Below are 217,134 nucleotides of genomic sequence, written 5' to 3'. Positions count from 1 at the left end.
TCCCGCTTGCAGCGAACTCTCGTTTGACTGGGCTCCGAAGCCGAGACCAGGGTGTCGCGCAAGGGGTGGGTTAAAAACGACGCAAGCAAAACATCAAAAACATTTGGGTTTATATTGGGGAGAGAGCAGTTCTTTATTTAAAAAAAAAAAAATCCGAGAAGAATCACAAAGCCCCTAAGCAAAACCAAATCAAAATCCTTATCTACTGATCATTTTGTTTAAAAAAAAAAAAAAAAAAAAGGACAGAGAATCTCTCAGACACTTCTCTCTTGGTGCCGCCACGAAACACCTCCCGCCTGCCCAAGCCCGGGGCCTGGACACCCCTTCTCCATCCCAACGCCCTGGCACGGAGCCCAGGTCGCCCCCTGCCCACCCTTCACCCGCGTCCGTGTTGGTGCCAGTCTGTGCCACTCAGCCGGCGCCCGGTGCCCGGTGCCAGGCGCGGGGGGAAGGCGGGGAGGAGCCGAGGCTCCAGCTTAAATTCCATGGCATCTGTTCATTATTATACAGTGAGGATTTTTATATGGACAGCTAAATTAAAGACAGATTTTTGCCAGAATTGCAGATCCCATAAAAATGATGACACAGGATGGGGGCTTTTTCTTTAAAAGAAAGAAAGAAAGATGAAAAAACTCAACCCAACAGCCCACAACCCAAACCCCTCTGTGCCGGTCTTCTCCGACATTAGTGAGTTTTTTTTTTTTTTTTTTTTGCCCCAATGGCCGGCCTCGTCTTCTTCCATCAGCAGAGCTGCCCCGGGAGAACCAAACCCCAGCGGCTCTTCATGCCCAGCCTGTTTACAGATGCCCAGTGACCAACAAGCTTGCTCCCACAGCCCCTGGGGCAGGCAGAGGCCGGACAGCCAGGTCAGGTGTGGAGGAGGATCAGGATGGGAATTGCAGCTGGGAGGGATCGCGGAAAGGGTCAGCACTCTGGCAACTTGACCTTTTCTCATTCCTAATTCAAAGGGCGGACTGCATTTTTGGCTGATTGCCAAGACTGGGGGCAGCCGATGAGGACCAGGAATGTGGGGTTCTCTATTCTGGAGCACTGGGCCGGCACCCAGTTTCCCTTCTAATGGAGAGGATGATACAAAGATTGGACACTGGGAACAGTTTGCCCAGGAGTGGGAGTCCTGGAATTTCGAATTTCGAGATTCTAGAACGCTGGAAGCTGCACCTTGGTGTCCTAGAACTTGCAGGGATTCAGGGATTCCCGGTCCTGTGCGAGGGAGCAGACCTCCCTACTTTGACGGTTCTGGTTGCAACTACTCAAATTCGAAGTCCAGGGATGATGTTGTGGGGCCTTGGGGGAGACTGTGAAAGTCTGGGCAGGCAACAAGAGGAGGCTGGAAGGTGTGAGGGCCACTCCCGGAGGTTCAGACATGTCTCCCCCAAATTAGTGGCATCCTTCCTTATTTTTCTTTCATTCGATTTTTCTTAATTAATTTTTTTTTTTTACAGGGAAGAAAAATATCTGTGGAGTTTTGTATCCTCCAGACAACTGCTCTATCCGTGTCTGTGTCTGTCTGTAACTCTGTCTGTGTGGCTGTCTGCTCATCTCCCTCAGATTCGGAGCTGACAGAATTCATATCAGAAGAGTGAACGCAGGGACATCTGTGTGCAGAATGACTGTGCCTACTCGAACCTGCCAATCGCTCCTGGCACGCACTGGGTAACAAATGCCTGTTACCTCGGAATGCTGGCGGGTGGGGGTGGGGTGGGGGAGGGCGCCTGGCACCACCCCTGCTGCCAAGTCCTGCCAAGTCCCACTCCTGCCCTCAGCCCCCTTCCCTGAGTTGGGGACCTGCGGAATTGGATTGTTCATTAATTAGCCGTGATTAGAAAATTTGGGTATCTCTCAGGCCGGCCGACCCGGAATCCTCGCCCTCCCTAATCTCGATTCCCGCTCCCCTCTTGCCCTCCCCCTTTGGTTTCCGGATTAACTCCGGGTTTCTACAGAGGGGCCGGCAGGCGGCCAGTTGGGGGTGGGGTGGCTCACGGAATGCAGGGAAAGGGGTCTCTGGAGGGAAGAATTCCACCGAAGTTGCCAGAAGGAGTTTCTGTGGCAAAGTGTGTGTTGAGGGTTTGCATAAACGCTGTCAGCGGGACGTCTGTGGGGTGGGGCAGAGCCCAAGAGAGACAGAGACCGGAGATCACGGACTGCACAGAGACGAAAGAGAGACAGGGCTTAGGAGATGCGGAAGAAGGGAAGGGATGGGAGAAGAAGGCAAGAGGCCGGGCAGCGCTGACCCGGTTCTCTCCGCATCGAGAGCCTCCAGGATTCGGCCCAGCCCCCTGCCGCGACCCTGCGGGCCTCCCCCACCTCTTGGCCCAGGCACGCTCCTTAATCCATTAGCGAGCGGGTTCCGCTCTCCGAGATGGGGGTGGGGAAGGGCGCCACCCCACACTCAGTGCCAGCTGGGGGTGGGGGGTATTGCGAGGAGGGGCGGAGAGCACATCTAAAATTCCGAGACATCTGTTCACCCGGGGAGGAGACACTGGGCGCAAGCAGGCTAGGCGCCCCCCGCCCTGCCCGCTCTGCCGGCGATTCCAGGGGCGGGACTCCTGCACGCCTCCCCTCCCCATTCCCTTACCCCCAGCCAGCAACGCTGGCCTGCGGAGCATGGAGGAGGGGGCGCCAAGCACGAGGTTGGGCTTGCGGGGTGGAATTCAGGAGCTGCTGTCCTACTGGTGAGTCCTCAGAAGGGGAGAATCAGGACACGCAGGAGGGCTGTGTATGGCAGAGACCATAAAAAAGGAGGGTATGGAGGGGTGCCTGTCAGACTGGATCTCCCCAGAGCAAGTACAGAACGCGCCCCCCCCCCATATACACTTACATGCAGACCCAGAAATCATACACTCATATTTTCCCATTTCTGTGAACACAGGTAACTGTCTCCCTTCACACTCAATCACTTACTAATTCAAGCAATTTAGTGGATGCTTGGTCTGTCCTGGGCCTGGGCAATGTATTGGGAGTTACCCTTCTACCCGCCAGGAGCTGTGAGCACATCCTGACACCCAAGTACACAGGCCCACATGATGCCCTCACACTCAGGCAGACTCTGTTCTTAATGGGAGGGGGATATGGAGGGAGGGAGTTCCAGTAGTAACACCATCCTTCCTCATCTGGAAGCATCCCCTTTCCCAGGGGAATCCAGGACAAGGTCTAAGAGTCCCAACAGGGAGCTCTGGACTTACTGCCATCCACTGTCATCTTCTTACCTACTTCCTACTGGCAGGAGCCCTTGCCCCAAGGTTTGACCTGAACAAGCCCCAGCCCCACTTCCCACCAAGCCTTGATGACCACCTCTCTCTTTTCCATGCCCTGGCCTGGCACCTGCCCCACCACCCGGGCTGCCCTAGCTGGGCCGACAGAGGCCAGATCTCTCAGCTGGGAAATGTCCATGTGGTTGCTACTTAAAAACTGATTTATGAGGCCGTGGCGGCTGTGGAGGCTTGGCCTGCGGTCCTGGTAGTAATCAAGGGCATATGCCCATCTCGCCTGGCACTGCCCAGCTTGTGAGCCCAGCCCTGGCCTCTGCTCTCCTGTTGGGAAGAGAGAAGCATAAAAGGTACCAAGCCTCCTTTCCCTTTAAGCTGTCTCTCTCTTCCTCCACTCTCTTCCTTTTCCTCCTCCTCTTCTTCCCTTTCCTCTCTCCCTCCTCCTTTCATCCCTCCTCCTTCTCTCCCTCCCTCCCTCCCTTTCTCTTCCTTCTCTCCCAAGTGGCACGGACCAGCCTGTGTGCCGGGCTGGCGCTCACAGCTGCAGCCCATCTGCTATGATTGAATGGTGACAGTGATTAGACAGGAGCTGGGGGGAATGGGAGGACATGGGGGCTGCCCTGCCACCCCTCACCCCTCCTGTGCCAGCCCCCACATGCTTCCTTGACCTCTAGACTGGAACAATCCGTTATGCCTGTGCAGGGTGGGTCAATCCCACCCCTCTAAGTAGTGAGGGAATTCCTTTCCTCTCAACTAGATTCATGAGAAGAAGGAAGAGGACAAGGAAGGAACAGAAGGGTAGGTATAAAAGGAGGAAGGGACTGGGGTTAGAAAAGCAGCCTAGAAGAAGTGACCCACACATCCACACCCAAAAAGGCTGGAATGGGGCCCGGGCACCAGCGCTGACTGGAGCGCAGTACTGAGGCTCCGGTCTGGACAGGGAGGCACTGATGTAGGTCCAGGGTCCAGGGTCCAGGGTCCAGCTTTTTCAGGTATCCAGGAAAACATTCTTGATAGCCCCTGATGGGTACCCTGTTCCTTAGACCCTATTCACTTTCTTTACCATGGGGTTCCCCCTCTGTATCCCAGAAAAGAAGGTATAGTTATACATGAAGAAAGATTTCCCAATTGATCCTAGTGCAAGACCAAGTACGACAACATACAAGTTAACATCTATTTGGAACTTATTATATATCAGTAATTGACTTAAACATATTACATGAGCCGATAATTATCTTGACCACCCTATGAGGTTGAGAGTCTCATTATACCTAAACTACAGACAAGGACACTGGGGCACATATCCTATGCTTGTTTTTGCTCTTGGTAGGAACACCAAGAGAATAATTAGGAGGTTAAACATTTTTTAAAGATCCAGTGTTCTTTCCCACTTACTCCTCACTTTCGGCCTCTCTTCTTTCTCTGCCTGCTCCTTACTATCAGTCAATCCAGTATCCACTCTCCATTGAATACCCACACATGCGGCTGTCATTGCCTGCAAGCACATAGGTGGAGACATCTCCCAAGAAAGCACCCACTCTCCCCATCCCACCCATAAGGGAACCATACATGCAGACTTGACTACATCTGACCCTACTTTCTTTCCTAGGGCAGCTGCTCTTCACATCCATAGGCCTGGCCCATTGGGTTTTTCTGCCTGAAGTTCTGGGTAGAGGATGTTGCTGTGAACAGCTGCAGAACCAGGCTGGACTTCCAGTCTAATCTAGGTTCCTGGGAAGCTCAAGGAAGCAATTTGCTCCCCCCGGCATACTTTTGCTGCCCTTTCCCAGGACACTGGAGTCTGTCTGTGTTACTCATGCCCTCTCTTGCCTCTGTCACCTGTCTCTCCACTCTCCTCCTTCCCCTTTCTCCAAATTATTTCCTTCTCCTTCTTCTTTTATCCTTTCATTCATCTTCACAATTCTTTCTCCTCCCCTTTTCCCTTTTTTCTCTCCCTCATCTTTCCCTTCATCCCCTCTTGCTGTTACACGATAAGCCCTTTGGTCTTTGAACCCCCACTCCCTCCATTAGGAAAGTGGGCATTACTCATGTTATATAATTTTAACAACTAAGGGGCTGATGGTGGGAGAGCCATCTCCTACGAGGCAATCCCACTTGAGGAAAGTTTTTTCTCAAGAGAGGGAGATAGAACCCATAATCCAATCTTGTGATAAGCATTAAGCAGTAACTAAATCCCTGCAATCCTCAGAACAAATCCAGATCAACACCGTTGTCCACTTTTCCAACACAAATTGGGATAAGAAATCAGGTGGAGAGAGCTATTTGCAGGGTCATTATAGAGCTTTCCTGGTGTCTGTCTTCTATTCCTACTATTTTAAGGTCATTTAGGCCAAGGAGGCACCCTGCAAGGGACAACTAGAGACCAACAGAAACCACACATTCAGGGTTTCTTACTTGCCATGGCAACATTACCAAACTCTTCTCATTTTTTGCCCTGAAGGACAAAGATGGATAAATACTTGAGCCTAAGCCTGCACTTCAGCAGGTATGGGGCAGCTGAGATTACCTTCCAGCCTCACCTCCCTCTTCTAGTCCCAGTGTTCAAGCATTCTTTGGTTCCCCTGACATCCTTTCATCTCTTTCATCTCTCTCTCTCTCTCTCTCTCTCTCTCTCTCTCTCTCTCTCTCTCTCTCACTCTCTCTCTCAATCTCTCTCCATGCACCACACACACACACACACATATACATACACATATATACATATATGCGTGTGTATATATACATTCCTTTTTGTCCCCCACTTAGTCAAGTTCACGACTTCCGTAAGAAACACTGTCTGGTTTCAGCACCACGGACAGAGGCACTGGGTGGGTTTGCCTAAACAGCTGGGTGGGAACCTGATGGGTCTGTTTCTGCCGGGATCTGTGCAAGTGGTGACTGCCCAGGGGTTTCTTTGGATGTGCATGTGTGTGCGTGCGTGCGTGAGTTTGTGTGTGTGTGTGTGTGTGTGTGTGTGTGTGTGTGTACCCAAGCCTGTGTGAATGCCTGTGTCTGTGTCTCTCTGGGGCATAGCCTGTGGGCGTCTCCAGATACATCTGTGTGTTTGTATCTGTTTGTGCTGTGTCCCCGCCTGCTCCCTGTGTCCCTGGCTAAGAAAGGGGACGGGATGGGGACGCTCCGTTCTGGAGGTGGGGGAGGCAGCGGGTGGCTTCGTATTCCAGCCGGGCCTGGGGGCGTCATCCTTGCCCAGACGCGCCAGGCACCATGTGGCATGTGTGCCAACCGGCACAGGCTGAGGGCATTCTGCCCGGCATGGGGGGTGTTGGAGAGTGCAGAGAGCTAGAGACAGGCTAGGAGAAGTGGGGAGCTGAGCTCAGAACTCAACTCTGGGGCCAGGCCCTTTCCATTCTGCGTGAACTGCACTCACAGGTACATGCATTAAGAAATGTACAAGTTATTTGCCTTTGTGAGAGTCCAGACAACTAAATAACCATCACTTCACACACACATATCCTGAAGAGAATGCACGGGAGGCAGGCCTGTTCTGGATTGCACATGTGTATAAATCATCTGGCCCTTTGCACAGCAGTCCCTGCACAAATGGACGCATATATACACAAACGCCGAAGCTGTTCTCAGAGGATGGGGATGCAGGAATCAACCCTTTGTGTCACAGAACAGAATCCCTCATTTCATGGGTGCGCACTTCCCTCCTGTGATATCAGGCAACTACTCTGAGGGTCTGGTAGCTCCTCTGACAACTGTTCCTTCTCCAACAAGTGGGCATGTTTCCCCAGCACAGTGCAGGCCCTGGGGTTGTCATCAGGAGTTCCTGCCCTCTGCACTCAGTGAAGTCTAGAAGGATAATGCTGCCTCTGTTCTTCATCTCGGAAAGATTGAGTGAGGGGGGAGGGGAAAGGCATCCAAATGGCTCCTTCCTTCCAATACCCATGTAGACCTCCCAGTCTTCTCAGAGAGTCTGGCGTACTGGAGAAATCCTAGATGTCTCATTCCAATCTCAATACTAATTGGCTGTGTGACCTTCGGCAGGTTACTTCTCAGTAAGATTTAAATATGACAATTTCCGTAAAGGGCTTAGCATAAGAAAGTTGTCATTAAGTGATCACTATTAGTATCGTTATTACTTCAATGAGAAGAGTGGTTAGCTGAAATAATGTAGCCAAAGGTTCCAGCACAGTATCTGACTTAGTGGGTGCTCAATTAATATAGTAATAGAATTTCAGGAATTTAGGTGGTTAAAGGGAACTGAGAATGACAGGATTCACTCTCCAAATTCAAGGGGCCTGCACTCCAAGGAGAATGGAAGTTAGACATGTGAAAAAGCTGAAGAATAAGTTGGGAAGCAACGAAGTGGGGTGGTAAGAGGGCACCCTCTTATGGTGGCGTATCCAGTTCTCCATCCTGTAGGACCAGAGAAGCCCCTAGAGCAGTGGTCTCCAACCTTTTGGCACCAGGGACCGATGATCCTATAAGAATCGAAAGCCCGATGATCTGAGGTGGGGCTGAGGCAGTGACGCTAGTGCTGGGGAGCGGCTGCAAATTCAGAAGAAGCTTTGCTTGCTGGCTGGCCACTCACATCCCGCTGTGCATCCTGGTTCCTAACAGGTCATGGACCAGTACGAGTCTAGGGCTGGGGACCCCTGCCCTAGAGGGTTTCTATTCCAAGTCAGAACTCTTCGTTGACGTGTATCCCCCACCTGTTTCTCCTCTCGGCTCTCCCGTCCCGTTTTCATGAATGGCAGCATCCAGTTAGCTGCTCAAGTCAGACGCCTGGGCTTTATCTGTGAGTACTCCCATCGCTCACTCTTCATATTGACTCTCTTACCGAGAACCACTGATTCTCGCTCTGGTATATACCCCAAGTCCAATATCTTCTCCCTTTCCTCAGTGTTTCCCCACTAAGCACAGACATATGAATCCTTATCTGGGTCTCCGCCCTAGCCTGCCACCTTGCTCCCCTCAAATCCATTCCCCCACAGCATCTAGGGTAATCTTTTAAAAAATATAAGCTGGTTTGAAAAAAATAAAAGTAAAAAATAAAAACAAATAAAAATATGACCTGGGTCTTTCACTCCTCGGCTTAAAATTTTGCAGTGGCTTCCATAGCACATGGAACAACATCCAAACTCCTTACTAGTTGGATGTGGCCCCTGCCTCCCTCCCCAGTGGCCTTTCCTTCCACTGTGCACACCCTAAGATCACCTTCCCACCCTATGGACTGGCCTATGTTCTTGTCCCAACCAGTCCCCTCACCTCCCTTGCACTCTTTTCTTGAATGGCTCCTTTTCATCCTTCACGTCTCAGTTTGTTCCTTCACTCCCTTGAGCAACTTCTGACGCCTTTATCCAAAGCAGGCCCCCTGTTATTCTCTAGTTCAGCTTCTGTTTCTCCCGCCGTTCTGTAAGTTCTCTGAGGGCAGGAACCACAGTGTTTGTTCTGTTCCCATAGTAAACTCTGGGCCCAGCATGGAATAGGTAATTAGTCAATGTGTTTGAATGGCTGAATTGATGAGTGCTTTGACATCTTTAAAGGAACAGGATCATGGGGAGAAGGGTAAGCAGGTCCTGTAGCCTGGGCTCCGACCTGCCCCATGAGGGGTATGTCTCATCTCTTTTTCTTCCTCTCAGGAGGCCTGTCTGCCGGCAGCCTCCTAATTATATTTTACTTGACTATAAATCTTTCCGTTAAATGTAATTGAAAAACATACCTTCCGAATCATCACATTAACCTAGCATCCACTCTGAGGCGGTAATTAAAGGCTTCCTAAAATCTCCCACTGGTTTGGGGAAAACTGGCTCAGAGATCAACGTCTGCCAACCCCAAATGTGTAGGCACCTGTCCCCCTGCCCCCAGAGAAGATGGAGGCACAGGACCCAGGTTGCCCACAGTTCAGGCTCAGGGGCTGAGCATGTTCCTGCTCTTTTCTCCCCACTGCAGGACTCAGACAGCTGGGAGCAATGCCCAGACCCCAGGCCAGCACTCCTTCTGGCTTAGAGTCTGCAATATTCCCCCTCCTCATTGTCTTCTGGGCTCTTGGATCAGAGCCATTTCAGGTGGAAGGTCAGGAGGGAAAGGGAATGAGAAAGAACAAATGCTCTCCCAGCACCTTAAATGAGTTAGGTCTGTCCCAATCAGTCTTTGCCGCTCCCTGAAGACAGGATGAGGAAACTAATTCTCGAGAGGTTCTGCAATATAATAGAGTTAGAGTTCAAATAAAAAAAAGCCAACGTGTTAGAACCTAACTAATAATATTGCCTCCTTTTAGAGTCCCAGTGCTGCCTTTGGTGACTGATGCCCTTAGGCAAGCCCTTCTCCCCTGCCAGGACTCAAGTTCCTCAACTCTGCTGGTTTCCTAAACCCAAAACTCTGGAGTTATCCTTGACCAAAAAGCAAATCTGTCTGCTCTGCCTTCAAAATAAATCCAGAGAATCTGAGCACTTCTCATCACCCCACTGCTACCATCCTGGTCCAAGCTGCCATCCTGTCTCTCTTGGATGACCACAGATTCTGCCCTTGTTCACCCTCAGTCTATTTTTGGTGCAGCAGCCAGAGTGATTTTTAAAAAAATAACAGCTTCATTAAGATATAATTTACTCATTGAAAGTGTACAATACAAAGTTGTTTTTTTAGTATACTCATAAAGCTGTGTGGCCATTCCACAATCAGTTTTGAATATTATCGCCACCCCAGAAAGAAATCTATACTCATTAGCAGTCACTCTCCATTTTCCCCAAGCTCCATCTAGTCCCCAGGCAACCAAAATAAAACATTATATTATCTAAGAAGCATCTCCTGGCTTGTCCATCCAAAACCACACCTCCTTTCTTCTCTTTCTTTGCTTTATTTTTCTCATTAGTATGTATCACCATCTAACATGCTGTCTATATGTATTACACATTTATTAGGTTCATTGTCTACTTTCTCCACCCACGTTCATATATAAGCTCCCTGTGGGTGGGGCTTTATTTATAGTAGCACTCCCAGCACTTAGGTTAGAACTGGGTACATAGTAGGTGCTCAATAAACAAATGTTGCATGAATAAATAAATGAATGGACTCAATAATAAAGGTACTGAGATCAAGTGGCACCCATTCTCTAGGGGCAGGCAATGAAGACTCATCATGTGGTCCGACTCTTGGGTGCCTGAATTTCTCTCTCTCTTCTCTTTTCCCTCTTGGTCTTCTTTTCTCTCCTGCCCTAGACACATGTTCCACTCACCTCTACCCCTGGGCAATTCTTAACACCAACTCCCTAACCTATAGACTTGTCCCTCCTTCTTTCCTTCTGCCCTGACGAGCCTGGCTCTTCCCCACTCTCAGTTTTCAGACTCAACACCAGAGAATATCAGGTGGATAGTCTTAGGCAAGCTCTTGGAAGAATAATCAGTCTCACTGCCTGAGTCCTCCAAGAATGATGGTGTTCACTCATTGTGCCTACAACTTGGGCTAGGCCTTAAGTTGAGTGCTTTCTACTAGCACTGTCAGAACTTTCTGCAATGATGGAAACATTCTTTTTCCGTTTGGTTCAATATGGTAGTCACTAGCCAATATGAGGTTATTAAGAACTTCAAGTGTGGCTCGATGTGACTGAGGAAATGAATTTTAAATTTTATTTAATTTCAACTAATTTAGATTTAAATAGCCACATGTGGCTAGTAGTTTCCAATTGGGCAGTGCAGGTTTAGACACATTTTATTTAACCTTTATAATTATCTTGGGGAGTAGGTATGATCATCCTTATTTCATAGATGAAGAAGCTATTTCAGGGCTTAAGGTAGTAGTTCTGTATGTAAGGAGGGCATGGAATGAGTCATTCATTTTTTCATTCTATAGGACTTCATTGAATCTCATCTGCTAAAGGCTTGGGATATACCCACAAATCTTTTTCCTGAATACCTCCTGGGACACATCTTTATTCCCACTTGACAGGTGAGAAAATTGAGACTTAGCTAGATTCAGTGACTATCTGATCCTGCTTCTTCCCTTGACTCTCCCCTATTCTTTTCTCTCAGTCCTACCCTAGTCTCCTGATAAGAGCTAGAGTGAACCTTTGAAACATTTGTCTGATCAGGTTTTCTCTATGCTGGATATTTGGCCAGGGCTCCCCATTTTACTCCCAGAGAAAACTAAAGTCTGTATAAAGGCCTACGGGGGCCCCATACAGTCTGCACCTCCCTCCATTTTCACTCAGACCTCACCTGCTAAGCTCTCCTTCCATCCCTCCAGTCCACTGGCCCCCATGGCCCATCAGGCCAGGCCTGCCTTACAGCCTATTTGCTGGCTGCTCCCTAATATCCACACTGTCAACTTCTTCACCCCTGCAGGTCCTAGCTCAAATTCTGCCCTTCCAAATGAGGTATACCCTAACCCTACTAAAAATGGCAACCTCAACTCCCAATCTAGATCACCTTTTCATGAACTTTCTCCCCATAGCACTTACTACTTTCTACCATAAATTTAATTTACTGATGTATTATGTCTGTCTCCCCAACTGAAATATCCTAGTGCCTGGCACATAGTAGGATATCAATGAAAATATGTCAAATAAAGAGATAAACCTGCTCCAGGTACTCCTGCCTTTGCAGCAGGAGGGCTCAGATTCTAATTTGAGCTCCTTTGCTTCCAAAGCCCCAGTTCATTCCCTCAAAGTCATTTTCTCTTAAGTATTCTCTCCAGTACCCTCCCCAAGTTCTCTTCATTAGGGTGACCCTGGGCTGACCCAGAAGTTCCCTACTCCTGCAATATTTAGCCCAGGCAGGGATAGAGGTTCCTTTATATATGTTCAACTATGATACCAAGGAATTTTACTAAAGTTCAGAGACCCTTCTCCCTTCAAAGCAGCAGCGCTGGGACTGTTTTCAGGCTGTGGCTCTGGCAGGTCTCCTCCCTCCTTTGTCCTCCTCAGACACTGCTATTCCTCTCCCTCTCTGCAGAGGAGGGGCTGGGACACAGGGCCTGGTTAGTTCCTACTCTCCGTGGAATACCCTGGAAACCTAGGTACCCTCACCTCACCTCTGGGTATGCAGTGACATAAAGGTAAGTAGGTGAAATACTCTACCATCTCCTGACTCCCCACTCCATGAGAAAGGTTACAGAGATGTGTCCTGGCAGGATGCAGGGGCTCTTTCTTGAAACTGGCAGCTGAGGTTGTTTGTGACTCCATTAGGAGGAAAGAGAGTCAGATAGCAAGAAGGACTTTCCAAAAGTTAGGAAATGAAGTGAAGGTATGAGGCCTCCTCTCCACTTCGGAGCTAAGAGAATGAAATGCTCTCATCTTCCTGTACACCTTGTCCTGTACATCTTCTTGAATGGTCAAAAGGAACATGAAAAATGACTGCTGGCTCGCCTCTCAGCACCAGAGCTCTCTCTCCAACTTCTCTTCTCCTCTACTCCTCCTCATCCCCTTTCCACCTTCCTCAGCTCAAGGCCACTTGCTGGAGCCCAAATGGAGGCTCAGCTCCATAATATGTATGCCAGGGAAAATTAAGCTATGTCAAGAGTGAAAAGCCGACTGCTCATGTGTGGTCCAACCACCTCTGGCAGTGAGGTAAAAGGAAAGACTAGGGTTTCAGGCCAGTCCGAGCGCTGCCAGATCACAGCTTTGTGGTCCAGAGGCTCAACCTCTCTGAGCCTCAGCTTTCTCATCTGTAAAATGGGGCTAACAATATCTGCCCTACAGCATTGTACAAGTTGGAGATGGCTCATGGGAAGTTCTTGGCACAGGTTAGGCACTTAATAGTTAGTATTATTATGACTATAATTACTTAGGCTTCAGGAGGCCCTTTCATCCCTGTGGTTGAGGGAAGGCCTTTCCTCCACCTGGAACTTTCATTTGGACCAGAGCAATTCTTTCCTTATGGGCTTCCCTGCCTCCAGTTTCACTCTGCTTCAACCCAAGCTCTACACCCTGTTGGAATTCTTTTCTTAAAACTCAATCCAAATTCATTACTCCCTGCCAAAAGTTCCTTCAAAATTCCCCATTGCCTACCAGGACACAGCAAGCACAGTGATTAAGAGTTTGGGCTCTGGGTCAAACCTGGGTTTAATGCTCAGCTCTGTTACTTTCTAGATGTGTCTGTTAGGCAAATTCCTTAATATCCCTGAGCCTCACTTACTCATCTGAAAAATGGGATAATAGTACCTGCATTGTGTGGTTATTAGAATGAAGAAAGAAGGTAATAGCTCTATTAGTATGACAGCGTGAAAAAGTCATAACTCATGAACATAGCAAGGAAGGCTGTTTATAGGAGTTAGACTCCCAACTTTTAGAGTAGGATTGTCAAAATGAAGCACTTGGCCTGCCCATTCGACCTTATTTCTTGCCATCCTTGACATGAACCCCAGGTTTTGATCAGCACAGTGTATCACTCACCATCCCTTGTGCCGAGACTTCTTTTGGTGCCTTTGCATATACTGTTCTCACTGCCTAGAATGCTCTTTCTCTCTTTGCTCACCCGGTAAACTCCTACTCATCAGTTAAGACCTGATTTAAACCTACCTGTGTTCCGCAAAGCCTTCCCATACCCCAGAGCAGGGTCTCACATCCTGATGCTCCACCATCCCAGCCTTTACCTCTGCTTAGCATTGTATTAAAAGCCACAGTCCCAGGCTGCCTACATTGGAATTCTAGTTCTGCCACTTCCTAGCCAGGTGACCCCAAGCAAGTTACTTCACTTACCTATGCCTCAGTTTCCTGATATGGAAGTGGAATGATAATAATAGTATCTATCTGATAAGGCTGTAAGGAGTAAATGAGTTACTATATTAAGAAATCTGCTCCCAAACTTGGTACAGAGTGAGTGCCCAGTAATTGGAAGCCACCGTGATTATTCTTCTAGCTTCTTTTCCTTCCATGGCAGGGCTCAGTCTACACATTTGTCTCCCTTACAGGCTGTGAGCTTGGAGGGTAGGGGCTGGAGCTGATTTATAAGGCTGGTGCAGAGTGAATATTTGGCACCTCTGCCTGGATGGACAGTCGTGAAGGTTCTCCTTTATCAAGAGCTTTCTCATTTGTTCTTTTGGATAATTCTTTGAGTTGGTACTAATGTTACTGCCATTTTACAGATGAGAAAATTGAGGCCTGGAGGTAAATATCTTTGGGTCCTTGTAAGCGAGCAAGTAGCAGAGTCAAGGTCTATCCTCGGACCCAGCTGACTCTAATCAACCCCTCTAAGCCTCAGTAAAACACTTATAGCTGAGCTTCCCATCTCTCAGTTTATTGTGTGAATTAATATATGTAAATGTAAGAAGAAAAATGAGGTTCGATTCCCCCTTCTGAACTAGGTAATGCTTTGTCTAGGATAAGAACCAAGAACTTTTCTGGGGAGTAGCTGAGACTCCAATTCACCCATCTCCCCAGGGTTTGTCTGGAGCCTGGGGCCAATTCAGCAACCTCCTCCCCTTCCTGGGCCCACTGCCAGCCTCTCCGCCCCTTTCCCCCACCCATTGCCACTGGAAGACAATGGTGGGCAGGGCCAGCCTTTGTGAGAGGGGTCAGGCCAGTTAATCTTGGGCTGGGCTGGGGAGGGGCATGTAGGGGGACCGGGAGAAGGGAGAGGGGGCTGCATGTGGGGACTGACAACAGAGGGCTTGTGAGGGTCGGGGAGGACGTTGGAGGCCAGGGGCCTGAGGAGTAAAAGCTTGAAACAGGCTTTGGGGAGCGTTTCCTCTGAATGTAGATTTGAGCTCCTATTAAACTTGCCAAAAATTTGTGTTAGCTAATGGATTCTTAATTCTGTCTAAAATGAGAGAGGGAAAATTATGCCATTCATCTTGTATTGGTTTGAAATTACATCTGACACCTAATCGATCATACTGTGGAACATTAACTCTTTGGAAAAGACCCAACTTTTCCTCTCTCTCTCTCCCTTTCCAGCGCTCTGGAGCCACCCCCACCCCGATTCCTTCTTTTGTATTTCATTAACTAAGCAAAGCTCTGGCTGTCTCTGGGGGGCGAGCGGTGGGAGTTAGGGAAAGGGTTTATTTGAATTGAAGGAGATAACCAGGACCCCCAATCTTTCACCCAAGATTAGAGCCCTTGCTTCCAACCTTCAAGTGACCTCCTCTCTCTCTGCTTTTTCCTATCATTCTTTGATCTGGAAATGCAGAATGGAAAGCATGGAGTGTGGGTGACCTCAGAGCCACCTTGGGGGCACCAGGAAGAGGCGGGGAGTCAGGCAAAGCTGAGCTAGCACCTGGGGCTGGGAAAGGGGCCGTGGTGGGGGGCTCACCTGCGACTTGCCTGGCAGATGGGTGAGGAGGAGGAGGGCAGATGACAATAGATTTGCCTCTGGGGATCCTGATGAGCTCTGACTGAAAACCCCAAACCCAGACCTGCTTTTCCAGGAGGAAGACTTTCTGGCAGCAAGGAGAATCCACTGGAGGCAGACAAACCTGGGCTGGTATCCTGGCTCCACTCCTAATAAGCTGTGTGACCTTGGGCAACTTACATAATGCCTCTGAGTCTCAGTTTCCTTCTCTGTCAGAGCAGGATAATAACACTGGCACAGAGCTAGGGTGGGGACTGGATGAGATAATCCAGGTAAAACTGGGACAAAGCCCATCGCCTGGCACACAATAAATGCCCAATAAAGGTGACAGTCACTCCCTTCCCCACTTCTGCTGCGCCCCCCTGCCCCCCCCCATTTCCCCCTTCATCGACTACTCTCCCACTTCCAGTTCCCTTGCCCCCGACCCATCCCCCCTAGGGCAGACCTACAGCTGAGGTTAGATCAGGCTATGAGGGCCAGTCAGTGTCTCCTAAAAGGACACCTGAAGGAGGCTTGGGTCTCCTGGGTATTTGCAGAAACCCAGGCCCTCTTCCTTCCTGGAATTCCTCTACTTCCTCTAAAAGTTGTGGGGGTTGTCTCCTGCATGGAGGGCTCTCTCAGAAACCTCCAGGCTGCCTGGAGGTAGAGTCTCTTGGGGAAGGGGCTCTCTAGGAGGTGGGTTTAGGAGGAGGAAAACTCCAGCTGGGAGAGATCCACTTCTTTCACTCGTGCATCCCATATTTTACAGGGGAAACCTGGATGGGACTGGGGGTGGGGAGTTGGTCCCTCAAGAACAAGGGAGGGCAAAGGGAATCAGGTAGGTGTGAGAGAGGGAAGGGACAGGGACCACCTCTCCCCCCATTTGTATTCCCCAGGAGGCACAATAGCTTCTCCTTTAGGTTGGCTTTGGGCACTATGGGAAGAGAAGTTTCCAGGGCCCTCCAGCTTCATGTGAAGCAGATCATCACAGAGAGAATGTAATATGCAGTTAGCCTCTGGCACAAGATAGCATGAGGAGGCCGAGGTGCTTCTTTCATGGAAATCTGGACAGTCTCTGGACCATCTCAGTGTAGATTTCACTCTCAATAAGCACCCACAAATACTTGGGTAAACATATGAGTGAAGGGCCAAGGCTGGTTTAAATGACCATTCAAGGTTGCACAAGGAATCATTAGCTTCTATCAAGTATCTGCTCTAAGTACAGGAAATGGCCTAAAATGCCCTGACTGTATTTTTGGGCCTTGTGAAGGAGGAGCCCCAACTTGCAACTAAGAATGATAGGGGAAATCTCAGCCAGTACCCTCATTTTACAGAGGAGAAACCCAGGACTCAGAAAGTGGGTATACTGACCAGAGTGAGGCAAGATAACCAAGGACATGAGTCTCTGGCTCTCAGTCCAATGCTCTACTCCACCTGTTTCATGAATCTGAAGGGATACTTTCTAGGTCACCTGTCCAGTCTCAGCGGAGCCTACACTGTTTTGGGGGAAGGAGACTGGAGTTTTGCAAGTGAGGAAACTGCTGGGAGAGGCTTTCCTTGAAGAGAAAAGAGCAGAGGGGGCTGGGGAGGTTTCTTAACTCTCTCTCCCACCCCAACACACATACAAACACACAGTGGCAGGAATTTTATTTCCAAATGTCCTTTCTCTGGGGAGCTCGCCGTTTCCCAGGAGACGCCTGGTGGAGATGCCCCTTCCTGCCAGCCTCCCTGGCAGCCACTAGGCGGCTGTGGCTCCCTCTTCTGCCTAGAGACTCCACAGCAAGAATCCCACATGGTTTGTATTAATAGGAAGTGGCGCCCAGGCCTACAGGTGCTGAGGATGGAGCAGGCAGGCCAGGAATGAGTGTGCAGCCAGGCCAGTGGGTAAACTGAGGAAGTCACTCACAGGGTCACATCGACTGAGGGTCCTAGGCAGCATGACACACTTAGATACATGTGCTGACCTGCCTTTAGTTACTAGGGGAAAAAATTCCTCCGTGGCATCTTTTCCCAAACTGAGAATGTTTTTAGTGTTTTTACCTTAATATAAAAGTAATGTATGACTACTAGAGAAATAGATAATTCTAACAAAATGGAATGAACAAAAGCTCCAGATTCAAATTTCAGGATCTGTCTTTTCCCCTAGGAAAGCAATTAGCCTCTGGCTGAAGAGTCCAGAGCAAGGGTCTGCTGTGTTCAGAAAAGAGGGAGGAAGCATCATAACATTGTTGAACGTGGTAGAATTTGGGAGGTCCTCCTGAAGCGAATACCCTTGTGTTGGAGAGGCTGACACGTGTGTCTGTTTCCTCTCTACCCGCCCCTCCACGCCACCGCCCAGAAGATCATCTACTTTAGAGTGCAGTCCTTCCCACCCACTCCGTGTTATTCCCACACTCCCACCTGCTGGGTGCGCCATGCCGCCCCAGCGTGGGTCATCCAGGAAATGCGGGTTGAAAGAATAAATGCATTCACAGATGAGGAAACAGACCCAGAGATAGACCCTGAGGTGCCTGAGTAGCCCAGAACATGGTCACAAACATAACTGCCACAGGTCTGGAAAAACTGGCCTCAAATTCTCCACCAGCTCCCTTTCCCCAGGGCTGAGGGGAGTTAAAGGTTGGAGTTAGCCAAAAGGGCTGAGCCTATATAAGGAATTTCCCAGGTCTGGCTCTTGAGCAGGACAGGGCTGAGGCACTAGAGGGAGACTGTCAGGACTTGTAGAAAGAGAGGCCCCACAGAGAGGGATAGGAGTTGTGGAGAGCCTGATGTGAATTTAGAAATTAAATCTATGCCATGGCAATGAGGTGGAGAACAGTTTTGCCCCTCTACCCTGAAAAGGAAGCAGCTCTGGCAGGAAGGTTATGGGTCAGCTTCCAGTTAAAGGGATTTAGCCATATGGAGGAGGCTTAGTGCCTTCAAGGAGAGAGAAGGGCTCTACCCAACACAGGAGTAGTAGGGATGGAAGTCTGCCTCTTGTCTCCCTTTCTCCTTCTTGCCAGATAGCTTAGGTAGAGGCCTGCCATCAGCACAGTGTCCCATTTAGCCACTGACAACCATCAGGGAGGTCTTAACCCCATTTTATAGATGACTAAACCAAACCTGAAAACGGTAAAGTGACTTGTCCAGGTCACAAACCAAGTGGCAGAACTAGGAAGACCTTTCAATCTCAGGACTGGCCCCCAGATGGTCTTTCCATTGAGGCCTCACCTCAGCACTTGGTTTCCTGGGGGACTATGATTTTCTAGCCTGACCACCCCCTGCTATATTTGGGGACAGGTTCTCCAATTCACGGAAGCCCCTGGGGTTCCTTTAAGCTGAGATCCTTGCTGTGTCGTTTTGTTTAGGCAGACCCTGTCTCTGATTCTCCTGAGAACTTAAGGTGACCGGGGGCATGTGATAAGACATGTGTCACTGGTCCTTGGCCCACATGACCAGTGCTCCTGGAAAATGTCACTTTCCCATTTGGCCAAGGCTTATTTTCCCAAAGTTCTCAGTCCATCACTGCTCCCTCCCCACCTCAAACCCTCAATATCCTCCTGGAGAAGACACAAAACCTTTGCTGAGGGCAGGCGCCTGACACAAACGGCAGCATTCCCGGCCCCGGGCTGGCACCTTGGTCAGGAGCGCCGGGCCCCACACAGCTCCGCTCCTTGGTGCCCTCCCGGCCCACCAGGGGGGCAAAGGCCGGGCTGGCTCTCCTTCTCGTCCTGCTTGGCCGGCTCCAGCAGGGCACCAAGGAGTCCGTAGCCCGAGGAGCTGCTGGGGGCGAGGGCCCGGGAAGGGGCCCGCAGATGCCTCCTCCACCCCCCTTCCTTGGCCGGGGCCCCCACGGTGTCGGGGAGCAGGAGGAATCAATCAGGATAATGAAGCCGCAGCCTGCCACGCACCGCGGGGGCACTGAGGAGTCGGGGCCGGTGCCAAGTCCGCCAGACGGTTCGGGGGAGCCAAGCCCGGCGCGGCCCGGCGGCGGCGGCGGCAGTGGCGGCGGCGGAAGCACGGAGCCGGGGCGCGGAGGCCGGACGCAGCTCAGCGCAGGCCCCTGGCAACTGCGCCTTGGCAACCGGGACGCCCGAGAGGAATCTTAAAGCTGCAGCGCCTCCTTTCCTCGCCCCGCCGCCGCCTCCTGGACCCCTGAGGAAAGGGTCATGCCCAGAGGGTTGATGGTGGGAGTCAGGATCTGTGCATCTCAGGACTTGGGGGTCCGATTCATACCCTCACTTGTTTATTTATCAAATGTAGATCGAGCCTACGTGCGCGAGCACGGGCTAGACAATAGGGAGGGGAACAGGGGCGGGGGAGTGGTGATTGAAAAAATGAACAAGGTCCTGCCAAGAGAAGTTCACAGTCTAGCGCGCAGACCAGACCAGACTGGCTGAGGTGAGCAAAGCCCTGAGTAACCCAGGATAAAGAGGCTTTGGCTGCAGGGCTGAGGGACTTCAAAAATATTCCTGCAGCACCTGCCTTTCTCCAGGGCGTGGGTTTGACGCTTCTTTCCTGGACTGTTATTATCCCAACAGTCCTGTGAGATGGGTATTATCATCATTATCATCGTTATTGATCCCATTTTAAAGATGAAGAATTAGAGGCCCAGCAAGGTGAAGGTACTTAACCAAAATCTCGTTTTACGTTTTGGACAATTTAGGGCTGGATCACAAGACTTCTGACTCATGCCAGCTTTCATTACAGCGTGATGCCTGGAAAATTAAACCTCAGTGAGGAGACTTCCCAGTACAAATTGTGTAAGAAGTGAGGAGAAAGGGCAGCTAAAGGAAGAGATGGCTACTTTTCCCTTCTGCTCCCACTACTCTCTGACCCTGTCTGCCCTGTCCTCAGGGACATGCCTCTATGTGGGCAGAGGTCTTGAAGAGGTGACCTCAAGAGGTCCCTCTGGTTCTGTGATTTGATATTTCTTGCCTGAAATCTAGGCGCTGTGCCACCCTTCTGGGCAGCAGCAGTTGGCAGGGGGCTACAAACCGGGGGAGATTCCAGACTTCTGAAATAAGGGGTGAAGGGTGTTGAGGGAGGATTAGAGGGATGGTAAGGGGGCTTTGGCAAAAGAAAGCTTGAGTCAATATCATTAGGAGGCTGGGCCTCATCTTTCCTTCTCTCGTCCACATGTCTTTCTCTTTCTGCACACCTATTCAGATAAGAAATTTGTGCTAGGACCTGGGATAGGCTTGGAGGCTATTAGTGAGGCAAAAATCATGCTGGCTTTGGAGCCAAACCTATGTGGTTTCAAATCCTGGCTCTGTCACTTATCAGCTATATTAGCTTGAGCAGGTGACTCAATCTCCCTGAACCTCATTCAGTTTCCTCATCTGTAGAGACATTATTATCTACCTTTCAGGGCTATTGCAAGACTTAAATGCAGTGAGAAAAATGTATGTATGGTGTCTGGCACATGGTAGATGCCTAACAAATATAAAGATGTCTTTTTTTATTTTAGTAGTCTGATAATGGCTCTTAAAGGTAAGTCCACATCCTATTCCCTGAAACCTGTGAGTTACCTTATTTGGGAAAAGGGTCTTTGCAGATGTAATTAAATTAAGAATCTTGAGATAGGGAGATTATCTTGCCTGATCATATGGCCTGGCTCTAAATGCCATAAGTATCCTTATGAGAGAGAAGCAGAGGGAGAGTATACACACCACAGGAGAGTAGAAGGCAATGTGAAGATGGAGGCAGAGACTGGAGTGATGTGGCCACAAGTGAAGGAATGCCAGCAGCCACTAGGAGCTGAAAGAACAGATTTCCCTCTGGAGAGAGCAGTCCTGTGGACACTTTGATTCTGGCCCAGTGAAACTGATGTTGAACTACTGGCCTCCAGAAATGTGAGAGAATAAATTTATTGTTTTAAGCCACCAAGGTTGTGGTAATTTGTTACAGTAGCCTTGAGAAACTAATACACTTACATTGGAGATTCCATCTTGGACAAAATCTAGTATCTGCACTTTAGGAGTTCACAGTCCAGTGGCAAACGAGAGAAGTAAACAGTGCATAGGGATGCCCAGAAGGTGGAAGGGTAAGGTAGGTAAGGTTGCTGGAGTTAGAGAAGGAGTTAGTCAGGTAAGAGACTAAAGTAGGAAGGGCGTTCCAAGCAGAGGAAACAGTGTGGGAAAGGCATGGAGTAGGAGAGAACATTGCCTTTAGGAAATATTTGGAATGGCAGGTACATGAGGATGTGGGGGGTATCATGACAGAACAGCTGAAATGGACAGCGGGGGCAAGAGAGCCAAGTAGCCACCCCAGAAAGGAATCAGTCCCTTTACCCTGTGCTGGCACTGGGCCCCAGATCGGAGAAACCTACTGTTAGTATTGAACAGAAGCCTTAGAGACCATCCAGTCCAGTCCTGCCATCTCACACATTTGGAAATTGAGGCCCATAGGGAATGAGTCCATCCATGAAATAAGCTAGAACCAGATGGCTACACTCTGGCCTCTCTTGAACCTGAGTGTCCCATGTCTTAGGGTCTCAGAGATCCTGCCTAGTGGTCCCTCTGCAGCCTTCTTCCAAAAAGCACAGGCCCTGTGGTCTCTAAATAAAGAGGGAGTGACCTGCATATTATTTGCATATTGTTAATTAGATGAAAGATGCAGATTTACTTAGCCCCTTCCCTTTATGACAACCCCAGCCCCCAGCCCCCGCCATCCTACGTCACTCCCATTGAGTTCTTCCTCATCCATCTTGACCTCAGCAACTTCTCCCACAATTCTAGCCCAGGTCTCACTCATCAAGGCTCTTACCTTGCTCCAGTCCAACCCTTACTATATTAAGTGCTTGATTTTGCTTGGAAAAAGTATCTGGTGGGTTTTTAGTATACCTAGTCTGAGTGGAGGATTTCAGAACAGGTTACAGTGGAAAGGAAGATGATGGGCTTTCTAGCTCAAGGTTTTCTCTGGGAATTGGAAGCAGTGAGCTCTTGTCTTCCTGAAGCCTAGGGGCCATCTGAATGGGGCTATGGAGTGGGGGAGGAGGGTGCTCCATCGGGATCTGGTGGGCAGGTGCCAGCTGCATGCCCCAGGCCTGCCCCAGGCCTCTTGGCTGGCAGCCACACCAGCCCATGGAGGAGCTGGCTCCTTCTTTGAGGGAGGGGGAATCCTAGGGAAGGTCAAGGAGCATTCTTTGGCCTGGCGGCCTAACATGGGTTAGGTTGAGGCTACCATGCAAGTTACTATGGTTCCTCCAATGAGAACAGCACATCCAGATTCTTGGGGGCTGTCATTAACCCAGCCCAGAAAATTGTGAGGCACTGTGTTAAATTAAGCACAGTGTTTCCTTGAGGGTAGGCACGCAATAAATGTTTCCTGATAATGAGGGGACCACCTGTTTCCTGGAGACAGGGAGGAAAGGGGGTCACAGAGAGGCACAGTTTCTGCCTCTCTCATCTCCAACTAGTCCCTCTTCCCTCTGAAACCAAGGCTATGCCCAGTACGTCTCCCAGGTGAGAGGTCTGAGCCTGTCATCTGATGGTTACCAGAGAAGGCATCACATTGCAGCTAAGACAGGTACATGGATGAGCTCAGATGCCCCCAGAGTTGTTGTGGGGCTCTGTCACCACCACAGCTGACTCAAGGAGCTGGAGAATGTAGGTGCATTAGGATTCATGAAAAAACCTGGAGCACAGCTCAAGCTAGCAACTTAAAAAAACCAGCTTGCTCTGGTTAGGACAGGGGCCTAGATTTGGGAAGAAAGACTTCCCTGCATATGTGAATAATTCCACTTCATGCACAGGTGATGTGTGAGCTGTGTGTACATGTGCTATAAGGGGCCTCAGCAAGCATCCTGACCTGCATGCACATATCCCAGTCTGCACAACTGTATGTTGTACGTGAGTATCTTCATGGAATTCCACCTTCCCTCTCTTCTGCTCTGGGCCTTCTCTTCCTGTTTCCTGGTAAAATGGGAAATTGGGGTAGGCACATCAGTTTCACCATCCTCAGCCCTGATCCCTTGTGTAGAGCCCCTGCCTCCATTTTCCCATGACAGCGAGCAGTAGATCCCTCCTTGGTCCTGAGTAGAGGGATCCCAGTTCTTTACTGACCTAGATGACTCCATCTTGCACCAGTTCCTCTGTCCTGGTAGCTCCCTCTTCCCCTAGAGTGTCCCGTGCCACTCCATCATCTGGCGATGAGGGGAGAGGTGGGAGGAAGTGGGGTGATGCTATGGGAGTGGGAGTATGAAGAGTGGATCGGATACTGTTCGATTTTGCCCAGGTCCCTCTGGAGCACTGCTGCTCATTTAAAATTCCGATTTAAAGCTGAGCGGCTCTTTAAATTTCCACATTAGCATGCCGCCCTGATGCCAGGCCAAGATGTTGGGATGGATTTGGCAGGAACGCCTCCAACAGCGGCAAGCAGCAGCATTTGCCAGCAATAAAACAACGCATGAATAAAAGAAGGCTGGCTTGGCAGCAGCAGCAACCCAGGTACCTGGGTGAGCCCAGGAGGGGCCTACAAATTCAGCAGCTCAGAGGCATGAAGACCCATGCAGGGGCATGTGAGTGTAGGCCTCTGTGGCTATCTTGGCCCTCACCCTCAATCTGTGCTTACAGTAGAATCTGGGGTTAGGGCCTAGGCAGGATTGGGGTTTCTCCCTATGCCTGTCTCTCATTCCTTGCCTCCCCACCCCCACTCCAGCGTTACCTTCTTGGAAGAGACAGATGTTGCCTTTGACGAGGACACAAGAACTTGGCCCACATCCTGAGTTGTCCTATTTCATTAGGGGCCAGAGAACAGGTAGGGTCAGAGAGAGCAACACTGCCTAGAGTGGATTCCAGATCCATGATCCCAGGTACCCGGGTGCTGAGGGACATTGTCAGGATAAGGGGACTGGGTGAGAGGTCACAGTGAGGACTGGGTATTGGTGCTGACCTGGGTGGGAGAGATGCTCTGGGCTGGGTGATTGGCTAGAAGAGGGAATGGTCAGGGAAGGTAAGGGGCTGCTGGGCCTGGTCTAACTTTAACTTCCTGCAGACTCAGGAATATTGTTTGAGGTCAGAGGGCAAGGGCAGCAAATCAGATAAAGCCCTGGTCTGAAGGCTGGCCACCTCCCAGAAGTTATTTTGTCCACTCCCTGCTTCCCCAGGTCTATAGTGTACATCCCCAAAGGACCTGAGGCTGCTGGTTCCTGTGTTTCTCTGCTCAAGTCACCTGGCTGAAGCTCATCACCAGCCCTATCAAACAAGCAACCTGTCCTGCTCTTACTATCTATCCCTCCCACTTGGCCAAACCATCCCCTTCCTTGAAGTCCAGGGGAAGAGGACAGAGCAAACAGAGGGGTGGCAGCAGATGGTCTCTACAGTCTCAGCTAAGGCAGAAAACAGGGACACCGTTCTCTAATGGAACTCTTCCCTTCCAGCTCATACATGATTTCAGACCCCAATATTGAGAGAAGTTGTTGGGACTTTGAAGTCTCTTAATTCCTAGAGGAACAGGAGAGCAGATAGGCAAGGCCAGGCTCTGGCAGGGCAGAAACCCCATATTCTGGAGCTTGGGCTAGTCCTGCCCTGATGGCTTTTTACAGGAAGAATGAAGTGGCTTGACTTCTCAGGCACCCTGTTCCCTGGTACACATGTTGGGGATAAATCGGCTCTGGGGTGAGGAAGTAGCTAAGAAGCTGAGTGTAGGCCAGAGAGACATCATTTTGTCATTTATTCATTCATTCGACAAATATTTACCAAACAGCTGCTTTATGCAAGGCACAGTGCTGGGCACTGGAAGCACACTGGTGAACACAGACAGACGTGGTCATTGTCCTTGTGGAGCTTTCCATCTGGTGGGAGAAATAGGATCGTTATTCAAATGAATGTACAATAAGTGTGAAATAACTGTGCTAAGTGCTCTGAAAGGATATATAATACCATGAAAGTATATAATCGGGGGACTTGGCTGAGTCTAAAAAGTTGAGGCAGAGCTTGCAAAGGAGACAGAGAAAGAGCAGCCAGAGTGGTAGGAGAATTGGCAGTGATATAGAATCAAAGGAGTAGGTGGTCAACTGTGTCGAGAGATGCTGAGAGCTCATGAGACACCTATTTGTCCTGACTCCTCACCTGCTAGTTGTGACTACAGGTATGGAAAGGCTCTGGCATCATGCCTGGCTCACAGTTGGTGCTCTGTAATGTTAGCTCCCTTTCTCTCCCTCCCCAAGCTGAGCATCCCTCCAGGGACCCCAGATTTCTGGAACAAAGGAGCTGCCTAGGCTCAGCCTCCTCTACCAACTCAGACCCCAAAGCTCAGTCATCCAGTCCTCAGTGAAGGGCTCTGGGCCTTTCCATGCCTCTCCACATTAGTTCCTTCCCATGGATCCCTACCATTCCCTACCTGATTTCCTCCTTTGTTTTGATCTTTTACGAAAAAGGGCTGGGGTCTAGGTCTCAAACAAAGAGGCCATTCTGGCTCTGCTTCTGGGCTCAGTCCGAGAAGGAAAGAGAGCTGGTATCCTCAGCAGCTCCCAAAGCTGCCTGAGGTGAATCTGAGTGTCTTAGGTAGGGAGAGGGGGAATAGTGGAGAGATGGGGAGGGGGGGCTGCCCACCCAAAGCGGCATAGAGCCCAGAGCCTTTTCTATCGCAGACACCCCATCTGTCTCCCACAGAAGGCTTGGGTTGGAGGAGGTGCCGAGAAGGGGGGTATGGAGGGTGAACATGTACAGTCTGTGAGCAGGCACGACCACAGTGAAGGCGCTGACCCAGAAGGGGTGGAGGGTCAGTGTGGGGTGTGAGTAGGGCTTTTGTCTTAGCCACTGAGGACTAGAGCTCAGAGGTTGGGACTAGAGGTGAGGAAGATGACAGGGACACTGCATGCTACTCTCTCTAGATAGCTTTGTGTTTGATTTTGATTTAGAGCTCCCCATCCTGACCAGAGGTCAAAGAATCATATCCCTCTGGCCAAAAACCTAATGGTGTTCCTAAGCCCAAAGCTGGGCTGGATTCATGATGCCTCCCTCTCCCCAGCAGTCAGAACTTTTCCAGACCTTAAAATAATATTTTAGTTAAATTTGACAGTTTCAGAGTGTTCCTTTTCACATATTACTTTTTCTGATTACTCTAAAGTCCCAAGAGGTAAATATTATTCTTGATCTACAGGTTAAGCAACAAGGAGTTTAAAAGATTAAGTGAATAACTTAGATCACAGGAGAATAAAGAGAGAGGCCCAGACCTAGGTCTCCTGATTCTACATGCAGACAGCAGGCTACACTTAGGCATTCCTTGTTCCTCATTTTGGTGATATTGTACAGTCCCTACTGCCAGATCAGGCCTGGGACTTTCTAGGAGAGAGCTCAGAAGAACTCCTCCCCCATAACTGAAAAGCTTTGGGAGATATCCAGGCCTTGTTGGACATATATGAACACAGCCCTCCTACTGGATACCAATATCCAGACACTGGACATTCCCAGAGGGTTAGGCCTCCCATATATAGAAATATGAAAGGGCTCTAGACTAAAAGTTGGCAGAAAGGATAGGCTGGACAGGGTGTGGGGAGTGAATAATGCCAGCCCAGGAAGCAGCTGTTAGGGTCCACTCCTGGTCTTGGAATGAACCCTTGGGAATCCTGGTGGACGTCCTCTCTCCACATTCCAAGTTCTAAATACTTCTTTCCCTCTCTACCTATACTTAACAGAATATGATGTTTCCACAGCTCCTCTACCTACTCCAGTCTTTTCTCCCACTCTTCCATGTTTGGAAGTTCTTCAGGTACAGCTTTATTTCTTCAGGCTGCAGCTTAATCCCTCTAAAAGTGCTCTAAAACAGGTGCCAAGGGAACCCAAGACAGGGTTTCAGTTATTAAATATAAGTAGACAGGGGAGGGGAACTGAATATATAGACAGATATTATATCTCTCAGTCCCTGGAAGTTATTAGGAAAGCACTAGTGGTTGCTAAGTAACAGGTCTCCATAGAGGACAAGGCACTAAGAGGAAAAGCCTCCTGTGAATATTGGGGTGAGAGGGTAGAGAAGGTAGGGGGTCAATGGGCTGTGGCCTGGCAGGCGGGGCTACTGAAAATGATTGGTTTGTCCTGCAAGACCAGCCGTATTCCCTAGGCCTTAGCAAACCCGACCTTTACAGCCTTTAGGATTGGTAGAAGAAGGAAGGCCTCAAACACTCTTCCCTTCCTATCAGGAGGCGGGGAACCTGGTTTCCATAGCAACCCAGAAACAATCCTGACCTTGTTTTGCTTATGGCGTCTCTGGAGTTCCCTCCGGGAGCACTATCACGGACCCCTTTCTCTGACCCTCAACTTCTGATTTGAGGGGGAGGGCCCATAAAAAGGTTAGGGGAGAGGGAAACCACAAAGCTGGTCTCACTTTGCCATAATGTGACCATTAAGACTCTAAAGGGGCAGTGACTTTTCCAGGAAAGGGCTTCCAGGTGTCCTCCCACCTCTGCACCTCCTATGGGGCTACAAAGAGCAGGGTCAAATGTGGCATCAGATGCAAATTCTGGACCGGAGCTTGCTAGATTTCTAAAGGACTAGTACAGACTGGGGTTGGAGGACATGAGAGAATGAGGGGGTAGGGGGGTAGGGTCTTTTGTGCCCTTGGCCACCCAGACCCCCATCCTCCTTGACCCAATCCATGGTTGTCAAGACCGGAGAATGGAGATATAGAACATTAACGTATGTCAAGTATAAGTGAGTGGCACCGAGGGGCATAATCTGTTTTTCTAATATGACCACAAGCAGAGTGTTAGAAGAATTAGGCCGACAGCTGCTGGTCCCCCTCCCCCCCCTTCTGGCCCCCTCCTCGCTCTCCCTCTCCCTTCCTCCTCGGCGTTTGCACACACCAATGGTAGCAGAGCCCTGCTCGCGATTTCTCTTAATCTTCCTCCGCCATCCTGCGCTCTTTCCGCAGGCGGTGCTGCGAAGCCGGCAGAGCCCCGCGTCACACCTTACTGCTCTCTGAGATTGCTCCACAGAGAGCTCAAGGAGATGGCAATTCGGTGCTGATGCCGGCTGGCAGCAGTTGGGAGAGGGGAAGGAGGAGAGAGAGGGAGGAGGGGAGTGGGGGGAAAAAGTTGGCACGGATACCAAGTTTTTCCCTAGAGAGACGGGGGGGGGGGGGCGGGGGGGACGAGAGAAGAAGAGAGAAAATGACACAGAGGAAAGGAAACAAGGAAAAAGGGGGGAGGGGAAGGGGGGGAGAGAGAGAGAGAGAGAGAGAGAGAGAGAGAGAGAGAGAGAGAGAGAGAGAGAGAGAGAAAGAATGTGAATTTAAGTTCTCAGACATCCACATGTAGGCATCCCTACCCTACCTCACTCATGACCCTCTAAAGATCACACCACCCAGTCAGGGTTCCCACCCATCCTCCGCCATACCCCCAGCTCTCACACATACTCCCAGACAACCTGGAAGTCAAAACGGCCCAGGCATGTTGCGTGTATTTGTGCAAGTGTGCGTGTGTGTGTATACGCCTGTATGTTGTCTGTTTTGGATCGCAGTAGAATGCAGTATGTAAATGAGATGGTTATTACCGCAATGTTCATCAAGCTGAGCCGAGAAGACATTAATAGCCTGATGAATATGCATGTGAATTTGTTAATTAAGTTAATTATTCTGCTGAAAATGCATTCGTCTTCCAAGGACATTTTCCCAATGATTTTTACATGCTCTAGCCATTAGTCATGCTATATTTTATCAGGGAAATGAGTTTGCTTAAGTTGTAAAAAAAGAGAGAGAGAGAGAGAGAGAGAGAGAAGAGAAATAGAGGGAATAAAAGGAAGAGGAAAAAAAATGAAAGAGGAAGGAGGAAACTGTGTTGAAGTTGAGAGTGGAACGGCATCTGAGGCCAGTTTGAGGCCCAGCTGGGCTTTTGAAGCCTGCCCTCGATTTTTATGGGTACGTTACTCTACAATTTTTTGCCCTTTTTTTTGATGACAAACTTTTTTTTTTCCAGTGCCAAATTTCCAACACATTAATTAATTGTTGTAGCCAATTAACTGTAGTTGTGCAAATGAGTTTAGCACTAATTACCATGCAGTGCCTGTAATCACATAAAAAACTTGCTGAGAGAGAGAAGGAGAGAGGGAGAGAGGGAGAGAGAGAGAGGGAGAGAGGAAGGGAGGAGAGGGGAGAGGAAGAGAGAGGAATGAGAAGGGAGTGGTGGGAGGAAAGGAAGGGACCTGGAGTAGAGGCAGTCAAGGAAAGGGAATAAGTGGGGGTCCTGAGATTTCCTCATTAGGAGTCATCTTGGCTCCAAGGGAAGATAGATGTCTCCTAGCCACATTCAGGACCTCTGACAGGCAGGAAATTTCAGCAGGGACAAGAGGTGGTAAAGTGGTCTCCCTGTACCTAAGAACTTTCAACCAAACATAGATGCAGAATGGATATCTCTTGTTTTAACAATGCAATGTAGTCCCTATAAATCCTGAAGGCCTCAGTGTTTATGCCCCATGGCCAGAATTACTGGGTAAAGGATGGTGGGTACCACTGGGAGAAGATGTGCCATTTTAGATGGACCAAGGGAGATGGAGAAGAGTGATATGTCATTTAGCCTGGTTCTGGAGCCATAAATGGATACAGAAAATTGTTGAGTCCAGAGTCACTGGAATAGGCCACGGGAACAATGGTAACATCAACTATAAAAAAGCCAGTTTCAGCAGGAGGTGGGAGGAGGCAGCCTTTGGCCAGACACAGCTCCCAGGAGAGGAGCCAAACCTTTTCTCCTACAATTGTGTTGGCATCTCTACCATCCATCACGTCTGGGCCAATTCTAGGTTTCCACCTGTCAGCTTCAACTAGTGCCCAGAGGCTGAAGGACAAACCAAACAACTTCTCCAGCATCTTCTGACTTAGTTGGAGGGAAAGAGAAGTAGTGAAGTCAGGACTCAACGCTGGTCTGGCATTTTTGCTTCCGCTCTGCTCTCTTTCTGTACCATGTTCCAGACACTGAGTCTGCCCAAGGTGTATGTGTGTGATGTGTGTGTGTGTAAATGAATTGTAGTTCCCCTCACTGCCACCAAAAAAAAAAAAAAAAAAAAAAAAAAAAAAAAAAAGGTGTTATATCTCCCTTACTTATCCAGAGTAGAGGGCTCATTCATTGTCATGGGCCTCAATTTCCTTAGACCTCACCAGAGATACAATTAACTTCACATTTCTAAGGATGACCTTTGCCCACTCATCCTCTGATAGACAACCAAAGGCTGGATGCTCCCTTTTCCAATCGGCCCACAGACCAGGTTCCAGGTCTGTGGGCAGATTGCTTGTGGCCTCCATCCACTTCAGCCTTGTTCCTCCCAGGCAAAGGGGAAGTAATTTCAAGGGCACATGCCATATTGCCCCTTCTCTATGATATTGCTGCTCTTCTAACCTATGAACCAAATTAGCTGCAAGCACCTGAACTGACCCACGCTGCTCCAATACTCTTCTTGCCTTCAACATCTCTCTTCCAATACACCCATTCCACAGCAAAGTTAATCATGGTCTGAGAAAGCTTGGCGTAGTGAAAGAGCCCTATTATCTTGGGTTCCAGGCTCTTCTTAGCCATTTAATAGCATGTGACCATGGGAAAATCATTTACTATGAGCCTCGATTTTCCTCACCTATGAAATGGAAATAATAATACTGCCATGTCTGAAGGGTTAAGAAGCTTAATAATTGTGAATATAAAACACTCAGCACACCAAGTGAAATGAGCTAATACATTAATTCCTAATGAGTACAAAGTGAGAGTACAAAGTATCCTTTAATGGGTGAATGGTTAAACAGACTGTGGTATATCCATATCATGGAATAAATATAAGGACTGAACTATTGATAACATAGAAAAACTTGGATGGATTTCCAGGGAATCATGCTGAGTGAAAAAAGCTAAAAAAATCCTAAAAAGTTATAGAGTGTATCACTCCATTTTAAAAATGACACAATTTAAAAAGTGGAAGATAAATTAGTGGTTGCCGAGGGTTAAGGAGAGGGTGAGATGGGAATGATTATAAAAGGGCAACATGAGGAATACTGTGGTGTTTGAATTATTCAGTATCTTGACTGCAGTGGTAGGTACATAAATTTATACAGGTAATAAAATTGCATAGAACTTAATACATGCACACACATGAACAAGTAAAACTGGGGAAATCTGGTGGATTCTATCAATATCAATGTTCTGGTTGTGATATCACACTGTAGTTTCTGCAGAATGTTACTGTGGGTGAAAGTAGGAAAAATGTACAAGGGATCTCTGTACTATTTCTTACAACTGCATGTGAATCTACAATTACCTCAATTAAAAAAAAAGCTATGATAGATTATTAATGGCTCTGCTGGGTATAGGAGGGAGAAGGGGCTGCCCTTGTGTCTCCATTGCAGAATTCCAAAGAGGAAGATTAAAAAATATTATTCTCATTAGGGTACATCAGTAAAATGATCATAATCATGGGGAGGGGGGATATTTGTATCTGTTGACCCAATAATTCCATTTCTTGGAATCTACTATAAAAAAATGCATGAAGTTTTATGTGTTAGAATATTTACTGTGGTATTATTTAGAACAGTAAAAATATCTAAAGGATTAAAAATAGGAGATGAGGCTTATAAATCACGGCACATCTAGGTAATGAAATAGTCTATAGATTTTAAACATACTTTAAAAAAATACACCTGGCACAATGACTGGCACATAGTAGGCACTCAATAAATGGTAGTTCTTTTCACTTTACTGGGATGTTCTGGCTACCCAAAAAGCTAATGTAGGTAAGTAAATGTACTTAACAAATTATAAAGTGCCTAGCAAATGCTAGTGTTCCTATTCTAATGACTTATTCTCTCCTTGCTCCCCTCCTAGAAGAAGCTGTAATTCCAGGCACAGCACTGCCTAAGGTCCTCCTAGCTTGAGAGGAATGAGAATGGGGGAACTGACTTCTTGGGGTGTCTGACTCAAGGGATTGGGGCTATTTCCTTTCCAGGAGACTGCCACCACCAGGTCCACACTATGAAGAAAACTATGGATATTCTCCCCAGCATATACACGTACACATATCTGGCTTATAATTTCAGGGGACTCATGGAGTCTTTGAAGCAATGTCAGCCCTGCTGACTCCATCGAATAGATTCTATTGCATCAGCAACTGTTGAATGAGCACCTATTCAGTATCGGGCACTGTCCTAGGTGCTTTACATACATTATTTCACTAAATGGAAGCACTGGCACTGGAATCCAAGGCTGTGTGCCTCCAAAACTTGTGAACTAACTAACCATCATACATGCAGGACTGAGAAGGACTGAGGAGGGGTGCACGGTGTGAAAACTGTGTGAGGATACATCTGAAGGAGCTCCAGAAAAGTAACCCTGTTCTTCCAATGCCCAATGGGTAGACATAGACTTAAATATACCCCAGGCAGAAGAAAAATCTCTGAAGAGAAGAAGTAGGCCCATTCTGAAGTCTTACATCCCATAAATGAGTTTTTCCATATGCCTAACCTCTATCCTTTCTACTATAATCTGGTCCCTTTCCTCTCATTTCTAGTGGGGATGGTGAACATATGACACGGTGCCCCTCCAAAAAAGGTCCTAGGTCAGGAAGGGGATAGAAGAACTGCTTCTTTCTTAGTTCTGTTGAGGCCATGACTAGGATGCATTAGTCCCTTTGGTCTCTTGGATCTTCCCTAAGATATCAAACCAAAAGATGAGCAGAATATGGACCAGGAAAAGCAGAAAGGAGTAGCCTAACCAGACCAAGGAGACCAGCTTGGAGGATGGCCTGCATGTCTCTTGGGACCTCAGTGCCAGCCTCAGGGTGAAGTTAAGGTGAGCAGTTTTTCCTACCAGGCTCAGCAGCCAGCTTCATGATTGACATCTATCTAGCTGTGGAGGTCTACCCAGCATCCCTCATGCCAGAGCCTCTTGTTTTTCTAGCTATGACATCTCCATAGAAAGGAGGGTACTGGGGATTCTGCCACTTGGTATTTACTCCTCCTGTTTTAATACTACCTTGCTGGACTTGCTCAAAACCAGGCAGCCCAACTAGGGGCCTTAAGATGCCCAGGGTAGAGAATAACTTAGTGAAAAGGATGTTGGCATCTCAAGGCTAGGTCCAAAGCCCTTTTTCTGAATGTGAGAGCCAGAAGGGCAACTAGGGCCTGAGTCTCGACACATAGATTGAGGAGGGTAAGTCTCATCCCTCCCTGAATCTGTCCCTCCCTTCCCCATACACTATTTTACCCTGCTGTGGTCCAAGTATACCCACTGATTACTTTGGCTTCCCTCACCACCTACCCTATGGATATGAGAGGGTTAAAGGCATGGTATGGGCAAGCTATAAATTTCCCACCAGTGTGGGGAGAGTAGAACTGTTGGCAGGGAGGGGGCTGGGCTGGGGGGAAGGGGGAGCTGGGAAAAAGCCAGGAGGTTGTCTCTAGGTAACAATAAACACTGCAAGCAAGGAGCAGCTGTTACACTTACTCTCTCTGCATCACAATGCTGAAATAACACTAATAAACCAGTGCACCCAATGCAAAGGCACATACGCATTTAGGGCTGGGTTCCACTGCACCCCTAGGGCTGCCCTCTGCTTTGAGTCAGAGCCTTTGGTGCCCGTGGACATACCAGTCTTGGCCTGGCTAGACTTGTGGGGAGGATGAGGACTGATGAATCAGTCTCAGAGTCAAAGTGGTCACAGAGGCTGGGGATTCTGGGTTCAGATCCTGATAGCATTTACTGGTGGAAAGAGTTTAAATGGGATAACTAACTTTTGGCTGGGAGTTGGGAGAAGAGGAGGAGAGCGCGCGCGCGAGAAGTGTAGGGAATAGACAACTACTTACCACGTCTTCTTAGATTGGAAGGGATGAGGTGGCCAGGAGTGGAGTTGGCTGAAGGGGGTTGGAAGAAAAGGGGGAGCCAAGGAGAGATTTGAGAAAGAGAAGCATGTGACATTGAGGAGTGATGCTTCTATCTCTCACTCACACGCTCTTGCATCTCCCCCAAACTTGGTACACCCAGCCTTCCCCTCACAGCATCATTTTTATATCAGAGCTGGGTGATTGTTGGTTTAGTTCAGGACTGGGCTTTATTATGGGTGTTCCAGGGGGGTCCCCTGGACTCCTGATACTGTCAGGGAGAGCTGGGGAAGTGGAGTTGATCCCAGGTCCCTACACAAAGAGTGACTGGTCTGTCCCTTTCTCCAACCAAAATCATCTCTGGATCTCTAGGAGCATCCCAGCAGAGGGCCCCTCACCTTAGCTGGAGAGCAGAACCACCAGCAATGAAAGAAATAGAAATAGGCAAATGAATAGTTAGACTCTGTCAGAGAACTCCCTTCCTCTTAGCCTATCCCTCTCTGAATTTTGTGGGAGAGTAATTATTATGTATCTGGACACACTGGTAGTCAAGATTCTGTTTTCCTCTGCTGAAACAAGGAGGCCCCTCGGGCTGCAGTCAAAGGCATGGGTGGTTCTCCTGGTCCACTGTCTAGCGCCTTTCTGCTGGTATGATCTCAAATATAGTATCCTATCATCCCCCTGATTCAAAAAGAATGGAGAAGATGTACATTGACAACCTGGCCTGTAAAGGAAGAGGGAATCAGCACTTTTAAAGATCTATGATGCTTATTTTCAGGTAAGAGAGTACAGAGACCAGTGGTAATCCTTCCAGGTTCTGGTCTTATAATGGTGCTTAAAAAAAAAAAAAATTCCTAAGTCATGTGGTATCAGCTGGGTACCCAGAGCTCTGGGCAGGGATGTGAGGGTGGGGAGAAGTAGCTGTGCTTGCCTGGAAAGCAACTCTTCTGGAAGGTGCTCAGGAGCACTGAGCTGCCCTGTCACATGCAGATGCCCAGTACCCTCTGTGCAGCCAATGGTTACAGTAAAGGCAATAACTGGCCTCTCTTATCCTTTCCTCACTAGTAAGCCTCTCATTGGGAATGCTCAGCCTTTTTTGCTCTCTTTCCCATTTCCCTCTCTTCTTTCATAGCCAGGAGCTTTCCTTGCCCCACAATTCAGATGAGAGACCTTCATCTACAGAGCTCAGAGTGAGGGAGAAATGGGCAAAAGACAGCTCTAACAGGCCTGGGCTCCCTTCCCCACTGTTGTTTTCATGAGCCACCCCCACTGCTATGAGTCACCAGAACCTTGAGCTCAGCTGAGCTGCCAGCAGCCTTCTTCCTCCCTGCCTCCTCTAGCTAGGCAGATATGCACCCAAAAGGCCCCAGAGCCCAGCATCTTCCTACCTGAAGGGCCAGAGCCCCCTTCTTTATCTCTAGAAATATGCAACACACACATTGAGATGAGTGAGCAAAGGAGTACAAGAGACCCCACCATGTGCTGTGTGCTGGAGCAGAGAGCCGGCGGCCTGCACGGCAGAGCAGGATTGCCAGCCAGTAGAGCTGGCACACTTGGGCACACAGCTTTGTTGGCATGTGAGAGGGGGCACAGGAGAGGATAGGGTAAGAAGGCTGTTTCAAGAGCAGGCATCTCCTCCTTGCTCCCTCTCTGGTCACTGTTTCTTCTCCTTGGCCTCTCCCTGGAAGCTGATGGACATCATGGCACTGCCACCTCTGAGATGCCTTCTTTCCCTTCTTCCATGGCTTTGGGGGGATCTGCATGACAATCTTCAAGGTATCAAAGTAGGAGGTTTATATATCCAGATCTCTCTCCACCCAGTGGGACCCACTGAGGAAGAAGGAGGAAGGGGGTCCTATCAAAGTACATGCTAAATCTTTGGCTAATAATGGGCTCCTGTGATTCTCTTTTCTCCAAACTGCAGGGGATTCTGGGTACTACTACTTTTGTGTTCCACTTACTTCAAGTCTATCCCTCTTTCCCTGCAAAGGCTCAAGTGTTCTTCTGGATTCCAGAGCAGGCACCAAGATCTGACTTCAGAGCTATAGATCTGGCACCCTTGGCTAAACCTTGGGAATATGAGGCAGGGCTGGTGGGACTTGGAAGAAGGGAGGCCCTATTCCTTAGAGAAACATCCGGAATCTAGATTGAATTCTTTAAGGACCTTTTAGCCCTTCCAATATGCTTCCAATGTTGGTTTGGAGTAGGGGTGGACAAGGAGTGAGAAAGAGGATCTATAAAAGCCTGACGTCCTCTCCCCTTTTTCTTCACTGCATGCTCTTCTGTACTGCTATGTTTCAGAAGAGAAACAGCAGCTCTGCAAAGAGAAGCCATCTAATAAATCCCCCGAAAGATATTCAATATGGTTTGCCCTATGTTAGGCAGCCAGCCCTACAGGTGGGACTACAGAACTCTTAGTTCTCAAATTTTCACTTTTTATCTTCTCCCCACTTTCAAGCTTCTCCCTCATCTCCCCTGACAAGAGAATCTTCCTTGGCACAGAGAAGTTCAACTCCCTGGCACAGTTCTCTTCCCCTACCGGCTGGCCATCAGAAGCAATAAAGGAGATGACCCTGAGAATCTATGGACAGGGCAGAATGAGGCTAGGGACACTTAGAGAGGCATATCCTGGTCTTCCCCAGGGTCTCTGCGGATATAAAATGGGGTACTAAGACAGACGAGAAGACAATTCTGGGAGTGGGGAAAGGTGTTGGGGCTTGGAGGATGTGATAAGTGTCTAACGACACTGCTTTCCAACCTCCATGCCCATCCTGGCCCTCAACCTATGAGGCATAGAACAAAGAAAGTTGAATTTTTTGAGGAAGAAGATGCCAGGAAATGCCACCTTTGGCAAACTGGTGGGAAAGTCCCTTTTCTCCTTAGCCCTAGTGTCTGAACAGTGAAGAAACAGAAAGGTGGAGATGGGGAAAGCTGGAAGCATGCCCTTCAGTGTACACCAACATCACACAACCAGATGGGGCCAATGAAGAGCTCTGGGGCCATGGCACCACATGAAAGCAAGGGCATTTCTGACTCAGCTTTCAGAGCCTTGAGTTTTATTTCTGTCTCTGTTCTCAGCTTAGACATGGATAAGAGGTATAAGACCACTGCTTGTTACATTTTCTGGCTTAATTTTCTCTAGCAGCTTATATTGCATCAGGGAAATTTGTGATCAAATCTCACAAAAAGCTCAATCTTTAGTCATCATTGGGGAATTTATTTATAGGTTAAGGAACTGGGATTGTTAGTGCATTTTCTTCCCTGCGGACCTTATAGAATATGATAAAATCCTAAGGGAACTGGGGCAATGAGGGATCTGTCTGCTTGGAAGCAATGGAATGGATGAGATGACCCCTGGAACAGGCCGTATGAGGGAAATGTCCCGCCAGTAATGCACCTGCCTGATTCCCCTCCATTCCTTCTAAGACTCAGAGGCCAGAGATGTGAGACTCCTGGCAACAGAAAATAATATCCTGCTAACCCTCTTCCCTTGACTTTCCTCCCCACACCCTACCTACCTACCTTTCCCTGTGTTCCCGGGAACTCTCCAAATCCAGGAACACAAGGACACACCAGGATAGGATTCAATTAATTTCCCCTCTCTGGGTCTCTGTTTCCACATCTGTAAAATGAAGGGTATGGCAAAATGAGCTCCAAGTTCTTTTTCTTGCAACAGTAAGGTTCTATGACTCACACCTTGAAGGCACCAGGCCTTGTTTGCATGTTGTTCTGCATGTAATTTCCATGGCACTTATTTTATGTCCAAACGTACAGAGATATTTCTGAACCCTGCCCTTTTTCCTCTCACCACAGTCTCTGGTTCTGTGGTCCTGTGGCTCTTGTCCTCTCTCTTCAAAGCTCTGACCCCATGTTCCTTTCATAGTTTTACAGCACTCACTGGGACAAGCCCAACTGAACAAAACCCTAGGAGCAAGAAAAGAGCCTTACCTAATATCCTGGCTGCAATTCTGGGCCCCAGACCTGAGTCAACCGGTACAGTTCCATCCTTTTTGGAGGTTCTGGCAGCTGGGGGGAAACCCTGGCACCTCTCCTCAGTGCCTCCCCTCCTCCTCCACCTCACCATTCTCCATGCCAGAACGCAAAGTGGCCAGTGATTGATGGGCCTGGGTTCCCGGTAACCGCACCCAGTGGCCCAATCCTCCTCCCTAACCCAATCCCTCCCCTGTCCCTATTCAGAGATCAGATTGTCTCATGTTGGTCCCTGAGGTCCCATTAATTAAAAATACATCCAATTAAATGGCAGGTGAAAACGTGCTATTGGAGCTCTCCACCCCCCTGCCCCAGCTTGATTCCCCCTCCCCTGAAGGCTCAGCTGTGCTTTGAGCTGAGAAAAAAAGAGAGAGAGGGAGAGAGAGAGAGAGAGAGAGAGAGAGAGAGAGAGAGAGAGAGAGAGAGAAAAGGAGAGTGGAAGGAAGAGGGAGAGAGAAGAGGAAGACATAGGGGTTGGGGGTATGGCAGTTGGGGGGGGGGATGCTATTTGAATCTCTGCCAGGGTAGCATGTGCCAGCCTGGGAGGGTGGCACTGTGCCCTGGTGTCTAATTTCTGGAGGTGTGAGTAGGTTCAGTCAGCTGGGTACCCACCTCCATTTTCTTTAAAGGGGCAGAGGAAAGTCAAAGGGTGTGGCTAGTTATGCTGCCCTCCTTCTGGGCTTAGTGGGTGAAGAGCAGAAGTATAAATGGTAGAGGACCATTAGGTGGGGTGTGTGATGTTCAGGGGTTGGAAGTTTGAAGCCTCCATTCTTGGCATATCCCTGCTCTTCCTCACACTGCAAAGAAGATAAAGATGAGCCGGCTAGGACCCAGGTGGCAGGGCATGGCAATGCTCCCAAGCTAGGCTGTGCCTACTTCTGCCCACAGGAAAGCATAGGAAAGAACGGAGGGAGGGAGGAAGGAAGGAGCCATAATTTGTGTGGGAGCAGATGGGTCAAATAGGATAAAATATCCAAGGATGGGCATTTGTGTGGGCACCACATTCCCCAGCACCTTATAGGTAAGGCAGTCTAGATAAATCTATTCTGTTTGCCCTTTCTCTAGGCAAAAAGAAACAGCAGTAGTGTGAAGTCACTTCGACCTGGCTGCCTGGCAGGCTGTAAGGTATTTCCCTTGAGCACTGATAACTCTCATTCTCTTCCACACTTACAATGTCCCAAGCATTTTGTCAGATAAGGCACCTGCCCCTCCACTCTCTGCCCCTTATAAAGCCCTCCCTCTGATCCAAAACAATGCAAAGCTCACGGGCACTGAGAGCTGTCAGGAGAGGAGCTAGGAAAGAAGGGGTGACTAAGGGTGGCACTCAGAATCCAGGAAGGAGTGGGGGTGCTTTTCTGACCCAGAGCCCCCGTCTGGCCTCCTTGGCAGCCTCAGACCTCCTCACTTCACTTTAACGCTAATTGGAGATTTTAATCTGCGTTGCTGCTCTGCTCGGGGTGCTGGGGGGAGCGCCAGCTGTGCAGTAATTCCAGCAGCACCGACTGTTTAATCAAGCTGTCCTCCTGGGGAGGGGCCCTTGGGCATGGGGGTAGGAGGGAGGAGGAGCACCTCTGTCATCCCTTAGCCCGTTCAGCCTGGAAGGGCTTCTTAGAGACTAAGGATCAATTGTGTGGTACCTCATCCCCGTAAGGGCCCCATGGCCACTTGAATCCATGGCAGAGCCATTACACAATATAGGGTCAGTATGAAGCTCATGGGTCAAAGCAGCCCCCCTCCCCACTCTGCTTTCTGACACCTTTTTTGACTCAGAGACCTGGGGTGTCCTGGGGTGTCCTCCAGCCCTACTCAGGCTGCAGACATCCAATAAACCTCTTGAGCTCTGCAGGTTTGTGCTGGGGGAGGTGATGGGGGCACAGAGGCTGAACTTCCCCACTCTTTGTTTTCAGTCCTCTCTCCAACACACTCTTACTAACAAAGATACTTCTCTCAAAACAATTCTAAGAGATTTTTCCTCTGAAAACCACAGGTACCCCATCCTCTAGGCTAAAAAAGTGACTGTCTTAGAGGCAGGACAGTGGAGTGGACAGCTGGAGGCTGCTACACTCTGAGTGAGAGAAGTACCTGTGCAAGGTGTTCAGTGCCTAGAGCTAGGGAGCTTCCCAAGTTTAGCTGGGAACATACTGAGATACCAGGATACTAGGGAAGTGTTCAGGGTCTCAAGAATTTTTAAGGAAAAACAAATGGTACTAATTATTCTCTTTGCTTTTTAGGTACCAGCCTCAGGCTCTGTCAGGGTCTTTCTGACCTCTGTCTTGGGGAAAAGGTGCCCCCATTGCCCAAACTCTGTCTGCTAAGGGGCAGGAGTTTTAATTGGTCAGCAGCACCCTCGTGTGGCAAAAACCAAGACTGCAGTTGTCCAAGTGGCCCCTCAGCTTTGCCGAATTAGCCAGCCAGGTTGACAGACAGATGGGCGGGGTTATAAGTGTTGGTGCTCTCAGTGCCATTAAAGTACCCAGTTCACACTTATTGCTCAACCACTTCCAGGGACATTTCCTGCTTTCTATCACCTGCCATATCCCTCCACCCACTCCACCTAAACCCAACTCAAGGTATGTGCCTATCAGAGGAGGGAGCTCCTTACCTAGAGCTGGCACTTATTTCATACTGCTGCTTATGCTGTCTGGATGGTAAGGGTGAAAGAGGCATTGCTGAGAGAGCAGATCTAATGTCAAAAGGGTAAGCTGATGTCATCTCCAATGGCAAGAGGCTCCAGCACCCCTGCCAAATTTTCTATAGGTGCCAGATGACAGACAGCTGCCACCTGAGCTCAAGACAGAGCATCACCTAGTGGTGGGTTCCGGGACAGACTCTACAAAGCCTGAGATCCTTGTCTTTAAGAATGGACACGAGATAAACAAATACCTTTCCCTCAAAAGATTCAGATACTCTCCAAGGATGCCAGGCCACTGGGCAGAATGCACATATGGAGCTTTGGACTTCTAGCACCAAGAGAAGGGCTGCCTGTCATTAGACCTTTCCTTCCAGTGTCAAATACCATCTGTTTACTGGTCACTTCTTCCCACACTCATCAAATGGGGGAAATGGTTCTGAACTACAGAAGAGGCGAAGGAGATTTAACATCAGGAAGGTCTTGCCAAAGATTAGGACTGGAAGTCATCAATGCAGTAAGCTGAGTCTTCAAGGTCTTCCCCACTTATTGAAGATATTTAACAGAGAGGAATATTCCAAGAGAGAAATATGACCCTGCTTGGGGTTGATGGGTAGGGAGAGGAGCACATTTACCTGGCAGCAAGAAGGGTGGGGGTGGGTACTGGAGGCTGGTGACCTGCCTGGTTCTGGGCACTGAAGATGGAGAGAAGCAGTCATGTATATCTCTACTGGTGCCTCACACAGTGTTTGGACAACTGGATCTCCCATCAGACCTGGAAAGGAGGTGGAGAAGCTGATGAGAGATAGTAAGGAGGGACAGCACTACCCTATCTTGACTTAGAATAACGGGAGAGAAAATAGCTTCTTGGGGAAAAAGAAGGCAGGGTTGTGTGTGTATGAGGTGGTGGTTAAGTGGGACAGGTGGTTAAGGAGAACCTGAGAGTAACAGACATCAGCATCCCATCACAGAGGAATAACCATTAGCACAGCTGTCCAAGAGGGAAGAAGAGTAATGAAATGCCTGTTAGTGCCAATAAAGAGGGTAACCCTCTGTAGACAGGAGGGAGAAATTGTTCATCAGAAGGTAGGACACCATAATAGGGTCAAATAAAAAGCTAAGGAAACTCCACTGGAGATCTTTGGGAATAAGAAACTTCCCTGAGACAGTGCATGAGTGTGTAGCGGCGGGGGAGGGGGAGGGGAGGGAGGGGTATTCGTTCCTTACAAAAGTAGACTAATGGCCTCTCAAAGAAATCAGGTCCCTACCTGGCTTGAGTCTGTGAATTTCCCAGGGCTCCAGATACCAGGTGACTGATGGACATCACGACATTTCTCAGAGGCCATCCTTCCTCCTACTGCTGCTACCTGTAAAAGGAAAATGACAGGTTACATTAGACATGAAACAAGGAACTAGACACTAAAGAAGGTCTTTGGTCTTTCACTGAGGAGCATGGCCTTGGTAGGTAACAGTGATTGTGATGGTCACCATTCTTCCAATTCCCTCCAACCTGAATTCATTCAGGAAAGATTTATGAACCTTAAGTATGCTCCCAGAGATAGTTATAACTGTTATAAGAGTCCTATCTCCAAAGAACTAACCCCCAGCCTGATAAAGTAAAAACCATGGTTCCTATACGTAAGAGATAAAGAATTCAACAGAAACGAAAGCTGCAAAACCCAGAATTATAAAGGGTAATGATGGTTCAAGGTCAAAGCAAAGTTAATGCAAGGTGACTACAGTAGGCCATTTTAGATTAGATCTTCAGCTTGTGTTTGAGGTTCTCTTGTCCAAAACAGCTTCTTCAAGAACTTGGAGGAAGGGGGGGAAAATGGTCCTATTAGACAGAAGACATTTGAGCTTTGCTGGACAGCAAATTTAATGGAATCTGAGCAAGTAGGTCTATTATACATTCCCTAGGTAGAGATGAATTTGCATGGGTACCAATTCCACATTCCCCCTATGTTATCAATTAGGGTATGATAGAGAAAATGTAAAGGATATGTACTAGGATCTATTTGTCATCAGCAGACAATGTTCATTACGCAGACCCCCTACCCCTCTGACCTAGACCCATAAATCTATCTCTAAGCAGCCCAGTAGTGCCTTTCTCCCTCTAAGATTCTGCTTCCACTTAGGGATTCTTCAGCATTCCCCTCTCAGCTCATCAGTGGCTCCCAGGTTCAAACGCATAAGCATTGGAAGGGACTTGTAGATACATCTGGGAGAGGTCCAAAAAGGAGAAGGGAGTCTTAGCACCACAGTAAGATGACTTCAGAACCTGCCATACCTATCAGCCCATTGAGCACACTATTTAAGGCTTAGGTCACTGTGGAGCCTTCCTTCAGCCTCATTGAAGGAGAAAACCAACAAACCAAAACTAAAAAAAAATAAAAGGGAGAGGTGAATTCCTCCAACCCCAATTTCCCTCTAATCTCAGAGAATAATCCATTTAGAGTTCTATAATCCCCTCTTTCAGAGACTCCCATTTTCCGGCAGGTGAGATGTATTTTTCTATTCCTTCTGATTTTGCTTTTCATTATAGCTGTATTGTAATTCAAAGAAGCCTGGGTTGAGATTTAGGGATAAATTCCTCACATTGCCTGAGATCTTTTCCCGCTGTCCAACCCCCAGAGATGGTGGCATTTAAAGTGCTCCTTAAACTTTGATGTAACTGAGGGCATCAGGATCTTTGGCTACAGCTGCTCTTTGCTTCCCAATACACAAGAACTCCTGAATTTAAATAAAAATTACACCTGTACAATTTGCAATGTCATTGAAAAGTTAGTCTTTGAGGTAAAAATATATAAAGCTTCTGTTTTCTACTAATGTTTTTTCATATCTACCTTTCAAGATCAATCTGTCCTACCCTCACTCAAAATCTCACAGCTCTACCTTCATTTCCTAAAGTAGCTCAGGGCTCTCAGGAGTTGACCTTAAAGGGCTCTATACTCATGTAGGTTAAGATTCTGGCTCTTGGATTCTAGTCTTGGCTGGCTGCCACTTACTACCTCACTATGAGACTGTGGGTCAGACACTTCCCCTAAACCTGTTTCCTGCTCTGTACACTGAAAGGTTGAATTAGGTGATCTCTTAGGGTCCCTTTCAAGCTCTGGCCATCTATGATTCTTTAAGGGAGGACGCAAGTATATTTCTATTAAGAAGTGAGACATTCCTGCCCTTCACACCTTCTTTCTGGGCCAATGCAGGAAGATGCTCCCTGTAGATGCCTGCCTTTCTCATGCTGGCTTAACCAAGGGACAAACAAGTGAGTCCCAGTAGGAGGCCTTCCTTTAAGTGCCAAACTCCTTTTATTACAAAGATAAGATATTAAGGTGATCTAACTCCAATCCCAAATCTTGATAAAGCAGATAGGAGACAAAGTAAGTAAGTATATTGGGCAGAAAAGAGTATAAGTGTGCCTCCTCCCACCCCCATGCCCCCAACATATACCCTAGACTGTTTAAGAGTCTGAGCACATACCTGGCTTTGCCCTAGAGAGGCCCATATAAGTAGTGGCTGCTTATCTAATACAACTGTGTGTGGATGAAATAAGCAAGCAGAGACATGTGTAAACACATCCAGAGCATCAACATAAATGTCCTATCAATACACATACTCACTCCTATTCTCTTCTACTTTAGGCCTGTATGTGTCTTGTAAGAAGCCATGGTGGGAGGGGATACCACATCCCAGTCTTCCCCCTTCCCAAAGTCAGAAAGGAAGACAGCGAGACAGGAGCTACTTGGCTTCCTATAAATTGTTTTGTCCTTCCTCACAGCTGCAATCAGAAGCTAAGGGCTCCCGCAGGCCTTGTTCTGATCTGCTGCAGGCGATGGAAGGTTTTTGAAACGGAGAGGACTTGGCTGCGGCCCCGTTTCAGCTGCCATTGGGGCTGGCTAATGGGCTCATTCGGGAAGACCCCCGCCTGCCGCACTAAAGAGTCCCCCGCCGACCCCCTCCCCAGTCCCAACCCAATTAATAAATGGGGGCTCCCACTTTATGGCTCTGGGAGCAGGAACCAGAGATACAAATGACCCCCAGGGAGGGACAAAAAAAGGCCTTCCAAGAATCAAGCCAGAGAATTGTGCATCCACAGGCACATGCTGCCACAGGCTAGTCCTATCCCATTCCAAAGCATTAAAGGGGAAGAAACTGGCAAAAAACAAAAACATCCTGTATTTTCTTTCCCAGATGTGGAGTGGAACAGCATTCTTGAAGTCTGTGGGCACATACTAGGAGCAATAAACTCTCTTTTACCTAGTTTTCCAACTACTATTTTCCAGGGGCAGCACCCCCTCCTAGACTCTGCAGTACTAAACATAGACACATCCCATCAAGTAGCTAATAAAGTAAACACTTCCTACTTCTTAAAACTGCTACCTCTTTCCAAACTCTCATCACCATCAACAGTATAAGTATGTCTGGGGTCATCATCTTCATGCTATCTTTCATTCCTCAGCTCACATCCAAACTATCAAGGTTTGCTAATTCCTATGGACCCACTTCCTTTCTTCTCATTCCCTTGTCTTACTCTAGTGCAGGCCGTCAGGGCCTCACATCTGAACCAGAGCAATAATATCCTAGGCAAGCTTTCTGCTTCCTTCATCCAGTACAGCTGCAAAAGTCTTCAACATCATATTCATCTCATCATGTACTGCCGTTACTGCTTACCAAATCAAATTTAAATTCCTCATTCAGCCAACAAGATTGCCGCTCTGACTTCATTTCCTAATATTCCTTTCCCATACAACCCCGACTAGTTCATTCAGAGCCTTCTGCATAAAACACACATAAACCTTTTCCCATACTTTTTCTCTCTCTAATCGCCTTCCTCTCTTTCTTCCTTACCTTCAGAGAATCTTTTCTGGTTAACTCCATTTTTTTTCTGATTATTCCTTTGCTCAGGTTCCCCTATACTAAGTTACTATTTCATTTTATAACCTGACATAAATAGCAATTCCCCACTTCCTACCCAGGTATGAGATTCATCTCTCACTAGACCCTGAAACTTTCTAAAAATAGGACCCTCCTCTAATTCCCCGCCCCCCCTCCCCGAAACTGCCCTACTCAGGACATGATTCAGCTAATGATATTACTGCTCCTCACTGAAGCAGCCCTCATGGTATAAATCTTGGGGTATTAAACAACTACAAGGAATAAAATCTTATTCTCAATGTCAATTTTCAGGCTGCTACCTGCCCCTATCAATATTGAACTTGGCACCAAGTCTTTCAAAAATTACAAATTGTTTTATGATTTCAAAGTATTGCAAAACAAAAAACAAACACTGCCACCAAAGGAATTTATCTCCTTCCTTAACAGTATATAAACACTATTCCCTTTGAAGACCCCTTAAGATGAGAAGCCCCATTTCGTCCTCCATTTTTAAGAGTAATTCTATATTCTCAGGTCATGATCTGATTTTCTAGAATGCAAATCACTCCCAGAGCCAACAGTAATCTTGTTCCCTACCAGTCCTGCCTCTAGCCTACCCCTGTTCATATTTTTGGAAGGTCTCTAGGAATAGAGAAGTTATTCATGAGTCTCTTTCAACTATTTAGCCAGTACTTCCCTAGATTAACCTCACTCTCAAATGCTGACTCTTTACTTCCTCTAGTTTAGCCCCATGTGGTTAGATAAGAAAAAGTGATCTGCCACTTCCCTTTATTTCCTACATATCATTCAGGATAATAAGATGAATTTGCCTTTTAATCTTTCCATCCCTTAGTCTCAGGTGCTTAAGAATCAAGATAATAAAAGCAAAGTGCTTATTAGCACAATACCTGTAACAGTACTTTCCTGACAATGTTAGTTCTTGTTTTCTCCCTTCTTCCCAATACCTTAGGTTTCTCCTTTCTGGACCCATTTTTGCATTGGCTAAAGAGGGCACTGAACTAGACAAACTAATATCTTTTTGTAGCTCTAACTTTCTCGTTAGTTTGCTCTTCTAGGTACTGCCTTCACTTGGATGTAAAATGAACTGGAGAGGAATCATACTAGTTTCTAGGTTGACCAAAAATACATAAAACCACCTGCAGGAGAGTCTTAAAACTCCAAAAATACAAATGACTTATTAATATGATGCATTCATATCATTCTTTCCTTATTCCTGAATTACCCCCTTAAACTATGTAGATAGTAATGCTAAGCAAACTATCTCTATATAAATTATTTGCTTAATATAATCTAGCCACCCTAGTAGAAATGTCTTCATAACATTCCCCAGCCTAAGGATTCTAGCTCCAACCTCCAACCATAAAGGTAACATTACTGTAATAAAGGGGAACTCTTTACTAATAGTGGCACTGTGAAGGAGCCTCTCTGAAATGAATTGGGAACGTTTAAAACATTTTCCCCTAATTTTACTAGCCCAACCATAATTTTTCCTTCCACTCCATATCTCTATCTTTTCTTTATAAGCAATTATACCCCATTTCTTTTTACAGCTCAGCTACTAGACTATTCTAGTTTACCCTTCTTTCCATGTCCTTCTTATATTGCTTCATTTTATATGAGACCTCTGGTTCCCTAAGAAATTGCAAATACTGGTACAAGGCTAAACTCAAACATTCCTGAATTTACAAAAAGGATCAGGCTCCCAAGCTTTCTCATCGAATTCACCCCATTTTCTCCAGGGCCAAAAGCATTCAAAATTACATTAGTCTTGGTGGGGAGGGTTGTCTGTCTATGAGCTGATCCTCACCCAGGGTATCTCTCATTGGGCAGTGTTGTGGTTCTGAGACACAGGAGGAAGAAGGATCTTCTCTTTGAGATAGCCCATCAGATAAGACTCTTTAAAAGATGAGACATCGTTCTCCAAGACTCAGGCTTTGTTCTTCACTTAGCTATGACTGCTACATTGTAGCTTAACATCTCTCCATGCTGCCTCTTTCAAGTGTGGCTTGGCTTGGATAAAATGTCCTTCATTCCTTTGGAACTATCAATCCTAGCTTCAGTTTACAACCATGGTAGAACGAAACATCCAAAAATCCATCTATTTCCACGTCCTAGGGAACCTACATCTGACTTGACTTCGTGGGTATTTTAGTCCAGAGAAGTATGCTGCCGCTGAGGGCTACATATTGAGAAAGCTTCACTTAACAACTACCCATCTAGAGAATATTAAAGACTAACTTCATATTAGCCTCTTTCTCTCAGTTTTGGACAACTAATTTTTTGAGATAGAGATATTAGACAATCCAGTGGCCAAAGCGTTTTGGCACCCTAGTGATTAATCACCAGGGCATCAAGAAAGCCCTCATCTGCTTTCTTGTGGACAGCAGGGCCCTCTTCTCACCAAGATTTACTTCCCACAGACACCATCTGCAACTGGGCTTAGAAATGTCATCAGCAAAAGCAACAGTCTCAGGATATGAGAGAAGAGGATGAAGTGAAGGTTGAGATTCTGTCTTTCCTAGACAGGTAAAAAATCTCTTGTACCCCATACAACATAAATTAAAAGCTCCTTTCACAGCCCTCAGCAATAAAACCAACCAAAAAAAAGCATGGTTATTTTGCTTTCTCCTTCACCTCTCACACCATATATTAAGGATCTGGAATAGACAATTTGTCTTCTGAATCGCCTCTTATTACCCTTCAAAACTGTGAAGCAGCAATAACTCTACTCTGCAGGGTTAGGTGATCCAATACTTCTGTTAAGGCCTGAAGCATGTGAGTTGGGCAGTGAATGGGAAGAGAGAAAAATAGTAAATGGAAAGAAATGAGTGGACAGGAGATGGAGAGACAGCTGCTTATGGTGAGGAGTGCTAGAGTACTACTAGTAATTCCTCCACGCGTCACACTTTCCCCAGTCTGTCAATCCTGGCTTGCTGTAAACTCTCATTTGAGTATTCCCAAGGCTATGAGAAATGACACACCTGGACAGTAATATTAACCAAAGTGTCCAGAAATGCTCACCTTGCCTCTCAGGATAACTAGAAGACTTAGCAGTTCCACCTCTCCCTTGGAATGGTTGAATATTTACTCACTTGAGGAACTCCCCACTTCCATTCCACCTACTCCTTCAGGTGACCAAGTTGTAAACAGAGAAGTTACTCAATACCTAAAAAAGTCAAGCTATGGAGCAATCTTTAATGACAATAAAAATGTCAGTACAGCACCAAGAACTTTAACTGTTAATTTCCTTGAGGCATTAGCCTTACCATACAGTTAAGAATGCCTGTCTGGGAAAAGATAGTGCCTAAGGAATGTTATGTATGAACAGTATGGCTTCTAGTTAGAAATAGGCATGGCTGTGATAGAGAAAAAAGTCCAGGATAGTTAGTTCCTCAGCCCTTAGGTCAAAAATTGAAAAGAGCCACGGCTATGAAGTGGAAACAATATTCTCTAGTAGGCTGAAGTTCACATTCTTAGTCATGAACTTGCAATATAGAAAGAATGAAAATGAATTCCTTTTCTCTGGAGGTTAACCAGGAACACAGGATTCCAGGAATTCGAACAATCTTGAGCTTTCCATTCTCCTTCTGGGTAAACACGTGATAGTCCACAGGCAACGGAACATACTTAAACTTTAGGGATTCAAAAAAAAGCTGGCAACCCTCATCACACATTTGAGTGTTCAACTTCTAATTACCTTGTTCTGGAGCACCCTTTAACCTTGTATGATTGCTCACTCCATTTATAACTTCTTGATACCTATTTCCCCTCTTCCTGTCTCGATGGGTTTTATCTGCTGCTTACTGCAGCACATACTTCAAGAAAAAAAATTAGTTCTCAGGGTCCTAAACCATGAAAGGGGAAACAATTATCTCCTCAGGTGGAGGTAATAGGAATTTTAGCTTTATAAACAACCTTGACTCACTTCTTGGATTGGCAATGCATCAGGAAACCTCAACGGAGCTGGGAACATGAATTCCCATGCTGACCCTACTTATGGTAACATAGGAACTGCTTGGGGGTGGGGGTGGTAGTTCTGGTTTGAGACTATTCTTTGGTCTAAACAACCTCTTACCAACTTCCCTTGAAGACAGTTGAGCTCAAACCCACTTACCTCTCCTTTCAGGAGGAGTCTGGGTACATGAAGCTCAACTTTTTTGATGGCCTGGGACCATCATCATTTGTTTAACTGGTTTCTACTTTAAAAAAAATCACATCTTCTGGTTTTTCCCAACTTTTTATTCTCTAGTTCCTACTCTAGTAGTTTGAAGCACCTCTTCAAACCCTAAGAAAATTTTTGGTAGTTTATGAACCTACAGTAATTATGAGAGAAAGAACCCCAAAGATACAGTGGAGGAAAAAATGCCATTTATACCTAATTAGATCTGTTCAAGTACAGATTAAGAAGTAAATGCAATGGAGCAAAAGTGGTATAGTAACAGGAAATATTTAATTTTCCAATCTCTACTTTCCATCTTTATAAACTGAAAGAAAAAAATTTAATATATTACAAAATATCTGTACATAGACAAGGTACACCCAATGGGGGGCAAAAATGAGAGAGAAAGGAATACAGTGTCAGGAACCTGTTATCAGGAAGAATGAGATGGCAACTGACACTTTTCTGATGTCGCATTCTCTCTCAAAACCTGCTGGTAACCATTTTAGTACTGTAACTATATATGCATATTATACATACACACACACACACACAAAGTGGGTGGGTGATGTCTATGGCGTAAGCTAACAAAAGTCCTACTTACAAATCTGTGCTAACTGTCCTGCTTTTAAACAAATAGATCTGATGTTATTTTCAAATCCTTATCACTCCTTTGGACAGTTGAGGAAAAAGCTAAGGAAACTGGGTCAAACGAATTTTTCAAAACCACAAAAACGATCATGGTCAAACTAGTTTTGCCTCTCACTCATGAACAGAATCAGATTTCTCATCTGTTCAAAAAAATGTATTTAATGGACTTAGTATCTTCCATGGTACAATAATTAAAACAAAACCACTTTTAACTATAATTAATTGAATTGATAATTTTTGAATAGGCAAGGTGAAATTCTGCCAAGCGTTTACTTCCATCACATTTATAGATAAGAGCTAAAAAATTAACAAATACCTTTTCTTCCTCCACACAGATTCCAGGATATTTGAGTTTCTTTCCTCTGCTTTTAGAAATAGTCAAAATTATCAATTTTTTTTCATTTTAAAGATTAGACTCCCAAAATGGGGGTTAGGGGGTGAGATGGAATCATACACACACACACATACATACACACACACATAAACTCACCCCCTTCCCTAGTAGCAGGGATGGGTGAACGAAGACTTAAGTATATTATTTAGAATATCTGGCATAATTAAAAATAGGGGTGGGAAGGGAAAAACATTATTTATGACTGATGATAACCAAAATATAATTAAAATATATACTTTTATTCATATTTGATGGGAGACCAATTTTTTTTTTCCTGAATACTTTTGTAAGTACCCCAGGCTTAAGTTACAGGAGAGTGGGGCCCACTGTCTCAAACTCAAATATTCTAAAATGCAGAGGCCCATGTCTGAGGACTAGGAAGTCAACAGACAAAAGGTTTGATGAATTTTTATGTAATTTACCAATACCATGTAAGTGAGCCTAGAAAATTTAACTGCACACACTAGTGTAAAAAGCCATCAATGCCAAAATGGCTAGAAGGTTCTTTCTAATCAATGTTTGGCCCTGAGGGCAAGGCCAGACCAAAACCCAGAGAATAATAAAGAAATACACACACCGGATATCTACCTATTTCAGTGACAGGGGAAAATAGACTTTATGTAAGTATCTGAAGAGGGTTCTTTCATTCTTTAAAGTTTTTTATTAGTGCATCTTTCTCTTACAAGTAGTTTTCAAATTTTAATATAAGAACTTGGCATTGAAACATGAAACTTGAGTTCTGAAAACTATTCTCCAAGATGCTGAAGCATGTTTGCCTTTTCTTTGTAAAAAAGGGAGCTAACCTACGTTTCACAAATGTCTAAGTCTGTGCAGATAATTTATATGAATGTGTATATTTTTAAAACACATTATATGCTGGTACTCACACAGAAATGTAAACCAGAATGAGAAGCCTCCCAATTTATCCCACCCTGAAAGCACTTTCCTTTCCCATTTCCTGTTTATAATAAGGCAAAATTCTTGCCATGAAATCAAATCTTAACTTAACCCCTTTTACCAAAACCAAAACCAAAATGAATCTCTCTGGAGGAAAATCCCCTAAAGAACTGGCAGGATATACATGCTGAGATGTGTATATGTCAATACTGTTTTTTTTTTTCCCCATGGTCTGCTCTTTTAAAATTATTTTTTAAAAAGATCTTAGGTATTGATATAGCTTCAGAAAAATATCCACCCTAAACTAAGTTACATTTTCATGTATTTTCAGAATTTTCTCTTTGACAATATTACAATGCTCTGTTTCAAAGATTTTTTTTGACATAAAAATATACATGTAAACAGTATGCTAACTGCTCTTACTAGCCCTCTAGGTATGGAGGCATCATCTCTAACACCAGCTCAGCAGCAATGTCCTAGGCTGTCTGCATTTATAAATCAACTTTACCATCAGAACATGGTTTAAAAAAAAAAAAAAAAAAACTTTAGCATTGAAGAGTTACAGAGAACAATATAGGAGTTTGAATTTCCTTTCTTTTATTTCAAAAAAGGTAAAGAATTATCCCAGGTTCTTGGGCATCTCAACAATTTTTTCCAAACAAATGCCTCGAAAAGAGAGGGATAAAAATAAAAAAACTCTATAAAGATGTGAGTAAAAAGGGATAAGATGGGGTAAAGTCTACCTACTTACCCAAGAATGCCTCTTTCTACAACCTGCTTCACGTGCAGGAAGAGGGGGTATATCTTCTGTCAAAGCAGAGCAAACTTTAATATGAGTAATTTATTTGGAAAAAAGGTATGTTAGAGATGCTCAATGGGGGAAAAAGTTATTTTGAAAGCAAAAATGTGAGATGGTGGAGAGGAAGAAAACATTTATTTAAATCAACCAGTCACTCTTTTTCCCTTATAGCAAAAGCCTAAGAGCAGCTCAAATTTCGTGAACACTATTCTCTTAAAAAAAAAAAAAAAAAAAAAAAAAAAAAAATCAAAAGAAACCATAAAAAAAAAACCCCGAAACTTAAAAAACCTAAAGAGAGCCTCTCCTGAGCCATCTCAAAATTGAAACTTCTCTTTTTCTTCTGCTCAATTAGTGCAGGCAATAAACTAATAAAACATTTACTTTTCAATTTAATGACCCTCTCTGTATTCTCTACTTATATCTACTAGGTAGAGTTGAAGTAAATGTTCTGACTATAACCCATCCAGGGGAAACTGGTACCAACTTCATTATTTTATAAGTCGCCTGCTAGTAGCAAGTGAGCAAGGAATACAATGGACAGCTTTGAAGTAGCCAAATGCAGATGATTACCTCGCTCTGGTAAATGAATTCATTAAAGGTTGAGAGGACTGGATAGAAGATGGATAGGGAAGGAATCTTTCAGGACACTGAAGTCTCTGGGTTAGTAAGGAACTCCTCTCCCTCTTCCCCCTCTTGTAGGCCCCCGATAGAGTTTTCCATAAGCAGAAGATTGAGCTGGGGCCCCCCAGTTAAGGCCTGCTCCTGAGCTGCTGGCCCCAGTGGTTCCTGGACCCAGCTCCCCATAGTTTTGCAATTTGGTCTCTGTATGTGCCACAGAGTTGCTGCTTCCCTCAGCCTTCAGGAATGGTTGCCCGACCACTGAGTGTAATGCTAAGGGGACCCTGGCAAAACGGAGGTCTTGGTCCCCTGGAAACTGCACTGAACCTGTACCCTGGTAACTGCTGGACTCCCCAAGGTGGCTCACAGAGCCTGAGAAGGTCCTGTTCTTCACCAGGGTCTGGGCCAAGGATTCTGTCAAGGCTGGACCAGAGTTGCGTTCATCAGTGTCAGTGGCACTGAACCCTGTTTCAGGCCCATCAGTGTTTCCGTAAGTCCTGTTGGGATGGGGTCGGGTGGAGTATTCCATTGGTCTCAAGGCCTGGTGCTCATGTGGCAGGTGGCCAGGAGGCTCTGCTTCAGGCTGGGATAAAAGTTGCAGCAAGGCGGCTGTCACGGCTGGGTTCAACTCCTGGGGGGCGCTGGAAAGATCGCCTTCAACCAGAGGGGGTGGAGGTGGCGGCGGTGGAGGTCCGGGGGGCTCAGGGGGCCTCTTCTCTGGTGGAAGAATGTGAGGAGGACATGCTGTGGAAGGGTTACTTCTTTTAAACACCATCTTAAAAATGACATGTGATTATAAAACACACACACACATACACACATACGCACATATACTGCCCAACATATATCAATACAAGTAACCAAATATATATAAAGAATAAAATCTTGGGATCAGGAAATTGCAATTTATAAATAAAATCAAGTGATTCAAAGCAAAACAGTTGTATTCTGGATCTAACAGCTGGTGTAAAAAGATCATATGTTTAAATAATTGTCCTGATTTTTATCTGAGATTTCCTCCATTTCCTTCCTTAAGGAACCGTTCTAATATGTGGGCTGTTGGCAGCCTCCCTGCCCCTTTTTGCTGTTGGATCAAACATTAATGAAAATAAAGTAGAAAGAAGGAAGATGTGAGGGAACAATATACATGCTGCGGTCACATTTCTAAGACACAATCTTGCTGTACAATAGGAGACCTTGCATGGATTTAGCTAACACATTTTACAGAACGTTTGATCATATAAGGTTAACACCTGAAATAGAACTTAAAGAATGTACAGGAAAGATGAAATAAAATAAAAACCTTTCATTACCATCATGTATAAATATACACTTGCTTCTCCAAACTTCAGTCCCCTCTCCACATAACCACATTCTGAAGAAAGGAATATTAACCACCATACTGTTATTCAGCTTCCTATGTTACAGTAATTGTAAAGGCTAAAGTAACCTATAATAATTTTATATTGTTTTCCAACCTCCTCCATTTTTCCCATGCTATGGGGAAAATTACTATAGTGATGTTATGCAGAATGGGCTGTTGATAAATATTTGTTTATCTTGAAGACAGTGACAATGAGAACTAAGTATTCAGAAATGTATTGAACTGATACTAAATTCTGTCTTTCCAAAGATCTTTCTCTTTTTTGAACCACTCTCCAGACTCTTTTCCCCCCACTGCTAACTAAATTTGCCTAAGAATGATAATCATTGTCTGATAATAAACTCCTGCCAAGACAGGAGAGTAGACATGTAAAAATAGCATTGAGTTTGAGAACAAATACAATGACATACAGTCAGAATAATGTCTTTGGAGAGTTGGGAGTCACCCTGCTGAAGAAAAGGTTTAATGTTTTGGGATATCTTCCAAATGATCAAGTTTTCTGTTCACTATGGAAGCATATTTTTAAATGTCCATATAGTCTTTAATGTCTGAGCTAGTAATATAAAATCATTTTGTAGACAAGCTAAAAATAATTTCTAGTTATAGATATTTTGGTAGTGGATTTACCACAATTATATTTTGCAAAGATAATCAATAAAGTAAGTATGCATTCTCTTAGCATGCATATGAAAACACTCTGAAAACACTGTAAAATTGCAAAGTTGTCCAGTGGAAGGATGAGGGCAGGTCCTATATGTAACATACAAGCAGGGTGACCAAAAGTCCCAATTTTCCTGGGGATTGAGGGGCTTTCCAAATTGCCAACTTTAAGTTTTAAAACCAGGACTGTGCAGGAACAAGGTGGTCACTCTATATTCAGTATTTAATAGTTTAAAAAACTATTAAAGATTAATAACACTTGTTAATAATAAGCAACTTGTTGACAGATTGGCTGGCTGACAAGGTGGTAGGGAAAAATGAATTTAATGACAAAAAATTAGCTATGGAAAGTTTATAATCTGAAAAGGAGACATCCTGAAAAAGGAGAGCTAACTGAACTATAAACATCTATAGATTTGGGAGTATTTTGCTGTCGATCCTACATATCTCACTATACAAAAACATCCCAGTACCAGTTATTTTTAAAAGTATTTTTGGACAAGGCATGAAATGGACCACCAGTTTTTTTTTTTTTTTTTTTTTTTTTAATATTGAGGGCAAGCAACTTTAAAATGCCCAAATGCAGAAGTAGGCAAAGCAAACTTATAGTCTTCCAGGTATACTGCTTTTTACATTTAAACTTTGCCTTTTATGTAAATAGCCTAGTTGTTGTTACAACAGAACTAATTCTTGAGCTCAAATCTTTCACATGCGTGAGAACATGAAAACTATTTCGAAGTAGCAAAAGCAGATGGATTGTAAAAAAACGATTAAAGGTTAATAACACTTTTTAAAGGAATTAACGATCACATTAAAAAACTAATACTAAGATTTAAAGTGTAACAATATTGCCAATCCTTAACAGTCTGTCTTAATGGAGGGAGGTATTAATGAAATGTACAAATAACTTAAAAACTTCATTTGACTCAGTAGATATCAACCGTAATCCTTTCCCAACAAGTATACAGTAGTTAAACAGTAGCCAGTTAGATTTTCACCTTCTCTGGCTTATTTGGTCTGCCCTCTGGTGGAAGTGCTAATGAACAGTAAAATGACTGAATGAGGCGGCTGGGGAGAAATAAGAACACGAGAGACATTGGATATACCAAATGGATAATCCAGGGTTAACTGTAATAATTAGGAGTGGCATTTTTACTCTCTGAAATGTAAATCCAGTAATTTCTGGCCATAGGCCAGGCCTTAATTTTAGTTCAATTTCACCATAATTTGTTGGCTCAATTATTGAATTTGAATCACTTCAGGTATTTTGATTATATAGGAAGTGTGTGTGTGTGTGTGTGTGTGTGTGTGTGTGTGTGTGTAGGGAGGGTATGAGAGATGAGACAAAGAAGCCTGCTTTCATTCTAGATTAGCCGCCTCTGTTATACCATGTCCTAGAGTCTGTTAAAAACAGCTGGAATCAGATAACAGAATAGCAAAGTGAATTAAGAAACACATTAAAAAGAAACACATTGAGAGTACACAAGTTCTAGTTCTGGCTCTGCCCATAATATGGTTCCAGCAGTGAGACCTCAGGCAGGTTAATTTAAACTCCCTGGATTGCAGTTTCCCTATCTGTAAAGTAAAAGGGTTAATTTTATTTATGTCATCTTCAAGTTAAAAAGCTTTACATATGAGAAACAGCTTACATATTTGACCTTATGCCAGTGGAAATAAAGCATATACTTTCTGCACCATCCCATATGAAATGTGAATGCAGAACCCTAAAGTTGAAAGTTAATGTAACTCGTCAACCCATACCTCTTCTCATCCCCCAATTCATGGGGTCTTCATGGACAGCAAAAATTTCCGAAGAGTTGAAAACACTTTTAGATAGGTAAATATTTGCAAACAGACTGTGAATCAGACTGTGCATGCTGTAGTCATGCGAGATGAAGGTATAACATATTTCCTTTTTTCATATATTTTTAAATATGATGCTCACTTCCTAATCTTAAATCCATTCAATTGTCTCTTTCAGGAACACAGATTTTAAATCATTTTTATATGCTATTAGTTTTTGGAAAGGAAATATATGGTGTTATCTACTTGGAAATATTCCCAAATTATTTTTTAGATTAACAATGACATTTTATTAGGGTTTTCTTGACTGTATTTTTCAGGCAAGACTCTGGTATCCAGGATCCACTACACTAGAGTACAAATGACTCTTTGTACAATCTGATGATGGTTTGTTTGGAAGGCAGATTTTCAAGTGCTAGTACTAGTTTGTCACCGTACACACAAGTCGCATCACTAGCTATGGTTGTGGTTTCCGTGGGTTAAAACATAGGGGCTTTACTTACCTACCTCCTAAGAAATGGAAAAACAATATATGAAAGTTGCTTTGAGAAGCTCTGAGACTTAAAGAAGCTGGGCAAGCAATACATCATTTGGTGGTATGTTCTCCTGTAGACTAGGTTACAGAAAAACTGAAACTGAGGACACTGATGTGAAAAATAAAATGTTAAAGAGATTTTTAAGAGGATCAACAGCACCTGAGCTCAATGAGATTCATGACCGGTCTGTTTACCTGCTGCCTCCTCCTGTGGCATTGTGGGAGTTCTTCGGGGCCCCTGTGGCCCACTGTTCTTGTCACTGTTGTTTTCCTCCAGGCTGCCTGCTGGCTCCTGGGTTTTCATCAGCTGACTCAAGAGAACTGCCAACATATTCTGCATGTCAGCTGGTGTGCTTGAAGCTTCAGGGGTCGTCTGTTCTGCTGAAGGCTGGACCACTGGAGCAGGGGGTGCCTCCTTCAAAGACTCCTCTGGGCCCACAGGCTCTGAGTCCTGCTGCTGGGAACTGGCTTCTGTTAGGGCACTGATCGATTGGTTCAGGGCCTCCAGCTGCTGCTGTATCTCAGGGTTAGAGTGGATATTAAGCAGCTGCACCATTTGAGGGATGCTCAGGTCGGTTTGGCTCTGCAGCAGGTTCAGTAACACTGCCAATTCACTTTGATTCAACTGCTGTGTGATGTCACCGAGGCCTGTGGTGGGAGAGTGAAGCCAATATAAGAGGGTTGAGGCAGGGCAAAGGCCTTTGCCTTCTCCAACTGGCAATAACAACTTATAATACTCAGTGAATGGTTTCATTTTGAATGTCTCATTTTTCATACCTCGAACAGTCATTAAAGTCTGTAATTCTTTATATTATCACTTAAAAAAATAGGTACTAATATCTGTATTATGAATAAAAGTAATTTCATTTTACCTTTATTTTTCAAGGTCAGTGATTTTCAACTCTTACTATACATCAGAATTACTAAGAGAGATTTTGAAATTCAGATTCCTCAGGCCTCATTTCTAGAGATCTGGCCATTGTTCAAGAGTGTTTATTTTTAAAGTTTCCTAGGTGTTTCCAATGTGTAGCAAGCACTGAAAACCACTGTTGTAGCTGGACAGAGAAGGGAAAATGAGTAAAGAATAACTGTAGTTCAGAAAACTGGTGGTACCACAGGAAGATAACTACTTTGTTATAATAGTTCATTATTATACAGTTTTGGATATATTTATACTGGATAACAGTCTATGGAACTAACTACATTCAGCAATTGTAATTTAACATGACTGGATTCTACGAAGGACTTACCAAAGCTAACATATACAGGGCTCCAAATTATGTGTGTTAGAGAACTATGGGTGAACTAACCTGAAATTAAATTTGGCTTACCTAATTCACTGATTTATCCCACACATCTAACTGAGGTATAGTGTTCCTTATTTCGGGAAAGGAAAAAATCTATTGTAGACTTTCTAGATGACATGCATAAAACTTGTTTTTTCTCTTTTTCCCTATAATGACAACACCAACTTCTTTATTAATTCTTTGGTGGCTAAAAACTAAGACCGAAAAAGAGAGACAGAGACACACCCTTGTGCTTGACCTTCAAAACCTGCCAAAATGTGCTTAATAAAAGCACAAAGAATTCATCCCAGCACTGACCTATTGCCTCCCCAGCCCCAGGCTCCACCTTTCCAGGAGCAGGCTGAGGTGGTGCTGGGCTGCTGTTCTTCACAGGCTCAGCACTTGTCCCTGAGGTAGTTTCTTTTCGAGAGGCTTTGGATGGAGGTGGCTCTTCTACCACAACACCACTTTGTCGCTGCCGTCGCCGTTTCTTACTCCATAATTCATGACAATCTTGCCAGTGGGGGAGGCTGAAAAAAGACAAAGCAAAGGGGAAATGTGTGTGGGAATGTGGTAGTGAGTGAACTGAGAAATAAGATTAAAATATGAAGGCATAGAGCAGTGAGGAATGACAAGGATAAGGAAAACATAAAATTAACCAGAGAAATTAGTAAATAAATAATAGCAGTATAAAGGGAATCATGGCATACAACAGTCTGAGAAAATAAAAGTCCAAAAGCTGAGATTATTTCTACAGTAAGAGATGAGGATTTTGCTAAAACCAGAGACACACCTGCTATATAAATGACCGTATTCCAACCAAATAGTTAAAACTTGTAACCGTTCTTGCTTGGTATAACAAGAATAAAGGAGAATTTTATTGGTTGAGTCTTAGCTGGGAATAAATAGCACAGAGATGACTGGCTTGTTAATATCTACAAAAAGTCCAGGCAGAGTAGTGATTTAAGTCTTGGAACAACGTAAGTACATTATGATTAAATCACTTCTGTGTAAAATCAATTACGTTACTTGGTCTGGGAAGACCAAAAAACTGTTCTTTCTTCTTTCTGCCCATTAAATTTCTGTGACTAGGTATTTTCATTTGTGGGATTTATCAGAATGTTTTAATATATCTAATATATTTCCAGACTTCTCCATAATAATACAAATAGTTCCAGCAGGTCAAATCTTACTACAATAAAGATAACCATAGCCAAAAAATCTCTCTGTATCAAGAGTTTCCAAATTTCAGTAAAAAAAGCTTATATATTTCAAACTTTACTTGATGTATCAAAATTCTAGTGCAGTAAATTTCTTTGGAACAATCAAATTTGTAGTTATTACTGACTCATGGACTACTATCTTATCCATTTCTTTATGATACACAGTCTTTCTTACAGAAACACCCCAAAACTCTGAAATGATAGCTAAAATGCTGTCAGTGATAAGTTCAAACATAAAAGACTTTTTCTTTGTCAGAAAGTAAGATGTGAGTGTAAAACCTCCAAAGAGCCTACACAATACAGGAAATTCATAAGATTCTGATAAAAAAGAGACACTGAAAGGGCATATTTTCTACATTATCCTATTTAAATCTATTCCTTGTTTAAAAAAAACCTGATGCAATAAACCTCTTATCAACCATACTACTACTCAAGGATGACCTCTCCATTTGGGATTGGCTATTGCAGTTCTTTTTAAAAAGCTACTACTTTGAATTTCTTATCTCCTAGTCTTAGGGGGAAGTTTAGGGTCACTACATGGCCACCAGCACTTACTCTGGAGGATCCATTTTGCTGAGGTCAACATCTTTAAGGAAGTCACTCTGTAAGGTCTGCTCAGCTGTACAACGTTTGCTAGGATCTAGTGTCAGCATGTGGTCCAGTAAATCAAGAGCTGCTGAAGGAATGCTATGGAAAGGAAGAAAGAACAAGTTCACAATGACCACACAGTTCGTAAACCTGTAACCTTGCATCAAAGGTCTGTGAATTTCCAGCTCCACGTAAAACTGTAGAAAGGGTCTACGACCATGCCACCCTGAAAGTGTCTGATCTCATCTGATCTCAAAAGCTAAGCAGGGTCGGGCCTGGTTAGTACTTGGATAGGAGACCACCTAGGACTATCAGGTGCTGTAGGCGTTAAAAAAAAACAAAAAACACACACAAAAAAAACGTGTAAAGGGGGCTGGAAGCTGGTTAAATAATCACACAGATTTGCCTCTACACAGGATTTAAGTGCTACAATACAGGTAGAACACATGAAGCAAGCAGTACATTCTCTTTTTGTCTTGGGAATATCAAAAGCACTATAAAAAAATTTATATTGTTCAAAATAAAAATGGTTTTCTATCATCTAAAGCCTTCAAAAGAGAAAATTCCAAAAAGGCTATGACAAAACTCATATACTATTGGAAAATAAAATGTTTTCCTATGATGTATTGTCATAATAGGACGACACTAACTCCCTAGGCCAGGAAAAAGCCAAGTCCAAACACCAGCCAACCACAGAAAATACATGTACACTTTTTCCAAACTCACAAAGAGAATTCTTCTCGTAGACGCCTTCTATATTGCTTCTTCGGTTTCATGGTATTAAAGTAGGGCAGCTTGATAACATCAGGCCACACAGCTGGACAAGGGCTACCACAGAGTCGACTGAAAATAAAGCAAAAAGCAAGAAACAGTGAGTCAGCATCACGAATTCTGCAGATTCTAGAAGCAAAAATGATTACCTCCTGAGGTCTGGGGAACCAGACTATTAAATAAGAGTGCATACAGAAAGGTAAAACCTGACCCCACTCCTTTAGGGACAGAAGTAATACAACAGAAAGAACTAGTTATAAAATAATGAAAATACTGGCACAATAATCCAAAATGATCTATATATTTGGTTCTGTTAAATACATTTTTAATCCTCCACAGAGGTTTTCATTACTAATTTTGTTTCTTTCAGTGTTAATTTCAAAGGTCTGAGCTGGTCCTATAATGTCCCTATAGGAAAAAACTGGAAGAAGAGAGGCTAAGACTTAAACTTTGATGGAAAATGAGTTTACTATATAACAAATGAGTTTTATACCATCTTTTAAAAATTCTACATTAACCTGAAATACCCTTTCCCTTAATCTTTTTAGAAAAAGAAATCCAAATTCCACCCCAAAACCAGGCTTTCCTGATATCCTTTATTAAAGGTTCTATTTTATAACCATGTTTTTATGCTGTATCACTTACTCAACTCTGAGCTCTTTGAAGGCAGGGACCTATCTTATTTATCTCTGCATCCCAAAGTAAACAGAGAAGGGAATTTGTTACAAAGCAGGTTCAATAACTGTTTGCTAAATAAACTGGATCTTAATCTAACCTAAGAATGAAATAGCCATCCTGAAAAAGGCATGCTATTATATGAAAAACTAATAAAAATACATGAAGTAAGATTTCAAAAGTAAGTGGAACACAACTTCTTTACAAATACAGCCCATGACAAAATATACAGTAAACCTGATTGCGTGAAGAGAAGCTTACTTGGACACGAGGAGCATAAAATCATGTAGTAGAATGACTGGAAAGTGTTAAATTAGAGGATGAGATTACCAATCACATCTGGGCATTTAGAGTACATGAAGAGCTGTACCTGATCAGTTCTAGCTGAGCCAGTTCCAGATTGGCTTGAAAAATAGGCTTCTTTGTGAACAGTTCCCCAAGGATGCAGCTAGAAAGAGTAAAATTGAGAGGTCAGAAGAGAAATCTCTGGTGCCTATTTAAAGTGTGTCTCAATAAACTTCTATATCAGGCTGCACCAAATATATATCATGTTGTAAATTAGCCCAAAACTGCAGTGTCTGAGTTTCATAAAAGAAAATATTTCTTGCGGTTAAAATAATATAAAGGTTTAAAATTTGCCAGTATATCAAACTTTGCCTCCTCTAAAGCACAGTCTATATATAAGCAGAGAAAGCGAGTCAAAATTCCTTTTCTATCAAGTCCATTGTAAATTAAGGAATTAACTAAAGATTTAAAAACCCACACTTCAATTTTACAAAGATACTCAGCAGTTCCTATAGAGAATATTAGCATTTTTCATTTATCTGCTCTGTAGAATGTGTACTATATTATAGCCTTCCGGGCACTGTATTTTAAAGAAAAGTTTATTGTCATCAGTCAAGATCAATTTCAATAGGACTTTTAGATATATTATGCTTAAACATCTTTATCCTTTTGAAAAGGCCATTCAGAACTATACTGACATATTTACATAGTCTCCAAATTTCTCTCCACAAATTACTTATTAATTACAAAAGCATCAGCCATAGAAGAGATGAAATATTGCCATTTGTGATAACATGGATAAACCTTGAGATAATCAGGCTCAGTGAAATAAGCAATATAGAAGAAGTTGAAAACCACATGGTATCACTTATACGTGGGATATAAACCTAAAAGTAACAAACAAACAGGACAAACAGAAACTCAGGGACATAGACAACAGACTAGTAGTGGTTACCAGAGTGGAGGGTAGGGGAAGAGGTAAGATGGGGTAACAGCAGTCAAATATGTGGTGACAGAAATCTAACTATTGGCAGTGAACACACAATGCAATATATATATGCCTTACTGTTAAATTGTACACCTGAAACTTACTGGGTTTCGTTAGCCAATGTCACCATAATAAAAAAAAAATAAATAAAACAACAAAAAAGGAAAACTAGTAACTATTTAGTAAGAGAAAAAAGATGACACTTGTGACCAAAATTTACATCACCAATAAGGAGCAAATACGGTTCATGTAAATACAAAAGTGATACCTTGAAAAGAACACTTATGGAATATTTCAGCCAAAAATTCATAATCTGAACCTATTTATTAACTGGTCTATATTCTTCAAAAATGTAAATGTCATGAAAGACAAAGAAAGGTTAAGGAACTGTTCCAGATTAAAGAATGGCAACTAAATGTAATACATGATATTGGATTAGATCCTCTATCAGGTGAGGTATTGTCTCTAAGACATTATTATGTATATAAAATGAGAATATGGAATATAAGCTAAAGCATTCTATTGAATAAAGGCAGTATACCAATATTTAAGTTCCCAAATTTGATAATTATACTGATTACTTAAGAAAATGCCTTAGGAAATTACATGAAATATTAAAAAGAAAAGGACCATGATATATATAACTACTTTCAAATAGTTCTGGAAAAAAATGTGGTATATTTGTAAACATATATATTTTTCTATGTATATATCGTATGTTGTGTGATATATACACACAAACACCCATACATGAATATAAAAGCAAATGTGTCAAGATATTAAAAATCAGTGAATCCAACATGAATGAATCTCCAAATAATTATGCTGAATAAAAGATGTAGAAGAAAAAAAGAACATACACTATGATTCCATTATATAAAAGTCTAGAAATGGAAATTAATCAATAGCTATAGAAAGTGGAACAATGGCTGCCGGGGAATGGGGTGATATGCACAGGAGAAAGAAATTACAAAGGAGCACATGAAGACTTTTGGAGGTGTTATTATCTCGGTTGTGGTGATGGTCTGACTGGTATATACAATATGTACACTTTAAATATGTAGTTTATTATACACCTAAAAGGTTAAAAAAATAATGAGTGAATCTGGATAAAAGCTATACTGAAGTTCTTTGTACTATTCTAGTAACTTTTCTGACATTTGAATTTATTTCAAAATAAACTTAAAAACTACACAAATACTTTGTGATTTTTATATGTGTGAAATATTTTTTAAAAAGTGGAAAAAGGAAAAAAATGACAAAGAATTTTTTTTCTGGCCTGCGCTCTGAAATGAGATTTATTCACAAATACTCACAAAACCAATGTTTATAGTTTTACTTTAAAAGTACTTAGCTTGACTAAATTTGAGAAAGCAAAGTAAACCTAGCTCTTAAAGTTATTAGCACCTTTCTGTTAAAGATTGTTAACCTCAAATGACAAATTCTTACTTCTAACATTCTCTCAAACCTTACCCAGAGATAAAGTAAAAATAAAATTTCATTGTTTCCAATATTAACTGCCAAATCAAATTCCAAATGCAATGTTGTCACAAGTGGTAAAATAAGAGAAAAACAAACAAACAAACAAATCCAGCTTGGTTTTCAGACTCTAGGTATAATTTGTTGTACGGATCTTTCTAGTTTATCCCTTGACTTTCAAACTGAACCACTCCAGCAATTTTCTGAAAAGATTCTATAAAAATATCTTCAGAGAGACTACCAAGGATCACTAAAGTAGTAAGCTCACATCGAAAGTCAAATAAAATCTCAATTCAATGAGTCACTGGGCTTTAAAGGAAGTCTAATTTTAATTTCCAGTTGTGTTTTTGTGTTTTTCCTATTTTCAGTCTTTTGGTGGAGAAGACATAGTTATGCAATCAACACTTTGCTATTGCATTAAGGTGGTAGGTTACAGAGACTGAAATAATAGTACCAACAGAGCTATGAACTTTCCCTATGCATCTTAATGGGGCATTAACTTTAGAGTCTAGTTGCGACAATTTAAATACTAATACTGTTAAAGCAAATAGTTCAGAACACAAATGCACCCATTTCAGTCAGTAAAATTTAATTAAAGCTTCATTTGACTTGGGCAGGCTACCACAGAAATTATGCTCTTTCTCTCTCACTCTTTTAATTTTTGAAATAAAACCTCTGCAGTGTTTCTTTTAAAGAATGACATTAACAGGTCCTTCTCATTACCTTTATTGTCTTTCTCTCTCATACACTGTCCCTCTCACTCTGCCTCTGAGAAGAGACCACACTCTGTGGAGTGCTACCCATTTTCTAATAAACTTTCCTTTAGACTCTTTAAAAAAAAAAAAAAAAAGACATTAATAGAGAGAAAGAATGGGGAAAGTGATATGCTCTACTGGAAAATATACATCAGAATCCTAAAGTCTGAGGGTCAAGGACAGTGTATGTATGCATAAATCATATGCATAAGAAACAATTAACAAACATGGCCCATTTAAATTGTCTATGCCTCTAACAAACAAACTGTAAATATCATTTTCCATTAAAGAAACTAAGACTCCTTAGAGAAATGGCCTATACCAGGTCTGGGGCAGGAACTGAACAAGACAAACCTGGAACCAGAAAATAAGGAAAGTGATCAAAGACTACTATGGTTATATCAAAAGGACTCAAGAATTAACCTTAATAAACTCCAAGGGCCAAAAACTAGACAGTTTGAACAGAAATCAGGATGAAAACCACAGTGGATTAAAACATATCAAATATGTTTAATTCTATGAGTTCATAATAAAACTAAAATACAAACCCCCAAAACCCTCTTTTTGGTTATCATTGGGGGATGCTAGGAAACCACCTCATTACCTTGAGAACTGATAAATAAAATGAAATAATTAAACCTTTAACCCTATCTTTTCAATACTATTTGTACTTAGGGTTAGCCAAAAATATAAGTTATCTTTACTCCAGGAAGGAATGATATAATTAGAATATCACCATCACAAAACAACCACAAATAAATTAATAGATATGGATCATTAACCCATTTCCCGTTTAGGAAAAAAAACAAAAAATGCAGCTTGCTGCCAGCGTAAATTTAATTTTATATAAACACGCTCTCTGAGGCTGAAGAAAATCTGACTGGTTTTCAGTGTGAAAATAAAATATAAAAACTGTTCTTGGAGTTATTTCTGAACAGAAACTGTCTCTAATCCTAATGTGACAGAAATCGGATTCATCAAATGACTCTTCAGCTAACTGTTCAAGAACAATGTCAACATCACGCATAGGAATGCCACGTTTTCTAGGATTTGACATTTTCAGCAATTGAGAATTACTATATTTTGTAAATGGAAATACCACTACTGAAAACAGAATGCCATAAAGAGAATGATGTTATTTGTTTCCAAAGATTACCAATATACTAGAGCTATGTGAAAATAATAAAAGCGAGTTATTTCGTGGCAAACTTCGAGGTTAAGGTTAAGACTGTAATCCACGAGTTATGTTGGGGTAAACTCTACAGTCATAATGCTAACATTTCAAAAAGAGACAATTACATATTATGTAAAGTGGTGTGTGTGTGTATGTGTAAATCTCCCCTAATAGGGATAAATATTTCATCAGGCATTGTTTAGAATTGCTGTATAAGGTGATAATAAAAAGCAAACTAATTTGTAATAAATTATTTTATTGTTTTTAAATCCTTTATAGATAACATATCTAGTTATACTCTGGGCAAAGACTCCCACTAACTCCCACACCCAACTTTGATGTACCATTAGACTATATAATCTCTCAGATGTACTTGAAACCACATGTAAAGTGGTTTCAGGGTCAGTGGATGATTGGGAATCAAACCTGAATTCACCTACAATTTACAGGAAACAAAAGGGATAGAGAATCATGCTAAAACACCACCACCACAAGGATACAATCGGCAAAATCCAGACTTAAAAGATCTATAGGAAAAATGACACAGTTTCTTCTAAGGAAATTGTAAGGAGGGTGGGGCAACCCAAGATGGAGAGAGAATCTACAGTTAAAAGACTTGAAATAATCAATTGTAATCTATGGATTTTATTTGAATATATTTGGATCCCAATTCAAACTAGGTTAAAAAAAAAGAATTGATGAAATGTTTTTTTAAAAAGTGTCTCATATTAAAAAATGTTCAAAAGATTTATCTAAAATCTGTCTAAAAGTTTATCCCTATCCTTTTGAGCTTAAAGAAAAGCTGCAAAAGCCAATGCACCAAGAAAACAAGGTACAAGTTCAATATGTGAGTTTCAAACAAAAGAAAAGTTCAGGAAGCCTTACCCACAGCTCCAAACATCTATAGCTGGTGTGTAACGCTCCTCTCCCAGCAGAAGTTCTGGAGGTCGGTACCACAGAGTAATGACTTTGTTTGTATAAGGGCGACTGAAATGTAAAAAACCAACAAGACATAAATTTACAATGGGTTCTGATGCAAAACACTTGTATATTTAAATGCAAATAGAAATAGCTACCAATTGAAGATGAGATTATCAAAACAGCTCCATAGCAACCTAAGAGTTCAAAAGTAAACTAGACACAAGTAGGAAATGAATAAATAACTTCCATCCAATTTGGGTCGATTTATTTCAGTCCAAGGCTGATTCAACAATTTAGGTAGAATTTACTCACTACAATCTAGTAACACATTTAGAAAATTAGGGACTCTGACAGTTATTGCAACTTGCAAGATACTACAATACCCTAGAATAAAGAGGATTCTTTCCTATTTCCCACACGTAACTTTGATGAATGCCTTACCTCTCTTCAGAGTTATAGAGCCGAGCAAGTCCAAAATCTGCTAGTTTGATTTGTCCACTGTAAAATAAAAAACAATTATTTTCATAAGTAATAGGAGTAACCTCTAAATTATACCTAAAAAGACAAGCATTAATTTAGAAGTTAAAAGAATTACAAAAATTACTTTTAATCTCTATTCTCTTAGTTCTACTCATAATCGTCACTCTCCCAGATTGTGCCTCCTTTGACTACTCCAGTTTATAAAGCTTATGGTTCGTTTGTTTGTTTTGAACAACTACTGTATTTTTGGATTTAACTCAACTAAATATTTTACTTCTTGGCAAATAACAGTGGCTAGAACCTGCAAGAATAAATATTTATTGCTTGGGGGGAAAAAGGGCTGTTACGGATTAAGAGAAATTTAAGAGGCCTAACAATAAATTCAATTCATAATCCTTGACTGATTCTGGTTTGAACAAACTAGGTACATGAAAGACATTTTTCACATAATAGTAAAATGCTAATTGTATATGTATTAATTATTAATTAGTGTCTCAATTTTTATTAGAAAAACTTGACATTTTCCTAATAAAAAGTAAACAACTCTGTGGCTTTAACCGATTTCTTTCAAACAAGGAACACAGCCTTGATCCGAGCAAACAATTTTTATGATAAATGAGGCTCCTTCTACCAACCTACTGCCACCACTTACTATACCATGATATACAACGATAGCCTTAGAGCAGTGGTCCCTACCCCTTTTGGCACCAGGAACCAGTACTCCTATGAGAATCTAATGCCTGATGACCTGAGGTGGAACTAAGGCCATCTGCTAGTGCCGGCAAGTGGCTGGCTGCAAATACAGATGAAGCTATGCTCTCTCACTCACCTCCTTCTGTTCACCTCTTGCTGTGCAGCCTGGTTCCTAACAGGCCTCAGGCTACAGACCAGTACTGGTCGGTGGCCTGGGGGTTGAAGACCTCTGCCTTAGAGGGGTTCTCAAACTTTAATATGAAATAAAAATCACCTGGAAAGCTTGTTAAATGTTTCCTGGGCCCCATTCCCAGAGATGGTTATTCAGTAGGTTATAGCCCACAAATTCGAATTTCTAACACGCCCAAAGGTGATGACAATGCTGCTGGTCTGAGAATCACACTTTGAGAACCACTCCCTTAAAGGGATCACACCTACGTTTCACTTTGCTAAGTGCTGTCTTTGACAATAATGTCAAGTATTATTTTAATAAACTACGACACAAAATGTTGGGAAACTATTTAAAAACCATTTATTAACTATTCTGGATTAACCATATTTATCTAAATTGTTATGTAGCCTATTTATTTACTTTTCAGCTTGTGTTACCTCTTGGGATATGCAAAGCCATGTGCATGATAACTCAAATCAGGCAGAAAAATGAGATAGAATAAAGGAGACTATGCTAGGAGGTGCTCCTCAAATTATTAGCAGTAAGAATAGTAAATCAAGATAACTACAGGCATACCTCATTTTATTGCACTTTGCTTTATTACACTTTCATCAGCATGGGGTAAGAACCCCCACCAGCAAAAAAAAATGAGAACTCACCAAAGGCTTAGATGATGGTTAGCATTTTTTAGCAATAAAGTATTTTTTAATTAAGGTATGTACTTTTTTTTTTAGACATAATGCTACCGCACTGAATAGACTACAGTACAGTGTAAACATAACTTTTATATGCACTGGGAAACCAAAAAATTGGTGTGACTCATTTTATTGTAATATCTGCTTTATTTTTGGTGATCTGGAACCAAATTCACAACAAAACTTTACATTAAATCAACTCTTATCATTTCCAGTAAAGATTATAAGCATCTTACTTGCCCCAAACATCATTACATTTTAAAGTTCAATTTATAAGCAAATTCTGAGAGAAGCAAAAAGGAAAGAAATAGTTGATTTGAGTCTTATATTGAGACAAAAAGGGTTCCTCAAATTTCTTGGCATCCTTACTCTGAGAGGGGATCCAAGATTCAAGGTGTACGGTAGGACTGAAAGTTAAAATGGCAATACATAAATAGTTAGGGAAAATTAGGCTAGACCTAAACATCACCAGCAGCTATCATATTTCCTAATCCATACCCTCCCCTTCTCACTCTCAGTAAATGACCTTCATTGAAAACAGAAGTCATCAGGTGAGAACTTAACATTTCCTATAAACTTTTTACACCTATAACCTTATTTCCTTCAACTGCAAAATAAGTGGGTCAATCTCTTGTTCAAGGATAATCAACACCTACACTTGTGGCTACTATCATCTGTGGCTTTGATCCCATCTCTAGAACCTTGCTACTTTAAATTATCTGGTTCTTCCCTGAATCTTCAACATCTCCCTCTCTATTGATTTTCTTTTCCTCTAGCATTTAAAAATGCTCAAACCGGGGTGGCTCCATAGTGTAGTGGTGAGCACATCTACTTTACATGCAGAAAGTCCTAGGTTTGCACCCTAGGTGGAGCCACAGACCATACCCCAGGTGTGTCGGGTTCCCTGGGTGCTCCAGGCCCCAGGGGCATGCTGCAAGTGCGTGGGAGGAGACGCTCTGCCTTCAGAGATCCAGTTCTTAAGGGGAGATGGCAACATCCGCAGGTCAGGGATGGGAGTGTGTGTGTGGGGGATTAAAGAACGGAAAAAAAATTTGCTCAAACCTCTGCATCCTTAAATAAAATATGAAAATCAAAAAATTAAAGACACATCATCACCTTCCTATTAATTGAGCTACCCACCCACTTACACTGTCACCACTGACTTTTAAATTTTCATATTCTCTTCTTAGGTGTTATAATCTGTCTGTGGTATCTGACATCTATGATCCCTCCTTCTTAAACTGGCCTATTTTGCATTCATGATCTTTCCTTATTTTCTTCCTCTTTCTCTGACCATTCCCATAGGTTCCATCTTCTAATACCTTTTCTATTATTGATAACTCCTGAATCTATACTGCTAGTTTGGAACGTCCATGTGACCAAATGCCTATTAGGTACCACTGCCCTAGGTATGCAACAGACATATCCAAAAAGATTTACTCTCCTCTCCACTCATCTTGCTCTTCTTTCTGTAATCCCCATATTGACCACTTTGGCACCCATCTCATGAGTTTCTCATCAGAAATCTGTGAGATATCTTAAAATATTTTCATTCATTCCCAACCAAAGTTTACTGATCTACCAAGTCCATCCTGTCTATCTCTACTAGTAATGCCTTGGCTAGTTCAAGAACTAATTATCATGGTGTTTTTAATCTTAATAGGTCTCTTTGCCTCCAGTGTATATCCCACTTAGTGACTTTTTCTGAAACTACACTAATTGTGTCTCCTCTATCTAAAATGACTTGGTCTCATTTATACTTGTATATCTAAGATATAATGAATATCATAGAGCCTAGCCCTACCTCCTTTTCTCATCAACTGCTTTCTCTTCCTTGTCCAGTTGAGTTCTACTTATCATTCTCTCCAGGCCATCTCACCTAGAAGTTGCTGTGTAGATAGAACTAAATGCGCATGAGCAGAGACTGGATGGATCAGACTAGACCATGAGACTCGTGCATCTTGCTTAGCTTCCTGAATATGGGATGGGAAGTCAGGGACACGGATAGGCCTGGCCCACCAGAAAGGACACAGATCAGGACTGCAATTATACCCTGGCCTGAGATATCCCCCAGGGAAGAACAAAAGGATCAAAAGAATATATATTAATACTATAGTCCAGGAAGCTGCAAGCTGACAGACATCATCAAATTCTTGAAGCATTATTACTATGGATGTAGGTTAACCAAGCCCAGCTTTAATGAGAATTGTGGGATCACAGAGATAGCAACAGAAAGAATAATCTCTTAACACCATGTTTTGTCTCATAAAGATTTTTAAATACAAATATATACGTTTTATGTATGTTTTAAATTTGCAATAATGCATTAACAGTTTAATTTAAAAACAAAGGATGAACTGAGCCAATATCCTTCAATGACTGCCATCTACAGATAAGATTTAAGCTCCTCAGTGACATATGCAAGATCCGGCTTCACCAGTGCACTTCTTGCCCTAGCAATACTGTTTACAGTTTTCCAGACATGTTATTTTCACATTTATGTGCTTTTGTCCATGCAGTTTCTTTTGCTTAGAAACTTAACCCTCTGTTGTCAGTCTTTCTGATAAATAAATTCTTTTTAATTCCTCAAGGCTGCATCTTCCCAGGTGCTCCCAAATTCAAGGAAAAATTGGGCTTAATATCACCAATGCAGTTTAGGCAAAGAGCCAGAGAAGAAGAAAGTAGATGATAAAATCTTCTGAAGAATTAACACTGCTCATCACCAAATTCATGCCTGTCTACACTATTAAAACCTGGGAGTAAATGCTGGGCAGAAAGGTCAATCAACAACTATAGCTATGTTTACCCTGAAATCTGATAACTGAGTGTCTCAAAAGTAGCTAAAAGAACAGGCATGTTTCTCCCCACTATACAAGGGAGAATTTCACTAAGATCTTAATATCTGTTTGAATTTGTCTAGGACCACAATATTATTTACTAACTATGGCAAAAATCTCTGAGTAAGATGTGAGTGACTTCCTAAAGTCTTTGCAATTAAAAAAACCTTTACAACCCTGCCTCTGTTAATTCCTTATCAACACAGAGTCTGGAGACTCTGCTAATCAGGATATTCCTATCCTAAGTTGTTCCTAAGGCACAAACATCAGATGTATGTAAATGCAAAAAACTGCATTATTGGTTCTACTTATATTCCCAATTAACTAGCAGAAACTAAGGGGGTCAGAAGAGAGGGAGAAAATGTTTATCTTCATTTGGTTTTGCTATGTTACCTGTTGTTCAGCAAAATGTTAGAACACTTAATATCCCGATGCAGGAAATTCTTTTTGTGACAATAATCCAATCCTTCCATTAGCTGTTTCATAAATGACTTGATATGGTCCTCAGAAAAGTGCACCAAACCAGATTCTAGCAGTCCCATTAAGTCATGGTCCATATACTCAAATACAAGGTAAAAGGCACCTATATAAGATGAAAGAAAAAATTAAAACAAGGGAAAGAAGATTATGAAATGACAATGCCTCAAATTTTAATATAACTTTGGAGTTGACCATAAGGCTCTCTGGAGCAACTGCTTAATTTTATAGATGAAGAAACTAAAATTCAGAGTAGCTGAATAACTTGCTCTTTCTAATAATAACAGAGCTACTATTTGAATTAATCTTCTGAATCTTAGTCCAGTGCTCTTCGGACTACTTAAGTCTTGAAGGGAACAACTCATGGATGAGATTGTATTACTACTCTTTTATGATCTAAGTCAGTTAACAAATTACAGACCTTGGCCCAAATCCAGTCTGCTTGTCCGTTGTAAATAAAGTTTTATTTGTAACACACAACCATGCCTGTTTGTTATATATTGTCTATGCCCACTTTTGTAGAAGTCTTTACCTTAGTAAATAAGATTCACATAATATGCCAGGGCAGCATGATATATTTAGTATATGTTATAAGTGCAATTCATAGTATTTTTAAGAATCAAAAGAAAGGTGAATCATCCAATTAAACTCCTTAAATTTGTAATTGATAGAAGGAGAAATATACCAAGAAAACTGTAAAAGGTTTGAAATCCACTCTATCATTCTACTTTCAACAGGGTGCATAATAGAGACAAATACTGTAACTTAATAGACCGAGTTAGACACTGATATATCTATCCTCAAACTCTGTCTTTTAGTGGCATAAAGGCAAAGATTCTTAATCTAGGGGGTTAGGCTTCAAAGACTCTTTGATCTCTCTGAAATAGTACTCAACATTTTAAACATGTACATAAGCAACATTTTAAAGGTATTTTTTTTGAAAAATGGATCCACGTTTAAAGAGGTCCATAACCTCCCAAAAGTTAAGAACCACTGCATTAAGGGAATGTTTTAGAGAGATTTAGCTACAACCTCATACAAACAAAAACACTGAAATTACAAAAGATAAGTAGACAAAGGACACAAAAGGAAAACTCACAAAAGGAAAATGCAAAAAAAAAAAAAAGTAAAACTGATAAACATGGGAAAAGACTCAGAAGTAATATAAGATGACAATTTATTAAAAAGATATACTCAGTGTTAGGAAGGATAAAGTGTACGGGCACTCACTGGTGGGACATAAATTATTATTTTCTTAAAAGCAATCTAACATTAAATATAAAAACCCTTTTGACCAAATAATTCTAAGAAATTATATTAAGAAATAAATCTAAATGCAAATATTTATGTACAAAGATGCTCAATGCTCTATTATATATTTTTTAACTGGTAACAAATTGCTCAACAAAAACTGAAGTAAATTTAGATTCATCCATTTTTATGGACGGTCGTTAAAACATGTTAATAATATGGGAAATTGCTTATGATAAATTATAAAACATTAAATATACTTTGATCCCAATTATATTAAAATAAGCATATATATGATATAAAGTACTAGAAAGAAATATGCCAACATGCTAATACTATAGTGGTTTTCTATGGATGGTGGTATACTGGAATGGAGTGAGAGAGAAGTTAACTGCCATTTTCTTTTTCTCATTTGTCTATATTTTCAATCTTTCCACAGTGGGCATGTATCATATCCATCTGTCCATTAATTATTTATTTTTTTAAAAAAGAATTTAAGCAGTACATGGTAAATTATTTAAACAGTACAGAATGACATGAAGTTTCCAGAAACAATCAATTAATATTTTCTTATTCACCCTTATAGAAACTAGCTATACTTGTATTGTTTTTATGATCAGAAAGGACACACCCAGAAATAAACCTAGTATTCTTCATTCAGATCTAATGTTCACAAATTTACCTAATTATTGTTCATTAGAATTTCCTTTTATTTGCCTTAAAACTACTTCTACCAAACTCAAGAGGTGCTAATCCCCTAGTGCTAATATCTTTGAGGCTCTGTAAATAAGTCTAGCTTAACTTTATCCACTACCTTCCTAATTTTATGTATTTCAACCATATTTTTGTAAAATTTATTTTTAATTATGGTTGACATAAAATATTATATTGGTTTTAGGTATACGATACAGTGATTCTATAATGTACAACTTTTATATATTTTATGATCACCACAGTAAGTCTAGTAATCATCTGTCACTGTACAGTTATTATACAATTAATTATATTCCCTCTGCTGTACATTACAATCCCCTGACTTATTTTACAACTGGTAGTTTGTATACTCTTAATCCTCTTCCCCTTTTCCTTCCAATCATATTCTTTCTCAACATTACAGATTAAATTTACAGATGCCATCTCTTCACAGTTGCCCATGTCTAAACCTTCAGATTTGCTTCAATAAAAGTAGATTAGATGTTATATTACAGACTACTTCAAATATAAGTATGGAAACAATGAACAAGTTTATCTCCCAAATGAGACAAAAGTTACAAATCCAGGAAAACAAACCATTATCTGTCCTGAAGATGGTTTAGAAATACCTGCTTTGAATTCTAAACTGTATCAGCACAAAACTATGTAAGAATATGAATGTATATAAACAACAACCAGAAGGGATGATATAAAAATGAGAGTAAGCAACAAACTCAGAAATACCAGAGAACAAAACTGATATTTGCCAGATGGGGGAAGAGGGAGACGATGGGCAAAAGGGTAAATGAGATTAAGTACCACCAATTGCCAATTATAAAATTAGTGATGGAGATATAATGTACAGCACAGAGAACATTCTCAGTAATATCATAATAACTATGTATGGTGACAGATGGTTACTAGACTTATCATGGTGATCCCTTCATAAGGTAGATGAATGTCTAAATCACAATACTGTATACTTGAAACTAATATACTATTGTTTGTAAAGTATAATTTAAAGGAAATTTTAAAAAACGAGACTGATAAATCTGGGTTTCAATTTTCATTATTGTTATTATAATTTATAAAAAAGGGATTTAAAATGTTGATTGGAAGAGGATCTTATAAATGTTTACATGCTGACCTTACTAGGTGTTACAACAGACTAATTTTAATGATTACCAGTGATTTATTTTTTTAATTAAATTTATTGGGGTGACAGTAACAATGATTTCTAAAAGTATGAGTACACTGATAAAGAATGGACATTTTATAAAATAAGCACTGTTCAGCACAAGAGCAATCTGCTAATATCTTAATTCTGGTAGAGATGTAAGAAAGAAGCTACATTTTAGTATAAACTGTTAAATTCGAACAGTCAAACAACCTAAGAAAGGGAAGTAAGATTTACCAATCCACCTGTAAAAACAGTCCTTTGCTCATACCTTTGTCCTTTTTGAAATCCAATGCATCTTGTTTATCTGTGACAATTTCCTTCATGTTAACAACACTTCTGTGGATTAACTGACGAAGGATTTTGATCTCACGAATGGCTGTGATTGGGAAGCCCTCTTTCTCATTGTCTAGTCTCACCTTCTTCAGGGCCACTAGCTCTCCTGTAACGATAAATTCAAACTGTTAGATTTTCAATTAGCATTTTTTGGCTCCCATTATGAACCAGCCAATATATGTCCTTGTTCTGAAAGACGGACTTAATGCCTACTTTAATGCTTTATGCCAAGTACTTTTTTTTTGCAGTTGGACTGTTTATTAAGGTGATATTTCTCAGAAGGAGAGAACCTGTAACAAATCTCAATGTGTGGTTGTAACCCTGAAATTATTGGCTGTTAAAAACAAATAAAACCAAGAAGCGCATGTACTTGGCACTTCTTTTTCTCTATGTGAGATACTTTAATATCTTAAAAAACAAATCTCTGATTCTCTTTCTTATCTTTGATTTTTTAAGACTTGAATTTTTAAATGTTAGGCCTAAAAATTTTGGTTATTAAAATATACCAATAATTCAACTACTTTATCTTCAAGAATTAAACCCCTACCAAGAGCAACTTACACATTTTTTACCTTCTCTTAAATCCCAAGCAAGCTATTATGAAACATTTACAATAAACAACGACAAAAAAGGAAAGTTTTTAAACAGTAATTTTACTATTCTTTTGGAAAATTTTAGTGTATTTAGTAACTCTTAAAGGCCAAATTAGAACTCAAAATTTACTTTTCCTAAATCCACTTAAGACATTAGTATTACTAACTTTTTAATGTTCTGACATCTAAAATTTTGTGGGAATATTTACCTGTGTCTTTGTCCTTGGCTTTATATACTTGGCCATAGGTTCCCTCTCCAATAATCCCAATAATGTCAAACTTGTCCACACAGCGCTTCCCCCAGTCACTCTCTGTTTGTCTTCTTTCTCCGTAACGAGGACAACAAATTCTAAAAAAAGCAAAACAAAAATAAAAAAAATTATTTTTAAAAATTAAGTCTTTTCAAAGAAAACAATTCTTTTATGATGATATTTTGACTCTTGACTTTTATGAATTTCTTTATTAAAAAGACAGGAATTAAGTGATATGAAATAGTTTAAACAGTCTCTCATAATGATGAAAACAGACTTTTTTATTTCAGAAAGACATAAGACCAAATAATAGATATGGTGCTTACTTTCTGACCTCTCTTCAGTATTGGCTTTCTCCACTATAGAATGGGAAAATAATCATGACATCGTAAGGTTACCATAAAAATAAATTATGAAACTTTGGCAATAATATATGCTCAATAAATAGTAACTTTTTATTGAGAAGAACGCTAACAACCAGATCAAATCCAGATTCTACTGTGTTTATGGAACAGCAATTTACGTGATTAAGGTTATTAAATTTTTTTTAACCTATTACTTTTCCATTAATGTGTACATAGTTGAGTCACCTTGAATAAAAGGGCTTTTTTTGTCTGCAGTACTCTGAATATTCTGAACTCAAAATACAGATTGTTTGTGGTATATTCGGAGTTGGAAATTATTGTTTTTCTAAAAAACACACCTAGGTATCTGTGGGTGCCAATGAATGGGTGTCCTAGGTAGGCTTTTATCTATTAAAATAAAAGATACATATCAGGTCCAATCTTTTAAGATCCTACTGGTGTGGGTTGCAGAAGAAAGTGTGAGATTTAGGCCCAAAGGTTCATTAATATAATAAAAGGTGTAATTAAGGATAAGTTCCTTCAAAAACTCACTTTGGTCTTTTTTTATATGGTTGCTGAGGTGGTGTTATTGCCTTTGGTTCTGGAGAGTCTGGGGGTGATGGATCCCCACCAGGGAGCTCTGGAGGGAGAGGGAGGTCCATGAGTAAGTGACGAGTCCTTTGTTCCTTCTCTTTCTTTATAGGTTTTGAAGGTAGAGTTTCTTTTGGACTAAAAAACAGACAGGAAGGGAAGAAAAAGATTACAATTACTTAAAGGATATGCAAATAAAACTTTCAAATATTATAATGTCTGGCTATTAAAAGATTACAAAGATTTTACATTTAAGGGGAAAAATCCTGTAATATGAGGTAAGAAAATGGAGCTTATCAAAGGTAAACACACTTGGATTTTACAAAATCTATAGTATTCTAAAAGAAAAAATAAAAATTTTGGAATATTACTTGTAAGTCCTTTAACAAACCCTCCTTTTAATGTCTTTCCTAAGATTCTGTTAGACTTTTACTGAGACAAAATAAAGTAATCACAGAAAATTCACAAAATACCACTGCAACTCATGGAGTCACCAAACCTACCCTATATTTTAACCAACAAAGATTTAAATAACTGAATGAGAACTCAACGGTATAACACTACTATATTACCAAAGATGTGGTGAGAACTTGGAAAAAGAAAATAGCATTTTAGAGTGTTTTGTAAGAAAACAGCTAAGCTGGAGATCAAAATTAGTGAAAAATATACTGATTTAGTTTACTGGTTTGGAAACAAAAGGCAACCATATCTGAACAGCCAAATGGATAAATAACCCTCAAACTAAAATCTCAGAGTCCAAGCAACTATCTGAAAATCATTAAAGTAGCTGGTAGCAGAAGGTCTCTAATGATAATCAACAAATTATAGTAGCCGAGGGTTGAGGAAGAGAATGGCTTTTCTGGAATAGATTAGAAAGGTCAGTTTTCAGATCCAATTTTTTAACTATCTCAATTTATTTATAATAAAGAAAGGATTCTGTGCCATGCGTGTCCTCCAAAAAGAGAGTGTAGCATACTAATTCATGCCTACAAATAAAATCATACTAATTCATGCCTACAAATAAAAGCAAGCCTTTTCTATTTTATCACAGCATCAGAAGGTTGAAAGGATTTGAGAATTCTAACCATTATAGGAGCCGCCTTTTTTTTTTTTTTTAATTATTTATTATTATTATTTGTGCCTACAGCACCTGGTCTTCCTAGGTGGTCTCCCATTCAAGTACTAACCAGGACCAACCCTGCTTACCTTCCAAGATCAGACATTGGGCTTGTTTAGGGTGGCATGGCCATAGACCATTCCTCCACTTTTTTGACAAGAGATATATAAAAAAACGTTTTTTCCCTCTTAAAGCAGAATGTGACCTGGGCACAACATTTCCATTCACAAAACTTGCTCTGAATTTCTAATGGCTTTACAACATGCCTAAGTAGGCTTATAATTTTGCTACTTTAAACAATACTTTTCTTTGGAAAATAAGCCTTATGGATAGTTACTCCCATTAAGTTGGTCCAGTTTAACATACTAATTCTTAGAGACCTGGTACATGCACCTGATAAGTAGAGGGGATGGAAAGCTTAAAATGCAGATCCCAGAAACATTTTTCCATGAATACGTCCAATAGAACCCTAAATAACAAATTCTATCTCTTGCATCTTTTTGAGCCATACTGCTGCCCTTGGTGTGTGAAACAATATCAAAAGCTACTACTTCCTACCAATTTTTATCATTGTAATCTCTTGTATATCAGACAGAAGAGAATCTAGATTAGTTTGTACCATATCAACCAGAAAAGGAGTACAAAATGATCATCTGAAACCTTCTGTTAAATCACTCATAAAGATGACCATATAACATTATTATAATTTCCACTATGATTTTTCTACCCAGGGAATGAAGCCAATTACCAGAATACTCTTGAGTCCAGGGTACAATATAATTTTTTTTTAATTTCTCCAATTTTTAAGACATTCAGGAATGAAAATTTCTCATTTCTCAACTACTAATGTTAGAATATTCTTTATAAATTTAAATCCCTCATGATTTGGAAATACATTACTTCTTGGTTCTGCTTCACTAGAATCAAAGTATCTGAATTCTCTCATCATTACTTCATATAACTTCAGTCTATGTTTTATATTTAGGTCTTGTTTTCTCCAAGGTTTACTTTATGGGTTCAAATATAATTTGTTACTGTGAAAAAGTATATTGCTTCTGAAAAAAATCACATTATTAGCATGTTTATTTCAAGAAAGAATGAGTATTTGATAGGATGTGTACGTCCTACCAATTCAGGGCACACACGCTGAATAGAGGTCAAATCCTAATTCAGCAAATCCCAATGTACCAAACACCTTGGAATAATGATGGCTGATAAAACTGCAGTGCTTAACATCATCATGGTCTTCAGCCTTTAGTGTAGGGTACTCAGTAAAATATAGCTCCATATAGAGCTGAGGATATATGGATGCTGAGAGGGTCTAACATAGGGAAGCAGACAATGAACATCTAAGGCATTACTTAAAGATTCATTAACAGGGAGCTGATCCACCTTAATATCAGTACTGTTCTCCATTTATACCTGTAGACAAATCACATAAGATGTGCAGGTTGCATAATGCTCATGTATAATAATTTTTTAAAAGTTGCCAGTCTCAAGGACTGGCCCAAATTTTAATATCTAGTTAATCTCTTGAAATTTATGATGGGATTTAATCTGTAGGTATGATACAAACTCCTCCAATAAGTCCTTATTATTAAAAAAGTATATTAAGAAAGTATATGAATTTACATATGAACTATTTAAAAAGAAAATTTCTTCATAATTAAAATTCAACAGTATAAACTTATAAATATGATCATTTATCCTTTTCCTCTTAAAGTAGGTTGTTTAAAAATTTATTTTTACAAACTTCAATTAAAAATGAGTGGAATACATTAAAAATGAGAACCAAACATTCTATTAATAAAATCCTAACTCAAATTGGAATGCTCCCACAGATCCTTCCTTTTCTATAAGGGCTCAATACATTATATAAACAGCCTTTAAGAATAGTGTAGTCTTGTCTATGGCCATTCTACCCTGAATAAGCCCAATCCTGTCTGATCTTGGAAGTTAAGCAGGGTCGGGCCTGGTTAGTACTTGGATGGGAGACCGCCTAGGAAGACCAGGTGCTGTAGGCATAAAAAATTAAGGAACTGTAAGCTGACAAGGTCCTTGCAATCTGTGAGGTCAACCTAGGGTTGCCTCGCCTAAAAAAAAAAAAAAAAATAGCATAGTCTCTACAGAAGTCTGATAAACTCCAAATGAACCAGGCTATCAAAAAAGAGAGTGATAAAAGATTTAAAAAACTGTATGTGGTTAACTGGAATTTTCTAGACTAGATCATCTCTTTAAAAGCAGGAGAGCCTCATGAAGAGCGATGTACTACAGCTGTACTATATTATACTATACTGAGGTGGGTGTATGGAAGCCTTTGCTTCTTGAAACCAAAAATTGTAGACCATGAATCAGAAAGGCTTTTGCAATACCATTTGTTAAATTCACTCCTGCATTTATTATCTTGTTAACAAACTCCTATCTATATGTTTGAAAGAAACATTTCACTCTTTTTCCAAAAGGATTTTAATTAAAAGACAACAAATCCTCTAACAAAAGCTTTGTCATCCATGTGCTAACTGATTTCTTAACTACACGCCCAATATCATCTCACACAAGCCCTGACTCTGGCTCCTTCAGCAGTTTTACTTATTCAAATAACCAATATTTATGACTGCATTCTGAGTTCTATATTTAAATCACTGCAGGCAACAAAAAGATGTATAGGTCATTCTCAACATTTAAGCTGCTGCAATTTCAATGTGAGAAGGTAAAAGTATAAAGGAATATAAGTGAGTTCCATATGCAACTTTTAGATTTCTTTGACAAGTTTTCTTACATAAAAATTATTTTTCATGGGACATATAGGTGCAGTTAGTACATAGACAGAGTGGCACATATATGACAAAAACAAAAAAACCATCTTGAATTCAAAATTAATGTATAGTGAAAAAATAAAATTGATACTGGAAGAAATCTTCATTTCCATTTTTCTACCTTTAATAATTTACCAATATTATGTGGAAAAATGATGATAATCATACATTCAAAAATATACATTGGGTCTATGGCCATGCTACCCTGAACATGCCCGATCTTGTCTGAACTTGGAAGCTAAGCAGGGTCAGGCCTAGCCAGTACTTGGATGAGAGACCACCTAGGAAGACCGCGTGTTATAGGTGCTAAAAAAAAAAAAAAAAAAAAAATTGGAGTATGAAATTAAAGTTATACTTTCAGAATCAGAATTGAGCAAAAATAGTTTAGCTCACTTCATTCTCTCTCACACACAATCTTAAAAGACAGCCACACATACTCAAATAAGCACTAAATGGTCTTACTTTACCTTTCATCCCCAATCTGAAAGAAATCCCAAAGTCAAAATCATTCCACCTCTGAAAATCTGCACTCTACACTGACACTAGGTTAAGGTTAGGTTCAACAGTTATTTGGTTAGCTAAGTAAACATTTCAAAATGAAAATTCTCAGCCACACTGATATTGTTCCAGCCATTATATAAACTAATATTTAAATGAGGTTCCTATGGCTGAAAAATGAGTGGCTTAGGGTCCTTTGGGATATACTCAACTATTTCCTTTTCCAATAAGAACATATAGCTTCTATCTGTATTTTGTGTACCTCAAACAATTTTTTCTACATAAAATCAGGTTCTGTTCTTTTCCTTTGTAGTTCTCAGAATGTGGCAGATTCATTAATACCTATTAATAAGAAAAAGCACGTAGAATTTTTCTTTAAAACCAGATTTCCCACTATGAATACTAATGGAGCCTTTCTTTTAAAGTCGTTCCCCCCCCCCCCCCACTTATTGTACTTGCACCTTCTAAAGAGGCACAGAGGGTAGGAAGTCTGTAAAAATACAGACTTAAAGAGCCGAAATGTTTCACTTTTCGAACTACCTGGCACTTGGAAAGTAATAGAGAGTTGGGAATTGGGATGCAAGATCAGTACTTATTTTTGTGCTTACAAAGAAAAGTTCATGGTAGTGAATGAAATCCATATCCTAGAGAACAAGAAGACAGTTAGTAGTCTATAAAACTAACACAAAGGCCGTCATGGTGTATGTCACTGCTAAATCAAGTTTGGTTGGTGGTACTTGCCTCGCTAGTCTTGCCAAGAAATTAAATAAATATATTTCCTAATGCCTTCCATAAAATCGGATTCAAGCTCCATAATCACTTCAGTTCTCAATACTCAGAGGACTCATTAAAATTAGAGCTTTCCCATTACCCCATTGTGAACTTATATTCTAATTAGCAAAGATTCCACACATTGTTCTTTTGCTTCTTATAAGATGATTCATTTTTTAAAGCAGCACTTTTTGAAATAAACCTGGTTTATCTTTCTCCTGGGTCTGGAGTAAAAAAAAAAATAGCTAGAAAAAAACATTTAAAAATCCACTGAGAATATTTAATATTATCATTATGAGGTTATTGACATTATATGATTAAATCAACAGTAAGGGTTTTTTGGAAAGTGATGAGATATGATTACGTAGGAAATGTTCTTATTGTTAGGGAAGACGTACTAAAGTATTCATCAGTAAAGTGTTGGATTACTACAGTTAGAGCAAATTTGGCAAAAAGTTAATAATTGGTGAATCTATGTGAAGAGTATAAGGGTGTTAATTGCATCTCTCTTAATTTTTCAACAGCTATTAAAAATTTCAATATTAACAATTTAGGGAAAACCTATGGATTTTTTAAACTCTGAATAAAAATTAACCTCTTCAATAAATAAACTTATGAGAAAAAGTTACTAGCCCTCAAACTGTAATTCTCTCTTCCTAAGTAATAATGTCATAAATATGGACTTTTCCACTGAAAACCAAACATTAAATGCATTTCCTATTCATAAAAGTATTCTAAATAGCCATGCATTACAACAGTTTTGACAAAATTTGAGAACAAAAACTACATTACACTTCGATCAAGAGCATTAAGTTTTCTCAGTTCATTATAGAACTTACCTATCCATGTCATCATCTCCAAGTAATAAGGGTGGGAGGGGCAGAGGAGGCAATGTTGACGTTTTCAGGTGTGGAATAGCAGCTGTTACAGATACTTGAGTCTTCATAGAAACCTGTACAGGGGGCTGAGAATTTGCCTGAGAGGACAAAGTAGATGTCCTTGGATGAGTAGAAGAGGGTAAAGTTGAAGTACTAGAAGCAGGAGCCTGACTAAATGCTGGCTGGGGAGGAGGCAGAGGTGGTTGCTGTGGAATAGCTGGTAGTGGAGGCAGAGGTGGCAAAGGGGGTGTCTGAGGTGGAGGGGTAGTAGTTGGTAATGGAGGCGGAGAAGACGTAACTGTGGGGAGAGGTGGAGGGGTCTCCTTTTCTGATGTCTCTGTCTCTTTTGGAGTAACAATCTCCTCCTTCAATGCTACGGGTTTGGAGTCTCTTGTTCCCTGTGCTTTCGAATCTTTAAGAACAGGATGCTTCTCAGAGTTCTCATCCAACTTTAGTTTCCCTGTATCTAAAGAATTTTTGGCCTCTGTGTTTAGATGTGTTACATTCACCAGTTCAGTATCTGGGGCAGATTTTTCCAATTTTACACTTCTGGGTAACTTTTTAGACTCCAAACCTGAATCCTTAGCCTCTACTGAACTGTTCTCTTTTCTAGGCAAAAATATAGGTGAACCCTTGGATTCCTTTCCATCCATTTTTGCTGCTGCAGCAGCAGCTGCTCTTTCCTTCTTTTTCCTACTGAGTTCAGCTCCCAAGCTGGAGTTCAGTGGAAGCCTGACAGGTGAGATACTGGAATGTCGACTGCGTGACCCGGATCTCTTCTTTTTACTATGAGAAGATGAGTGTCTTGAATATGCGGGACTTCTACTTCTAGACTTCATGGATTTCCTAATGGAAAGACAAAAAAGCATTTTAAAATAGATAAGCTGTAGCAATATAAAGGAAAATATATCAGTTAAATTATGGAGAACTGTAACTTATAAAACCCATTTTGAGTAATTTAGTAATCTTTAAAATAAATCGGGTATCTAATAATAATAATAATAAAATACTAAATCAATATTGGTTCATTAATTATAACAAATGTACCATTCTAATGTAAGATGTTAATAATATGGAAACTGGGTGCCAAGATATATAAGAACTCTTTGTATTATTGTCACAATTATTTTGAAAATCTAAAACTATTCTAAAAAAAATAAAGTTTATTTAAATAGATTAGAACTAAATCCTGCATGACAACATATTTCAATAATATAACACTAAAAATTATTCATCTGAAGATAGATGAATATTCCCCCCCCCATGTTGGAAAATACCCATATTCACAATGTTTACTTTTAGAATTTTGGTTTAAATCTCTGATAAAGTGAAAACATGATTTTTTAAAAAAGTCACATTTTATACTACAGGTGGGGTATATAAATCTGGAAATTAAAACTAGCAGGCTTTGCCAAAATCTAAATCTTTTAACTAGAGAGCTATTTAACTGACAAATCCCAAGAAAAAATTTTGTTCCTTGTATCCTTAGTTTATAATTAAGTTGTGCCTATACTAAACAACCCTCCCCACCCCCCCCAAGAAACACGAGTTAGGATTTACAAAATAGATAAACTGGAGAAACTGTCTTACTAAAATAATTAGAAATTCTGAAAATAATGCCTTCTGGTACTTTCAAATATAAAATGATTTCCAATCAGCTTTTTAGGAACTCATAAAGCAAAGTATTTTTGCATGTTCAATTTATTTTCTTCATTATTAAGGAAGGATTGGGAAGTAAAATCTTAGAATCCATGAGGCAGATTATTCTAAATTGAAACTCAACCCTAATTAACTTTTTTCTTTGTTTTTAAAATAAAGCCTAATGTACTTAGGCTTCAAGGTGAGGAAGAAAAAATTAGCACAAAAAATGTGATTGGACAAAACATCATTTACCCAGTAGTCTAAAACAAATTGCTCCCATTCCCGATCTTCAATATCTCCCTTTATCTTTAATCATTTGTAAGACTGACATAAATCAAAAGGTTTCAAAAAAATAGCATCTATGTGTATGGGAAACAACTCATGATGTTAGCTATGGTGTTCTTATATCTATACTGCTTTTTGGAAGTTTGCTCCAAAAAGGTAGTTAAAATATGTCACTATTGGAATCAAAGTACTCAAAACAACGATAACAAAATATATACGAACATGAGGATATAATTATGGAAAGTAGTTAATGGATTTACCAAATATCCACTTAGCCTTAAGAAAACTAATACTTACTTCTCTTGTAAATAACTGGCTGAAACAAGTTTTCTCTGATTGAATTATGGCTGGGATAAAACTAACATCTCTACCCTAGGAAAAACTTCTAAAATCCCAAACACTAAGTAAAGTTACAGACAATGCTCTACAAACCATTGTTTCTTTAATCTTTCAGCATGACTAAATCTTCCTAATGCCTTCTGCTAAAAACCCCTTAACTTCTCAACAGAAGCCTACCGTTAACAGGACATTTGGATGGCCAAATACTTAAGGCATTTTTATGAAACAAACACTGTGTTTGAGGTCCAGATCCACTCTTTCAAGTAAAAAAAAAGGAGGAGGGGAAACAAAAAGTAAATGCTGGCAATAAAAAATGTGTCTTCAAAAACAAAATCTATTTTTCCCCTGAATTAAGTTAGGTTCCACCCATTTGAAATGAAATTGTTACTATTATTCACTATTAATTTGGTGAATGCAAAGACCTTGAATTTCTGCTAAAGCATTTTCAGTCTTTTAAAATGACGTTGCCTGTTTAATTATCTCCCAAGGAAAAAACACAGAATACCATGGAAGGACTCTGTACGTTCTTCCACTCTAAGAAATTTTTGTACTTACTGTTTGGAATTCCAACCAATGAGGAAAAATATGTAATGCACACAAACAAACATATATGATGTTCTATAAGCCCACTAAAAATGTGTTATGTGACTCCCGGATTATTATTTAGTGTTTATATTTGCATTCCATACTGGAGAAATATGGAAACACAGTGTGTCTCCAATTCTTTCTTGATTTATTTTTATCATTTCTGCACTAGTTCCAATTAAGTGAGTAGAGGAAAAGAGAACTTGAGATATGAATCCAAAAGGAATCACTGCAAAGCCGAAGTTCTTACTGCAACTCATTTTAGTGTTTTAGCCTCAATGCACTTCTGTATTCCCAAACCCCATAACAATAAAAATTCTCAGAACAGGCTTATTAAACCATTCCCTCAAGAAAACAAAAATTCTGAGAATATTTCTTAGGGTTACTTAAAAAACTAAGCAATTTTACAAATGGTACACTTAAGACTTACTCGTTTCACTGCATATAAATTTTATTATCCCTCATTAGCTAGTGAACTCTAATTAATGGTACACATGCTAAAGTGTTTATAGTGACGTATACTGATGTCAGCAACTTATCTGAAATGAATCAAAAGATGGATTGATGGAGAAATATAAAATACATAGCAAATATTAATTGTAGAATGTAGGTAGTACATGTATGACTCCTTGCTACAATTCTTCAACTTTTCTGCATTTGAAAAATTACAATAAAATGAGGAAGGAAAGACTAAAGAACTTCAGACCTTGACAGCTAGGAACTCTGCAGTTCGATCAATTTGAACTGGTTTATGAAAAATTATAACTTTGTCAGCAAAAATTACTCACACTACCATATAAAAGAGATGCATGGATTTTTTTCAAATTAGAATAATTTCTCTACTAGTATTCATCATTTTCCTTACTCATAGATAGAATTTACTGACTGGCTCCAGGTTCCACAGGCACTGTGCTATGCACTTCATATTTACTAATGTAATCCTCACAACTCTAGAAGTAGACAGTTATTAATTATTTCCATTTTACACATGAAAAAACTCAGGCATGGAGAAATTCAATTATAGGATTCCACTCAGGTATAACCCCAAAGCCCATGTTCTGCTTTTGTAGACAAAGGTGAGTCTATAAAGAGGAAGATACAGGAACAAGAACACAGTTTTGGTAGATAATTCACTCCAACAATTAAATTTCAAAGGAACATGCCTTTCTTGAAAAAAATAACATAGTAAATGCACTATCACCAATTTTTTAGAGAAAGATCTTGAATATTGCGAGTGGTCAAGGTGACGCTGTGAAGAAAATCAAATTATCCTTGGAACCAATTTCTGCTAGGCTCTATCATGAAAAGGGAAAAAGACTAGTCAGCTGAATGTCCACTAGAAACGTAAGTGAAAAGACAAGGGTCTTTTGTAAGATATCAAAACATTGTCAATTAGGAAATAAATAATTTTGGAGACTCACAAATGGCAGTACAAATGGCAGATGACCTAGGCAAATAGCCTCAAGATAAACCTCCAATTTCTTATATCGTCAATCAAGTCCAATGAGGTCAAAAGCACTAATATCAATGTTAATTAAAAATATTAAGACAAAGCAACAGAAATAGTTAGATAAGCTCTGGAAAACAGTAGCTCTGCACTCAACAAGCAGAAGCCTATGATTTTTCTCACACAGGAGTTTACACCTGATGATCCCACCACTGGAAGTACCTACCTTTAGCAGTTTTAGGCATGTAACTCTCCTTTTCGACTGCTGGGTTAAGAGTCCAGATTCACTTACTTAAATGACTAGGAATTTCAAAAAACATGACTTATAGCCAGTTCCTCATAATCCATGCTAAGAAAGGACTGTTAAGACAAATAGCTCACCTGGGGAGTGGACTCCGACTCAGAGACCGTTTGCTTGTGAAAGGGCTGCTGGACCGCCTTCGACCATAAGGGCTGGGTGATCTTCCACTGTAAGAGCCACTCCTTTCATAGCTGGACGACCGTCTCCTGCTATAAGGACTTACAGACCTCTGTCGTCTACTGTAGGGACTGGGTGACCGAGTGCTGGATTGGTAGGCTGAAGGCTCCTTGTAAGGTGGACTAATTGACTGCCGTCTTGAGGTACTTCCAGGACTCTTCTTATAGGAGTCATAATTGCTGGAAGTGTGAGATCTTGGGGGACTAAGGTCATAATCTTGGCCGTAAGAAGCTCCTGAGGCGCTATCATCTTGCTTGGGGCTGTCAGACCATTTCCTGTGGGGACTCCTGGATCTCCGTTTTGGACTGTCCACTGTTTTGTAACTTTTGGGTGTTTCCCTTTTCCGATGACTTTTACTCCGGTCTTTGTGGCCAGACTTCACCTCACGTTCTTTTCGGGCTTTCTCTTTGTGGAGTTTGGATGACCTGGATTCCTTGTTGCTACTGCTTTTGGAGATCTGTGCCTTTCCATAGTCATCATTCTCCTCATTTGAACGCTTTGAACTTCCTGACATCCGGTCCTTCATCGATCCCGACTTGGTGGAAACTTCCTGGTTTCTATCTTTTTCTGTCTGTTTAGTTTTTAGTAAGTCCCGGGAACGTCTGTGCTGGTGGTGACGATGTTTGTGGAGGCGGTCACTCCGATCAGTTCCACGACGTTCATCATTCTCCCTCCTGTCTAGTTTGAAGGCCATGTCGTCAGAGAAAGTATCTGAATCAGAGCTGATGTCATCATACTCCACCAAAGGTTTGATAATTGTACCCAAAGGTGCTGCTTCAGGGGTCACCAATCCCATGTCTTTGGAGTGCTTGGACTTGTGCCGTTTGTGCTTCGACACCAAGCGGTGACGCTCTCTACTGTTGGAGCTGCCACCTCCAGACGACGGCTGCAAAGTTCCAGAAGCTCCTCCACTCCCATCCTTCTTGCCCCCATGTCTCTCTGGATTGGGCATTCCCTTTCCCCTGGCCTCAAAAAGGGGAAAAAGTTCCCCCGCACTCCAAAAAGTAACCCCCACCCTCCCCCCCAACCCCGACCCCACGCCTACCAAAGTGCCTCTAGAAGGGGGTGGGGAGGGAAGGGACTGTAGCGAAGGCTCCTCCTCCCTCCCGACTCCTTAGCACCCTCCTACATGAGGTAGGGGGTGAGGGAGCCAGGGAAGAAATGAAGAGTTCCTCAGCGTTGGAGTTGCGAGACAACGGGCAGCTGCTTAAGTCTGTTTGCCCTCGTAACCCCCGCCGAGCCAATCCTTAGGCCCGGGGGCCGGGTAGGTCGAGGAAGTAGGAAGCCGACGGCCCAGGGCTGTGGGGCCGACTCCGACTCTGGGGCCCTGTGAGGACTGCGCGGGCCTTTCCCTACCCGGTAGCCCGGCTCAGGCGGCTTCCTGTCGCTGGGGTTCCGCGGCCTAGGTGCCTCACGCCCCCTTTGTCTCTCGTTCCTGAGGGACCCCCTTTTCTTGCTGCCGCCTCACCTCAGCACCTCACACGCTCGCTCCCTCACACAGACTCACAGTCACACACTAGGTTAAACCGAAACGGCACTTGGGGAGGGGGGAGGGGACAATCCCAGAATATCTCGCGAGAATCCACTAAGACCGCGGTATTTCGTGCTTCACTTCTCATCGAGACTTGATCAAACAACGCGAGAGCAGGTCTCAAGCACGAAACGCTAGCCTTCATATTCTCGCGATAACCTCCTCTCGGTTTGATCAAAGCTTTATTGAAACAGGTTTTCTTTTTAATTCAAAACTTTATTGATAACTCATTGAACAAATGTTCCCAGGCTCCGGCGCAAACTAATTTTTGCATACTTTATAACTACCTGGATGAAAATATTGTCAACAAGACAAAAGGCGAATGTGAGGACATTTTCAACCCAATTCCCTAAGTATTAAAAATGCTTACCACGTATATAGAGTATAATATGTACATCATCTCTAATTCTCGTACTACCCTGCAAAACACGATATCCTTATCCCTATTTTACAGATAAAAGAGAACCCAGACCCAGAGAAGTTAAATAATTTACTCAGTGTAACAAAACTAATCCAGTAATTGCCAAAGACGAGATTCAAATTCATGTCTAACACTAAAGCACAAGCTCTTGTGTGGCATTCTCTCTCCAGTCTGCTTAAAATCTAAGAACCTGAAAGCTCATCACCTCTTGGGAGCATCTATGGCTCTTCTGGAATCATTTAGCTTTCATTGTCACACAGAAAATTATGAACAAGAAAAGCATAATATTCATGACCAAGAAAAAATAGTATCTTACACTGCCTCCCATTTATTACTTTTCAAACCTCCATCGTATGTTTTAACTCATTCTATCTTCCAACAATCATCTGAAATAGGGTTGTGTAAGTGAGAAAACAAAGGCACAGAGAAGTTAAGTGACTTGTCCAAGCTTCTATATTATTTTATTCAACACATTTATGTATGAGATTTTAAGGCCTTTCTCTGTGTAATATTGCCTACTCAGGGACCTCAAATAGGATGTAGACAATATATTAGTCCCACAAGATATAAGGTAATAAATATCATAAGAATGAGACAGAGCATTGAGGAGGTTCAAAATGAGACTGGGAGTTTAAGAAACAGTTTTATGAAAGGGCATTTGAGTTGGACCAGGAAGAGTAGATAGGATTTGTATATGCAAAGATGGAAAGTTCAACCAGTAAATTGGGAGCCAGAAAACATTTTGAATGAAGGTAGAAGGATCCACTCTCAAATCACTCCCTGAAATGTATTCCTGTTGTTTTTGGTCACATAGGTACTAAAAAAGTTTTTTACTTAAATGTTTGAGTCCATAAATCTTGAATGCACATGAAAAAGATGAAGTTTTCATGACAACTTTTTAATCATCTATGGAAATAGTAAAATTAATGCTATGAAGAAAAAAAGAGATAGAATTAAGTACTGAAACTCAGATGCGATACTTCTCCTTTATTGCTGTGAGAGCCTTGATGTAAAGGTCGCCACCAGTGTCTGACATGATGGCAGATGGCATCAGACTCAATGAGCCAATTAGGTGAAATGACTAGCCCACCTTATTACACATTGGCATGAGTTTGGCAAAATTAATTTTTCTCCTGTAAGTGAGATCAAGTTTTTGACCTGGATACACCCACATCCCCAGTAAAATGGAAAAATAGAAGGAATTATGGTGATGTGTCAAATGAAATCTTGAAAAATAAAATTCATCACCCAAATTAGACAGCATTACTTATATTTATAATTATTAATTATCTGTTGCCTATTTAAGCAGAGAGATCCCAATAAATACATGAAAAAAATGAAGCTTTTTATTGAATTTTTGTAATGTATTTCAATACCGCTTTTCAATTTTCTACCGAAATCTATAAGCCTGTCAATAAATATCAGCTGAACAAATAACCTGGTGAGGTGGGCAAGGATGGATATTAATACATGCATCTACTAAAGAATGAAATAGACTCAGAAGGAATTGGAGCCAGTTTACTCTTAGTGCCAGGAGCAGGGAGAGATCTTTAATTCTAGGCCAGTATTCTTTCTATTACATTACACTTTCTCTTTTTGGTGGATAAAATTCTAAAGTAATTATATCGTAATAAAGATGGAAAAAATTCTATTGGAGGAAATCTCAGATTGTGTCCAAATTTTTAAGTACAAAATCTACTCTAGATTGCACGGATTGACCCAAGAACTGGTGAGAATAGCACTTTTTTTTTTCCAATTAGAAGTGATATTCAATATTATTTTAATTTACATTAGTTTCAGGTGGAGAATAATGCTTTTGTAATATAATTGTTGTTTCATTCTACAGAAAAACTTCGAACTCAGAAATTCCAGGACTGCACAATTTGCTTTATTCGCCTGACCTCCCAGGGCAGGGAGTCAGGGCAACTGTATAAAACCCAAGATGATCATTTGACTATACTTTCCCTGTAAATCCCCAAAGCAGGTCAGAAAGCTTCTCTTTAGGCTGTATACAAGAGAAAATATTTAACTAAAGTTACAATAACATCTCCCCTAGACCAATTTGTTAGTTTAGATTTTAGCTTTAAAGAGCCTAGTCTTCCTCAAAGCTTAGTCATTTAAAATTTGCCCATTGTCCCCTTCTTGCCATATAGGAAGATTGTTTCTATGTGCACCTTGAATGCTTTTCTTGTTTAATGGCATGTCTCTCCTTTACTTCTTGAGCACAAATTTCCAACAATGTCATTTCATCTGCATTTTCAGATGAGAAATTATAACTTCTCATTCTAAGTATGGTGGTTTACTCCAGTTTCAAGCTTTCTAAGGTTTAAAATTGTCTAGCTATATTTAATAGAGACATTATTGTTTACCTGTACAGAGAGTTTCCATGAGGAAGTGTAGCTGTGTATCTAACGTTGATTCTTTGGGCATAAGAATAAATTAACAAAATGATTATAGTGATCAATTGTATTTTCAGAACTCTAAATCACATAAGCCCATCAAAGGTTGGGGCTCATGTTGTGTATTCATGTTTATATCACCAGTTCCTAAAACATAAGAATTAGGGCTCCATAGATACTTGTTGAATAAAGAGCACTTTGTTTGACAACAGAAAAGGAAACAGCATTTTAAATTTTATCTTTGAAAATTCTCACTTGGATAAATGCTCTCTGTACTTTATCAATTTTAAGGTGGCTACATTCATATTATACAATATTTAGGACATAATTTTACACTAAAAATGTTTGTTGATTTTCTGAAATTCAAATTTACATGAATGTTCTGTATTTTATCTGGGAATCTTATCAATTTATCCCAGCAATATACACTGAATCTCTGACTTGTGTCAGGAGCTGGGCTAAGCAATGTCACTGGGTAGCAGTGAAAGAAACAGACCAGTGCAGCCCCCCTGGAGTTGGCAGTCTAGCAAGGAAGACGGGCATTGAATAAATCATTATGAACTTAATTTCGATAAGTGAAAGTGTTATTAAAGAGATAATGTAATATAGGACCTGATTAAATCAAAGGTTAGCGAAGGCTTGCTTTTCTAGTCTAGAGGAAGAGACATTTAAATTGAAATTTGAATATCAGAGGGCCTTAGTGAGCTGAAGGGAGGGGACAGAGGAAGGCCTCCTAGGGGTTAAAAAGGCCTATTCAAGGACCTAGGGATAAAAAGGAGTGCAGGGATCTTCTGCACGCAAAAGAAGGCCAGCTGGAGATTGGCAATGGGAAAATATCTGGGTCTAGCAAGGTTTGCAGGCCCAGTAGAAGATTTGCCTAACTAGGCCCAGGGACAATGCTAGAGAGCGGGGTCTCAAAACTGAGGTGCAGTTCCTGTCCCAAGAAACTCATTGTGCAGCAAGCAACTCAAAGGAATAAGGATAAAAGGGACAAGAAGTAAATTTGAATTCTACTTTCAAGAAGCATAGTTATAGATAACTTTGTGGCTATAAACAAGTTCCCAGACATTTTCAAAGATTTGTTCTTACTAAATTTATGCTGCTGTGCCTGCTCACCTGACCTGTAGTTATCTGCTGGAATCACTTTGAAAGTTTGAGTAGCATTTTTGAAATGTGGGGAAAAGTCTGAGATGTGAGAGCCAATGGAAATCTATTGCTTAATATCCTTGCCACAAACTAGGTAAAAAAAAATCCAGCTTTCCATCAGTTACTTTTAAAGATGTTTATGGAAAAAAACATTAAAATAAAAGTAGCCTTAACTCTGTTAAGAACTTTCACCCAGTGCTACCTAGCACTGTTGTTATTTTAGCCTGGTTCTTCAGTTCCAGTGGCCACGAGCTACTCAGCATTATTCCAATTTTTTTTGTGAGGATTTACTGGTACAAGAGATATGACTACACATTCTTTGTGACTTGTAGAGTATGAGCTAAACTGCTTTTCACTGATTACAAAAAAGGAACCCAAACATAATAGCATCTTATGTTCTGAGTGCTGAAACCAAGTTTACCTTAATCTAAAATCTCCCAGATCTTCAAATATGAAATTACTCAAGAAATACTTCTGAAATTAAAAAGAACGGAAAACGGAATTAAGTGTACTGGTCTGGTGTGGAAGGTCATGTTACAAAGAGCCAATTTTTTTTTTATGACATAATTATTTTACCTAGTATCTACAGAAAGCGTATAGTCCTAATGTCAGTATTCTTCGAAAAGTTAGTTTTTCAGTAAAAAGAGCTAAGGATTTTAATTTGCGAACTACTTAAATACCAAAACGAAATGCCAGGTTCATAAGGCAAACTGGTCGCTACCAGCTGGCAAGCACCGTATCTAAAGGTGGAGTCAGACAACCCAAAACTAAAGAAAAGCTGGATTGGAAGATTCTCGCGAGAAGCACCGCGTTAACCATTTTCCGCGATAATTTGTGGCCCAGCCCTTCTCCTCCCTCTCGCAGGATCACGGTTAATCTCGCGATCTTTGGGAAGTTCCGTTGGGGAAAATGGCGGCGGCCGCGAGCACCCTTCTCTTCTTGCCGCCAGGGACCTCAGACTGAGCCTTCCCGGGAAGAGTGGGGACTGCTGGTGCCCCGCGTCCCGGGAGCCCAAGCCAACTTGGTTCCGTCGTGAACGGTGGGGAAGGGCTTATCCTCTTGTGTAGGACTCAGGCCTTCCCCACCGTCAGGATGAAGGCTCAGGGGGAAACCGAGGGTGAGTGACTGAAGGGGAGAGCAGGGGGCGGGACACAGCTGGGGGGAGCCAATCTGTGAGAAGAGGTGGGGGTCCGATGCCTCTGCGGGAACCACCCTCCCGAGGGCCCAGAGTCTAGGAGGCGGGATCTGTGTGGAGTTTCAGATTGTGACTATTTCTTCCCTGTGATCAAGAGCTCCGACTTTGGGGTGATCAGAGTTCTCAACTTATGTGAAGGTTTCCTGCTTAGCTAGGGCAATCAGTTGTGCCTAGGGATTTTTATCCTAAAGTTATGGGAGACCAGGCTAGTGAATCAAAAACTTGCTTACACCTCGTTTCTGAAGAGACGTCTGAATAATGACATAACAATTGTACAGAACCGTGTGTCAGAGTACTGGAGGATGTTTTGGCGTGACTGAAATGATTAGGTCCTTATATTAAAAGCCAGCAGTTCCCTGGAACGTCAATCACAGTGTTCAAATCTTGTGCTGTGTTGAATTTTATCCTTTTAGTGCCTGGACTAACTCAGAACTGCTGAAAAACAACTTTTCTATGGAACCTTAGATTCTCTAAAGGTCTGCACTACAGTTTAAATGCTTCCTTAGCATTTTGGACGTAGTTCTGTTAATACAGCTCGCTATGTTATTTATTCATCTTCCCCACTTTACTCTGAGCTTTGTAGATCAGGAACCTTGCCTTACTCATTGTATAGTCCCTGGCACATAAATAGTTGCTCAAAAAACGTTCGATGTGAGTATTTTTATAAAGATGTTTATCAGGCTTCTCAAGGAAGGAGGGGTGTATTTTGAAGGAGAGGAAGAAGAAAGGTTTGCTTCTTGGGTACACAGGAATGACAGATGTAAAATGGAAGCTCAGTGAGGCAGGAATTTTGTCTAGTTTGCTCACTGCTGTATCCCCAGCACGTAAAATTGTGCTTAAATAAAAAGGTCGTGAAAGTGAGCATTGCCAGAACTATAAACTGGCTAAAATAGCTCAAAATCCACTTTTCAAGAAGATGAGGACATTGGAGGAAGGAGTTTGAATCTTATTTAGAAGATGTCACTGCCTCAACTTATTGCTGACATTCTATACACCTTTCAATGACACCTTTTCTGTAATATCTATGTAACTAATTAACTTTTACTCCTTTGAATTTCAATTAGAAATGTGTCTGTTTTTAAGATTATATCTCATTTTGCTTTGTGTAATGGTTATTTCCACATTAACTTATCCATATTCTTTCACAGATGTTATTGCAGGCATATTGTGTGTATTTGCATTGCCAGTGGTATCTAGCACAGGTCCTTGCTTGTTCTAAGCAGTATAAGAATTAGAGGAGGGTTTAAGGGCATAGGGGGTTCATTCACACACTTAGTCTAGCAGCCAGTCTGTTCTACCTGTTATTTTGCTGGAAACTCATCATTTAGACATTTACATCTTCCCTGTCCGTATAGTTTTAGTTTGAATTCAAATAGGAGAAATCTGAATGATGAAGGCTGTTTTTTTGATAATACTTGTAAGTTGATCTTTTAAAATTATGTAAAAAAAAAAATTAAGGAAATCTATATCTTCACATTGAAAACCAACTAACCATACTAAGGGCATACATTGTCAAATGTATGCTCTACGTATATCATGCAAGAAATTTCATGCGTGACATGAAATTACTTTGTCACTAAATTGTAGTCTTAGTCTTGAATCATTAGAGATGGTTCTTTTTCAGTTCTCATTAAAAGTTTGGATGGAAAGCAGTCCTGTTCTATGGTATTCATTAGATAAACCCATAATTTGTGTGTTGTCTTTTCATTAAAAATAAATTCTTTGTATGTTTTGAAATAAATGATATTGAAAAATATTTTAACTGAGTTCTTACCAGGATAATGTGTGGGGGTTTCATTTGCAAGACAAATTGGAAGGTCTCGAAAGAAGAATTTCTAATGATGTCTTCTGATTTATATCGTAGAGTCGGAAAAGCTGAGTAAGATGAGTTCTCTCTTGGAACGGCTTCATGCAAAATTTAACCAAAATAGACCTTGGAGTGAAACCATTAAGCTTGTGCGTCAAGTCATGGTGAGGATTGTGGTGTGTGCTTAGACAATTATTTAATAAGCTAAGTGCTCTGACATTTTTTCAAACTAGTTATAGTGTGTCTTCAGTTTTATCATAAAGTTTATAGCCACCATGTACTCAGGTGTTTTAAGAATTTACCTAAGAAGGAAATATAGTTATAAAATTGTGTAAATTGTGAGTTTTAGTACACTGGGATACTTTAGGCAAAGATGCAATGAAATACACCAATAAGAGACACACATGATAGACTGGTAAAGAGACATTTATTTTTCACTTCCTGTTAAGCTCCTTGATACTAATGTGATAGTACTTTTATTGTACCTATACTAGGAGTAGAGTTTACAATTAATTTTTAGGTAGTTTTACCTGTTCATTCTGTCAACCTCTTTCTCTACAGTACTACTTCACCTCCTGAGTCATTCACCAGTATGGTGAGCCCTTAGTTAAGTGGAAGACAAGGGGTTGGGGGTAGGAGCATGGCTGGATGTTAAAAGTTCATCCATATGATTCTAGCAGTAGTCGAGTGATATAGGAAAACTTTACTTATTTGAGTTTACCTGGGCAATGGTTATGTGGGTGTATTTACTTTATGATAATTCATGGATCCCTTTACTTAAGATTTGCATACTTTTCTGTATATATGTTATACTTCAATGAAAGTACCCCAAGTGTTACTTTAGGTCGAGAGTAAGTTCAGCTTCATAGAAATATCAGTGTTTAAAATGATCACATCAGTATAACATTAGCGAAAGAACTGAATTTGCTGTCAAAATATCTGTATTGTAGGCCTGACGACAATGCTTACTACTTACATGACCTTGGACAAATTATTTAATATCTCCAAGTTTCAGTTTTCTCATCTGGAAAGTAGAGACACACAGTATCAGTTTGCTTTTTCACATACATTAAGTCCTTCCTTAAAGTTGATAGGTTCTTGGAAACTGCAACTTTAAGCAAAATGACATATAATGAAACCAATATTACCACAGGCTACTGATACATACAAGAGTTAAGGTCCTATGGCATGGGTCTGGTCACAAAAACATCACCAAACTTCGAAGTAAAGACCCAAAACACTTCTGATATTAAACAGTGAAATAAATCTGAGTTCTTCATATATTTAAGAAATAACAATAAAAACAAGGAAGATGATTATTTTTCAATTTGCTTATCCCCAGTTCAGGGTCTTCACACACACACTCATACTCACTTATACTGGGACAATTTAGACATGCAGATAACCTAACATGCATATCTTTGGGACATGGGAGAAAAATGGAGTACACAGAGAAAACCCACATAGACATGGGAAGAATGTGCAAACTCCACATAGTGGCCTTAGCCTGGTATCAAATTTTGTTTTCTTATCAGTGTTATAATGAGATGAAGTTATTTGAGGACCTACAGTAGTTCTGTTATAAGGATCAAGTCAGATAATAGGTATCAAAGTTTTGTGTTGTGTTAAAAGATTTCTGTAACTGTAAATTCTACAAATGTGTGTGTATCTTCTGGCTCAGGATTGTGTACACAAAAGATATTTTAAAAAGTCAAATAAATAATAGTTTTTCTAGTCTGGGGATTCTGAGATTGTCATTTTTATACCACAAGACAGTCATATTCTAATATGAAATATGTTCTATAAATGATAGTCATTAGAGAGATATCATGAGATATTTTCAGGTGGCTACTAATTCCCTTTCTTGAGGTACCAGCGTCTTAGTCACCATAATTTTCATTGTCTACTCACCTTTGCAGATTCAAAAACCTAATTTTATTGGTATATGAAGACTGAAGAATTTTTAACAATTGACATACAAAATCTCAGTAGATGAACATATAAATCACAGTGCCATTTTATTAATTTACAACAGAGGGTTTATCTTTCCAGTTATCAAAATATTGGTATCCATTGTCCAGAGCACTGTCCCCTGTCTAATCTAGGTATAAAGGAAGCCAGATTATTAATCAGGTGTTTGTTTCATGAAGGTGGAATTAGAGCAAAGAGAGATGGATTTAGGGCATGGAAAAGCCTGAAAAACTATTCTGTATTATAAAACTGTTTACATTTGGGGGCTGGAATGCTGTGCAGAGAAAAACTCCTTCCCTGGATAGAGTTAGAAAAATTATGCCAAAATTTTTGCTCTTTGGGCATCCCTTTTCTGGGCCACATAGTTTTAGAGTCAGTCTAGTTAGACTATGGTCTGGTTGTATTTCTTAGATTACATACAGATCATCTGGTTTGAAAATATGAGTTGCCAAATCTTGTGAGTCTCCATATTTAACTGAGTAAATCTTAGGATATAGTTACTTATACAGGAGGCTGATCTCATTTATTACATTTTGATTCTTCCTAATTTTTCCCTGAAGGTTATATTCTTTTAGATTTGGAAATACATTTTCTGCCTTCATGTATATGGATGTATCCATGTACTATATGAACTACTTTTCCTCTTCAGGCTTGATGGACAGAGTAACCGTTACGAGTCTATAGACTATCTCAAGTATACAGAGGATATAGAGTATATAGACTATAACATATAGTTTATAGACTATTCTGAAATATTACTATTAGGATGACGTATACGTACATCTGAAACACTGTTGGCTTAATTTTTACCTCAAATGTTTTCCCATTAATATAGGAGAAAAGGGTTGTGATGAGTTCTGGAGGGCACCAACATTTGGTCAGCTGTTTGGAAACATTGCAGAAAGCTCTTAAAGGTTTGTAAACATCTTTGAAATATGCTGATTTCTTAAAACACCCAGTTTAAGACTTTAATACTTACATGAGATAGGTTAACTTCTTTTTTTTTGCGCTTACAGCACCTGGTCTTCTTAGGTGGTCTCCCATCCAAGTACTAACCAGGCCCAACCCTGCTTAGCTTCTGAGATCAGATGGGATCAGGCTTGTTCAGGGTGGCATGGCCATAGGAGATGGGTCAACTTTCTATGCTAGCTGTTGCTCTTGCTTCACTATGTAATTGAGAGGAGTTCTTACCTGAACTTTTGAAACATTTTATTTACTTATTTATTATTATTATTTTAAATTTTTTAGGGAAGGCAACCCTTTGTTGATCTCACAGATTGCAAGGACCTTGTCAGCTTACAATCACTTATTTTTATTTTTTACCCCTATAGCAGCCGGTCTTCCTAGGTGGTCTCCCATCCAAGTACTGACCAGGCCCAACCCTGCTTAGCTTCTGAGATCAGACAGGATTGGGCTCGTTCAGGGTAGCATGGCCATAGACTATATTTTTTTTGGCCTATTTTGAAGGCTGGTAGAGATGCAAAAGAATTGATGAAGGGTAACTGTTAAGATAGCAGAGGAAAGTTTTTTTTTTATCTTTACCTTTCTTTTAATTAAATTCTCAATAAAAAGATGGACATTTTAATGCTAAAAGATTTTTACTGTATTTATGGACAATGTTTTCAGGAAAGCAGACATAAAATACAAATCATAAGCTTGATTATTCATGCTTATAATTACCTCTTCTATTTTGGGGGGAAAATGAAAGTAAAAACAGATTTTACTCTGATCCACCACAAACGAACCTGATTCTGCTGAATATAGTTTTGTTTCTAATTGTGGTAAAATATACATAACAAAATTTACCATTTTAACCATTTTTAAATACACAGTTCAGTGGTATTAAGTACATTCACATTATTGTGCAACCATCATCACCATCTACAGAACTTTTTTGTCTTTTGAAATTGAAACTCTGTACTCATGAAACAGTTAACTTCCCATTTCCCCCTCCAACTCCTGGCAACCACTATTCTACTTTCTGTCTCTAAGAATTTGACTACTAGAGATATCTCATAGAAGTGGAATCATACAGTATTTGTCCTTTTATGACTAGCTTATTTCACTCAGCATAATGTGTATGTGTATGACATTTTGTTTATTCGTCCATCAATGGACACTTGGGTTGTTTCCACCTTTTGGCTATGGTGAATAATGCCACTGTGAACATTGAGTACTTAGCAGAAACTGTGTCTTTAAGTTAAAGATAACTGTCCCAAATGAATAATGAAAAAAGAGTGGAAAAAGGTCCAGTAATTTTTTCAAATAGATTTTTTTTTGACCCTTATTACTGCCTAGGCTACAGCTAAGTCTTAAAGATGAACTTTGTGCAAATTATAAGTATTCGAACTCTTAAATGTGTTTATGGCTTTCAAAGGACAGATATACTCCACAGGATGTTTCTATCTTTGAAGAATACAATTTAAGTTATATGGAGCATCCTTTGTGATTTACTTTTTTCATCCTTTCATAGTAACATCTTTACCAGCAATGACTGACCGTTTGGAATCTATAGCAAGACAGAATGGGTAAGTAGTCTATCTGTGAGCAGAAATGTATAACTTAGTGTTGACTTTGGGTAGCTTTATTTATGTGTCTTCTATTAATTTTTGTTTTGATTTGTTCCTGCTAGACTGGGCTCTCATCTCAGTGCCAGTGGCACTGAATGTTACATCACGTCAGATATGTTCTATGTGGAAGTGCAGTTAGATCCTGCAGGACAGCTTTGTGATGTAAAAGTGGCTCACCATGGGGAGAATCCTGTGGTATGTGTTATCGATATTTCACTGGACTCTGTGGGGTTTACTTAGGGACATTAATTTTGAAATGAATGTTGGGGTTTGAAAAAGCTTGGGTGTAGGTTTTTTCATGAGCCACTATAGAGGTGATGTGATGGGCTACAACATCAATAGCTATAGAATGGAATTTAAAATAACATGGGTCCATCTCTGACATCATCCAAAGGCTTTGACAAGTGGAAACAACAGAGGAACCCTTCCCATTCAACAAACATGAGCTGAAATTGAACAATAGGTGCTGGAGATACAGAGATAAATAACTCAAAATTCCTTTCATCAAAGAACTTATAACTAAAAGGGACAGAAAATCTTGTAGATAGCTGATTATCTCTGAAAAACCCTGTGAAAGAAAATAAATGTAAACTGTGTGTAACCAGACAGTTAGATATGGTTTCCGAGGATAGCATTAAAGAGAGGTCCTGTTATTTTAAGCTACCGAAAGTTGATTCCTTTATAAACTATTTCATATATTTTGATCTTTCCCACTCCAAACCCATAGTTTACCAAATAGGAAGAAGATGCTTTTTGATATCTTAATATATGGACTGTCTATAGTTTCAGTGTTTTTGTTAAAAAGCATGTGCTGTTAATAAAAGAGAAAAATTCTTAATGTCTTTTAAAGTCTTAAAGTAGTTGAAAGTTTTAACATAATTTCTTTAATTTCAGAGCTGTCCAGAGCTTGTACAGCAGCTAAGGTAAGCAAATGACATTTATATTCACTGATAATGTCAGGCAATGCTGTTCTTTATAGCTAGGATTTGAGGCTGAATGGGTAAGATACTTTCCTGAGGAGCAAATTTATTTTCTTGGGTCAGGATTCTTCATAGTCTGTACTTACTCACTTTCAGAATTGACTTAGCTTAATTTCTTACCCTACCCAGTCTAATGGTTTCTTAACTTTGGCAGTATCGATAATTTGGATTGGAAATTCTTTGTTCTGGGGGCTGCCCTGTGCATTGTAGGATGTTTAACAGCATTCCTGTTCTCTTCCCACCAGTTGCCAGTAGTATCTCCTGAGTTGTGACAATCAAAAATATATCTAGATATTGTCAAATGTCTCCTGGAGGGTAAAATCACTCCTGGTTGAGAACTCTGATATAGCCTTTAGAATTTTGTGTGGAACAAAAATAAATAGAACCTAATTATTGAATTAGAGAAGGCTTGAGAAAATTGAATCTATACCACAACAAAGACTTTTTCACTTTAATTTTGAGAAAAATTGTTTTACATATTTAAGGTATATGTGTGCTAAACTCCCATCATAGTAAAGCACTAGGCTTGAAGGATCTCTTCTAGTAGTTGATGGCTTTTTCTACTGGCTTATCTTTTCCCTTTGAATTGAGTAGAAATTTCCATGCTTAAATTTAAACCAAGATTTAACTTTCTGGGAATTTGAGAAAGTCATTACATCAATTTTATGTTGTAAAGGTAGTGAAATTCTCAGATACCACATGGAGATGTCTTAGAAAGGAGGGTCATATTGAGGAACTAAGTATTACACTCAGCTTTCTCAAAAATTAGTTTAATGTACTTACATAGCTTAATGCAACAATTTGAATCAACTTTAAGAAATTGTAATGCAACATAAAAAATAATCTTTTTATTTCTTTGAATCGGTAAGTCTAGCAAAGCAGTATTACCACCTTTGTCTGGGAAGGTAGACATTGACTTTCAGTCTTTCAAGTCAATATTTCTGGTTCTAATCTGGAGTAGGAGACTGCATGAACTTATGAACTAATGGTTCTAAAGTTATTTGAGAGCATGTTTGGGAATGGGAACCTCAGAAAGAATGTTAGCCTTTATACCTGATATTTTTAGTCACTTTGTATAGATAGTAATTTTAAGGTAAGGAATATATTTTGCTGCTGATCTTGTTTCTTTTTACTGTATTCATGGCACTTACAGCAATAAGTGTTCACTGAATGCTCAGTAATTGACTGACCAAGTATCTGACATTGTCAGGACAATTTAGTTTTCAAGAGACTTTTTTTTTTCAAAGTTTGCAAAAAGATATGGAGAGTTAGAATTGTTGAGTTGTGTTAGATTCCACAGAAGTCCATTTGACTAAGAATCCAAGGCTAAATACTGTGTTCTCAGAAGACAGAGGTCATGGTAGTATTGTTTTTTTTTTTTTTTCCCTTGGGTAGATCTAGTCATAGGAACATTTTCGAATATGTGGTTTGTCTCCACAGGATCCGTCCCTTTTTCTCCATGTCTCCCATCTCTCTCTCTCCTAGTGTTCATTTTCCATCTCTGCTCTTATTTTGCCATGTACCCACAAGTGTTCCATCTTCTCTATTTACTTGATTTCCTCTGCAAGTTTTTTTTCCCCCTCAAGACATCTGGTCCTCTCAGTTAAGAGGGAAAGTGATTTATTTAAGCCAAGTCTCATTAACTTCGGAGTGAACGAGTATATAAATTACCAGGTCTTTTTGACTATATATTGCTTATTTAACACCATCTCCAAAAAATGGGCAGAGAAAGGAAAATATTTCATTTTTCTTTTGCTACTTTTGATTGGTTCTAGATAACTTTGGCTAGGGGAAAAAGAGTAAACCAAATTATTAAAATTAGTTTTATATAACTATGATTTTTGACATTTTGCTGTTACGATTGAGTAGTAATTATATGTTTTATTCTCTCCTTTGTACTTGTAGGGAAAAAAATTTTGATGAATTTTCTAAGCACCTTAAGGGTCTTGTTAATCTTTATAACCTTCCAGGGGACAAGTAAGTGTTTATATTTTTTGCTTCTGTTGGAAAAATCAGTATAAACCTATAAACCATTTTGTGTTTAGATATTTGCCAAGTCTTCTGCCCTATCTCATTTGTGATTTCTACTCATGCTGACGATCTATAGCTCAGCTTCCAACTCTGTCTTTTAAAGGTATTTTAAATAAACAATATCTTCCTTAATGGATGATAATGCTAAAATAAATTGTAATCCTTGAAATATCTTCAACATATTGATTTCTGGGCTGAAATAAATTAGTTGTTGTGGAACTGGATTGTTGTTTTTACTTTTATGCTACCTGGGATTCCTTTAACCTGCTTGGCTCTTTTAAAAAGAGATAAAAATTAGCTTTGATAGATCATTATGAATTTTTTAACATTTTAAAGGGTTTTTTTAAATAGATATTTTAGTTGCCTCCAATATAGACTTGTAGTCTAGGCTTTCTGTATCAATGTTTGTGTGTTTGTGTGTAGTTGTCTGTATTTTAACTATTTAACTCTTGTTCTCTTCATCTACTCTCTAGCAAACTGAAGACTAAAATGTACTTGGCTCTCCAGTCCTTAGAACAGGACCTATCTAAAATGGCAGTTATGTATTGGTAAGACTGGCTAAAGTCAATTTTATAATACCCTTCTGGGTACCTTGTTCTTAAAAGTTTTTCATGGATGGAGTTACCAGGGTCCTATTTTATATATCTATATTACAGGCGTATATTATTATCTCTCTATATTTTACCTGTGTTATACATCTTGTCTATCTTCTTTCACTTTCAAATGATGATTGCATTCCATTTTCTGCATGACAATATCCCTAAGTTGTTGGTTGATATTCCTATAGGTTTTATCTGAAGACTTATCAAACCTGGCCTCCCATCTTATAAATAATCTAGTTGTTATTCATGTTCACTGTAATAGATACTTGTGTATACTTGGAAATAATCCCTTCACTTTGAAGGTGAAATACAGTTGTTACATGCCTAGTTATAGGACAGAGTTGTTATAATAGTATTTATAAGTCTTTTAAGAGCTGAACTAATTTTAATATTATGCATGAACACTTTTAGGGCTTAAACATTAGCAGCAAACATAGATTATTTGTCTTGCAGGAAAGCAACCAATGCTGGTCCCTTGGATAAGATTCTTCATGGAAGTGTTGGCTATCTCACTCCAAGAAGTGGAGGTATGTAATCCTATTTTGTTTATTTAGAAAAATACCTAATTTTTATTGAGGAGTCATTACTTACAAATTTCACCTTGGGTGTATAAGCAGAGGGAGAATATTACCAGTCATTTTTGTTCTTAATGATTTCGAAGGTGTTAACACCTTCCTTCCCTAAATTTTATTTTTTAATTGTGAAGTAAATTGTTGCCACTGAAATCAATACTTATGCTTCTGTCATATTTCATAAGTTGCTTCGGAGCAAGAGTCTTTATATCTGTGAAACAATTTTTTTGTATATAGAAATGAGAATGTTTTTACTTATTTGTAATTTACCCAATAAAGAAGTAGTGATAAGATTTATGTTTCACAGGTCATTTGATGAACTTGAAGTACTATGCCTCTCCTTCTGACCTGCTGGATGATAAGACTACATCTCCCATCATTTTGCATGAGAATAATGGTAAGACTTTGACTGTAAAGCAACTGAAGGTTTTGTTCATTGTTGAAGAAATATTTGTAAAAATTTGAATGCCTGGGTGTGCCTGTACTTTCTGGTTTGCTACTCCCTAATAAGTGTGCCCTCCCTACCAAAGTTTGCATCTGATAAACTCACATATACACACATATATGCATACATATATACATAGGTATATATACACATACATAATACTAAAAGCTTAATAAGTGCTTTTGAATAGTAAATGAGTAAACGAAGATATAAACCACCTGACTTGACTTAATCTTTAGTCATTATTCTAGGTGAAGAAATTAGCCAACTTACTAAAGAATTAGATGATGGATATTATTTTCTGTTTGCACTGTAATACACTAAAACAAAATGAGAAATGGCCTACTATTTCATTCGGTCCCCTTGAAACATTAATCATTCACTATCCTATAATCATAATTCTATTTAAATGCCTTTTGAAGTTGGAGAAAATAAGTAAATATATCAATAATGAATAAAATTTTTCTTCCTTGGACTTCATTAGTTTTATTTACTGACAGAAATATTGTTGGTTAGAAAGGTAATTTTCAGCAATTCTAAATTATATAGGTATTATAATATCCGACAAAATAGGGCTAACCAATTATACAGAAGTTAGCCTGTTTTGTTTGGTTTGTTTTTAATGTTAAGATCCTTATAATTTGTGTCACTTTGGATAATACTCTTTTTTCTTTGCTATTCCCAGTTCCTCGTTCTTTGGGCATGAATGCATCAGTGACAATTGAAGGAACGTCTGCTATGTATAAACTCCCAATTGCACCATTAATTATGGGGTCACATCCAGTTGACAACAAATGGTAAGTTAAATATAATTCTAGGGTAGCAAAGTCCATTTTTTCAACTTCAACCCCAGTATGAAACAAGTATCACTTTGACTTGGCTCTTTGTCACTTGATTTTCTAGATACTGGCTTTTTGTTTTATCCATTTTCTTTTTTTCGATGTATATTTTGACGTTCCTCTGAAGTCTGCTCATAGAACATTCTCTATCCTGAGAGAGAAAGAACTGTGCTAATTTTCTGATTTAATGGTTGTTCCATTTTGTTCTTGTGGGACTTAATGTTGATTTGGAATTATGTTGGAGTAATAACTAGATAACATGCATCAGGATGTTTGATTAAATATTTTAGGGTTAACAAATAGGATAATTTGGAATCGAGGGAAGAGAGTTCAAAGAGTGAGTTTTGATAGCCTTGTGAGTATGTGTTTATATGAAACAGACTTGTCTAAGAATGGGTGTTTAGATTTTTCATTTTCATATCAAATCAAAAATTCAAACTTGCCCCTTTTTTTGTTTGAAGGACTCCTTCCTTCTCCTCAATCACCAGTGCCAACAGTGTTGATCTTCCTGCCTGTTTCTTCTTGAAATTTCCCCAACCAATCCCAGTATCTAGAGCATTTGTTCAGAAACTTCAGAACTGTACAGGTGAGTTTTAAGCATCAGGAGCCAGTACTTATTAAAAATGTGAAAAGCAAACTTCAAATTCAGATTATCTCAGACCTCTTTTAGTCTTGCAGGCCTTAAAAAAAATATTGATGGATATAGATGTCATATTGCTTTGTACTAGGTACTTTTTGAATAAATGGACAAATGAAGTAGCAGCATGAAGGGAGAACTTTTGATTTTGTGATCATTATATTGATCCTTGTTTTTCCAGGAATTCCATTGTTTGAAACTCAACCAACTTATGTACCCCTCTATGAACTGATCACTCAGTTTGAGCTGTCAAAGGATCCTGACCCCGTACCTTTGAATCACAACATGCGATTTTATGCTGTAAGTAAGTCCTCATGGACTGTTGTAAGTTATTTGGACCCAAGATCAGAATCTTCCTTTATAGGATTACTGAAGTCAGATAACATTCTTTTGGATTGCTGGATCATATCCTAATTTCCTCAATCAGGCAGGAAATGATAGAAATCTCTAAAACATACTTGAAAGAGAGCATGAGCTTCTGAGTCAGGAAACAATGTACATTACATTGTTGAAATTTCAGATGAAAGTCTCTTAATGGTATTCTGAACTTTTATAAGCTTATATGTTAAACATCCTTGTGTTTAATTTTTTTCAAGTGCCATGTGCTTAGAATCTGGAATGTTTCTTCAGGTACATAACAGAAGAAAGTGCTGGAAAGGATAAGTTAAGGAAGATTCCAAAATCTTATCTTTACTTAAATGTATTTGAATGTTTGATGATATTCTAAAGTAGTAGTTTCCAAATTCTGGCTGCATTATAATTATATAGGTTGTTTTATTAAAAATAACAGATTTTACACTTATAGTTCAGGAACCTCTTTTGTACAGATATCTGAGGTAATATTTATGTTGGCTAGGTTAGGAAACCACTAGCAAAATATCTACCAAAAAAAGGGTCTTTTCAGCCAAGTGAGTAATTGGTATTTATAATATCTGCTGACCAAATAATTCACAGTGGAGTTTTATTATTCACCAGGAAATTGCTGCTGAGTTTTGAGGAGTAGGTTTTTTGTTTTCTGTTTTTTGTTTTCCTTTTTTCAAAGGATGGTTTTGTGGTTAGAGTACAGTGGGTGAGTAAATAGCATTTCTTGCCTTTGTTCTTTTGTCCAGGCTCTTCCAGGCCAGCAGCACTGCTATTTCCTCAACAAGGATGCTCCCCTTCCAGATGGCAGAAGTCTACAGGGAACTCTTGTTAGCAAAATCACCTTTCAGCACCCTGGCCGGGTTCCTCTTATCCTAAATCTGATCAGACACCAAGTGGCCTATAACACCCTCATTGGAAGTTGTGTCAAAAGAACTATTCTGAAAGAAGGTACTGCCTTTCCTTTGATGTACTTATTGGTAAATGGAAACATTACTCTAGTACAGCGGTCCCAAATCCCCAGGCCGTGGACCAGTACGTCTGTGGCCTGTTAGGAACTGGGCACACAGCAGGAGATTAGTGGTAGTCCAGTGAGCGAAACTGTATTTGCATCTGCTCCCCAGCACTAGCATCACCACCTCAGCTATACCTCAGATCATCAGGCATTAGATTCTCATAGGAACACTGGCTCTGGTGCGAAAAAAGTTGAGGACTACTGATCTAGTGGTTCTCTAATTTGATGGCCCATCATATTACCTGTGGAGCTTTTAAAAGTACAGATATTTGTTTCCACACCCAAATGAACTGAATTAGAACCTCAGTAGGAGGAACTGGGAATCTAGTTTAAGTTCCACAAATAAATTGATGGAACCAATCTATTAATTGGCATTTCGAAACCACTGTTTGTTTTGTTTTTGCAGTGGATGTACTTTTTTCTGCATATAGTGATATAATTGGGTACCTAAGGGCCTGAACCTTGCAGCAAAATATAAAGTAGGACTTGGGATGCTGTAGGAAGAGAGGATTTCTTTTTTTCTTTTTTTTTTTTCATTACATTTGGTATACAATATTGAAGATTTCTTTTTTTATTATTAATTTTTTTTATTTTTTAGGCGAGGCAACCTTTGGTCAACCTCACAGATTGCAAGGACCTTTGTTAGCTTACAATCCCTTATTTTTTAATTTTAATTTTTACACCTACAGCACCTGGTCTTCCTGGGTGGTCTCCCATCCAAGTACTAACCAGGTCTGATCCTGCTTAGCTTCCGAGATCAGACAGGATTGGGCTTGTTCAGGGTAGCATGGCCGTAGATGAGAGGATTTCTTGATATTCAAATTTTAGGTTAAGACAGTGCTTCTCAACTTTTAGTCCTAAGTATATTTTTTCCCCCCAGTCTTTGGAGAAATAATCATGAAGTTTAAAAAGTGGTGAGACTTGTGCTCTTTTGTTTTTCTCCCAGGTTTCTGGAATGCTGATGTTTTTCAAACAGTTTGCTATTAGATGCCTTGATGTGAATTTTGGCTGCTCTAGTTAACCATAGTTAATTTTTAATTTTATTTGTAAAGCACTTCAGTGATATGTATCAGTGCAAATGATAAACAGGAACAAATAGGGAAGGTAAATCAGGAGATAACTTTAATGGTAATAAGAACTGCTTCAGAAATGAGAACTTTTAGAGTTGGAGTAATGACACAGCATACACAAGTGTGCTTATGGTTCTTCTATTTCATGTATTTGAATCCTAGGAAAATTCATCAAATAGCTTCATGGCAGCCAAGAAAACTTTTGATTCTTATCTCTGGGCTGCCAGCATGTTTGACTTAGGAACCTATGATGACAGATATATATGTATTTGGCATAAATATATCATTTTATATTGTAGCCCCTACATCCCTGGTTGCCAGATTATGGGCTACACAGCTGACAGCTGTAAACACTGATACGAAGCAGGGTTTATGACACTGGTTTTGGATATCTGCTTATCAAACAGAGTGAGAAACTCCTCTTGGCCACATTTATATTCAGAATTCACTTTTAAGGCAGGGTGTTTATAACTGTCAAGGTCCTTAACAACTTAGGAATTAAATGCCTTCATTTTAGAAAATTGAAATTAAGTTACTTGTGTTGGAAAATTTATAACAAAGTGGCAGATTTCTTCTATTACCTGTGGATGACATAGTAGATTTTGTATGTAAAAAATGTGTGGGATTTAGTTTCCAAGGGAAAGAATTTCATTCTTTATACTTAAGGATTATTATTTACTTTTCTCAAGTCTTATATTTGGTTAATTATTTATGATGTTTTTTTGGTCTTTTAGATTCCCCTGGGCTTCTCCAATTTGAAGTGTGTCCCCTCTCAGAGTCCCGTTTCAGCGTATCTTTTCAGCACCCTGTGAATGACTCCCTGGTGTGTGGTGAGTTGTATGGGTGGCTAGCACCTCTCTCAGGGTAGCAGTTTGGTTCCTTTATCTCCTTTTGAGAAGTTAGAAGCTGAATTTATCTCAAATACCACTTATATATTTTGTCTTTCAGTGGTAATGGATGTGCAGGACTCAACACATGTGAGCTGCAAACTCTACAAGGGGCTGTCAGATGCACTCATCTGCACAGATGACTTCATTGCCAAAGTTGTTCAAAGGTAGCACTGGCCCTTTTCCATCAGAGTCCCAGTCAGAGGTGTATAAGGAATATTGTTTTCAGTATTAGAGTGAATTGGAAATTTGGGTGGAAAACATTTAGTTACTACTTTAAATTCTCCCTTTCTGCTTTTGGATTCAAAGCAATATAAGCCTTGGTTTCTTTAAAATATCATTATGAGAGTATTAGAAAGTAAGGTAGGTAACTTCAGGCCTGACATTAGGGTTTTTTAAAGAAGAACAGCGCTGAAATAAGATGCAGATCTTTTTTAACTTACCTGGTCACTTTTTTTGTTTTTATGTCTACAGTCTTCCTAGGCAGTCTCCCATCCAAGTACTAACCAAGCCCGACCCTCCTTAGCTTCCGAGATCAGACATCAGGCTTGTTCAGGGTGGCATGGCTGTAGACCATGGACCGTGGCTCCACTGGGGTGTGAACCCAGGACCTTTTGCGTGTAAAGCGGATGTGCTAACCGCTACACTATGGAACCATGTCCAGCTAGTCACTTTTTAACATATGTGACATGTCAATGGCAGTATGTGGAAAGCTGCTTAAGCCCGTTAGCTTCTCAGAAACAATATGTAATTTTGTGATTTTTTTGAATGGGTACTAGTGGCCTGTTTTGTAAATAAATTTAGTTGGAGCACAGCCATATCAATTTATTTACATATTGTGTGTGGCAGCTTTTGAACTAAGATGGCAGAATAGTTGGACAGAAACTATACCGTCTTAAAAAACCTAAACTATTACTAACTAGCCCTTTAAGAAAGGTTGCTGACATGTTCTAGAGCAAAATGTTTTCAAACATATTTATAAATATATCTGCAAGTTAAAAAGTGGTTTGCTTTAAAATAAACGATTTCATACAGGCAGTAGCACTTTTCACATATAGTTTTGGGGTGATCTAAGCTGTTAAGGTTTAGAACTTGATGGATCAAGAGATTTTTCTAGTGGTTTATGAATTGAGATATGTCATCTATCCCATTAATTACATGCGAAGCTCTAAAAGGAGGGCATTTTTTATACTGAGTTCATTATTACCAGCTTTCTTTTAGTTCTTTAAGTTATCTAAGTATTTGGACTCTTGTTTATGGTTAGTTTGTTTCGGGTGGTGCTTCAAAAGAGGTTAATGATTGCCTACTAGTCCAGATTCTTCTTATAATGAATTTACCTAAAATTCTGGCATTTCATAGATCTGTTCCTGCATTTGGGGTTATTTGCCTTACCTGAAAACTGCTTACTACATAAAAACCTCTGATGGCATGTCTATACCTCAGGCAAAATTAAAGCTTTTCCCTAATGAAAAACTGGTTTTATTTTGCTAGTGCAATGTTAACTTTGTTTTCTCTATCTTATCTTACAGATGTATGTCCATCCCTGTGACGATGAGGGCTATTCGGAGGAAAGCCGAAACCATTCAGGCCGACACCCCAGCACTGTCCCTCATTGCAGAGACAGTTGAAGACATGGTGAAAAAGAACCTGCCCCCGGCTAGCAGCCCAGGGTATGGCATGACCACAGGCAACAACCCAATGAGTGGTACCACTACACCAACCAACACCTTTCCGGGGGGTCCCATTACCACCTTGTTTAATATGAGCATGAGCATCAAAGATCGGCATGAGTCGGTGGGCCATGGGGAGGACTTCAGCAAGGTGTCTCAGAACCCAATTCTTACCAGTTTGTTGCAAATCACAGGGAACGGGGGGTCTACCATTGGCTCGAGTCCGACCCCTCCTCATCACACGCCGCCACCTGTTTCTTCGATGGCCGGCAACACCAAGAACCACCCGATGCTCATGAACCTTCTTAAAGATAATCCTGCCCAGGATTTCTCAACCCTTTATGGATGCAGCCCTTTAGAAAGGCAGAACTCCTCTTCCGGCTCACCCCGGATGGAAATGTGCTCGGGAAGTAACAAGACAAAGAAGAAGAAGTCATCGAGATTACTACCTGACAAACCCAAGCACCAGACTGAAGATGACTTTCAGAGAGAGCTATTTTCAATGGATGTTGACTCACAGAACCCTATCTTTGATGTCAACATGACAGCTGACACACTGGATACGCCACATATCACTCCAGCTCCAAGCCAGTGTAGCACTCCCCCAACAACTTACCCACAACCAGTACCTCACCCCCAACCCAGTATTCAAAGGATGGTCCGACTATCCAGTTCAGACAGCATTGGCCAAGATGTAACTGATATCCTTTCAGACATTGCAGAAGAAGCCTCTAAGCTTCCCAGCACTAATGACGATTGCCCACCCATTGGCACCCCTGTTCGAGATTCTTCAAGCTCTGGGCATTCTCAGAGTACCCTCTTTGACCCTGATGTCTTTCAAACCAATAATACTGAAAATCCATACACTGATCCAGCTGACCTTATTGCAGATGCTGCAGGAAGCCCTAGTAGTGACTCTCCTACCAATCATTTTTTTCCTGATGGAGTAGATTTCAATCCTGATCTGTTGAACAGCCAGAGCCAAAGTGGTTTTGGAGAAGAATATTTTGATGAAAGCAGCCAAAGTGGAGATAATGATGATTTCAAAGGATTTGCATCTCAGGCACTAAATACTTTGGGGGTGCCAATGCTTGGAAGTGATAATGGGGAGACTAAATTTAAAAACAATAGCCAAGCAGACACAGTTGACTTCAGTATTATAGCAGTGGCTGGTAAGGCTTTGGGTTCTGCAGATCTTATGGAGCATCACAGTGGTAGCCAGAGTCCTTTATTGACCACTGGGGACTTAGGGAAAGACAAGACTCAAAAGAGAGTAAAGGAAGGCAATGGCACCAGTAATAGTAGTTTGTCAGGGCCAGGATTAGATAGCAAACCAGTGAAGCGCAGTCGAACCCCTTCTAATGATGGCAAAAGCAAAGATAAGGCTCCAAAGCGGAAGAAGGCAGACACTGAGGGAAAATCTCCATCTCATAGTTCTTCTAACCGACCTTTCACCCCACCTACCAGTACAGGTGGATCCAAGTCTCCAGGCAGTTCAGGAAGATCTCAGACTCCCCCAGGTGTTGCAACACCACCCATTCCCAAAATCACTATTCAGATTCCTAAGGGAACTGTGATGGTGGGCAAACCCTCTTCTCACAGTCAGTATACCAGCAGTGGTTCTGTGTCTTCCTCAGGCAGTAAAAGCCACCATAGCCATTCTTCTTCCTCATCCTCCGCTTCCAACTCAGGCAAGATGAAAAGCAGTAAATCAGAAGGTTCATCAAGTTCCAAGTTAAGTAGCAGTATATATTCTAACCAAGGGTCTTCTGGATCTAGCCAATCCAAAAATTCATCCCAGTCTGGGGGGAAACCAGGCTCCTCTCCCATTACTAAGCATGGACTGAGCAGTGGCTCCAGCAGCACCAAGATGAAACCTCAAGGGAAGCCATCATCACTTATGAATCCTTCTTTAAGTAAACCAAACATATCCCCTTCTCACTCTAGGCCACCTGGAGGCTCTGATAAGCTTGCCTCTCCAATGAAGCCTGTTCCTGGGACTCCCCCATCCTCTAAAGCCAAGTCCCCTATCAGTTCAGGTTCTGGTGGTTCTCATATATCTGGAACTAGTTCAAGCACTGGCATGAAGTCATCTTCAGGGTTAGGATCCTCAGGCTCATTGTCTCAGAAAACTCCCCCATCGTCTAATTCTTGTACAGCATCTTCCTCTTCCTTTTCTTCAAGTGGCTCTTCCATGTCATCCTCTCAAAACCAGCATGGGAGTTCCAAAGGGAAATCTCCCAGCAGAAATAAGAAGCCGTCCTTAACAGCTGTCATAGATAAACTGAAGCATGGGGTTGTCACTAGTGGCCCTGGAGGTGAAGACCCAATGGACGGCCAGATGGGAGTGAGCACAAATTCTAGCCATCCTATGTCCTCCAAACACATGTCAGGAGGAGAGTTCCAGGGCAAGCGTGAGAAAAGTGATAAAGACAAATCAAAGGTTTCCACCTCTGGGGGTTCAGTGGATTCATCTAAGAAGACTTCAGAGTCAAAAAATGTGGGGAGCACGGGTGTGGCAAAAATTATCATCAGCAAGCATGATGGGGGATCCCCCAGCATTAAAGCCAAAGTGACTTTGCAGAAACCTGGGGAAAGTAGTGGAGAAGGGCTTAGGCCTCAGATGGCCTCTTCCAAAAACTATGGCTCTCCACTCATCAGTGGTTCCACTCCAAAGCATGAGCGTGGCTCTCCTAGCCATAGTAAGTCACCAGCATATACCCCCCAGAATCTGGACAGTGAAAGTGAGTCAGGCTCCTCCATAGCAGAGAAATCTTACCAGAACAGTCCCTGCTCAGATGATGGCATCCGACCACTTCCAGAATACAGCACAGAGAAGCATAAGAAGCACAAAAAAGAAAAGAAGAAAGTAAAAGACAAAGATCGGGACCGGGACAAAGACCGAGACAAGAAAAAATCTCATAGCATCAAGCCAGAGAGTTGGTCTAAATCACCCATCTCTTCAGATCAGTCCTTGTCTATGACAAGTAACACAATCTTATCTACAGACAGGCCCTCAAGGCTCAGCCCTGATTTTATGATTGGGGAGGAAGATGATGATCTTATGGATGTAGCCCTGATTGGCAATTAGGAACCTTACTTTTTAAGATAAAAAACATGGCCAGAGAAAAACTAATAAGTTCATAGGCAAACCATCATAAGGGGTGAGTTGGACAGGTCTGATTTTGTTTAAGAATGTTAAAGGGCATGTCCTTGACACTGAGCTGAGTGAATTTAGACAGGCATAGCTAGACCCTACTAAAGAGACCATAGGGTTTGTTTCTGGTTACCAAGAATCACTTGTTCCTTTGCCAGGAAAAAAAAAAATTAAAATACTTGCTTATGAAAGGGAGGGGGTGGGGGGACACAGGGTGAGGGAAGGGTGGGAAACAGTTTTGTGGGAAATATTCATATATATTTTTTCTCCCTTTTTCCATTTTTAGGCCATGTTTTAATCTCATTTTAGTGCATGTATTTGAAGGGCTGGGCAGAAAGTGAAAAAGCAATACATTCCTTGATGCATTTGCATGAAGGTTGTTCACCTTTGGGTAGTTGTCCATTTGAGGCGTGGGCAAATGAAGGACTTTGGTCATTTTGGACACTTAAGTAATGCTTGGTGTCTGTTTCTTAGGAGTGTTTGGGGGAGGGAAGATAATTTTAGCTATTTATTTGTAATATTTTAACCCTTTCTCTGTTTTTATACAGTATTTCTTTCTAATTATAAGAGGTTCATGGTTCAAAGTGATGGGAGGTAAAAGAGCAAGGCTTATTTGGTTGTAGAGAGCTTGTAGCTTGTGCTGGTACTGTAGCATCAAGCCCAAGCAGATTAGTCAGAGCCCACCTTTGGAGTTAAGGAGAAAAACCCAAATGGTATTTTTATTTTAGGAGGTTTTTCATAGGGTTCAGATGTTATATGACTATTAGGAGTTACCTCCCTGTAGAGGTATTGATTTATATAGTCTCTTTTACCTTAAAAAAAAAAAAAAAAGCTGGACTGGCTTTTTGGGATGTAAAAATGTTTTCAGATGCAGTAAGGTTTAATGTGGGACAGCCTCCCTGACCCAGTGGCATGAAAACCATTACAGAATTAATAGTTCTCCTATTTCCGCAATGTGCCAAAAGTCCACACCCCAGCATTTTGTTTGTAGGAGAACTGATGCCATCCCTGAGAGCTGGGCTCCTTTTTCTTCACAAGGAGACCAGGCTTGAATCACTCATGCTCCCTTAGATAAAACTAAAAAATTTGCAGCCATAGTTCACTTAAAACAATTTCAAGCTCACTTGAAGTAATAGGGGCCTGGAATACTAGGTGGGCATGAAGATAAACCCTTGCTACTATGTAGCAACACAATTGGACCTTTTTGGAGGAATAGGTCTGAGTCTGGATTCTGGGGGACATTAATAAGAAGCCCTTCTCATAAATGTAAAAATCCAGGACACCATTTGAGTGCAACACAAGTTTTCAGTATTTGGAGGGTCCTCTCAAAATTCTGCGGCCTTACTTTGATTTTGACACCTGCACTGTGCCATTCCTGATGATTCCGTTCAGGATCTGTATCAGCAGGATGGGGCATGGTCCCCAGCACAACTCTTCTGGATTTAAAAAAAAAAAAAAAAAAAAAGCCAGGTGATTCGTGTGTGTGAGAGAGTGTGTGTGTGTGTGTGTGTGTGTGTGTGAGAGAGAGAGAGAGAGAGAGAGAGAGAGAGAAATTGAGTGACTTCATTGGATATTAAAGATTTCAATATTCAGCTCTTTCTGCAGGTTGGAGTTAGCATAGAGTTGGAAAATCAGCTTTGGCTTTCTTTCCTGACTCTCTCTGATTTCCTCTAGTGTTCTCCCTTTTCTGGTCATCAGCTCTCAACAACTCTGCCACTTTTGTGTCCCAAGGTATAAGAAGTAGGAAACGAAACATTGCAAAGTGGAGCAAGAAAAGTTATCGGTTACCGTATCAGAGTCAAATGTCTTGGGTGACACTAAGGAGGACATGGGCAAGGTGATACCAGAGTGCTTTATCTTGTGATGATGATACAGTAACAGCCTCTCAGACATACAACCAGGTTGGATTTCTCACAAGTTTCTCACCTAGTTTTGAATCCTATCCCACTGGTTTCTGCAGGAAAAAAAAGTTACATGGTTTTTGTTTGTTCTGGGTGGGGAAAATTTCATGGGGAATGTACTGCATAGTATCAGGGGCTCAGCTCCCCCAAGTAGAGCCAACAAATATCAAAATGAGTAAACTGGGAAGCTTTTTCTCTCTTTCTGTCTTCATCCCAGATCAAAGGATCCCGAGTTAGGATCTGGATGAAGGATAAGCCCCTGAATTGTCGATGGGCACACCCCACACATTGACCCAGCAACTGAACTTGCTTAACAGGGAGCCGGGGCTAAACTGCTTCACCCTGCCTGAGAACCAGGGAGCACTGCATTTCTCCACAGGGTGGAGGAGAAGAGGCAGAATTAACCAAGCCTGGGACACCTCCCTCCTGTCTAGGTGTACTCATTCTCCTGTTTCAAAAGACGGCAAGGAAATGAAGTCAACTTCTACCTGTCTTCTGCTGCTGGTGTCTTATGTATTCTTTGTTTGACCTGATTCCTCTTCTGTCTTTTGGCTTCCTGTTAGGGGTACTTGGTCAAAACCTGCTCTGATGTACATGAAGGTTTCAGGTTCCAAAAATCAATGTATTTCAAAACAAGTGTTTTAGAGGGAGAAAAATGAAGCAGGATGTAACTGCCAAAACCAGGCTTGAGGTTGGTGACTCTTGGAATGATTTTAGAGCCTAGGTCTAAAAGTTTAGTACAGTAAAAATGAATTCTCAGAAGAATAAGAAAAAAAAAAAAAACTTCAGGGCACCAGTGAGTTATACAGTATCCAGTCAAGTCACTTAAAGCAGATGCCAGTATAGGAAACATTCACAGTCCCTGGGCAATCTCATTTAAAAATTTTTTTTGGTGAGGGGGCGCGCTTTTCAATGCTCCTACCCGCCTTATTTCTATCCTTGAGTTGTTTTTGAGGGGTAGGAATTATTTAACATCTCAGATGCTAGGTTGGAAACATGCTCAGCTGTAAAAGCTGGGCTTTAAGTTTAGAGTTTTAAAAATGTACATCAGGAGCAGCCGGGGAGGGTCTTTTCTAAAATCTTTCAAATTTGATTTTCTCTGCGTATGGCCGTTCTGTAAATACTTTGGGGTTTTTCATTTTTTTGAAAGTAGACAAAATGTGGGATTTTCCCCCCAAAACATTACAAAAGAACCTGTTTATTTACATGCAAATAAATTTCTGATAAAAAGCAATATGCCTATGTGTAATAGATTTTTAGCCTTTGAATAATTTTCATTGTTATTAAAAAGTCCAGTCAATCAAAAAATTAATCAAAAAGTAAAAGGCTTCCTTGGGTATTACTGGAATAAGTTAACTGGAGAAGATAATTGAAATAGGGAAACAGACCTATGAAAGTTTTATTCATTTGGTTTATCATCTGCTCAAGCCAGGTTTACTGTCTTGCAGGCTTTAGTCACCAAATTTATCAGTTCTTGATGGGAGAAAACTGCTTTTATATGAGGCATAACTTAAAGATTGTTTTCATATGGCTGAAGTGAAGCCATGTATAATATAAAACATCTGGGAGAGGAGAATATTTAGACATGGGTTTATAACATTTAGATATGGGTTTGACAATGAGTTTCAGAAGCTTAGGTTCCTTGCTTAGGAACCTCTTTCTAGGATAACGAAGTTTTTAAAATGCCTGAAGAGTTGGGTAATCCAGGTAAAATATACTATTATTAAAAGACGACCCTCAACACTATTTGCTCTTAAATAAGCTCGTCTCTTTATCAGATTCATAACAAGCCAGTCACTAAAAGTACGAATTAAAAGAGGTGTGAAAACAAGCTCATACCTGCTTTGGACTACAATTAGGAACCTAGCAGTTGTCCTGCTAGGACTGCTGAAATTTATGATAGTTTCTAATATTTTTCTTTGGGACATGATTCTGTAGTTTAAGGGTTAAACTCTTACTCCTTAATTAACGGAAATAAGATTCTAAGTTTTCAGACCTCGAGAGCGGGAGTTGCTAAAGTATATAATAATATGACACAAGGAGTTTCTAGGGAAAGAGCCGCGAAGCCGCGAAGTCAGATGAATGTCGTTTCCTCTCCGCAAGTGCCCCCGCCTACTCGTCCAGACACGCTTGTTTCTCCCGCCAAAATGGCGTAAAGAGCAGGTTCTTACCAACCAGAGCTCTGATTGGAGAACCGGTAGGCACTAGAACCCATTGGGCATCAGCGGCTGTCTGGCGGCCGGACGGCGGAGGGGCGGGGGAAGCCAAAGGCCTGTGTTCCTCGCGGACCCCCACCCCCCACCGAAGCGCGCCCCTCCCCCAGCTAAGGGACTAGTCGGCCAGCTCCAGCACTGCACCCCTGACCCCAAGGCGCGAGGTGAGGCCTCGCTGCATATCCCCGGAGCAGAGGGCAACGCAGTTATCCTCCTGCCCTCCTGATTCGTGATCAGGGAGACCCACGCCCCGCAGCGGCCGCACAGGCCTCCCTGCAACTCCCGGTAATGCAATCCACGGGGGCGGGGGAGGCGGCGGCGGCGGCGGCGGCAGCAACGACGGCGGCGGCGGCGGCAGCAGCAACACCAGCGCTGCCCCAATCTAGAGACAAGCAGAAAGAGGAGGAAAATGGCTCCGAGCAGGGACCGCCTGCTGCACTTTGGGTTCAAGGCGACAGTGAGTGTGATAGGGGAAGGGAATTGGGTGGCTGGGAAGGACGTGTGTGGCAGCACAGGCTATCGGGGAAGGAGCGACAAGACTTAAGGGGCTGGGAAAACTAGACAGAAAGCTCAAGTGCTTGGTGGGTTGATGCGTGCTTCATGCCCGCGGAGGAGAGAACCGGGCTCCAGTGCTGCGTGCAGTTGACTGCTTTCCTGTCTCCGGGGTCCGCGAGCACGCGCGCACACGCACCCGCCCCACAGCCCCTCCCATACACAAATACACACAGACACTTAGGCACTTCCCTGCCTCTCCTGCTGGCGGTGGGCTTGCCTGCCTGGGACCCGAGAGCCGGCTCGCGCCGCCGCCGCTGCCGCGGTCCGGCTTCTCTGGGGCCGACGGTCGCCGGCTGCGCCCGGGAGTGGGGGAGGGGTGGTCCCGCGCCGCCGCCGCCGCGCGCTCCTCCTCTCCCCCTCCCCACGCTGTTCCGAGGCCCGGGCGGCTCTACCCAATGAGGAGCGGCGTTGCTGGCAGGTGGGGAGTGTTTTTGTTTTGGGTTGAAGTTGAGGCTGAGGGGAGAGAAGAGCTAGCGACGAGCAGTCGTCGCCGCTGTCGGCGCCGCGGGAGGTGGAGGAGGCCCAGTCTGAGTCAAGAGGTCCCCCCCTCCCGGTTGACGGTCCCTGCCCGCCGCTCCTCTGCCTCCTCCTGGTCCCGGAGCTCCCGGGCCTGCCCGGGGCCCCTCGTCTTTGCACTCCGCTCGCCGCAGCGCCCGGCCCCGGCCGCACCCGCCGGCCCCATGAGGAGGGACGTGAACGGAGTGACCAAGAGCAGGTTTGAGGTGTGAACTTGGGGGAGGAGGAGGGTTGGGCAGCGTAAAGTAGGAGATTGTCGCTCTCGTACCCCCTCGCCCCCAAATTAGCCCTGCACCGAGCCTCCTCCCTTGCCTGGCGCCATCACCTACCGACCGCCGGGTTGCCAGACTTCTTTCCCCTTCCTCAGGACCCGAAAGCCCAGTGCAGCCCGGCCACCCTGGCCTCCCCGCAGGTCGCTTCCTTCCTATTCCACCCGCGGGTCTCGGCAGGGGATTAGCTCTGGCGCCCTAATTCCTCCCTCCCCCAGTATCAGTCAGCTTTGCATTCTTTACACAACCCTTGGCTTGCCTCCCTCCACCCGACAGGAAAAGCATCACAGCTCTAGTCGACCAGAGCTTGCTGCTTTTCTTTCTGCCACCTTATTCTTGAAGCGAGATGGGCAATTCATGTGTCGGGGGCCATTTGTCCGAGTTTGAGAGACCTTGGTTAAAGTAGGGAAGTGGGGGCAGTATGCTGGGATGAGAGAGGCTACCACGAGTTTTCGGTGCTATGTGTGGTTGGGGTATTGTTCTGGTACTTCCTCTTTCCCGTTTAGTCTGTACTTTTGTAGCTCATTGTTTTTGGGAACTCTTAGATGTTACAGGCTTTGAGATTGAGACGAAGGTCTGAGAAACTTTAGAAAATCCTTTCAAGTCTGTCTCTAAGAACTTTTCGTCTGGCGAGGGAGGTTTATAATCATGGAATTGAGAAATGGATGAGGAAATAAGGAAACGCCTGAAAGCGTCTTTACGAGAGTAGTCACCATGTAGGGAAATGATTCCTTTGGAAAGTGAAGTATTGTAACTACAGACGAATTACAGTAGAACAGTAACGTACAAAGTTTATCAAGGGGATTAAGAGGAAGAAACTTAAACAAGCAGAGAAAATGTTACCTGGCCTTTTCTGGCAGAGAATCAGGCTGACCTGGGATCACTCACAGCTCAGTGTACATCTCACTTGGTGTTTTTCTTCATTTCCATTTGAAGGATGAAATTGTAAGACAGAGAGACAAAAGTTACAGAAATTTGCCAACTAGGTGCAGATGGTGAAATTGTTACCTAAAGGTCTTCAGATGAGTCTATTCCTTATTTCATGCTTATGGGAAAAATATGTTAACTTATCCACAAATTAAGATAGGAAGTGTTTAGGAAGTGCAAGCGAGGAGTGGAGAAATTAAGGAATTGGTCTCCTTAGAGTTTTTATATTTAACTTAATCATGGGAAAAATGTATTATAGTAGATAAGATTTGGTGTTTAATAGAGCTTTATGTTGCTCTAAAATTTAGAGTCCCAAAAAGCTTAATTTTTGGAGTTTTCATTTTCAATACTATAAAAATCAGGACTGTCATTGAAATTATTGAACAGACATTTAGCAGTTAACAGGATCTTAAAAGCACTGAAATACTGAAAATTTGTGTTGGGGGGTTAGCATTTTGCCACAGCAATCAGTTCTTTATCATTTTGCTATTCACTTTTTGAGGTTGTGTAATTGATGGAAAGAGCTCTCTTGTAGTATGCTTTAAAATTGCATGGCCATATCTTATTTTTATAATTTATCTTATATTTTAATTTGTACTTTATCTGTAGTGGTGGTACTAAAATAATAAGGAAATTTATTGCTTCATTAAGCATATTTATTTACCTTGATTGGTATGTAACTGGCAGTTAAAGCTTTCCAAATGTGTCTGAGAAGATAAAAAGAATAAGGAGAAAAAAAAAACCTTCCGTACATTTTTAATGTTTAAAGTGTTTATAATATAAACCAGAAGCTACTGGTTTAATGATATGAAATGTTTCATTCTAGAATATAAGTGAAAGGGCTGAAAATGACAACTCTTAACGAGTTTCAGCATCTGATTATTTCTTAAAATCATTTACCTCTTTTCTGATCTATTTTACAAGTAGTAAAATAATGAAATATTTGATCTCTTATGGTAATAAACATTGCTAATTCATTGAAAACATTTAAATATTTACTGTCAATGGATAGGTGTAGATAAGCTAAAGCAGAACTTTAATATCTAAAACACATCAGTTTTTTAAAAATTTTCAAAATGTTCAGAATGCTTTTTAAAGAGCTGATAATTTAATGATTGTAAACAGATAGCTGATCTCTGAGAATTTTTGTGAGTGCAGGAAATTTTTATAGCAAATATAATAACTAATTTTAAATTAGCTGTGGTTAATACAAAAAATAAAAGGTTGGGGTTTTTTTGGCCACATTTTTTTTCTGGGAGGATGATAACTAAAGCTTATCTTTTTATAGTTGATTCAATAAAATATTTTTATAAGGAATATTCTCTATATTATGCTTTAGGATGTTTTATCTAGCCACCATACTTTAAATCTCTTACTCAGGGGTAGAGCTATAGAAAAAAAATTCAAGTCAAAATCAAGGGGGAAGAATACCTGTTAGCCAGATATGTAGCATCCTGTAAATAGCCATAGGTGATGACTATTGTATAAAAGTTAAAAAAGTAGATGTGAAAATTATTGTTGTTCTTTGCTGTATCACTTTGGTATTAAATCTATACAGTAATAATGCTTAAAAGTTAACATAATGTGTGCCGAATTGTTTTAGTCTCTTAATTGAAATTCATCATTCAGAAACTTTTTGTTATATTACTTACAGTAAACTTTGTTTTGTGGCTAATTTTGATAATTTCCTTTCAAATTTAATAACAGCTATCGAATGCTTCTTATATGTCAGGCTCTGAGCTAGATGTTTTACCTCAGTTACTTCTGATTCTCACAGTTCCATTTTACAGTTGAGAAAAATTAGGGCCTAACAAGTGTTTCAACTGCACAGACAGTAAGTAGGGGAGCCAAGATTTCAATTTGCATTTTTTTGACTCTGCTCTATCATTCTGCTCTGTTTTTGGCATGACATAGCGTAAAAGCCCATAAAATGTGTGGAAAGGAGCTTTTCTAAGGTTCTTCATCCAGTATATTTTATTTTGTCTTTGCCATCAAGAGAGTGAAGCTACACTTCATTTTAAGTACTGTAACCAGTTAGTGACAGGTAACGTGTAAATATCTAGGCTAGGCCTTGAATCCAAATTTAGATTTTTTTTCAGTTACACCTCTCTACTTTGTCAAACTCTAAGTAGCTCCATTATGAGAATATAGTACTATTGGACAGAAAATGATATCCTATTTGGGTTTATTGAAAAGTCTGTAACATTAAAAAAGTTATAGTGATAACATTAACTGACATTCAGATACCATTTTACAGTTTAATCAGTACCTGGAGATGTTAAGATTCACAGAGGAAGTGATAAGTTCCAATTTGGGTATTTTGAAGTATTGTTCATTATTGTTTTTTATTATGCCTTACTACTGCTCTGATAAATCTGCCATTTAATATTACACATATTATATGTAATACTACATGTAATTTTAATATTACATGTAGTGTTACATATGTTACATGTAATATAATATTACAGCCTATTTCATTTTATCAATTTAATTTGTCCTGAATAAGAAAAATTATAACATGTGGTATGGTAGAAAGGACATACAGCATTGCGAGTTAAAAGAACTGAATATTAGTCTTGATTTTTGCTGACTATATAACTTTGGTCATTTTCCTCCATTGCAAAACAAGCAGGATAGAATCAATTATTAAGGTTCCCTTTGTCCCAGAATCCTATGAATCTGTAATTTTTGAATAAAAGCAGAAGACCATATTTCTTTGGCTATTTTTTCTGAAGCAGCCACTCCAGTATTCTGTTAGTTTGTAGGCTGAGTCGTACAGTACTGTTAAGGCTGCAGTAACGACCTTTTCCTTTCTTAAGGTCTTCTAATTTAAAGAACATTCTGCATAGTAAATAATATTTTCCAAATTGGTGCATGTGGAAAATGTTATATATTTTTCTAAAGCATGAGAGTCATTTGTTTCACTCTATTTGAAAGGCTATGCAATGGGAAAGAGTACTAGTAAAACTAAGGAATTTTGTTTTTAATGCTTTAGAGATTGACTTGAAAGCAATCTAATAGTATAGAAAATTAGAAGTCTATGTTTTTTATGCCCATTCAGACAATCTTTCCTTTTTGAACAATATTATTTATGTTTCTTTACTTTGTAATCATAGATCTTTTTTATCTTTTGAAGCATGATACATTATATTATATCATGTAATTGTATTGTAGTCATTCATTATTTAAAAGTTCAGCATATGTTTGTACCTTTCTACTGTCTACATAAGATAAACCATTATGCATTGAAAGTTACCATGCTTTCCATTAAGTTGTGAAAAATTTTTAGCTTGGCAAGAACTTTACAAAGAATTCTGGATATTTAAGTTCTACATTCTTACATGTAATTTATTTCTGCATTGAAGATTTTTTCATTTCTGTTAGATGTATTTACACTTTTAAAGTCTTTTTATGTTTTAGATCATTTGTCATTTTTAAGTTATTAGTGTTGGTGTTGCTTTTTAATCTTAATTTTTAAAATCCTTCTGTATTTATCCCCAGAGTTGTCTCTTTTCAAATCTTCATCTCATTTTTCTTGCAAATTAATAAGTACTTTTGTTACAGGCCAAGGATGCCATTCCTAGCGCTTAGATTACTGTTTCCTAACTGGTGACAGATTGGAAACTGAATTTAAAATTTCAGTAATCTAACTACTACTGTGGTTTTGGAAGGGTATTTTTAGATGTTCAAAGTAAAATATTCCGTTACACCAGGAAAATCCAAGGGAGGGAGGAAAAAGAAAGAATGCCTTTAAACAGACCAAATTTAGCTGCTTGTGCATAGTTGTCTTTACATTGTTTTCCTGCTTGATCTTCCAGACTTAGTGAATTCTTAGATCAGATCTCCACCCAAAAATTGACTCAGAAAAATGAAAGTGTCCAACTGCAGTTTTACAGTTTTATATCTTGATGCACTTGGATTCATATAAAAAATGTTAACTTAATAGCAACTAACAATAGGTGGTAGTATTGAACTATGCAATAGTATTTGCACTTCATCTTGCTTAATTCTATAACTTTAAAAAACAAAGATATGTATCCAAATGTAATAAACCCAAAACAAATTTGCATTAACTTTTGAAGACTTTCTGTTAAAAGAATGGCTTTACTAGGTAGTTATTTTCAGTGCCTCTCAAATAATTGTTTAGCAAGCACACGAGTTATAGGTAAGTAACTTCTTTATTCCCAATCATATTTTTGCCAGTTTGATTTATGATATTATGTTGGCTTTAATAAGCCTTATAGCTGACCATTGTAATCAGGTGGCAAAGTAATTAATTTAATCCAGTTTTGCTTCATCTCTTAAGTTGCCATAAGGTTAAAGTTACCTGTTAATCATGGCAGACGAGGATTTAGTTAATCGTGAAATAAATATTGGCAGTTTCTTCTGTCATTTTTGTCCTTGATCCCAAGAATGTCTAGTAAAAACTAGAAAAGGGAAACAGAACACTGTGAAAGTAAGTAGTAAATTGCTCTTATGTATTACTTTGGTGCTAAGACAAAACATAGCTAACAACATAACATGGAGGTGGAGTTTGGCAATATATCAAATGCCTGCCCAATTTTAGATGATTAAAAATACCAACTATTATGACATTTGTTGGTGAGTGTGACTTTCTAATTAACTGCAGGATGCAGGCAGATAAAATTTTATAATCATTTAAAAGTAAAAAATGGAAAAGCATTTTGAGTTTTCCTCATAAATTATAATAATAATAAGATGGCATAGATAGTATAGCTATTCTGGGTGCTTCAAGAGTTTGCTTTACTGTTTGCAAAGTGAGGGAATTTATGTAGCAGGAAGGACAGGCAAAAAGAAAACAGTCAAATTTCTAGATAGGTGCAAGTTTTTATTTTATTTTATTTATTTATTTATTATTATTATTTTTTAGGTGAGGCGGTCTTTGGTTGACCTCACAGATTGCAAGGACCTTGTCAGTTTACAATCCCTTATTTTTATTTATTTTTTTATGCCTACAGCACTTGGTCTTCCTAGGTGGTCTCCCATCCAAGTAATAATCAGGCCCGACCCTGCTTAGCTTTCAAGATCAGAAGGGATCGGGCTTGTTCAAAGTAGGTTTTTAAATGTAAAGTGCCTGTTCTTATTCATATGTCATTCTTGGTTGACAATTTAGGCCCAGAGAAGGCCATTGCCAACTCACCGTATCCTTAATCGAACTTAACAACAAAGAGCCAGGGGTTTTTTGTTTTGTTTGTTTGTTTGTTTGTTTTTTCCTTTTTCAGGCGGGTGGGGAGAAGAAAAAAGTGATTTGCAGTTTCTTGCAAATTAACACTTTAATGTTAACTGTAAATGTTAGCTTCAAGGTTTTCCAGAGTTCTCCATTAGAATATCATTTTTTTTAATCGTCTTATAATTTGAACCAGATCATTTATATATTTTAATATCTAATTTTGAAATTAATTTGAGAAAGGAGAGAATGAAAATGTTAAGGTGATGTCTTAAGAATTTTATAAAGGGAAATCAATTCTAAACTATGAAATAGGTATTCCCACATATATATTTTTACTCACACGTATGTATATATGTACTAGTACCTGTGTGATCTTGGTTAAGATACCTCTCTGGACCTCCATTTTCTCAATGCTAAGGTTTCTTCTAGCATGGAAATTCTGTGATTCTCTAAATCCTTAATTTGCTGCAGGTTAGAGATTAGATATTCAGTTTGTTGCCATTGTTCAGTTTCTGTGCTTACGACTGTTAATAGGAAATAGGCTTTGTGATCTTAACCTGTATTCTGCTTTGGATTTCTGCTTATTTTTGCCCCGAATTCTTTAGAAATGGAGATGGACACTGGTAATAAAAACAACTGTGGTAAATCTGTCCAAATGAACACCTTTGTCAAGGGAGTGAGGAATGGTTTAATGGTTGTATGATAGCCAGGAGTTTATAGTGTGTTGTGATTCAATTTCTCAGGATTTATGGAATTTATATATTTATATATGTAGAAATATAGAACCTATTTAAGAACATTAGCCTTGAAGTCAGTTTGAACCCTGGCTTTACCACTTAACAACTGCGTGACCTTGGACAAGTTATTTAATTGAGTCATTTTTTTTTAAATTAAAAATTTTTTAAGGGCGACATTGGTTAATAAGATTATATAAGTCTCAAGTGTACAATTCTATAATACATTATCTGTATATTGCATTTTGTGTTCACCACCCAGAGTTCAGTCTCCATCTGTCACCATATATTTGACCTCCTTAAATTTTTCAATATCTAAAATGGGTATGAAACTTACTGAACTGGATTATGAAGATTAAATCCTATAACGTTTGTATAGCACTTAGCAAATTGTCTGTCATATAGTAAGGACTCAATAAATAATGCCTATTATATTATTTTGTGGGATTCCACCACACAATAAGTGCTCAATAAATAATGACTTATTATATTACTTTATGGAATAGAAGTTTTTTTAAAGTAAACTTTTTATAAATCATTATTTAAAAATACTTTACAAGATTTACTATTTAAAGGAAAAATCCTGTTACAAAGGAATGTAATTATCTCTTTATTCATCTGACTTAGTTTTACATATCGGGTTTATTAATCAGGAACACCTATGAATTTTAATCAGTCTAGTTGAACGGTAATAATTTAGCAGTGTTTCAATCTGAAGTTTATACTGCAGCCATTGTATTTATTGTTAGGCAAATTTGTTAAATATCTCCTCAGATGAGAATATGGCACCAGATTGTAAATTAACATTTAAAACACTAAATCAGTCAACTTTTACCCAGAGACTGGTCATTCTTCCTTCACTGATTTATAGAAAATTAAGCTATGGCATGACTGAACACGGATAAGTAGAGGTGCATTTACTTTTGAGTAAGAGCACTGCATTGCTGATACCCTTTTCTCACATGCATCCATATCTGCTTTTTGAAAATTATATGTATGTTCTTCATGTTAAAGAAGCTCATCTTGAAAAAAATTACATCATAACTTATTTTTGCAGCCCATTTATAGGAAAGAAACCTGATATATTTTGGAATTCTCCTTGGATAAATTAAAACATTTATTTAGTACTAGAACTTTTCTAACATTACCATGAATGGTCCAACTTCAGGAAGGTAAAAGACTTAATATTCAGTATTCATAGTCACAGCTGACTGGAGTTATGCAAAAGAAGCTTCCCAAATCTAAGTCTACACAACAACAACAAATACAGTTTTACTGAAGGCAACACATTCCTTAAGGAAGAATAATTACATTTAGATTAAATGCCTCAAAAGGTGTATTATAGGCCCTAAGTGACATAAATTTTATCTGAGCTCATCAGTCTCTGGTCCAGACAGAAAAGTTTGTCCTAAATATAGGAATTACGATCTCAAGAAACCTAATTTTGGCACTGTTGTGAACTCACACTGAGCCTTGAGGAAAACCATTTACCTCTCTTTATCTTTACAGCTCTAAAATAATATTTCCAATATCTATTTCTTTATTTAATACAAATTGGATTAATATTAAAGATTAAACTTAACATAATGTCTGTCAATTATACCTGAATAAAAATAAAAAAAGATTAAAACTCAAACTCTTACTTTTTAATAGTACTACTTGAATTAAACAGACATTATTAAAAAGGAATAAATGAAACTAAATATTGTTTATGACAACTTAATTCCATAGTAGAGATTAATAAGTAATCTTGAGTGCCTATCAGAATCCCTAGTGAAGTACTTATGAATCCCTGGAAAACAGTGTATTCACTGAATAGGAATAGATCTGGGCATTCAAGTTTTGTAGACGTTTCCTTAAGAGATAGTAATGTAAATTTCTGTTAAACACTAGGATAAGGGATACTAATGTAAATTATATTTACAACCTGAATTCCATGAGGAAATAATTTACATGAATTTGACATCATAAAATCAACACCCCTTCTCTTGGTTCCTAGCCTTTCTGAGACGTTTTAGCCCTAGAAACAAGGTGCAGAATCTAATGTACACCCCTGAAAATAGTTATATCACAGTTTGTACATTTTGCATGATTAAATACATTCAGTTTCACTAATGAAACCACCATACCACACTATACGGCTTCTCAGGCTCTGGAGAACAAAAATATGCATTGGAGCTCAGCAAAGCTTATCTGACCTTGTCCAGGGCTCAGAAAGTCTACATAAGAAACAGAAGCATGCGATTTGAAGGGTTCAGTTCTGTTCAAAATTTGTTTAGCACCACCTCTGTGTCAGATATTGATAGGCATTAGAGGTACAGAGCTGCTCCAAGAAATTGCTTGGCCTCAGGGAGTTTGTAGTCTAGTTCAGAAAAAAGACACATACAAAAAATAATTTAGTGGATTCTGGTAAATGCAGTGGTAGGTGTATGGGAAAATGGTAAGAACCAATTTCATGAAAAGCATTCATACTTTCTGTGATCCTTATACTGCTTACTAAAGGTGCATTATACTTTAATGCTTTTAAAGGAAAACAAAATCCATCAACACTGCTTTAAAAAAATATTAGCACTTTACTGTTGCTGTAAGGACTTATGTATTTTTTATATTTTTAAATCATGTTTATTGGAGTAACAGTGGTTAATCCAATTATATAATTTTCAAGTGTACATTATAATTTGACGTCTCTACTGTTGTGTGATTACTGCCCAAAGTCCAGTTAGGATTTATTTTTTAGAATATGAGTACCAGTTATCCTTTTCTGTGACATTCTCTTCAGGTTTACAAGAAAGGGCCAAGGAAAAGATCTGCAGGTATTAGTAATTTTTTTGATTCTACCGATACATCTTTAGGAAAACGAAACAATAGTACTACTAAAGCCTGACATTCCTCAGACTTAAGCAGAAATTAATCAAGGTTGGAAAAGTAGTAACAGGAAAAGTAACTCTTTCACCAGTAGTTCCAGGAATTCATTATATAGTTTGTAGTTAGGATAATAGGGTTCCCTTTGTTTATAAGATAAAAAGTAAGTATTGTTAAGGAATTTATGAATGATTCTGCATCATGCTGACCCTCGTATGTATATGTACGTGTGTATATATATTTGTAGGATCTCTCTTATTTGACCTTCATATATGACCTTTATATATGTCCTGCTAACCTTCCTTTAGTAGGACAGATATTTTGAACTATCTCAAGTAATCAATTAATGTGTTTTACACATTAAAGAGCATATTCCCATATATTATTTCATTTGAACTTAAAACATTTTACATGTTAGGTACAGGATACTTCCCTGCTATTTATAGATAAGAAAGCAGATGCTCTGAAAGGCTGTTATTTTCCCAACATAAAATAGCTAAGTATAAAAGCCAGAACTTTAATCCAGTTGACTTGAAGTCTGTTATACTTGCCTCTAGAGTATGCTAACTGAGAGTAGGTTATTTTGAACAGTTTACCCATTAACCTTCTTCTGTTCCATAGCAGGCTATTTTTTTTTCCTGGCTTTATTGAAGTATAATAAACAATTAGTTGCTTGTGTTTACGTTGTACAATTCAGTGAGTTTTTTCCAATTATAGTTGGCATACAATAATATACCAGTTTCAGTTGTACAGCCTAGTGATCAGAGATCCAGGTAATTTGCAAAGTAATCACCCTACTAAATCTAGTCCATCTCTTCCCCCTTGCATATTTATTACATTAGCCATCTTCCCCATGCTACACTCTATATTTCCTTGTTTATTCTGCAACTATCCATTTGTACCTCTTAATCCCTTTGCCTTTTTTTCCATCTCCCAACCCCACTCCCATCTTGTTAAGCTCTCAAAATATTCTCTGTATCTATGGTGAGTTTATTACTGCTTTTGTTATTTTGTTCTTTAGATGCCATATATACGTGAAATCATGCAATATTTGTCTTTCTCTATCTGACTCCTTTCATTCAACGCAATACCCTCTAGGTCCATCAAGGCAGTATCTTTTTCTATCCTATTTCTTTTAGTCTGTGTGTGTCTTTTAATCTGAAGTGAGTCTCTTGTAGGCAAAATTTGTAGGGGTCTTGTTTTCTTAGCCATTCAGCTACTCTGTCTTTTAGTTGGAGCATTTAATTCTTTTCCATTTTATGTACTTGTTGATAGGAATGTAGTTATTACCATTCTTTATTTATGTTTTTTATACATGTTCTTTCTTTTTAAAGAAATCGCTTTACATTTCCTGTAATAGTGGCTTGGTGTTGATAAATTCCTTTAGCTTATTTTTGTCTGAGAAGCTCTTAATCTGTCCTTCAACTCCAAATGATAGCTTTACTGAATAAAGTATTCTTGGTTGTAGATCCTGGATTTTTATCATGTCGAATATTTTGTGCCAAGCCCTTCTGTCCTGCATGGTTTCTTTTTCTTTTGAGAAATCAGCTGCCAGTCTTATGGATGCTCCCTTACAGGTAACTGCTTTTCCGTTGCTGCTTTTAAGATTCTCTCTTTGTCTTTAAGCTTTGGTATTTTAATTATGATGTGTCTTGGTGTGGGCCTCTCTGGGTTCCTCTTTCTTGGGACTCTCTGAGCTTCCTGGAGTTGTATGTCTATTTTCTTCACCAGGTGAAGGAAGTTTTCCATCATTATTTCTTCAAATAACTCTTTAAGGTCTCGTTTTCCTTCAGGTGCCCCTATGACATGGATATTTTTACATTTAATAGTGTCCCATAGGCTCCTTAAATTATTATTATAGTCTTGGCTTTTTTTTTTTTTTTTTTGCCATTCCAATTGAGTGTCCTTGGCTTCCCCATCCTCTGTATCAGTGGTTCAATCTTCTTCTTTATCCTCTCTGTGTATTGTATCTAATATACTCTTCATCTCAGATAATGTGTTTTTCACTTTTTAATGGTTCCCTTTTATAATTTCCATTTCCATTTTTATGTTTTTTATCTCTTTGTTAAAGTTCTCACTGAATTCATTTACACTTTCCCTAAGTTCATTGAGTGTCTTTATAACCAGTGTTTTGAACTCTGCATCTGTCAAGATTGCTTGAGTCCATTATTCCTGGATCTGTTTTTTTCTCTTGTATGGTTTCTGCCTCTCTGTCTTCCCATTTTGACTGCCTTTCTGTGTCTATTTCTGTGTACTAAGCAAAGCTTGTATGTCTCCCGGTCTTGTTAGTATGTGGCTTTGTGTAGTTGGTGTACAGCAGCACAGACCTGAGAAGGGTTCAGCTGCAAGTCAAGTTTAGCCCCAGCCTGTGCTCCCTCCAGGGCCACCTGTTAAGATTCAGCAAGCAGTCCAGATACTGTGCTTATAGTTGCCTCAAGAAACCAGATCAGAAACCAAGGCTGTCAGTGTGAGTCTTGGCCCTGCTCAGTAAGGAGCACCTGACTCCCTGAGGACACAGATGGATGTGGCTTGGGTGGGGTCATGAGTTGGGAGAGGTGGAATTTCAGGGACTCCTCTGGGCAGGTGACCTCTGTTATCCAGTTTGATGACCTCTCAGCTATGGCGGCGCTGCCTCTGCACACCGGAGGTGGGAGGGGTCAACAGAGGAACAATGGATACCCCCAGCACTTTTGTCCCAGAGAGATCTTAGCCTCTGGCCCTCCAACAACTCAGTGATCCCCCCGTAAGTCCCTGGTGCTCCCCACGCAGCTCACCTGGCACTGATGCTCAGAAGTGAGCAAGTTTGTTACCGCGAAAGTCTGCTCATGGACACAGCCCCTTTAAGAAGTGTCTACAGCTACTGTAGCCTCTGTCCCACTTAGCCGCTGGGTACCAGGCAGCCTCACGTCCTCGCCCTGTCCTACCTCTTCCTGTTGCAGGTTGATTTCTTATTTCTCTCCCTAGTTGTAGGGCTTGTTCATCTAGATCCCACGTGACTTTTTCCGTGCTGTTTGTTCCGTGTTTCTGTTACAACTTTGATTTGGTTACAAGAGAGATGAACAAAGTCTCTATCATAATCTACGCCATTTCTTTCCCCCATAGCAGGCATTTATTTATAAGATGTTTGGTTAGGATTGAGTTACACTTGAATTTATGGCCATAGAAGTAAGCAAAGCTAATTGTTTGGAAACTGAAAAGTTTCCAAATGGCAATTGAACCTGTACTTTGGCTTATTAGCCATACTTACTAACCAACTTAAGTAACTCTCCTAAACAACGGTATAAACCATACCAGGTAGTAATTTCCTTTCAGATAAACCATACCAGGTAGTAATTTCTTTTCAGATACCTATGTAGTAAATTACACTTGGACCGAAAGCTGTTAGTATATCATCCATATGTCAAGTAAAACTGATCTGATTATCTTTTTAACTATAATTCTTCCTCGTTAAGACTAGGGTTGAGATATTAAAAGTTTTATAAGTATTCGTGAAACCTTTATAAACTTTATAAGTTTATAACATTTTTTGCAAGTTTTAGTCAGGCTTGACTTATAAAGCCTGGGCAACATTTTACTCAATTTCACATAGTATATTATCGAAGATGAAAAGTAGCAATATACTACTACTGTGTTAAAATAATAAAAATTTAGGATATAGTATTTTATGAATAAGCATAGATATTCCTAGATATAAAAGATCAAGTAGATTTAGTAGAGTTAAAATAGGTTTTAATATCAAAGAATACCAAGAAACAATATTATCTTCTAGAGTATTTAAATAATTTATTTCAATAATATGAAATTTGCATTAAAGATGATCTCATCCATAAAATACAAGGTGTTCTGGAGTTATAGCCAATATCTATCTGACCCTACTAACCACTATCAAAAATATATTCAGATGAGAGTGGCTTCATAATGTAGTGGTTAGCACGTCTGCCTTACATGCAAAAGGTCCTGGGTTCGTGCCCCAGGTGGAGCCACAGACCATATCCCGGGGATGTCAGCCCACTGGGTTTGTCAGGCCCCCGGGTATGCCAGGCCCCAAGTGCACGGAGACGCCCAGCCTTCAGAGACTGATGGTTCTTAAGGGGAAACAGCAACATCCATAGGTCAGGGGTGGAAGGGGTGGGGAATTAAAGTGGGGGGAAAATATTCAAATAAAATGTGTAATTAACTCATTACATTGCCTTTTTAGTCTTAATAATACTCCTTACCTACCTAGGATCCAGTTTTATTCTTCTGTACATGTTATGGCTGTTGTCAGGTGGCTGGGGTTTTGGGGTTTTGTCAGTATTCCCAGTATAGTATTTCAGAGATGAATTAACATGAGAACAATAAACCACAGAATACAATGCAACATCAGGCTGGGAACCAGGGGAGAATATGTGTTCCACGTTAACTTCATTGGAAACAATGTTTTTCTTCTATGGAATTACACCCAGATACACATTCAGGTTGAAAGGTCCCAAGACAGCCAAATAGTAGTTGTTAGGCTTAGTGCCAGTGTACTCTTAAAAAAGGAAATGATGAGATTGAGGTTAAGTAAAACTTAACCAAAAACTAATTTAGTAAACTTTCTTTTAGCTTTTCTTTACTGTGGCAGACTATGGCTTATTAAATAGTGTGTAGTCTCTGTGACTATTACCATTCTTTTAGCCAGAGGAAACTTTAATATCAGCTTCTTTGGCTATCCTCATGTAGCCTCAGGTTCCTCAGTTTAATGTGTTTCAGTGACATGTCTTTCTTCTGCCTATTTCTGTTTTATAAAAATAAGACAGTTATAAGAATAGGCCTGTGGTCTAAATTGTGACTGGAAATGGAGGTTAAATTGTTGCTTTAGTATTTGTGCTTGGAGAGACATTAAAGTATAATTTTCTATTTACAGTAAAGTGAGTTTCAAGTGAAAAGTAATTCCCCCATCTTCTCATTCTCCAGAGGTAACCATTATTAACTGTTTATTATGTATCCTTTTATAAATTATGTATTTATTAGTATTATGTATGGTTATGTTCATATTTTATAAGCAAACAAGATTATGTTGGACATAGGTTTAGCATCTTGTTTTATTCTCTTTTTAAATATTATAAGTTTTAAATTACATAAGAAATATATGAATAAATTTTGTTTAAAAATTAAAACATTTTAAGGATGATAAAAATTCCTCCTTATTCTCCCCTTAATCCTGATCCTCTCCACTCTACCCATCTCCACCTAAAGAGATAAGGACCAGTTTTAAGCTTGGTGACTATCCTTAAAAGTCTTTTTCTATACTTTTTATATAACATTACTTTTATATGTATGTATTTACATAATTAGCTTCATGCTGTGCATGTCATTCTGAAACTTTAACTACAGTATGTCTTAGAGATCTGTTAGATGTATTTAACAACTACATTGCATTTCATTATATAAATATTCTAGTCTGTATAGCTGGCTATTAATAAGCCTTTAGGCTTTCTTCTTGGCATTACAAACAAAAATGGAACAAATGTTTTTGTATATGCATTCTGGTAAATATCAAGAAGAGGGATTTCTGGGTCACAGGGAATATGTGTTTTTTAGGTTTATTAGATACTGTCAGATTGCCTTCCTTATTTATGTTTTGGCCAGTAGTATATGAATGAACTTGTTTCTCCACATCTTCACCAAACACAATGTTTTCCAACTTAGAATTTTTTTCAGTGATAGATGGAAAATTGTGTTTTATCGTTTTCTATTATATTTTTCTATTTACAATTGAAGTTGGGTATCTTCCTGTTTTGGACTTCATGTTTTATTGATCACTTGTATTTCTCCCATAAATTCTCTGTTTTACTTCTTAACAAGTTTTAAAAATTGGTAGTCTTTTTTTTTTTTTTTTAATCCCCATTGGCATTTTTTTAATACACATTTGTTTGAGCCAAATTGATATCATATATGCCGGGGGAGCAAGATCTCAAATGTTCTCCCCTTTAGGCAGTATTTATATTGGATAGTAACCCACTGAGTGGGCTTGTCTTTTAACTTTATTTATATTTGCTTTTTTGGTGTTTTAAAAAAAAAGTGTCTCTTAATCCCAAGATTATAAATAATCTTTCATATTTTGTTATGGTATTTTTTATAGTTGTTTTTCATGTTAAATTCTTGTACATCTAAGTTTTTACTCTACCTGGAGTTTATTTTATAAAATGGAATTCTAACCGAACTTTCTCTCCATATTGATAACCAGTTGTCCAGACATAATTTAGTTCATCTTCTTCTCACTGGTTTTGAAATGTCATTTCTATCATAAAGCTAATTGAATTCAGAAATCTGTTTTTGAATTGTTGTTTCTTCCATCCATTTTTTTTTTTTTTAGTGCCAGTACCACAGTTTTAATTAATTGGCTTTATACATGAATTGGAGGAATTGACACCTTTATAATATTTTCCTTCACATTCGCGAACATAATATACATGATATATAGTTTTAGCTTTTATCAGAAGTTCTTTATAGAATTCTTTAAGATCTTATAAAGTTTTTGTTAGTTTTTATATCTACATACTTTATAATTTATAATGTTGGTACAAATGGACTTTTTTTGGTTACATTTTCTAATCATTAATTCAGTCAGCAAATATTTGTTGAGCACTTTATAAGTGCATAATACTGCTAAAGATACTGAGGGTATAAAAGTGGACAAAACACAAAATCTTGCCCTAATGGAGTTTAAAATTTAGTGAAGGGATATTGACATGAAATAGATTAAAAAAATAAAAAATACATAACGTCTGATGCTAGTAAGTGCTGTAGACAAAAACTAAGGACAGGAGAAAAAGGAAGGGAACTGTACATGATTTACGTTTTACATAGAATGATTAAGGAAGACTTTCTGATTAAGGTTAACGTTTTAGCAGAGGTAAAGAAATGATGGAGCAAAGAAAGACCATTACAGGCAAAGGAATGCAAAAACTGAAGGTGGCAGTGTGTTTGATGTGTTCTAGCACAGGTAGGTCACTGTGGCCGGATCATGTTGAGGTTGGTTAACTACTAGGAAGGTCAGAGAGTTATGAATAAGAATGAAAAGGGGAAATAGTGGAGAGTTGGAGAGCAGGGTAGATCATGAATGGTGGTGTTGGGCATTTTAAGCTCGGAATTTTATTCTGAGCAAGGGAAACCATAGGAATTTTTGAGCAGAAGAGGAACATAATATATAATTCATATTTTGAAAGGATCACTCTTGCTTTATTGAGATATAATATGTAACTGCTATTCAAAGCTCTTTCGATAATCCAGAAAAATAATAGTGATATCTAGTATGAAATTGATTGTGGTGGAAGTGTGAGAAGTAGCTGGATTCTGGATGTTTTGAAAGTAGAGCTCTTAGGATTTACTGTCATTAGAAAGCTATAAAGTTTGTGTGTTGATCTTTGTAATTCATTTGTATCCAGTTTGGATGTTCTTAAGTAGAAGTAATAGAAACTTTTTTTTGTGGCTTAAGCAATAAGATGTTCATTATCTCACCATATAAGGGGTCCAAAGTAAAGCTTTTTCTAGGATTAAGAACTATGCTTTAAAAGAGGTGCTTTCCAAACTTTGGGTTGCATGATCACCTGGAAAACTGGTACATCACCTGGACCCATGATTTTACATCTAAGAAATACAAGAGTGATGCTTCAGTGAGCACCACACTTTGGGTAACACTGACTTAGAGCATTAATAACTAGAAGGACTTTAGTGTTTAGTGTTTGAAGCATGACTTTGGAACCAGACTGCCTGAGTTCAAATCTTAGCTCTGCTGTTTCCTGTCTGTATTTAAATTTTTCAGATATGTTGATCTTGAGCTGTTTTGTTGATTTCTGATTTTATTGTGTTGTATATAACATGTGTATCAGTGGCTTATATGATAACAGGTTTTTAAATTTTATTTGTGTCCAAGTACATCATCAGTTTTTGTAAATATTCTATGTGTTAGAACAAAGTAGGAGTTTTTATTTGTTGAATGTGTGAGTTTGATACAGAAAAAATGATCACAGATACAAATTTTAAAAATGATACTGTGTTGCAAGAAGGAAGAAGAGAATGCTTACCAGTCAGAGGCTGTAGACCAGAATACCTTATTTTCTTAACATGTAAAAATTGTGCTTTTTTTATATTTGAATATATGAAAGTATGATGGCTCAACAGCGGGTGAAGGCCTCAGGATCCTTAAGAAGAGGAAACAAGAAAGTGGAGGAAGAAGAAAACCTAGTGATTTTAATCGCAAGGGAGGGGAAGGTGGACCTTGTATTTGTGACTTAAATTTTTTTTTTTTTTACAGTAGAAAAGAAAAGTTTTATTAGAAGGGAAAGTACACTTCCAGACGTGGAAGCAGGCCTGAGCAAGAGAAGCGTGGCTCAAAAGGCCTTAACAAAATTTTTAAGTCTATTTATTTAAACTTAGAAAACTTCAAAAATCTCATAGTACTTTTGAAAGGGATCATAGTATTTATCCAATGAAACATTAAAGATCCATTATTTTTAAAGATCTTGCTGGTTTCTAATTACCGACACGTAGTACACCGTCTAATTATGACAAAGCTAATTTCAATCAGTTCGCATTTTGGCTGCAGTGAATATTTAAAGCTGTGTGACCTTGGAATATTTATTTAGTCTTTGCACCTCAGTTTTTTAAATGATGAAATGGATATAACAATAGAATCCTCTTATCCAGGGTTATTGCAAGTTAAATGATACATGTATAAAGTGCTTACAAGGGTGCCAGGTGCACAATGTACATTCACTAAGTTCAAGTTATTGTTATTATTTGGCTTAGTTTATTACACGTACGTGTTAGATCAAGCTTGTCATATGTATTATTCAAATTCTTTACATCTTTATTAGCTTTTTGCCCATTTTGTCTTTTGTACTATTTGAGAAGAATATTGAAGTTCTCCAGCCATGTCGAAATGGTTTTTTTTGGTAGTACAGTTTTTGCTTCATATATTTTAAGCTCTGTTGTTAAGATATATAAACTTTAAAGAATGTTAAATTTGCTTTTATTGGTGAATTGTTTCTGTATCTATAGAAATACCTCTTTGACTCAATGATTTTTGTCCTTGAATTAAATTTTACCTAATATTATTGATATAAAAGTTGTTTCATTCTTGAGTACTGGGCTGGCTTCTTTGGGTCCTCACATTCTAGATTTTGGACTGGTAGTTCTTAATACTGTTTATTGCTCAGGTCATCTGAGGTTAGCTGGGTACAAAGTTCTCCGTTGCAGTTACTCTCCCTCAGTATTCTAAAGATAATCCTCTGTTGTTTTCTGAACTCTATTGTTAAGAGTAAATTTATTTTTATCTTCTTCAAAGGGCTCTTTGAGTACACATTTTTGAATTACTTTTTATTGAGTTATAATTCACATTATTCCCTTTTATAGTGTACAATTTAGTGACTTCTAGTATATGCACAAATAGGTCTAAATCATCACCACTGTCAATTCTGGAACATTTTCTAAACTTTAAAAAGGAACTTGTACCCTTTATTTATTGCCCTCAGTCCTTAACCACACCTTTGTTCTAAGGAAAAACTAATCTACTTTCTGTCTCTGTAGATTTCTCTTTTCTGGACTTTAGTTGAATTTCATATAGTATGTGGTCTTTATGACTGGCTTCTTAGCATGTGTTCAAGGTTCAACATGTTGTAGCATGTATCCATACTTTATTCCTTTTTATGGCTGAATAATCCATGGTCTGGATATACCATATTTTGTTTATGCATTCATTTATTAACACGTTTGGGTGGTTTCCACCTTTTGGCTATTGTAAAGAGTGCCTATATGAATATTCTTAAGAGCAAATATGTGTTTAAAACCCATTTTCGATTCTTTTGGGTATGTACTTGGGAGTGGAATTGCTGGGTCATGTGGCAATTCTATGTTTAACATTTTGAGGAACTGCCAAATTGTTTTCCACAGCAGCTGCACCATTTTACATTCCCACCAGTAATGTCCAGTGGTTCAGATTTCTCCATATCCTTGCCAACAGTTGTTTTCTTTTTTTTAAATGATAGCATCCTAGTGGATGCGAGGTGATTTCTCATTGTGGTTGTGCTTTATTTTTCCTTAATGACTAATGATATTGAACATCTTATCATGTGCTTTTTGACCATTTCTATATCTTATTTGGAGAGATGTCTATTCAAATTCTTCGCCATTTTTAAATGGATTTTTATACTCTTGTTGAATCAGAGTTTTTTTTTTTATTTTCGATACTAGACCCTTATATATTACTTGAAAATTATATCTTGACACATTGAAATTTTATCATTGAAAACTGAATATTTTGAATATTAAAATGTGGCAACTCTAGAAATTCTCTTCCCTCCTAGGTTTATTAATGCTGCTTACTATATTGTTTGTTCGGTGTCTTTCCTGAAGTAATTCTGTAAAGTCTGTATTCTTTGTCATGTGTGGCCTGTGAAATCTCTGTTCCATTAGCTTAGTAGTCAGCTAATGATTGTACAGGGATTAAGACAAGCTTTTTGAGCTGGTCTTCCAGGAAACAACCAAACAAGTAAAGACAAATAATAACTGCATTTGGAAAATGACATCTATTCTGGTCCCTCAGTCACTAACAATGCAAGATATGATTTTCAAAGCTATTGCTTATCCAGGGATTGGGGTAAATTAAAATGCCACAGGAGGGTCGGCCTTTTTGTTGTTGTTGTTGTTGTCATTGTTGTTTTTTGAATATACACTCCTTGGGTTGTTGCAAGCCTTTGGTTAAGTTCCAGAGTTAAAAAAAAAAAAATGTTTTGCTAGTTTTGGGTTACTTTTATGGAGAGGTAGGATTTTGAAATTCCTTATTCTGCCATTTTCACTGATGTTGCCTCTCAGTACACTTGATCTGAGGTTTTTGAAAAGATCTAATTCTGGCTCCCTAATTTTGAAATACTCCAATTATACTAAAAATATAATTTCTCAATTTCTAATTTTTGTTCTGTAGAAGAGTGACCACAACCACTAGTTTGGCTATATCTTCTCTTGATCATTTTTATGTACTACTTATTTTTAACCACTGAAGTCACATGATGATGATAGACTAATACAGTGAATTTGAGTGGTTATTGTCTTTTCTCTGTATTATAGGAAAGCAACTTAAAATATCAGCTTAGATTTATCCATTTCATTTTCGTAAACAATTATTTTCAGTTTTAGATTTATATGATGTATAATTAGCTTCTAAAAATCTTGGGGAATATAGACAAAAAACAAATGGTGATAATGGCTTGACATATTGTAGAGGAAATTTGGCAAGGAAAAACAAAATCTTAGTTATATTGTAGCACTATAAATATGTGGTTGCTGTGACTTCAGAATGAGTGTAACTTGAAACCATAAAACCATTTTTTAGTTTAAAGAAGCATTTAGCCCTTCAGTCAGTTTAACAAATACATTGTGACTTGTGTGTAAGGTACTGTGGTTAATCTACCTTCCTAATGCTTACAGCCTGGTAGGTTAGAAGAGAACACAGTAAGCAAAATTTAAGCTCTGTAACAGAACTATAAGCATTGTGCTATGAATGATAGAAAAGCAGTGAACATATCTAAAGAAAATTGGGATTTCTGAAGCGTCAAGTAAAGAATTCCTTATCCTTGCCAAAGTTCTGAACAAATGCAGAAAACAGGAGTGACAGGTATGGGCCAACACATCAATTTTATTACTAACAGAGACCAGGTTGGAGGATACAACTTTCAGTATGTGGACCGAATTGTATCTTTTAACTGAAATACTTTACGTAGACCCACTTAGTTACAAGTAGTGCTATACTGGATCAAGCACCTCTGTAGGGAAGAGTGGCCCTAAAGAAGTGGAAAATGCTTGTTCCACACCTGGAAAAGGTACACAGAGATGGGCTAAGTCTGCTCTTCATCTAAAATTAACTAGTCAAGTAAGTTCAGATAAGTCACTCATCTCTATCAGTGAAGTAGTATAGAGATACCAAGATTGTGTTGAGAGAAAATTCATCATAATGAAAACCTAAAGTGGGAAGGAGGCATTCCCTCCCAACAGATAGGATCAGCGGAACTTTTATAGAGATATCAAATTGGAGCAGAGCATTAAAAATGGATTTCTAGGTAGAAGAAATAAATTCATAGAGATGAGAAAGTATAGGCTCTGTCTGAAAAACAAATAGTCCAATTTAACCTAGAATTTGAGTTCTTGATTTCAATTGTGTTATCATTTGGAAGTTTATTATCAAACATAAACATTTAGCCCTTGAATAGCAGTTGGCTCATTTTCAAGGTTATTTGACTTAAAAGATTACAAAAATCACCACTTTCTGGTTTTAAGATAGAAAAATAACATTTTTTTCAGATTTTTGAAAATCACATAAAAGCAAATATAAACTCCATCTTTGAAAATATGAGACATCTATAATAGTTGTATGGGAAGAGGGAAAGCAGAAATAATAAGTGACCTAACAGAGGAGAGGAAGGTCAAACCCAAGTGCCTGTTAGAAGAGAATACTGACAATTTGTCTGCAGGACTCCTGCAGGAAAAGCTCATAGCATGGAGGTACTATGTACCACAGATGAAGGCTGAGAACAAAGGGATTGTCTGAAAGTCTTTAATGGGAGCTAGACCCCTCTCTGCCTCTTTCTTACTTCCAGTACTCTTCCTCTTCACTCTTAGCAATTGGGCTGCTACCATCAGCCTCATAGAAATAAGGAAATTTTTCTTTGGAGGAACTGAATTTGAGAAGTTCAGGACCTAGGACCCTAAGCCCAGAGGATGATGAGGGTAAGATGCTCACTGAATATTGGAATCACCCAGTCTCCTTCTCTCACCTACTTCTAGAATTCCATCAGCCAGGGAACAGATTAGAAAATCGTCTTCTAGTGAGAGAATGGCCCCAGAGAAAAGATAGCTGAATTTTAAAATTCTGCTTATGTATCAAGAGGCTCATGCCTATCAGTGTTGATTTTTAAAAACATGTATAAACATGTTTTTGTCCATTTTTTTATGGCTGATGGCAGACAAACTTATAAAGTCATTCATGACCTGTTCCATAAAACATACTACAAAACCTTTCAATTAGTAAAATTGGGGGTTGAGGGGAGGGCCTAACTAAAGACTTGGCCAACATTATTTTTCAAAACTATATGATAGTCATTGATCTTTAAAAAAAAAACTCCGGATTAATTTACACCAAATCTGAAGGCTATAATCCCATCATTTAAAAATGGAATGCATGTAGATTTATGAAAAATCTCATTGTCTTGATGTTTTTGATTTTGGATCACCACTGGTTTGGGGAAATAGGATCAAGCATACTGCTGAAAAACAGAGTTATCAAACCTGTGTTCTAGGTTAAGTTTTAATTTGTTTCTATACCCAGTAATGATGCTAGCCTGATTTTTCGTCAGTCTGCACTGATTCTAATTTTGAATATATTTAAGAAAACCTGTTTAACACATTCTCTGATCCTTGTTAATTACATTTATTTCCTCTGTTGTTTCCCTTTTCTGTTTCTTTATTTTTTTGTTATCAGCTTTATTGAGATAATAGCCATTGAGTAAGTTTAAGTTGTAAAATGTGATGATTTTGATATATGTGTATTTTACAAAATGATTACCACAATAAGGTTAGTGGACACATTCATCACCTCACACTGTTAATGTTTGTGTGTGTGTGTGTGTGTGTGTGTGTGTGTGTTAGAGCATTTAAGATCTACTCTCAAGTATACAATAGTCACTATGCTTTTAAAATATGCTGTACTTTAGAGCATATTTACTGCAGAACTTACCCATCTTGTAACTGAAAGTTGTTTGTACCCTTTGATTATCTTCTCATTTCCCCCACTTCCTAGACCCTGTCCTTAGTTCAGAGCCATAAAGATGAAATGGCATCTTGTTATTCATAGTATGACCCTTTCAACCACACCTGAGCTTATGTTAATAAGATGACTTTTGGAAAGCCCTTAGGTAACCTAAGGATGCAGTTTGGTTGCCAGGGCAACCAACTGTGACTAGAGGGTTGGAACTTTCAGTCCTGTTCCCCATACTCCCCACCCCCTTACCTCTGGGAAAGACAAGACTGGAGGTTGAATGGTCACCAATGGCCAATGATTTAATCAGTCCTACCTATGTAATGGAGCCTCCATAAAAACCCACAAAGACAAGGTTTAGGAGATATTTTGTGTTAGTGGCGTCCAAATGCCAGGAGGGTGGCACATCCCAGTTCTTATGAGGACAGAAGCTCTTGTGCTCACAGCCCTTCTGGACCTCACCCTATGTACCTCTTCATCTGGCTGTTCTCTATTTATAATAAACTGACTAATGTAAATTAATATTTGAGTTTTGTGAGCTGCTTTAGCTAATTGACCCTGAGGAGTGGGTCATGGGAATTGCCAATTTATAGCCAGTTGGTCAGAAGCACAGGTAACAACCTGTGCTTATAGTTGGGATCTGAACTGGGGGCAGTCTTATGGGACTGAACCCGTAACCTGTGGGATCTGACACTATCTCCTGGTAGTTGGTGTCAGAATTGAGTTCAATTGGTAGCACACCCAGATGGTGTTTGCTGAGGACTGGAGAATTGCTTGATAGTGTTGGAAAGCACTCATTGGAATACCATTGTGATCAGGGAGGGTACTTGATATAATTTCTTTTTGAGATTCGTTTTGTTGCCTAACATATTCAGTCCTGGAGAATATATATTCTGCTATTATTAGCACATGGAATGTTCCATATATATCTATTAGGTACATTTGATCTCTAGTGTTGTTCAAACCTTTTGATTCCTTATTGAGTTTCTGTTAGGAATGTCTATCCATTGTTGGGAGTAGGGTATGAAAATCCCATGCTGTTAGTATGTTGCTGTTTATTTCTGCTTTTGGCTCTGTTAGTATTTGCTTTATGGATTTGGATGCTCCCATGTTGGGTGCATAAATATTTACGATTGGTATGTCTTCTTTATCATTATATAATGACCTTCTTGGTCTCTTAGTTTGTTTCTCTTGAGTTTTTAGTGGTACCAAACTCAATGTCATGTAGTTCAAACTCTTTCTCAGTGGAAGTATCTACTCTGACAATCCTGATACTAGGAAAGCTGGCTGACCAGTAATAGGGAGAGCTCACAGCTTTGCATATTTAAGCCAGATCTGTCTTAATACAGATTGTCTCTATTCTTCTAGGTTGGTTATCTGAAATAATATAGAACTCCATGATTCTAAAGGAGAACTGTTCAGACATTCATTAGCAAATGTAATGTTCTTTCATTCAAGATCGAATATTTATTTCTCTTTACCATTTTCCAGAGGCTTAGTTTTAGAACCTCTCAATATTCTGGGATCCATCTTCTACTTAATATTTAGTCAATTTCCTTTCTCAAATGTGATGTCAGAGTTGATGACAACCACTGAGAAAATACAGTAGGGTAGTTTTCTTCCTTATAGTTTTTCTTTTCTTTTAAAATGTTACAGCAGGCCAAATAACTGACTCATAATAAACTAAAACACCCTAAGTTGTTTTATGAAACCAAGTTGCCTGTTCTGTATTTATGTAACTGGTGATTGCTTAATCTGAATGAGATTTTAAAATTTATTCTTGTTTTGTTTCTTCTTGATACTATCTTTTCAAAATCACGTTGAATACTTATTCTGTTATCCAAGGTATTATTTTTCCTAATGACTTTTACGGTCTCCACATGTTTAGTAAATATACTTATGATTTTATCCAAGACATCTAAAACTAGTACATGAGAATTGTGGTTAAAGATGGGAATTTGACTCTGTGTTTCTATTTCCTTTCCTTTTTAAAGAGCAGTGAAATTATAATAAATGAATAAAAAGAGTCATGAAACCACAGGGACAAAAACGAGTGGAAGAAGAAACACCTTAAATGAGAAATTTCAACTATTTTTTAGAAGATAAAAAATGGGTAGATGAGTGTTAAGTGATTTAGCCAAGTGGAGGAAGGTATACCCTGGATTGGATGCAGGGACAAGTTTACCCAGCAGAACCTCCCCAAAGACTTAATACTTGGTAGCAGAAAGTCTCCGAAAAGACAAGGGTGAGGCTTTAGATTAAAAGTCAGTAATGGTTGAAAGTCTTATATGAAGTGGTTGAATCCTGTGCTCACTATTTCCCTGTGTAGGAAACGGATTTTTTTTTTCCTCCAAGAAAGTAGAAGCTGAGGGTTCTGTATCCATGAGCAGTACATGCATAAAGATTATAGGGGTATGGAGCCAAGGAATTAAATGAAAATCTGCACACAGATTGTTGGGTCTTTGAAATCATAATTAGCTTTCATTTAGCTTCTTAATACCATGAATAGGAATGGATAACCCGATAGTTGAAGAAAGCCTCCAAAATGAGAGACCAAACAAACAAATAAAAAGAGGCAAGGCAGAGATCAAAGGAAAAGAACTAGGGATGGGGTGGAGGGGAAGAAGGGTTTTTAACCTCTAAGAAATGCAATGTTGCATCTTCAAAAAAACTAGATGCTATTTTGAAAATCTTTCAACAAATAAGAAATCTCTTGGAAATAAAAAATATGATAATCTCCCCCCAAAATTAGTGAAAATATTGAAAGTGAAGTTGAAGCAATTTCCTAGCAATCAAAACAAAAAGATTAAGTGAGGGAAATAGGAGAAAAATAATGCTATGTTTTCTAGGATTTGACATTTTGAGCGATCGGAAATTACTATATTTGTAAATGGAAATACCACTACTAAAAACAGAATGCTATAAATAAAATGTCATTTCTTTCCAAAGACTATTGATATACTAGAGCAATGCGAAAATGATAATAAAAGCAAGTTATTTCATGGCAAACTTTTGGGGTAAGTTTAAGACTGTGATCCACGAGTTATCTCGGGGTAATGCTGCAGCTGTAAACATTGCTGGTGAGTATTCTTGGGGAAAATGGAAAATAGGGTAAAAATCAAAGGTAGATCAGGAGGTCCAATATTTGACTAATAGGAATAAAAAATGAGAGGACAGAGAAAACATAAATTATAACCTCCAGATTTCCAAATTGAATCATAGATTTGCAAATTAAAAGAGATGAAAGAATAGTAAAGACACAGACCAAGGGGCTCAGTCATGAAATTACGGTAAACTGGGATACAGAGACATCAGAATGGCATTATATATCAGAACAGTAATATAGGAAGATACTAAGCCATGTCTTCAGATGTTTTCAATGGGAAGGATATCCAACCTATAATTTTATTTCCAGCCAAATTATCAGTCAAATGTGAGTCTAGAATAAAGGTATTTTTAGACATGCAAGTGACTCCAGAATTTCCGTTCTCATGAACCTTTTTTAAAATCAAGGAGAAGAAATCAGTTTTAAGAAGCAGAATTTAGTCAAAAAGGGGATAAGGGAGAGCCCAAGATGACAGCTGTGTAGCCAGTCTAGAGGAACTCCTAACAGAGTGATGCAGAAGAAGGGTTCTAAGAGTGTACGACTCCAGGAAAATACAGTATCTGATGTGTTTGAGCATTTGGGAAATATTGATAGACCTGTGACAGATGTTGGAGCATTTGAGGAAAAGTTAAAAATATATAGAAAGTAGGAAAAAATAAGGTCGTTAATTTGTAGGGCAGAATACATGGTCCTATTCTACATGGCTCCACACTAAGTAGTATCTGTCAAATCCTATATTCACACTGACTCTTGATTTAAACAAATATTGCGATAAAGTTTCGCAGTGTGTGGAGGGTGGGAGGTAGAGGTTGAAGCTAAACACATAATTCCATGGCAGGATGTCAGTAAATAATATCTAAATATGATAAATCAAGCATGTTCAGAAAAAGGCAAATAATCAGAAGAAGCCCCTGCAAGATTCAATAGAGTGTAGGAACAGGGAGGACCCTACTGTTTTTCCTAAGTTATTTTGTCATGGTTGACTTTTTATACAAAAAAATCAGTTGTTATAGGGCATCACTAATTAACTCTAATTAACACCAGCTAACTACTTAGCTATATCATGCACACTTTATTTAACTAGCTTGTTTATTTTAGTACCATTGTCTCATTCATATCATGGTCTAAGTCTAATAGATTTTCATGGTCTATTAACTTGGTATCACTTTTCCTTAATGACTTTCTTGCAGTTTTTCTTCTCTTCCACTTTATGTTCTAATTTAACATATTGTTTCTTTTGGTTCCTTTTAAATCTAAGATATATTTTCTGGCATGTGGTTGGAATATCTAGGGTACCATATACTTTATTTGTTCCTTGTATTATCTAAAACAGGGGAAGGCTTTTTCTGCAAATAAGTACTATTGCTCCATAGAAATACTATTGCTTTAGAACTGTTTCCATAGCAGTAAGATGATTTAGAATGTGTGTTTGTTAGTGAACTGCAAAATTACTATCTGACATATGTCTTGGAAAATTCCACAGATTCTGCCAGTTTTCAGTTTTTGGCACATTAACTAGAATTTGTACATGAGGAAATCAAACCCTACTTTCCCTTCATTAACCAATCCCTATGGTATTTTGGAATAAGAGATTCATTTTAAATGCTTGCTACTCCTACATCAAATTCCATTATTGACTTGCAGGATCTACCTCTTAGTTCTTTTGTGTGTTTATAGATGGAGTAAGACTGGAGAGTGGAAGAGAAGAGAGAAGGACATGTAATGATATTGCTACTTTGAATTTTCAGTTCTTTCACTTCATAACTTCAAAAGAAATTTTCAGTAGAACGTGGAAGATTTTGTCAGTGCAGGAATGTCCAGACCTATAGAAAATTGTATAAGTTTGAACCAAACTGAGGACATGCCTTGGAAGCACGGCCTCAAAATGCTCTAAGGAATTTCACTTTTGCAGTTCTTTTATGCGGAGTCCATTGGTAGTAGATTAAGGGGGTGGAAAAAGCAAGGTAGGGAAATCCCTATGAATGGATAAAGAGTAAAATGGAGAGACATACTTCTTTTACATTGGCAGGTACAACAGCATTGTTAGCAGTTAACATTTACAGTGAATAGGGATGGTATACAAGCAACAAGGTCTTGTGTTCCCTTGAAGGTGGTTATGCCTCCCCAAGGGTCTGAAAAAGAAGATTATTCTGGCATTTCACAGGTGTGTTAACCTGGTTGCACAAAAACAATGGACAAGGCTTGCTTAAGGCAAAGGTAAACCTTTTACTAAAGAAGGTTTAGGCTTGGGTTGTGACTACCCACCACGACCTGCTCAGTTAGGGTTTATGATCAGGTGCACTCTTTGAGGTTACTTTCCGTAACTGAGCTTGTCAGAGTTATTACATAGCCCCTCTTTCGTTCACAATTTCCGATACTGACCAGCACCCAAAATGACTTCCAGTCATATCCAGTGATTCATCAAAGTTCATGAAGTGCTCAGGGCCCTAGAATGTTGCTGGGTATAGTTAAAAATTAGTAAGTGAAAGAGATACTCAACAAAGAACAGAATAAAAGTGTATACTTATTTTAGACTGAGAGCAATGAATTGGTAGTGGATATAGATTTTGGTTAAGAAGTCACGATAAAAGAAAGCTTGAAATATTGGGTCAAATATTAGAAGGTCTCCAAAGCAGACAGTTTGATCTAATAAGTAATGTTTCTGTTTTCTAAATGTATCCCTTCCTTGGTGTTTTTATCTGGAGATTTCTTTCCTACTACAAATTTAGTCATGAGATGGTAACACACTGGCAGTAGTTTTCTTACAAAAAGCAGTTACAGTTTTACTAGGGACAAGATGTTGGGTGAAGGAATTATAGACTGACTTGTTTTATATTTATTTAGCCATACAAAAATGTTTTTCCTCTTAGATTCTGGCAAGAAAACCAATCAGAAAAACATCTGGTGTTGGCTGAGTGAGGGAATGGCAGACGCAGTAAAAATTACTTATAGGAAAAAGTAGTTTAAAAAAAATCTTTTGCAGCTTCAATTCTAGATTTCTTTATGAAAATTCATCTTTAATCTCTCTTTAAAATTTTCCTCCCATTGAAAGATTTGACCTATGTTAAGCTACCTTTATATGTCTTAAGTTTTATTCAAATCTATGAAATTTAGATCATGAATCATAAATTTTTTAAATATAGAGACTTTTTGTAGCTTTTGCTGTTAACAGTCTATCTAAAACTTAGTGGCTTAAAACAGTTATTTAGTATATCGTTTCTGCTGGTCACTGGAAAAGATCACTCATGAGGCTGTAGTTATCTAGTGGCTTGACTGGGGCTTGAGTGTTTCAGATGGTCTTATTTATAGTCTGAGACCTTGGTATTACTGTCAGCTGTTACTTTTTTCCCACATGGCCCCATCATTCGGAAGTTTAGCCAAGGCTTTCTTATATGGTGGCAGGAGTGTTTCAAGAGGATAAAGCTTCAGTATCTCTTAAGACTTAGCCTTGGATCATACAGTGTTACTTTCTTCATTGTCTGTTGGTGTTGGTTAAATGAAGTCACCATGTTAACTGAGATGCAAAGAATAGGAAAAGAGTTTATCTTTTGAAGGGAGGCACAGTAAAATCTCATTGCAGAAAGGCATTGCCTCAAGGAGATAAGGTTCATCTGGAGCCATTGTTCTAAGGTTCTACTGTAGTCTTCCCTCTGGCTCCAGTGATTTACATTTTTATCATATTCAAAATATCCCCTCCCAAGAACTCCAAAGGCAAATCCAAAGCAAGTAAAAGTGAAGACCTGTAGCTTGTTACCTGCATCAGATTCTGAGATGGATGAGGGAGGGTCGTCTTGATTCAGAGACCAATAACCAAAGAAAGTTATCTGTGCCACACACCAACAAATATCATTGTCACAGGGATAGAATAATGGCAATAGATGTTTACCCTAAAAGGGGAGGGTAACGGGAGGTACACACCAATTGTTGGTCCATATTAATTATGAAATCTAGCTGGGCACAGGTTGTCAGGGTCACCTACTCCAGGAGCAGGAAATGTCCCTTAATTGGAGCTCAGTTCTGCTTCCTGGGAATGGTTCCCCTATTCATTGTTCTTGTAATTCTTGGTACCACATTCTGGGCTTTTAATGCTGCTTTCTGAGAGGTCTCTTCTTTTACATAAGAAATGTCTTATGAAGCTGTGTTGTAGCTGCCAGCCCCCATAGACACGAAGACCACCAGAAATCAGTGAGTTATAGGAAACACACTCTTTATTCAGTCAGCTAGGTCTGTCAGGGGTACGCAGACCCCCAATTAAGCAGCCCCGAAATGTAGAAGTACAGCCCTAAACCCCATTCTTCATTCTGTCTGAACACAAAAGTCTGTTTTTCTTCCATTTACTAACTGTCAACCCACAGGTTGGTTGTGCAAGCGAGGGTACAGAAGCAGAAAGCTTATTGTTAGAATGTTACGTTCTTATGGGTGATAGCCTATGTTCCCAAGGGCGATAGCCAAGCAATAATTTTCCAGCCAGCATGGTAGCTTTCTCAGTATATTCCTTCCTGTAGAAAGTTGGGAGCCTGGAGGCCACTTTTCATTTTGAATAGTATAGTCTCTGTCCCTTTTAATCCTGCTGTTACAACTTCCTTTAAAATTTCTGGGATTTTCTATAATTTTATTTGGGTGTTCGATGTCCCCAAAAGCTACATCACTATAACTCATTTTAAGACAGACCTTTCTCTACTTTAGTTATGACAGGCTACTGTGGCATAATTCCCTTAATTTTCTTAGAGGCCTTTTTATGTAGTTGATAGAGTTAATGAGGCATGGCTTTTAAAATATCTGAGGTCTTAAAAGGACCTTCCAGCTGTACCCTTGAACTGATATTTAGTTATCTTTTTATAGTTTTTTCTTATATAGTTCTCTCTTCAGTGTATTTCTTACCACACGTTATCATGTGCAGCGAAAGGAAGCCAGTTACCACTTTCAAAGCAGCTAATATAAACATGTTCAAAGACTACAGAAAATCAGGTTTAAATAATTAAAGGAAAGTATGACAATGACTCATTAAATAGAGAATGTCAATAAAGAGGCAGAAATTATAAAAAAGAACCAAATGGAAATTCTGGAATTGAAAAATAGAATAACTGAAAAAGTCACTACAGAGACTCAGTATCAAATTGGAAATCATACAGAGAGAATTTGTGAGCTTGAAGATGGAGTAATAGAAATTATCCAGTGTACAAGATAAAGAGCTTAGCAGTTCGAATATAAAAATGATTTTTTTACTTTTTGTGGATTTGAGTTGAACATAGCGATACTATTTTGTACTTACAAGCTTCTTTTTTTTTCTCCTGTTACCAAAGATCTCAAGCTTAAGATATATGTTCTGTGCTATCTAACTCAGAAAAGTCTGCCAGATCTCAATTTTTGATAGTTTAGCTACCTTTGCAAGACATTATTTATATCATTATCCATCCTTGATTGTTGATGCATTCTTTCCTATAAGTGTACCTAGCAAGTAACAACTATAATGGTCATTTGAGAACTTAAGTTTGTTTAGGAAAAAATGTGATGGCTTCATTTTGAAAGACTATCTTATAGAAGAGGAATATTATTTTTTTAATACTTTCCACCAATTGGTAGATATTATAGGGAAGCAGATTATTCTTTGGTGTCATAATTTCCTAAAACATGTAATTGTTAGGGCACAGCACTACTTCTATTATAAAATAGTCTTGTTTGCTGCACTGAAACTTGACAGTTGAATCACCAAGTTTTTTTGCTTCTTTAAAAATCCTTTTCTCTAGTTTCTGTTTTACATTTCTACTAACCCCTGTAGTCTTACAGAGACACGCATCATCTTTTACTTGAACTGCAATTTCAGCATATTCTTAAGCATATCTTCTTGCTCCAGTCCAGACTTTGCTTTCTTTAGGTTTCTCTTCTCTACGGGAATTTTTTCAGATTTCTAGCTTGGTAAACAAGTTTCCTTCATGACCTAACTCTGGCATCCACTTAACAGTTCACTCATTAGATTTATTGAGTTTCTACCATGTATCAGGCCCTATATTCAATCCTAGTAATATAATGACAAACATGAGAGGCCTGTTCCCTGCCCTCATAGGGCTTTCCATTTAGCTGAAAGGTAAATGGAAATATAATAAATACAATTATTTATTATAATGATTCTTTAGATGTCTGAGATTGCAAGGCAAGTACATTCGGTCCACTACATCTCTATACCTTCATGTTCCCCTCCATTACTCATGTACTTTGAATCATGAAATGCCAGGACCTTCTGTATGACTTCATGCCTTTATATGTCTTATCTCCCCATTGTTTCCTAGTTAATGTCTGGCCTTCCTTTTAAGACCCAGTTTAGATAGTACCTTTGGGCAGAGTTAATTGTTTCATCTTTTGCTTTCACATACCTTTTTTTTTTCTTTCTAATAATTAGTAAAGTATTTACTTATTTGTGTGTTTGTCATTGTAAAGCAAGAGCTCCTAAAGTACAAAGGTGGCATCTTTTTTTCTTTGTATCTCATTGCCTAGAAGAGTGCCTGATGTTGACAAGGTCTTCAGTAAATGTTTATTGCATGAAATCAAGAGGCATCTCTGTACTACTTAATAGTAGGGACTGAACATATTTCTCTCAGCATCAATGACATGTGTATTTGCCATTTTTACTGTGCTTTTTATTGGATGTAGGTTTTTTTTTTTTTTTTTTTTTTTTTTTAATGTAGCTTACTAGAGAAGCTTACAGTCACGATATCCTTTGTGGAAGAAAATGGTGGCTCCATTTAATTTTAATTAATTTATTAAATGATCATATCAAGAATGCATATGGTGGTTACGAAGCATTATTGGTTTTCTGCATGATATATAAAACTTGGAAGAGAATGTCCCTATTCCAGGTTTCTGAGAACCTCCTTGAACAAGTAAACGTGAGTTAGATTTGGGGAAGCACTTTGCCATAATGGCATTTTTAAATGGTCACTGTAATGGTGTGATTTTAAGCAGGTAAATCTTTGTAATTCACTTTCCTTATATATGCAAAGTGAAGATTAGGGCTCAGTGCATAAATACATGAAAAACATGTCAAAAGAGTTATGTGGCACATAGTATTATCCTTCTGACTGCTATTTATTTTCTCTAAAGATAGGAAACAAATTAAATGTCTCAAAATATTTTTCAGCCTAAAGAGTCTCTGAAAATATGACTTTAGCTTATAATACCCACTGTATTTATTCACTTCTCTCCTAAGACTATTACTCTAAACTGTTGAGTTGAACGTAATAAAATTTTAAGTAATACTTAACACACTGATTTTGTTTTTGCAGATGTTCTCAAATAGTGATGAAGCTGTAATTAATAAAAAACTTCCCAAAGAACTCTTATTACGGTAAGCCTGAATGCTAATTTTATGTTTGTGTGTGTGTGTGTGTGTGTGTGTGTATCATATTTGTCTATTCAAAATTTTGTAGACTTATTACTAATTTTCATATATAGGATCTGGATTATCTGAATTTATAAATTTATTAATTCTTGTTAAACAATCTTCATATTTTCTAGATAGGAATCAAGCTGTTGAATGTTTTCCTTGGTAAAAATTTTCTCTTGCCCAATTTGTACCTATATATGATTTGTTTACTCATTTTCCCTTTGCCCTATTCCTGTATGTAATATGAAAGAGGTAGTATATTTTATTATAGTTATGATTTTTTTGAAGAGTGATTCGAATCCATCACTTCCCCTGCTTATATTTCCAACAAAATATTATGAATAACGAAGTGCTGTATAGAAGAGTTACAAACCTTTATTTTAAAGATAAAAAAGCAAAAGTTATTTGAAACTCTTTTTCTATATTACACATATGATTTTACTGTTCTTCTATTTCATGTGTAGAAACTGCATTCAAGATCACCCATAACATAAAAGATACAGTTCCCAATTTACATACATCTGACTTAGGAATCACCGAGGAAGTAACAGGCATCAGAGGAGTTATTTTCAGTGTCCATTATTTGGGCACTTAATCACACCAGTCTCTGTTCTCTTGTGTGGCATATCATGACTCAGAAAGAAAGTTACATTCTCTTTTGTAAATGTTAAGAGGTTAACAAGTAATTGTGCTCAGAGGCATCTGCTTCTTGCTCTTAGCTGCTGCTGTCGTCTAGCCCATAACCAGCCCATTCTCTATTGAGGGTGGAAAATAATCTCTGCCCTAGTGGTAAAGAAGAATATTCCTGGCATTCCTAAGTATTCGTATGTCTCAGTCCTCCACTATATTGCAAGATCCTTGTAAGCAGGGACTATATCCTCTAAATCTTTATATAGTACCTTACACATTGGAGATACAAGAAAAAAACATAACTGAAATCAGCTTGGAATGGATTTTCCCATGGAAGTAATGCACATGTACATGTTGGTTGAGTATAGTTGAAATAATAGCAATACACCTTAGACTACTAAGAGATATTAATGAATGTGTCCTGGATGTATTGAGTAATATCTTGAGTATCCCTCAAATTTTAGTGAAATTTTAGCCATCTTACAGGGAAACATTTTAAAAAATAGGTTATATTCTTCACTGTTGTTATAAACTGAGTGTAGTAAGACATACTTTAGTGTTTTTTTAATAATGCCATTATTTTGAATTTTAAGCATTATTTCGAACTAATGTAGTTTTACTTTAAGACTCACTGAGATTTAGGGAAATTATGGCTCTTTGGTACCTGGTCATGCCATATTATGGTTTATGTTTTTCTGTTTTTGCCACGAAATCCAAATTCCTTACTATGGCTTAGAAGATCCCTCATGATCTGACAGCAGAATAACATGATCCAGTTTATATTTTTAAAGGATTAGTCTCTGTACTGTGTGCCAACCAGATTGGGGGATAGGAGTAGAGAGCAATAAGGCTATTAAAGAAATCCAGGCAAGAGATGAGGGTAAAAGAAAACATTTTCTGTATTTCTTTAGACCACAACATTGCCTACCTCTGCCCTTTCTAGCTTTAGTTATTGTTTCTTTTTTTTTTCTTTTTTGAAATGTAATCGACATATAACAAATTAGTTTCAAGTATATAGCATACCGATTTAATATTTGTGTATATTGAAGTGATCACAACAAATCTATCCATCACCATATAGATAAAAAAAAATTTTTCTTGTGATGAGAACTTTTAAGATTACTCTTTCAGCAACTTTCAAATATATAATACAGCAGTGTTAACTGTAGTCACCATGTCATACATTACATCCCCATGACTTATTTATTTTATAACTGGAAGTTTGTTCCTTTTGATCTCATTCACCCATTTTGCCCATTCCCACCCTCTACCACTGGCAACCACCAGTCTGTTCTCTGTATCTATGAATTTGTTTTTTTGTTTTGTTTGTTGTTTTTTAGGTTCCACATATTGGTAAGGTCATATAGTATTTGTCTTTGTCCGACTTATCTCACATAGCATAATGCCCTCAAAGTCCATCCATATTGTCAGAAAAGGCAATCTTTTTATGGCTAAATAATATTTCATTATAGTACATTGTACTTCTTCTTGTTTGTTTGTTTTTTTTTCATCTATCCATTGATGAATACTTAGGTAACTTCCATGTCTTGACTATTATAAATAATGCTGCAGTGATCATGGGGATGCAAGTTAGTGATCAAGTTAGTATTTTTGTTTCCTTCAGATACACACCCAGAAGTAGAATTGCTGGATAATATGGTAGTTCTATTTTTAATTTTTTTAAGGAGCCTTCATACTGTTTTCCATTGTGGCTGCACAAATTTATATTCCCACCAACAGTGCACAAGGGATCTCTTTTCTGTACATCCTCACCAACACTTGTTGTTTCTTGTCTTTTTGATAATAACCATTCTAACAGGTGTGAGGTGGTATTTCATTAAGTTTTGATTTAGACTTTATTTCCGATGTCACTCTAGTAGCTGTCGATGAGCCATAAGGTCTGTAGTTGCCAGACAGATAGTATTGGGTGGATATTGGATGAAGAGGAATTCTTTTATCAACCAGATTTTGCTACCACAAACAGCTTCTAAATCTGGCTTTTTGTCTTACCATCACATGAGGCTTTGGGTTGGCTATGGCTCTCTTATAGGCAGTGGGTCAATTTTGGGTTTTTTGCACTTAGCTTCTTATTCCTGGAAGACTAAAAGAGCTGTCTCTGAGGCTAAGGGCAGGCGCACAGGAGACCAAGTCAGATTACCTAAGCGATTTTAAAGCTCCTGTTCAGATATGGCATATATCACGTTCACTTAAATTTCATTACCTAAAGCAAATACCATGTCCAAGCCTGACATCGATGGAGCGGGAATTATATGGGACAGCACATGTGAATATATGTGAACAGTACTACAATTTACCATATATACATACACCCAGATACAAATCTGCTCTCAGTTCTGCCTGTCCTCCTCACTCTTTGGCATTGGTTACAGTGAAGAGTTATATAACTCTATGCTAGCACTACCTTTACCACTTAGCTTAGCACACTATCATGTAAGGGTTTGCGAGTGGGAAGAAAAGTTAGGAATATCTGGCTCTTTTTCTAGGTTGTGGAAAAGAGTAGCCATGAGTTGAGAGGTTGGAAAAGGTGGAGATTGAAGAAGGATAATATGTGCCTGACTTCTCAAGTTGGAATACTAGAGGTATTTTCTCCACAGCAACATTTTTATAGATGAGAATTTGGTTCTCATTTATATGTATTACGTTGGAACTGACCCTTGTGTACATTATAGCCTAAATTGACTGCTGTCTAAGCTAAGCAAGGAACCTAACTACCATATATATGATTTCAGTGAGGAAATGAGCTTGAGTCCCAAACAGCTGATTCTGAACTTACCAGTGGAAACAAATCCCTTCCTAAATTGGGAGACAGAATAAAATCAATATCCCGGAAAAGACGGAAATGATTTGACACCGTAAAACATACTACTTATGAATACATTTAAGTATATAAAACATAGATTTTATTTAAACCATCCAGGACAAATAGAAAAGAGGCTTTCCTGATAACTTTAACATTACACTAAACAGAGAATAATAGATGAGTATAAATAATAATAAATTCAGGGAGAAGGTAGGTAGATGGGGTAAAAGGGGTCAAATATGTGGTGACAGAAAGAAATGTAACTGGGAGGGGAACGGAACACACAATACAATATGTATGTGCCTTACTATTAAATTGTATACCCTGAAACACTGGATTTACTAACCAATGTCACCAAAAAAAGAATTTTTTTTATTTTTTAGAAAAAAAATTTTTTAATAAATAAATCCAGTCTGGGGTATTATGTAAATTTATAATTTGTAAATAATTGTGAATTTATTGAATGTGCAATTTTCTTTAAAAAGTTTAAATTTTGTTTGAAGTAAATAACATAACTAGAAACAACAAGTGCCTCAGGGAAGGGAAACTGGATAATTGAAAGATAGGAAAAGAAGGAAAGGTTACTTTTTCATTAAACTTTTCTGTATCTTTTAGATGTTCTTATTTTAACTCTTCATTTGGAAATAGTGTCATATTTACAAAAGTTACAACAACAATACGGAAGAATTTAGAGAATAACCTTACCCCAGAATTAATGTTTTATATAATCAAACTGTACAGTTTTCAAAATCAGGAAATTAACATTGATACAGTAGTATTAGCTAATGTATAGACCTATTCAAATTCCTCACTTGTCCTGATAATATCTTCTTTTGACCTAGGATCCAATCCAGGATTAACATGTTTCATTAAATTCTCATGCCTTCTTAGTTTCCTTTAATCTGGGACAGTCCCTTAGTCTTTCTATGTCCTTCAAAATTCTGGTATTTTTGAAGAGTACTGGTCAGTTATTTTATAGACTCTCCCTCAATCTGGCTTTGTCTGGGATTTTTTGTGATTAAATTTAGATTATGCATTTTGACAAAATTGGTGTTATGCCATTCTCCGTGTGTCATAACAAGAGGCACATAATGTCAGTATGTTTATTATTGCTGATGTTAACTTTGATCACCTAGTTAAGATAGTGTCTTTCTGTTTCTCCACTGTGAAATTATTTTTGTTTGTTGTTGATAAATATCTTGGGAGAGATGATGAGACTATGTAAGTGTTCTGTTAAAATAGTTTAATATACAACAATTGGTTTGGTTAAATTTTAAGTTATATATTACATCATTCAATTCAACACATTAATGTGCAAGGAGAACAATTGTGTTGTTAGGACCAAACTGTTTCCTTGTAAATGCAAGGCCACCGCCAAATGACCAATGAATTAAGCAAGTGTTCTTGTTTCCTCTTAACTTTAACTTACTTACTGATTCTCTTCCTTCCCTTTTGAAACAAAGTTTATTATTAATGCTGTAGCAAGCTGGAATTCACTGTTTGCCTAATGTGAAAGTCAGTTAGCAGGATTAACAGTACTCTCTTTCAGAGCAGAGCTGTATGCATTTATTTAGGAGTACCCCTTGAAAAATGAATGTCAGTGTTTATAAGACAAAGAGTCTTGTGTATTTTTCCAAGGGCTAAAATAAAATGACTTGTTCCTCAAAGATTTCTTCTGAGGATGATATTGATAACTATAAAAATGACATGAGGGATAAGACTGCTTCATGCTTCAGCCCACACATGGCCTTTTAGCTATAAAATAAAGTGCAGTTTCAAAATGAGGATTATTATTATAAGAATTAAAAATTTTTTTATTATTCTGCAATTGGACATGTTGGGACATAATTTACATGTCATATATATGAGTTGATAGGAGATGAACTTTCTGAACTTATATGGAAAGAATGAATTGGCTATTTTTGTTTGTTTGTTTGTTTGTTTTTAATAGATAATCATCCTGCGTTGGGGGTCCCAAAGGCCACCTCTAGGTTTGGTAATTTATACTCTAGGAGAACTCACAGGACTCAGCATATAGTCTTACTCATGGCTGTGATTTATTACAGGGAATGGATACAAAGCAAAGTTAGCAAAGGGAAAAGGTGTGTGGGGCAAAATAGAAGCCAGGCATAAGCCTGATCCTTTCTCAGTGGAGTCACACAGAATGTGCTTAATTCCTCCAGCAACAAGTTGTGACGACATAAGTAAAATGTCTGCCAGGGAAGTTCATTGAGGGAGTAGTGGAAACTCTTCCAAAATCCAGGTTCTCAGATCCCATCTCAGTGCCAACATGGCAAGCAAGCCTTTCTAAAGGTACGCCTGCTCTCTTAACTCTTCTCTGCACACATGCAATCTCATATTTTATTTGAGGAAGCTTATAATGTTGATGATTTCTGGTAGCTTTTCATTCAGTTTAATAACCAGGAATTCTGAAAGCTATAGGTAAGTAGGTATGTGTGTGTGTGTCTTCCTTTTAAAAGCATGATGATTAAGAATGGACTCTGAAATCTGACTATCTGGATTCTGTCATTTACTAGCAATAAATCGAGGATTTCAGTACCTGCCTCTTTGGGTTATCATAAGGATCAGAAGGGTTGATAGATGTAAAGTGTTTATTAAATACCAAGAAAAGTAAGTCAGTGCAATTTGCTTTATACTAATTTTTAACAATATATATATAACTTTTATAAACATATTTGAGCTATTTTTTCTGTATAACATGTGCACGATATATTTCTATTTGTGTTTGCTATTGCAGTTTATATATTTTCTTTGGTGAGAGAATTTAAAAAATGTATTTTATTTTGTATTAGCCAGATGCTAAAACGCCAAGGTTTAATAGTACAAACCTTATTGTTCAACTTTGTATTGCTTCAACTTTCCTTTTTAAAAAAAAAAAAAAAAAAAAAGTTTATTTTTGTAGGACAATTTTAGGTTTACAGTGAAGTCGAGAGGAAAGTATAGAAATATTCCTCCTGCCCTCATACTTGCATATGTTCTGCCATTATCAATATCACTCACTAGAATGGTGCTTTTTTTTTTTTAAACCAAGGATGAACTTACATTAATTGACACATGATCATCCAAAATCTGTAGTTTATGTTAGGGTTCATTCTTAGTATTTCAGATTCTGTGGGCTTTCTACAAATGTATAGTGACATATATCTATCATTACAAAATCATACAGAGTATTTTTCCTACCTTAAAAAATCCTCTGTGCTCTCCCTGTTCATTTCTCTTCCCTCTTAACCCTGGGTACAACTAATCTTTTTGTCATCATAGTTTTGCCTTTTCCAGAATATCACAGTTGGAATTTCCTTAAACCTTAATGTAGGAGCAAACATTTACTGAGTGCATGCAGTGTACCAGGCATTATGTTGGATATAGAAATAAAGTCGCTAGCCTCAATAAGCTCGCTAAGTAGTAGAGAAAACAGGCATGAAAATAATAAGTATAGAGATATAATGGCAGTTTGCCTACAGCATTACAGCAAGCTCACATGCAGGACTTTACAGCCAACTTTGGAGAGTAGAAGATGCTTCCAAGGAAGTGAAACACACTTAAGGAGTAAGCAGTGATTAACTAGACAGATCTGAGAGAGCGTTCCCCCTTTGTGGACAGAGACAAAGAATCTTTGTTTCAGGTATACTACAAGATTTGAGGCTCAAATTTTTTTTGCCTAGTGGATGGTATTGTAGTTTAGGGGTTTTTTTCCCTGCTAAGGCTTGCCTCGCAAGCTAACCATCATTTGTAATATTGTTTGTTTTTGAGAATTTATAAGCTTTGAACATACAATCCATTAGTAAATTGGATGTTGTCCATCTATAGACTTCATCTCTTCCGTGATTTGCTTGTCTCTCCATAATTGCCATTTGCTATTTTAATACTGCCAAGCTTAATATTCCATTGCCTGGAGGAACAAAAATGAAAAATATTCTGAGGAGTAAATTAGATGTCTTATTTTAGTTCTGCCAGAGGGAGACTTCAGCCCTTGTTTGGCCCCAAATTTTGTGAGACAGTAGCAGCCCCTCTGTTGCCTCAGTATCATGGTAGTGATAAGACTATTAATAAGATACATGTTAGACACACTGCCGGTGTGTATTTTTTATATATATATTGTGTATATGAGCTCCCTCCAGGCTCAGCTTGATATTATGAAGTTGATTAATAGCTCTAAAGTCATCTCTGTGTCTATCTAGATCAGGTTTGTCCTAAGGACAGGGGAACGGGGATAGTAACTTTATCCTAGAAGAAAACATTAGAAAATAATCTTAATAAATCAGGTTCAATTTTATGAAAACTATCTAAAATTATTTTTTAACAATCACTTTGTTTCCTGACGCTTTTGTGTTTCTGCATGTTAATTGTATTATGGTTCAAGGCTTTGGATATAGGAATTATCTTGCAAAGTACAGGATGACCCAATTAGATGTATGTGGCCGATACTAAGCCAGTTGTTTGTATTTTTACTTCTCTCCACTCCTTGAGTTCCCCAAAATGTTAACCTTTACCTCACTTGCATTATCATTTTCTTTTTCTCTGAACCATTTGAGGTAAGTCAGAGATGTGATGCTTTTTACCCCTTAAGACTTCAGCGAGTGTTTTCTAAAAACAAAGATGTTCTGGTACATAACCACAGTACAATAATCAAAAGGAGGAACTGAACATTGATATAATACTCTTATCTGATATACAGACTGTATCCCTGTTTTACCAATTATCTCATTAATGTCCTTTATAGTAAAAGGTTACTGAAGTCAAACTAGGATCATTAAAGTTTCTCACCTGCGCCCCTCCCCCTGTGTGTAATACTATATTTATACAAATTGCTTAGAGATTAGTGATGACTTGGCAGAAACAGGATCTTTCTATTATGAAACTCCACATAAAGTACTTTATAATGGGTAACAGGAAAAGCAGCTACATTTCAGCAATGTAAGAATGTTTTGTTGCACTAGATAAACTTATTTTTTAGGAATTGAGATATGTTTATTTGGGAGTATTGAAGAAGATGAGAGATTTAGTCTCAAGATATACAAAATGTGTCATACACATACAATGGAATATTATTCAGCATTCAAAAGGAAGGTATTTCTGACACATGATACAACATGAACAAGCCTTGAAGACGTTATGCTATGTGAAATAAGCCAGTCACAAAAGGGAAAATGCTATATGATTTCACTCACGAAGTACCTAAAACAGTCAAATTCATAGAGGAAAAAAAAGTAGAGTGGTGGTTGCCAGGGGTTAGAAGAAGGGGAATGAGGCATTATTGTTTAATGGGTACAGAGTTTCAGTTTGGGAAGACGAAAGAGTTCTGGAGATGGTTTCACAATATGGATATTTAATGCCACACTTAAAAATGGTTAAAATGGTAAATGTTATGTTATATATATTTTACATAAATGTTTTTAAAAACAAAATATTTACTAAATGCACATAACTTACTGTCCGATATAATTTTTAACTCAGTTTATTCCAAGTTCCAAAATGTGATTGATAACCCCTAATCACTAAACAGAAAAATTTTGTTATCTTATGCTAACTCAAGCTTTTACTTAAATCTTTAAAATACATGCAATGTTGTACTTTCTGCCATTTGCAAAAGAGCTTAGCTTATTATTCAGATCAAAATGATCTTTAAGGTTATTCATGAGTAAGGAGGACTTTAAGCAAAAGCGACCCATTCACTTTATTCCCAGAATGTTCTGACCTATTTTTACAGTGTAAGTTTATGGTGTAGGGAATTATCAGGCTTTATTCAAATAAGTTTTTTCAAATAACAATGGTTCAAAATAATTATTTATCCTCTATAATAGGTTAAATTCTAAGCAGTGTTTTCTAACATTGATATGTTAAATGAGTTATATCATTTCCTAATTAGAATTAAATATATAAAGACTTAACATTTTATAGTTTCTATTTTTTAGGTGTTATTATATCGTTTTTCTTAAAAATTCTTTATAAAGGTATTCTTCCCATAGCCTATTTTATTTTGACAACTGGAAGTGTGAATTGTTTTTTACTTTAAAAAATTGTATCAGAAACATTTTTCATCCCTCGATGAAAGTAATTGACCTTGTATGGTACTTATATGTACATTATCAAGTAAAAGATTATTTTCTCACCCTATGTTTTTATGGGCAATATTTTCTTTGTAAATTTCTTGACTTTATCATATAATAAAGTTTGTCTCTATCTCTTTTTAGGATATTTTCTTTTCTCGATGTTGTTACCTTGTGTCGCTGTGCTCAGGTCTCCAGGGTAAGAATGGTTGACATGATTGGAGGGGCACCCCTTCCTGACACTGATGATTCCAAGTTCTATAGTAGGCAGACCATTTACTTGAGGTGTTAGTTGTATGTTACAGAGGATGGTGTTTCACCTGTGGCATAACCCAAATCCATGTAATTCTACAGTTCTACGGCATATATTGTCTTTAATTTTTGGAACTTTTGACTATATAATATAAACAGAGGAAACGTTTTCAAGGAAAAGGTTAGGATGCAAATTAAAAGATTAGGCTCTACTCAGAATTGTAATAAAACAGTGTTTTTATGAGGTTTTCCTAGTTCAGTTTATGGACACATACTCACAGATGGCTTTTGAGGGTCTAATTTTCATATTATTACCTCCCTGTATTCTTTCCTTAAAAGATAATAGAATTTAATTTTTTAAAAAGTATAGATAAAAATCAAAACTTAGCTTCTGCAATTATCCATTTTTGTCTTTTGACATTGCTGTGACAAAACAGTGAAACAATCTTATTGGCTGTCACTAATACAAAGAATAGGATCTCTGTTGTGGGAAAATTGCTTATGAACTATTCCTCGTCTCTTCCGTTATACAGATACATAATAGTAAAATGAGAGAGCACCTACAGTTATCTTTTTATAAACTGGACAATGGCTTTTTGCTTGTTCATTTAACAGCTACTATATACCAGGTACAATCCAAGGTACTGGATATATAATATGATTATATCATAGAGTATTGTGTTTGTAGGTAGACCTAGGTTTTCCTTCAAATTACCAACACTGCTCTCCTCAAAAAAGAAAAAAAGAAAAAAAAAAAAGACCAAAAACTCACTTGCCATAAAAAAGTCACTTTGTCTTGCCAACTTTAATTTCTGCATCCCCAAAACCATACTATACCAGCTATTCTGGAAACAATCAATAGTATTTTCATGATTTCTAATTATGTCCCTGGTACCTGAGTGGTTGCTCCAGACATGATTGGTACAGATGAGTGGGGTTTCCTTGTTGTCTCCATATGAAACCGAGGTCATCATTGAGAAATGGAATACCCAGACCTGTGTCTAAATCTGTTCAGTTGCAGAGTTTCAGGGATGTTGATTTGAATGAGTTTTAATTGTTTTCATTTGCAGATTTTTCTTCTCAATATGTTTTAATTTAAAAGAAAAGAAAGCACAATACCAATTTCATTGAATCTGTATAGTTAGTATTCAGTAGTTATTGTTTACTAAACTTGAAGTATTTAATCTGTTTTAAAAAAGAGGCTGCGGAGAAGAACCTATTATTCCTATTTTATTCTCAGTTTGGCATGTTTCCTGTTTGCTGGAAAAAGTAGTATAAGGAAATGAAAATATCAGACCGTATCAGAGGTATATTCAGCCCAAGATCTAATAAACATGAACTTTAAAAGTTTTATCTGTTTTCTCCGTGGCTAACCATTTAAGAAACCATTGGAAAAATATGAAGCTACAAAGAGAAAAGTATCATTGAACTCCTGAGAAAACCTGAAAGATTCCCAGAATAACTTTGTTTACTTTCATACACTGACATATTTCTTGCTGATTGTGGATACACTTGTTGGCACCAGGGTATCTGTCACACAATTTCCTTTTTAAAATTTTAGTATCAGATCTGTGTTTTGGTTGTTATAGTAAGAAATGACATTCTGAGTTTATAATTCAACAATATTAAGACTTTTGTTTACACTTTAATAGGGAATACTTTAAAAGGCTTTTTGATTAAAATACAGAATGATTCACAACAAATTAATTCTTATTGGTGTCATTTTTCACCTAATCTTGAAAAATTGAAAAGCTTAGAAACTTTCTTGCCTCCCTGTAGCTTACTGAAGAATGTATGAGAAATCTTAAACTTTCACTGTTTTAAAATTACCACCGAATCAAATTAGGGGGAAAGATGACCAATTGAAAAACATCTCTAAGTGAGCAGATTGGTAATGAGGAAAGCATTAAGACTCTGTCATATATATGGAGAAATTATGCTGTCTTTTCTAAGTCCCAGGTCACTATATCACAGTTTCAGGTTCAACCAAGTGATGCTGTGGATAGCAAATATATATTGAACATAGCAGTATTCAGAGTACTGTCCTCTTTCTTTAGTTTCACCTTCATCTTGATCCTAGTTGAGGGATAGAGTAACAGACTTGCTTCTCATCAGCTGGACTATTTCATTTTGGGATTAGAAACTAGAATCTTCCATTTAGAAAAATTTCTGCTATGATACTTATCACAACCTGTCTTTTCCCCAGCTCTCTAAATTAAAATCTTTTGTAGCTGCTAGTTTCTGTACCTGCTCATTTATGAGATAATCTAATTGGAAAATTAAGTATGAATAAGAAATAAGGTAGACTTTTTGGGAGTTGGGGTGGGGGGTGCTAAGCAATGTTTTGGTAAATTGCAATCCTTAGTAGATTGAATTGTGAACTTGAATATTGCTGGCTTTTCCCCAGCTCCTGCTCATTCTATCTCTTTTTCTTCAAAACAGGCCTGGAATGTTCTGGCTCTGGATGGCAGTAACTGGCAGCGAATTGACCTGTTTGATTTCCAGAGGGATATTGAGGTATAATTATGTGGTGTGTGGCCCCATTTCTCTCGTTAGAATGTAATTACAGCATAGAACAGATTAGCCCCAACCATATAAATCTCCTTTCCCAGGAGAGACAGACTATTAATTTTCGTGCATATGAACTTCATTGGAGCCTGCAGTGTTCCCAAGAGCTTATTCAGTTTTTGAGAATGAGAAGAATTATTTTAGTGAAATAATACTAAATTATTTGTATTAACAGGACTAAAAAATTTTTGTTTTTATTTTTGTGGTGGATATGTGAACCTGTGTTTGTTAGTTTTAAAGAAATCTTTTTGTATTTGCTTCTTAAAAAATAAGTCAACTTGTTGATATATGACATTTGTATAAATTTTTCTTGAGATGAGCATTTTGGTTCTTGGGAAGCTTACAGATAGTTCTTGTGGAGAACAAAAGAAGAATAGTCAAAGTCATTCATTGAATTATGTTTGCTGGGGAGAGATTTTTTTCCCCCTTCTCACTTCTTCCCCATATTTCATCTTAGTATTGCCTATTATTTCTAAAATGGAGAAGCATAATGGCTTAAGCGTAAATTATTTTAACCTGAATCAAAGCTCTGTGGTCCTTGGTTTTCTCACCAGGAGAGCAGAAATAAGAGATTTTTCATTATGTTATAAGGATTAAATAAGATTTACATTTAGATTTAAAAAAAATTTTTTTTAAGTTCCAATGGAACTTAATTGTCTTGAAGATCCATGTAAGAAGTTTTTTAAAAGCCTCTCATAAACTTTCCATTATTTTCAAAAAGTATTTTGAAAATAATACCTAATGACATTAAGCTGGAATTTTGTTTTTCACAATTCTTTAATCTTCATGGATGTAAATGTTTAAAGCAACATGGCCCACAAAATCATTCAGTAAGCTTTTGTTTAGTGTTCATTGAGTCTTTGCTATATTTAAAGTGCTATAGTAAACACTTTGGAAAGGATACGGAAATAATAGAGTTAATATCCTTGAGGAGCTACAGCTTAACCAGGAGGGCAGCCTACCTTAAGATAGTGGCATAAGAGAACTACAGAGCACTTCTTCCTCAAATATAGAATATCTTACCAATAGAAGGAAATAAGTAACAATGTAGTGTTTAGGCACATTTCTGGTAGATGGGTTAATAAGGAAAGCTCTCTCACAGTAAGTTGAAGTTTTCTTGTTGAATTAAGTCTTCAAAGCAAGTAGAAATTATTTATAAATTATTTTTTTATAAATATTAAAAGCAAGGATGGGTTCTTTCCAAAAACTGTAGTGTCCTATCTTTTTGTTCATGCGTCTTTTTTTACAGGGCAGAGTAGTGGAGAATATTTCAAAAAGATGTGGAGGCTTTTTACGAAAATTAAGTCTTCGTGGGTGTCTCGGGGTAGGAGACAATGCATTAAGGTAAGAACTTAACTATTGATCAATTGATTTTTTTAAAACTGATACTCTTGACTGAAGTAAAGAAAACATTATCTCACCCAGAAAAGATTAAAATGGTTTTAAGCTATTTATAAGGGAAGTTATAGCTTTCCTTAAGCTATTCCTAACTCAAACACACATAGATTGCTTAGAACACAAAAATATTCAGTAGTAGAGTGTATGCTTTTGAAAATAAAACAAGAACGAGTGTCCACTCTAAAACAGCCAGATTTTCCACATCATAAATGGTTCTTTAGAACCTTGAGTGAATTTTGTTTACTGAAAGTTAAGGTAATGTAAACCTTGGCTGACAAAAAAGACCAACATTTAAAAGTTTATGGTTGAAAATTATTTGTAATCATGAACTACTTTTGTACAGACAGACATCCAGTATTACCAGTAATAACTTTTTCTAATGCCTATAATTGTGCCCGTTTCAATTCAAACCTTTTACTCTGTTTCTTTCCTGTAAAGGACCTTTGCACAAAACTGTAGGAACATTGAAGTACTAAATCTAAATGGTTGTACAAAGACTACAGATGCGTAAGTATTTTGTTTTGAAAGGGCAAGTCATAGCCCCTTGTATCCTGCCTATACTAGCTTTAAGTGCATGCTTCTAAATATATTTAGCAAATTTCATTTTTGTTTTACAGGGGAAAGATAGTTTAAAAGGGGAAAGTGATAGTAGAAATGGAATAAAAAAAAAATTATTTTGGAATCTGGCCCAAATCTTATCTTGATATTTCAAATAAAACTTAGAAATTGTAGTCACTGAATGTGCTGTAGGGATACTAATGATATAAATTACTAGAACTACTTATATTTCAAGAAGGTACTAGTTGCTATTATTCAGAAGGCACAGTAAACAAATAATTCTATGAAAAGATGAAAATCCTAAACATGGGACTAAACAGCTTGTAATAATCAATATTGAGAGCATTTATTAAGTGATTCTTTGAATGCACTGTCTGCGTCAGTTGCAATATAAAAGAAATAAAGTATAGTCTTTTATCCTTGAGAGTTTACCATCTCAGAAACAGTAGACATCAAAGGTAAAAATCGAGTTCAGCCCAAGGATATTATTGAATAATATCTATCAAATTGCAATTAAATATTATGTAGGGAAAGTGTTGCCTATTAGATGAAGTGAAACCACCGAATAAGCTTGCTTCTTAACATTATTCACTGAATCTTCCTGTTCATAAAGTCCTCATAAAAGAGATATGTTTACAATTGCTTGAAGGAAAGTGGAAAGCACTCTAAGCATAGAGTACACATTGTTTATTCGATTCCTTTCTTTGAGGTCACAACATTGTTAACTTTTAATATACAAAAGTGTTTGAAAGACAATGACTGTGGTTAGTAATTGATTCTGCTAATAAGTATTATGCCTATGGATTGATTTGGAAGTAATTAATATGAGAAACAACTTACTAAGCTCACCACAACCATGACTTTATACCAGTAGCCCCACATTTACTTTAGATAAATTACCTGTTTATTTTTTCCTTTGAATACTTAGTATGTCAGATTAATTTGATCACTTGAGGTCTAGAAAAGTCACACAATTTATACTTTTTTCTAAGAAACTACATACCAAAGATACAGTGGCAAAATATGATTTATGTACAAGGCTATTCATTTTTACTACCTGTAATAACAGATACTGCATTATTTTTAATAGCAAAAGACATGAAACAGCCGAAATGTCTATCAGTAGAGGAATGGTGAGATAAAAGGTATATCGTGCTCTGGAGTGATCTAAGTTAAGAAAGGAAATTGCAGAGAAGTTTGTATATACAAAGATACTTCTGTAGGGTCAGAGGATATAATATAACTGTATATCCATATTTATTTATATTTTCAAAAACAATGGAAAGATAATAAACTAATAAAAATGGTTACTTATAGGGAAGAGAGAAAGCACGAAGAGACGAAGATGAAAGGGAGACCTCTAAATCTGTTTTCTAGTTTTATTTTAATAGCTTTGTAGATGTTTTACATAATTAAACCATGAATTAACTCAAAAAAATCAAAGCAGTACCTAACAAGTGAAAACATAATAAAACACACAAACCCAGCCATATCAAGTTGCAGCTAAAATCAAACAGAGAGAAATTACTTCTACTGACTTTTGACATCTTAGGAAAAATTTTGAACACGTACCGAGTAGACAAAATTATCTAGTGAACCTATCATCCAGCTTCAGATTGATGGCTGAGAAACTATAACTTTATGGCTAGTCTTGTGTTGGCTTACCCCTTTTTTTTTCTTATTTTGAAAAAGACCCAGACATCCTATTATTTAATTTATAAATATGCATTTTTAAAATATGGACTCCTAAAGGTTAAAAGCTTTTAACTTAAGAACATTAATTTTATCACTCCTATAAAAAACCTTAATATCTTAAAATCATCAGATAATTCCTAGTCAGCGTTCAGATTTTTACTTGTTCTAATGATTTCAGAAAAGCAATATTTTAAATACAATTTAAAAGAAAAGATACTTTAAGAATCAAAGATGAAGACTTGCCTCTGACCATGACAGTAACTGCCCTCATACTGTAAACAACTATAAAACTAGACAAAACATAGAAAACAATCAGCTCAAGGTGTTGAACAACATGCAGCACAGGAATGAAACATGAAATGAGCCCTATGATTACCCTGGCTATGGAAATCTACATAGATTTGGCTAAATAGTAAACTATATATATGTGTATGGACACCCCAAAGTTAGGCAAAGAATATCTGATAAGCTCTAAAGAACTGCCAGAATTTAAATAAGGCTTTGTTGTAACTACCGAAAAGGAAGAAAGCTCATTGAATACCTTAGGACATTTAATAGAGACTTCAGGAAAGTCACACCTTGGTAGGAGAGCTACACTTGACCTGCTCTAATAAAGGTTAAAAGAAAAAAATTAGGATAAAATTGATTCACAACTAACTTAACTGCCTGCCAAATCCAAACTCAACGTTCTCTAAAGGAAGACAACAAAATCTAGACATGTAGCAATTTAGCATACAGAATTTCCAGCATTCGATCAAAAATTATAATACATGCAAAGAAGCAGGAAATGATATCAGAAGACGAACCAGAAGGAAAAACCAGTCAATATAAACAGACCTAGAAAGGATGGAGATTATTTAAAATTGATTAGTAGAGTTTAAAAATAGCAATTACAAATATGCAAGAATTTTAAAGAAAACTTAGGGGAAGATAACATGGAGATTAAAGAGATGGGAAAAGATATACCCTTACAAACAATAGACATAGCAACGTTGAAGTGGTTATTAATATCAAATTATATAAACTTCAGGAATAGCACTCTCCTCTTTTAGTAAATGATAAAAACAAGTAGACGAAAACAGTAAAGTTATAGAACACTTTGACCTGCACTATCAGTGTACTTGTCTTAATTGACATTTATAGAATGCTATAATAAAAAGCACCAGAATTAGCATTCTTTTTAAGTACACTTAGAATATCATTCAGTAAGACACAATCAGTAATGGTCTATAAAACAAATTTCAGTGAATTTAGAAGGATTGAAATCATATCGAATGTATTCTACAGCCTCAACTGTATTAAAGTAGAAATCAATAACATATCTGAATAATTTGAAAATTAAATATAACCCTTCTGAATAACCCATAGGTCAAGGAATAAATTACAAAGAAAACTAGAAAACATGTTTTACTGTGTGGTAATAAAAACACAACATTTGAAATGTGAAATGTAATAAAGGCAGTGCTTAGAGCAAAATGTATAGCTTTAAATGCTTGTATCGGTTTCCTCTGCTGTCCAAAAGGATGTTCCTATGCAACCTTTCATAAGCCAAAATGGCATAAAGCAAAGCAGCAATTACCTTAAGGATACATCTTCTCGCTAATAAACTTAAAGGTAGATCTGTAGAAATTATCCATTCTGAAGAACAGAGCAATACAAGATTAAAGAAAAATGGCAGAGCCTCAGAGACTTGTGAGACAACCTCAAGAGTAACAATAAACATAAAATGGAAATCTCAATCAAGAGAAAGAGGGGCAGGAAAAAAATATGAGGAATTAATGGCAGAAAACTTCCCAGATTTGATGAAAAACAGTAACCTACAGATATAAGAAATTTAATGAACCCCCAAAAGGATAAAAACATATTACATGCAGACACGTTAGAGCCAAACTGTTAAAAACTAAAAGAGAAAATTTTGAAAGCACCAAGAAGAAAATAACTCTTGCATAAGAAAGGACTAAGCAATTAATGAGTAGCAGAATCAGAAACCGTGGAAGCCAGGGTCATAAGATACATTCAGTGTGCTAAAAGGAAACAAACAAACAAACAAAAATTCTGTACCTAGCAAAACTATCCTTTTAAAATGAAGGCAAATAACGACATTCCCAGATTAACAGAAATGGAATTTATTGCTAGCAAATGTGCCTTGCAAGAAATTCTAAAGGAAGTCCTTCAGGATGAAAGAAATACTAAGTGGTAGGTAACTCAGATCCATAGAAATTGATAAATGAAGAGCACCAGAAATGTTAAATATTTGAATAAATCTAAGACTATATTTTTCTCATATCTCTTTTTTAGAAGATATAAGAGTATATGAAGAAATAATTATAACGCTATTGTTAGGTTTGTAACAATACATAGAAATATGAAATATTTTTGAACATGAAAATACTAGCACAAAGGAAGGAGGGAATGGTGTTATTGGAGTCCATATTTTCTGAGAATTAATCTATTGTTCTGAAATAGATTGTGGCAAATTAAGGTACATACTGTAATCTGTGAGCAAACTAAGAAAATAATTCATTGAAAAATAGCAAAAGATCAGCAGAGGAGTTGAAATAGTACACTCAACACAAGAAAACAGTAAAAGAAAAATAGAAAAAAGTATGAAACAAATAGAAAAAGACAAAATCCACGCATATCAATAATTCTGTTAAATGTGGACGGGATAAACACTTCACCCAAAAGACAAATTGTCAGTATGGATTAAAAAGCGGTATCCAGCTATCTGCTGTCTACAAGAGACATGCTTTAGATTCAAAGACACGAATAGGTTGAAAGTAAACAGGTGGAAAAATCCATACTATGCAAATAGGACCTCCACCCAGTAATTACAGAATAAACATTCTTCACAAACAGACTTTGGAATATCATGAAGGATAGAGCATACATTGGGCCACAACGTAAGCCTTAATAAACTTAAGAAAATTAAAACTATGCAAAATATATTCTCTGACCAGAACTAGAGGGTTAAACGAGAAATGCACAACAAAACAAAATCTGGGAAGGCCTCAAGTATTTGGAAATTAAGCAACACGCTTCTAATTAAGCCACAGTTAAAGACAAAAAAAAATCACAAAATAAATTTTAAAAATATTTTGAATGAAAATTAAAAGCTATCAAAATTTATGGGTTATAGCTAAAGTAGTGACGTAGCTCTGAATTCCTCTATCAGAAAAGATAGAAAAGCTCAAGTCAATAACAGTCTTCAACATTAAGAAATAAGAAAAAGAGCAAACTAAGCCCAAAGAAAGCAGAAGAAGGAAATAGTATAGATTGGATATCAGTGAATAAGAAACAGAAACACAGCAAAAATGAATGAAACCAAAAGCTAGTTCTTTGGGGGGAAAAATATCAAAATCGACAAACCTAGACTAAGAAAATAAGAGAGGAGGCACAAATTATCAAAAGAAGGAATGAATGTGAGGACAAAATACCCAAAAGACAGACTAAAAGTATTAGGAAATATAATAACTACACTAGCAATTTAGACAACCCAGATGAAATGGACAAATTCCTGGGAAGGCACAAATTACCAAATTTAACTCAAGAAAAAAAAACAAGCAGTCTGAATATATACCAAGTAAATTCACTGAATACTTCAGAATTATGCCACAGAGAAAAAAGCATAGGCCCAGATGACCTCACTGTTGAGTTCCATCATATATTTAAAGAATAAATAATACCAGTCTTTAAATCCATAAAATGAATGAAGAAGTACTTCATAACTCATTCCATGAAGCCAGTATTTTTCCGAAACCAAAACTGCCAAAGACATCACCACAAAAGGAAAGCTGATCAGTATTCCTCAGGAACAGGGATGCAAAAATACTTAACAAAATTTTAGCAAACTGAATCCAGCAACATATAAAATGGTATAACCAAGTAGAATTTATCCCAGAAATACAAGTATGGTTTAACATCTGAAAATCAATTAGCATAATATCTCATAATAGTAGAATAAAGCAGGGGTCAACAAACTTTGTATGGGGCCATATAGGTAAAATATTTAGGCTTTGTTGACCATGCAGTCTCTGTCACAGCTGCTCAACCCTGTCAGTGTTTTACAAAAGCAGCCATAGACAATGCATAAACAAATGCGCATGGCTGTGCTCCAGTTAAACTTTATTCCTGGGTGCTGCTAAGATTTGAATTTCATAGAATTTTCACATGTCACAAAATAGTATCTTTTGATTTTCTTTTAACCATTTAAAAATATCCAAACCATTCTTAACTTGTGGGCTAAATAAAGTGGGTAGCTAGTGAGATTTACTGCCTCTGGACTAAAGGACAAAAACCACATGATCATCACAATGTGATAGGAGCCTCTGAAATGGCCCCAAATAATTCTTGCCTCCTAGAATTCACACCCTTGTGTAATCTTTTCCCTTTGAGCATGGACTGGATGAAGGACTCATTTCTAACAATAGAATACTGTAAAAGAGATTGGATGTCACTTTGGAGATAAGGTTACAAAAAGTCTGTGACTTCTATCTTGCTTTACCTTTTCTCAGGGCTCTGACTCCAGGGCAGGGTGGTGGGGAGAGCAAGCTGCCTTGTTTGAGTAGCTCTCTGGAGAGGCCCATGTGGCAAGAAACTGAGGTCTCTGGCCAATAGCCAGAGAGGACCTGAAACCTACCAAAAACCAACTTGGAATTAGTTCTTCTAAGATCTGCCAGAAGCAACCTAAATGAGCTTGGAAGAGAATCTGTACCCAGTTAACCTCTGAGATGATTGCAGCTGTGGCCAATACTCTGATTGCAGCCTTACAAGAGACCCTGAGTCAAAGGCACCCTGCTAAACTGCCTGTATCTGTATTCCTGATCCACAAAAATTGTGAGATAATAAATATTTGTTGTTTTAAGCTGGTCAGTTTTGGGATAATTTGTTATACAACAATAGATAACTAACTGATACATCATTAGCTGGAAAAAGCACATGCCAAAATCCAGTACCCATTCATAAAAAAATTCTCAACAAACTAAAATAGAAGGGAGTTTTCTCAATCTGATCAAAGGCCTCTATGAAAAACCTACAGCTAACCATCATGTGTAATGGTGAAAGACTGAGTGCTTACCTTAATGTCAGGAGCAAGGCAAGGATGTTAACTCTCACCATTTCTATTCAACATTCTGTTGATGATTCTGGCCAGTGCAGTACCTTTATTACAGAATGACAAAATGAAACCACAATAGATTACATTCCAAACCCACTAAAGTGGCTATTAGCGAAAAGAGGACTACTGCCAAGTGTTGGCAAGGATGTGGAGAAACTGGGACTTTTATAGGTGCTTTGTAGGAATGTAAAATGATAGAGCCACTTTGGAAAGTAGTTTTGACAGTTTCTTAAAAAGATAACATAAACTTAGTTTAGGACATAGCAGTTCTACTCCTAGGCATCTACCCAGAAGAAATGGAAACATAGATCCATGCAAAGACCTAAGAAACATATCCACCAAACAGAATGTATAATTCTTATTTGGGTCCTAATTTGATCAAATTAGCTTGACAAAAATGTATGAGAAAATTGGGGAAACTTGAATACAGACTGGGTATATGTCCTCAGATATTTATAAGTGAAAGAGTATGCCTGGGATTTGCTTTAAAATACTGAAATGAAAAAAGGGAAAGGATGAAATAGAAATTGTAGAATGTTGATAAATGCCAAAGCTTAATGGTGGTACATGTGCATTCTCTATTATTCACTCTTAGGTATATTTTAAATTTCTCATTATAAGTTAAAAAATTAAACTGAGAACTTAACCACTGCAAGAAAAGAACCTTTAAGAAATTCATAAAGGAAAATAGGTAGTAACGTTATATAACTTAGCGTGTTTCAGGCCAATGCTGATACATCCTCTGTATACCTTGCAAAAATCCAATTATTATATTACTGCCATGCAAAAGGTTATCTTGAGCAGAGATTTAAGTGAAAGGGCAGAGACAGAGCTTTCAGTCTTCATGTTTTACCACTTGTTAGCAGGTACTAGGTAGCTTTCTGATGTTCCTGGATTTGCAAGATGCATATAGATTTCTTATCAGCGCATACGCAGTTTGCTGTTAATAGTTATTAACATTTCCAAGTGTGAGTAAAACACCATTTTCCTCTCGTGGAAATTCCCATACACAGCACAGCCTTTTTTATCCTTCGTAAATGGCACTGATCTCTTCCTCACTGTGAAAGGTCCTGGGATTTATAACTGCTTTTATTTGGAGTATGGAAATTTTACAGTTCTTACATATACACACGTTTAATGAGAATCGTGTATGATATACTGAGGATGTGTTCTTATTTATTTATTTATTTATTTATTTTTCTCCTTTTTCCGTTTTTCAGTACATGTACTAGCCTTAGCAAGTTCTGTTCCAAACTCAGGCACCTTGATTTGGCTTCCTGTACATCAATAACAAACATGTCTCTAAAAGCTCTGAGGTAAATTTTTTATGTTTTTTATAATAAGGTTGTCTAATAATCAGGACAAATACTTATTTTTTTAAATAATTGAAATAAAGTTGGAATTAAAGGAAACTGTTTTATGGATATGTACCGTAGTTCAGAATAAATCTTTTAACACTTTCCCAAATTATAGGATGTATTCAGATGAAATGACTAGAGTAACTAGAATATCTGAACATGCTAGTACAATTTATAAATGAATGATTTGATTTTTTGAAGGCTTGTTTCCCCTGAACCCCACCCCCCAAAACAACAACAACAACAACAACAAAACATTATTAGTGATTAAAGCAGCACTCTGTAGTCAGATTATTAACCAAGTACCCTGAACAAGTATAACCCTTGTAAGTTTTTCCTTTCCATCTCATAGGGTCGTTACTAGGATTAAACACTGTTATTAATTATTTGATAATATTAGGCTGAACCATATAAAGTTCCAATATTCCAACAGTTTTTGTCTTATAAATATGACAGCTTCATGTGTTTCAACATAGTATATATAAATTACATAGGGTTCCTGGCATGTAGTAAACAATACATTTTAATTTTAATGTTAATATATTTTTTAAAGTATATTACAGAAGATGTGTCTTAAAAGGAAAGTTTTGAAATGCCCATTCTCTTTGTAACTTTACTTTTTTTATCAGCCTTTTATAAATGATTATGGTCCCATGTATTGGTTACATTTATAAATAGTAAGATTTTAGCTGTTAAAAGAAGCAATTGTAGATTTGGGTAAGTAGAGTATAAGTAATCTAAAAATGCAGCTCCTTCTGGACCTTCCTTATGAATATTGAGCACATATGCATCTAAGGCTGTTTGCCGTGTAGGATAATAGGATATGTAACAACATTTATAGTTTATAAAATATTCACATTAATGATCTCATTTATTTGAAAACTTTGTGAGGTACATAGGACGGACACTTTACAGTTAAGGAAGTCTAAAACATTTTGAATGTCAGGTAATGTGATTCGACTATGGGATGTAACTGAATAAGATATTGTTGCTGCCCTTAAGTTGCTCAGAGTCTAGTGGGAGAAAAATAACACTAAACATGTCATCATACTACATACAATGTGATAAGTGCCATAATAGAAGTATATCAGTTTGGGGAGAACATAGAAAAGGCTATGGCTGGTCTTGGGTTAAGAGAGGTTCAGGCAGGCTTCCTAACGTGACTTGCTTGAAGTCACACTTAATGTTGAAGAATGAACTTGAACAAGGATCCCCTGGCTTTATTTTATAAAACAGTTATATAAGTATTCTCCAAAGAATGTCATAGAGTTTGGAATTCTTCCATAGTTAAATGTGAAATCAAAGATCAAAATGAAGCTAATATTTGATAGAAGCCAGCGGTCCCCAACCTTTTTGGCATCAGGGACCGGTGATCCTATGAGAATCTAATGCCTGATAATCTGAGGTGGAACTGAGACCGTGATGGTAGTGCTGGGGAGTGGCCAAAAATACAGTTGAAGCTTCACTTGCTTGCCAGCTGCTCACCTCCTATTGTCAGCCCTGTTCCTAATAGGCCACGGACTAGTACTGGCCCATGCCCCAGGGATTGGAGACCCCTGCTCTAGATGCGCCCCAGATAAGGAAAATTTATAGATCCTCTAATTTTTTAAATACTTGCTTAAATGTCTTCATTAGTACTTTGATAATAGAATTATTTGATAGAGATTCTGAGTTTGACTCTAAACTCTTAATTATTTGGTCAACTTAAATGAGTCACTTAATTTCTGTTTCCTATCTAGGGAACTTTTAAATATGTGATAAGTGGGAAAAAAAATATACTTTGAAAAGTATAAACTTCCATAAAAATCTAATATATCTGAAAAACAATATTGTGCTTTGTGCTTTGTCAGTTAAGCTGGATTTGAGCTAGCCCTCCTAGTAATATATAGTACCACACAAACACCACAAACATTGATGAATCCACTTTTTTGTTGTTATGGGATTGCCTATATTCTAAATATGCATTAAGTAAGAATGTATATTCTTGCGGGAGTGCATGGGGCTATATCCACTTCTTAACTAAATAACCAATTAAATGAGACTTTGGTGCTGAGTTAAAGAATTGAGTTTAGTCATATGTTTGTTACATTTTATTTTATCCTAAGTGAGGGATGTCCACTATTGGAGCAATTGAACATTTCCTGGTGTGACCAAGTAACCAAGGATGGCATCCAAGCTCTAGTGAGAGGCTGTGGAGGTCTCAAGGCTTTATTCCTAAAAGGCTGCACACAGGTAATACTCCATTTAGTGCTTGTGAGTGATAGACGAACCCTGAACTTTGTAGGTAGCACCAAGATGTTAGCTTAAAAGATAAGTAGTTGTTTTGTATTATTGACCAAAGACACATGCTTACCAAAAATTAAAGTGTTTTCCTTAGAGTAGGAAAAAAATAAGAAGAATTAACATCTAACCAAAGATAAATTTTTAAGGGGAAGCCAGCTGGGGAGATAAAATCATTGTATGCAACATAGACAAGAAGGGTTTCGTGCCATTTAATCTGAAAAGAAAACTTGCCATGTTGTTACTGCCTCAGACCCTGAACTGGATAGGTAAGGAAGGCAGTCTTGGCAATTTTCACTAGTTTTTAAACCACCAGAAGCTTTTCTTAAATGTGCCAAGTATATAACAACCTACATTTTATAATGTTGATGCACGTTATAAATCCAACATATTTTGTCATTAAAAATATTACCGTTTTACAGTGAAAAAAACATGAAATTGGCATGGTAGCATCTGGAAGGAAATGAGCAAGAGTGGGTTTAGAAGTGACTACTAACAAAGTAGGGCTAGGCTCTTATTGGCTTACTTTTTTAATGGTTACTAAAACCATGCCATGGATTCTATTAAAAATGCCCTCATTCTTTCACTATGATGGGAGATTTTCCATTGTTTGAAACAGAGCTTTGAAAGTATGACTGCCTTAAGAACAACAGCTTGAGCTTCTGGTTATTTATGGAATCCTGAAAAATATTGATTGGAATGCATCATTGTAATCAATTACTTGCCATCTGTTCTCAGCACTGTACTCATGGCACTGATCTTATAGCAGCAGATACACTGTGGATTCCTTTCTCAGCTCCCGCTCCCAAAAATATAGGGAGTGTAGAAATGCGAAAATTATTTTAGCTTCATAAATGCTTAGCAAAATACTGTGAGGCATATTTATCAGAAGAAAAATCCGTAAACATTAGGCACTGTTTATTTTATCTTTTCCATGATTTGGTGATAAGAACTGGATGTGCTAAGAACTGAAAAAATAAAACGTACTGATTGTATGAATTACACCTTTATGTGATTATAGTTCATTGTTCTGTTTCATTGTTCCTTTGAAACATGGTTATCTATATTTAGACTGTATTGATGAATGTGTACTCTCTTAAAGCTCAATGTCAATGAAACAATGTCAGTAATCTTTTTTTTTCTCTTTTTTAATCTTTCTAGCTAGAAGATGAAGCTCTCAAGTACATAGGTGCACACTGTCCTGAACTGGTGACTTTGAACTTGCAGACTTGCTTAGTAAGCAATTCCTCCCCACCTCTTCTGCATTAGTAATTTATTTCCATATTATTACTGTAAGAATTTCAGTCATCAAGACCAGTGGTTTTTTCACTTCAACCCTGGGGACACAGTAGACACAGATGATTTCTTTACAAGCTTGACAATACCCATTCCCAGGGGCTTTGACATAGATAAGGGGGTAGCTTATTCAGAATTACAAGTAGGCTAACTATAACTCCACCTCTTTCTTTTCTACATAAGAAAACTCTACGTTTTAGAATTAAATTATTCACAAACTTAAGTATTTAAAATATTTTTGGTAAATTAATTGCAGTCACATCAATTAAAATCTATTAGTGGGTCATAACTATTGAGAACCACTGATCCAAACAGGTGATGAGCAGATATGTCCTTTAAATTATTTTTAAGTAATATTTGTAGTTTACATTTGATTTGTTTAAACTATCAGAGTTTTTATGTCTATCCCAAACCCCTGAATTTTACTTTGAGAATTTACTGAAACTGTTCAGGATCCTAGAACATTAACAATACACCTCTAGCTTTTCTTTCTTGCTTTATAAATTGCATATGTGTGTTGCTTTGGAGTGAGAGCCTTAACAATAAAAAAAGGTGGTCAGGGTTTTTCTTGTTTTTACTAAATAAGCCTTCTGCTTTTTATACCCTCCTCCTCTTATTTAATCACCTGAAACTTGAGAGCATAGTAGTTTAGTTTAAAGGTGATACTTAAAGGGCCACCTTATGTGCAATTTAACCAACTGGCCCTTCCAGCCCTCAAGGGATGGTGCTTGCTGATAGTGATCTACTTAGGGTTTTCTGGAGACTGAGTTAAAGGAATGACATTTTTAAAAAATTCTGACCACTTCTTTTAATTCTGGTTGCCACAGTTGCTAACTACTAGAATTTGCCTAATTTCGTTTATGAGACTGAAATATTTGGCTTGAGAGAAAGAGCTTACAACTATTATAAACATGAAGCCATTATCTTACAGTGATAGGAAAAATCTGTTCTTGAACATCTTTAGATTTTATTTATATACAACTACATACACATTCTGTGTATATACGTATATATATGTGTTACATACAGACCCACACATACATATAAATATATACATACCCTACTGGCCATTTACCATTTTAGTTTCATTTCCTTTACTCTTCTAACAAGCAGAAATTACAGTTGGTAAAGCATAAAGAACCAGTTCTATCATGTTTACTATTTCCTTTCACCCGGATATTAGGCCACAAGTCAGTCCTCCATCATTCCTTCCATACAATGTGATGAAATGATTCTTAACATTCATGAGTCTTTGTGTTCTTTCCCAAAACTGTTGAAGTGACTGAGGTACATTCTTGATCTGTTCTCTTTTTCTTGACTAATTTGAAAACATAAAGTTTAGTAAATTTGACTGTTTTAAAATATAAAGTAATATGACTTATCTTTCTCAGAAATCCCTTATAGACTCTAAACCATTAAAAAGGAAAAGACAGCCCTACAAATACTTCCTGAATATTGTATGACATAAATTCCATTGGCCTGCTCAACATGCATATTTATCAATTGCTGCTTCCCACTTTACATTTCAATTATTATTTAGTAATAATGATACATCACACTTGCTTGGCACTTTTTTAGGTTCTTCCACACGTGTATATACCTCACTAATTTATCCTCGTGACAAATCTTGTATATGCCTTAGCATCCATTTTTTAATCTATATTTTTTTCCACTATAGTATTGAGAACATAATGATTTAAGCAGTGAACATTTAAAGTTTGACTTTTTTTCAGTTGTCTTTGCAACCTAAGGACTCTGTTTGATTAGACAGAGGTGAAAGAGATGCTTTTCTGAAGCTAACACAAAATTAGTTAATCTAGCAGGACAACTTGAAGGTGCTGATCAAATCTGAATGAATTCAGCATGTTAAGGTGTTTATATTTTTTTAATGTAACATCTTTGTTGTTTTTTATCTTATAGTAATTTAAAACATACAAAATTATATTTGAGTTGGACACAACTATTTATTTCCATAAATTAGAAAATTGTTTATTAGAATACAAAAATATAGGAATAAATAGATCTGTGATTGGTATGAGATTGCAACCATCATCCACAGGTTGTTTCATTTTTTTTCAGTTGTTTAATATCAATTTTGAACTTATAAATATGTTTATACTATTAAAATATTGCCTTTATCTGTTTTCTAGGTTTTAAAATCATTTAATTGAACCTGCACCATGATGCAGTGCTATTCCCAATTCCATTAAGTTAAAAGAAACCCATTATAGATAGCTTCTTTCCTTTACCCCAAAAATGAGCACAGATTCTCTTGCAAATTAAATTAAAAGGATCTGGAAGGAAGAAACAAAGTGTGTTCATTTTCTTTTAGGTCTGCTACCTGATTAATATTAAATCTGCTTATGTTTCTTTTTGGTACTTATTTTCACAGAAGTAACATTTTTCCTTCGTTTTCTTCTGCTAAGTTACTAATATCTATGGGTTTTTTTGTTTTGTTTTGTTTTTGCTCTTGTTTTTTTTTGTTTTTATTTTTTTTTTAGCAAATCACAGATGAAGGTCTCATTACTATATGCAGAGGGTGCCATAAGTTACAGTCCCTCTGTGCCTCCGGCTGCTCCAACATCACAGATGCCATCCTGAATGCTCTAGGTCAGAACTGCCCACGGCTTAGGTAAACATTTCTTATTTAGCTCAAAATTTTGGGAGAGGGGCAGAGACTTCCTTCACCCATATTTATTCTATAGAGTCTTTAAATTTTAAGGTAGACACTACAAGGCCACTACCCTTTTCGATGCCCACCTACTTGTTTTGTACTTTGTACTTGTTTTGGTTACATATAATTGGCCTAAGTCAGGGGTAATAGCCCCCATTTGCTACTTCTTACTATCTATACTGGAAAAAAAATCATTTTAATTTATTACTTGAGAAAAGAAATGAAGGCATTTTCTTTTATTCATACTTTCATATACAAATGGTCCCTGGCTTACAGTGGTTTAACTTATGATTCTTTGACTTTACCATGGTATAAAAACAATATGCATAATAAATTACATGATATAGTCAACATTTTATTATAAAATAGACTTGTGTTAAATAATTTTGCCCACCTGTAGATTAATGTAAGTGTTCTGAGTATGTTTTAGGTAGGCTCAGCTAAGCTATGATGTTTGGTAGATTACGTGATTAAAAGCATTTCAATTTAGCGATATTTTCAATTTACGATGGATTTATCAGAACATAACCCCATCCATCACAAGTCAAGGGAGCATCTGTAATTCTTTTCTAAAGAAAGTTTTTCAAGAACCATCCTATAGTCACTTAAAATAATGACGCCAAGTACACAGCAAAGAGTCATTAAGGGGGGGCGGGAAACAGCCATACAGGGGACCCTCCTTTGTGCTGATCGATGGTCTTTTAAAGCAAGCCTTATTTCTCTATGGTTCCTCCCTGCCTAAATATAGGATTGGCTGAATATTTATTAAGAATGCTATGTTAGCATGCATATAGTCTCAAACCTGTATTCTATAAGAGCACACAACACACTATTTTGATCCCCATATGCCTGTTTTATTTCTTAAAACTTGTTTTGTACTTACATGTTAGATGTGTTAGCCATTGTTCAAAGTGATTCACAGATGCTAATTTAATCATCATAACACTACATAAACATTGTTATTACCCTCCATATTATAGATAAGAAGACCAAAGCACAGAGAGGTCAAGTAACCTGTTCACAGTCTCATAGCTAGTAAATGCAGGATTCAAACCTAGGCAATCTGGCTCCAGAACCCATGAAACCATTCATCTTACATATAATAATCATTTAAAACAGTAAAACTTTATTAAAACTTTTTTGTAATCATCTGAACATAGGCCTTAATTGGCGAAAGAAAATTTGCCTACAGTATCAAAATCCCTTAGTAGATCATAGACTTTTGGTTAAATTAGTAATATCAGAATCCTCGAGTAGAGTTCTATTTAGGAGCAAAGGAGGTAGCCAAATTCCTCTGAAAATATTATACCCGTTCTTTTTTTGTTTTAAAGAGAAAGGTGTTCAGCTCCACCCCCTTCATAGTTTATCTTACTGCTAGAGCAGTAAGGCTCTCAAATGTGATACCCAAGGTGGCTTCAATCAGATCATGCTTTTCTATTAGATGCTGCATTCATTTCTAATTGTCAGTTGATAATAATTTCTTCCACTTTAGCATTACTTTTTTTCCAACTTCTGTAAGTAATTTGTAAGCACACATATAAATATTCTTTGATACCATCATGCAGATGCCACCAAACTTTTCACAGAAAAGAGCTACTTTTGATTCCCGGGTCCTGTGGTCGGTATTTAGGTTGGTGTTTAGCAGTTCTAGATAGAAGAGTGGCTGCCACAGTTCAGCTCCCCTCACCACTGGGCCTCCCTGGAAGGCTATGGGAGGAGGCAGGAAGCTTAAGGGTATTTTTTTTCATAAATATGGAATTTCATATTTGGGATAGGCCTGTAATTAACTAGTCCCTTTATAGCATTTTTAAAAGCTATTTAAATCTGAGTGAACCTACACCTAAAATAAGGAAAGAATAATTTACTTTAGCAACAGATTAACTGAAACAGAGTATTTATCTCCATTTCCTTTGTTTTCTAGGAGCAGGCTGCCCTCTGGGGGTAAGCAGTATGCCATCAAGAAGCCTTTTAAATGCGTTTCTCATGCATTTTGGCATTAACTACAAGCTTCTGTTATATTCTTCTGATTGCATCAGCCTGAAATGTGGTATTTACAGGACCACTTATGATGACTCCATGAAAATGAATAGCAAGATCTGTATACAGACTTGCTTAGCTATTAATGTCACTCTTTATTATGTAGTCCTTAGGGAATAGGAGGTTTTCTTAAATTCTTGATGTTTTAATAAACACAGTTTTCAGAGACCAAGGATTTGACTTTCACTTTGTTTTTTAACAGAATATTAGAAGTGGCAAGATGTTCACAACTAACAGATGTAGGCTTTACCACTCTGGCCAGGGTAAGCATTTTCTTCAGGTTCTTTAGGTTTTGTTTAGGATTTTTATTTCAGAAGAGTGACCAAGGAGGAAAATGTGGAATGACAGGAGAATTGAGGATGCGAGATGTGGGGGAACTTCTCTGTTCCTGACCATTCTCATGCCACAGCCACAGGCCTGTACCATACAAACTGCTCTAGAAATGCAGACATGCAACGGATAGCACGATGCTCCTGCTGAGACTTTATTTTCCACAGTAAGCAGGAACTTCCTAGTATTTTGTGGAAGAAACACTTGGAGTGGTTTATAAATCACTATATAATAATAGTATTTAAAATTATACTGTCCCTTAGCCTTATAAGATGTTAGATACTTTAAACATGACATAATTGAGAAATTTCACTGTCATTGAGGCCTTTTAAAATGTGTGATTAATAGAATAAGACAAAGTGACATTAGAATGACAGCAACTCTGAAACTCTTTTAAGAGTTCATCATATTTAATACTACTGCTTAGTTCTCTGGCCTTAAATTTTTCCCACATTTTAAAATGTTTATATTGTAATGTTTGGTTTTGTATTTTGTATAGAATTGCCATGAGCTTGAAAAGATGGACTTGGAAGAGTGTGTTCAGGTAAGATTGTGGATTTTTACTCAGGAATACAGTACAATAGAAACTTACTTAGTTCACACATGAGAACATTCCCTTCCTTTCCCTGGTATAGTGTAGTGTAGTGTGTCTGGCAGCACTGCTGACTCTCCGTTTATTGAGGTGTCCTCCAGGCATACCAGACAGAAGTGCTCTTGGTATATGTGTTAAGAAACTAGGAAAACACATGCCACCGATAAGGTTGCCATTGGAAGGAAAGAAGATCCAGATGTTTAGGCCATAAAGATGTTAAGCTATTTACTTAGACTTACAGGACACTAGTAAATAATTAAAGCACCGTCACACTGGTATATAGTGCTGAACTTTTATTTTGTAGCTTAACTGGTTGCTGGACCCCTGACATCCTTAGCCCTGGAAACCCAACTCACGGAACCTTTCCCTTCAGGCAGGCAAACTAACCAGATATCTCCTTATCAATAATTTCTTTTGTTACCAATCTTAAGAACTTAGAGATTATAGGTTGATTGAGGAGAAGCTTTGAAGGACTCCTAAAAAGAAGATAGAGCAATGAATTTTTATAATAGTAAAAGTAAAGAAGATATTTGGGTAACTATTGAGGTCAATTTTTCCTAAATTGTTATCTGATCTGAACACTACTTAACAGCTATTCTTCTTAACTGAAACTTGTTCATATCATTTATCTCTTGCACGTGATTGAGTGTAGTGTTCTTTCCATTGTTAGTCCTTCCGAGTGATATACACAAACGTGCCTGCCCCCACTACCTACTCCCTTGCCCTTTTTTAGCCCCTGTGAAGCTATTGTATATTAAAATAACATATAGGAATAACCCCAGAGTTGAGAAGAATTTGGAGGAAATACTGATTTACTTTTTGTCCTAAGATACTATAAAAGAGTGTTCTTTCTTCAGGGGTTCCTCTTTTCTGAATGTTCGTAATAACCCACATTCCATCAGCCTCTTCCTGCCACCCTCAGGAAGATAACTGATACCCAAGTTATCGGTCCTGAGTTGTGGCATGACTTATAAAATACAGGCCAAATATCTAAAAATTTGAGGGTGTTCCTACATGAATTTTTTTCATGGAACAGTCTTCTTCTGATCCTTTTCTATGATGGGTCTAAGGAGGTAGAACAAAGTCCAGTGGGCAGACACTATGAGGAGACATATTTTTATTCATTTCAAAAACAGAACAGTCTTCCATAGACTTGTTTAAAGGTGAAGACTAGAGATGACTAGATGCGTTCAAGCCTAGATTGGATAGGTTCTCAAGGATAGGTTCAGGTAGCCAATGGGATTTCAACCTCAAGGTTCTGTTATTTGATCATTGATATTAGGATATCAGTCTAGAATATAAGGTAATCAAGAATGAGGTATGGCCCATGAATTTTTTTGGAATTATACGTAAAATAACTTTTGTATTTCTTTCAGATAACAGATAGCACATTAATCCAACTTTCTATACACTGTCCTCGACTTCAAGTATTGGTGAGTTTGACTCTGAAAGTTTTGTGTTTATTGGATTTAATAAAAATTCAGCTCTTACTTTCCTCATGGTGCCTGGCTACCATTTTGGGAAAGCGCAGTTCTCCAAATTGCCAACTTACAGAGGACCAAGGGAGGACATGTGTGTAGGGAGAAACAGATAGGAACTGGAAAGTTAAATATTTTTTTGTATCAATGCCTGGAGACTGAAAACTGACATGGAAAGTATGAATTCTATCTTCCACATGAATTACACCTCAACCTGAGCGTTGCTTAAATTTCCAGAGGTTTGGGAGACAAGATGGCCCAAAATACAGTTTCACCTTGGGATTAAATGTTCCCGTAAAACAGACCCAATCAAGGCTTTACTAGGGGAGTTCTCTGCTACTGCTTCCAGTAACACTGTGAGAAAGCATTCTGCTTGACTATTCTGTATCTAGGTTCATTTTTGGTATGTTGGGTGACACATTACTTTCCAAAATTGGGTCACGACTTCTGAGTTTCCCATGTAGGAACCAGGGATTTAAGGAAAATTGATAAAGTGAAAAGATTTATGTACAGAGATAACCACATAGGACAACCGTAAGAATCAACTTTAATTCATTAACTGGGTATGCCCCTGTACCAAGTATTCAGTATTTAGTACAAATTCCAGAAGTTTTTATACATGAAAAGCTTAAGCCCCACTGTCCCTATAAAGAAGAAAAGTGTTAATTTACGTGTTGGGGGGTAATCTTATTTTGTTTATGAACTATTTCGTAGTAATTATATGGATTCACAAGGTATATTCAGAATCACACAGAAATGTCAGTCATTGATTGTCAAAAGCAGAACCCAAGATACTAGTTTGCTTTCTTCATTTTACCACATGGATCTAGTAATGATTCCATGTACATCAAAATCAAACCAGAAAAGTCTCCTTTCTGGTAGTACACAGGCCTCTGGCTAGAAGAATGCCATGAGATGTTTCAGTCTCCTTGTTCTATTTGGTTGCAGAGTCTGTCTCACTGTGAGCTGATCACAGATGATGGAATTCGTCACTTGGGGAATGGGGCCTGCGCTCATGACCAGCTGGAGGTGATTGAACTGGACAACTGCCCACTAATCACAGATGCTTCCCTGGAGCACTTGAAGAGTTGTCACAGCCTTGAGCGGATAGAACTCTATGACTGCCAACAAATCACACGGGCTGGAATCAAGAGACTCAGGGTAAAGAGGGCCACACCACTCTCTGGCTCGTGTTCTCTACACTCTTTTCTCCTTCCTTCCTTCTTTCCTTTTTTTTTTTTTTTTTTTTAAGATTTAGAGTCCTGTGATTTCTATATTTACTTGGACATTTAGCAAAGAGGAAAAAAAAAATGGAGAGCAAAACTAAAGGTAGATAGTCTTTAACCTCTTGTTCCAGGTGGAAATTTAGTAGGAAAATATCCACCAAAAGAAAGAAAAGTAGGTCTCCTCCCCGGCAGTTTCTCCAGTAATGTCCAGAGCTTCATAACATGCCCAGAGCCAAAAGCATATGCCAGATTTTAGTTCTAGAGGAAAGAAAGGAATAACATAAAGAACATATTTAGTTAAATAGGATTTAAGAATTTAATTTGTATTTCCTTTCACATCAAGGGGGTCCTTATTTTTTAAGATGACAAATGGATCAAGTAGTTTTTCCCTTTTCTTTTCACCCCACCCTCCATAATAGAGAGACCCGTGCATAGCCAAATGACTAGAATACAAGTTATAAAAGGCTGGCTGAATCTATGTTAAACTATTCAGCTCAACAGACATTTATTGGAACATCTGCATCATACCTGCTGTGGGAAAGGCACTGTGCTTAGTTAGGCCCTTACAACCACCCTCTGAAAAATCCATGTTGGCCATATGGCATCTGAGCACTTAAAGGAGCACCAAACCTCATCTTTATTTTCAGTTGGCCTCAGTTCCTCCTCTCCCATGAGACCTAGAGGACTCAGAGCATAACTGCATTGGAATGTCCTTGCAGCCATATTTCTTCTGCACCTAAAGAGAGACACAGATCAACCAGAGTCTCTTCTGTGGCCTACTTCTACTAGGATTCCTGGCTGTAAGGAATCTCTTCCATCTCTTCAAGAATCTTTATCTGTTCTTCATGTCACTTCACACTTTTCCACTTTAATTTAGCTGTTTATGTACATGTCTAGACTATAAGTTTCCTAAGAGGAGGCTCTCCATCTTGACCATCTTTGTACCGCTCTTATATAACTAGCACAGTGCCACGACACAGTAGGAATTCAGAAACTATTTAATAGTAAAAACTAGAGGCAGAATAAGGTTTTTAAATATCAAAAGAAACATTGTCCACCAATGACTTGGAAAAATTATTATTTTGAGCTTATACAGTTTCATCCAACCATGAGAATCAAATTAGGAATCCCCTTTGGGACAGGTTAAGAGATTGGAATGAAGTTTTTCCCCAGTTTTATTATGGAAGCAGGTACCAAAATTATGTGAGCTAATTTGGTCATTTAGAGTAAAGTGAGATGGTACAGAATGGAACCCAGGCCTCAGCATCCTGGCTGCCAGTGCTCAGCCTCTGCCCTGCTTTAATGGCCACTTAGCCCCTCAGTGTTTTCTCTGAAAAGCAATGTTGCTCTTTCTGTTTTAGCCCTCTCTCAGTAATGTTTCTGTCTTGTTTCAGACCCATTTACCCAATATTAAAGTCCACGCCTACTTCGCACCTGTGACTCCACCCCCATCAGTAGGGGGCAGCAGACAGCGCTTCTGCAGATGCTGCATCATCCTATGACATTGGAGGTGTTCAACCTTGGCGAACTGAGTATTTAATGACACTTCTAGAGTTACCGTGGAGTCTCCAGTGGAAGCAACCCCAGTGTTCTGGGCAAGAGTTACAAAGTGAGGGCAGCATCCAGATCCCCAGAGCCACACATACATACACGTACCCACCCTCACCCCCACCCACTCTAGCTCTGTGACCACAGGACTGAAGTTCGTGCTGGCTTTATCAAGTGGATTGGTAAAACTTAACCATTCCTGTTGGATGTGCCCGGAAGAAAATCATAGACAAGGTAGAGGGAAGGGGGCCTTCCAAGCAAACCCAGTGTTACTGCTACTATGGTTTCTTTTATTTTGTTAAGGGGTTTCTTTGGCGATTTTAGAAAAGCAACTGCAGTTCTCCAGGGTCAAGGAAAGCATAGAAAAACAATATGTGTTGTATCCAGGGACCAGAAAGAAAATTTCTTTGCATTCTATAAATGGTAGCCATCCATTGTAAGATGACTACAGAGCTTCTGTGCTTCCTCGTTCCCATGCCAACATGCTGAGCATGCTCACAAAGAAGGCTCGTTCATTCTGCCTCCTTTATTAGTGTTTGGCTCAGAGGTTTCTTAAATAGTTTTGTTGAAATCGCTGTGGTGCAAATATGATTACTTATTCACTCAAATTGTCACTCTCTGTAGCACACTTGTGCACCTGTCTTTTGTTCTCCGTTGCTCCCTCCCCGCATTTTTGCTCAGTCTGTCACCTGTTCATAGTCTGCTTACTCACACTCAATTGTTACTCTTTTGCTGTTATTGTGTTTACAGTTTGCATTTTGGATGATTAGTTGGGGTTACCAAACATTTTTAAAAGAGACATTATCAATAAATATTTTTTTAATTCTAAATTTCACCATTAGGGGGCCCTGCCTGAATCTTTGCCAATCTGAAGGGAAACTTACAAAACCAAGAAAAGTTATGAGAAGAAATATAGCTAAAACTATTTTGAGGAAAGTAAACTTTGCCTTTTGGTTTCTGTTGTATCTTGTGATATGTGATATTACGCATGATATGCCCAGTATGTCCCGTGCATTTTCCCTACCGTCAAAACTCCACTAACTTAATAAGGAGAGAGAGAAATGCATTATTAATAAAGAGTGGAATGACATATCCAGAATTGAGCCTGAAAGCCCCCACCGCCCAAAGCTCAGATATATATGTTCACTGAAATCTAGATGTGGTTAGTGGCATCCTTGATTTGTGTCTGTGAGGTGGTTTTGTTTTAGCAGGAATGCTGCAAGGGCCTGCTCCATCTTGCCAGTCAGTTTCTCCCTCCCAATTTCAGTCTGTCAGGGATACAAAATGATTCTGTAACCAGCTGGTCAACTGTATGTCAGTGTTGATGGTATATCTAATACTGTAGCCTCAAAAGACAACCTTTTCAGAATCTGTCAACCATGTCTCTGTTGTGCTTCAGACTTCTCATGAATGAAAGACAAATGTAACCAGATGAAGAAATTAGGCAGCAGAAAGAGAACATTGAGAGGACGTAGGGAGTTCAGTGTCTCTGTCTAACCTGGTCCACCAGAGCTGAAGGCAGGGTCAGTGCCCATGACTCTTGAGTTAAAGAAGCAGCTTCCCCTTCCTCACAAAAAGAATCATGTAGGATGAGTGAAACAAGTTCTGAACCCTGAGGTTAGAAACCTTTTGTGATTTTTTTAATAGGATGACTTTTTTTTTTTTTGTCTTTTAGAACATTAATATGCAGTCCACATTAGATCACCTTCTGTATGACCCAGGCTGTTAAAAGGCTTGTTTTATGTTTCAAGTACTGGTTCAACCAGCATGTGTAAGATTTAAGTGTGATGTATTTCTTCACGAGCAGTCACATGAAAGTGCCCTAGAAATGTGTGTGACCTGCTAGTATTGAGCATGTTACATTTATTTTAAATCCTATTTTATTATGCCCTTTTAAAAGTTCAAATTACTTATTTTTTAATTCCCCTTCCCTTTATTCTCTTTCCAAATTACAATATAAGGAATATACTTTTTAAAGTAAGACTCACTTTCCTGGCTATACCCCACACAAATAAGTATATACACTTCCCAGATATAGTGCATAATATTCAGATTCCCAGGTCACTCGTTCAAATAAAACTAATAATAGAAACATTTAGGGGTCATCCTCTCTAACAGATAGATTTTTTAATGTATACATATAGTGCTTGAACAAATTGACCATAAAACCCCGATTGATTGATTAGTGACTGTTGATTTGAATTGCCCAATAGTTGAGGCTATTAAGGCACTTCTTCACCTGAAAAAAAATATGTAAGTTTAAAAGAACCTACTCACCAGTACTTTAAAATCCTGGAAATGCTGTTTCTCTACTCAAAGAGTGTACCCATGTGCAGGTCCACATGGACCTGGCCCAGGTGATCCCTGTCTGGGCTGAGAACAGAGTGGAGAGAGAGCATAAAGGCCCCAGAGCGTGTAGCACTGGCTTGTATATGGTCAGGCAGGAGCTCTTTGTTCCTTTCTCAGGAAAACTTCAGGTCCGTCAAACTTGGAATGAAATATAGTTTTTTATGCCAATCTGCAACCTATGCCAGCTGATGAAATGTACCAGGACTTTGAGAACCCAGAACATGGTAAGTTTTGGTCAGGTGGAAAGGGTCCTGTCATCTGAACATCATGCTTTCTATTTCAACATCAGGGAAACTTGAAAATTCAGTAAGGGCCACAGGCGTAGGAAAACTTTTCCTAAGGAAAAGCTTATTGTTCGATTTTTCTGACTCCAGATCCCCTCCACAGTATGCCTTATGAAAAAATGCAGCACGAACAGAGAAAAGAAGTTTGGGAGAAGTAAGAATGTACCCTCAAAGCTATTGCTGTAAACCTGCAGATAGCCATGAGGAATTACTTCAGTGTCTCTGGAGAGTTATTAAACTTCCAGATCATCTCTTTTCCAAGCACCCTTTCCCCTTATATTTTTCAGCATCGTTTACTACGTAGACATCTTTTACATCCTCTTCATTGGTCCCATCAAGGTGATTCCAGCTTTTTGCTTTTTGAATTGACTTCTCCCATTTCCCTTCTATGCCCATCTGTTTAAAGCTTCCATCTCATTCCCAGTGATGCTGCTGATTCTTTTCCATATGTCTCCAGGTTAGCTTCCTCTTTGAGTCCTTGCCCGATCTAGGCAAACTATCCTGGGCAGCCTTGAATCCAGTGACTGTCATGTGGCTCCAGCCATTTTTTACTGGGTGGTCTGACTGTTGCTTACTGAAGTTGAAATCAAACTTGGGTACAAGCAGTAAGGGGATCTGGCTTCATCCTATTTTCCAATATTTGGAATACAAAAGCACATTGTACTTTATGTAAAAAGAGTTTTCTGCTGTTCAGTGGATGTAAAAGTATTTCTTAAATGGTTTTTGTGAATTTCCACATTAAGTTGACTTAGCAGACATATAAGTCAGAAATTTTACATATTCCTGATATCACACATTTTAGAAAGAAACCTGGTAAATATTTTTATGATGCTTGATTTTAGGCTTTCCAAACTGAAAGGTTCAATATGGATATACTGCTGCAGCAGTCAAGTTCTTATATTTCTTCTAATTGCCTTGTAAAATGCATTGTTACTGGTTTGATAGCTCACTAATGCCGTGGAGGGCTAAACAAAGTATGCAGTGGAACCTGTCTTGGTTTGAGGTTGTTAGGAAGTGTGATACTGCCACTGGAAAGAGGAGGGTGGTTTCCTGCCTGCCTGTGTGGGCAGCATTCCCTTAAGTGACAGTGTTGTTTTGAGGAGAAGAGGAATACTTGCAAGGCCCTTGGCTATTTAATATTTATTGTGCCGAAAATCACAGACTGCTCATGACAGTCTCCACCAGTGAGAGGAAATTGATCTGTTCTTCCTTTTCCCTGCTTGTGTGCATGATTTAAGGATAGGTTTCTATCCCCATTGTGCATCCTGGCTCACAGACTCAGTAGTATGCTTTGAGCTTCCAGAACATTTTATAATAAAATTGCCTTCTCTATCTACCCACCATTTCTGGGATCTTTAACCAGTTCAGACCCAGGTTATATAAATTATCCAAGTTTTGTTTGAGAAAAGGTGTATGTAGCATGTTTGGTTGGAGGTTGTGAGGCAGAACCCTCCCCCTTATGATGATGATCTAAGACCAAAGAGCCCTAAGGCAGCAGGAGGGTGAGGGGAAATACGGAGTCTCAGCCTCTCCTCAACTTTATTTTGATCATAAATTTTAATTGTAAGATTGGAAGATACAGAAAGCTGTTAAAGACCATGTCAATAGTATATAATTAATCCAGGTAATTAGAGAATAAAACTCGGCTGTATTTGCTACATCTAGATGCCCTAACATGACATCTTGGTTCTCTAGCAAAGAATATGCTGCTCTAACCTTGCCTTCTCACTTGGGACAAACTTTCTACCTGCCAGAAACTACCATTTTGAGACAAATGAGTTTTCTTCACAAAGGGCTTCTTCAGCTCCCCTCTCAAGGCAAGTCTTCCTATTTTGTCCGTTTTTATTCTTGGGAACATCAGTTGGGCATTTCTGAAGCCTTTGATTCTTAGGAAAGTTAATAAGAACCTCTCAGTCTTAGTGAATCTTTAGAGCCCAAGAGAGTTAAACTTAATTTTCAGCAGAAAAAAAAATTTGTTGGACAAGCTTACATGTGGGATTTTGAGAGAAATTCCATAGTGCACTTCCTCCATCTCTGCTTCATGTGTGTTTTGAGTAAGCCTTCGGTAGAGTTTGGTTCCCAGCTTTTGAGTCTCAGCGCTTCCTCAGCCAGGGTGGTTCACTGCCTTTTAGGAAGAAGAACCATGAGCACCCAAAACTGTATCAATTGACCCTATTTTCTGTGTTTTTCAGTGTCTTGTTTTGAAGAATTGGGGTGGGGAAATGGTAGGTGAGATTCAAAATAAAAGAGAAATCAGTTCTGGAACTGGGGTGCTTTGCGTCAGGTATAAGCATCTGTCCTGAATATATAGAAACAGCTGCTTCACAAGTGAGTAAATTTACTTTCCTCTCCATCTGTTGAACTCCATGCCCTTCTTACTGGCAAGGAGGGCTTCAGCTTTCCACAGAGTCATCTTCATGGGGACTGGCACCACTGAAAGAAGCACCCATGCTTCCAAGCCGCTTCTGGGCATGATTTTCACCAGGGCGAGGGCAGGTAGGCAGTAAATGCAAATTCCCAGCTCAAGAGATGGGAGAAGAAAGGCCCAGGCGCATGTTTTTCTCTGCTGCCAGACCCCAGGGACGTAGGGAAATCTTTGGAGCAATGTGTTTTATTAAAGTGGAAGAAGAAAACTTTGTCCCACTGTTTCACTTGTTATTGTCTCTTACAACTATTTCTTATTAATTCGAATCTGTACCACACTGCTGCTCTCACACGTTTTTTACCTTAGCCTAACCTTCCTTAGCACCTGAAATCATCATTCTATTTTGTTTCTTTTCTTCTTTTTCTTTCTTTCTTTTTTTTTTTTTTAATGACACTAGTGAATGAGACCTTAAAGTCTTAGAAAATCCTAACTTGAAAAGAAGGCTCTAACTGTCATGGTTTGATTAATTTATATCCCCCCCGCCCCACCACCAAAAAAGATTCGAATGATTTTTCTTTCCTAGAGCTATATAATAGATCTATAATAAGTGAAACCTTTGCTGCTACTTTCTTGGGTTTACAACAGTTTTCTCCTTCCCTTAAGAATAATTTCTTATCTATACTTCTCTAATGACTGTTAATTTCTAATACATGTAGAAAGAGGTGAGCCTAAAATTTCTAATCTTTCTTCCCTTCTCATCCTACCCCAAAATTACAGACTAACCTCTGTAAGATCTGTGGGGTGGGGCTCATCAGAAGCCACTTGTGTATTTTCTCACCATGCTGCAGCTCTCGGAGCTGGCCCCTGAGGCTCTGTGGCTGCCCAGTACTGAGGGTTGCTTCTTAATTTTGCCTTTCTCCATTTCTGTTTTATGACTCAATCTTCAGATGCCTCCTACTCTGGCCACCTCCTTTTTCTTCCCAAGTAACCTGCCTTGGGCATTTCCTAACTGCTCAGCTCCTCACCTTTGCTCACCTTCCAGTGACCCTGAGAGCACAGACCTGAGGAACATGGCCTGTGCAGAGCTCAGAGAACTGTGAGGACAACCCTGCCCGTCAAACTCTGCTTGGGGACAGAGATGAATGGGTGAATGGTGCTGTGGGAGAAATTTTTATCTTCAAACCAGTTTCTTTCATCCCTGTATCACCACACCCCTGTCCCAGGCCCTGAGGATGGTTGACTGGCAGGGTCTGATCTCAAACATCGCTGTCTGGCCTAAGTCTTCCCTAGCCTTTTGGCCTATCCTGGAGTGCTTCATTGTGTGGGAGCTGCTGCTTATTGTTTCTCCGCCAGGCCTGCCCAAAGCTTAGCCAGTCCCTGGGGCCTGACTTAACACCAGGTTCCACTACCTGTCCGCGTGACTATGTTTCCACCCAATACTTTTGGCACTTGAGATTATGGGAGAGGGAGGGTTATTTAACATAAAATCCAAGGTGGCAGTAGAGGATTCCTTTTGCTTTAAAATCTTTGGACTTAAAAAAAAAAAAAAAATGTTTTTATATATAAATATATAAAGTAAATTGTTATGTAACTATTATTGTTTCCTGTATGTTCTAATTTTGTTTTATGATGTAATTAAAGGAAATAAGCTGTGAAGACTTTTCATTTTGCTGCAGAAATAGCCTGACTTGGAGCTGATTTAACTTCCCTGAAACTTAGAACTGCAAAGGCTTCTGAGGCTGAATGAAGGGACTTCTTTTTGGCATCCTTGTATTTTTTTAATATCCATTAATAACCTTTATTTGTTTATTATTTAATAGCCTTTATTTAATACCTTTTTAGTAGCCTTCATTTAATACCCCAAACTCTACTTCTCTAAGAAAAATGGAAGACAATATAATCAGAGTTTCCTTCTCAAACTTTTTATCTTAATTCGAATAACAATTCAAGCCCTTATATGTGCAGAGCATCACCCTTCCCTCTACTAGAAAAGAATGAAGACGGAGTAGAGTAGGAGTAGAGTAATGGTTAAACACACAAGCTCCCACGTCAGATTACCTGGCTTTCACCCTTAGGACCCTCTATCTCAGTTCTTCATTATTAAAGTGGAGGTAACAGTACTTACTTTAGAGTTGTGACGGATGAAAAAGGTAATGAACATCATAAATATTCACATGTTACCTGCTTTTATTCCTTTCAGCAAATATTTCAGTGTCTAGTCTGTGCCAGAGGCTCTTAGGTTAAGAGATAACACAAAGATTAATGCAGTGGCGTCCCTATCCTTTTAGTGGAGATGAGTAGTGGAGCCAAATCTACAACCTAAATTAAAATCTCAGGGCATCGACTGTGCCATGAGACATTCTTGGGGAGCCCTGTGGAATCACAGGCCCCACATGAAATCCAGTCATTCTGCAGGAGGTAAAGAGTTGTTCTGGATTTGTCATCTGGGGCCAACATGGTTTCTTCCAGGGGTGCAAGCAGGTGCCTGCTCAGTTGTCCATGACTCTGCTCAATGTCCAGAGTCAGCCCTGGACACTGAGAGGAGGCATCGTCCAGGTCTTCAGAAGATAAGCAGACCTTCCCTTCCTCATCCATTGTTAATCAGTTCAGCCAGCGTGCAGAGCATTCCTCCTTCCTACTTTCCCTAGCCAGAGGCCACCTGGTTTAAGACTCACCAAAGGTGATCAGTAAATGATCAATAAGGAATTAAGCAGATATATTTAAAAGTGTGCCTTGGCTTGTTTTCTACCCCAAGCATATGGGTTTTCCCTCTTCAATATGTTTGAAATTTTTTATGATAAAACAATAATGGAGGGAATGAAAAATAAGCAGAATAAGATATGTCCCAGTATCATGTATCTGTTTCAAAAGCACTTAATATAAAAAATGGTTTTCTACAAGGAAGAAGAGATACACACAAAAAGATCAGTTTTAGGTGGATTACAGGCCTAAAAGTGAAATGAAAAAAGCTTTGAAAAATGTTTATATTTATGATCTTAATATAGGGAAAAGTTTTTTAAGACCTAAAAATTAAAACATTAATAAATTCAACTACGTTTTTAATTAAATAACACTCCATAGCTTCAGTGTTCAAGAATAGCTACAGTATTTTCCAAACATCTAGAACTGCAGTTTTAAATAAGCACAATGCTTTGATAGTTGAATGGTCTCTTGGAGGTTTTAATGAATAGTTTTTGCCTAAACTAATTGAAAAAATATCCAGCCAGATTTATTTATTCCTCTCTCCCAGATTCTGTGCCTTGCTCTAGTCTATAGTTTAACCAAGGGACATTTCTCCAAGAGGACCATAATGCCAAGACAACTGAACAAGCATTAACTATATATACCTTTTTAAATTTAATTTACAAAAAGGAAGGGGTGAGTAAAATTTTAAACGAATTAATGAACTCAGTTCAGCAATACTGCTTGGGGCAAAAGCTCCTTATCCATATTGCCAGATTTTTTGCCTCCCAGGCCTGGCCAGCTCAGCTCAGCTTGGGAGGAAGTGTTCCCGGTTCCAATAACTTGCTGAGCAGAGAAAAAAGTGAGCCTGAGGGCTGTTTCCCTCCCTTCCAGGGGAAGGACACATGACATTTTGGCTCTTCACCTGGAACCCGGTGAAGCCACGAGTGCTTTAACAAGGCTTCTGGTGAACATGGCCCCAGAGAACCAGGCTGGCATCAGTTTCCTCCTCTTGCAGCAGGGCACTCCTGGGCCTAGGTCAGAACCAGGTAGTAGCCATCTGCATTCTGCACTGCAAGAAGTTAAAAGGGTACCACTGGAATGAGACTGGCCCCCAACCACCACTGCTGTGCTGCTCCAAAACCTCCAAAAGGCCTGCATTGCATCTGCCACACCCGTGTTCTTTCAACCCCACCTCGAATCCACCTTTTTTGGAAGCCGCCTGCAGTGTAGCAGGAGGGACAGAAGGCAGGCATCCGAATAACCAGAACAAGGTGACTGGTCAGCAACTGCCTGCCTTGCTGCAGTGTATATTGCAGGTTAGGTGAGGTGGGAGAGAGAGGGAGCCTTAATAAATTTCCTAAGAGAAGCGGGCATATTTTTTCCTTCGTGAAAATACATTTATTATTTAGTCACGTTTTTCCTGAGCAATAAATAGCTGTCTTTCAGCTGTATGAATTTTTGTCCCTTTGACACAAACGAAGCTGTCATCTCGCTCTAAAACCCCTACCTTTCTTCACCACAGCCACAAAATACGATTCATCCTTAAGATTCTGAACTACCTGCAAGGAAGAAGGGGTCACTAAGACAATTCAGTTCTTAAAGCCAAAGAGAACCAGGGCAGGGAGAGGGAAGCAGGTGGTCGAGGCCTTTGTGGGGCCTTACAGGGAACTGCTGTCCCTTTACCTGGTCGTTGAGGAGAATGAGGATGCCCCCAGGGCCCTGGTGGAAGAGGCGGTGGATCTGATTGGCTGGGAGGGCCAAGACCTCTGCCAGTTTCCCCATTAGCTCTACTGCTCTGAGTTCATCCAGAGAAATCTCTTCATAAAAACCTAGGGTGTGGGTAGCACATGGCCAGGAGTCAGTGGGGGAGGGAGTCCAGAGGGAGCCTCTGATAAGGGGGGGGGGGCGGGGAATGGGGGACTAGAGGGCATGGTGACAGCCTCATACAGGGAGTGGGGAGTGGGGGAGAGGGAGAAGGTTAAAGGTTTATGAATTCACTTACTCTTCACCTCTTATTCCTCTCCTTTGGGGAGTCCTCAGACTGAGGGGAGCCCCCAGTTGAAAAGAGAGGATGGGACATCTACATATAAAAGACTGAAACCCAAGTATGATAACAAGATTACAATGTTCTATGAAAAAAAAATTACAGTGTTCTAATCCCAATACTAATAGAATGACAAAATCAGATGGGGTTAGGCTGTAGATCACAGAGGAATAAACCCAGAGAGACGTCCTGGAAGGAGAGGACTCATCTGGTCATGGAAGACGGGGGAATGCCAAGGAGGACATCATGGGTCCCAGAAATGGTGGAGCCTCACTTTTCAGGCCAGAAGAGGTTTCACACAGTCACACCTGAATTTCTTGTCTTCCAGAGAGGGAAGCCAGAACCTTACCTGAGTCAGGGTTCTTAGGAACCTCGTTCTCTTGCCTAGAGGCTGCCTGAGCCACATATAAAGTCAGCCGGTGACGTGTGGGCCTGGGCCAGGAAAACAGTCAATGTATCAGCCCTTCACACCTGAACTAACAGCTCCTTCTTCCAGCCCCCATCCCTGAGAGAGACCCCGCCTCCTCTCAGGTCTCTAGGAGAGAGGTCACTAAAGCATTTCTTAGGCGTTTAATGAATGCTGGGGGAGAGAGGATGACAAAAATTCATCTCTGTCCCCAGAAATTGAGTGCCGTAGAGGGGATGGCCACAGAAAAAGGTCACAGGAGCCTAAGTTTTTAATTCAGCCCTGCCGGCCTTGTTCTGTGACCTCAGGCAGGTCAGTGTGCTTGGGCCTGAGTTTCTTCCTCTGTAAAATGAAGGAGTAGAATAAGTGGTCTTGAAGGTGACTTCTGGCCTGAACATTCTACTAAACACTACTGCCGGCTGAGTTGGTAGGTGCCACTATAGTGGGAAGGGGGTCTGGTTGGCAGTGTCCAGCACCTGGCTCTAAGAGTGTTGAAAAGGCGGATCCCATCGGCAGCCCCACAGATCTGGATGAGGTCCTGGCGGGTAAGCTTCAGCAAATCGGTGCCTGCAGGATCAGGGTCAGATTTGGGGAAGAGGCCTGGGATCAAAGGTGTCCAGGGACACAGCCCAACATTAGTAACCCTAGTATGTCAAGACCTGAGAGTCAGACTTGGATTCAAATCCCAGCTCTTCCACTTTCTAGCTGTGTATCTTGAGCTCTATCCTCGGGTGGGGGGCGGGGGTAGTATATGGGATAATACAAGAGAAGAGAGTTTAGCAAGCATGGTGCCTGGCAACTCTTAGTCTTAAAAAGTTATTTGAAGGGCACACAAGAAGCCAGGACAGAAACCGTATTCCTGCCTAAGTGTCCCACCCTCAGCCCCCTACAAGTCTGGTCCCTGCCAGACCCCCAGACTCACCAGTGAAATTGGCTCGCGTCCTCCAGCAGCTGGAGACCCGGTGCCAATGTGACCACTGCTGTGTCTCTAGGACGGAGGCTGCTGGGTTCAGATCCTGAGGCATAAGAGGGAGGTTAGGATAATACCACAGACCCACGGACCGAGAACGAGGGGGAGGGGAAACACAGCCTCTGCCCTTAGAAGCCCCAAGTCTGAGAGGGGAGGCTCATTTTGCTGGTGGGAAGTGCCTGGTCCTAACAGGGAAGTTTTGCAACCTGTGGCCATACCACATCTGTCCACCAGGGAGCAGGGCCACCACTCTGGAGAGTGAGATGAAGATGCTGAGAAGGTTTTGGGATCGTCGGTGGTGGGGTTGGAAAGGAAACTCACCTCAGCTGGGCTGCCCGCCAAGGTGTCCAATACAAAGGGTGGTGAGCAGCAGAGCCTGTGGGGAAGCAGAGAGTCAGGGGCTCTGCGGAGCAGTGCTGCCAGTCTCCCGCCCCACGCGCCCTCCCCCAGGCCTGCCCTGGGAGGCAGAGCTTACCAATGTCGCTCAAACATTCCCCAGAGGCACAGGACTGAGCCTCTTTCCCCGCCTCAGCTGCACCCCTCAGCCCTTCTCCTCCCCCAATGCCTGAGCGGAGGAGCCCTTCATTCTCACTTTATAGGGCTGATAGAAGTTGCTCATCCCCACTCACCTCTCTGGGGACAGGAACTTGCAAGAGTTGGGGGAGGTCAGAGGGCTGAGGGGCTGGTAGGGCCCTGCGCTGGGCTCTGGCCACAGTGAACACTGTGGGCAAACGAACAGTAAGGTGGGCCTGGACAGTTCAAGGGCAGTGGTGGCTGTTCCCTCACCTTCCTCCATCTGTCTGTTAAGAGTTGGCAAGGGGCCTGCCTTGGGCTAGACTTGGTTCCTGCCCTAGGAGTCTCTGACAAGCAGACCAAGGTTCTGCGCAAGGGAAGACTGAACTAGCCTGCTGGTCTGGCTGGGGAGTTGAGACAGGCTTCCTGGAGGACCTAGCCGGAAGCAGGAAGCAGCACGGGAAGGGAGGGTCTCCAGGCAGAGGGAGCAGAAGTGAGGTGGGAGCGATGGCAGGACACAGCAGAGGCAGCCTGGAAGGTGTCGGCTCCTAGAAGTCCTAAACAATCGTGTAGTTTGTCCTTCCAAGGAAACAGGTGGAATCGCTTGGGGCTATGATGATCCTGGAGCAGTCGCAGCACTTGAGGCCTCAATTTCCCCAGGTGTACAATTTCCCCACCGCCCTAAAACACACACCTCCACGAAGACTGTGCTCTCACAGGCAGTCTGAAACAGGGGCTGTTTCTCAATCTTTTCCTGGTCAGTTTTTAGTTTCCGGTCAGCCCCTTTGGGCTGCAGAAGGGAGAGAAGGAAATCTCAGAGGCACCCTCTTTATCCGATCACTTCTCATTACAGAAGGGGCTCTATGAAAGAGATCAAGCCCCATCCCTCTGCGTACAGAGAAGGAAAGAGTCCCAGAGACAGGACCACAGGCTGAGGGTCTATAGCAAAGCATCCACACAGTCAGTAAGGCAGGGTGACAGCCCTGAGAAGGAGGGCGGAGGGCCTCCAGTGCTGCCTGTACCTTAAACACCTTGATGAGGCAGCCAGCTGAATGCAGGTGTTCAGGCAGAAGCTCCTTGTCACTGGGTTTGAAAGTGTCAACTTGGAGGCAGAAGGGGACACCTTTCTCTCCACCTTTTTTCCGAGGAGTGAACTCAGTGCTGATGCAGTGAATCTGAAGTGGAGAAGTAAAGAGAAAGCAGGGTAACTCCAGGTTCCACTCACATTTTAGGGATTCCACCTAAAACCCCTTACCTGCCTGTCACCTGTCAGTCACTTTCCATCCCCAAGCAGTGCCTATTCTTAAAAAGTGTAACTTCTTTCGCTTGTTCAAAATCTTTCAGTGGCTCCACAAGGTTATGGGATGATAAGCAAAGTTTCTGACCCTGGCGTTTGAACACTTTAAAGAGTCAAATCAAGCTTTTCTATGTGGCTGCTTCTCACCCACCACTGAACCCCACTGACCCAATGAACCTGCCTATGATCCCAACATACCTGCAGAGTTCTCCCTAGGATCTTCTACCTGGAAAGCTCTCCCTGCTCACATCTGAGCCAAGACATCCCATTCCAGGGTAGGGTTGCCAGTTAAAATACAAGATGACTAGTTAAATTTGCATTTCGGTTAAGCGACAAATACTTTTTTAGTATAAGTGTTTCCCAAGTATTACACGGGATATACTAAAAAAAAAAAAAAAATTATTTAGAATTCAAATTTAACTAAGTATTCTGTATTTCATTTGCAAAATCTAGGGGTCTATTCCAGGAAGCCTTCCTGGCCTGCATCCCACATGGCCTGCAGGCCCTGTGTTCTGTGGCACCAGAATTCCAAGGGCAAGCGGGGTCTTCCCCTCTGTTCACACCCGCCGCCCAATACAGCCCTCCCACAATCCTCTGAAGAAGAATTTAAGGGTCTAACTTTACAGATGGGGAAACTAAGGCTCACAGAGATTTGACCTGAGCAAAGTCCTTGCAAGGAAGTGGTAGAACTGAAATTGTGCCATCGGGCTGACTCCTAGCCCAGGTGCTTAGACAATGGTGGGCATTCAAAAGAAGGGCAAGGTGTTTGATTATAAAGGGAAATCTATTCAATGTAGAAAATGTGGAGAACACTGAGAAAATAAAAAAGATATTTATAAAAATATAAACACAGGAATCTCCCATCACTCCATCCCTCAGAGATACAGCACTGTTAACATTCAATTATTGTCTCTTCCTATCTTTTCTCTGGGCAAGAAAAAGAAAAAAAAAAACTTGCGTATACACACATTTTTATTTTTACGAAATAGAAATCAAACTTTAAATACAAGTTTGTATTCTGCCTATGCTTACTTATAAGAAAGCAGTTTCTCTTGTCTTTAGCTATTTCTGAGACATAATTTTGATGGCTACACAACCACCATTGTGAGCCTGTACTAATACTTATTTAAAAGTTAATCCTCTTCTGATGGGCATTTTAATTGTTTGAAATCTTTTATAGGATAAACTTCTTGAAGTAGAACTACTGGTTAAAAAAGTATGAACATTAAATTTAATAAATTTTGCCCAAGTGCCATCTTACCTACAAAATAGGTGCACCAATCTGCATTCTCAGGATTTGAGGGTGTCTGTTTCCCCAAACCTTACCAGTAACAGTTTTTAAAAATCTTTGTCAGTTATATACATGAAATTTTAATTAGTATTTTATGAGGTTAAACTGTCTACATTTATTGGCAATTTGTCTCCTTCTTATATAAATTGTCTGCTTCTATCCTTTGCCTATTTTTCTATTGGGCTTTCATTTGTTTGTTTGTTTTTTTCTTATTGATATATGAGAACTTTTTATATGTTAAGGATATAACACATATGTAGCAACTATTTTTCCCACTTGGTCTCCTTTTAATTTGGATTTTGCCTGTGTATTGCATACCATGACTCTTTATGAAGCTAAGTTGTGTCCTGGGTTTTGTAGTTTCTTCCATTGCTATTACGTTTAAATGAGTCTTCTCTACAGTGAGATTCAATAAACACTTATCCATATTTCTTTCTTTCTTTATTTTTAACACCTACAGCACCTGGTCTTCCTAGGTGGTCTCCCATCCAAGTACTAACCTGGTCCGACTCTGCTTAGCTTCCAAGATCAGATGAGATCAGGCAGTGGTTCATTCTTACTGTCCCCTCACCCCTACCCAAACTCACATTTGGGAGCCAGTTCGCACACGTGGGGCAGGCCCACCTTTCCATCCTCTCCCCAACCTTGCCTCTCACCCGCTGGTACATAGGACCTAGAATCACTAGATTTGTGTCCAGATGCCCACCTGCCATTCACAAGCTGTGAAACTGGGGAAGTAACTTAAGAGACCTTGAGCCTCAGTTTCCTCATCTGTAAAATAGGGGAGTTAGTACTTTCCCTACTCTTAGTCATTCTATCTGTTTCTTTTCTTTGCAGCACATATCAATTTGCAATTTGTAAATCAATTTGTAATTGTGTATAATTTGTGTAATTACATGTTTGTCTCACTCAGTAGACTGCAAGCCCCCTGAGAGGGGAACCACATCTGTCTCTTTACTGTTGAATCCCTAGCTCAGTGAACAGTTTCTGGCAATGAATGGGAGCTGAATAAATAATTTTTCTGAGAAAAGGAATCATGCGTGTGAATAACACTACATAAATTTCTAAATCTTGGTTCTGTTACTTACTGGCTCTTTGTCCTTGAGAAAAATACTTAACCTCTCTGTGCCCATTTCTTCAACAATTCCTGCCCACACCTTTGAAGGTCAAATTAAAAGGTAGACTTGTGAGGGTTCTACTCGACAATGACATCACAGCGATGACATTGGCTTCCCGCCCAGAGGGACAGTCATACCCAGCCTTTGCCAGTTCTGGGAGGGGTTGCACTTACCTTCAGTAGCTGGGGCCACTGGGTGGCATCGCCCAGCTTGGAGTTGCAGAGCATCTGCACCTCATAGGACTGGCCTGAGAGAGATTAAGGGGGTATGTGAGCCTCACTCTTAGAGCAGAGAGGGTGCCCACCACACCAGCCCACCCTGGGCCCAGTGTCCAAAGCTTGCCACCCCACTAACCCCTCTCTCCCCAGGCCCAGCATACCCTGGTTCAGGTAGGTGAGGGCTTCCTCCTGCTGCTTCACAGCTGGCGAGGTGGCTGCACAGAGCACATATTGGAATGCGAGGCAGGGAGGCTCCTGTCTGGGGATGCTGGGCAGCTCCTCCTGCTTCAGGTAGGGCAAAGGCAGGGACTCCCTGCCAGGGAAAGGAGAACACTGCCAGCGTGCCGCTCTATGGGACTTTGACTCTCCCTGCTAGGTCCTCCCTCCAGGGAGCCTCCAGTTTCCTATAGCAGGCACCCCAGCAGCAACCAGGACCTAAGGGGCTCTCGTCCAGCTCCTCTGGCCTCTAGAACACTTCCCTTAAGGTGCACATCCCAGATATTACCAAATATCTACAAACATCTGCCATCGATTACCTGTTTATAACCTCAGGGCTTGCCTAATACCAAGTCAATGCCCAACTAAAGTGTTCTGAGTGGGTGATGGTCAGGGTAATTTGAAATGTCCCAGGACCCGCTAAGCTCCAGGTACATTTGACCTCTTCCCCACCCCCAAAGGAACTCAAGAGCGGGAAGCCCACCATCCCCTTCAGCTTGAAACAGATGGTCCTATCACATCCACCACAAGTCAGACCAGGGCCTTGCTCAGGGGCCAAGGGAAGGGCATCTGGCCCTTACCTGAGCAAGCTGCTTGTAGGCCCAGGGTACGGTTCTTCTGGACTAGGCCACAGGTGCTCTGGCTGGTTGTGCCAAAACAGCATCTTGGAAGGGACCAGGGCCAGCTCTGTGACAGAGAGCTCAGCACTGAGTTGAGCTGAACCCACTGGTCCATCCACCTGGGGCCTCAGTCTTTATACACAGACACACACCCACTAAAGGGTGGGGTGAGGCCTGGGGACTCTGATTGGCTGAGCACTCAAGGCTCTGGGAAACTTAAGGCCTATTAGGCAGACCAAGCTGGGGGAAATCCAGAAACAATGCTCCCAGAGCTCCCCAGTATCATCAACTCGAAGGGGAGATGGTGGTGTGACAAAACAAAGTCCACTCACCCACCATTCTCCAAGAGGCCCAGGGACAATGAGGAGCACCCTCAGGCTTCACGCTTGACTCCAGATCTGTAAGTCATGCAGAATCCTGGAGACCCATGTGCCTGGACCCTCACATGACCCCATGGGAGGAGCCTGGCCACTCCGGGGAACAGGACAAGCAGATACACGGCATTATATGGACCTACAAAGGGTCTTTGCTCCCTGATGGTCTTCCACCCTCTTCTCCCCCACCCCTACGCACAGGTGCACTATGGCAGGACACCTGTCTTTTCACTGGTGGCTGCCTTGCTAGGGAACCGGAGTTTACAGAACATAGTCCAGCTTGCTGTGGAAACAACTCAGAAGATGGTGCTGGGAGGAAGAGCCTGCCTGTGGGGAGGAGGCGGACGTGCCTGGGGTGACCCCTCCCAGGGCATAGAAGGAGAAAAGCTCCAGTAGGGCTGGTTTCTTTGCCCTTCCTCTGCTCCGGGGCATAGAACAGAATGTGTTTATGGACAAATACAGTCTGCCAGGGGGAGGGCTTCCTTCCCCAGCCTCAGCTCCTGTTGTCACTGTACACAGACAGCCCCAGGCCCCCTCCCTCCGTCCATCCCAACTACTGTGTTGGTATAAACAGATGAGGGCCTTGCAGAGTGCAGAGAAACAGGGCTCTGAACGTGGGCTGACCTCATATGACCCTAGCCATCTAGGCTCGTGATTCTGACGGTCCTGCCTAGGGGAGAGGGAAAACCAAAGGTTACCGCCTAACACCAGGCAGGGCACCTCCATCTCCAAGTACCTGGCCCTTGACCCTGTATCCGCTTTCTCTTCCCATCGAACCAGACAAAATGGAAAAAGGAGGAAAAGGGAATGGGAACATTCCTGCCAGCAGTGGCCCAAGATCCCAAGATAAGACATCCAAGATTCTGAGAACCACCCATTGCCCAAAGCTGGATTCAAGGCCCAGGGAGCCCTCCAAGGTTGGAAAGAGCAGGATCCCAGGAATGCCAGGGGAAGGGGACTGATGGATTTTTTTCCCACCCAAAATGCTCTATCATTTTGAAAGCCATGGCATAACTCATCTTAATAATATCCTTTCAGGTTCCCTAAGCCAAGGAAGTAACTTTTTATCTGTAAAAATTTCTGAGGAACGGCTTAGTGACCGGCCCTAACCAAATGTTTTGTTTCGTTTTCTATCCCAAGGCAACATTCCAACCTGGGGAATTTGAGACTGAGGGGCCAACCCCTCCCTCAAAGAAAGAGGGGCTGAAAGGAGGTGTTCCTCATTCATTCATTCACTCAGTCCTTCATTCATTTCACAAAATGTTATCCAGTGCCTACTGTTACCAGGCTTGATTGTGTGCAGTCGTGCACTTGCTCTTGCACTCTCCCTCTTTCTTTCTCTCTCTCTCTCTCTCTCTCTCTCTCTCTCTCTCTCTCTCTCTCTCTCTCTCTCTCTCTCTCTTCCTCACACTAGTGTGTGGGACCTGGGGCAGGGCCTGGGTGGGTGGAATCCTGTCCATCCAGGATTCAGGCACTCCCTGCTACTGTCACATTGGTGGTCCTAAGGCCTGGACCCTGAGCTCCAGGTAAAACGATTTTAAAAAGGAACGGGTGAGAGCACAATTTTTCAGACATTGTGTTCACAAACACGAGCATGCACACCAGAAGCCGACAATGCTACATGGCAGTCCCTGTGTGGTCTGTGTGTCTGTGCACACAAATTCCCTCACCCCAGGACGCGGGCCCTCCTGCCAGCAAAATGTCTCTGAGGACCCTGGGTGCAGGGCTCCACAGGGCACCACACTCAACAGTGCCCCCTGGAGTCAGTCAACACATAGGCCTGGCTCTAAGCTCCCAATCTTTTATTCCTGAGAGTCCTTCTCAACCACCAGTGGTAAGTCTCACCTTGGAAAGGTACCCTCTGTTCACTCTTCAAGCTTACTGCCCACTTCTTAACACTTCCTGCAGCCTAGCCAGTTAATGCTTATGTTCTTCTGTCCTGTCTCTGCCCTTCACCAAATACCTTCATAGCAGTCATCCGATATGCAGTTCATTCTTTGTGTACTTTGTCTAATGTTTTTTTCCCGTCAGAGTGGAAGCCCCTTGAGGGTAGGGACTAAGAGAGGTGCACTAGTGGTGGGCTTAAGAGTATGTTTGTTCAGATAGACTGAGTTCAAGCTTAGCTATGTGTCTTTGGGCAAGTATCTTAACCTTTCATGCTGCAACTATATAAAAAAAAAAAAGATAATGAGAGCCTCTACTCCATAAAGCTAGTGTGAAAATTGAATGAGATAATAATTGAGCTCTCAGTAAATGTCGGTGTCTTTTTACTATGTATCCCCAGTTCCTAGTACACCATAGGTTCATTTATTTAACACGTAAAAGTATAGGTTTATTTCTGTACCACTTATAAGTATAGAGGGCCCGTTTATCAAACAGTTCTTCAGTGCTCAGTAAGACTTCAAAGTGCTTTTTAAACAGTCTATCTTCTGAGGAAGATGCTATTTTTCTTTCTATTATTCTATTAACACCACCCCCATTATACAGACGGGGACACTGAGGCTCAAATTGGTTAAGTAGCTATCTCAAAGTCACATAACTAAGACGAGACAGAGCCAAGGTTTGAAATTAGACAATCTGGGTCACCGTCCCTATTCTTAAATCACTGTACTATGTCCCGCTCTGACTGATAAATTTAGTGTGGAATTTAAAAATGAATTTCCAGGCAATATTCCAACCTGGAGACTTGGAGAATGAGGTCTACCTCTCCCCCAAAGAAAGAAGGGCTGATGGGGAAAGCCTTCCTCATTCATGCATTCATTCATTCATTCGACAACTCCCAAAGAAGTATGAGACCCAGGAATCTGATTCCAATGATGGCAGTGACCTTGGGACTTTCTGAGCTTTGGCCTTTCCAGCTGCAAAATAGGGACAAAATGCTTTTCGTCCCACGCCTGGGCTGCAAGCCCTGAGAATGAGTAATATGAATAATATGAGTAATATGAATGCTGCAGTTTTGATAGTTGGGAGGGGGGCTAATGATGGGGTGGCAGGTGCAGGAAACAGATGTGGTCTCATCATGAGAGGGGTTCTACTTGACCTGGGAATTCCCTCGGGATGAGCAGCACGTGGAGGCTGTAGGAGGGAGGGAAAGGCATTACGGGCATCGGAAGCAGCTTGACCAGAGGATTTAGAGTTGAACAATCTGGGTAGAGGAAGCCCAGTCCCACTGCACATTACAACTACCCCGTGAGGTAAGATGGTCCTCATTTACAGGGTAAGAAACAGAGGGATGCACCTTGTCTAGGGTTACAGCTAGTGAGAAGTGGGCTGGGACCCGAGTTCCCTCGCTGCTCTGCACACTTGCCATCTACCCAGGCCAAGACATAGGACTCTCCTGTCCTTCCCCGCAATGAAACCTTTGCCCAGAGAACCCTAAGAACCCACCACTCCAGCTCTCTTTCCATTTTGCTGTCCTCGAGAGTCAGAGGGATTGCCCTATGACACAGGAATGACTGTACCCACGCTCCTCTGTGCAAGACCCCCACAGCCTCCTGTCACTTGGTGCCATTCCCAAGCTGGGCTGTGGAAACCCCTGAGTAACCATGTCTTCAAGGGCATCAGTGGCATACAACGGTTAGTGCTTAAAGTCACTTTTTGATAAGAAAACCGATGTGGACAACCATTTAGTACAGAGTCATGTCTTTAAATTCCTCTCAAGTTCTGAGTGAACCACTTTGGCTACTCCCCTTCCCCAACGCTTTCTCCATGGCACTACTGGATTGCTCACCTGGGCTCCAGTGAGTGAGCTTGAGAAGCCACTTTGTGCAGGAAAATCCAGTTGCCTGGCCCAGCATTCAAGGCCATTTGTCCACCTTTTTCTGCCTTCCCCTCTCACCACAGCTCTTCCCCTAGGTTTGCCCACAGCTTCCAGAACAGATTGTTCAGTTTCACACTTCTGTACCTTTGTCCAAGTTGTTCCTTCTGCCTAGAATACTCTGGCCCTTCTGCCTTTCAGTCCACTTGATGGCCTTTGTCAACTCAGCTGGAAGTGTACCTTTGTCCCCACTGCTCTCTATCCCCGAATAGGCTCAGATAGAACCTCTGTATAATTATTGCACTCTGTGGGTGCTATTTACAAGAAGACCTCAAGTGGAAGAATCAGGCACCCCAGGTGTCCAGAGCCACTCTAGGCTCTAAGTAGGATCTCATGGGTTAGATGCCTCAAACACAGACCCTCAAAGGTCCCTGCCTAGACGCGCCTCAGTGTGGGACATCCAGTGCTGCTTTCTGTGCAGCCTGCAGGGGGCAGTGTGGGCCCAGAATGGCTCCCTGTTCCCGTTGCTGCTTCAGCGGGCTCTAGACTCTCCCAGCCAGAAAACTTCTTCCAGGAGGAGTTACAGGCAGACCCCCATCCTCCCTGCCTCAATGTCTCCTAATGACTGCTAAGGCAGTCACCCTCGCCTCTAATTCCTGATCCAGTTGCTTCCAGACTTCGTCCTTCCCCTTTCCCACCAGCTCTCAGCAGCAACCTCCACCACAGTCTGTGCCCAGGGCCCTTTTCCAGCAAAAGGACCCTCCTTTAATAGTTTTAGGCCCTTCAGTGCTCATCTCTCTGAAATGCTAACCCCTAACAGCTCCCCTACCCCACTGGGTTCCACCCCCTTGCTCACCCCAAAGTGATGCCATTGCTGCTACCTTGGTAAAAGATGCTTTGTGGGTGTTTAGGGCAAATGGCCTAGAGAAAGAAAGCATTGGCTTCAGGACACTATCAGAGGCATCAGAGGTAGGAAGTGGGCAAAGGGGCACAAGGCCTGCAGAGGAGCAGCCAGGGGCTATGACCACCCCCTATGACCACTGTCCTCTTTATGTGCCAAGCCTCAAGGAGAAAAGAAACAGAATAGAGGAGAGGGAAACATCTCCAACCCCACCATTCCCCTCACGTGAGAGCAGGTCTCCTTGGATGGCCTGGACTTGTCAGGAAATGGGAAGGAATTTCGTGCACTAGAGCCCAAGTCATTCCCCTCTGGGGAGCCTGGGGCACAGAGAGAGGGAACAGCTTACTCAGGGTATGTTAGGGACAATGCCACAGGTAATGGGAGGGAGGCTCTATGCCAATGTCCTGAGCTCCAGGGGTTGGTGGCAGCAGGGGGTGGAGGGGCCCTCCTCCAGCCCCTGGGGACTTGGCTGTCCCAGATGCCACAGACGGGAAGTGTGTCAGGCACTTGCATAAGAGCCTTCTATATTTCCATAAAGTCATAATTACCGATGCCTGCCATGGGCCTTAGCTCATTAGAGCGGTATCTGCCTCTGGGGCCCAGGGGTGGGCTGTCAGGGGGAGGTAGGGGAGCCTGGGCAAGGCCAGGTCACTCACAGTGTTCTCTGCATTCTCAGTCCCCTGAGCCTGGGCCATCTTCCTCTCCCCAGCTGGGAGATGAGAACCCAGACTTGGCCTCAACCATGACTGGCTCCCCCACCCTAAGAATGCCAATTCTAAAGCTAGAGGAAAAGGCCAGCCACCCATGTTTTCCACTTGGGCTGTCCTTGGCAACCCATGGGAGCAGAGGCCACAGTGGGAGGAGCTTGAGCTGTAGATATTTATGGGAGAAAATAGGTCAGTCCTTATGGAAGGAGATGCAATCCCTCATACCAGAGAATCTCAACGACTCAGTGGAGGCACCCTAAAAGTCATCCAGGCCGAGGTTCTTAATTTTGGGGGATCTTAGATTCTCTGAGGAGCTGATGAAAGCTCTAGACTCTCTTTGAGAAAATGTTATCCAAGTCCAAGGTTAAGAATCCATCATTATCATTATCATCATCATCTATTGTTTATTTATTCTGTTCAGTTCTCTACATTTAATAATTTATTTAATCCTCAAAAGAATACTAACCAATACAAGATTATTACCCCATTTTAATCCATCTCCTCATTGCAACCTAATCCAGTCTAATTCTTCCAATCTAAAAAGAAGGAAACCAAAGTCCCTCCAGAGATGGAAGCTCTCTACCCAAGGTTGCAGAACAGGAAGAAAAAGACAGACTGGGATGAGGACCAGGCTCTCTTAATGTGCTGGACATTGTGCTGAGTGTAGATTTGAAGTCATCCAGTGCCTCCTTCTGTCTCTGGGGTCTCGAGAGCCAAATGCCCACTCTTGTTCACTTAGCTCTCTTAGCAAGAGGCACCCCAGCAGTTCTATTTTTGACTTCCAGTGTAGGGGGACCTTCTGAGAATGTGACTGACTGCCACTTATCCTCCCATAGCACTTTTCCCCTTGCTCTGCCCACCCTTCATTTCTGCCCTGTGAATCTGAGATGGGTCAGTGTTCCATCTTCTCCAGGAGACGCTAGCCTGGCTGCTCTGCCTTGTCCCTGAGCCACTGCAGTAGGAGTTGTTGGCACGGAGACAATGACTCAGACTTAGTTCATGAAAGCCTGCTCTGAAACATAGCCAGAAAGGACATCCAGAGGTCATAGCATCCAGCCCCCTGTCTCCTCCACATTTGCCCCACCTCTAGCTTCTGGTGCAGAGACCCTATGGCCTAGGGCCATCAACTTCCTTGACTTTTCTTGGTCACTGGCACCATCGATTCTCCTGGGAATTCTTCTCCATGTCTCATCAGAATCTTTCTGGGTTGGATCCCTCATGAAATAACAGGCTCCAAATTGCCCAGGAAAGTGAAGGAAGAAAGCCGTTTCTTCTTTCTGCTTCAGAAAAATGCACTAAGAGGGGACAAATCTCCCAGAAGAAAGGAGGAAAGGAAGAAAATTATTTTTCTCTGCCTGTTTTCCCTCAGCTAAGTGGCATACTATTCTCCTAGCAATGTAGTAGCACTATGCTCGCTTTCATTCATTCTCCTAACAATGAGGTAGCACTATTCCACTTTGCTGATGAAGAAATTAAGGCTCTAAAATGTTTACTTACCTACACAAAGTCACACAGTTAATTAGTGACTATGCAGGTACTGAACTCTAAGGGGCCCAGAGCTTCTGCTTTTGGGGGAAATCAGGAGTACCTCCCCCAGGATGTCTCCAAATGCAGAAGCCCCTGTTTGCTCCAGCCCAGGATAGATGGAGGACCTGATGACTATCTCAGGATGCTCCGAAGCATCTTTACAAATCGGTTTCCCAGGGAGGGAACCCTGGGGTGACCTTGGCTGGGCAAGAGAGAAGAGGGCAGCCCTCAAAGGGGATTGGGAGAAAGCTAGTTATGAATGGACCTTTGGGGAGACTGGTTTAAGGGCTAAAGCCAGGTTCTATTGAAGCTCCTTTCAGGAAAGCTAGCACTCAGACAGTCTGCGGCTGCTGTGGGTGGATCTGGAGGGGGGAGAGAATTAAGCCCCCACAACCAGAAACCCTCATGTCTGCCCTTGTCCTACTTCTGCCACTGACAAATAAATCTCTATTCCTGGACACAGTAACCTGAGCAGTGATGCTTCAGTGGTGAGCTCATCTTTGGGCATGTGGGAGGGGGGACACAGGGTTCAGCCCCTCCTCCAGGGCTGGCATAAAGGTAAGACTTTCCTGAGTACACCCCTATCGCATCACCCACAGCAGAGGAGGAGGAGGGAGACAGACCCAGAAATCTCTACACCTACAGCTAAGGAAGATACTCTCAACCTCCAACTTACCTCCTTTTCCTTGGCAGGCTAAGAGATGAAGCCAGACCTTTGCCGATGGAAAGCAGGACAACTGTGACAGTTTCCAGTCTTGTTTGGACTTCAGCAGAGAAGGGGCCTCAGTCCCCACACCTAAGGTCCCCTAAACCTCTCCAAGACACACCCCCATCCTATAGATACTACCACAAAAAGAGTTATATAGGAGGGTAGGCAAAGGTGGAAGGAAGTGGGTTCTTACCCTCCAAGATTTAAGACCCAGAGGAGACAGAGGTAGAGGGAAGGGAAATGGCAGGTAAGCACAAGCATTAGAAGAGGTGTCTTCAGGCCAGGTGGACAGAGGACACCTTGGAGGGTAAGAACCTGCTTCCCTCCACCCTTGCCTATCCCCTCATCTAACCTCATTTGTGATATCTTTAAGATGGGGGTGTGTCTTGGAGAGGTTTAGGGGACCTTCGGTGTGGGGACTGAGGCCCCTTCTCTGCTGAAGTCCAGATAACAAGACTGGAAACTGACACGGTTGTCCTATTCTTCATCCACAAAGGAGCATTGCCAAGTCTGGCCTTTGACACATAATGTTAAGCTGTCCCTTCTCTGCTTGAGAAAACCCCTACCTCAAAGGCCAGGGGTGTGTATATTTGGAGAGAGTATCACCAGAGCAGTGAGGCATCCAGGTAAATGGGGCAGAAGGGTCCCCATTCTTCTCTCCACTTTGCTGTCAAGAAGTCCTGACTTCGATCTCATTCTCAGCTATCCTGCAATTCCATTCCCCCAACGCCATCCAGACTCTAGTGTGATCTCTCTAGCTTTCCCTCAACCTTGTCCCGTCCCATTCCGAGTTTTTCACTGTAAAACTGCCCCCTCCACTTCTTTACCCTCCAAGCCCCTCCCCATCTTGTCTAGTACCCCAGGCTCCGCCCAGCTCCCCCCCGCCCCCGC

General features: G+C 39.7%; 4 protein-coding genes, 2 non-coding genes and 5 pseudogenes across 22 annotated transcripts; 5 read left to right on the top strand and 6 right to left on the bottom strand.

The window, feature by feature from the left end:
• Positions 1-25,094: 25,094 nt before the first annotated feature.
• CDK12 (cyclin dependent kinase 12) lies at positions 25,095-90,782 on the bottom strand. Of its 7 annotated transcripts, XR_004951252.1 has the most exons (18): positions 89,134-90,781; positions 84,417-85,301; positions 78,337-78,513; positions 77,399-77,538; positions 76,532-76,702; positions 73,056-73,245; positions 68,227-68,283; positions 67,750-67,851; positions 62,554-62,631; positions 61,464-61,580; positions 60,705-60,836; positions 59,245-59,456; positions 57,836-58,288; positions 42,110-42,208; positions 41,477-41,616; positions 37,745-37,844; positions 34,208-34,255; positions 25,095-25,229 (listed from the first exon to the last, which is right to left on the bottom strand). XR_004951252.1 is itself a non-coding variant. In XM_016164674.2 (14 exons), exons 1-14 carry the CDS (start codon positions 90,180-90,182, stop codon positions 53,302-53,304), a joined length of 4,437 nt encoding a protein of 1,478 aa, XP_016020160.1. In that variant the 5' UTR covers positions 90,183-90,782; the 3' UTR covers positions 51,586-53,301. The 7 variants fall into 7 exon arrangements, 2 of the variants coding, with proteins under 2 accessions (XP_016020160.1, XP_036078022.1); XR_004951250.1 differs by having other exon boundaries at positions 34,208-37,844; XR_004951253.1 differs by lacking the exon at positions 34,208-34,255.
• LOC118604567 lies at positions 60,946-61,064 on the top strand (annotated as a pseudogene).
• LOC118604143 lies at positions 79,514-79,629 on the bottom strand (annotated as a pseudogene).
• LOC118604687 lies at positions 81,398-81,516 on the top strand. The gene has a single exon (XR_004951791.1). It is a non-coding gene; the product is annotated as a 5S ribosomal RNA (ribosomal RNA).
• LOC118604227 lies at positions 82,496-82,614 on the top strand (annotated as a pseudogene).
• A 4,831-nt stretch (positions 90,783-95,613) lies between the features above and the next one.
• On the top strand, positions 95,614-119,670 carry MED1 (mediator complex subunit 1). 2 transcript variants are annotated; one of them, XM_016164628.2, is made up of 18 exons: positions 95,624-95,754; positions 95,809-95,844; positions 97,787-97,893; positions 100,536-100,614; positions 102,174-102,228; positions 102,333-102,465; positions 103,165-103,193; positions 105,156-105,227; positions 105,755-105,829; positions 106,337-106,410; positions 106,763-106,852; positions 107,586-107,697; positions 108,201-108,325; positions 108,558-108,676; positions 109,486-109,687; positions 111,556-111,651; positions 111,770-111,875; positions 113,238-119,670. In XM_016164628.2, exons 2-18 carry the CDS (start codon positions 95,820-95,822, stop codon positions 116,467-116,469), a joined length of 4,731 nt encoding a protein of 1,576 aa, XP_016020114.2. In that variant the 5' UTR covers positions 95,624-95,754; positions 95,809-95,819; the 3' UTR covers positions 116,470-119,670. The 2 variants fall into 2 exon arrangements, with proteins under 2 accessions (XP_016020113.2, XP_016020114.2); XM_016164627.2 differs by having other exon boundaries at positions 95,614-95,844.
• LOC118604505 lies at positions 100,708-100,826 on the bottom strand. The gene has a single exon (XR_004951775.1). It is a non-coding gene; the product is annotated as a 5S ribosomal RNA (ribosomal RNA).
• On the bottom strand, positions 101,023-101,141 carry LOC118604133 (annotated as a pseudogene).
• Positions 110,432-110,550, bottom strand: LOC118604580 (annotated as a pseudogene).
• Positions 119,671-120,671: 1,001 nt separating the features above from the next.
• FBXL20 (F-box and leucine rich repeat protein 20) lies at positions 120,672-193,269 on the top strand. Of its 3 annotated transcripts, none has more exons than XM_016164633.2 (15): positions 120,672-121,106; positions 155,867-155,928; positions 165,631-165,685; positions 168,181-168,255; positions 169,556-169,650; positions 170,143-170,211; positions 178,294-178,389; positions 180,537-180,663; positions 181,873-181,947; positions 184,509-184,639; positions 186,921-186,981; positions 187,548-187,592; positions 189,017-189,073; positions 190,067-190,279; positions 191,739-193,269. In XM_016164633.2, the coding sequence occupies exons 1-15, from the start codon at positions 121,059-121,061 to the stop codon at positions 191,844-191,846; spliced, it is 1,317 nt and encodes a 438-aa protein (XP_016020119.1). In that variant the 5' UTR covers positions 120,672-121,058; the 3' UTR covers positions 191,847-193,269. The 3 variants fall into 3 exon arrangements, with proteins under 3 accessions (XP_016020119.1, XP_016020121.1, XP_016020120.1); XM_016164635.2 differs by lacking the exon at positions 120,672-121,106 and adding an exon at positions 121,403-121,622; XM_016164634.2 differs by lacking the exon at positions 120,672-121,106 and adding an exon at positions 121,631-121,926.
• A 5,308-nt stretch (positions 193,270-198,577) lies between these two features.
• LOC107520646 (transcription factor CP2-like protein 1) lies at positions 198,578-208,873 on the bottom strand. 8 transcript variants are annotated; one of them, XM_036223658.1, is made up of 14 exons: positions 208,601-208,873; positions 208,230-208,335; positions 207,594-207,745; positions 207,388-207,461; positions 204,531-204,683; positions 204,203-204,298; positions 203,625-203,716; positions 203,317-203,371; positions 202,948-203,041; positions 202,502-202,592; positions 201,969-202,051; positions 201,259-201,404; positions 201,083-201,134; positions 198,578-200,644 (listed from the first exon to the last, which is right to left on the bottom strand). In XM_036223658.1, the coding sequence occupies exons 1-14, from the start codon at positions 208,605-208,607 to the stop codon at positions 200,607-200,609; spliced, it is 1,239 nt and encodes a 412-aa protein (XP_036079551.1). In that variant the 5' UTR covers positions 208,608-208,873; the 3' UTR covers positions 198,578-200,606. The 8 variants fall into 8 exon arrangements, 3 of the variants coding, with proteins under 3 accessions (XP_036079551.1, XP_036079550.1, XP_016020128.2); XR_004951596.1 differs by lacking the exon at positions 202,502-202,592 and having other exon boundaries at positions 201,259-202,051; positions 203,214-203,371; XR_004951597.1 differs by lacking the exons at positions 198,578-200,644; positions 202,502-202,592 and having other exon boundaries at positions 200,894-201,134; positions 201,578-202,051; positions 203,214-203,371.
• Between the last annotated feature and the right edge of the window lie 8,261 nt (positions 208,874-217,134).

The sequence above is a fragment of the Rousettus aegyptiacus genome, unplaced genomic scaffold, assembly GCF_014176215.1.
Source record: "Rousettus aegyptiacus isolate mRouAeg1 unplaced genomic scaffold, mRouAeg1.p scaffold_m13_p_6, whole genome shotgun sequence".
NCBI classification, from domain to species: Eukaryota; Metazoa; Chordata; class Mammalia; order Chiroptera; family Pteropodidae; genus Rousettus; species Rousettus aegyptiacus.
This window is presented reverse-complemented; position numbering and strand designations above follow the sequence as displayed.

Excerpts from the sequence above, each read along its gene's own strand:
- CDK12 (XM_036222129.1), bottom strand. The coding sequence starts at position 90,182 with ATGCCCAATCCAGAGAGACATGGGGGCAAGAAGGATGGGAGTGGAGGA. Across the intron at positions 77,539-78,336 it reads CCATATAAAAAAAGACCAAA|AATTTGTTGTCCTCGTTACG; the intron begins GTGAGTTTTTGA and ends TGCTTTTTTTAG. Across the intron at positions 61,581-62,553 it reads GCTCAGCTAGAACTGATCAG|TCGACTCTGTGGTAGCCCTT; the intron begins GTACAGCTCTTC and ends CTTTATTTTCAG.
- LOC107520646 (XM_036223658.1), bottom strand. Across the intron at positions 203,042-203,316 it reads TGGCGGGCAGCCCAGCTGAG|GATCTGAACCCAGCAGCCTC; the intron begins GTGAGTTTCCTT and ends CTTATGCCTCAG. Across the intron at positions 202,052-202,501 it reads TTCAACACTCTTAGAGCCAG|GCCCACACGTCACCGGCTGA; the intron begins GTGCTGGACACT and ends TTCCTGGCCCAG.
- MED1 (XM_016164627.2), top strand. The coding sequence starts at position 95,820 with ATGAAGGCTCAGGGGGAAACCGAGG. Across the intron at positions 108,326-108,557 it reads GAAACTTCAGAACTGTACAG|GAATTCCATTGTTTGAAACT; the intron begins GTGAGTTTTAAG and ends TTGTTTTTCCAG. Across the intron at positions 108,677-109,485 it reads ACAACATGCGATTTTATGCT|GCTCTTCCAGGCCAGCAGCA; the intron begins GTAAGTAAGTCC and ends TCTTTTGTCCAG.
- FBXL20 (XM_016164633.2), top strand. The coding sequence starts at position 121,059 with ATGGCTCCGAGCAGGGACCGCCTGCTGCACTTTGGGTTCAAGGCGACA. Across the intron at positions 121,107-155,866 it reads ACTTTGGGTTCAAGGCGACA|ATGTTCTCAAATAGTGATGA; the intron begins GTGAGTGTGATA and ends TTGTTTTTGCAG. Across the intron at positions 180,664-181,872 it reads TCCTAAAAGGCTGCACACAG|CTAGAAGATGAAGCTCTCAA; the intron begins GTAATACTCCAT and ends TAATCTTTCTAG.